This window comes from Filicampus tigris, chromosome 19 (genome assembly GCF_054856515.1).
Source record: "Filicampus tigris isolate MCC_2025a chromosome 19, RoL_Ftig_1.0, whole genome shotgun sequence".
NCBI lineage: Eukaryota > Metazoa > Chordata > Actinopteri > Syngnathiformes > Syngnathidae > Filicampus > Filicampus tigris.
The window spans coordinates 14,977,483-15,240,000 of record NC_141235.1 but is presented as its reverse complement, the minus strand read 5'-3'; the positions used below and the strand labels follow the sequence as shown (position 1 = coordinate 15,240,000).

At 42.9% G+C, this 262,518-nt stretch overlaps 4 protein-coding genes and 1 long non-coding RNA gene across 12 annotated transcripts in view; 2 read left to right on the top strand and 3 right to left on the bottom strand.

The window, feature by feature from the left end:
• The window catches only part of llgl2 (LLGL scribble cell polarity complex component 2), a 102,108-nt gene extending 98,990 nt beyond the window's left edge, over positions 1–3,118 (top strand). For all 4 annotated transcript variants that reach the window (XR_015082394.1, XR_015082395.1, XM_086015680.1 and 1 more), the window contains one exon: positions 2,418–3,118. The gene's annotated coding sequence lies outside the window, so the exon portion shown is untranslated. The remainder of the gene's footprint in view (positions 1–2,417) is intronic.
• A 16,434-nt stretch (positions 3,119–19,552) lies between these two features.
• myo15b (myosin XVB) lies at positions 19,553–162,188 on the top strand. Its single transcript, XM_086017487.1, has 43 exons — positions 19,553–19,616; positions 19,707–19,767; positions 19,864–19,921; positions 19,995–20,119; positions 26,907–27,002; positions 27,072–27,307; positions 32,837–33,006; positions 48,573–48,645; positions 48,752–48,931; positions 49,312–49,421; positions 56,583–56,644; positions 58,848–58,932; positions 61,481–61,513; positions 62,370–62,450; positions 62,536–62,633; positions 62,721–62,885; positions 63,641–63,716; positions 63,862–63,963; positions 66,978–67,119; positions 72,748–72,838; positions 72,909–73,155; positions 73,388–73,494; positions 77,491–77,550; positions 77,633–77,708; positions 85,310–85,425; positions 90,245–90,360; positions 99,507–99,648; positions 99,746–99,857; positions 101,075–101,480; positions 110,157–110,220; positions 110,296–110,368; positions 110,457–110,533; positions 110,617–110,693; positions 134,482–134,612; positions 136,064–136,158; positions 136,351–136,428; positions 138,761–138,857; positions 139,233–139,381; positions 146,693–146,823; positions 150,669–150,802; positions 150,876–151,009; positions 152,578–152,718; positions 161,887–162,188. The coding sequence occupies exons 2-43, from the start codon at positions 19,765–19,767 to the stop codon at positions 161,971–161,973; spliced, it is 4,836 nt and encodes a 1,611-aa protein (XP_085873613.1). The 5' UTR covers positions 19,553–19,616; positions 19,707–19,764; the 3' UTR covers positions 161,974–162,188.
• Positions 33,243–42,656, bottom strand: LOC147131711 (uncharacterized). The gene is made up of 2 exons (XR_015082616.1): positions 42,444–42,656; positions 33,243–42,112 (listed from the first exon to the last, which is right to left on the bottom strand). It is a non-coding gene; the product is annotated as an uncharacterized LOC147131711 (long non-coding RNA).
• LOC147131710 (uncharacterized) lies at positions 108,697–127,805 on the bottom strand. Its single transcript, XM_086017489.1, has 2 exons — positions 126,588–127,805; positions 108,697–109,055 (listed from the first exon to the last, which is right to left on the bottom strand). The coding sequence occupies exons 1-2, from the start codon at positions 127,590–127,592 to the stop codon at positions 108,906–108,908; spliced, it is 1,155 nt and encodes a 384-aa protein (XP_085873615.1). The 5' UTR covers positions 127,593–127,805; the 3' UTR covers positions 108,697–108,905.
• Positions 162,189–203,804: 41,616 nt separating the features above from the next.
• The window catches only part of tmem94 (transmembrane protein 94), a 225,343-nt gene continuing 166,629 nt past the window's right edge, over positions 203,805–262,518 (bottom strand). For 4 of the 5 annotated variants that reach the window (XM_086015986.1, XM_086015988.1, XM_086015989.1 and 1 more), the window contains 10 exons: positions 257,421–257,529; positions 246,884–247,070; positions 246,676–246,753; positions 246,509–246,594; positions 246,335–246,416; positions 242,871–243,034; positions 228,073–228,167; positions 209,102–209,195; positions 206,959–207,129; positions 203,805–205,458 (listed from right to left, as the gene is read on the bottom strand). In XM_086015986.1, the coding sequence (XP_085872112.1) occupies positions 205,386–205,458; positions 206,959–207,129; positions 209,102–209,195; positions 228,073–228,167; positions 242,871–243,034; positions 246,335–246,416; positions 246,509–246,594; positions 246,676–246,753; positions 246,884–247,070; positions 257,421–257,529 (1,139 nt within the window). In that variant the 3' untranslated portion in view covers positions 203,805–205,385. Of the gene's footprint in view, positions 205,459–206,958; positions 207,130–209,101; positions 209,196–228,072; positions 228,168–242,870; positions 243,035–246,334; positions 246,417–246,508; positions 246,595–246,675; positions 246,764–246,883; positions 247,071–257,420; positions 257,530–262,518 lie in introns of those variants that run through there. The other variant, XR_015082416.1, reaches the window with a different exon arrangement.

Sequence of the window (262,518 nt, the reverse complement as noted above, 5' to 3'; positions counted from 1 at the left end):
AAGCACTTTTAAGGTTAACCGTGGTTAGGTTAACTAAAGTTACTATGGTTAACTACCCTAACAGTAATTATTCTCTGATTTCTGTAGTCCTTCATGAAAGCAGACTGATTGTCGTATGTGTTTGATCAAAAACAGACATTTGCAACCATCTGCTTTTCCTTTGGAAAACTATAACGAAATCAGTAACTTAATCGCTTTCAAAAAGCTGGTGAGTGGATCAATCCCTCTTGTGTGATATTTCTTAATCATTGTTTAGTTCTTAGTTTTTTATCACTAAACAACAATAACAATAATTGGTTCATAAACAGGAATCGGAAAATGGTTTAGGACGTTTTGGCAAAATAATCAAATAGTAATCAAATAATCAATAGAATAATCGATTCTAAAAATATTTGACAGGGACAGCTAGCCCTTTCAACCACAGTGGTCACTACAGTGGACAACTATTTAAAATTGGCTTCCGCCTATATTAAATAATCTGAAAAACATCTTTATATTATAAATCATATCATCAAATCATAATTCATGCATGAAAGGGTACGGATGTAACGATTCACTTAAGCGCCAATTCGTTTCGATTTTCAGTTTCCGATTTTTAAAAATATTTTTTTAAACTTATTTCAAAACCAAAAGATGTTTTTATTTCAGCATCTGCATTTTGTCCTTGTTACAAACAGTAACATTTTTTAACTGTACAAAAAAAAACTTGACTATTAGGTCATTTAACTAATAATTGTGCCTGTTTAACTTCAGTTTTGTCTCATTAGTGTTTTGTGCCAGGACTAAACATTAAAAGAAATAAATGTACAATAGACTGGCTAATGACTGTTATCATTACAAATACTTTTGTGATCAAAATTACAATATCGATTCTTTTATTTTTTATATTGATGCATATTTTAAGAAGTTTAAATTGTTTTAAATCGATTTTCAATTTATCATTACATCGCTAGTGGCAGCCCTACATTCCGGCAAAGTGAAACAATAACATATCTTATGCCATCAATGGGCCAGCGAACAAATTAAATCAGACTAATGATCTGATCATTTATGGCATCTTTGAGTATCATTTGCCAAGTGTCCTCTTTTTTGCAAAGCTCTATGCAGGCCCACTAGTTGAAACAAGCCATTCTGATTAATCTTGCATTTGTGGAATATGATTTTAGCTGCAAAATCCACCCATTTTTAGCCACCTCAGAGGGCGGACATTTTGTCACTTCTATCACTGAAAATGACATCACAGGTGCTCTGGGCTCAAATAACAACCAATTGCAGCTCACCTGTTTTGTGAAGCTGAGCCATGATTGATCGTTACCTGAGGCTTGAGCAACTGTGATGTCAATTTCGGTTGACAAAATATAAGTGTAGAAAATATAAAAATATAAATATAAGTTCCTATATGTGAAATAAGGTTATATTGTTATTGCACACAGTGGAGTTATTGCACCGTAAGAAAGGGTGACCAAGTGAGTGTTAGTGGGAATGAATGGCTACCCCCCACACCCCTCTACTGTCCTCAATACTCTATCTCCTCCTTCCCCACTTGAGTAAGGAGTTGTAGAGTTTGATGGCATGATGGACAAAATAGTTTTTGAGTGTGTTGGTCCGGCACTTGGGAAGCAGCAGTCTTTTGCTGAAAAGGCTCCTCTTGTTGCTGATGACAGTGTGCAGAGGGTGCACATTATAGTACGTACATTACATTGTACATAACCACAGTGTTTACTAACAGATATTTTGAAAGGTATTTTTCTTCTGAATAGTTGCATTTTCTTTCATCTTTAATCTGTTCAATATTTTCTTATTTTGAATAGGTTAAAAAAATCACTAATTATCAATATCAGCTGCTATGAAATACTTATATAAAATGAAAACATTTTCAGCTATTTCATGTGGCCTATTCTCCAACGTCATCGTGTCATGCTTAACAATTAACAGTTGAACTTGTTCTATTTTGCACTTCAATTTATTTTCAACAAATACAAAAACTGAGGGAGTTGTTCATTTTATTTTTACAATGTTGTTCATTTATTGTATTATTAATGTGTTATTATATCTTTATATTCATCCTCAACTCTGAGTTTGTCTTTTATTGTGGACTTTAACTCTGAATTGCAGAGTGACTGTTGTGTTTTTTGTTAAAAATAAAAGAAAGGTATTTCTTTAAAATGATCTTTTATTTGTTTAATTGAAATTTTAGCAAATTTTATCAAAATTGCTAGCGGTATCTGTTACTTGGTATCAGTCCAGTGAGTACTCGTAATACTGCCAGTCAAAAAAAATACCAAAAACAAAATTAGTATCAAACATTCCGTAACCAAGATGTTTTGAACCCCAACATCTAAGTTGACTTTGTGTTCCAGTGTGCACATAATAGACCTGCAAGAAATAAATGGTATGACTTTCCTTTCTTTTTCCAGATTATAGAACATCCAATCAGCAAAAAATTTGGCAATCTTCTCCCAGCAATGACCTTTGGTGTTCAGAACAACTACATTTGCTCTGTGACTGATGAGCCCAAAGATTCTCAGGCCCCTCTTACACCATACCCAAATGTACTGGAATGCCACTTCAATGTAGGGCTCGCTTATTTTCAAGACACAAGTTGAAGGAGCACCACCACTTGTAGGGGATGACCATGAATGCTATTTTTTGGAGTTTTTTTGCAACTCAAGTGCCAGATTTGATCCCACAGAAAACATCAGTTTCCAGTGTCTCATAAACCGTTTGCCTTGTTAGTCATGATGACTTTCAAATTCGAATACCAATCAATCTTATTTAAAAGGGGCATATTATAGAAAATTTACTTTTAGGTTTTGCTTTGTTTTACTCTCAATTACCTTATCTGGACTCAAAAAAAAAAGGTGAAATAGTAAATAAATTTGCAAGAGACAGGACGGTGCCTTCTCACAAAAGGCTGATTTCAGCTGGGTTGTAAAAGAGGGTGTTGTTGACAAAAGCAAGTCACACACATTAATGACACCTACAAACTCTTTTAAACTGTGAAAAATGCAGACATCTCCTTTAAAGTATAAGTCAACCCAAACAAGAATGTGTTTATGCAGGCCCACTAGTTGAAACAGGACATTCTGATTAATATTGCTTTTGTAGAATATGATTTAAGCAGCAAAATCCACCCGTTTTTAGCCATCTTAGGGGGGGTGACCATTTTGTCACTTCTGTCGACCGAAAATGACATCACAGTTGCTCAGGTCTCAGGTAACACCCAATCATGGCCCAGCTTCATAAAACCGGTGAGCTGTGATTGTTTGTTACTTGAGCACCGAGCACCTGTGATGTCATTTTCAGTCAGTAGAAGTGACAAAATGGCTGCCCTCTGAGGTGGCTAAAAATGGGTGGATTTTTCTGCTAAAATCAGATTCCACAAACGCAAAATTAATCAGAATGCCTTGTTTCATCTAGTGAACCTGAATAAAACATTTTCTTGGAAAAAAAAAAATTGGGGTTGACTTCCACTTTAATTAGGAGTCAACGCCTTAATCAGTGGCAGCTAGTACACGTTAACTTAAATGCATTCATTTTTTGTGTTAGGTAATGGTTGCATTTTAAAATTTCTTATACTGGTACCTTGTAATAATTTTGATGTACGAAGTTTTAGAAAATGTATCATTCGTCTGTTTTTATTTTCTTAATCTGTCTTGAATTGGTGAATGACAAAAATGATGGCCGTGCATTTCATGGATCTCAACCTCCATGAATGTTTAGTTATTTTTTTTATTCTTATTTTTTTTTATTCTTATTTTATTTTTTAATCATTCAGTACCACCACACATGCTCACTTACCTGTAACTCTCTCCCCTCCTGTCCACTTCATTGCAAGCTTTGTCAAATGTCACATTGACACAGCTTGAATGCAATTAGCAGTGTTGTACTTAGAAGGGGCAATAATTTTCTATGGGGTTGCGAAGTTCTGTTCTTGTATATTGTAATTCACAAATGTGATTTTAAAGATATTGTAGTGCAATCTTGTTTAATGTATACAATGTGTGATTTGATTTGTACCTTTTGGGCCTTTTCTAAGTGGGGTAAACTTCTATTTAGGTTGTACAATAATATTTTGGTAATTTGTTGCAAAATACTGGATATTTTAGTCTGCCTAGAATATATTTTTGTAGTGAACTAATTAATTTTTATTTTGTGTTGCCACATTGCAATTTTGTTGTGATTACTTATAGCACACTTTCATCCCTGACCTGTGTCTGTTTTTATTGTGTTTTCATTTGTCTCTATTGGTGCATTTCACAATCGCCGGTTAAATGTGTGAAAGAAGTCTGTCGTCATGTGATTTGAACATCCATTTAAGAGTAAGTTTGCTCATATCCGTGGGCCATGGTGGTTTTGCTCTACGCAAGCTCTCCAGAAGTGTGCTCAAGTCAACAAATAAAATCTTGAATGTCCTGTTCAGAATGCGTGTGGCACAGTGGGCAAGGGCAAGGATTCGAATCCGGGCTCAGGCCTTCCTGTGTTGAGTTTGCATCACACAAGAGCAACTTACTCCCTGTCCGTTGGTGTGTCCGCTGTTGTTGACCTGGCTGTGTCAGACCACTTCTCTCTGTATTTTAACATCACCAGTTTTAATCATCAGGCAGCCCCGATGAGAACACTGAGGAAACGCTACCTATCTTCTGCGGTGGCTGCAAATTTTATCGAGATTTTAAAGAGCACTCCTGCTGACATTTTACCTGCACCCTGTGATTTTACTATTGATAATTTTAACAGGAATCTAAAATCATGTTTTGAAATCTCGTGTGGCTAAATCGTCAAAGCTAACTCAATCTATGATGGAAAATATGTACAAAATATGCGTATCTGATAGCAACATGCAACAGTTAGAGCAGCTAATAATGTGGCTTTATAGATGTCAGGCTTGTTGTGGACTAACTATATTACTGGAATACCTTTACTGGACCCTTGTAGATGTAATATGATAATTTCTGATGAATTATGAAATTGTGTCGGACATTTGAGGCTGAAATGATGAGTTCATATTTTTTGTGTTTTAGCGATTGTTTTGATTTAAATGCTCGCCGAGCCTGCAGATATGATTGTATCTTATAATGTTTGGTATCATTCGAATCTGCGGACACTCACTTTTGTAACCATATATATCATGCCCGAGAATGCTTTGAAGTTCTGTATATAGCGAATGTCCCGCGGGCACGATGCAAAAACCCACTCGTGGACCCACCCGTGAGCCAATGGAATTGCAATGTTAACCAGCTCCAATTTTAATAAGTCCCCACATAGACCAACAGACGTTCTCTGTGAGGACTTTGCAGACAACTTAAGAAGTAAAATCAATGACAAAAGATCCAGTCTTTTACTCCGTCAAAACGGAAGTGTCAATAAACCTGGACAGTCATTTTTGCCTGAGGAAACACTGGAAAGTTTTGCCCTGGACACTTGGTCGAATTTTTTCCCAACAAACCTGCCTTCTAGATCCAATTCCCACATCTCTTTTAAATACATTTTATGTTTTTTTTTTGAGGAACAGATTTTAAATATTATCAACTGCTCTCTTCAGATGTGTGTCTTCCCCCGGTGCCTTTAAAACGGCGGTGGCGATGGCCCTTCTGAAGAAGAGCAATTCAGACCACAGAATTTTTAATAAATAAAGACCTTATCCAACTTACCGTTTTTAACCAAGATTTTAGAAAAACTGGTCTTTTTCCAGTTAAATATTTTTTTCAAACAAACAAAATTTTAGAGAAATATCAGTCTGGTTTTAGGATGAACTATAGTACAGAGACAGCTCTTTTAAGGATGTTAAATGATATCAGGTATATCGCAGATGTGGAAAAAACTCACAGTCTTGGTGCTACTGGACCGAAGCGCTGCTTTTGATACAGTAGATCACCAAACTTTATTAAACAGACTTAAAAACCTGGTGGGCATCTCTGGTACTACTTTTAACTGGTTTTATTCCTATTCCATAGAAGTTTCTTTGTAAGTATGGATTCTTGTTCCTCCAAAGCCCATGGAATTAATGGTGGTGTTGTCCAAGGTTCAATTTTAGGTCCAATACTTTTTAATCTTTATATGCTTCCCCTTGGGGGATGGAATCAGCTTCCACAGCTACGCTGATGACACACAGCTGTACATTGCCATGTCTCCTGATGACGCAGGACCTATTGATACCCTTTTAAATTGTCCATCCATCCATCCATTATCTTCTGCTTATCCGAAGTCGGGTCGCGGAGGCAGCAGCTTCAGCAGGGAAGCCCAGACTTCCCTCTCCCCAGCAACATCTTCCAGCTCTTCCGGAGGGATCCCTAGGCGTTCCCAGGCAAGCCGGGAGACATAGTCTCTCCAGCGTGTTCTGGGTCGTCCTCGGGGTCTCCTGCTGGTGGGACATGGCCCGGAACACCTCACCAGGGAGGCGTCCAGGAGGCATCCTAATCAGATGCCCGAGCCACCTCAACTGGCTCAATGCGGAGGAGCAGCGGCTCGACTCTGAGTCCCTCCCAGATGGCCGAACTTCTCACACTATCTCTAAGGGAGAGCCCGGACACCCTGCAAAGGAAACCCATTTCGGCCGCTTGTATCCGGGATCTTGTTCTTTCGGCCATGACCCACAGCTCATGACCATAGGTGAGAGTTGGAACGTAGATCGACTGGTAAATTGAGAGCTTCGCCATTCGGCTGAGCTCCTTCACCACGACAGACCAATACAGGGTCCGCACACCTCTCGAGGTCTCACTGTCATTGCCCACGTGAGCATTGAAGTCCCCCAGCAGAACAATGGAGTCCCCAGGTGGAACGCCCTTCAGCACACCCTCCAAGGACTCCAAAAAGGTTAAGTACTCTGCACTGCTGTTTGGTGCATAAGCACAAACAACAGTCAGGACCCGTCCCCCCACCCTCAGGTGGAGGGAGGCTACCCTCTCGTCCACCGGGGTAAACCCCAATGTACAGGCGCCAAGCCGGGGGGCAATAAGTATGCCCACACCTGCTCGGCGCCTCTCACCCTGGGCAACTCCAGAGTGGAAGAGTGTCCAACCCCTCTCGAGAGGACTGGTACCAGAACCCAAGCTGTGTGTGGAGGTGAGCCCGACTATATCTAGTCGGAACCTCTCAGTCTCACACACCAGCTCGGGCTTCTTCCCTGCCAGAGAGGTGACATTCCATGTCCCAAGAGCTAGTTTTTGTTGCCGGGGATCGGACCGCCAAGGTCCCTGTCTTCCACTGCCCAGCTCGCACCCCTTTGGCCCCTCCCACCAGTGGTGAGCCCATGGGAAGGGGGACCCACGTGTCCCTTTCAGGCTGAGCCCGGCCGGGCCGCATGGGTGCAGGCCCGGCCACCAGGCACTCAAGCCCCACCTCCAGCCTTTTAAATTGTATTTTAGGTATTAAATCATGGATGGCAGAGAATTTCCTACAACTTAATCAGGACAAAACTGAGGTTTTAGTTATTGGCCCTGAAGGTCAGAGAGAGAAACATTTACCAAAACCACAAGATTTTAAACCTTCACAATGTGTAAAGAACCTGGGCATCATTTTTTGCTCTGAGCTCAGTTTTATTCCTCATATTACAAATGAACCAAGATTTTTTGTCATCTTAAGAATGTAGCCAGAGTAGACCCATTTCTCTCTCAGGCAAACACAGGGGTGCTGGTGCATACTTTTATTTCCTGTCATCTAGATTATTGTAATGCCCTGCTTTCTGGCCTGCCCAAAAAGAGTATTTTCTCCGTACAATTACTACAGAATTCAGCTGCACGGGTGCTGACGAGGACCAGAGTGCGGGAGCACATTACACAAGTTTTAAAATCGCTGCATTGGCCCTCAGGATCGATTTTAAGATACTTTTATTAGTTTATAAATGCCTTAACGGTCTTGGGCCATCTTATTTATCTGACTTTTATCATACCAACCCTCGTGGATCCTCAGGTCCTCTGGCACTGGCCTTTTAATTGTTCCAAGGGTGAGGACCAAAACGCACGGCGAGGCTGCATTCATCCATTTTGGTCCACAGCTTTGGAATAGCCTGCCAGAGGACGTCAGTTCCGCAGAGACTGTTGATATTTTTAAGGGGAAGCTCAAGACATACCTTTTTAGTTTGGTTTTTGAAATAATTGCTCTTTTTTTTATTTTATCCAATCTTATTGTTCTATAGTTCTTATCTTATTTTATTATTTTGCCTTTTAGCTTCATTGTTTGCTGTTGCTTTTATTTTATTTTATTTTTTAGCTTTTAGCTCCAGTGTTTCCTCATGGTAGGCAGAGCTGGGCAGTCCGTCCATGGGCCGGACCGGTTAGACCCTCCGGCCCGGCCGTATGCCCATTTTTGGAGTGGAGGGGTGGGGGTGACAATTTTTTAGAAATGGCTGGACTAAGCATGGCGGGAAGTTGATTTTAATCCGGCCCACTTATCGGCCCTCATGCGTGTGACGTGTGCGCAAGGCGGCCAAAAATCATCTCAGCCTACTCGGTGAAAGGCTTCTTTTTAGGCTTCTATCTACTCCCGCGTCTGCGGGAGCAACAACTGCTGTTGTAGGGATTATGGTATTGCCCCCCCGCCCTCTCTTGTAATGGTATGCCCCAGTTGCAGGTGGGAGGCGCGGGTTACGTGATGTGACAATGAGGAAATACAAACACGCTTGAGCGCACGTTGCTGTCTCACATGTTGCGATGACATACAGTTTCCCACACGGAGATGGATGAGCCACGCAGCTCGTTGCTGCTGCTGCAAAGTCCCATCACTCAAAGTAAGCAAGCTACTCACCCACGTTCCCCCTTAGCCACCACCTTCCAGATCGTTTTCGCAATAAAATTAAATGCATCTTCTAGTTATCCCTTTATGGTTGTAGCAGGCACGATATGCATTGTTGTCGCTGTCTTTTTGAAGCGACGCCCCCCGACTTGTTTCAAAACAATTTGTGTCCACGAGTATATTCAGACACTAGCACATCAAGGTGGAGTTCATGCACTTTTTCTGGCATTCACTACTTCCAGAAATACGCCATAGCAAACCTGCAGTGTATAGTAGTTTGCTGGTATGCTTTTATTTTGAAGGCCGGGAAGGAGGGGAAGTGTTCAAAATAAATAAGTAACTTGACTTCGACTTCTGCGACTTCTTCTTCTACGACTCTTCTCTGTAATTATTGGACCCAAATAATTATACAATATGACAAATCCAACCCCGGGGCTCGCAATGCAAGTAAGCATGCAGTTGGGTAAATACTACTGGTGCATTTGAAGCGTGTCCACAGCGGGTTCGAATAGTAAATTAGCCAGCTAATGATCCTTAAAAAGCCTCTGCCGTTAGCGTCCCTCCCGCAGCGACGTCAATCACGGACGCTTTTTTTTTTGGGGGGGGGGGGATTGGGAGGCGGGGGCCGACAATGTTTATGAATATGGCCGGAGGGTCGCGGCCAGACTGGCAAAAAATGGTCAAGTGTCCAGCTCTGACGGTAGGTGTGGCTGACCTTCCTGCACTATATGTATGGACTGTCCCATTTGATGTGGCCCGGGGGTCTCTGTGGCGGTGATGTTCCCCTTTGCCATGGTCTGTCATTCCTTGAAGCGTGGATGAGCTCCCCTTGGGTACTCTTTCCTCATATGGATTCTCCGTGGCCTCTAGAAGAGGTCTAGTAACAAGAACATTACATATTGATACATTGTGGCAGTAGAAAGGAGAGCACACGACTGACTGGTAAACATGTTTTCATTCCTTGGCTGCCAACAATAGAATAGAACACAATCCAATATTGCGCCAAAACATTCATACAAACACGGCCCGAACCACGCTCAGGCACCCTAAACGGGCCGCCATACAGCGGCTCGAGGGGCGACCGGTGGGTGTTGTGGCGCACAAAAACAAAACGGGCAGACATAAGCGCAGATGGTACGAACACCTTCGGAACACAATGGTGAAAAGGTGCAGGAGTCAGGGGCATCCCCGATGAATACGTAAAGGGTCGTGCGTCGGAACCTTTCGGCAGAAATTCACCGGGGACGCGAAGTGGCTGACTGAACACCAACTCTGCCGGAGCGGCGTTAAGATCTTCCTTCAGAGCGGAACGTAGCCCAAGCAAAACCCAAGGAAGACGGTCAACCCAGTTACCATCCGGAAGCGCAGACAGCTTTAAGCGACCGGTGAAAACGTTCACACAACCTGTTAGCCTGCGGGTGGTAAGCAGTAGTGTGGTGTACCTGCACACCAAAGACTCCGCCATGGAAGACCAGAGCTCCGACACAAACTGAGTCCCCCTGTCCGAGGTAATATCAGACGGCGTGCCAAAACCCGCGACCCAAGACGACAGAAATGCGCGGCCTACGTCCATCGAGGTCGTGGAGGACAGGGGAACTGCCTCTGGACACCTAGTGGTCCGATCTACCATAGTAAGCAGATGCGTAAAAAACCCTGCGGCGGAGCAGGGGGCCTACCAGGTCCACGCGCACATGAACGAACCGCCTCGGGAAAGGTTCGGGGTCCGCCCTGGTATGTTGGAGCACTTTGGCACGCTGACACGCCAGGCATGCAGCTGCCCACCTCCTGATGTCACTACGCAGTCCGGGCCAGACAAACTTGGCCCCGACCAGCTTGACCGACGCACGTACGCCAGGGTGTGCGAGAAAGAGGATTGAGTCAAAACTCAGCGACGCCATCCTGACGGAACCACAGGTGGCCATCGCAGAGAAGAGCGGGACCGTCTTCACACATCACCACATCCTCAAGCTTAAGAGCCGTACCCGCCGCTTTGAGGTTGTGGATATCAGGATCACTGGACTGTTCGGCAGCCATTTCGAAAAAATCAACTCCGAGCTGGACCGGACATACAATTGCGCGTGACAGTCAATCAGCCACAGTGTTATACTTGCCGGCCACATGTCAAATGTCAGTCGTAAATTCGGAAATGAATCTTCCGCCGCATTTTCTGCAGTCTTTTCGAAATGCTGGACTTTTCTTGGATTGACTGCTGCCATATCGCTCACAAATGTTACTATCCGTCTTTCTGGCCTTTCATTTAAGGCTCCTATTTAAGGTTCTCTTTTCAGTTCTTTGCACCACATACACCTCCGTGTTCTCCTTATCTTGGGACAAAGTATTTTTTGCGCCTTGGCACTCTCTGATGCTTGGCATATTCTCATTTTCCTTTCCAGCGTGAGATGCTACTCTTTTAGCAGGTGCATTCTCAATCTGTCATCTTGAACCCCAATAACAATCTCGTCTCTAATTATTAAATCACACAATGTTCCAAAGTTGCATGACTGACTTTTCAATCTTAAATCTGTGACGGAATGCTCAATTTATTCACTCTTTTTGCAGCCTGTTTCTGAAGACATATCTCTCATAGGTTTCATTCTTCTATGGTGTGCAGTATTGGTCAAACTTTGCTATGACAGCATCATACTTATTAGTCTCCTCCTCTGTGAAGATGAACCTGTTGTACACGTCGAGCACACTGCGACCAGCACAATGCTATCTTCCTCCTGTCATCATTTTCCAGACAGACAACCAAGGTGTAGAGTTCAAAACATTGTTTGAAAATCTTCCAGTTCTCATCAATATTTCCAGATAACTTCAATTCCTCGGGCTGGCCAATGGAATTCATCATTTTATGTGTTTTTATCCCGGTATGTGTTTTTTGTTTTAGAAAAAATAAATAAAAGCGAACTATTCGGGTGACATTCTAAAAAATAACACCAGAAAAAAAAATACACTAACAATAAAGTACTCTTAATTTTGTAAATTATTAAGACACTGAAATCTTTAAACACTCAGCAGCAAAGCCTATGACACATCTAAGTATTCAAGTTAAAGACAAGTTGTCATTACAGTACATATACGCTTTTTGCAGAGCTGGACAGTCCGTCCCTGGGCCGGACCGGCCGGACCCTCCGGCCCGGCCGGATGCCCATTTTTGGGGCGGAGGGGTGGGGGGTGACAAATTTTAAAAAATGGCTTGACTAAGCATGGCCGGAAGTGGATTTCAGTCCGGCCCACTAATTCGGCCCTCATGCGTGTGACGTTCTCGCGAGGCGGCCAAATTTCATCTCAGCCTACTTGGTGAAAGGCTTCTTTTTAGGCTTCTTTCAAAACAACTTGTGTCCGGGAGTATATTCTAGCAGCGCGCAGCACTCAAGTATGAAATTGGCACATCATGCACTTTCTTACTTCCGGAAATACGCTGTAGCAAAACTGCTGTGTAGTGGTTTGCTGGCATGGTTTTATTTTGAAGGCCGAGAAGTGTGAAGGAGGGGAAGTGTGGAAAATAAGTAACTTGTTGAATGCTTGCAGACTTGTTGTCTGTTGGACCCAAATAATCATACAATACGACAAAACCAACCCCAGGGCTCGCAATGGCAGTAAGTACACGCAGCTGGGTATTTACGTAAGTGGCGCGTTTGAAGCATGTCCACATCGGGTTTGAATAGTAAGTTAGCCAGCTAATTGTCTTTAAATAAACCTCTTCCGTTAGCATCCCTCCCGCAGGGGTATCGTGCACGTTTTTTTGTGGGGGCGACAATGTTTATGAATCGTGGCCGGAAGGGCACCCAGGTCAAGGGTGGAGGGTTGCGGCTGGACGGGCAAAAAAGGGTCAAGTGCCCAGCTCTGACTTTTTGTGATGAAAAAAAAATACATACAATAACAGTTACAATTATTGCTAAATGTATTAAAACTTTTTTTATAATGAAATACAGTAACTATAATACTTATGAAATTATTTACACTTTTTAGGCATTGAAATCTTTGAATGTTCAACAGCATATCGTAACGAATTGGTTTATCTGTGTTGTGGTTGGATTTGTGTTTTGCTGAGTTGATCTTTCCGAGGTTCATGAATGCATCGTACGGCTAGCGAGAAAAGCAGCGGAGAACGAATAACGGAGCTGTACTTTGTTTTTGGCTAAAAATACTGCTTGCTTCCTCATCTAAGAAACATGCAAAGTCGTATGATGTCGTTTTATTTGCTATTATGTTAGACATGCTAGCTACAGCATGGCCGCCAATCTCATGCAGCAATGTCGGCACACAGCTTTGGAACTTACACACGGACCTTTCCCCATTGGCGATTTTAACAGGAAAGCTAGAATGTTGCCAAACAGGAGACTGCAGTGTACGGGGGAACTTCGAGTTCTGGCTTGTTTGCGTATGCCATTATAATACCATTTATCCATGCATTTATGATTTATCATGGCTTCTGGCGTCGTGGCTCCTCTTTAGTGACGCCGCCCTCCTCTCCAGCGTTCAACAGTCAAAAGAGCACGTGCGTGAACTCGTGCCAATAAGTGGACCGAACCGAACATGCCATACCGAAACGTATTAATACACCCACGTGTACCATTACACCCCTAATAAACATCGTATGAAATATGTTATGTTTATCATTACTCCATGTTTGCTGTACACACCTACTGCTAAAACTGCAATACTGCTACTTATGGTCGTTTAGTAACTTAGATCTATAATCTTATTTAATTCTGTGTGCACTTAAGGTTTACTGCGTGATGATTCCATAGAGCAAATGAAGCAAGATTGCTTAAAACTATGTGCCTCTTGGGCTGGAAAGCCTCAGTGATTCATCACTCTTAATTTTTTCTGCTGTCAAGAAATTAAAAAAATGGAGAGATTAATTAATTATTATCTCTAATTAATTATCTAATTAATCTATTCTTAATATCATTTAAAAATTGCTGAGAAAAGCCCCAAAGCTTCCTATTGTCTGTATGCATGTATCTGTATTTATAATGGATATCCTTTTTTTCCCCAGTCATTTACTACCTTGAGGAACGTTTTTTCGCATGTATCGACCAGGTCCCTGGTTTCTGATTTCACAATGATCAGCGCAAAATGAGTTGAAGTTCCACTCACCATCAATAAAGTGTCCGGTCACCCCCAAATAACCGTGTTTGCGAGTGGAGGTCCAGTGGTCTGTGGTTATAGCAAAAGATTTCTCAGAATCCCCACCAAAACATCAAATTTGGTTTTCTTTTGACCGTCATACATGTTGCTAATTTTAGTAATCACTGCAGTCCTGCACGGTGGTTTGTGTGATGGGTCATAAGATAAGATAAGATAAGAATGCCTTTATGATCCCACAGAGGGGAAATTTTCATTGTTACAGCAGCAAAGATATAGGTCACACAGGAACGGCGGCATAATGTAGCCATTAATGTATAACATTGACGGCAAACATTCGGGATCAAACCTATGTAAATATAAGCAGTAAAATGTGTATATGCACATATATATACACACCAACATACATCTACATAAAAAGTATGAGGAACAATAGCAATCAGCAGCAGCAAGAATACCGCAGTTTGGGTGTCCATTGCTACGCAAGTTACGACTATCAACTATATGAAAAAGGTATGAGGTAGAGTAATATTAAGGAACAAAAACACACGAAAAGGCTCACCGATGAGCCGGAGCTACTGTAGCGGGCTGCAATCGCGCGGCGCCGGAACCGGAAATGAACGCTGTTTGAACTCCTCAATTAATCCCTTGTCTTCAATGTTTATCGGCCTGCAGTTCATTGCTATTCGCTTTGCAAGAACATTCGTCAGCCTGTTGATCGCAGACTTTCTCATACGCGGACTGTTCTCGAGTTTAGTTTGGCAAATAGCTTTGCAATGGCTCGCTCCATAGCGTCTTCGTTGTTAACATTAGCTGTAGCATTAGTCGCGGCTGGTTTCCTTGCATTGATGTGGTAGGCTTGAACTGCTTCTTTAGTAAACAAAGTCCTTCTTACAAAGAAGGAGTGTTGGGCAAGTTAGTAGTGTAGAGTAATGCGTTACTCAAGTTTAAGTTACTTTTAAGTTACTTTTTCAAAAATCGGGGATTAATTTATTTAATAATGACTTCAAGACCTTTAAAGGAAAATGCAAAATTTGCTGCCATACTCTAGCTGGTAAAGTTAATTTATGAGCATATTTAACTATAAAGTGTGGTCTATAATATTAAATGCTTCGACTCTATGGTGTGGTGGGACATCAATACCTTTGATCAATATTTGTATCAATAAGATTTATTTTTTAAATATAAATATTGGAGCTGATATTTTGTCCAGTAAATAAATAATCACAGACTGTAAACCACAAATGAAATTATCATTATTCTCAAATTAATTTACACACTGGGGGCGGCATGGCTCAGTGGTAGAGTGGTCCTTTCCCAACCGGCAGGTTGTGGGTTCAATCCCTGGCCATTGTGACCATGTTGAAGTATCCTTGAGCAAGATACTGAACCCCCAGTTGCTCCCGATGCTGCGTCATCAGGAGGTAGATGAGGTAAAGTGTGAAGCGCTTTGAGTACCAAAGTTAGAAAAGCGCTATACAAGTGATAGTCCATTTGCCATTTACACACAAATAATAGTGATGCATAACATATAATCGATAATTGGTCTAACAAGATAGATAGATAGATGGATAGAAACACACAGACAGGGCATGTGTAATAAAAGCAAAAATATGTATTGAAGTCAAAACTGACCTGACTAAATGTTTTTTCCTTTTTCATTATTATTTTTCCCATTTATAATAATTGAAAGTTCAGTTAGTTCTAATTTTCTTTTACTACATGGAGACAAAGTTTCGAGGTGATTTGAAAAAAATGGTAAATAAGAAACGAGCGCATCAGACTCTAATAATGGCGTCTATTGTAGTTTGTCCGATTGATGGTGCCGTAGCGTGACGTCATTTGTCACCAGCAGATGATTTCCATTTTGATTGTGAACAGCCAATCAGAATCACTACGTTTTACATATGGGAATTGATGGCACTAAGTTCATAAAATCATATCTAAAAAGCACAGTGACTTATTTTTTTTTTGCAGTTTATTCGCTTCGTTTTACGTAGGTTTGTTCCTGCTTGTATTTTGTGTCTATGATTTGCATTTTATTTTATGAAACCGTGACAGTAATTATTGGCACAAACAATAACTTCTCAGCCCTCTTGGATGTTGTCAATGGTGCAAAGACAATTGAATTACATGACAGAGAGTTGACTCGCGCACTTACGTTGTTACGTGAAGCTCCAATTGTGACAGTAACTTTTTCATTAACCTTTGCCGGAAGTAATAACTTATGATCAAGTGATGTTGTAAACAGACCTACTTGTTAAATGTAAACTACAGATGTCAACATATGTATTATAGTCCCGAAATTTGTAACGCGTTACCCGACTCAGTAACTGTAATAATATTACAAAAAAATCGGCGTAACAAGTTATATTACGTCGTTACTGCCTAAATGTAATGTATTACTGCACTGCGTTACTTTTGTAACGCGTTACCCCCAGCACTGCAAAGAAAGAATATCACTCTGCCTTTATCAATAGTGGCGTCAGGGCATTTTTTAAATTTACCATTCATCGGACCAACAACTCTCACATGCTCCTCCATTTTCACATCTGCCTCCGAACTTTCCGTCCCACCCACAATAGGAGCCTATCAGGTTATGCCAAACACAATGACAGCCAATCAGTGTCCACCTTAGGGTGAAACACTGACCATTGTTTTTTACACCCTCAACAACTCAAGCACGAGTCCCACGCATCAAAACATACCTCATCATACAGAAACAGTGAAGTTAGAGATTAAAAATAAGATTCACGCAATTAAAAAAAATAACGCTTTAACCGTGACTGTAATTACTTGATTCCAATTTATGCACTGCATTAATGCACCAATTTTGACACCACTACTCAATTACACCATTTTGGGACATTCTTTCATAATACTTAAAAGCATTTCAAGATTTCATCTGCTATACTTGCCACAGTACAGCAGGATTGTAGTACATTTTACTGACCACTTGATGGCGCCATAAAGCAAGGAAGCACCTCACGAAGCTTTGAACCCTGTGCAAACCAATTGGCTGCAAAGCTTCATTGTTTCATGAAGCTTCATTTGGCCATCACTACCAAGAACTAATCAATCACTCTCCCCTGCACTGATTGGTTGGCGGAGTTGGGGATGAGGGCCGCCAATCAGGAAAGAGAAGGAGGAGAGCTTGGGCACACAAAGATCAACTGCTATAACAACAAAAACACAATTGACGGCCACGGAATAGCGTGGCCCAAAGCAGGTACAGTATATTTGATACATGTATCTTTGACAACATCTTAGACTGCCTATTGTAAAAGCATAAAACATTTTTTAATGAACTTACTTATCTTGCTGCGTCACTAAATTACACACACATTATACACACTACATTCACCCTCCCTCTCAGCCGCACTCCACTTTTGGACTCAAACCGTTCTAACTGTGAAACTTGAAGCAACAACGATCCTTCCTATAATAGACTTCTCGCTACATGGTTCCAACTGGTTTTGTATAGGTCTAGTTTGTTGTTTTCTTCCCCAATTCAAAATGCGCTGGCAGAAAATCTATCAACAGAAATAGAAATCTGTACAATCTTCCTATTTTGTTTTATATAATGACCCATGAAATGCATTCAGCTTGCTCACAAAGAGTTTAGCTAATTAGAAAAGGCCTGAACCTCAAATCAGACACTGTACATTTTAACTTAAAATGACTAATTGTCAAATTTGCATACTGTATATTTGGACTTAATGGTAGTTTGTGGATATTTATTGAAAATAATTTCAAATGAAAGAGCAATGAAGTTTCAAGGATCTGAAATTGATCAGATTTGTCCTCAAACAACTGATTAAGCAAATTCAATTTCTTGTTAACCCTTCAGTTACGTTTGTTTCTCTATAACAGCACAAAGGTTCTCGCGTCAATTTGATCAGTGACACGTTTAACCGTGAAATGTCAGAGACGGGAAGAAAATCCTGGTAACCATTGTTTTTATTTAATTATTAGATACATAGCTTCTACTAACCATTCCAATAGAAAGCGAGTGTGTTATCTTTCAATCATCATGCTTCAGTGAGGAAAATTCACGTGTTTCTCATTTGGAAGTGGATCAGTTTGACCCTCAATGTAACAAGATGATTAAATCTTCGATAACAGTAGTCAATTTGGTTGTTTTACTAGAAGAATGTTATGAAATGATATTTATTGGATTCAGCTTGTTGTTTACTTCAAATTGTTGAAAGGAAATTTCCTTTACATTTTGCTGTATTTGTGATTTCTGCATCAGACTTCCTGTATATAAGCCACACAATAACATAGAAGAAGCAAGGATAGTCTGGGTTTATACTGCAGGTCACTGTGTTGACTCACTTACCTGATACTTATACTACGAATAATATTTGCTGTTGAAAAATGAAGAGGGAAATTTTTAAGTACGTACATGACACCGTCGCCCTTACAGTTTTATAGACTTACTCTGTCTTTTACCTTGACATTGACTAGTATTCTCAAGGCTTACACAGTTTTAAAGACTTAGTCTGTCTCACAGTTTTATAGACTTACTCTGTCTTACTACTTGACCAGGGACTAGTATTGTCAAGGTTTTTTACCAGCGCGCAATTCACACATCCACGAGTGTCGTGAGTTTCCTACTCACCCAGAGATGTCTTCACTCCTTCGGCTTCCCGTCAGCCTTCAGTTCCCAGAAGTGGAGCCAAGTCCAGTCCCAGAAAGGGTCTTTGAGCCGTGGCCACGGACTTTACCTGGAGGTTGACTCGACAGCTGGAAACCTTCCGGCATATAGAGATCCGGCTCGAAGGACCAATTTAATGTCAGGTTCACACCAAGTGAGACATTCATAAACAATGCACACAATGAGGAGAGAAGACACTCCACAACAATATTGTCTTTTTACTTGCAAGGAGAGTGCAGGGAAGTGTACGATTACAGTTCCTAAAACGCTCTGCCCGGCTCCTGCACCCCCTTTCTTTTTATTATTCTTCGGTGTCCCTGATAACAAAGGTGTTCCAGCTCTAAGGGAAAGGGGAGCGAAAGCAGCTGGAAAACTATGAACTTGTTTTGTCTATGTGTGTGTGTGTGTGTGTGTTTATCTCAGCAAGGCACGCCTCCAGATTACAGCAATTAGCCGGGTTTGTTATCTCCAGCGGCATATATAATTAAGTATCATCAGCACAACAGTGAAAACTAATATTATATTTATGTATAATATCACCAAACAATAGGGGTCCTAGTACCGATCCCGGCGGGACTCCACATGTAACATTACAAAACTCAGAAGTCACATTGCCATTACATTGTGCGTCCTCTTTGAGAGGTAAGAGTTAAACCAAGAAAGTGCTAAGCCTGAGCTACCAACACATGCTTCGAGGCGTTCTAATAGTATGTTATGATCGATGGTGTCAAAAGCAGCGTTAAGATCGAGTAAGAGTAGTATTGATGAGATGTCGGAGTCCATAGCGAGGAGAAGATACGATACAATACAATACTATACAATTTCAACAGGGTTTTAGGAATGGTGTACTTAATCTCGTCCCGTCACAAAAAAAAACAGATGACTAATTTGAAGTCAGGTAACTAACCAATAAATCTTATGTGTATCTGAAAACTCAATGTGTATTTGAAAATTCCCTGACTATTTGGACCTTTGGACTCTCATATCTTATTGTACTAAGGCTTGGCATGTGTGTGGGTGTGTCAGGACTACAATACAAGTGCTCATATGTATTCAGTCAGATCTCAGGAGAGATCTGAGTGAAAACATACTATCGGAATATCTGTACCTAGTACCTACATAGTCATAACTGGTAAGTTATCCGGTGAATTTGCTCGAGTGTGAGGCATCTGAATTGACTAAAACTGATAACTAATTCTGTGCTTGTTCATATTTCTCTTAGGCTAATTCCAGACGAAACGAAAACAAAGACTGTGAAAAAGGCTTCTGTCTTTCTAAAAATGGTAAGGCAAAAATCACACTTTCTGTTCTAAAATGTCAACTACAATTGGATTGAATCCCCTAATGCCTAATCATACTCGGATCTCATTTACTTGTAGGATGTGGGGACGTTGGAGATCCCTGCCGAGCTGTCAGCAAGGTTTCGCAGGGCAGCAGGTGATCCTCAAGACCAAAATACTGAAAACAATGTTTTGACAGCTTATAATTGCAGTGTACTTCCTCCACACAGAGTATCGCCATGTCCGAACAGTGACAGAGGTTGCACCTCCGCAAGTAAAAGCAACACATAACCTCACTCTGCCCCAAGATGTAGACAGACACCCATTCTCTCACTATGCCGAGTCCATACTAAAGGTCAGTAACATGGAAACACACATACATACACACATGTGCACGCACCTACACACTTCAATACCTGACATTTTCCATTCCTCTTGTTCTCACTTGTTTGTTCGCAAAACATTTTGTCATCACCATTAAATCTTCCTTTTTGTTAATTAATCATTTACTTGTTCTGGCATCTGATTTGCTATTGCTTTTTTATTGGCTTGCCCCTTTATTACTCGAGCTGACTGCAGCAGACCATTTGGTTTCTTTGTAAAGTTTACCCAAATTGCTGTTTGGATTGACGATGTGGATAGAAGTATAGCACAGCAACCAGTCTTTGCATCATGGGAGAATTCCGCCTAACTAAGTTACTTTGCCCCGGCCCTCTGCAGTGTAGTATTTTTCATGCCAAACTTAATAGATTGTAATCGATGTATTAAATGTATTAACTGTATTCAAGTCACAACAGTGAGATGAAGAAAAAACAAAAACAAGATAAAAATGAAAAAACTTTTTGACGGCACGGTGGACAAGCACAAAGTTCAGAAGCCGTGGGTTGAAATCTGCATTTTCTCCCCTTGCCTGCGTGTTTTTTTTTTCTCCGTTTTCATCCCACCTTCCCAAAACATGCATCGTTGGTTAACTGAAGACTCCAAATTGTTGTCAGATGTGAAAGTGAGTGCGAATAGCAGTTTTTCTACGATATGTACCCTGCAATTGAGCGATTACTTATTTAGGGTAAATTCCGCCTGGCATGGGTATCGAAGTCTGTACTTGGTACAGACTGATCGGGTTTGCACCAATTCACATGAAACCAAACAGTAGGGATGGGTACCTTTCACATTTGAACCAGTTTCTCTGTACCTGAGAATGCGATACCGGTAATCAACGGCACCTATCTTCACAACTTATTTTCTGTAATTTGTCGTTTTAAATGTTATCTACTTAACATCTAAAATAAAATACCCAGAAATCTATAACTATTATTTTTCTCTATATAAAATTTGACTAATAACAAAGCAACATTAATAATTTAAAGCAAATAAGCAGTGGATGGAATAAAAATAAAAGTACAACATATTACAATTAATAAAGAATAGATAATGCAAACAATAAATTAATATTTCAAACTACAAAGTGCAAAGTGAGTTTCTTTGCAATAATTAACACAAGGAACAAAGTTAATCAGTAATACAAGGGACCAAGATAAATAATTGAATAAGCGTTAACTTTGTTCCTTGTGCACTTGCTTTCAAGAACGCAGGCCTCTGCCACACACCGAGCGAGGAGTTTGACCCCAATTTGACCGAAACCTATTTAAAAAAAAAAAATGAAGAGGAAATTACTGGAGGACATAAACGAGAACAAAGAAAATAATTCGAACAAATTAATTATTTGAACGTACCCGACGCGGTACGTAATGGTCGGAAAATTTTGGCCCAAGCTTTTGCTATTTCACCCATATGAAATCATAAATGCGGCCATCTGTAAATGTTATTCTAAAACTCAAAGTATAGATATTTTAACTATGGTAACGACGAGCTGCTTCAGGAGGATCCGTTGGGGAATGCTTCTGTACACATCCCATTCTGAATATTCTAACCCAATCAAGGCCATTCCGATCAGGATTATATTCCGAACGAGAGAGGTAGTTTATGTCGATTGTTAATCTGATTGGTGCGCATGAAAACGTATTCCAACATTTTGGAATGAGCAGTCTTTACCGCGCATAACATCAGTATTTGGGTTTCTGTTATTCCCGGAAGATTTTAGAAGCAGAGCAAATGAAAGACATGGCAGCGCAAGACTGAACTAGTACATTTACAGCCATTTGGAAGTGTTTACTCGTCGTACCAGCGCAAACGGGGGAAAAATACGCCAAGATTTAAAGCAGAAATAGATGGAGAGATGTTTTGTTGACACGGACGTTGCTACGGCTTCTTCTCTTTTACTACTATTTTAGGTATACTTGGTCAATCTGCGCATGTCAAAATAATTTGTTCCGATTGAAAGTGTGATGCATGAACACACAAATTGTAATTGGATAAATATTTTGAGTGTCCATGAAAACAGTGTGTCCGATCATAATTTTAATCCGAACTCTGATCGGATTAAAGACATTTTTTCTATGTAAACGTAGTCAGTGTCAGCGCCCGGTTGAAGGTGGATAACACAACCTACAACCCACCAAAATGTCCACCCCTCCACGCTGAACCAAAGCATGCTAGGAAGTGCGAGGTTTCACCATCAGGCCAAAGTCTGGCTATGGGGCCAATTGCACCCCATGTTTAAATTTCCACCAGTCCGCAGCCTCTGGTATAAAATGAATAATGGATGGCCCGTCAGCACTGGTGACCAGAGTAGAAAACACACATGTACAAAAAGCTATTTTATATTTCACCAGAAGACTGGTAGCTGTGCACTAAGGCGCGTTCGGAAAAACGCTCCGAGAGTGCTCTGCCTCTCCAAACATACCACTCTGTCGTGTTAGGCGTATTTCTGAACGCACTCCTCGCTACATACCCTTGTGACCCTTTCCAGCCCATTTCTAAAATGGAGAGTGTAGTACTGAAAAGAGAAGGTGAAAGAGAGGGCCGTTCCTTCCAGGACGAGTATAAATTGACGTTTTTCCACTGAAATAGGATACAACTGTCTTTGCCCAATTTGCCAAGAGACTGGCTGTTTTCAAGGAACTCAATATCAAGAAGGCCCTACCAGACAAAACATGCATACTACGGCAAGTTTACTTGGAACGAATGGGGTCCAAAGTTGAAGAATACGGAAGCCGAATGGTTGGACCAACCTATTTTTACCTCACCAAATCTTCCCCTCTTTGTTAAAAGTTTGGACACCCCCTGATACTTCATAAAGTATGTTTTTATTTGGCTTGGCGGAGAGAAAATCTCACTTGCTTCCAGACCTAGAAATTTATTTTTAGCATGTGTGAAGGCCTGCATGAGTGGGTGACATCATTACTTTAGTGTGCGGACACTACTGCGTTCAAGTGCGCCATAGAAAATCGCTAACTTTTTTTACTCCAACACAGTCACAATTTAGAATGACGCACTTCGGAGCCAAAACGTGGCACCGTCTGATTTCAGGTGAATCGGTGTTGGGTAGTAGGGGAGAGTGAGGTAATGTGAGACATTTTTTATATTTCTCTCCCTCTAACCAAGTTAAATGAAAAATCATGGAGACTTGTGAATTAAAGGGACACTTGGACACTTAACATTGGCACTTAGATAATAGGCTTGCATGTAAAAATGGCATCAGTACTAAAATGCCCCCCCAAAAAGACTCTGTAGTGATTTAAGGGCTTTTTTATGATTAGATTTACAACAAATTGGCCCTTTTAGAGCTCGGCTTGTTATTTTTTCGGTCTCAGCGGTCTACATCACAGAAGGGAGGCAAGCATGGTAATATTGCTTGCTTAGTCAGTTCTGTTGTCTAAAACGGCGACCGATCGCCACCAAAATGCAAAATGCGCATTACTACTCTTGTCCAAAGTATAAAAGTGTTCTGCACAATAGTTTATATTTATTGACATCAAACGTGAGTTGATCATGATCACCTCCACAAAATCAAAAATACCGTGGTGATCACTTCCCCACTTACACAGGCTGAAGCGGACAAGAGTATGAATGCGCACACAAACCCTGACTGGTGAAATTTCGGACATTTAAGCTACGCTTAAGTCGTGTCAACTCTCAAGAGGCAGACAGCGGCTGGCAGCAAGCAGCAGGAAGCCATCAGGCAAGCATGGATCTTTAACGCCCCCCCCTTCTCTCACTGACTAAAAGTAGGATAACGGCACAGCTAATAGCAACAACTAGCTTTAGGCCATTAAAACAAAAGGCGTTAGCTCAACAACATTAGCTCCTTACTCTCCGTCCAGCCTGCGTCTTCATGTCCTGGCGTTGCCTCCCAATGTACCAATGTCAAGTTTTTTTTTTTCAACGTTCGAGGTGAACAGGCTTAAGCATGTTGAAAGAAAGCTGACAACACACGACTGAAAGCTAGCACTGCAGCATTAGCTTAGCATTTTAGAAACACCCTCTTCTCCTTTCCACTGTCACTAAAGTATTGTCCGTTGACCATAACCACAGTCTTTGCGACTACAAAATTTTACTTCGTCAAATCATGATTATATTGTAAATGCAATTAATCATTCAGCCCTGGTCAGCAGTAAATCAAATTCATTTCCAGTGAGGATTGCGCCAAGGCTCCTCTTTGTCACTGATTCTGTTCATAACGTTTATGGACAAAATGTCTAGGTGGCGGGCGCAGTCTTGCATCTATGTTTTTTGCAGTTTATGTGGTACTGTTGCCTTCAACCAAATAGCGATCTCCAATCCCACTTGAGTGGTCCGCAGCTGAGTGTTAAGATGTTGTGATGAAAATCAGTATCTCCAAATCTGAGACCATGGTCTTCAGTCGGAAAAAGGTAGTGAGGCCCTCCAAGTCGTGGATGAGATCCTGTCCAAAATGGAGGAGTACAAGTACTGAATCTTGTGAGGGTGAGGGTAGGATGGAACGGGAGACCGATAGGTGGATCGGTGCAATGTTGTGGACTCTTAATCGGTCCGTCGTGGTGAAGAAGGAGCTAATCCGAAAATAGAAGCTCTTGATTTACCAGTCGATCTATGTTCCTAATTCTACCCTCACCTGCGGTCATGAGCTGTGGGTCAAACAAGATCCCGGGTACAAGTGGCCAAAATGAGTTTCCTCCGCAGACTATCTGGGTTCTCCCTTAGAGGCAGGGTGAGAAGATTGGTCATCGGGGTGAGGCTCAGAGTAGAGCCGCTGCTCCTCCGCATCTAGAGGAGCCAGGTGATTGGCTCCGGCATCTAGTTAGGATACCTCTTAGATCCCTCCCTTTTGAGGGGTTCTGTGCACATCCCACCAGGCGGAGGCCCCAGGGATGAACAGAGATATGCTTTAAATACTGTGTCTCACGGCTGGCATGGATTCCCCCGAAAAAGCTGGACAAAGTGGCTGGGGAGAGTAAAGTCTGGGCATCCCTGCTAAAGCTGCTGCCCCTGTCACCGGACCCCATTTAAGCGGAAGAAAATTGATGAATGGACAGAGTCCCTCAGCTGTGGAAAACATCCTGCCTGGTCCCGGTGCCAAAGACCCCCCACCCGAAGGAGCTCAACAGCTCCAGACCAGTGGTGCTGACGTTTCACCTGATGAAGACCCTGGAGAGACTGGTCCTCAACCACCTGCGCCCCCTGGTGAGCTCCTCAATGGACCCACTACAGTTCGCATACCAGCCTGGTATCAGTGTGGATGATGCCATCATCTACCTCCTCCACACTTCACTCTCCCACCTGGAGAAGGTGGGGAGCACTGTGAGGATCATGTTCTTTGATTTCTCCAGTGCTTTCAATACCATCCAGCCACCCTATTGGAAGACAAGATGGAGCGGGCGGGAGTGGCCCACCACCTCACCACATGGATCCAGGACTACCTCACAAACCAGCCACAGTATGTGAGGACACAGGACTGTGTGTCTGACGTGCTCCTCTGGAGCACGGGAGCGTCGCAGGGAACTGTCTTGGCTCCCTTCCTGTTCACCTGCTACACCTCGGACTTCAACTACAACACCCCTACGTGTCACCTGCAGAAGTTCTCTGCGATTGTCGGCCTCATCTCAGACGGAGATGATCGGGAGTACAGAGAACTTACTCAGGGTTTTGTGGACTGGTGCCAGCAGAACTGCCTCCTGATCAATGCGGGGAAATCCAAAGAGATGGTGGTGGATTTCTGTAGGCGCCAACACTCTGCACCTGCACCAGTGAATATCCAGGGAACAGATGTTGAGAGAGTCTCAACTGACAAGTACCTGGGTGTTCATCTGAACAAAAAACTGGACTAGAGCGACAACACAGATGCTCTCTATAGGAAGGGTCAGAGCAGACTCTTCTTACTCCAGAGACTGAGGTCCTTTAGGGTTCAGGGGACACTCCTCAGGAACTTTTATGACTTTGTGGTTGCATCGGTCATTTTCCAGGGAGTGGTTTCCTGGGCAGGCGGCGTCTCGGCCCGGGACAAGAAGAGGCTGGACAAACTGGTCAAGAGGGCCAGTCTTGGGCTGCCCCCTGGTCTCGGTTGACATAGGGGGGACAGGAGGATGATGGCTACACTGTCACCAATGCTGGACAACCCGGCCCACCCCACTCTAACAGCACTCCACAGCTCCTTCAGCGACAGACTGACACACCTTCGCTGTGCAAAGGAGAGATTTTGCCGCTCCTTCTTGCCTGCTGCTGTCAGACTGTTTAACAAGAACATTGGGTAGTCTCTACAAACTGGCGGACATTAGTGGAATTGTGCAGTCCTGCACCTGAGCTTATATTGTGCAATACTCAACATTCCCCACTACTGTATTTTCATTTTTATTTTTATCCAATGCTGTTCCTTATATTTCACTACAGCACTGTCACTTGCAGTAATTTTTCCTCTGTACTGTGTACAGGCTAAAATGAGTGTTTCTTCATACTTTATATGTAGATGCATGTTGGTGTGTATATACATGTGTGTATGTATATATATATATATACTCATAGTTACTGCGTATATTTACATAGGTTTGATTCTGAATGTTTGCTTTTAATGTATTACATTAACGGCTACATTATGCCGCCGTCTCTGTGTGACCTATATCTTTGCTGCTGTAACGCTGAAAATGTCCCCACTGTCAATAAAGGCCTTCTTCTTCTTTTCATTAGTGGTGGCACATACAATTTATTATTTCAAAGGGAAAAATGGTTGTTTATTTTCCCTTTAATTAAAAAATGAATCCACCCCACAGGATACATGGTGCCAACCTCAGGGAATCCCCCTCCAGAGAGCCTTGACCAGTCTTGAACCAGAAGATGCCCGCACTGCGCTGGAAATTTATAAACTGGTAAAGGAAGGACCACAACATCATTTGTTGCTCTTGTCATTTACAAATTTCAGTACACTTTGTTCTTAGATCATGCGGTTCACAGTTGAGTCAGACCTCAGCGACTCACAGGAGCAGTTGTTGGGAAACTACATCATTGAGAAAGGACAGAACCGACCTGCCTTGAGGGATGAGATCCTGGCCCAGTTGGCTTACCACACATGGGGCCTGAGTGAAGACCATCATAACCTGCAAGGCTGGTTGCTGCTGGCCTGCTGCCTCTGTGCCTTCACTCCATCACCAGAACTGGAAAAACCCCTGCTAAAGTAGGTGACATATTTGTGTAGTCTATTTTTTGGGGTCGCAAAGTTCTTTTGCAGCTCTTTGAATGAGTGATTGACCGATTATCATTTTTGTATTACATGGACGATATTTGGCATTTTGATGATTAGCGGCATCAGCTTTTTTTATTAATCCGATGGCCAATAACGAATCAATTAAAAACTCAACAGTGTCTTGTTGAGTTTACACACTAATTTTTGTCCCGTATTTGACTTAACCTCAAACCCTTCAGGCTGCTCTATATTAATTTCACAATTTACCGGGCCATGCAGATATGCAGTTTTAACATCCATCTGATGTAGCTCCAATTGGTACTGAGCTGCAAGCTGCATCAGCACATGTACTGAGGTGACATATCAGCAGTAGGTGAGAACGTTTCATTATAAGCAATACCAGCCATTTGACTATAACCTTTTGCCACATACCTAGCCTTGTATATTGTCTCAACCTGATTTTCTTTGACAACACAAATCCATTTAACAACCACTGCGTATTTACATTCAGGTAAAGATGTTAATGTGAAGGTATTGTTGTCTATCAAAAAGCCTATCACTTTGTTCATAGCTTTAACCCGCTGCTCTGATTTTAAGAGCTCAAAGCTTCCTGCAATGTCAATGGAACATCACGTCACACAATAACAGTAACCAATATTTGTCAACGCTTCAACTTCAAATTTGGCTTCATAGTCATAGTCAGAGTATAGTATTGAGGGGGTCTCCTGTCTCTCTTTGGAATACCACCTTTTCAACATCACTTTTTAAATTGGTATTGGACTCACATGCCTCCGTTTTTACTTTTTGTGCGGTAACATTGGATAAATCAAGTATTGGCTGAATTTCAGCTTTAGTTCTATATTCAAAACAGTCATAAATGTTTTCATCTGTCTGGGTATCACATTCTTTTGTATTCTTTGTGACAAACTTAACCAGCCTGTTTTTCAATATTTTGCCCGTGTTTTGATAAAAGACTAAAAACGCAGCATGTTTTTGTCATATCCAACAAACATTCCCTTTTTACAGAGTGTGTCTAACTTTTTCTTGTCATATTTTACTGTACATGCAAAACATTCTGAGCCAAATACTCTCATTTTGGACAAGTCAGGTTTCTTCCCAGTTACTGTAGCACATAATATGAGGTCTGTTCAAATTGTCTGTTAAAGCATCGATTTCTGATCATAGCAGCAGATCGTACTTCATATGTCCACAACTTTTTTGGTAGTTTGCTCTCAATTCATATGCATCTTGCCTTTCTGATGGGGTGAGTAAGGAGGTGAGCTTTCAAAACGATATTAAAAATAAAAAAATAAAACAAAGGTTATTTAATTTTCATATGGACCCATTCTCAAGGTAAATATTATATGAAATTTACACTGGTAACGATAATCAAAGTTATTATTCATAAAGTTACAACCATAAGCAGTCATTTTATAATTTGCTTAATTCAAAAGTAATGCCAATAATAACTGTTTAAATATGTTAGTTTTCGCAGATAAAATCGCTTACCGTTCTCTCAAAACATCAAATTAAAAGTTCTTCAACTGCGTCTGCTATGTAAGCTACTTGCTTCTGCTTGCAGGCATATCACATCATTGTGAGAAGTTAAGAAAAAAAAAGAAAAACCCTACAACTTCCGGTCTGACAGTGCACCTCCTCCGCCCAGACCCCTCTCTCCTCCAACGGCAGCTGGGGGTTTGAGTGCAGGTTTGATCGGGTAGGGGAGCCTAAAATCGAAGTTTTTTTTCTCCAACCCAATCAGCTGTTTTTAGACATGTCCTTCAAGGAGTAGTGTTAATTTTATTAATGAAAACTAGCTGAAAATATTTTAGTCAACGCACATTTTTCATTGGACGAAGAAAAGACCTTCATTAATAAACAATAACTGGGACTAAATTAAATCAATGTTCAAGCATTTTCGTGGTCTCGTGAATATAACACGAAAATGTAGTCCATTAAATAAATACTGGGCTAAAATCTATGGACATTTTAGATCACAAGCAAAGACGAGATGAAAATTAATATATGATTTCTTGGTGTCGATTACTGCTCTCTTGACCAAGTCCTCGAGCAATTCACAGCAAAATAACACTATGTGGCGAGTTCTCGCGGGATACACGGAAAAGTAGCGCTCGGTCAGTGGGTGGGGAGTTCCCAGTCATGACAAAATAATACCATAAAAGATAAGCATTAATGGTCACGCTTTGCACCGGGCCCGGGAAAAAGAAAAGACGTGATATAGTATATGGACACATTTTCGTAAATTGAAGTGGAGAGAAAAAAGCTTGATTTTAGACAAAGGGAAAGAATGTGGGCACAAGGCAGAGATGGGAAAAGTACTGACATTCTGTACTTGAGTAAAAGTACATTTACTTGTGAAAAATGACTGGTAAAAGTAATCATTCAATTAATTACTCAAGTAAAAGTAAATAGGTACAGGCTCTGAAATGTACTTCGTGAATAAAAGTAAAAAGCACCTTTTTCACTTTCCTTCTCATGTCATATAATTTGAAGGCTATTAAATCTGAGAGGTCGTCACTTTGCACCTTTTAACCTGACTGGATTGGTTTTTAGTTCTCTAAATTAAAAATATCAAGGTCTTCCTGAGAGCAAGCAAGGCCAAGATAACAAATGGAACCCAATGATCTACCACGCTAATCCAAACTGTTATGCTAAATGAACGTCATTCGCCAGGGCCAAGTTAATGAAAAGGTAATCATTTAGCTTTACCTCAACATGTTTTCTCAGATTGGACGGGGGAATTCTTCGTGGACTTCACTCGTGGACTTTAGGTGTCCACAGTGCATCACACACACATGCAGGCTCAAAAAATTGTAAAGTAACCTGGTGATTGTATGGTAAACATTCTAACACGTTGTATTAATAAAAAAGGGGGGGGGGGGGGCTATTCTCAGTCAATTAAAAACAAACAATTGAAAAACACACATATCAAGCATGCACATGAGTGCACAGGTGTAGTTCAGGTGTTTCATAGGTACATTTGTAGATGACGTGGTATTGCGCTAAGATGAATTCAATAAAGTGGGCACTTCACGATTGTATGGAAACACCCTAACAAGCTGTATTAGAGAAATAAGGGTTGCTATTCTCAGTCATTAAAAGAAAAAAAAACATAACCAAGCAAACTACAAAATGACTTCATAAAAGGTGCGTGGTTAGGGGATGAACCACACTTCAGGACTACAAAATGACATCACTAAGGGGGCAGGACTTAGACCGGAAGTGATGTCAAAAAGGGCAGTGGTTTGGGTAGGACTTCCGGCGTTAAAACGTTTGACAAACACAGCATTACAATCACAAGATGCTATGTCCGGGACCGTTTGTAACCCTTCATATGATTGGCGGAACCGCGAACATTGGTCTAATTTATTTTATTTTTAATAGTCATGCATCGTGTAAAACAAAAGTAATGACCCTATTTTGTAAAAAAATAAATAAATAAATAAGTAAATAAATAAAGCGAGTAAAAGTACTTTGTTACTTCCCATCTCTGGCACAAGTTAGCTCAAAACAACAAACCTGAAGAGGCCGCAGTTCACCACAAAGACATCTTGATAAGTTAAAAAGAAGTTTGGTGGTGGTTGTTCATAACTAGTAACTGTTTTCAAAATGGTCACCTTACTACAGTTTGCTCTTCTTTGGGATCTGAATGTGACGATGGGACTCGGCTGCCATTCAATGCAGTGGTGGATATAGTGAGGCAGCATACAAGGCCATTGGCCACCCCAAAATATTGAAAAATCATTAACTACAATATTTACATTACCACTTTCAACAGAAAGCTGTAATATAGCAGTCTATCAAATTAAATTGGAAATACAAACAATATATAATTGCTTACTTGATTGATTTTCGCATGTGCAATTCTATAAATCTGTTTTGTTGTTTTTTTTACCTATATTGAATTACTTTTTAGCCTTAGCAATGCGGTTAGCCACCAAGTATGACACTCTCAAGGCACTTACTGTACATTCGTTGACAAATCAGTTTTGAAGTCTGCATCTGTGCATATTGTGCAGAGCGGGCTTCCCTCGTGTGTTGGAATCACTTATTGCAGTAAATCCATATTTCAAGTAGGTCTTCTGGTATTGTCTGTGAAATGTACCTTTCTTTTTCTTCTTGGGCATAGGCTCTTGCTTTGAATTCTCATTAGGCCGTTTCCCCATTGCAAAGACTCTTTTCAAATACGTCTGTTTATTTTTCAAATTTTGCTAGCTTGTGCATTTAATATTACTGTTATGCGACGGAGACAGCTTGACATGCATTAAGAGTCAGTCATAGATGTACGTAACGGAGAGAATCTGGTCTTTTTTCCAACTTTGGACATACCTGGTCTATGTAATTGTCTATAGTCTATGGCTGCGGTGAGGTTTCCATTTCCCCTCGGCCGCGTTGACGTTTTTTGACAGCAGCTGGGTTCCTAAAAGGAGACGTATTCAGTCCGGCCGTGGTGAGGTTTTCATGCCACGGTGAGTCTTTCAAGTCAAATTTCTGCCAGTTGGAGGGGGTGGCAGCGGTGGAGGTCGAGGTTGGTTGACTGAAACACTAACGGAAGCCCATTTAAAATGATAGACAGACCGACCTATAGGTGATTACTATTTGGTCTGGCTCGACAAAAAGGCGGATAGACGGAGGCCAGAAAGGTACCCAGGCTGCAGACGGCTGGTGATAAACAAACCGGGAAATTTTAGCAAAATGCCCACCTCTGGTAAAAACAACAATCACTGCCTGGTGGGAATTGATTACATTTATAAGGATTTGGAACATTTTGAACAAGGATTTGTTAGTCAGCTCCGAGACCAGGGGTTTTCAATCCTGTTCCTAGAGGGCCGCTGTCTTGTATGTTTTCCATAAATCCCTACTGCAACACACCTGATTCAAATGATCAGGTTCATCATCCAGCTTCTGCAGACCTTGCTGTATTATCTGATCATTTGAATCAGGTGTGTTGCAGCAGGGAGAGATGGAAAACAGGCAGGACAGCAGTCGTCGAGAAAAAGGATTGAAGACCCCTGTCCTAGACGATTTGTGGTGCAACAGGCGACAGTGAATGTAGCCTTACATGGTGTACAAAACTGTTCAATTGGACTGGGAAACTGGTGGGTCACTAGCATCACTGCTTTTGTTATCTAGAAACTGCCATGCTCACACAACTTAACCTCTTGAGGCTGGGATTTTTGTACCAACATATGGTCATACCTCACGCTAGCATGTGAAGGTTGGTGCAGCCCTCCAAAGATATGCTTGACAAGACCATCACTGACCCAAACCTGTCATGCTGGAATGTTTTTCCAGGTAGCGACGTTCTCCACTGTCTCAAGAATCATACACAGGCAATTATATTTTTTTCCTAACCAGGAATATTTACTTCCCTGAAGATTGACAGACCTAAATTTATACTGTGAATGTGTTACATTTTATTAATGTTTGCAGTGTATATTGTGCAGGTGAGTTTCAAACAAAATCTGAAACAAGTATTTTTTCATACTTCCCATCCAGGTATGTATCTGACCATGGACCCATGGAGTACCGTTCGCTGTGCCAACACAAGCTGCTCATATCTATGCAACTCCCAGCCCCCACTTCCCGTATTTATCCCCCAACTCAGCTGGAATGGACCGCCAACAAAAGGAAAGGCACAATGCTTGTGGATGTATATGCCTTCAATGGTAAGAAAAGCGCCATTGTTAGGCTCACTCCCAAGGTACCAATTGCAATCAGCAATTAAATCCTCTGGCACCACATTTTTTTCTAGCATTATCCTTGAAATGATCATAAACCTTTGATGCTATTGTAACACTTCTGGAGTGACTACAGTTAAATAGATCAATGGACCAGAACTAAGTTCGACTATTTGAAGTAGTAGTAATTAATATAAACCAATTGAATGACCACAGACCAAGAATAAGTTTAAACTGCCGGCTTCTTTTAGTTGAATTCAAACATATTGACATACAAATGACACACAAAATTGACACATAATGGACATACGATTTACATAAACTGTAAGGAAAATATATTCCCTCTGCTTTCAAGTAATATTTTAGGTTGTTTATCCCTTTTCTTTAAACCTATTATCTAGTTTTGAAAATACAGTTCTCAACCCGGGTTGTTATTTTAATAAATTCTAATTTTACGGTTAAATCTATTTATGTGACCCTACCTTTGTTTTGAATAAAGTTCAGTAAAGGCAGGTATCTTGTTCAAATCACTTAAGTCCACCTTTAAATCTCAACCATTTCTGCTTTGTTGCTTAAACCAATCAACAATTCAATAACACCATTACAGCACCATTGTGTATGGTTGACAAAAAAATAAAAGTGACACAATGTACAAACTCAAAACAATTCAGCAAAAGACTGAACTAATCCAAGTATTCAAATGTCTCTGGTTCAATCATTCATGTTCTTCTGAATGTCCGAATAGTCAATCCTGAGTTTAGAGTCCACTGCGGTGTAGCGGAGAAAACAACAGATAGATCCCACCAGGTCCGATGGATATTAAAACGTCCCGCAATTGCTCTCCGCTCCTGCGTGAGAGACAGTTCAAGGGGTTCGTGGGTGGCTCGCCATCTTGCGTCTCGCACAAAGAATCCAACTCCGTTAAGAGTTCAGACGTTTCTGAATCAAACCTTAGTAGCCTATCATAACAACAAAATAATATGCATAAATAACCCAATTAGTACATCAGGTAACTTCAATTACAAGGTAAAGTCCGTTTACTGTCGAATGAAACGAATACAAATAAAATGACGCAGTTTCAATAATGGCGGTGGCAGGTGGAAAAAAAACATCGCAGAGACATTGTATCACGACCCGCATTCTATTAGGCACCAATTCACCGTTTACAGCCATCATTTTAACATAAAACAACATAAATTCGACATCTTAGCTTCTTTTTTTCATCAATTGACCAATACAATATTATAAAATGTTCGTTGCATAAAAGAAAATACAAGTCTTAAACTCACCAAGTCCCGTTCAGTAATTAGTACATCACCAATGTAGAACAGGTTGTGAAAAATACAAAAAAAAAAAGTCTTTCTCCGTACAAAAATAGCATTCGATAGCTCGGTTTCCTTCTATTTTTTCTTTTTTCGTTTAGCAGCAGCTCCGCGAGAACTTACTGCACCTTCGTCGTATTCAGAAAGAACGAGGGAAAAAAGGAAATATAGAGTGCGCATTTCTGGTCACATGCGTCACGACGTTACGTCGCTACGTGTCCTTCAAAATAAAAGTTTTGATAAATAGTTTAATCATTTTATACAAATACAAAAACATTAATAAATTAATGAATTTGCACGGTTTTCAACCTTGTAACATACTTTTAAGATATGTTTATCTATTTAGTATTTACAATGCATGTATTTCCTTAACGACTGTTTTTATTAACAGGCTCTTATTTTATGACACTATGTTAACCTGGGTTACACCCTCCCCGCTTAAATCTATGCAAGTCCCTTTGCATAATGCATTGTCAAACTACTTCATTCTCATGAGTCTCAATTGAACTAGTTACAGCTTCACTTAAGGTCTGGAACAAAGATTGGACTATGCTGACAAGGAGGTTCCCTAATTGAGGGTAGGTCAACTGTTTGGGTTTTGTTCTCTCTCGAGAAGATCTTCTGACCACTGGTTCTGCTTCAGAGACAATTTCTTCATTGTCATCTGTTGTAGACTCTTTTTCATTTTCTTGAGTTTTAGTTATTTCCTCATTGTTCGACTCGGCTGAATCTGGGGCATTGTCCATTTCATTCTGATGAGAATTTGGTTTTCCTTCCTTTTCAAGTGCATCCTTTCCAAGTACAATTTCCATTTCAGGTGATTTTTCCACTTCAGGTGATTTTTCAGTGTCAGATAAATCTTTTAGCACATCATCAGGAAATGTCAAAAGTACTGGAACTTTAGCATTATCTGCTTCAGGTTGTTGATCAGCAAGATTTGAATGAGTTCCGGGAAGAACTACCTTGTATTCCTCAAGTGACCTAGAGATCTCCCGTGGAGGACCTGAAGGGTAATACAAGGGATAGTTTTCCTCTTCCTCAGAGTTGTATTCAAGTTCAGGTTCTTCAGGATCAGGTATTGGATGTTGTCGTGTGCTTGGCCGACGGGGCTTGTCTTGGACTGTAGGAGAATTTACAGGGGCACTTGGCAAAAATCCGCATGGTAACAAAAGGTCTCTGTGAAGAGTTCTAGTAGGACCATTGTGATGCTCTGGCCTTACTGTATACACAGGCAAGTTATCCTTTTGACTAATGACCACATGGACAACGGACTCCCACCTATCAGCCAACTTGTGTTTACCCCTGATTCGGATATTCTTCACAAGCACACGATCACCAATAGCTAGGACAGATTCAATTACATGTTTGTCATATCTGCTTTTATTAGGTTCAGCAGCTTTAGCAGCATTTCTGATAGCCAGTTGGTAACTCTCATGGAGATGAGATTTGAGAGTTTTGACATACTGCGAATGAGATTGTTGCTGACAATGGTTCAGAGGAAGATTGAAGGCAAGGTCTATTGGTAGTCGAGGCTGCCTACCAAACATTAACTCGTAAGGCGTAAATCCTGTGCTGTCATGTTTGGTACAGTTATACGCATGTACGAGTGGCTTCACAAAGTCACGCCAGTGCCTCTTGTCTTCATCTTTGAGTGTACCTAGCGTGTTTAGTAATGTCCTGTTGAATCTTTCCACAGGGTTTCTTTTCCACAGGGTTTCCCCTGGGATGATAGGGTGAGGTTCTAACTTTCTGTATTCCAGCGAAGTCACACAGTTCTTTGATAGTTTTTGATTCAAAGTCTGCTCCTTGATCACTATGCAGCTTCTCTGGAAAACCATAGTGGATGATGAAGTTTTCCCACAGTGCCTTCGCTACTGTTTGAGCTTTTTGGTTTGGAGTAGGAGTTGCAACAGCATACTTTGTGAAAAAGTCTGTGATTACAAGGACATCCTTCGTGGCACTGCGGTCTGGTTCGATAGATAAAAAGTCAATACATACTAACTCAAGGGGTCTGGCAACATGTATGTTTACCAAGGGTGCGGCCTTCTCTGGTAGTGTTTTCCGGCAGACGCACCTGTGACAACTTTTGATTTTTTGCTCGATGTCTGAGGCCATTTTCGGCCAGAAAAATCTGGTTCTGGCTAGGTCAAGAGTACGGTCAAAACCAAGATGGCCCATGTCATCATGAAGACTTTTTAACGCCATGGGTCTCAGGCTTTCAGGAAGAATGAGTTGATACTGGGTTTCACCAATGTTTCTCTTCCGGTATAAAACTCCATTCTGCAGCTCAAATTTTTTTAGTTCACGTAGAAAGATGGGGAGTTGTGAAATTTCTTTCCATACAGTAGGAGCAGATGTTTCACCTGTTTCAAGCTGGTGTATAAATTTCATTTATAGCAGGGTCATTTCTTTGACTTTGTCTTAACTCCTCTTCTGACATGCTTGGAATGACAGGAAGAATATCACACTGATCAAAACTATCAGGAATAGTATCAGCGGACATGGACTAAGACATTACAAGTGGGTAAGTAAAAGCATTGTCATCTGAATCAAGAGATTGTAGAACTAGATGTTTTTCACAGATTGCTTTTACTGCATGAGGAGGAACATGATTGAAAGGATCTGTACCAGGTAAATGATGTTGGACAAACTGGCGAATTCTCTCTTGTTCCTTCAAGGAGACACTATCATTTATTGGCTCAGGGTGTGGACGACGAGATAAGCCATCGGCATCAACGTTTTGATTGCCTGCTATGTACCGAAAATGAAATTCAAAGGAGGAGAGGGCAGACAGCCAGCGATAGCTTGTTGCATCCAACTTGGCGGTTGTCAAAATGTAAGTGAGAGGGTTACTGTCAGTTATTACCGTGAAAGGACTTCAAAACAAGTAATCACAAAACTTCTCCGTTACAGCCCACTTGAGGGCAAGAAACTCAAGTTTGTGAGCAGGGTAACGGCTTTCGCTTGTTGATAGTCCTCTGCTCGCGTATGCAATTACACGCATCTCTCCGTCCTGCTCTTGATAAAGAGCTGCCCCCAACCCGGTCGTACTTGCATCCGTATGTAATACATATGGTAAGATGGGGTTGGCAAAGCCCAAAACTGGAGCAGAAGTCAGTTTGTTTATTATAGTTTCAAATGCTTGTTGGCAACTTTCTGCCCATCTTTCTCCAAAAGGAGATTTTGGCTGGAAGTACTGGACATTGTTTGACTTGGAGCCATTTCTCTTCCTCAGTGGTGGATATCCGGCTGTAAGGCTGGTAAAAGGTTTGACAATTTTAGAAAAGGCTTTAATAAACCTTCTGTAATATCCCGCGAATCCTAAGAAGGAACGCAGCTCTTTCAAATCCTTGGGACTTGGCCATGTTCTTAAGGCTGCAACTTTTTCAGGGTCTGTTTCAACACCACGCTGGGAAATAATGTGGCCCAAATACTTCACGGATGTCTGAAAAAATATGCACTTTTCAAGTGACAGCTTTAGACCATATTCTCTCAGACGATTAATCACATGGAGAAGTCGGGTTTCATGTTCTTCGAGTGTTTCTGAAAACACTATAAGGTCATCCAGGAAGACGAGGACTTCTTTGAGGTTGATGTCACCCATACATTTCTCCATCAGCCTTTGAGATGTGCTGGGCGAGTTTGTAACACCCTGAGGCATCCGGTTAAATTCAAAGAACCCTATTGGACATGTAAAGGCTGTCTTGTGCTTGTCTATCTCGTCTACCTCGATTTGGTAGTATCCACTCTTAAGATTAAGGACCGAGAACCACTTTGATCCTGTGAGTGCTGAAAAGGCTTCTTCCATATTAGGGAGTGCATAGGCATCTTTGATTGTGTTCAAATTCAGTTTTCGGTAATCAACACAAAGTCTTACATCTCCGTTTTTCTTCCTAACCACAACTATTGGCGAGGAAAACGGTGATTCAGACTTGCGGATTATCCCTGCTTCACTCAGTTCTTGTAAATGCTGGCGTACAGCATCTATGTCTTGTGGTCGTATTGGACGAGGTCTATGTTTGAAGGGAGTTTCATCACTTAGTTTGATTTGGTGCTTGACTTTGTTAGTGCAACCGAAATCTGTATCATGTAGTGAGAATACTTCGGGCATAGCACTCAACTTCTGTATGATTCGCTCCTTCCACTCGGCAGGAACTGGGGAATCAGAAAAATTTAGATTGAGCTTTGTAGGCCTCAAGTTGGATTTCTGCTTGGTTTTCACTACCTCTTGCACAGCATGGATTTCTGCAATGACACTTTTCGCAGGAATAAATATGTCATGTTCACTTTCATTACGTAGGACAACTGCAATCTTCTGTGAGTGGTTTTCAGGAAGGGTAAGTAAACAATTGGTAACAACAACTCCACCAGGCAAGGAGGATGAAGAGGGAGACTCAACCACTACCCACTTCCCTGGAGTTTCAGTGTTTACATGAACGACCCTCTCCAGGACTTGACTTTTTACAGCAGGAAGGATTTCAGGCTCTTTTCCCGACAGAGTGACAAGACCAATATTGCCATCATCTTTCATTTTGTGCCTCTGTTGCAACACGCTCAGTACCACTCGGTATCCGTGTGGGAGGACACTGAGATCTGTGTCTGTCAAAAGTAGACTTTCGAAGAGAGGGTCAAGTGTGTTAGTGCCAATCAAGAGAGAAGACTGGACATTAGAGCGTGTGTCTGGAACAATTAATGCAAGAGAGGACACAGTGAGTTCAGTTCCAAAACAATCCTTTGGGAAGGTAATATCAACACCAATATAACCAGAATATGGAACATTTTCACCATTTGCGGCTTCAACTTCCAACAGATCTTGTATTGAATGGATTTTCAGGTGTGAGAGATAGCTTTTGTAGAAAGACTGGGACACGGTGGTCACTTGCGATCCGGTATCAAGAAGGCAATTGCAAGTTTGTTCATTGATTTGTACTCGAGCAGTGTATTTAGCTCCAATCAGACCTTTGGGTATTTTCACAGTAGCAGATCGGTTGTGCAGAAACCTCTCTTTGGGTTTACGTGATTGTTCAGTGGGACTAGTCTCAGTTTCAGTTTCAGCACTCATTTGTCCCGCCATGAGTGCTACTTTTAGTTTAAAGGCTGGGTCTGACTGTTTTGCTTATCCCAAAGTGACTGTTTCTCTCTCAGTTGTTTTCTTTTATCCGCAACTAAGGATGGATTTGGCTCATTGGTACATGAGGAAACGATGTGACCATCTTCGCCGCACTGGAAGCAGTACCAAGGCTTTGGCCTTTTTTTCGCAGCTTGAGGTGACAAGGGAATTTGCTCAAGTACGTTATGTTCAGGTTTCATCTTGGTAATATCTGTCGGTGGATTATGTCTTTTCTTACGGCTTTGTGGCTTCATCTTGGTGATATGGCTCGGGAGTTCGGTGATTTGTGCTCTTAATTGTGTAACCATGTCGGTTTGAGGAACTTCCACGGGGTGTTCTTTGGGGGGTTTCAATCTTGTCAGTTGACTTTGTAGCTGGATCATTTGTGTTTGCATTTCAGCGAGATCAGTTTGCATCGTGGGATCTGAGATGCTAGCATTGGCAGCAATAGCTTGAGATCCTACTTTTGGTCTGGAAACAGCAAAATGTTTCTTCATCCGACTTTCCTTTGCAATATGCTTGTCTTCTTCTACTCTCAAATGTAGCAGTAGCTTAGCGAATGTAGGTGGTTTATCTTTAATTTTTTCAAGCTGAAGATCTGCTAACAGGGCATTATCCCAACATCCACGACAGAATTGACGAAGAAGGTGTCGGTCAGCTTCACTGGCAACTACACCACCTCTGTTCAAAGCTTTGGAGAGAGCTGTTTGCAAACGGTGGAGATAGTGTGAGGGCTTTTCACCTGGGTCCTGAAGTGTGTTGAGGAATTTGGCAAAAAGCTCATCGCCATCTTCTACTGTGCCAAAAGCTGAGTTCAGCAATTCAAGATAAGCTGATGGTAAGGCGTTTGGTCCAAGAGGTTTCACCATATTTGCAGCTGGAAACACAAGACTGTCTAAGATCTTGCGTGAACGGTGCAAATCGGTTAGATCAGGATCTTGAAGTATGAGCTCAACACTGTGGCGCCATGTATCAAAATCAACCTCATGACTAGGAATAGGTATTTTACCTGAAAACTGTCTGAGGCGGAAAGACGAACTCATCTGTGAGACAGGAGCTTCACTTCGGACTTTGTGCTCTACAACAACTTTTTGCACCTCCGGATGAGTTAAAAAGCTTATTGGTATATCAGATGGAAGATCAGCTTGTGGATGGTTGACTGACCCAAGAGGATTGAGGTTTACGTCAGGTTTAGTCGGTTCCAAAATTTCACTTTGGAGTTGGTCATTGACTTGTGTTGGTCTATCAGCAGTTGTTGTTGATTCACTTTGCCTCTCTGAAATAGAGCTCAAACTTTCAGGTGTTTCTGGGTTGCTTGCAACTGACTGTCCACATTTAGAAAGGTGCTCATGCAAAACAGCTTCGAAAGGTTTTCCGCTTAGCTTGGCAATTTTCTGCAGTTCTCTGAAAAAAACTGTGGGTTGCGCTGTTTGTAACAGCTGATATATACTCAGTTGACAGAGCTCTAATTTGGTAGGTGACTTCGTTCGAGCACTCAAGTGTGTAGGGCAATAAGGGTTCAAGAGCTGTCAAGGCAGCTCCACCCTCATACTCCACAATGGAACTGTTGTGGTAGGGAGACTGTGGTTCATCTATTTTTAGTGTTCTAGCAATTCTCCCATACCTGTTCAGGAAGTCAGTTAATTCTTCATCAACGTCTGTGTCAGTGATCCCACTAATTATAACTGAGTTTGGGGCTTTAACATTTTCTTTATCAACTATTTCCATTTTTTTTCTCCGGCTTGGCCTATTTGAATGTCTGGGTCAAGGAAAATATTTGGTATATTCACTACTCCTGGCTGGCTCGCCACTTCTGCAACACTTCTGGAGTGACTACAGTTAAATAGATCAATGGACCAGAACTAAGTTCGACTATTTGAAGTAGTAGTAATTAATATAAACCAATTGAATGACCACAGACCAAGAATAAGTTTAAACTGCCGGCTTCTTTTAGTTGAATTCAAACATATTGACATACAAATGACACACAAAATTGACACATAATGGACATACGATTTAAATAAACTGTAAGGAAAATATATTCCCTCTGCTTTCAAGTAATATTTTAGGTTGTTTATCCCTTTTCTTTAAACCTATTATCTAGTTTTGAAAATGCAGTTCTCAACCCGGGTTGTTATTTTAATAAATTCAAATTTTACGGTTAAATCTATTTATGTGACCCTACCTTAGTTTTGAATAAAGTTCAGTAAAGGCAGGTATCTTGTTCAAATCACTTAAGTCCACCTTTAAATCTCAACCATTTCTGCTTTGTTGCTTAAACCAATCAACAATTCAATAACACCATTACAGCACCATTGTGTATGGTTGACAAAAAAATAAAAGTGACACAATGTACAAACTCAAAACAATTCAGCAAAAGACTGAACTAATCCAAGTATTCAAATGTCTCTGGTTCAATCATTCATGTTCTTCTGAATGTCCGAATAGTCAATCCTGAGTTTAGAGTCCACTGCGGTGTAGCAGAGAAAACAACAGATAGATCCTACCAGGTCCGATGGATATTAAAACGTCCCGCAATTGCTCTCCGCTCCTGCGTGAGAGACAGTTCAAGGGGTTCGTGGGTGGCTCGCCGTCTTGCGTCTCGCACAAAGAATCCAACTCCGTTAAGAGTTCAGACGTTTCTGAATCAAACTTTAGTAGCCTATCATAACAACAAAATAATATGCATAAATAACCCAATTAGTACATCGGGTAACTTCAATTACAAGTTAAAGTCCGTTTACTGTCGAATGAAACGAATACAAATAAAATGACGCAGTTTCAATAATGGCGGTGGCCGGTGGAAAAAAACCCATCGCAGAGACATTGTATCACGACCCGCATTCTATTAGGCACCAATTCACCGTTTACAGCCATCATTTTAACATAAAACAACATAAATTCGACATCTTAGCTTCTTTTTTTCATCAATTGACCAATACAATATTATAAAATGTTCGTTGCATAAAAGAAAATACAAGTCTTAAACTCACCAAGTCCCGTTCAGTAATTAGTACATCACCAATGTAGAACAGGTTGTGAAAAATACAAAAAATAAGTCTTTCTCCGTACAAAAATAGCATTAGATAGCTCGGTTTCCTTCTATTTTTTCTTTTTTCGTTTAGCAGCAGCTCCGCGAGGACTTACTGCACCTTCGTCGTATTCAGAAAGAACGAGGGAAAAAAGAAAATATAAAGTGCGCATTTCTGGTCACATGCGTCACGACGTTACGTCGCTACGTGTCCTTCAAAATAAAAGTTTTGATAAATAGTTTAATCATTTTATACAAATATAAAAACATTAATAAATTAATGAATTTGCACGGTTTTCAACCTTGTAACATACTTTTAAGATATGTTTATCTATTTAGTATTTACAATGCATGTATTTCCTTAACGACTGTTTTTATTAACAGGCTCTTATTTTATGACACTATGTTAACCTGGGTTACACCATGCTCACCGTAGATGAAAAAACAAATCATTTCATTTTGAATGAATTCCAGGGCTGGCCATGAAATGAGGGCCAGTCCATCGCTGCCCTCAGCTTTACTTTTTTGTAGAAATTATTACTATTGGGGCCCAAACAAGGTCCCTATTGTTTTTCGTTTGGAAATTATTATTCTTATTAGGGCCCAAGCAGTGCCCACTGTGAGGTTCCCATTGTTTTTGTAGAAATTATGATGATTAGGACCCTAGCAGTGACTGCTTAAATCCATGAAATACTTGGTTAATGTGCATTAATTCAAGAAACCGTTCATTGCCACAGGGATATTTTGTTTAATCCAACATATTACAATTTATAAAAATCATGCCCCAACACTTTAGCAAAAAAAATAAATAAATAAAAAGATCTGATGAAAGCCCCTGCATGAGCCGTCACATTATCGTGATGGAGGGGTTTGAGTCTCCCAATGATCCTATGGCAAACAAGTCCTAGATGAGGGACCAGACCAAGCACGGCTCAAAAGACCCCTATGATGAATACGAATCTTGGACTTAGTTTTCCCTTGCCCGGATGCGGGTTACTGGAGCGCCCCTCTGGAGCCAGGCCTGGAGGTCGGACTCGAAGGAAAGTGTCTGGTGGCCGGGCCTGCAGCCCGAAATGACAACGTGGGTCCCCCTTCCCATGGGCTCACCACCTGTGGGAGGGGCCAAAGGGGTCGGGTGCGAAGTGAGCTGGGTGCCAGCCAACGGCAGGGGCCTTGGCGGATCAATCCCATGCTACAGAAGCTGGCTTTAGGGATGTGGAATGTCACCTCTCTGGCAAGGAAAGACCCTGATCTGGTGTGCGAGTAAGAAAAGTTCCGACTAGATATAGCCGGACTTGCCTCCACACACAGCTTGGGCTCTGGTACCAGTCCAAGGTTCCAGATATAAGGAAGACTACAACGTAACCTACCCACCATTCTCATTCTTCACAGATTTCATCTACCACCAAGCCAAGACTAGGAACGATCCCAGCTTCACTCTTCCCGGCACTTTCTCTCACACAAAGAAGGGAAGGAAAAAAACAATCCACAAACGCACCAACTCCAGAGCCCCAGTATCAGTAAATAAGACTGACATCTCTAAGACGTTTGATCAGACCAAAGCTGAACCTAAAGATGATCCCGCGAAACGCTGTGCTAGCCACAATAAACCCTATCCTCTAAAAAAGTGCTGCGGCTTCAGACTGAAACCTAAAGACAAACGCAAAGCATACCTTTAAGAAAAAGGCATCTACTTCAGATGCTGTTCATTATCCTCTCACATCGCTCATGACTGCAAAGCTGTGTTAAAGTGTGAGGAGTGTGACAGCGATAAACATCTCACAGCCCTGCATACTGGTCCACCGCCATGGAAACCTAGCTCCCCAAAGGCATCATCAGAGCATGGCGGGGAGGATGCGCCAGAGCTCTCAGTAAACTCTCTATGCACCGAAGTATGTGGTGGCGACCTTAGGTAAAATCCTGCTCCAAAATATGCTTAATCAAAGTATATCCTACAAAAAGGCCAGAGAGTGCCGTGACAATGTATGCTATGCTAGATGATCAAAGCAACAGATCACTGGCTAGATCAGAGCTTTTTGATCCCTTCAATATTCAGGGGACCACATCCCAATATTCACTAAAGACCTGTGCAGGCACGAAAGAGAGCTCAGGCAGAAGGGTAGCTGGTCTAGAGATTTAGGCATCAAATGGGGGAGTCAGTATTCCACTCCCTGAATGTAATGACATCCCAGACAATTGCGGCAAAATCCCGACACCCGCAGTAGCTCTCTGTCATCCTCACTTGAAATGTCTTGCAGACGCGATTCCACCCCTTGATCAGCAAGCTTTAATCTTTCTCCTCCTTGGCAGAGATCCAGGCTCACAAGGTGAGACGAAAGATCAATGGACCTGATAATGCACAAAAGTTGAATCTTTGTTGGGTCCTGTTAGGTGACGTGTGCTTAGGAAACGTACACAAACCCACCGTTCACTCCTTTAAGACAAACATCCTCGACAATGGTAGACCTTCGCTGTTCACTCCCTGCACAAGCCATATCCGACCGAAAGAAATAGTTGGTCCAAACCCTCCGCTTTAGTTCGACAACAATCAGAGAAGCTACAGCCAAAAGACAAACGATGACCGTCTTGGACTCACTGTCTTCGAGAGGACTAAAATGACAATAAGCTTGCTCGTTCCATAGAAGATGAGATGTTCCTCCAGACTATGGGTAAAGAGGTTTTCCAGAATGAGTCCAACAGGTGGGTGGCTCCTCTCCCTTTCAGATCTCCCAGAGCGTTATTGCCTAACAATAGACAGCAAGTCTTAAACCGTCTTTGCTCTCTGAAGCGAACACTCGACCGTAAACCTAAAATGAAAGACCAGTTCATCCTCTTCATGCAGAATCTGTTTGACAGCAACCATGCAGATCCTGCACCCCCACTGCCAAAGGTAAAAGAATCTTGGTACCTACCCACCTTCGGAGTCTACCATCCAAGAAAACCCGACCAAATTAGAGTGGTTTTCGACTCCAGCGCACAGCAAGATGGCATTTCTCTCAACAACGTGCTGCTCACCGGACCAGACCTGACCAACAGTCTCCTTGAGTCCTGATACGGTTCAGAAAACAACGCATTGCAGTGACCGCAGACATACAACATATGTTTAATTGTTTTGTTGTGAGAGAAGATCATAGAGATTACCTGCGCTTCCTCGGGTTTCGTGACAACGATCCCAAGAAAGATGTCGTCGAATACAGGATGAGAGTCCATGTGTTTGGAAACAGCCCTTCGCCAGCAGTGGCCACATTCAGTTTGAGAAGGGCAGCAGTTAAGGGTGAGCAAAAACACTGCTCAGACACCAGACGAGTAATAGAATGGGAGTTCTATGTAGATGATGTACTCATCTCACTACACACAGAGGAACAAGCGATCAGCCTCCTAAAGAGAACGCAAGCATCCCTCGCCGAGTTGAATTTGAGGTTTCATAAGATCACATCAAACAGTATAGCAGTCCTAAAAGCTTTTCCAGCAGAAGACCGTGCCAAAAATGTCCAAGACCTAACATTTGGTGGTGAAGATTCCCCCATACAACGCAGACTTGGTTTAATCTGGGAAATTAGTAAAGACATCTTTACCTTTCAGACATCCAACGATGACAAGTCACACATTGTGGAGTTCTCTCTACGATCAACAGCTTGTTTGATCCCTTGGGATTCGTAGCTCCTGTTACAATTCAAGGGAGATTTCGGCTCCGTGAGCTGACTACAGAGACAACCGAATGGGATGCTCCACTTCCACAGGAGAAATGCGGTGCATGGGAAGTTTGGAGAGATTCACTTAAAGATCTACAGCAGCTTCACATCCCTCGTCCCTACACAGTTAACTCTCTCTCAACTGCCAAGCAAAAGGGAATCTGCATCTTCTCAGATGCCTCAACCAAAGCCATCAGTGCAGTGGCATACGTCAGGACAACCAATGAAGACGGTAGGGTTAATGTTGTCTTAATCCTTGATGGGGCCCAAGTTAGCACCACTCTCCAAGGCCACCATACCAAGATTAGAATTATGTGCTGCCATCCTAGCCGTCGAGATGGCAGAGCTTATCACCGAAGAGATTGACTTCGAGCCATGTGATGTGACTTTCTACTCTGACAGTAAAGTCGTACTTGGCTATATATACAACGAATCCAAAAGGTTTTACGTTTACGTCCACAACCGAGTCCAGAGAATCCGACAGTTTTCACAACCAAAACAATGGAAACATGTGTCCACAGATGATAACCCGGTTGATCATGCTTCCAGAACGACGCCAGCTTCGCAGCTAGTCCACACCAACTGGTTTACAGGACCAGCATTCCTGTACAACCCTCAAGAACCCTCATGCATACAAGAAGGCGGATTTGATCTGATTGACCCCGACGCTGATGTAGAAACTGCACACACATCTTGCCTGGCAAAATAAATATATATATTTTTTTTTAAAAACATTGACTCAATAGCACCCCCTAGAAAGTTTTGACGAAGCAGTCCCGGTTGTATGTTTCACCGAGATTAACGAAAAGTCGGAGGCATATGTAAGTGTTGCTGTGGCGACATGCTGTTTACCATGAAAAATTCCGTAAATTTTGATGGTGCAACCATTCATAAACACATGAAACTTTGCACACACACGATGCCCAGCAAAATAACCACTATCCTATTAATTTATTTTGCGGTTTCAAAAAAATGGCTCAGTAGTGCCCCCTACAAATGTTTTACTAAACAGGCCCGGTTGTATGTTTCACGAAGATCTAAGAAAAGTTTGAGGCATATGTAATAAGTCTCTTGGATCCATATGCTTAAACCTAACAAGAAATCCGACATTTTACATTTTCTTTCAAATTTGGGAACCTTTGGAGATAGTTTGGGGAGTCAGGAGAGAGTTTTGGAAAATAGAGCATTTTGGAAGAGAGCTTTCGAGAAGAGAGATGTTGAGAAGAGAGAGAGAGGACAAAAGGCGAGACCTTTTATCTACTCGAGACGGGCAGATGTGTGAAGTATCCGCCTCTCAGCTCGAATTTCAGGTGAGACTCAATTCATGACCTTAAAGTTAGATTTGAGCCTGTTGAATTCACAATTTTTAACTTGCATCAATTTTCATTCCTCGGCTCGAAACATCAAATTTTGAACCCATCCGATGCTCAGGCAAGATGGGTATAAGTTTTGACAATATATCTATACTGTTGTCATAGCATGACCAGGAATATGATTAATGGCGTGTCCTAGCGAATTCATCAATGCAAAGTTAGCAGGATAAGAAGCACAGTAAATGATGGTCAAGCATACATTCAAATGGGTAGATAAAACTACAGAGAAAGCTTGTAGCTGGAGTTTACACATCAATCCTTTAGCGCCAGTGTTGGTTCAGCACTGCCAAGTTGGTTAAAGTTGCTCCCCCCCAGGCTGCTGACGGATGACGGACCAGCAAACTTAAGTAAAATGCCCACCTCCGCTAATAAGATTGCAACATTATAACATTAAAGTTCCTGTTAAGTCATGGATCAAATGAACCCATTTAACAATAAAATAGTTTTGTGGCTTTACACTTTAAGTGTAATCAACTGTAAATATTGATTGAAAAGGTAAGTAATAGAGATATTGGGTAAACTATGTTTATGTTTGATTTCTGACACATTTTGATAATGGGTCGAATTGGCTTGGAACAAGAATAATTTTCCTGAGAAATAAAAATCACAAGAGGGTTAATTTCCTATTTGCAGAAATGTAAATGGTCTAAAACAGGGGTGTCCAAACTCGGTCCTCAAGGGCCGGTCTCCTGCCGGTTTTCCATCTATCCCTGCTGCAACGCACCTGATTCAAGAGATCATCAAGCTTCAAGCTTCTTCAGAGCTTGCTTATGAGCTGATCATTTAAATCAGGTGTGTTGCAGCAAGGAGAGCTGGAAAATAGGCAGGAAAAACGGCCCTTGAGGACCGGAGCTGGACACCCCTGGTGGAAGTAGTATATTTCATTTATATCCAAGGTATTTGTGTTTATAATTCATCAAATGTATTCGATTAAGGATTGTTTTATTTATATGTAACCATCATTTCATATGAAAGTCAGTTGTTTTTGACATCTCCAGTATAAACACTTGATATCCTCATTTCTAGAAGAGAAGCTCACAGTTGAAGTTGAGTCCTGGACCACAGGAGAAAAGCTGGCCTCATGCCTTCTCCAAACCAGGTGTTTCATATCAGTATATTGACAGCCAATGGTCTCTGCATGTACACACTTACAGTGTACAAGTACACTGTACATGTATTCTATATTTTTTACTGATATTTCGTAGAGGTGTGATAGAGGCAACAGAGGGATGGTCTGTGTCTCTTCTGACTGACGATGGGTGGTCTGATTTGGCTGGATCAGACTTTGTCATGGATCTGCTGGCTGGCGCTGAGGCAGAAGTACTGCCACCAGGCACGCCCTCCTCAACCAATTCGGATTACCTTTTCAGAGGCCAGGATGACCGGTATAAGTATACTTTGTTCATGGTGCCCATAAAAGCCAGTGTCCCACTGAGCGGCAAAGTTTTGCAAGTGTTTGCAAATGTAGTGAATTTTGAAGTTGTCAGTCTTAATCGCTCGCAAAGATGTTAGCCAGACATTCACAAAAATGTCCAAAATATTGTGGCAACAAAGAAAAATGTTTGCAGTCATTAAAACTGTTGGCGAATGTCCGGCAAACGTCTTTGCAACAGTTTGCGACCTTGAACAAAATCTGACAAAAAAGTCAGCATTAGCTACCTTCACAAACCTTCGAGGCTCAGTGGGATATGGGGTTGAAATGTACAGTATATACCAAGTGACAAATCTATTGCTTCCCTTCTCACTCTTGCTGTCATTTTCAAAGGGCACCAGTTACAGATCTTGATGACTTTATTCCACCAGCACCTGCCGTCGAAGCTCCAGGAGTTTCTCATTTTCAGGGAAACCTCTGCAGAGGAGACTATCCACGGGAAGGTATACCAGTTTTAAACAGTATGTATTGAATGTATCAACATGATACCTCCATCAATGAAAAAAAAAACAACCTTCTACCATAAAGGAGACATAATTTCAGTGAGGAAAAACATGTTTTACAATGCTATTATAAACAAGTGATTCATATCTGGTGGGTCTTCTCAGTCCATTCATACATAAAGTGCACAACAATGTTTTTCACCTCGGACACCCATTCTAGAGCTAATTGTGTGGAGGCGAAGGCCTACACACATACGTTATTCCTATAGTTTATTGTGTGAAGGCAAAGGCCTTCACACATGCACTTCAAACTTATTATTGTGTGAAGGCAAAGGCCTTCACACATGTTATTCCTATCGTTTATTATTGTGTGAAGGCGAAGGCCTTCACACATGCACTTTAAACTTATTATTGTGTGAAGGCAAAGGCCTTCACACATGTTATTCCTATCGTTTATTATTGTGTGAAGGGGAAGGCCTTCACAAATATGTTATTCCTATAGTTTGTGTGAAGGCGAAGGCCACTCCACTACACTTTTTGGCGTGCGACTCCTTCCACATTTCTCATCCGATTCACTTCATTCAAGTTTCAAAACACTTCATGCCTTCTGGGATAGTATTTTTTTACGTCCCCCAAATTGACCGTTTCCCCAATATTTCCCATTTTTCACCCCCAAAAAAACCATTTATTTCCAATGGGACTTTCAACATTTCCCATTTCCACCATTCCAATTTCAAATTTACAAGATTCAACTCATTCAACTCACATTGGAAAAGCTATTCAACACACCCACAATTCCTACTTCCCAAAAATTCAACTTATTCACCCAAAAAACCCCCACAAAATTCCACCATTCATTCACATTGCCATATTCAACAATTCACATTTACATCATTTCAATTTGAAATTCACAACATTCATCTCATTCGACTCATATTGGTCAAGCTTTTCAACACACCCCAAATTCCTATTTCCCACACATTCAACTCATTCACTCTTAAAAAACCCACAACAATTCAACTATTCACTGTTCATTTCCATTGTCACATTCATGTTTTCACATTTATACCATTCAAATTTCCATAAATTCAAGTCATTCAACTCATTCAGCTCACATTCAACTTTTCAACACCCCCAAAATTCCTACTTCCCACACATTCAAGTCATTCACTCTTAAAAACCCACAAAAATTCAACTATTCACCATTCATTTCCAATGGCACATTTAACCTTTCACATTTACAGCATTCCAAATTTCACAAATTCAAGTCATTCAACTCATTCAGCTCACATTCAGCTTTTCAACACCCCCAAAATTCCTAATTCCCACACATCCAACTCATTCACCCTTAAAAACCCACAAAAATTCCACTATTAACCATTCATTTCTATTGGAACAATAGACCTTTCACATTTACACCTTCGCAATTTCCACAAATTCAAGTCATTCAAGTTATTCAACTCATTCAACTCAAATTCAGCTTTTCAACACCCCCAAAATTCTTACTTGCCACACATTCAACTCATTCACACTTAAAACAAAACTAAAAAATTAAACTATTCACCATTCATTCCCACTGGCAGATTTAACTTTTCGCATTTACATCATTCCAATTTGCACAAATTCAAGTCATTCAACTCATTCAACTCAAATTCAGCTTTTCAACACCCCCAAAATTCTTGTTATTGCACCTTGGTCTCCCCAGTGCTCCCGCCACCTTGGACAGTGACATGAGCTAGACTGGGGATACTAACCCCGTGGCCTCCCCAGTGCGGCGGCCATCTTGGGCAGGGACATTAGCTAGACTGGGATACTCACCCCGATGTCTCCGGAGTGCGGCGGCCATCTTGGACAGGCACATTAGCTAGACCAGGGATACTCAGCCCGAGGTCTCCCCAGTGTGGCGGCCATCTTGGGCAGTGACCCCCAGTGACCCAAATGACGCTAAAATGAACTAGAAGTGACCCAAATGACCCAGAAATGAACCAAAAGTGACCTAAATGACCCGGAAATCAACCGCAAGTAACCCAAATGACCCGGAAATGGACCGGGAGTGACCCAAATGACCCGGAAATGGACCGGAAGTGAACCAAATGACCCAGAAATGAACCGGAAGTGACCCAGAGGTTACCTAAGTGACCCATAAATGAACCGAAGTGACCCACATGACCCGAAAGTGACCTGGAAATGACCCAGAAGTGACCACGAATTGACTCCCAAATACCCATTACATTCAGTAATGGCACATTCAACATTTACACCATTCCAATTTCAAATTGACAACATTCAGCTCATTCAACTCACATTCTCACATTGGGGGTGACATGGCTCAGTGGTAGAGTGGTTGTTTTCCAAGCAGAGGTTGTGGGTTCGATCCCCAGCCATTCCATCCTTGTTTGCCTTCTTTTTTTCCTGACTTCCTTCTTTTGTTTTTTCCTTACTTCTTTTTTCTTTCTTCCCTTCTGGTTTGTTTATGTCCACCTCATTCCAGGCTATTCTATATCATTTGAGGTCATTCAACTTCATTCAATTACATTCAGTATCGTTCAACTTTATTCCGCTTAATTCTACTACATTTCAATTCAATCCTTTTCATTCAATTTCATTCAACTTCATACCACTTAATTCAGTATCATTCAACTTAATTCAGTATCATTTGACTTAATTAAGTATCATTCAACTTAATTCAATATCATTCAACTTCATTCATCTACATTCAACTTCATTCATCTACATTCCAACGCATTCCTTAGTTTTCATTCAGCTTCCTTCGCCTTCACACGCAATTTCTCTAGAAATTGCATCCTCCAGTTGTGTGAAGGCGAAGGCGAATATGCTATTCCTATTCGTTATTATTATTATTACGCCTTATTCCTTCCATTTTTTGGCGTGCATCTCCTTCCACATTTTTCACCCGATTCACTTCATTCAAGTTTCAAAACATTCTGAATATTTATGCCATCTTTGGTAGTATTTTTTCTTGTTTAAAAAATTATCAAATTTTTCACAATTTCACATTTTCCACCCAAAAAAAACCCATTCATTTCCAATGGCACATTCAACATTTCACATTTATACCATTCCAATTTCAAATTCACAAGATTCAACGCATTCAACTCACATTGATAAAGCTTTTCAACACACCCACAATTCCTACTTCTCACACATTCAACTTATTCACCCGTAAAAATCCGACAAAATTCCACCATTCATTCCCACACAATTTCACCATTCATTCCCAGTGGACCAGTGTTATTGCCCGTTGGTCTCCCCAGTGCGGCGGCCATCTTGGACAGGGACGATACCTAGACTGGGGATACTCTCCCTGAGGTCTCCCCAGTGCGGCGGCCATCTTGGACAGGGACATTAGCTGGACTGGGGATACTCACCCAGAGGTCTCCCCAGTGCGGCGGCCATCTATGGCAGTGACATTAGGTAGACTGGGGATACTCACCCCGAGGTCTCCCCAATGCGGCGGCCATCTTGGGGGAGAACCCAAAATCAACAGGAAGTGACCCAAATGACCCGGAAATGGACCGGAAGTGACCCAAATGACCCGGAAATAGACCGGAATTGACCCAAATGACCTGGAAATGGACCAGAAGTGACCCAAATGACCTGGAAATGGACCAGAAGTGACCCAAATGACCCAGAAATAGACCGGAAGTGACCCAAATAAACCGGAAATTATCCAAATGACCCGAGAATGAACCTGAAGTGACCCAAATGAGCCGGAAATGGACCAGAAGTGACCCAAATGAGCCAAAAATGACGGGAAGTGACCCAAATGACCCAGAAATGAACCAGAAGTGACCAGAATGACCCGAAAATGAACCGGAAGTGACCCAAAAATGAACCGCAAGTGACCCAAATGACCTGGAAGTGACCCGGAAGTTAAGTGTTACCTTACTTCCTCTTTTATTGCTAACCTTCTGTTGTTTATGTCCTCAGTCCAGGCCATTGTACATCATTCGAGATCATTCAACTTCATTCAACTACATTCCATGTCTTTCAGTATTATTAAACTTCATTCCACTTCATTCATCTTCATTCAACTTCATTAAACTTCATTCCATTTCATTCAACTCACGTAGGTTCAGCTTTTCAACACTCCTGCAATTCATACTTCCCAAAAATTCAAATTATTCAACCTTAAAAAAAACATTACATTCGCCATTCAGTCCCACTTCCACATTCAACATTTCAGTTTTACAGCCTTCCAGTTAGGTCCTAGATGGTCTTGTGGTACACACGCTTAGTTGTGTGCAGGCAGTGTTGGATCGATTCCGCCCTAATTCCAAAACATTCCACATTTTTTCATAGAGTTCATTCAACTTCATCCTACTTTATTAAACTTTATTCAGTATCATTCAACTTTATTCAGTATCATTCAACTTAATTCCATTTAATTCAACTTCATTCAGTATCATTCAATTTTATTCAGTATCATTCAACTTTATTCCACTTTATTCAACTTCATTCCAATGCATTCCGCAGTGTCTTTTCAGCTTCCTTCGCCTTCACACACAATTTCTCCAGAAATTGCATTTTCTCGTTGTGTGAAGGCAAAGGCCTTCACACATATGTTATTTCTATTCTTTATTATTATTATTCCTTGTTATTCCCCCCACTTTCTTGGCGTGCATCTCCTTCCACATTTCTCATCCGATTCACTTCATTCAAGTTTCAAAACACTTCATGCCATCTTGGGTAGTATTTTTTGTTGTTTCAAAAATTTTCAAATGTTTCACAATTTCACGTTTTTCACCCCCCAAAAAAACCATTCATTTCCAATGGCACATTCAGCATTTCACATTTATAGAATTCCAATTTCAAATTCACAAGATTCAACTCATTCACCTCACATTGATAAATATTTTCAACATACCCACAATTCCTACTTCCCCAAAATTCAACTTATTCATTCAACTTTTAACATTTACACCAATCACATTTCAAATTCACAACATTCAAGTTATTCAACTCACTAGAAAACTTTTCAACCTAATTCCCACACATTGAACTCATTCACACTTAAAAAAGCCACACTATTTCACCATTCATTTCCAGTGGACCAGTGTTATTGTCCGTAGGTCTCCCCAGTGCGGCGGCCATCTTGGACAGGGACATTAGCTAGACTGGGGATACTCACCCCGAGGTCTCCCCAGTGCGGTGGCCATCTTGGGCAGGGACATTAGGTAGACTGGGAATACTCACCCCGAGGTCTCCCCAGTGCGGCGACCATCTTGGGCAGGGACATTAGCTAGACTGGTGATACTCACCCCGAGGTCTCCCTAGTGCGGCGGCCATCTTGGGCATGTTGTTCAAAAGTATTGGGACACCCTGAATTTTCATCCTCAGGTTTCCCTAATGAAGCGGCCATGTTGTTCAAAAGTATTGGGACACCCAGAATTTTCATCCCCAGGTGTCACTAATGAAGCGGCCATGTTTTTCAAAAGTATTGGGACACCCAGAATTTTCATCGACCATGTGTCCCTTAAGAAGTGGTCATGTTGTTCAAAAGTATTGGGACACCCAGTTCTCATCCCCAGGTGTCCCTAATAAGCGGCCATGTTGTTCAAAAGTATTGGGACACTCCGATTTTTCATCCCCAGGTGTCCCTAATGAAGCGGCCATGTTGTTCGAAAGTATTGGGACACCATGATTTTTCATCCCCAGATTCCTTCCTTCGTGAGATTCCTTGTTTCCTTCCTTCCTTGCTTCCTAGTGTCCTTTCTTCCTCATTTATTCGCCTCATCCTTTCCTTCCTAATATTTTGTATTCTTAGTTTTTTTCTCTCTTGCCTGTTTACCTTGCTATCTTGGTTCCTCCCTTCCTTTGATTCGATCAATCTTAGTTTCCCTTCTTTTATTCTCTGACTTCCTTTTTACATAGTTTTCCTTACTTCTTCTTTTCTTGTTTCCCTTCTGATTTTTTTCAAGTTCATTCTACTTCATTCAACTTCATTCCTACGCATTTCACGGTTTCCATTCAGCTTCCTTCGCCTTCACACGCAATTTCTCCAGAAATAGCATTGTCTAGTTATTTATTTTATTCCAACCACTTTTTCGGTATGCGACTCCTTCCACATTTTTCATCCGCTTGACTTCATTCAAGTTTCAAAACATTCAGAAAATTCATGCCTTGCGGGGTAGTATTTTCTTTCGTTCCCAAAATGTACCATTTCCCCAATATTTCCCGTTTTCCACGCAAAAAACCCTATTCATTTCCAAAGGCATATTCAACATTTCCCATTTCCACCATTCCAATTAAAAATTCACAAGATTCAACTCATTCAACTCACATGGGTAAAGCTTTACAACACACCCACAATTCCTACTTCATAAAAATTCAACTTATTCACCCGTAAAAAAAAAAACCAACAAAATTCCACCATTCATTCCCATTGCCATATTCAACAATTCACATTTACGTCATTCCAATTTGAAACTGACAACATTCATCTCATTCAACTCATATTGGTCAAGCTTTTCAACACACCCCAGAATTTTCATCTCCAGGTGTTCCTAATTAAGCGGCCATGTTGTTCAAAAGTATTGGGACACACATAATTTTCATCCCCAGGTGTCCTTAATGCGGTGGCAATGTTTTTCAAAAGTATTGGGACACCCTGATTTTTCATCCCCAGGTGTCCCTAATGAAGCAGCTATGTTGTTCAAAAGTATTGGGACACCCCGATTTTTCATCCCCAGGTGTCCCTAATGAAGCGGCCATGTTGTTCAAAAGTATCGGGACACCCCGATTTCTCATCCGCAGGTTCCGTCCTTCCCGAGATTCCGTGTTTCCTTCCTTCCTTGCTTCCTAGTGTGTTTTCTTCCTCATTTCTTCGCCTTATCCTTTCCTTCCTACTATTTTGTATTCTTACTTTATTTTCTTTCTTCCTTGTTTTCCTTGCTATCTTGGTTCCTCCCTTCCTTTGATTCCATCATTCTTTGTTTTCCTGTTTTTTCCCTGACTTTATTCTTTCATTGTTTCCTTACTTCCTCTTTCCTTGTTTCCCTTTGGATTTTTTTCAAGGTCATTCAACTTCATTCCAACGCATTCTGAGGTTTACATACAGCTTCCTTTGCCTTCACACGCAATTTCTCCAGGAATTGCATTCTCTAGTTTCAGTTTACCATCCTTTTTTCCTATCTTTAGGCCATCGTCGACAAATGGATGCATATGTTGATGACTTGTTTGACCTGGACCAAGGACAATTGGTAAGTGTTATTTTCTTTGCCTGTTCCTATTAAGTCTGAACTTTAAATTAACAGAATTGGCAGAATTGATTAAAAGACAAATTCATAGGAGCCCTTTTCCACCAACAAGCCCAGGAACATTTAGTTCCAGGTAATATAGGTTTCTGGTAACACAAGTTCCTGTGGCCCAGGTGGTTTTCATTTCCACTGCAATGATAGTCCTTGGTAAATCATGCAAATGTGACTGATGACGTATCAGTGGCGGAGGTGTTGTGTTACTTTGTTATTCATTACTCAGGGGCTCTGGTCCCTACATGTTGACTGTCAAAATGTTTTCCCCAAAGACGGCTACCTTGACGGTCCAATCCCCAGCTAAAGAAGGTTTAGGCTCTACGGATGTGGAATGTCACCTCTGTGGCAGGAAGAGAGCTTGAGCTGGTGTGCGAGGTCAAGAAGCTCTGATTGAAATAGTCAGGCTCATCTCCAGACAAACCTTGAGCTGTGATACCAGTCCTCTCGAGATGGTTTGGACTATATTCCACTCCGGAGTTGCCCACGGTGAGAGGAGCCCAGCAGGTGAAGGCATAGTTGTTGCCTCCCGGCTTGACACCTCTACATTGGGGTTCACCTCGGTGGACGAGGGCATAGCTTCCCTTTGCCTTCAGGTGGCAGGGTGAATTCACACACCTGCTGGCAACTGAATCATTCTGCTGTGGTACTTCAATTTTTACATAGGCAATGATAGTGAGACCTATAAGGGCCCTATTGCGAGGAACGTTGTTAACTGTTGTGTTTGTCAATGCTTGTAGGTGTTGTGTCTGCTTGTGTGAAGCACATTGAATTGCCGATATGTATAGAATGTGCTAAACTGTCTTGTCTTGCCAAATCGGGTCGGGAAAATTTCAAGATAAAATAAGGCTCCCCGAACCTACCAAATCTGCGCTCCATATCCCCGCCGCCGGTGTCCCAGGTGTGTGGGAGCATGTATGCCCCCTCGTCCCTGTTGATGGTCCTGTCTCCACGTCTTCTTATTTCGATGGCCCTCTTGATCCATCTTTGAATTTATTAATTTCTGATGTGATGATTTTGCACCTTCTCCCAGTCCATAATGTAATTGTTTGTTTTGTAGTGGTCTGTTATTTCTGACATCTGTTTGTCTTGTTTTCCTGTTCTGTTTTTTGTTTCTGTGTTCTCCTTTTTTATTTATGATTTGTTTTTTCTGTGTTTGTGGTTGGGATAGAGTTCTTGATGTTGAGGCTTGCCGGAGTTATTGCTTTTTCTTTGCACCTGAGATTGAATCTCAGGTGTTTTATTTGGGGGGAGGCGGGGGGGGGGGGTGGCGTGATAAGACACCATGGAGAGTGTAATCTTGAAACTATACCATTAAAAAAGTGATTATTTAAGCCTAAACCTCTATACTAAACAGATACATTCGGACCAGCAACAATTTCCTTACAACTTCATAATTTTGGTTAAAACAATTATTATTATTATGATGATGATGAAGATGATGATATGGATGGATGGAGTTGTCATTACTATTGTTAAATGCACTTTATTTTTGAGTCAGCCAGTCCTTCCTCAAGTGTCTCCAGTTGGCCCAAAATGCTGCATCTTGCCTTCTAACTGGAGCTTGTAGGAGGGAGCACATAACTCTTATTCTGGCCTCCCTTCACTGGCTCACTGTAAATTTTCGAGTTCATTTCAAGACTAATTTTTTGTCTTTAAATCTTTAAATGGTCTTGCCCCATCTTACCTCTCTTGGCTCCCCCACCTGTACGTACTTGTCCGGTGCCTCGGGTTAGTGGACCAGACGCGACTGGGGATCAATCGCCTCTGAGGGGATCGAGCTTTTTCCGTTGCAGGTGCCTCCCTTTGGATTGACCTTCCGTTAAATGTTCGATAACCCACCTCTCTGTCCATCTTTAACACTCGCCTCAAAACACATTTTTATACTCTGGCTTTCAACTCAGAATGAGAATCAGCATTATTTTAGTGTTTTATTGTGTTTACTGATTTTGTTTTAATTGTCTTTGTTTTTATATATCAGATTTTTGTTTTATCTACAGCACTTTGTATACAGCATTGGTGTTTTAAAGAGCGCTATCAATAAAGTTGAATTGAGTTGCACTTGTTAAATGTAAATTGAATATTTACTCACAAATAAATGACTCAAAATAAATACAGTATGTAAAAATATGACCAACAAGTTTGTTTTTTGTAGGACATGGAAAGAGTAGCTGTGCTAAACCGCAGGATGAGAGGCGGAGGAGGCATTGGACCCATGCAGCCTGGTTTATACAGCTCTGGTATGTGGAAAACTCCATATCCACAAGACTGATCTGCAGACCATAAGATATTGCACAAAATATGCCAATTATGAGAAAAACTAAATTATCTAGCGCTGCAAGCAGCTATAAAGGGCCCTCGCAGCCCTGGCACGTAGGGATGCTTGCACATCGGAATTGAATTATCGAAATGATCACGTGGATAAAGTTACAGCAGCTTTTGTAGTCAGGTGAGTCCAAACTTTAAAGTACATTCAAAATGGCGGACTTCCTCTTAGGTTTATTATATGGCACCAAGAAGCTTGTTTGTAGGTCTCTTTCTGTTTTATATACTTGCAACTTACATGTTGGTGAAGCGTGCAACCGGTGCCATTTTTTAAACATTTTCTAGGGGGTGGTAGCAAGCGATCTTTGAAAGATTGCACGATTGAATAATAAATTATTGATTAATTTACCAGGTCTTCTATGTGTGCAAAGTTTCATGAGTTTTCGTGCATGTTTACATTCTCAAAATCAGCATTGTGTTATTAGCAAACTACGTTACCATGGCAACACTTTTTTTGCAAAAAATCTCAAACTTCGTGTTTTAACATCATGAAGGCCTAAACACTCTTCCGAGCAAATATGAGGGAGATCTGGCTAACCTGCAAGGAGAGAAACATGAAAGAATAAAACATGTACTTCATTTAGCCAGTAGGTGGCGCTCCCACTACGATGAAAAGTTAGTACGAAGATGTCTTCAGGTGTAGACTCTCATCAAATGTGTGACATTTGGACACGATATTATCATGTGGATCACATTACATCTGCTTTTAAAGTCAAAGGTCAATTTGATTCCGAATTGTAAAGTAAATTCAAAATGTCAGGCTTGCTGTTAGGTTTAGCACAAGGCTCCAAGAGACTTTTTTGTAGGTCTTGACCTGTTACATATACCACCAAATTTTCGTAGATATAGGTGAAATGTACAACCTAGAATCCTTTGTTATGTAGGAATTATGAAACGCAAAGTTTGATGCTCAGCCCCGTCATATAGTGTTTCGAAAACGTAAAATATTTTTCCCTAGTGTTGTCCCACGTGATGAGATGGTACAGCTCAAATTTGAAGTCAATCGGGTGAACCATCTCGGACTTGGGGGCAAATGTATGACCCCTGTAAATGTTCACAAATGGGCTAACGTTCTACTTGAGAATCCTCATTACCCACTTCCTGTACATGTTCCGGCATGGGTATCAAAGACTTTTTGTACGTCTGGGGGTGCTATACATGCCTCCCAGTTTTCATAGCCGTAGGTCAAACTTACCAGGACTTTCCTTTGATAACAAAATCGAGGGGTTCTTGAGGTCCCTGCAGACCCCTGTACATGTTCGGGCATAGAGACTAAAGAATTTTTGTAGGTCTGAGGGTGCTACACGTGCCTCCCAGGTTTCGTAAACGTAGGTCGAACTTTCCGGGACTTTCCTTTGATGAAAACATCGAGGGGTTCTTGGGGGTCCTGCAGACCCGTTTTTGAGTACTTGAGTATTGCGACTTCAAAATAGAAAATATTTCGCCAGGCCCGATGTGTGTGCAAAGTTTGGTGAGTTTTTGTTTACGTTTAGTCCCTCAAAAATTCGAGTCTTTAAAGGGAAGAACAATAATAATAATAATAATAAGAAGAATTTCTACTAAAACAATAGGGTCCTTGCAGCTTCCGCTGCTTCTGCAATAGGGTCCTCGCAGCGGTCGCTGCTCGGGCCCTAATTAATATTTACAAGAAGGTAAATCAAAGTCTCCCAGTTTTCAGAGTTCCAGTTTTCAAAATTTCAAAGTCTCAATTTTGATCTTGAATCCTTTTTACAGTGTATCATGACCTGAGTCTTGCTTTTGAGCAGAAATGTATCCCAGGTACCTTTTAGCAAGGGCACAAATTGCTGTTCCTGCATACACAAAGACGAAAACTCAATTGTTTTGGAATATAGCATTGTCCATCTGTCTAATACAGCAATCTGACTCTCAAGGACAAATTGGCTTTAAAGAACCCCTGGAAATGGCTTAAATAACCTTAAATGGCCGATTTCTTGTGTCTTTTCAGGGACAAGCTTTTGTGAGTTTTTTGTGGTTCTATTCATGATATACATGTGTGCCAACTGTGATGTTGCTGGAGGAATCTATCTTTGTGGGCTCACCATTTAATGATTTGTAAGGGGCACTGCTGAGCCAATTTTTGGAGATCACGACTGCAACTCCTACTACAAGTAAAAATAGCATTTAACCAAGATGGAAGTGCTTGTAAAATTTTGTGATTTTAATATGGGAAAATCCTCAAAATGGTCATAGGTGTTTCAACCTTCAGACTAAGAAACATAGTTTACTTACTGTAATAAGAAACAATTTGAAATGTTGTTCCAGTGCAGCATAATTTCTAAGTAGAAGCACTTAGAATATCTTGAAGGTAGAAAAGCAAATTAATTGTCAATTTCCATCTAAACATTTATACACTTACATTTTTTATTTTATAACATGTCATTACTTTCACTCTCTTGTTGCAATCAACTGATTCAATGTTGCAATCACCATTTTGTTTTCTAGGTATGCCTACTTTAATGCCAAGTTATCCTATGGGTAAGTAACCGAAATCCTCAAAACACAGGTGTCAAACTCAAGGCCCATGGGCCATATCCAGCCTGTGAGCCAGGTTATGATAGCTTGACACATTGTTTCTTAAATTTTACAACTAGTTATCCACCATAAGAATGGTAATGCTCAATTGCAGTAGCAATAATGTAATATGATGGGGTGATTAAGGATTCTTACACATAATTTACTAAGTGATTTTGTTCTCTTTCTGTACCAACTGTCGACAGAACCATGATCTTAAAACCAATTAAGACAGACACTGTGATGTGGCCCATGATGTTTGACACCCCTGCCATAACCCATAGCCTGATATAAGATTTGGTGTCACCTTCTACAGCGTTTGGCTTACAGATGTGTCAGTATTCATCTTAAAGCCCGGCGCACACGAGCTGCCATCGGCACTCGTCGCCATCCGTGTCTCGTATGCGGTGGCATTCTTTGCGTGTGGATGGCAGCAAGTATCAAACATGTTTTACACACCAAATATGGCGGCTCCCTGTCAGTACATTTCGGAGGCTCTCCTCGAGAATAAATTAGTTGACCTCTGGCAATGCCTGACTTTACACTGTCGGGTCCCCAGAATGTGATACGGGACAAGGCGATGCAATATCTCTTCAGTTTCGAGATCACTTGAATCTGACTCAGAGGTTGCCATCTTGAATGGTCAGAGGATCCCAAACACGTGATCAACGCAACTTTAAACAGCTATGCCAACGGCACCAAGTGTGCAGAGAACAGCCCCATCGGCTCTCGGGAACCATCCGCACCTGGAGCCGATGGGGCAACGCCAATGGCCCCTCGTGTGTGCAGGGTTTAACGCCTCAATGTGGTGTATGTCTAGGAATGTCAGTCAGCCCTTCAATGCCAAACTATGGTACAACCCCCATAGTCCCAGCTATGACAGCCATGCACACCATGCCAGGTAAAGTCTCAGCGTTTCAATTTTGGACTTGATTGTTTCTCAATTGATTGTGAAACACCCCTTAACTACCATAATCTTCATACAGCGATGATGATGCCTCAGGCTCCTTTTCCCTCAGTCACTGACCCCATGCAGCTGGCAGCCACACAGCAAGCCCTCATCAACCAGCAGGCTCTGTTTATGGTTTGAATAAACACACTTTTGGCCTTTTCCATGTCATATTTTTTCCATTATCTTAATTTCCCACCTGTCCCTGGTTTCTCTCTATAGGCCCAGCAGATGACTATGCAGGCAATGTCTCTGTCCCAGCAGCAGACACAAGAGCAGCAGAGGTTGAGGGAACAGGAGAGGAATCAGGAGGAGCGGCAGAGACGCACGCAGGTATCCTCTACCCAATCCCAACCAGCAAACCAGCCAGATCCACCTTTGCTGAAGGTAAATTACATGACTACTAATAACGTACACATGAATTCTTGAGCATAGCAACGGGAGGAGCCACTCTGTTATTCCAAGAGTTTATTAGTTGTATTTCTTTTTTTTCTTTTTTTTTTTAAGCAAAAACATCAATGTGTGAATATGACTGCTGCACGATGGAGGGCTTGAGTTCCTGAGTGATTCGCGGACACGTGCTGTCCAGGGCTACTGCACCTTGTTACATTCCCAAAGCAAATTGGTTCAAAGTGAAAAGATAGACCAAAACTGATTCAGAACACCTTTATGAAGAATACACATCATGGAAAACTTACCTTGCCCAGGGCAAGGCCAGTGCCAGGGGTGGCATGGCTCCGCAGTAGAGTGGTCGTCTTTCTCAACCCTTGTGACCATGTCATTGTGTCACTGAGCAGAGACAGTGTTAAAGCACTTTGAGTACCTCAGGTAGAAAAGTGTTGTACAAGTAAAAGCCAATTTATCATTTACCATGCCTCTGCGCAAATGAAAGTTTAGTCGGAATCACAGACGGGCGCCCATTTAGAATTAGAGGCGGGCCGGCCTATTGAACACTCTAAAGTGTCCGTCAATCGTGAATATGAGTTTTTTGTTTTTTTTTTCTGAAAATGCCCTGCAATTGAGTGAGAATGGGTGTCTCGCCCAAAGCCACCTGGGACAGGCTCCTGAAAAGGGTCCACAGTAGAAAATAGATGATTGGATGTATTAATAATAATGGATAACATGTTGTATGTTTGTAACAGCCACAAGAAGTGGATTCACATAAACGAGATAACATGCAGTCTTTTAGAGATAAAAGGCAGTACTTCCACAATATTGGTGAGTAGACTGATTCAACATTTAGATTTTTTTTTTCCTGTTTTTGTAATAAGTCGGGATCAAAGGCATTTTTTTTTTTTTTTGCTATGCTTGATATATTTCCAATTTAACCTTGGTTACCTGAGATATCACTCTTAACCTCAAGGTGAGTCCAAAACCCAGGTTCCTTCCTCTACCCGATTCAAACTGCAAAGACCTGTACCATCAGCACATCCATCCCCTCCTCCTGTAGCACCTAAACCAAAGGGTAAGTACGAAATTCAAATCGAATACATGGATCCATGTACCTTTAAAAACCTTTAAATTCATATATTATTAAAACGCGAGTTTGCAGGGTATTTTTTTTTTTGTGTTTGTTTTTTGTTTTGCTTTTTTTAACCCATTAAAGACTAAAGTGCCTGGCTCAACAGCTCCCCAAAACCTAAGGTCGTCTACCCTTGAAAACCTTAAGTTTTCCCAGAAATTCAACACCTACAAAATAATTAATATCTTAGTCCTTGTAGCAGACAGAAACATAACTGCAAAAAAATTTGAGAGCTTAGACATGTGGCTCTCACACAGGCCCAAGTTTATTAATCTTTACTATTTCAATTGAAGACGTAACAATAAAGTGTTACGTTACGTAAGTGCAAGATAAGCACTACTTTTAATTTTTTTAAAAATCGAGTGGTGATTACCATCCTCTTTTCTGTTACACAGACGTCAATATTGTCATTGTCTACAAACACATAACTTAACCATATATCACATTCCACTGGTTCTATTAGTTCAAAGTCCACAAGCTTGTCATCTATATCACTGCTGTTACTCAGAGAGTGTTAAGAGCTCCCGCGACCGCAGCGCCCGCCATTATGACTCGAAAGATTTCCAGAACATCCTCCGTGGGCTTACGACACCGTCACGTGTATATTCTGATGCATTTCATTGGTTAAGAGACAGAGAATTAAATACTCAATAGAAAATGACGTAAACGCTCGCCCGGCTTTAAGGGTAGAAAGACGCAACAGCACTCCCAGCTCTAGTGGTAGAAACGCGGTTATGCACTCCTGTCCTTAATGGGTGAATGAAACTACCGCGCCCAAGGAAGAAGAACCTATCTGAGACAGAAGGCATGACCAATTTGCAGTGCACTCACATGCAGACTTAGAGCTGTTCCCCCATACACCCATGTACCCTTGCACTGACCTATTAACTTGGGCTTCAGGAACGTTTCTGGAACTATTTTGGAATATCCACCTCTGGGTGAAAAAACGCATCCCTCGTTTAGTAAGGATGTAACAATTCATCGAAAATTGATTTAAAATGTATTTTAACTGCTTAAAATATGCATTGATATAAAAAAGAATCGATTTGCAACGTCATGTTATACAATACAATACAACTTTATTCATATAGCTAATTTCACAACAGCTGCTGTGTAAACAAACTGCATACGCACATTGCGTAACTTACTTGACTTGACTCTAGTGCTGCCAAGATTAGTCGACATCGACGATCAAAATCATCCCTAATTACTTTTAACAGTCGACACATCGTTTATTTATGTCTTTAATTATTTGGCACTGTGTTTTCCGCTTGAAAATGCCTCGTCTCCTGCTGGCTGTATGACTGTCTCCAACGTACCGTGCAGTAGTTGTAATCCAGGTTGTCTGCAGAGCTGGGCATCGTCCCTCCGTCCCGAGTTTCCATCCTGCATATTAATCAACCCACCTGGTCCGGCCATTCCCTCGTCCATGACAGCCAATCGGCGTCGAGAACATAATTTTCACGTCACAGGCAGGCGCCGCACGAGCAGAAGCCGCCAAACGAAGAAAAAATATCAAACAAAAACAACTGACACACACACACGCACAGCGTGGTGATCGGTGGAATTAAAAGAATATGCGGCACATGTCATTGCCTCTGTGGGACCGCAAGGTACACAACACTCTTTTAATTTTTATTTTTTCCTTACTCAACCGTGTCAGGAGTGCGGCACCTGCATGTGACGTATCGGTTAAGTCCGTTCTCAGCGCCGGTTGGCTGACTCTGACCGACTGTGACCACGTGGGTCGATTAAATATGCAGGATGGAAACCCGGGGCAAAAAACGAGCATCCACCAGTGATGGACTTAACAGTCCGTCTGTCCACATCTGTCAGTGACGGACTGTTAAGTCCATCTGTTAAGACAGACGCGGTTAGTGACGATTGCATTCATCAGTCCGTCATTTTTAAAAGGTGTCCCGTCAATCAACAGCAAAACGGGCTTTCATCAGTGACGGACTGACGGACCAGTCCATTAGTTTGGATTATAGTATGTATACTAGAGAAGCAAAACAAAATGTTATGGGTTAAGGTTGAATAAAAAAAAAATTCAAAAATCAATGAAAAAAAATTTAGCACAGTGCATTTCTCTAATTTACCGATGGTCATACAGTATAAGGTCATACCGCTGCTTGCTGGTGCGATTATACCGTGATTTATATATGATCCGATTATCAATTAATTGCGACTACTGTTGGTGATTAGTCGACTAGCAAAATAATAGTTTGTGGCAGATATTTGACACGCTTGCGCTAAAAATCATTGTACTGTATTTGCGGATGGCTACATCCCCACACTTGCGCACAGAAACAAGCATGGCAGTTATTTTTAAAAAATCGAATCAAATCGAAATCAGGAAGTAAAAATCGAAAATCTAATCAGTGCTTGAGTGAATCGTTACATCCCTATCATTTAGCAATTGTGCATGAAATTAACAGAGGCAGAGCAAAAGGACCTCAGGTAGCTGATAAGATTCAGAAATAACACAGAATTAGCAACATTTCTGCTTGACATGTACATTTATTACCTTTTTGTTATTTATTGATTGTACATTTAAAAAATTAAACTTCAAATCAAGAAGTTTAACGTTATACCTACACTTTATTGCCATGTCATACTACCTATGTAGCAACCGCGGCTACTTAATGCTAGTTTAGTATTGCTAGCTCTGCTGTTTTGCTAAAGCTGGACCGTTGTCTCGGTTACTATAAATATATCACAACTACGCACTTAAATAATTTAATGCCATTATGAGTGGCTATGTTTGAGAATTGTGCTGGGGTGGGTGGGCTATGAAGTGAGGCTAAGAACTGCAAACTCTCCCTTTCATTGGCTTACTGCACTGTTTTATATTTCATTCCTGTTATGAATGAAAATGTGCAGTTCATTTTGTATTCTGACACAAACCAAACAAGTGAACAATGTTTTAATTTATTGTTAATTGTTGTCTGCCGTAGTAAAGGGGATCCCTATTCCTGACAGCAAAACAGAAAGTCCAACCACATCTCCCATCTCTGAACCAACCTCCAACATTCGAGAAATCATCAAAAAGTTCAACAGTCGACCTCCGCCAGAACCCAAAAACTTTCAGCCTGTTAGGTATGGACAGTGATGGGCAAGTAACTTCTACTAGTTTTTTAATCGGGGACTTTTTAAATTCATTTAATAATGATTTCAACACTTTAAAAGAAAAATGAGAAATTTGCTACGATACTGTAGCTGGTAAAGTTAACTTATGACCATATTTAACTAGATAGTGTGGTCTATAATATTAAATGTTTTGACATCACTGACTTTGATCAATATTCATTCAAGATTTATCTTTTTAAATATAAATATTGGAACTGATATTTTGTCCAGTAAATAAATAATCCCATACTGTAAATCACATATGTCAAAGTCAAGGCCCGCAAGCCACATTCGGCCCGCGAAAAGGTTTTCTATGGCCCCTGGGATGATATTGATTTATTATTGGAACCCAGCTCGCTACCGCAGCAAGCCGGCAGCCCGCAGATCTTTTACACGCACCCAAACTACATTTCCCACAATGCAACGGTGACACACCAAGCAGTAGGCTGCTTAATTTCAATATTTATTAGCACAGCAGTCGCTAACGTAACAGTAAAGTTAACTCTCCAATACCCATCATAAATGGCAAAACGGAAGATGGACACTGAAAACCGGGGGTTTCAAACAAGGTGGGAGTTGGAGTACATGTTCACGGAGGTAGCTGGAAAACCTGTGTGTCTTCTGTGTGGAGGAAGTGTGGCGGTACTGACAGAATATAATCAGAGATGACATTTAGAAATTAAACACGTGGACAAAAACAAGAATATGGACATGGAACAAAGGCTACAGAACGTTAGGAATTAAAACAAGGCCTCAAATCTTGGCTGGTTCTGTTAAAAAAAGCCAAATCACAAAGCCAGGCTGCTGTCAAGGCCAGTTTTATTTTGGCAGAAGATATCGCTAACTCAGCTTGGCCATTTACAGAAGGGGAAATCAAAAACTGTATGCCTAAAGTTTGTGACTTTGTTTGTGAGTTTACCCAGAAAAGAAGCAACTCTTTTTACACGTGAGCATGAGCAGAAACACCATTGCCGAGCGAGTAGACCAGTTGTCCATCAATGTAAAAGAGCAACTTTTGAAAAAGGGAAAATATTTCATTGCTTATTCCTTGGCTGTGGATGAGAGCACCGACATTTCTGACATTGCCCAGATGTCAATTTTCATCCACGGAGTGGACTCCAGCGTGACAAGGGAATTTTGGCTTTACGTTCTATGCATGGCATAACTACAGGGCATGATTTGTATGAAGGAGTGTCAAGGTGTGTAAATGAGATGGCGCTGCCTTGGGGAAAAACTTGTGGGTTTGACAACCGATGGAGCACCTGTGATGTGTGGACACAGGAGTGGAGTGGTGCCGAAGATATGCATCATACACCAAGAATCGTTGTGTAGTAAAGCCTTGAAAATGGAACATGTAATGAGCACCATCATGGCCACAGTTAACTTTATCAGAGCCAAAGGTCAAGGCCGCCAGTTCAAGGCATTTCTGACGGATTTAGAAACTGAGCATGGTGATTTGCCTTATCACACTGAGGTGCTAAGCCTTAGCCGGAGAAAGGTGCTGCAAAGATCTTTCGAGCTTTGTGAGGAGATTTGTCTGTTCTTGGACAGCAAAGGGAAAGACACAACATAACTCAGAGAGAAAGGTTTTTGTTTGAAATGGCTTTTCTGTGTGACATTACGAGTCATCTGAATGCAATGAACTTGCAGCTGCAGGGTCGGGATCGTGTCATCTCTGATATGTACAGTACAGTGAGGGCATTTAAAGCCAAACTGACTCTGTGGGAGGCACAGGTGCGGGATGAAAACCTGAGTTACTTTCCTACCTGCCAGACCCTGAAAGAGAAGCTCTCTACCAGTGTGTTCCCGAGCGCACAGTTTGCTGATAAAATTAGTATGCTCACTTTTTTAAAATGATGGACTAAGCACTGATGGAATTGGATTTTAGTCCATCAGTGTAATCGTCACTTATCACGTCCATCAGCCCATCACTGACGGACGCCTATATTGTCAGGTTTTTTTGGAGTGGGGGGACGGACCGACGTACTTCTGAGGGACAACTGACAGATGCGCACTTTACACTTTTTTGCTGGTCCGTCCTCCGTCTGCGATCTGGGTACCCTTCCATCCTCGTCCCCCCGTACTTATTCATAAAAATAATCACCCTCCGACCTCGTCTATCCTCATCCTTTTAAAGCGCTTCTGTCCTTACATTCCATCAGTCTGCCCCACCACCGCCCCAAAAAAACAAAACGTCTTTGTACTCATAGACCAAAGCCTGCCAGGGGACATCATTAGAACATTTAAGATTGCTTTATAACGCAATACTATTGTGTTTTATTGCAAAATATTCACGCTATAATGCAATAGGTTTTCCATTTTTATTGCATTATTTTGCAATAAAAATAATAATTGCAAAATAACACTTCCGGGTCATAGCTTTCAGTGTACGGCGGAGCTGGCATGACCCATCAGGTTTGGATAGATTTTTACAGTCTAGAGATGTCCCAGACAAGAACATAGTTCACATGCAAATGGGTAAGGTTTGTACTCAGTTAACTTAACAGTTAACAAAACAAAATTGCTATCCACCCTTTTTCTCGTCAGTGACGATGAAATGAGCGTCCACTAGAGGGCCGACTATGCCTGTGAGAACAATACTGCAGGGATGGAAGCACATGAAAAAGACACTGTATGCAGCCTTAGTCAATGCTGCGCCGTGGTATCGCGGGAGAGAACAGTTGTCTTTCTTTTTAAAAGAACCAACACAACACGTTAGTCGGTACTTGACCCAGTTAGGGACGAATAGAGGGACGGACTAAAACCCACTCCCGTCCTTGCTTAGTCCATCCTTTTTAAAAGATGTATAGTTCTCTGCCCGTCTGTCCACAAAATGTGTGTCCGTCCAGGACCCATTCCATTCCTGGGACGGAATGCCCAGCTCTGTAAATTAGGATGATTATAAACCAAGCCACTCTATTTGTAGTGCTGGCAGCTATCTTAAATTCTTAGGTTTGCGTCAAAAGGACATCTGGCGTAAATCACTGTTCAAAACAAATGCAGTATGTGAATCAGGACCTGGGTTAACAGTGACACCCAACAATGCTGTTTATCCACAAGGTGCTGGTGGAAATTGGGCTACTGTTGGTCGAACACGAAGATGAGACTGATTTGTTCAGACATAAAGAGAGGAAGGGAAGGTTAAGAGTATCCGCCTTAGTGTAGGAATATTAGGTTAGTTGTTATCGAGGGACAATTACAGACAAAATGAGAGAGCTAACTAATACTGTATGATGCAGAAGAGAAGGGTTGACAATTTGAGTGTGCTGGAGGGCAGATGAAATGGGAGCAAGGATAGAAGCATAGGTAGAGGGTTGAAACTGTTTTTTTTTGTCCTTGAAAGGAAAGAGAAATGGACTGATTCTGATTCTGTGCACTCATCAACATCTTGATTGGCACACCTGTGAGGTGGAATGAATTATCTCAGCAAAGGAAAACTGCTGACTATTACAGATTTAGACTGGTGTGTGAACAGTATTTGAGAGAAATGGTGATACAGTGGTAGCTCTACTTACGAATGTCTCTTCATACGATATTTTCAAGTTACGAAACGCCCTCAACAGGAAAATATTGCCCCTTGTTACGAAAGAAATTTCAAGATACGAAAGGTAAAAATATAGTATGGGCTGCCACTCGCAGCTCCGGAGTTCCCTGAACGCAACATACTCATAGCTGCTCTGCCATGGGCTAGCCTAGCATCTTCCTGGTATCCCATTGGCTAAGAGGGACCTCTGCCGTATGTGTCTATGTTTGCAGATAAACAGATAGATATGTGATATATATGTGTCTATGCAGCGTCCTCGTCAGTCGCCCCTCGGGCCATGAGGTGTTCTGATAGTTTTACGTGAATTAGAAACGAGGAAAAGACAGAAGAGAAAAAAGGACAAAATGGTTTTTTTTGTCCATACAAACAAAGCAAGAGTTAATAGAAAAGTATGAAAAGGGGATGCGTTTGGTTGATCTCGCCAAAGAATATGACCCTAATGTATCGACAGTTGCCACGTTATTAAATCAGTTCTTTACAAAACGCCAGGCAAAAAACACTTCTGAGAGAGAACATGAACCAAAGAGGGCAAAAAGCAAAGAGGACAGCAATTAAAAGGTAAACAACCATCATTTTTATTCTTTACTCTATTCTTTGTTTTTTACATTATGCACAACTCTCATTTATTGTGCAATAATCTAATTGTAACATGTATTTGTTGCATGTTTTGATGCATTTTTATGCTTTATAAAACATTTATGTCTGAATATTGGGGGGCTTGGAACGGATCAGGGAATTTACATGGAAAACGCGTCTCTACTTACAAAATGTTCTACTTAAGAAATTTCTTCCAGAACCAATTAATTTCTTAAGTAGAGGTACCACTGTATTGTGTATGTGGAAAACATTTTAGATCATTGAGTTCATCTCATAAAAGATGGGAGCAAAAACAAGTGTTGCATTTATATTTTTGTTGAGTATATATGGGAAACTACACTGAAAACAATTTTGTCCGGTGGTCGCACACAACAGAATCATCTGGATTTAAATAATTTTAAAAACAATTTTAAAAAATATATATCAAGCTAAAGTTGTTTGGAGTGTGAAAAAGGGTTGGTTGACACATCAGATATTAATCTTCAAAATGTTTGAAGTGGTGTTGAATTGGAGTGCATTATCTTGAGATGTGCTGTATAGTAACAACAGGTTAGATATTGGCCAATGACATTCATTATTTTACCTTTTTGGTCTTTTTTATGAAGACTAGATAGTGCAGGTAACACCAAATGAATTTGGTTATTTAGTTTATTACAGCACTTGACTTGACATGAGGTAATCTATGATTTGGCTTGCCCAAGTCTCAGTGAATCTACACTTACATGAGACTTGAAGGTTAAGATTTGAGAATTACTTGAGACTTGTACTGTACATGTGTGATTTGATCCTGTCTCTGGACTCTCAAGGATAGAGCACAAGACCATTGTGTCTATGTAACATAGTGAACCTCAGAGTTGGAACAACACTAATATTAAAACATAAGAGGACAATAAATGCAATGAAAAGAACAGAGGTGGGCAATTTACTGAAGTTTGTCCATCCGTCAAATCCATTATTTGAACCGATTTCATTAAAATGGTAAATAATCTCATTATACTTTGTTGGTTTGCTGCACAAAGAGCTTTACACCCACATACATTTGACATTTCACAAAAACGATCAATGAATATAACGAATAGCAATATCGTCACTGTCCTGTGGAAAACACGTATGTCCAATTTTGGATTGTTTTTAAATGTTCATGAAAAAAATTGAAAAAAATTCACATAACTGTTTTTCACAGGACAGCGACAATATACTGTATAAGACATGTACAATTCCTATTACACAAACAGGTCATGGGGTCTTGTACGGGACTCAGGCCCCCATTTCTAACTTTCTGTATGTGATTTGGAGGCACTGATGCACTGGTGAAGCCCTAAAACCAAAGATGAAATAACCATATGTTATGGTTTTGATTCTCCAATGTTTTTCATAAAAAAAAATAAAAAAAATAAATAAATTTTAAAAAATAGAACAATTTGATTATGTTTAATCTCTTTTCAAACTTTTGACAGAGCTGCTGCAAGGCAATTTGTGAAGAATGTAGATCCTAAACAGGAAGCTCTTGCCAAACTGAGAAACAAAGCACCGGTGCCGCAACAAAAGGTAAGAAAAGATTTATTGTGACGTGAAGGAAAAATATAAATATTTAATGGTCACTCCTTACTGATTGCAGAAACAGTGGGTCGCATCTCCACTAATGGAAAAGCAATCTCCCCCAAACACATCCCCACAGTCTTCTCCTCCCTCTACGATGGGCCCTCGTGTCATCTCTAATAACATGAGGCAGAAGCAGCGCTCCCTGGAAGATTTGTTTGGCTCACAGTGCTATAGACACGATTTACCACCCCCCCCTGATTCCCCTCCACCTTCTGTACTTGATAACATCCCTGACCCACCAACCGTACTTGCGCCATCTCTGAGTGAGTCGACCAAAAACATAACTTTTCTACCAGAAACATGCAACAAAATTTTTTTTTTTATTATTATTTTATCAGAACTAATTTAATAGTACGAGAAATCCTAAAGAATGTGAATGTTGAGATCTGCAAGTCGCTTATGTGAAGCACATTGACTTACCTTGTGTATGAAATGTCCAATAAAAACAAAGTTGCCTTTCCTTTCCTTTCCTTCAATCCATTTTTCCATTCATAGGTATGATGCCAGAGGACGAGAGCTGTCACTCTCAACTTTCTGATTATTCCCCCGGTGTTTACTTCTCTTACAACGTAATGCCTGGAAAACTTTTCCTACGCAAAGAGGTAAAATACACACAGTGGCACTAACATGGTGGCAATGACATTTTATTCACTTTCATGTTACATTGATTCGTACATTTAAGATAAGATAAGAATGCCTTTATTGATCCCACAGTGGGGAAATTTTCGTTGTTACAGTAGCAAAGATATAGGTCACACAGGGGCGGCGGCATAATGTGGCCATTAATGTATAACATTGACGGCAAACATTTAGAATCAAACCTATGTAGATATACGCAGTAACATGTGTATATACACATGTGTATACACACCAACCTACATCTACATAAAAAATATGAGGAACACTCATTTCGGCCTGTACATAGTACAGAGGAAAAAATACTCTAAGTGACAGTGCTGCAGTGCTGTAGTGAAATGTAAGGAACAGCATTGGATAAAAATAAAACTAGACTAACAGTAGTGGGGAATGTTGAGTATTGCACGGTATTACAGTAGTGGGGAATGTTGAGTATTGCACGGTATTACAGTAGTGGGGAATATTGGGTATTGCACGATATGAGCTCAGGTGCAGGACTGCACAATTGCACTAATGACCGCCAGTTTGTAGAGACTACACAATGTTCTTGTTAAAGAGTCTGACAGCAGCAGGCAAGAAGGAACGGCGGAATCTCTCCTTTGCACAGCGAGGGTGTAACAGTCTGTCACTGAAGGTGCTGTGGAGTGCTGTTAGGGTGCCCTGGAGGGGGTGGTCCGGGTTGCCCAGCATTGATGACAGCTTGGCCAACATCCTCCTGTCCCCCACCGAGTCCACAGAGTCCAGGGAGCAGCCCAGGACAGAGCCGGCCCTCTTGACCAGTTTGTCCAGCCGCTTCTTGTCCCGGGCCGAGACGCCGCCTGCCCAGGTGACCACTCCCTGGAAGATGACCGATGCAACCACCGAGTCATAAAAGTTCCTGAGGAGTGTCCCCTGAACCCCAAAAGACCTCAGTCTCCTGAGTAGGAAGAGTCTGCTCTGACTCTTCCTATAGAGGGCGTCTGTGTTGTCGCACCAGTCCAGTTTATTGTTCAGATGAACACCCAGGTACTTGTAAGTTGAGACTCTCTCAACATCTGTTCCCCGGATATTCACTGGTGCAGGTGAAGAGTGCTGGCGCCTACCGAAATCCACCACCATTTCTTTGGATTTCCCCGCATTGATCAGGAGGCGGTTCTGCTGGCACCAGTCCACAAAACCCTGAGTAAGTTCTCTGTACTCCCGATCATCTCCGCCTGTGATGAGGCCGACAATCGCAGAGTCGTCAGAGAACTTCTGCAGGTGACAGGTAGGGGTGTTGTAGTTGAAGTCCGAGGTGTAGAGGGTGAACAGGAAGGGAGCCAAGACAGTTCCCTGTGGGGTCCCCGTGCTGCAGAGGAGCACGTCAGACACACAGTCCTGTGTTCTCACATACTGTGGCCGGTTTGTGAGGTAGTCCTGGATCCATGTGGTGAGGTGGTGCGCCACCCCCGCCCGCTCCAGCTTGTCTCCCAGTAGGGTGGGCTGGATGGTGTTGAAAGCACTGGAGAAATCAAAGAACATGATCCTCACAGTGCTCCCCGCCTTCTCCAGGTGGGAGAGTGAAGTGTGGAGGAGGTAGATGATGGCATCATCCACACTGATGCCAGGCTGGTATGCGAACTGGAGTGGGTCCATTGAGGAGCTCACCAGGGGGCGCAGGTGGACAAGGACCAGTCTCTCCAGGGTCTTCATCAGGTGAGACGTCAGCGCCACTGGTCTGAAGCTGTTGAGCTCCTTCGGGTGGGGGGTCTTTGGCACCGGGACCAGGCAGGATGTTTTCCATAGCTGGGGGACCCTGCCCAGCTTCAGGCTCAGGTTGAACATGTGCTGGACAATTCCACACAGCTGGTCTGCGCAGGATTTGAGGAGCTGGGGGCTGATGCCATCTGGACCCGCTGCCTTCCTCGCCTTCATCTTCTTCAGCTGGTTCCTCACCTGAGATGTTGTGAAGGCCAAGGCTGGACAGGAAGGAGTGGTGGCTATCTGGTGTAGCTGGGAGCTGGAGTCTGTGGAGAAAAGAGGGGAGGGGGTGACACGCCCAGCAGGAGGAGTAGGTGGAGACTGCAGCAGGAGAGACTGAGTGGAGGCAGGCATCTGATCGAACCTATTGAAAAAGAGATTCAGCTCATTTGCCCACTGCAGGTCCCCCTCAGTCCGGGTCTTGGGTTGTCCGTGGCCTGAGATGGTCTTCAGGCCCCTCCAGACTCCCCTGGCGTTATTCTGCAGCAGCTGCTCCTCCATCCTCTTCCTGTAGGACCTTTTCCCCTCTCTGATCCTCCTCCTCAGCTGGCGCTGCACAGTCCTCCGCTCCTCTATGTTGCCTGACGCAAAAGCCCTCCTCTTCTCCTTCAGGAGAGCTTTTATGTCTGGTGTGATCCAGGGTTTGTTGTTGGAGAAACACCTTACTGTCCTGGTGGGTATGGTGTTCTCCATGCAGAAATTTATATAGTCTGTAACAGTGTCCGTTAGACTACTAATGTCTTCCCCGTGAGCATCGCTGAATACTTCCCACACAGTTGTGCTGAAGCAGTCCTTTAAGGCCTCCTCGGCCTCTCCAGACCATCTCTGAACCGTGCGGGTCACAGCTGGCTGCCTGTGGACCAGAGGTTTGTACACAGACTGGAGAGCCACCAGGTTGTGATCAGCTTTGCCCAGCGGGGGGAGGGGCAGTGATGTGTATGCCTCCTTGGTGTTGGCATAGAAAAGGTCCAGTGTTTTATTGTCTCTGGTGTGGCAGGTGACATACTGTGTGAATGAAGGCAGAGAGGAGGAAGGGGAGGCATGATTGAAGTCACCAGAGATGAGTACCAGGGCATTTGGGTGCTGTGTTTGTAGCCTGCTCACTGCTGCAGTCAAGACATCACAGGCTGTGTCGCTGCTGGCAGCTGGTGGGACGTAGACGGTCACCGCGATCACGTGACTAAACTCTCGCGGGATGTAGAATGGCCTCATGCCAACAGCTAGCAGCTCAATATCCCTGCTGCAAAGCTGCTCCTTAATCGTGATGTGCCCAGGATTACACCATCTATCGTTCACAAACACAGCCAGCCCTCCTCCTTTCCTCTTTCCACTCTCCAGCGTCCTGTCCGCGCGTATGATTTGGAAGCCGTCCAATTCTACGACCGCGTTCGGCGTTAGCGTTGTTAGCCACGACTCCGTGAATAGCATCAGGCTAGCCTCCCGGAAGTCCCTCTCGTGCCGGGTAAGCGCCGCTAGCTCGTCCATCTTGTTGGGGAGCGATCTAACATTCCCCATGATAACAGACGGGAGGACGGGATGGTATCGTCTCCTCCTTTCCCGGCGTTTAACCCCCGCACGAGATCCCCGTCTCTTCCTCCTCAGCTCACGGGGGATATCGGGTCTCGCCCCGGGAGCCGGCGCATGGTTAGCACGGAGCTGATTCCGGCTGTAAACAATGGGGGCTCGGCTCCGAGCCAAGTCGCCGGACACGATCGCGCAAAAAATAGCAATCAGCAGCAGCAAGAATACCGCAGTTTGGGTGTCCATTGCTACGCAAGTTACGACTATCAATTATACGAAAAAGGTATGAGGTAGAGTAATATTAAAGAACAAAAACACACGAAAAGGCTCACCGATGAGCCGGAGCTACTGTAGCGGGCTGCCACTCGCGCGGCGCCGGAAGTCGATTTACCGAACCGCTTACCCTCCCTAGGGTCACGGGTGTGCTGGAGCCTATCTCAGCTGTCATTGGGCGGTAGGCTGGGTACACCCTGAACTGGTTCCCAGCCAATCACGGGGCACACATAGACAAAGTCACACATTAATTACAGTAGTTAAACAAGAACAATTACTTAGTCTTTTTTGGGGGGTATGGCACGTGTTCTGCTTGGCTAAGTAAGCGTACTGAACATAGTCACTGAAAAACAGAGTTCATCGTGAGATCCAGTGCAAGCAATGTTTGTTGGGATTTGGTCAATCTCTGAGACGTTTAGATAACAAATTGACGTCTTTTTTGTGTTCAGGTGTTTTACCCCAAAGACATGTTCAACCAACCCTACATCCTCAATCTTTTGTATGAACAGGTTAGTACAGAGTATATGGGTATCTAAAGGAATTGAATGTTGAGTCTTTCATGTTCCTAATTCAGTCTGTTTGTTTCGATAGATCATGATGGACACATACTCTGATAACTGTGTGAAAATAAGCAGAGAAGAAAGAAGGAAGATGAAAGATCTGCTGGGTGAGTTTTTTGATGCTTGTGAAGTCACTAACAGTGGGAACAAAGCCAAAAGCTGTCCCATATGGACCCAGACCTGCAGTCAAAAAAGAAGGGTTATGATTTAGTTATGATTCAAAACCTGACTGAATGCCTCCATTTTCATTTTTATTTTGTAGGCTTTACGGTTGTGGTTGAGTGGATGGCAAAATGCTCAGACCCATTTACATGTGAGTTAAGCCATCCCATTTGACCTGCCTCAGCCAATCAAGTCTGCATTTCAGACAGTAAATACTGTGAGTTTAGTGTGCAGACCAGACAGAGAAAGATGGCACATGGGAGAGAGATTAAGACTATTGCACTGGAGATAGTTGAGTTAAGACAATGGATTGAATTGTTTACAACTGTTTAACTAAGATAGTATTTAGCTGCCAACACAAGACAATTGTGATGTGATGAAGATGATGATAATGATGCGGACCGGAGGACAGGGGACATTATGGGAAGAGATAAGAGTTAAGAGAGTTAAGATTGCTTTATAACGCAATACTATTGTGTTTCTTTGCTAAACGTTTGCGCTATAGTGCAATAAGTTTGCATTATAATGAAATAAGTTTTCAGTTTTATTGCGTTATTTCACAATAAAATAATTGTTGCAAAATAACAAAAGGTTATTTTAGAAAGAAACGAAAAACTTCCACTTCAGGGTTCTGGTGGCGCTGGCAGAGATTTTACACTCAAGAGATGTTCTAGTGCCAGAGAAGGACATACTTGACATGCAAACGGATAGGCATGAGAATATGAACTGCTAGTAAACAAAACAAAATTGCTATCTTCTCTTTTCCTACACCTAATACATACCTTATCCCGGATTACACACACAAGACAGGCAGGGCATGGTTTTGTCAATCGTCTGTGTGGCGTCATGCATGTGGCATTATCCATGGTATTACATGTGTTGAACCACTCGAGGGCAGACTATGCCTGTGATATCGTATTGGGGTGGTGCAGGGAACATGCAAAGCGTTGTGCACTATGCAGGCAGGTCAAGGCGGCTCCGTGGTAACGCAGAAGAGAACAGTGGTCTTGCTTTTTAAAAGAACCCAGTCTGTACTTGACCCGGTTAGGAACGATTAGAGGAATGGACGAAAACCCACTTCCGTCCTTGCTTAGTCTGTCCTTTTTAAAAGACTTCTTGTCCTCCGTCCATCCATCCACAAAATGAGCATCTGTCTGGGATGGATGCCCATCTCTGGGAATGGCCATAGTCATTTTCGTGTATACTTCCCACTCAGAGCAATTACAATTTTTTTTTTTAATGTAGAAGAGCGTGACATCATATAGGTAAACTTAGGGGAAAGCACTGTGTTAAATAAAACTAAACTAAACACTTGTATTGGTTTTTAATTTTATTTTAACCTTAATCCAAAACGTTTTGTTTTGCTTCTCTAATATGCATAATTTGATCTACGCATTCAAAATGTGGTATGCACCTGGAATGGAAATAAACTTTAAATATTAGGAGGAACATAATCTTCCCACTCTAAATTAGTATATTCTAACAACCTATTGTTAGGTGTTGCCATTAAGGGTTGGTGGAAAATAGGTCATGTCGCGTTAACTTGAGTGCTGAGATGTCCGATTTCATAAACGCAACACTCAGTGCGCACAGTGGCCGTAAGGCAATGAGCACGTCCTCCAGAATCCATAGTAGACGTTACAATGTGTTAGCGTTCTATAACAGAACATTGCATGCGGCATTCCATCAAATGCACATGGTAGTCTGTGTGGGCTAACTACAGCTAGCTTCCAGAAACAACTGTCCCAATGTGAGAAATGAAATCGGGCACTAGCCACAATGTGCTTCCATTTTAGATGCTCGTTTATCACCGCCGTGCTGCTATGAAAAGGAGATTTACATCGTAATCAGTAATTTTGTAAAATGTGCCCGGACTTCTGGACTCTGTTGCTAACACTATGCCATGACAACATTACCCACAATGATTCCGTTTACATCACAGATACTGCACATGAGTGTTGCATTTTCGAGAGAATAAGACCCTAATAACTAGATGTAGATATAAAAGCGTCAACTATTAAAATGAATTGCAGATGATTTTAATCGTTGACGTCATCGTGTTAATAATCTAATCTTGGCAGCTCTAGTGTCAAGTAATTTGCGCAATGTGTGTATGCAGTTTGTTTACAGCAAAGATGTGAAAGGAGCTATGGTTAACATGTCATTGCAAATAGATTTTTTTTTACATCGGTGCATATTTTAAGCAGTTTATATCAATTTCATATCGATTTTCGATAAATCGTTACATCCCTAATCATTTCCGCTTGTTACTTTCCACAGTCAATTAAACACAATGTATTCATGTCATTTACCTCAGGAATAAAGCAGTCTGTTTCCTCCTTGCTCCAAAAGTGGGGTGTCATACTGAGTCTAGCCTTGTTTTGTTTATCACTAATTGTGTATTTCCGAACACTGCGCATAAAAGGACTTCCTGTACTACAAAGACCAAGATTCCTTGCGGTGAGCATGTGCTGTGTGTCCTGAGCAATCGGGGTATTCGGGTCGACGTATACATGCGCACATACTCGGGTTAGAAAAAGATTAACCCAGGCATAATATTCTGAATTTTAAAAACCCGAATAAGGGCATATTCAGATTATTGCATTTACATGGCTGTTAAAAAAACAAATACTGCCAATATTTGGGTTTTAAAAGGGATATTGACTGCATGAAAACGTATGTGAATTACCATATTTTCCAGGCTATAGCCGCACCTTCATATAAGCCGCACCCATCATATTAAAAAAAAAAAAAAAAAAAAACATATAAGCCGCACCTTTATATACGCCACACCTATCTATGTTGAAAAATTTGATATTTACTGCATTTACAGAATGATTTTGAACTGTAAATGTACATGTATGTACCTGAATAGATCCTTTCCTAGCAGTGCCTTTTAAAATGGCGCTAACTTTGCTGATTAAAACAGAACAAAACAAAGAGAAAATAAACAGTATTTATATTCATTTCTCCCGTGTTTGAAATCACAAGTCACTTTATCGTCACTGAAACCCCTTGAAGTCATCTTCTCTTGAAAAATTTGATATTTATTACATTTACAGAACAATTTGAACTGTAAATGTACATGTATGTACCTGAACAGATTATTTCCTAACTGTGCCTTTTAACACAAGGCAGCAACTTGCTGATTAAAACGGAACAGAATCAAGAGAAAATAAACATTACTTATTGTCATTTCACTGCCCGCTGCAGTTTGTCAATTAATGTCCACCTTTTATTGTTCTACTACATTACTACCAGAGCTGGGCACTTGACCCTTTTTTGCCAGTCCGGCCGCGACCCCCCACCCTTGACCTGGGTACCTTTACGCCCGCGACCCCTTGGCCATATTCATAAACATTGTCGGCCCCCGCCCCCCAAAAAAACAAACAAAAAAAAAAAACGTGCATGATGCCCCCGAGGGAGAGCTGCTAACGGAAGAGGTTTATTTAAAGACAATTAGCTGGCTATCTTCAGAGCTGGGCAGTCCCATTTTTGAGGCGGAGGGGTGGTGGTGACAAATTTTTAAAAATGGCTGGACTAAGCATGGCCGGAAGTTGATTTTAGTCCGGCCCACTAATCGGTCCTCATGCGTGTGACGTGCTCGCGAGGCGACCAAAAATCACCTCAGCCTTCTCGGTGAAAGGCTTCTTTTTAGGTTTCTTTCTACTCCCGCGTCTGCGCGAGCGACAACTGCTGTTATAGGGATTATGGTATTTCCCCTCCGCCCCCTCTTGTAATGGTATGCCCCAGTTGCAGGTGGGAGGCGCGGATTACGTGATGTGACAATGAGGAAATACAATCATGCTTGAGCGCACGTTGCTGTCTCACATGTTGCGATGACATACAGTTTCCCACACGGAGACGGATGAGCCACGCAGCTCGTTGCTGCTGCTGCAAAGTTCCATCACTCAAAGTAAACAAGCTATTCACCCACGTTCCCCCTTAGCCGCCACCCTCCAGATCGTTTTCGCAATAAAATTAAATGCATTTTGGGAGTCGGGGGGCGGAATGGGGCGGGGGCCGACAATGTTTATGAATATGGCCAGAGGGTCGCGGCCGGAAGGGTACCCCAGTCAAGGGTGGAGGGTCGCGCCCGGCAAAAAATGGTCGAGTGCCCAGCCCTGGCTAACTTACAATACAAACCCGCAGTGGACACGCTTCAAATGCGCCACTTACTCACGTACTTATCCAGGTACGTGTACTTACTTCCATTGCGAGCCCTGGGGTTGGTTTTGTCGTATTGTATTTATTAATTATAATTGTATAAATATAATTGTCATTATTTGGGTCCAACAGACGACAAGTCTGCAAGCATTCAACAAGTTACTTATTTTCCACACTTCCCCTCCTTCACACTTCCCGGCCTTCAAAATAAAAGCATGCCAGTAAACCACTACACAGCAGTTTTGCTACGGCGTATTTCTGGAAGTAGGAAAGTGCATGATGTGCCATAATTGAGTGCTGCGCGCAGCTTTCACCGAGTAGGCTGAGATGAAATTTGGCCACCTCGCGAGCATGTCACACGCATGAGGGCCGATTAGTGGGCCAGACTAAAATCCATTTCCGGCCATGCTTAGTCCAGCCATTTTTAAAAAATTGTCACCCCCCCACCCCAAAAATGGTCATCCGGCCGGGCCAGAGTGTGCGACCGGTCCGGCCCAGGGACGAACTGCCCAGCTCTGATTACTACGTACCACTTAATGCAATAAGCTAGTGCATAGCATCCTCGCCTGTTGAACTCCTCCACCTACAGTCACATCCTGTTAATGGCAAATATATTGTGTTGAATTGTACTGTAATTCCGGTTAGAGCGCCCCTAGCGGTGGAAGAAAAAAACCACAGAATAGCCGCACCTGTCTATAAGACGTATGGTTCAAAACCTAGGAAAAAAGTAGTGGCTTATAGTCCGGAAAATACGGTAATTAAATCAGTGCCATTCAGTTAAGTATCTTAGCGAGATACCATGAAATTTGGGGGGCTAAAGACAAACGGTAGTCATAACCAATAAGAAGTCCCACCCCGCAGTCTTGAAGTTGTGGCAATTTGTTGGCTGGATGACTAAAATGAGGCCACTTAAATCATTTGGTTTTAGTCTAAATGTGGGGATTGTCAACTGGTATGAAGCCTCTTGTATAAGATTGTGGAGTAGCTCTGAGTGTGAAGGAGCGCATAGGTGAGTACTTCTCTCTGAGGCTGTGTTGTAGAAGACACAAGGACTAGAATGATGCTGGATGTGGATGTGGCAGAAGAACACCGAGTCAGTGCATGGGACATAACTTTATGTACGTCATTGCTTTCATAGTCTCTTGGGGCAACTTGGTGTTGGTCACATCTATAAATTTAGTTTCTCGATGCAGGCAGGTGGAATTATGTCCACTGCAGGAGGTGCAGATGTCGTCTTTTAAACTATTTGGAGATATGACCCTTTTGTAAGCATCCGAGGCATAAACGATGTTCATAAATAAAGGCTCTTTTCTCATCCATAGTTTTTGTTACAAAGAGGGGGCATTTAGCAACACCATGCGCCTCATTCCTGCAGACCAAACAAGATGGCTTTGACTTTGAGTTGTCCAACGTTGCTGAGTTGAAGTCCTTTTTTTGAGTGCTAGTGTTGAGTGTTTTGGCTCCCTTTGGTGACCTTTCGTGTGATGGTTTTACATTCATCATTAAGGGAGGCGAAGGGATTACAAGCAACTCTTGTCTTCCTTTTGCATGAATTTGGAGAAATTTAAAAAGCTTGTTTACATTCTGACTTTCAAACTGTGGCAAAAATGTGGCCCATACTTGACAAAAAAATATTTTTAAAGTTCTTTCAACAGGCCTTTGCAAAGAACAAGACTTGATCAACATGCTCAGATAATACCTAGTCTCCAACGTATGCAGCAGTACTTGAAATCCCTATTCTTCCACGGCAGAATAAGGATGTAAATCCTTGTCAATAAATGACACAATGGCATTCGTACTTCGCTTTGCCTTTTACGATGAGACTGGCAGCTTCATGGATTGTTCTCTGGTCAGTCGCGCCCCCCAGTATTGGACCCCCAGCAACAACAGCCAGCCGTCTTACTGATTCCTCTGTAGGTTACAGTTACATGACTTCTCATGTTTGTTGATTGCAAAGCATTTTATTTTAGCATGACATGGCTGACATATGACTTGACACTTGAAGTAGGTTAAAGTTTCTTTTTTTCAACAATAATCTTATTAATTTACCAAAGAGAATAACTCTCTTACCGTGCTGACAGTTTCGGCTGTCACTGCAGCCTTCCTCGGAGCTGTCACTGTTTCCTCGTTACGTGTCTTAAAACAGCTGTCCGGGTCGGGGGAACCTTCAAAATAAGGCTGCCCGACCTGGTCAAGGCTAGGCTCCAACTCCCCGCCGCCATTGAATGATGGTGTCCCAGGTGTGTAGGAGCATGTAGGCCCCCTCGTCTCTGTTAATGGTGCATTCTCCACGTCTCCTTATTTCCATAGCCTCCTTGATCCATCTTTTGAGTTTATTGGTTTCCGAAGTTATGATTCTGCCCTTCTCCCAGTCCATGGTATGGTTGTTGTTCACTTCCTTTGTTGGCATTGTAGAAGCCAAAGTGTTCCCACACTTTAGAAGGAGATTTTTGGAACTCACGGCAAGGTGGGTGGTGGTCATCCATGTCTGTTTTCCTCTGTGCGTGTGTCAGCGTGTGCACTTCCAAAAGTGTCCTGGAGATGACGAATACTGCGCTTCATAGTTCCGCATTATTTAGAGCCTTTGGTATTACATTAATTAACATATTTAAATAATCCAAATTTTGACATTTGTGGATCGATTCATACTCACATCTGAATCACGATGCATCTAAGAATCAAAAAATGTCTTCACTCCTATCCACTATACACAGTGTTGATTATGCATCGCTTCCCCCTCCTGAGATGCCGGATGGTGGAACAGAATTTCCCTGAAGCCATCCAGAAGTCGTTTTCCATGACCTCACCAAACTCCTACCATGCCCAGGTTTTTGCCTCAGTCACCACCAAAGTTGCATACTTCTTGAACAGCCGGCTGCCATCAGCTGCCTTTGCAAAACCAAAAAGGCCCGACAGGATTCTCACACTACACTTGACGCCCTTGTCCCCTCCCACAGGTGGTGATGCCTTGGGAAGGGGGATCCCATCCATTCCTACACTGGCGATGTTACCCGACTTTCCGCCTATGTCGGATTTTACCATTAAAGTCAACATTTACGTCAAAATTCTTAGTATAAAAAAACAAAAATACATCGGAAATTACGTCCATTTGTGTCACAACACCATGCCTTATTGTTCACAGTGGGTTATTCAAATGCCGGAGCAACTCTGTCCACTCATTCAGGTTATTCAGAATGTTTCGGAAATTTTGACCATAACCCAAATATTGACTGCATGTAAACTATGGTGCTGGGGACAAGATGGCGGAAGAGGCACGGGTGCCGTTACGTCGAATAGGTCGCGTACGTCGTAATTCGAGGACTTCCTGCATTCTATAATTTCTGCAGTATATGTCATTTTTGCCATTTGTCCTTAATAGTGAATCTTAATCTGGGAACAATGGTCAACATTCAGGATGACAGCATCAAGAAAAGGATTGTCATTGCTGCTCGGGACAATTGGGAAAACTACTTTTCACGCCTATTTCCTGTAAAGGTGAGAATTTAATATTTATATTATTAGAGGTAGAGATGTGTGATATATCAATATATATTTTAATGTGATATACTGTAAAAACTAAGGATATAACCTTTTATATTGTTTTTTTTTAATCTGGTTTTCGATTTCCCTCCCCACTATTCCTCCACTTAATATGTTTACGCCAAGTGGGGACCCCAATGCTCGCCTGTCGCGTACTGTATACAAACTTGTAGGTTCACAGGCAACCTCGACCAGCGAAGCAATGAACCAAGCCTTGCGTTACAGATCCGGGGCCCCGATGGGCGTGCTGAGTTTGATGATATGTGCCCTACCTACATGAATCACAACAATGTACATAGTACTCTTTGTGTTGATTTTGAAAAAAAAAACTTATTTTATTTAGGCCCATCAGGTGGGCGGCTGGGATGCCAGATGTGGGTTGCTCAACTGGGCCGGTGAGCAGGTTGGCCAGGACAGCAAGCATATGGGGATTTTCATGGTTGTTCAAATGGATGGCTGTGCATTACAGGGGTCGCACATGATGTATCAATGGCAGCCGCAGAATGTGCTCCGTTCAAGCAGGGTCAGGTGGTGGCCGCAGGATGTGCACCACTGGAGGTAAGACATGAGGCCAGTTGTGACATGGACAGCTGACTGACGTGGCGAGTCTCAGCTGCCCAGTCACGATATGGACAGGAGACTGTCACGGCGACTTTGATCGCCCAATCGTGACGTTGACAGCTTACTGGCTCGGGCTAGCTTCGGCCGCCCATTAGCGATGGACGGTCTGATGGCGACTCTACATCGTGCACCACTGGAATAGAAGTGTCACAGCACAGAACCAATAACCTGGAGTTGCCGCCACACAGGAACGGGATCCTCGAGCTGCTGCGCCAAAGGAACAGGAGCCTGCAGCTGCTGCTGTGTAGGAACGGGAGACTACAGCCTCCACTGTGTAGGAACAGGAGTCTCAACTGCCATACTGAAGGAACGGCAGCCCCACGCAGCACTACAGGAAGACAGTCTTCATGTGCCTCATCAGCCATTGCGGTTGGGTAGCACAAGAAACATAAGGGGCTGATTGTGCAAAAACACTGAATGAGTTGGGGAAACTGGTACAGAATTACATGATGAAAAAATGTTGCCTTTACGTGGACTTCTCCATTGGCCACCACATAGAGGTCCCTTATAGGTGGACAAACACACAAGTCAGTAGAAAAAGTCTTGGGTGTGAATCACATGGTTTCGAAAAAGAAAAACTCAACCAAAACTGACTGAGAAGCAAAAGAAAAGAAAAAATGATTTGGAGAAGAAAACAGAACAGAACAGAAAAATTCAAAATTGAGTCTGCAGACAAAGTCAGGAATAAAGCTTTATAAATTAGGGTTGTGTTCAAAATCGGAAAAACAAACTGTGAGAATGTGAAATATTAGGGCAATGTGAAATTCTAGGATGAGAGGAGAACACCGGTGAGCAAGACAGAGGCGCAAGTCATGGGCGCCCTCCGAGCTGCCTCCTCATGATTGCTATTTGCCTGTGGAATTCCAATGTATTTGTAGCTGTCCTGCACATGTGCTATGCTACCTTCAGGTAGTTCAATCCCTTCGGTTGTGATTATCTTCCCTAGTTATCATTCGCCCATGCTCTAGTCCGAATGACATTCTGATGTCATTGCTGTATATCCTTGAGGTGAATGAGGGAGTCGATTTCACACTTGTTCTTAGCATACAGCTTGATGTCATCCACGTAGTGGAGGTGGCTGATCGTTTTTTCCAGTTTTGAACAGATACCTGAAACCACTCTTGGTTATGATCTTACTGAGTGGGTTCAGGCCCATGCAGAACAGCAGTGGGGTCAGAGCATCTTCTTGGAATACGCCTCATTTGATATTCACCTGTGCAACTGCCTTTGAGTTGGCCTCCAGAGTTGTAGTGCACAGCCTCATTGAGTTCTTGATGAAGGTTCTTACAATCCTGTTGAAGTTCCAAGCATTCCAGTATCTATGTGTGCGGCATTTTAGTAGGCTTTCTTGTAGTCAGTCCAGGCAGTGCACAGGTTGGTGCTTCTGGTTTTACAGTGTTGGTCGATTGCCCTGTCAACCAGTAATTGGTGTTTGCAGCCCGCCACAGAGGAACTACAAATAGAACCCATTCATATTCACAGTGTTTAGCAATGGGAAAATAATCATTTAAAATTGTATTTATTCATCATTGGAGATACACATGCAGCAATCTGTTGCAGTGACTCATTTATTTGGCGTAAACTATTTGCAATGATGGTCAGTTGACCCTTGATTTGGTTTATGGATGTGGCGATATCTTGTTGGTTTGTAGTAGCACTGCCTCCGTCAGCTCCCTTGCCCCTCCAGGATGCACGGAATGGGTTCCGGAAGGCCCCGGCTGCTCCTCTTCCTCCGACTCATCCACTACCTCTGGCTGTATAACATTGACGGCAAACATTTACGATCAAATCTATGTAGATATACACAGTAACATGTGTATATACACATGTATATACACACCAACCTACATCTACATAAAAAATATGAGGAACACTCATTTCGGCCTGTACATAGATAGTACAGAGGAAAAAATACTCTAAGTAAGCGACAGTGCTGCAGTGCTGTAGTGAAATGTAAGGAACAGCATTGGATAAAAATAAAACTAGACTAACAGTAGTGGGGAATGTTGAGTATTGCACGGTATTACAGTAGTGGGGAATATTGGGTATTGCACGATATGAGCTCAGGTGCAGGACTGCACAATTGCACTAATTTCCGCCAGTTTGTAGAGACTACACAATGTTCTTGTTAAAGAGTCTGACAGCAGCAGGCAAGAAGGAACGGCGGAATCTCTCCTTTGCACAGCGAGGGTGTAACAGTCTGTCACTGAAGGTGCTGTGGAGTGCTGTTAGGGTGCCCTGGAGGGGGTGGTCCGGGTTGCCCAGCATTGATGACAGCTTGGCCAACATCCTCCTGTCCCCCACCGAGTCCACAGAGTCCAGGGAGCAGCCCAGGACAGAGCCGGCCATCCTGACCAGTTTGTCCAGCCGCTTCTTGTCCCGGGCCGAGACGCCGCCTGCCCAGGTGACCACTCCCTGGAAGATGACCGATGCAACCACCGAGTCATAAAAGTTCCTGAGGAGTGTCCCCTGAACCCCAAAAGACCTCAGTCTCCTGAGTAGGAAGAGTCTGCTCTGACTCTTCCTATAGAGGGCGTCTGTGTTGTCGCACCAGTCCAGTTTATTGTTCAGATGAACACCCAGGTACTTGTAAGTTGAGACTCTCTCAACCTCTGTTCCCCGGATATTCACTGGTGCAGGTGAAGAGTGTTTGCGCCTACCGAAATCCACCACCATTTCTTTGGATTTCCCCGCATTGATCAGGAGGCGGTTCTGCTGGCACCAGTCCACAAAACCCTGAGTAAGTTCTTTGTACTCCCGATCATCTCCGCCTGTGATGAGGCCGACAATCGCAGAGTCGTCAGAGAACTTCTGCAGGTGACAGGTAGGGGTGTTGTAGTTGAAGTCCGAGGTGTAGAGGGTGAACAGGAAGGGAGCCAAGACAGTTCCCCGTGGGGCCCCCGTGCTGCAGAGGAGCACGTCAGACACACAGTCCTGTGTCCTCACATACTGTGGCCGGTTTGTGACTTAGTCCTGGATCCATGTGGTGAGGTGGTGCGCCACCCCCGCCCGCTCCAGCTTGTCTCCCAGTAGGGTGGGCTGGATGGTGTTGAAAGCACTGGAGAAATCAAAGAACATGATCCTCACAGTGCTCCCCGCCTTCTCCAGGTGGGAGAGTGAAGTATGGAGGAGGTAGATGATGGCATCATCCACACTGATGCCAGGCTGATATGCGAACTGGAGTGGGTCCATTGAGGAGCTCACCAGGGGGCGCAGGTGGACAAGGACCAGTCTCTCCAGGGTCTTCATCAGGTGAGACGTCAGCGCCACTGGTCTGAAGCTGTTGAGCTCCTTAAGACCATCATTTTTATTTTACCTGCAATGTGACTGGTAGATGGTACAGCTGGTGGGAGAATGTCAGTGTCTCCAACAGGAATAATGCCACTGAGTGCTGTTTCCCCAATGATGGTGGCAATTTGGGTGTCCATGGGTGATATTTCGCTTGATGTGGTTCCTCCTCCAGTTACAGATAGTGCTTGTCTGTGAGCTGTGACGCGTTCCTTGGCTTGGATTTTGACCTTTTGGATTTTAAACTTCCCAAGGCCTTCAGATGCAGGATTGCAGGCCCCTTACGATTGAAACGATAGATTTTTTTCTTTTAAGAATATGAACCAATCAAATTTGAGATTCGTGCTAGGCGCCAGTGCTCAGCCTGATACACCACTGTAAATCAGCGCCTTGAGAACACGTTGACAACCGTTTGACTCTGGTTAAATACATACATACTTGAATGTCACATGAAGCATAGTTGAATTTATTTTATTTCTTTGCACTTTTGTTGAGAAGTGTTTTTTACTAAGAATAAGAATGCCTTTATTGATCCCACAGTGGGGAAATTTTCATATATACTACAATATATAGAATTAACTTGGCAATTTGATATCCTTGGTTTTATTTTACTTATGGAAAAATGGAAAATAAACAATTATTTCATCTAACTTGAACATAAAATACGTCAGAAATATCTATTAATATAGGTCAAATTATACAAAAGATATGTGAGCTCTACTTCAGGGGCACAGCTAAATGAAATACACAATGTACATATTGCCAAAACATCTACATCAGGGATAGACAACTTTTTGGAATGCCGCATATGTGCCTCCCACCCCCATCCTTACCCACGACATTTGTTAATATCTACCGATTGCAGTCAGACAGTGGTGACACTCAGATTTTGGGTGTATGTCATCGTGGAATTCGTCTCCTGAGGATGGTTGCAGCATCAGGCATCGATCCAAAACACCTCCGCCTACTTCAAAACTACAGGTAAACACTTATTCAACATACATAAACAGCATTGTTTCACAGATAGATTACATTTGATCAATGGAGCACATTTGGATCTCCACATAAAATTTGGCGGTTCAGGTAAAAAAGTCATGACATAATGCTTGCTGTCTGTGTGGATGGTGGAAGCCAATTAGTCCTCTCATTCATCTAGGTCAGAGTTGAGCAACTCTGGTTATCGAAAGCTAAGGATGTCACAATAACGGCAATATCTTGATATTGTAATATTAAAACACATAACCACAATATCTTTGTCATGCCACGATTTTACTAGCAGCAAATTTGTTTAACTCACTCACTGCCAGACATTTTCAGACCCTTTTTTACCCTAATGTTTGAAATTAAAAAATATCTATATATATATATATATATATAAATAAATTCCTCTGATTGAATTTCTGGACTGTGAAAAGACAAGTAAATTTGTCAATAGCAGTGAATGAAAAGCCCAAGTTGTTTTCCGTTTGTGCAGTTCAAGCACTCTCGGTTGGTTAGTTTATTAGTGCAGTTTCTTGTGCATTCACAATGTCTGTGTGCATTACCAAGTAAGTGCCTTTGCACTTCTGAGCCAATAGGAGCGCATGACTGGCCAAGCCTATTTCTTTGTGAATGCTGTTATGGTAAATGGGCTATCACGTGTATAGCGCTTTTCTACCTTCGGTACTCAAAGCGCTTCACACTGTTACTACATTTTACCTACTGATGATGCAGCATCAGGAGCAACTGGGGGTTCAGATATCTTGCTCAAGGATACTTCGACAAGGTCACAACAGCTGGGGATCGAACCCACAACCTCTGTGTTATGACCACTCTAACATTGAGCCATGCCGCTCCCATGCTGTTATTATGTTCAAAAAAGAATACAGTGATCCCTCGCTACTTCGTGCTTCAACTTTCGCGCCCTCGGTGCATCGTTTCAGAAGCGTTCATAACAAATTTAAAATGAAACAACACAGCCATATCGGGAGCCAAATTGCAGAAAGACGCATTGTGTCCAAGATATGACTTGACTCTGAGGCTTTGTACATAACCGCAGGCACTCATAAAAGGCGGTGACTGGTTCCCAGCGAGAGATCGACCAACGAGAGCACAAGTGGATTTACTTCTTCCACACACTGTACTGTACGTGAGCTGACTGGTTGCGCATCATCGCAGCCTCCCGCTTAGTCTCGTCCATTATTCAAATGTGCCGTTGATTTAGTCAGAGTCCAGCCGGATACTTTCTCCTCCATATTTGTAATGATGTGTTTGCTCTAATAAAGTTTTGTAAAAATCGGATCGTACAGTACAACAGCTGTGTTTATAAGTCGTGAAAGCAGCGCGCTCCCGGCCGGCCAGCGGCACGGACGCCTTAGACATCGCCAAATAAAGTGTGAAAGTGTGTTAAATTTGTCTTAGGATGTCTTAAAACAGTTTACCTTAACTACAATCCCGCGTTGCATTTTATCCAAAGGACCTTATTGATGTTATTGTGCAAAGATAAAGTTAATGCATGATCCCCCTCTGGTGGCCATGCTCTTCTTCGTTTTTAAATGAAGTAGAAGGCAACAAAGCGAAGAAGCAGCCTGTTTTTACTTTCAGCTTTCACGATGACGAGGACGACAAGCGTTTTAAAGTGCACTTTGCGGTTTTCATTTATCGTGGCGCGTTCTGTCCCCCCATTTACCGCGATGAATGAGGGATCACTGTATTGTGATTTTTTTTTATATGAGCTTTTTTTTTTTTTTTCTTACAATATCGTGAGCTTTTAGACAGCATCATGAGCTTTTTATATATTGCCAACCACGATATCGTCATAAATATCATATCGTGAGGTTCATATCGTGATATTGTGTGAAGGCGAAGGCCTTTACAGACATGTTATCCGTGTGGTTTATTATTGTGTGAAGGCAAAGGCCTTCACACATGTTATTCCTACAGTTTATTATTATTCCACTTTTTCACACTTTTTTTGGCGTGCGACTCCTTCCACATTTTTTACCCGATTAACATAATTCTAGTTTCAAGACATTCCGAAAATTCACGTCTTCCGGGATAGTATTTTTTTTCGTTCCCCAAATTTACCGTTTCCCCAATATTACCCATTTTTCACCCCAAAAAAACGCATTCATTTCCAACGGCACTTTCAACATTTCCCCTTTCCACCATTCCAATTTCAAGTTCACAAGATTCAACTCATTCACCTCACATTGATAAAGCTTTTCAACAAATAAGACATCCACAATTCCTACTAACAAAATATTCATCTTATTCACGCTTAAAAAAGCCATAAAAAATCCACCATTCATTCCCAATTGCAGATACAACATTTCACTTTTACATCATTCCAATTTGAAAAAATTCACAACATTCAGCTCATTCAACTCACATTAAGCTTTTCAACACACCCAAAATTAGCTAGACTGGGGATACTCGCCCCGAGGTCTCCCCAGTGCGGCCGCCATCTTGGACAGAGACATTAGCTAGACTGGGGAAACTCACCCCGGGGTCTCCCCAGTGCGGCGGCCATCTTGGGCGAGGACATTAGCTAGAATGTGGATACTAACCCCGAGGACTCCCCCTTGCGGCGGCCATCTTGGACAGGGACATTAGCAAGACTAGGAACACTCACCCCAGGTCTCCTCAGTGTGGTGTCCATCTTGGGCAGGGACATTAGATAGACTGGGGATACTCACCCCGAGGTCTCCCTAGTGCGGCCGCCATCTGGGACAGGGACATTAGATAGACTGGGGATACTCACCCCGAGGTCTCCCCAGTGCGGCCGCCATCTTGGACAGAGACATTAGCTAGACTGGGGAAACTCACCCCGGGGTCTCCCCAGTGCGGCGGCCATCTTGGGCGAGGACATTAGCTAGAATGTGGATACTAACCCCGAGGACTCCCCCTTGTGGCGGCCATCTTGGACAGGGACATTAGCAAGACTAGGAACACTCACCCCAGGTCTCCTCAGTGTGGTGTCCATCTTGGGCAGGGACATTAGATAGACTGGGGATACTAACCCCGAGGTCTCCCCAGTGCGGCGGCCATCTTGGTCAGGGACATAAGCAAACTGGGGATACTCACCCCGAGGTCTCCCCAGCGCGGCGGCCATCTTGGACAGGGACATTAGCTTGACTGGGGATGCTGACCTCGAGGTCTCCCCAGTGTGGCGGCAATCTTGGGAAGGGACATTAACTAGACTGGGGATACTCATCCCGAGGTTTCCCCCGTGTGGTAGCCATGTTGGTCAGGGAAATTAGTTAGACTGAGGAAACTCACCCCGAGGTCTCCACAATGTGGTGGCCATCTTTGGCAGGGACATTAGCTAGACTGGAGATACTCACCCTGAGGTCTCTCCAATGCGGCGGCCATATTAGAGGAGGACCAAAAATCAACAGGAAGTTACCCATATTCAACAGGAAGTGAACCCAAATGACCCGGAAATGAACAGAAAGTGACCCAAATGACCCAGTAATAGACCGCAAGTGACCCAAATGACCCCGAAATAGACCGGAAGTGGTCTAAATGACCCGTAAATGGAACGGAGGTGACCCAAATAACCCGGAAATGAACCAGAAGTGACCCTAATGACCCGGAAATGAACCGTAAGTGTTCCAAATGACCAGGAAATGGACCGGAAGTGGTCCAAATGACTCGGATATGAACCTGAAGTCTTCCAAATGACCTGGAAATGAACCAGAAGTGACCCAAACGACCCGGAAATGGACCAGAAGTAGTCCTAATAACCTGTAAATTGACCGGAAGTGACCCAAATGACCCGGAAATGAACCAGAAGTGACCCTAATTATCCGGAAATGAACCGGAAGTGGTCCAAATGACCAAGAAATGGACCCAAAGTGGTCCAAATGACCCGGAAATGAACCCGAAGTTGTCCTAATGACCTGTAAATGGACCGGAAGTGACCCTAATGACCCGGAAATTGACCGGAAGTGACCAGAATAACCCGGAAATGGACCGGAAGTGACCTAAATGACACGGAAATGGACCGGAAGTGACCTAAATGACACGGAAATGGACTGAAAATTACCCGGAAAAGATCCGGATGTCTTTCATCCATCCATCCATTATCTCCCGCTTATCCGAAGTCGGGTCGCGGAGGCAGCAGCTTCAGCAGGGAAGCCCAGACTTCCCTCTCCCCAGCAACATCTTCCAGCTCTTCCGGAGGGATCCCATGGCGTTCCCAGGCAAGCCGGGAGACATAGTCTTTCCAGCGTGTTCTGGGTCGCCCTCGGGGTCTCCTGCCGGTGGGACATGCCCGGAACACCTCACCAGGGAGGCGTCCAGGAGGCATCCTAATCAGATGCCCGAGCCACCTCAACTGGCTCCGCTCAATGCGGAGGAGCAGCGGCTCGACTCTGAGTCCCTCCCGGATGACCGAATTTCTCACCCTATCTCTAAGGGAGATTCCGGACACCCTGCGAAGGAAACCCATTTCAGCCGCTTGTATCCGAGATCTTGTTCATTCGGTCATGACCCACAGCTCATTACCATTGGTGAGAGTAGGAACGTAGATCGACCAGTAAATTGAGCGCTTCGACTGTACAGGGTCCGCATCACAGCAGACGCTGCACCGATCCGCCTGTCGATCTCCCGTTCCATCTTACCCTCACTCGTGAACAAGACCCCAAGATACTTGAACTCCTCCACTTGGGGCAGAATCCCATCCCGACCCGGAGAGGGCACACCACCCTTTTCCGACTGAGGACCATGGTCTCAGATTTGGAGGTGCTGAAGGGGGACCCACGTTTCCTTTTCGGACTGAGCCCGGCCCCATGGGTGCCGGCCCGGCCACCAGGCACTTGCCATCGAGCCCCACCTCCAGGCCTGGCTCCAGAAGGGGGCCCCGTTCATTATATTCATCATAAGGGGTCATTTTGAGCCGTGCTTAGTCTGGTCCGTCCGCTATTCTCTATGATTTGCGGTCATTCAACTTTATTCAGTATCGTTTCAACGCATTCCACAGTTTTTCATAGAGGTCATTGAACTTCGTTCATTATCATTCAACTTCATTCAGTATTATTCAACTTGATTCAACTTCATTCCACTTTATTCAACTTCAGTCAGTATCATTCAACTCAATTCAGTGTCATTCAACTACATTCAAATCAACTTCATCCCACTTATTTCTACTTCATTTCAATTCATTCCTTTCATTCCACTTAATTCAGAATCATTCAACTTCTTCCAGTATCATTCAACTTAATTCAGTATCATACAACTTCATTCAACTACATTTAGCTTCATTCAACTTAATTCCAATGCATTACGTATATTTCATTCAGCTTCCTTCGCATTCACACGCAATTTCTCCAGAAATTGCATTCTCTAGTTATAATTATTATGATTCCTTGTTATATTCCCCCCACTTTGGCGTGCAACTCCTTCCACATATTTCACCCGATTCACTTCATTCAAGTTTCAAAACATTCAGAATATTCATGCCATCTTGGGTAGTATTTTTTCTAGTTTCACAAATTTTCAAATTTTTCACAATTTCACGTTTTTCACCCCAAAAAAACCCTGTTCATTTCCAACGGCACATTCAACATTTCACATTTAAACATTTAAACCATTCAAATTTCAAATTCACATGATTCAACTGATTCAACTCACATTGATAAAGTTTTTCAACACACCTACAATTCCTACTTCCCAAAAATTCAACATATTCCCCCCCCCCCAAAAAACACAAATATTCAACTATTCATTTCCATTGACACATTCAATAATTCACATTTACATCATTCCAATTTGAAATTCACAACATTCATCTAATTCAACTCATATTGGTCAAGCTTTTCAATACATCCCAAATTTCTATTTCCCACACATTCAACTCATTCACCCTTAAAAAAAACACAAAAATTCAACTATTCACCATTCATTTCCTTTGGCACATTCAACTTTTCACATTTACACCATTCCAATTTCCACAAATTCAAGTCATTCAACTCACATTTAGCTTTTAAACACCCCCAAGATTCCTTCTTCCCGCACATTCAATTCATTCACCGTTAAAAAATCCCACAAAAATTCCTCTATTAACCATGCATTTCCATTGGAAGATTCAACTTTTCATATTTACACCTTCCCAATTTCCAGGACTTCAAATCATTCAAGTCATTCAACTCACATTCAGCTTTTCAACACCCCCAAAATTCCAACTTCCCACACATTCAACTCATTCACCCTCAAAAAAGCCATACAATTTCACCACTCATTTCCAGTGGACCGGTGTTATTGCTCCTTGGTCTCCCCCCCAGTGCGGCGGCCATCTTGGGCAGGGGCATTAGACTGGGGATACTCACCCCGAGGTCTCCCCAGTGCGGCGGACATCTGGGCAGGGACATCTGGGCAGGGACATTAGCTAGACTGGGGATACTCTCCCCGAGGTCTCCCCAGTGTGGCGGCCATCTTGGGCAGGGACATTAGCTTGACTGGGGATACTCAACCCCAGGTCTCCCCAGTGCGGCAGCCATCTTGGGCTAGACTGGGGATACTCACCCCGAGGTCTCCCCAGTGCGGCGGCCATCTTGGGCAGGGACATTAGCTAGACTGGGGATACTCACCCCGAGGTCTCCCCAGTGCGGCGGCCATCTTGGGCAGGGACATTAGCTAGACTGGGGATAGTCATCCCGAGGTCTCCCCAGCGCGGCGGCCATCTTAGGCAGGTACATTCGCTAGACTGGGAATACTCACCCCGAGGTCTCCCCAGTGCGGCGGCCATGTTGGCCATGGAGATTAGCTACAACCATTATTCTCGCCCCTCAGGCAGCCCCAGTAAGGCGGCCATCTTGGAGAGGGACATAAGCTACAGCTAGAATTGTTCAAAAGTATTGGAACACCCAGAATTGTCATCCACAGGTGCCCCTAATGAAGCGGCCATGTTTAATCAAAACTATTGGGACACCCAAAATTTTCATCCCCACGTGTCCCTAATGAAGCGGCCATGTTGTTCAAAAGTATGGGGACACCCAGATTTTTCATCTCCAGGTGTCCCTAATGAAGCGGCCATGTTGTTCAAATGTATCGAGGTGCTGGAAGGGGGTTCAAAATGACTGGCTGCGGTGGGTCCCGTGTGTCCCAAAGCACATGTGCTTTGCTCCTGTGCATGGGTATGTTTAGTGTTGACAGCACATAACTCATGTAATGTTTTTATAGTGCACCGTAGTTTCAAGTAATATGTTGCTGGGAAACTTTTTAATAAAACTTTTTGTAAAGTGTTACTCCCAACAATGATAGCAAAACACATATAGCCTGAATAAAATTGTTGTTTTAGACACATGACGTGAATGAAGTGATCTGAAGGCATCGTAACACTCAGCGAATCAATCGCCAATTAGACAATATAATTTAAATGTGGAAACGTTTCTCGATTTAAAAAGTGACAGTAGAGGTGGGCAATATATCGTCTTCGAGATCATCGTCATTCTTGCTTTCACAATGTGTAATTTTACATTAGCAAGTGTTAATACTGCCTTAAGCATAATGTCTCGAGTCAACCGACGGCCGCAAAGTATGAGGAAATGCTGAAAGCCAGTGTACATGTCGTCAACCCCAAATGACAAGCCCAACGTCGGTGGGAATATTATTGTTAGATGTGCCACAACGGTCACTTTGAAGAGCAATTCTGTTGCACCACGAGCCATTTGGATTACGAGGAAAACGTGTCGCCGCGCAAGCACGCTAAACAAAAGCTTAAACACGCACACACACTCAGAAAACAGTCGCCGAGTTGACCCAACAAATATAAACGCATGTACGCACTCACGCACACACACACTCAGTACTTTAGCGAGCAAGTCAAACGTGACATCCTGGATGATCGGTTAACATTCAGTTTACACGCTTGTAGTCCGCATCATTCATAAGTAGCCTGTATTCCCAAGGCATGTTGCACAAATGACGGCAGCTTATTAGTGTGACGCCAGTATACACCCAACCATGAATAAAGTCACAAGTCTACATATCACAGCGATGAATGAGTGGGAAAATGAATTGGTAAATTGCAGTTTTGATATTCAACTTTATTCTGAATACGGTGGCCAATTTATGAGAATGGGTGTTGTCATGATGACGTCATTTTTTCTCTCTCGCTGGGTGACACTTCGTCACTTGTCACATAAATACATTTTTTCTCATTCTGATTGCTGATCCGTCTAGTAGTTGGCAGTGGTACACCAGTACTTACTGCAACTCAAAATGTCACATCATTATGGAATAAGAGCACAGACATTTAAATGACATACTCAAAAATCAATGTAAGTCTATACATAATTTTTTTCTTTATTGTTAAATATTGGGCGGCACGGTGGCCGACTGGTTAGCACGTCCGCCTCACAGTTCAGAGGTCGTGGGTTCGATCCCGGCCCCGGCCTCCCTGTGTGGAGTTTGCATGTTTTCCCCGTGCCTGCGTGGGTTTTCTCCGGGTACTCCGGTTTCCTCCCACATTCCAAAAACATGCATGGTAAGTTGATTGGACTCTCTAAAATTGCCCCTAGGTGTGATTGTGAGTGCGGATGTTTGTCTTTGTGTGCCCTGCGATTGGCTGGCAACCAATTCAGGGTGTCCCCCGCCTACTGCCCAAAGACAGCTGGGATAGGCTCCAGCACGCCCCGCGACCCTTGTGAGGATAAGCGGTATAGATAATGGATGGATGGATGGATGTTAAATATTGTCAAAGAATATCATTATATTTTGCAGAAGCTGTTTTTAGCAATTTAAAAGAGATGTTGCTCACAAACGCTGTCTATCCACAGTTGGTCCGTGAAGCAAGTGCAGATTTCAAATATTTATTGTGGAATATCGCAAAATTATCGTCATTGAGTTTTTTGAAAAAAAATATATAGATTATTTTTTTGCCCATATCGCTCACCCCTAAGTGACAGTGACTAGAAAACAATTTCTGTTTTTCGTATTGAGACTTTGTCTGTTCCCTCTGTTTCAAGAAAATGACTAAATAAATGTGCTCAAGAAATGTACAATTTTGTCCATCTTTTACCTCTGCCTGGATATTTATTTTCTGTGGGTTAATCATGTTTTTTTTGTGCAGTCAGTTTTGTCATCATTCTAACTGAATTTTGAAGTACTGTACAGTAATTTAGCTTGGTCCTGCATCTAAAAAGTTTTGCAGAATTGCTGTCGGTTGAACTCTGTGGCACAACCCAAGTGCAGCTGGAGCTGCCAAATGAAAACCTACAGCTGCACTCTTCCAGAGCTCCTCAAATAGTTGCCATGGTTCAATTCTTTCTCAAAGAGCTTATTAAGGTATGAAGTGCTCTTCCTCACATCGTATTCTTAGCCCCAATGGCAGATGTGTTTTATATTTCAAAGGTTTTGAATAGTGTGCTGTTTGGTTCTCCAGAATTCTGGCCACATGGTTGCCCTGAAGAGCTTTGTAACAGATGACAAGAGCCTGCTCAGCCTCAGCAAAGGTGATGTTATCAAGTTACTACCAATGGAGGGACTCCAAGAAGGTAAGCATTGCTGAAACCTACACAAAAATTTGGTGGTATTGGTAATAGCCCAAGACCTCCTGTCTCTTGTAGCCATATGCTAAATCTAACAGGAATTCCGCGATTTTGAAATCACTTTAAAATTCTGTGTTGCCTTGACGACAAAGGCTGCTGTAACTTGACTGCATGATCAAAATTTCACACATTTGATGAGAGTCTAGACCTGAAGACATCTACAAATGTATTTTTCATTGTCGTGGTAGAGCCATCTACTGGATGAAGGAAATGTTTTATTCTTTGATGTTTTTCTCCCTGCTGGTTAATCAGTTTTACTTCATATTTGCTTGGAAGTGTGTTTAAACCTTCATGATATTGAAATGAAGTTTGTGAGTTCTCACAAAAAGCTGTTGCCATGGCCAACCTCTGTTTGCAAAGAAAACAACGCAAATTTTGAGGGTCACGAAAACTCATGAACCTTTGCAAATACATCAGGCATGGACACAGTATCATTATTTTATTAGGTCTTGTGCTTTTTTTGAATGCCTTATTAGCAGCATCCCCTACAAATTCTGTTTCTTCATGAAGTTGCAACACAAAGTTTGGGAACTTTCAAAAAGCTGTTGCCATGGCAACGCATCAAGGATACTCTGGAAACTTTACAGAACAAAGTCATTTAGAGTGACAAGAGCAAAATTTTATTTCATCGTCACTGTGGTTGCTATGTTTTGTTTAATTATTGTGTTATTCTGAAATGCTTTCTAGTTTAATCCCATTAAAAATGATTTTTTTGCCCAATGATATGTTTTCTTCGAGGAATGGTACAAATTTGACAAATTCCGCTATGTATGCTTACTGTATGAGGGCAGCTTTAAGTAAGTGACATCGGGTCGCGGAAGACCAACAAAAATGATAAACGCGGAGTACCAGGGAGCACAGTACTGATGCAACCATCAATGGCGCCATTGGGCTCAATTTCAAGACCCCCAAAATACATACATTTTCACCAGGATTCACGTCTGCAAATGTTTTTTTCTAGCATGTTAAGTTCTTCAAAAAGGCAGATGGGGGGGTGTTCGTGTCCCCAAATGGGTCCACAAAGGGCTTTTTGTGTGTGCATTACAGCATTGAACAACTTTACTTTATCAATGAAACATTGAAATATAGAAGGCAAACCATGAGGTAATACAAGGTGTCACCGAGTGTACAATTAACTCTTCCTCTCAAATGATTTTCTGCAGGTTGGCTTTTTGGCACAATGGGAGGACGCTCTGGTCTTTTCCCAGAGGATCTAACCCAGCCGTCTGCTGCATTGGATTACCATTATCTCCAACTGGATAGAAGAGATTATCGGTGGAAGAGTATGAGAGGTGCAAGAGCCAATCAGCAAAAAGAAACTCTGGTTCCCGTTGAAAAGCAAATTGACAACATCGATTCCAAGTGGACTACTGTAGATGTCCCTTCCCAGAGAACAGGGCAGACATCCATCCAGGGGTCACATCAAGAGTTACAGAGGCCAAACAGTGATTCAGAGTGGCAGAGAGATGTCTCATCCCTGAGATCAGTACAGACGTCCGTCCAGGAATCGATTCAAAACAGAGAGATACAGATGTCAGCAATGGCTGAGTTTGCCATGGAATTCTTTAGGTACTGTATGAGATACATATTCACACTCACTACCACCTTAATGCAAAACAAGTTGCTGCAAGCAGGGACACCAAAACTACTACTAGCGTCTACTGTTCTTATAGGAGTACTGTGAGTTTGCCGGTAACTGGGGGAAAGAGGAAACAACATGAGCTTATGCAGAGAGAAGCACGTTGCTTTGTTGTTTGCATTTTTATAGCATTTGGATTTGTAGCTCACAGTTAGTGGAAATTTCTCTTGCTCTTGATTTGTTTTGGCCTACAGGACTTGTGCAACAGTAATGATGACTAAAAGCAGGGCTGGACCTGGCTTGTTTTACACCCTGGGCAAGACATACTTTTGCTCCCCCCAGCCAATGATACCCTGCAAGGGAAACAAAAAATATAACAAACAAAAATATAAATATAAATGAATATAGCCTAAAGAATATAAATATTAACAACACACACAGCATATATGGCATACTGCATTTTCCGGGCTATAAGCCGCACCTTCATATAAGCCGCACCCACTCAATTTTTTTAAATTAATGAAAAAAAAACATATATAAGCCGCACTCAATTGTTTAAGGGGGCTCGTGCTGTGGTCAAAGCAGTTTGATCCGCTGTACGGACCGCCCAGGCATATTTGGTTAATAGGTCCGTTATGTTCTGGTATCCGTCTGTTCGTTTGGCCAAGATGTGGAGAGGGGCCTTTGCCACAAGAGGGACCAGAGGGACTTTTGCGTCTTGCTGAGTTTTGTGTAGGGTGCAGCGGGGGCAGCGCTATATAAACATGGCTACTGAGGCTTCCATCTGTGGCCAATAAAAATAATGCCGCATTAGGGACAGAGTCCGTTCTCGGCCTTGGTGGCCCAATTGGGAATGGTAGGCATCCAGGAGCGGCAGCATCTGGGTCTGTGGAACCACTATTTTGGTGACCATTTCATTGCTCAGCTGGTCTTGGACTAACTGGCATAATACACCTTCCTTCAAAGTCAAGCGCTCCCACTGTCCAAGTAGCTGCCTGACCGTCTGGGTCTGGTCCTTTCTCTGCAGTCAGAAACACTCCTTGCTCGATGTACCGACGGACTGCCATCAGGTCATCGTCTTCCTCCTGGCGTTTCCTCCAATGGTTTGTGTCCCAGCCCCAGGAAACGGGGGCGGTGGCCTCAGCCACTCCTCGAGCCTCTACAATCCCGACCAGAAGCCCGTCCTCCCCGATGATGGTGCATCACTGGGGGATTCGATGCCTGCAGATGGGAGTCTGGAGAGTACATCTGCATTAGTATGTTGTCTGCCTGGACGGTACTGGATTTGAAAAATCGCCAACTGGGCTGCCCACCACTGCTCCACCGCCCCCAGATTAGTGGTGGACCAGCGGGTTGTTGTCAGTCACGACAGTTACTTTTTCCCAGTTACTTTTTGGTAATCTTTGAACTTCTCAGCTAGTGCCCACTTCATAGCCAAGAGCTCAATTTTGAAGGAGCTGTAGTTTGAATCATTGCGCTCGGCCGGGTGGAGGCTCCTCCTGGTGTATGCAATGACTCTCTCTGCCCCATCCTGTTGCTATGCCAGCACTGCTCCTAACCCACAGTTGCTTGCATCAGTGTAAACAATGAAGGGCTTTGTGAAGTCTGCATACGCTAAAATGGGTGCCTGGAGTACCACTTCTTTGAGCCTCTGAAAGGCTACATCGTGCTCGGGGCTCCACTCTATCGTGGGGGACCGCCGCCCCTTGGGGCGTCCAGTGCTCACCAGTAGCTCGTTGAGTGGTTTGGCAATCTTAGAGAAGCCTTTGATGAATCGTCTGTAGTTGCTTGTAAACCCCAGAAAAGACAGCACTTGCCTGTTCTTGGAATATGCCATGCCTGTACCACAAAAATCTTCTCAGGGTCAGGTGCCACCACTTGGCTGCTAACACAATGCCCCAGGAACCTTATTTTCTTCCGGAAGAGATGACATTTTTTGGGACTTAGCTTCAGCCTATACTGCTCCATGGCCCGGAACACCCCCTCTAGATGGCCCAGATGGGTGGTAAAATCTGGGGGGAAGACAATCACATCTTTAAGGTAGACTAGTGTAGACAAAGCTAGCTGCCCCCTTAAGCACTGTTTGAGCCTCTGGAAGGTAGCGGGAGCATTACAGAGACCAAAAGGCATTCGGTTCCACTCAAACAGTCCAAAGGGGGTTGTGAATTCAGTCTTCCCCTGGTCACACTCTTCCACCCGCACCTGCCAGTAGCCGCTGGCAAGGTCCAGGGTAGTGTACCACGCAGCCTGGGTCAAACTTGTTAAAGAGTCCTCAATTCTGGGAAAGGGAAAAGCATCTTTCCGGTCACATCGTTTAGCTTTCTGTAATCTACACAGAACCTCCATGCCCCATTCTTTTTCTGTACTAAAACGAGAGTGGCCGCCCAGGGGCTGCTGCTACTCACCCCCTTCCAACATACCTTTAGTAGGGTGCAGATCTCCCGATACAGGGTGGGGGGTACTGGACGGTATCGCTCATGGATAAGGGCTGTGTCGCGCCAGTGGGTATTTGATGTTGGACAACACTAGTGCACCCATAATGCTCCTGCTGGGCAGAGAAGACATGTTGCCACCTAGTCAGGAACTGCTGCAACTGTTGCTGTTGGTCCGCATCCAGCCCTTCACCCTGTAACGTGTCACATGCTAGATGCCGAGGTACTTTGGCAACTCGCACATCAGCCCCCAACCCAGTTTGTATCACTCCAACCTCAAACACACCTGGATTGGCCAGAGTGCAACGGATGTCTCTCCCCTCCCTCACCTGGTCGAGGCCTACTGGCGTTACCCAGGCAAGCCCCTGGTATCTGTAAATTGTCACTGGATGTGGGTGCATGTTTCTCACCCTCACTGGAACGCGTCCCTTCTAAACTGTGGTGAGCGAATGGGCTACCTGGATGTTCGGGCATCCGTCATGTGGATCCACAACCACCCATCCCTCCGATCCATGAGTCTGAGCTGGCAGCTTGGCCCAGATCAGGGACTCACTGCAACCTGGGATGGTGAGGGCATAGCGGCAGGCTGCCCGGGTTGTGTCTGTTTGTTCTCGGTGGGCCAAGCTGGTCTGGATACGATGGCAATCAGCAATGACTGGCTCCCACTCCCTGTCTTCAGGGGTTCTCGTGCAGCTGCTTGTAGTCAGGCCATCTACCTGAAACATATCCTTCCAACATGCAGCAAGCATTCCTAGCAGGGCCCGATGAGCCCCCAAACAGTCATCTTTAACAATGACAATCCCCTTATCTGGTGCCTGGATGCTACGCACCTGGAGGTCAGCAATTAGATAACCCACATATGGCATATCTAGCCCATTAGCTCCTCGTAAAGTCAGCCAAGGAGTCTTGCTCCCAAGCATCTGCAGTTGGCCAAAGAGTTCTTTACACAGACTTTCGGCAAACAGAGTAACTTGTGAGCCAGTGTCTACTAGACACCAAACCGGTTGGTTGTTAACTCTAATTTCAACTACAGAGCATTGTCCAACTAAGGCATTTAGTGTGTGGGCTGAGGAACTTATGGAGGCTATCCCGGACACTTGCCTCACAGTGGCCGGGCGCTCTGAAAATCCACCTAGGAAGTGGGCGAGCAGGACAGTGACGGCTGATGTGTCCAGCAACCCCACTTTGGATATAGATTGGCTGTCCTTGGCTATCCCACTAAAATCTAGAGTTATTCTAGTCTGCTTGATGGGGTCCTTGTTCTCCGTATTCCATCAGGGAAGGACAAGTCAAATCTGTCGGTCGACTGCTACGAAGCTCCTTGAGCAGAGTCTTGGACAACTCACTCGTGAGCGTTCAGATCCTTCATAATTTCTTCCCTTAACTCTTGCTTCCAGTCAACTGCTGTACCTGGCTTTGGGGCCATCTCTAGTGCCAGAGCTGCAGCTTCAGGGCTTGACAAATGGGCCCCTCTCTCAGACCCAGAAGGAACTGGTCACCCACCAGGGCATCACCCTCACCCAAGCCAGCGTCAGTTAGGTTTTTCAGTCTGGAAAAGAGTTCTCTAATCTGCATTGAGAAGGATTGTAGTAATTGTTTAACCCCTTGTCTGCAGTTGAAAAACTGTGCTCTCAAGGTTGGTGTGTTATCCCCGTACAGCCCTTTGAGGATATTGTAAATCTTCTCAGGTGTGTTGCGATCACCTAAAGCAACTGCCAATACTTCCCTCTTGGCTTCACCATCCAGCGAGCCCAGTACAAACTGAACGTGTTGCTGCTCGCCCAGTCCTTGACAACTGGCCAGGTATATGGTCTGAGAAACCCATTCTCCTACTGTTCTCTCAGAATTTAGGCCACTGAATCTAGGTGCCCATGGGGCTCCCATGAGTACTGCCATTACTGCTGGACCATGCTCCAGTACTGGCGAGCGATGCTCTGGTGCCTCCTCTGTCATACTAGGGGTGGGAATCTATGGGTACCTCACGATTCGATCCGATTCCGATTCAGAGGCCCACAATTTGATCCCATTCCTACGCACTACAATGGCTTACATTTTATAGTTAATCTAAAACACAGTCTTCGACTTTAATTAAAGTAGCAAGGCAACCTTGTTTACGTGTCAACACAAATTTCAAAAAGTGCCAATGGCACCATTTGTTGTAACAAATGTCTGTAACTTCTTCTATAACAAAAAAAATATCAAAACATATCTAAACTTAATCTGATTTAGCGTAACCTGTATTTTAATACTTTTAAGTGCAATATGCATCATCTGATTGACATTACTGTGTAACTTAGCAACGAACGCTGCTTTTATTTAATCTAATGTAGCACCTGGTGTAATATATTTTCTTTTAAATGTTGCAATTTGCCCTGCGATTGGCTGGCAACCAGTTCAGGGTGTACCCCGCCTTCTGCCCGAAGACAGCACCCCCGCGACCCTCGTGTGAGGATAAAGCGTTTTAGATAATGGATGGATGATATTTCAATTGGTGACCTTTGTTGTACATGATATTGTGCATTACAGCAGAGGGCAGTGTTGAACAATGTGTGAAAAATGACTGTTGGCAAAGTGAACCAGAGAGCAAGAATGTTCCTGGGCGGACAAAAACAAGAGGACGAGACTGAAGAAAGAAAAAGGTGCGCGGTGCTGTAGCAATTTGGCCAGTAGAAGTACTGTACTGTGTATTTCCTCCGTTAAGAGCAATATAGGTTCGAGCTCGTTCCACAGCTTACTGTGAGTGGTGTAATTAACACTAACATTAAACCCTCCGAAATTGCCATCAAACAGAACAGCTTTATTAATCGAAATATAAAGCAGCATATTTTGTAACAATAAATAACAGACTTTAATGTGTTAATCTTGCAGAAGATGTGCATATTCTAGGTTTTTGGGTGTGGAAAGAAGTACTCTACATGCTCTGATGTTATTTTACTGCGCGATGGGAATTTTATATACAGCGTCACTGTGCAACGGGGCTGTGAAAGCCCCTTCCTTCCGCAACCGATTCAGACGCAAATCCGATGCAATGCACTCTGCAATGGATTTGATCATTTTTCTTACCCTTTCTGCGTTTGGTGGGAGAATTGCGAGAACACCTGACAGACTAAGTCGGCTGTTATCTCCGATGGGTCGCAGCACTCAACTCTGTGTGGTAACGTGTCATCTTTGTTGGGTTCCCAAAATATTTTTATCAACGTCTCACACTTAATAAAGAAACGAAATGTCTCCAAACCGATGCTTTTAATGAGGATGCGCCGCTCGTGTGAGGTTTTGTTTGTCCCGCCATCTTGTCACGTAAGCCTAGGCACAGATGTCTGACGTACAAACGCACGTAATTGCTTGCACATATATATATTTTTTTATTTTATCCTTTAAACTTCGATTATTAATAACTCTAAATCGATGCAGAATACTTTTAATAAAACGAACGATGCATCGAAAAAAGATTATCGTACCTACCCTTATGTCACACTGGCGGTGCGTTGCTCTACTCGGGGTAAAATTTTGCAGACAAGGCCACTTGTGACCAGTTGGGGGCGCTAGGCCAACCCTCGGGTACCTGTCTACTCTGAGGAATGACACACATGTCAGAAGGATACAGAGGATCAGCAACTTGTTTTCTTTTTATTTTAGCCCAGTGTAAAGATGTTGCTGTAAAGATGATGTAAAGATGCGCTGTTCGGTGCCGTGGGAATCTCTGGGCCGGGCTCTTAGACGCCCCCTTCCTCCACACTCCCCCACTCAATGAGTCCTGCTTCCATTTAGGGTCTTGCCAGTCCAACTGGCAACCATGCCCAGCGCCACCTTGTGTCCAGAGTCTGCAGTTAGGACTTCACAGCAAACGTGGGCACTAGAACGCGTCACAACACAACATGCACTAAAAAGAAAAAAAAGCGTGAGGAACAATTGGCAATCTGAATCCACACAAAGACAGGCAATTAATTCAAGGGGCAGCGGATGGGCAGTATGGCAGGAGGGGTGTTTTAAAAGCTGGTTGGCAAGAAATCAGTACTTAAGATGGGCAAGACGCTTTAAAAGATTTTCTAGAAGTCCACTTTAAAATTCTATCCAGTCTGATATGATACAATACAATACAATTTTATTTGTATAGCGCATTTCATAACAGCTAGGGCTGTAACAAAGCACTTTAATAAATAAAACAAAACAATAAAAGGCTGTGGTACATGTATTAATAAATATAGACATAAATAATTTATACTATATAAATAAAATGTGAATAAATAAAGCCAATAAATTAACATAAAACACTATATACAATTGACACCGGAAAAGAGCCGAAAAATTCAGGTCTGATCAAAAGCCAGAGAAAAGAAATGTGTCTTCAACTGGGTTTTAAAAATGGACAGAGAGCGGGCTTGCCTAACAACCAATGGGAGGTCATTCCAGAGGGAAGGACCAGCGACAGAAAAAGCTCGATCCCTTCTGAGGCTCCGCTTGGTCCTCGGCACCTCGAGCAGCGCCTGGTCCGCAGACCTGAGGCTGCGGGAAGGTGCGTAGGAGTGGAGGAGCTCGGAGAGGTACGCCGGGGCGAGGCCATTTATTGATTTGAAGACGAATAGGAGAATCTTAAATTGAACCCTGAAATGCACTGGGAACCAGTGAAGGGAGGCCAGAATTGGTGTTATATGCTCGATCTTCTGAGCTCCAGTTAGTAGGCGGGCAGCAGCATTTTGGACCAACTGCAGACGTTTGAGGGAGGACTGGCTGACTCCAAAATAAAGTGCATTGCAGTAATCTAGCCGAGATGTAACAAAGGCATGGATGACTGTGCTGATTGGAAAGGAGGAGCTTTACCTTAGCCAGCTGTCTAAGGTGAAACAAGCTGATTTGCTGGTCCAATTTAAGATCACTGTCCATTTTAAAACCCAAGTCTGATTGGGTAGAACAAGTGGAAGGAGTCCACTAGTCAGTCAAGCAGGGAGTTTCGACCCTTCAATCTTCCCTCTTTGTCTACTTAGCTCATAAAGCACTTGGTTCGCAGTCCATCATCCAGCTCTTCCGTTGGCAGTGAAGCCCAGCAGTCCCTCCAGAGCCCTCCCGCGACGTGTTACACCTGTGCTCAACCCGATCCCGTTCTCCAATCACAGTCCCTCGGCCCAGGTTGCGCACCTGTGTTTAGTTGGGGTTAATTATTGCCAATCAATCTGTCAATAATAGGTCAGGCTTAGGACAGAGCCACCTGGTGACATCTCTCTCTCTCTCTTTTGTGTATATATATATGACCGATGGTGGTTGTGTTGGTGGTAAATGCTATCTTGGTTAAATAGTGGTGAACAATTCACATAACTCACGATACTCCCAGCCAGTAAGTGGATGTGAATAGGAAATCAGCCATCTAATGAGCTTTAAATAATGTTTATGAATCATGAAACCTCTGCCGTTAGCATCTCTCTCACAGCATCTATGAACACTTTTTTTTATTGTGTGTGTGGCGGGGGAACAGGCGTGACGGAATGTAATTAAAAATAACTCCTTGCATGTCTTACGACCATTTAATCAATTGCTTACGACTGTTTTGCAAACACTTGCCACTGTTAGCGAAACAAGTGATTCGCGAAATTTCCTTGCAGCAAGAAAAACTGTTTGCGACATGTAAAACTGTTTGCGAATATGTTTTCAATCTTTCACGAACCCTGACAAAACCCAAAAGTTTCTACAAGCATTTGCCGTTCAGTGAGATACGGGCTTAACTGAGGATGTGTTTCTGCAAGGGGGAGGATATCGAACACACACAACTGTGTTGATAACCACCATTTTCTATTGTTGTCATTGGTCATGCCCACATTCATAAAAATCTAACTGCAAACCTAATCTCACTATAATTTGAAAGTGGCAGCACTCGTCAACAGATGGGTAAAAAAGTGCTAGCTCATGGATTTTGTTGCCATGTAATTTGTCATTTGAAACTTGAAATTAAGTCAATCAATCAAACTTTTTTCTTTTTCAAAAAATGCTGTTGGGAGCGCTTTCGGGAATAAAAAATAAAATTCCGACGAACTATTGAAAAACATATTGAAAAAAAATCTGTGAATAGGTGAATCTGCAGGTGCCAAGACAAGAGTATGTAGGGGTCCACTGTGTATTATGTATATGTATGTCTATACAAGTGAAAGACCTTTTACCATTTACATGTGAATATATAGTTTTTTTTGTTTTTAGAGTTATGTAATGAAAATGTAATATCTCTTAATCATTATCTTCTTATCAAAGAATGGAAAATGACAGCTGGAAATCAAGTGTCAGGACTTCTCATGAGGCAGTTCAATTCACAGAGGTAAATTAAAGCCATCAATAAAAATGTATTTTCAATTATGCAGCATTTTCAAAAACACATCTGATTAATTTGCAGGTGCCCATTCAAGAGTCCCTAATTCTCTACAATGATCCTGACAGCAATGATTTATCAGTCCAATGCTTTAGTAGTAAGTCTAATCATTCTAAAATGTTATTCTAAATAAAACTATTGTGCTACTGTAGTTTGTTTTTCTAATTAAAATGTTTTCCTCAAAGATGTGATGCAGTTGATGGGTGATACAGCCATGAAAAAGCAAACCACCCAAACAGACTGTCTGAGTCACATCTTGCTGGTTAGTGCTCACATAAATACTGTACCTTACACAAAATGGACTTTGAAAAATAAAGGTAAATCTTGTTTCTGTTCTCTTTTCAGCTAGGAAAGGAAAGAGAACTGCTGAGAGATGAAGTCTACTGTCAGGTTATCAAGCAAACCACGAACAACCATACTGAGTAAGTGTGTTTTGTAATATTTGAAACAACTTTCATATCACTTAACACCGCATAGTAGCAATTAAAAAAAGTCACGGTAAATATTTAACTGTAATTATTGATCTTTTGTGTATTTTGATGGAAACATGTGTCTGATCTCATTGACCCATGCTTCCAGGCGCTAAGGAAGTCCTGACCGACTTTGCGATCAAAGGGTTAGGGCTTCCTGTCCCTCCACACTGCAATGTTGATAAGATAGAGACGAAAGCTTCCTTAAATCGGTGTTGAGATCATATGTGTGATGCCACACCGTCTTAAATAAGCCCTCACCCCGGTAGAGCGACCAAACCCAGAGACCGGGTGCAGATCTGACCGCATCACTATCGTTTGCACTTGTTAATACCTAGGTATAGGATGTTTGTTAAGATCGTCCTAACTTGTTGATCTTACTAATTAATTAGCCTTTTAAGAGGAAAGATTAACTGCAAAGCCATCAGGTCAGCCAGTACCAAAAATATGAGGCAAAAATTCTAAAAAGAACACAAAGATGCATTCTTATAAAGTTGAAATATAGCTATCATTTGACAGGAGCAAGTAAGTAGTCAATATAGGGTTTAAAAAATTAAAGGAACTATTCTGTACTAAAATTACAAAAAGGAACTAGAGCTGCAAGCAGCTATAAAGGGCCCTCACAACCCTGGCAACGTTGGGGTACTGGCACGTTGGGATGGTCGCACATTGGAATTGAATAATCGAAATTATCAAGTGGATCAAGTTACAGCAGCTTTTGTAGTCAAGGTGAGTCAAGCTTTAAAGTAAATTCAAAATGGTGGAATTTGCTGTTAGGTTTAGCATATGGCACCAAGAGGCTTTTTGTAGGTCTCTTTCTGTTTTATATACTATCAAATTTTCGTAGATGTAGGTGAAACGTGCAACCGGGGCCACTTTTTATACATTTTCTAGGGGTCGATAGTGAGCCATCTTTTGAAGATTGCACAATTGAATGATTAATTATTGATTAATTTACCAGGCCTTCTATGTGTGCAAAGTTTTATGAGTTTTTGTGCATGTTTACATTCTCAAAATCATCATGGCAACAGCTTTTTGCGAAAAATCTCAAACTTCGTGTTTTAACATCATAAAGGCTTAAACACTCTTCCGAGCAAATATGAGGGAGATCTGGCTAACCTGCCAGGAGAAAAACATGAAAGAATAAAACATGTACTTCATTTAGCCAGTAAGTGGCGCTCCCACTATGATGAAAAGTCAGTTCGTAGATGTCTTCAGGTGTAGACTCTCATCAAAAATGTGAAATTTTGACAAGATATTATCATGTGGATCACATTACAGCTGCTTTTAAAGTCAATGTGATGCCGAATTGTAAAGTAAATTCAAAATGGCGGACTTCCTGTTAGGTTTAGCAATTGGCTCCAAGAGACATTTTTGTAGGTCTTGAGCTGTTAGATATACCACCAAATTCTCATAGATATAGGTGAAACGTACAACCGGGGCTGCTTTTAAAAAAAATTTAGGGAGCGCTAGCGAGCCATTTTTCAAACATTTGCGACGTAAAACAAACAAACAAAAAAAGGTGGTTTCACCAGGCCTCATGTGTATGCAAAGTTTCGTGAGATTTCATGCATGTTTAGACAGTCAAAATCGGCGTGGTTTTATTTGCGAACTGCCCGTAGCCATGGTGACAGCTTTTAACGAAAAATCACAAATATCATATTTTAACATCAGGAAGGTCTACAGAGTCTTCCAAGCAATTCTGAGGTCGACCTGGTTAACTGGCGAGGAGAACAAGTTCAAAGAGTAAAACATGTACTTCCTTTCGCCAGTAGTTGGCGCTACCACTACGATTAAAAATAAGTTCGGAGATGTCTTCAGGATTCGAATTTTATCAAATGTCATTAGTTTCTTTAGAAGAAATTATCATGTGGGTCAAGTTCCAGCAGCTATTGTCCATCCATCCATCCATTATCTCCTGCTTATCCGAAGTCGGGTCGCGGAGGCAGCAGCTTCAGCAGGGAAGCCCAGACTTCCCTCTCCCCAGCAACATCTTCCAGCTCTTCCGGAAGGATCCCAAGGTGTTCCCAGGCAAGCCGGGAGACATAGTCTCTCCAGCGTGTTCTGGGTCGTCCTCGGGGTCCCCTGCCGGTGGGACATGCCCGGAACACCTCACCAGGGAGGCGTCTCGGAGGCATCCTAATCAGATGCCCGAGCCACCTCAACTGGCTCCTCTCAACGCGGAGGAGCAGCGGCTCGACTCTGAGTCCCTCCCGGATGGCCGAACTTCTCACCCTATCTCTAAGGGAGAGCCCGGACACCCTGCGAAGGAAACCCATTTCGGCTGCTTGTATCCGAGATCTTGTTCTTTCGGTCATGACCCACAGCTCATGACCATAGGTGAGAGTAGGAACGTGGATCGACCGGTAAATTGAGAGCTTCGGCTTTCGGCTGAGCTCCTTCTTCACCACGACAGACTGATACAGGGTCCGCATCACAGCAGACGCTGCACCGATCCACCTGTCGATCTCCCGTTCCATCTTACCCTCACTCGTGAACAAGACCACAAGATACTTGAACTCCTCCACTTGGGGCAGAATCCCATCCCCGACCCGGAGAGGGCACGCCACCCTTTTCCGACTGTGGACCATGGTCTCAGATTTGGAGGTGCTGATCTTCATTCCGACCGTTTCACACTCGGCTGCGAACCGCTCCAGCGAGAGTTGGAGATCGCGGCTTGAAGAAGCCAACAGTACCACATCATCTGCAAAAAGCAGAGATGCAATACTGAGGCCACCAAACCGGACCCCCTCGACACCTCGGCTGCGCCTAAAAATTCTGTCCATAAAGGTTATGAACAGAATTGGTGACAAAGGGCAGCCTTGGCGGAGTCCAACCCCCACAGGAAACGAATCCGACTTACTGCCGGCAGTGCGGACCAAACTCTGACATCGGTGGTACAGGGACCTGACAGCCCTTATCAGGGGGCTCGGTACCCCGTACTCCCGAAGCACCCCCCACAGAACTCCCCGAGGGACACGGTCGAATGCCTTCTCCAAGTCCACAAAACACATGTAGACTGGTTGGGCGAACTCCCATGCACCCTCGAGGACCCTGCTGAGAGTGTAGAGCTGGTCCACTGTTCCATGGCCGGGACGAAAACCACATTGCTCCTCCTGAATCCGGGATTCGACCTTCCGACGGACCCTCCTCTCCAGCACCCCTGAATAGACCTTGCCGGGGAGGCTGAGGAGTGTGATCCCTCTGTAATTGGAGTACACCCTCCAGTCCCCCTTCTTAAAAAGGGGGACCACCACCCTGGTCTGCCAATCCAGAGGCGCTGCTTATCATATGGATGTCTTCAGGTCGCGCCTCTTTACGTACAGGTGAAGTTTGGGATTTTTTGGAGCATGTGCAGGGGAGTTATTAAGGTTTTTCTCCTGAATGGCGAAGGGAAAAAAAATTACACCAATTTTAAGGCCCCGCCCCCGTCATATAGTTTATTGAAAGCTCAAAAAAATGATTCCAGTTGTTGCCCCACGTCTTAAGATGATATATCCGAAATTTGAAGTCAATTGGAAGAATCGTCTGAGACATGGATGCCAATTTATGCACCCTTGTAAATGTGCAAAAATGTTCCAAAATTGGACATTCAAAAATTCATAGTTCACTTCCTGTACACTTTGGACTATGGCTGCAATGGACGTTTTTGTACGTCTTGGGGTGCTACATGTGCCTGCCAATTTTCGTAGGCCTAGGTCAAACGTGCTCGAAATCTATTTTGTTTTCCCACTCTAGGTGGCGTTACAGAGCCATTTCGTTTGCCTCGTTTACGGCGACTTTAATATCAATTATCAAATTTTTCACCAGGCCCGATGAGACTGCAAAGCTTGGTGAGTTTTTGTGCATGTTTAGGGGTTCAAAATTGCGATCATTTGGTCAGAAAAAAAACAAATAATCATTCCTACAAAAACAATAGGGACCTCGCAGCGGTCGCTGCTCGGGCCCTAATAATGATAATAATAATAATTTCTACAAAAACAATAGGGACCTTGCAGCGGTCGCTGCTCAGGCCCTAACTAGAGCTGCGAACAGCTATAACGGGCCCTCGCAACCCTGGCCAAATTGGGGTACTTGCAAGTCAGGGTACTTGCACATAGGACAATAAACATAAAAAATGTAGGTGTTAATGCCAGGCCTGATGTTTTTCCAATGTTGCATGAGTTTCGCCTAGGTTTAGACTGTGAAAAACAGCATAATTTGTCTTGGCAAAGAGCTCATCACAATGGCAACAACGTGCAACAAAATAAAAAACTTTATATAACTTTTCATCTTAAGCATGCTTAGATGAAACACTCAAAGTTTGTAGATGAGGCAGCGGGTCCAGATGGCATCAGCCCCCAGCTCCTCAAATCCTGCGCAGACCAGCTGTGTGGAATTGTCCAGCACATGTTCAACCTGAGCCTGAAGCTGGGCAGGGTCCCCCAGCTATGGAAAACATCCTGCCTGGTCCCGGTGCCAAAGACCCCCCACCCGAAGGAGCTCAACAGCTTCAGACCGGTGGCGCTGACGTCTCACCTGATGAAGACCCTGGAGAGACTGGTCCTTGTCCACCTGCGCCCCCTGGTGAGCTCCTCAATGGACCCACTCCAGTTCGCATACCAGCCTGGCATCAGTGTGGATGATGCCATCATCTACCTCCTCCACACTTCACTCTCCCACCTGGAGAAGGCGGGGAGCACTGTGAGGATCATGTTCTTTGATTTCTCCAGTGCTTTCAACACCATCCAGCCCACCCTACTGGGAGACAAGCTGGAGCGGGCGGGGGTGGCGCACCACCTCACCACATGGATCCAGGACTACCTCACAAACCGGCCACAGTATGTGAGGACACAGGACTGTGTGTCTGACGTGCTCCTCTTCAGCACGGGGGCCCCACAGGGAACTGTCTTGGCTCCCTTCCTGTTCACCCTCTACACCTCGGACTTCAACTACAACACCCCTACCTGTCACCTGCAGAAGTTCTCTGACGACTCTGCGATTGTCGGCCTCATCACAGGCGGAGATGATCGGGAGTACAGAGAACTTACTCAGGGTTTTGTGGACTGGTGCCAGCAGAACCGCCTCCTGATCAATGCGGGGAAATCCAAAGAAATGGTGGTGGATTTCGGTAGGCGCCAGCACTCTTCACCTGCACCAGTGAACATCCGGGGAACAGATGTTGAGAGAGTCTCAACTTACAAGTACCTGGGTGTTCATCTGAACAATAAACTGGACTGGTGCGACAACACAGACGCCCTCTATAGGAAGAGTCAGAGCAGACTCTTCCTCCTCAGGAGACTGAGGTCTTTTGGGGTTCAGGGGACACTCCTCAGGAACTTTTATGACTCGGTGGTTGCATCGGTCATCTTCCAGGGAGTGGTCACCTGGGCAGGCGGCGTCTCGGCCCGGGACAAGAAGCGGCTGGACAAACTGGTCAAGAGGGCCGGCTCTGTCCTGGGCTGCTCCCTGGACTCTGTGGACTCGGTGGGGGACAGGAGGATGTTGGCCAAGCTGTCATCAATGCTGGGCAACCCGGACCACCCCCTCCAGGGCACCCTAACAGCACTCCACAGCACCTTCAGTGACAGACTGTTACACCCTCGCTGTGCAAAGGAGAGATTCCGCCGTTCCTTCTTGCCTGCTGCTGTCAGACTCTTTAACAAGAACATTGTGTAGTCTCTACAAACTGGCGGTCATTAGTGCAATTGTGCAGTCCTGCACCTGAGCTCGTATCGTGCAATACCCAATATTCCCCACTACTGTAATACCGTGCAATACTCAACATTCCCCACTACTGTTAGTCTAGTTTTATTTTTATCCAATGCTGTTCCTTACATTTCACTACAGCACTGCAGCACTGTCACTTAGAGTATTTTTTCCTCTGTACTATGTACAGGCCGAAATGAGTGTTCCTCATATTTTTTATGTAGATGTAGGTTGGTGTGTATACACATGTGTATATACACATGTTACTGCGTATATCTACATAGGTTTGATTCTAAATGTTTGCCGTCAATGTTATACATTAATGGCCACATTATGCCGCCGCCCCTGTGTGACCTATATCTTTGCTACTGTAACAATGAAAATTTCCCCACTGTGGGATCAATAAAGGCATTCTTATTCTTATTCTTATTCTTATGATCAGATAAAATCTCTTGAAGGAGTTTGTTAAAATATGACCTCTCCAAAAGGCCAAAAAATGTCAGCCAATTCCAAAATAAAGTCAACATGGAGAACTTCCTGTAGATTTAGCCTATGGCTATAAGATACTTTTTGGGAGGTCTTGGGCTGTTACAGATGTCTCCAAATTATCTTGGATCAAGGTAAATCGTAGAACCGGGAATGCTTCTTTAAATGTGTGTAGGAGGGGCTATAGAGACATTTTTTTAAAAAAGCACAAGAAATCTCTACAGTTTTTATTCTTATGCCAGGTCTAATGTGTGTGCAAAGTCTTTTTCGCCTGGTTCAGACCCACAAAAACAGCACAAATTTTCTTCATAAACATTGCCTCACTGTGGCTAACAGCGTGCAATGACATAAAATGTTGGCAATAACTTTTCATCTTCAACATGTTTCAATGAAACACAGAAAGTTTAAAAACGATCGGATTAAATGTCTAGGAGTAGTTTGTTAAAACATGATCTATACATGACCAATGTAGGCACAAAATTTCAAAATAAATCCAAAATGGCAGGCTTCCTGTTAATTTAGCACATGACTCGAAAACACATTTTATAAGATCATGGGCTGTTATATGCCCCCAGTTTTCACAGATGTACGTGAATAAATCAACATGTCCCAATAAATTATGTTAAAAAAGCAAAATATATACGTGCCTGAGCAGCGACTACTACTACACCAAATACAAGAGTCAAGTTAAGTTAGTTTATTATTATTTTTTAAAATGATTAGCCACAAGAGGGGGCGGCACGGTGGTCGACTGGTTAGCACGTCCGCCTCACAGTTCAGAGGTCGTGGGTTCGATCCCAGCCCCGGCCTCCCTGTGTGGAGTTTGCATGTTCTCCCCGTGCCTGCGTGGGTTTTCTCCGGGTACTCCGGTTTCCTCACACATTCCAAAAACATGCATGGTAAGTTGATTGGACTCTCTAAATTGCCCCTAGGTGTGATTGTGAGTGCGGATGTTTGTCTTTGTGTGCCGTGCGATTGGCTGGCAACCAATTCAGGGTGTCCCCCGCCTACTGCCCGAAGATTGCTGGGATAGGCTCCAACACGCCCCGCGACCCTTGTGAGGATAAGCGGTATAGATAATGGATAGATGGATAGCCACAAGAGTCTCAGTGGGGTTAACAGTCCCCCGTGACTATGATTGGCGAAGTCCCATGACGCAAACCCCCATCTAGGCAAGGAAAAAAGTCCAGTTAAGGGGGAAAAAAAAACCTTGAGAGTAGACCACAGATGAGGGGCTAAACGTGTGAAAATTCACACAATTTTGCACACGCGTCAGGTGTGGCAAAAAAAAAAAAAGATTAATGATCAAGTACATGTTTTATAAATTGTCACATTACAGTTTGAAGTTGAAGAATTTGAAAGTGACCCTTGTATCATTGTATTTTTATGAATGTGGCCCTCAAATGAAAAAGTTTGAAACCCCTGTGTTAGAGGTTTATTGTGTGTTTATTGTGCCACCAAAAATTCCAGTTCCAATGTGCCAGTACCCCAACAGGCCAGTAGTTGTAGAGGCAACAATTTGGGTCGATCATGGACGGAGTGTGGGTATCAGCACAGACGGGGCGTAGCATTCTAGATGGGGCCTTATGAAAGTCACTTTACCACGGTACCGGGCTGCGGGCCGCTTTGTAAATATAAATTTACAATTATACATGAACGCATGCTACAAAACAGGGACCTATCATGGGCCCTGTGAGCTTGTGGGCCCTGGGGCGAGCGCTCCCTTGCCCCCGCTCTGGCTCCACTTCTGGGTTCGATAGAAAGGAAAACGGGCAAAATGTACAATATAAAGATGAAATCTTCCTCATAAATTGGAAAATAACATTCCAGTCTCAACATTTTAGGAACAAATCAAAATGTCTCCTACAACTTGACATGGTCTTCCAAATGCACCTCTACCCTCCGCTGTTAGAACCCCTTTTTAAATCTGATCCCCAATAAAGAATAACATCTACATAGCACTCACAGTCACCATGCAAAAGTTAAAAATGGTAACATGGAATGTACGGGATATTTGAAACCATTAAAAAAAAAAATCTTTAATCATCTTATTAAGTTAAAGGCTGACATGTTTTCTTCAAGAAGCTCAAATAACAAACTCGGAACAACACTATCTTAAGAATAAAGATTACAATCAAATATTTTCATAAACTTGTAATATTAAAGTGTATGGGACCCGATTTTTACAAATTTTAATATGTTTTATTAAACAATAAAGTATGTTTTTTCAAAATGATACACATTAACCGAGTATTCCCTTGATTTAGCATTACGATTTGAAAATCTTCCAGGCCACTCTCTGACTTGCCAGCTGTGAAGTGTGCTTGTCGTGGTTTTTGTTTTGATTAATTTAGTTTCTCCTTTAATTGAACAATAAAAACGACCGACCAATACTTACTGACAGCTAGTCATAGCCATTTTCAGGGCCTGAAGACGATCAAATGGCCAATGGGCGGACTCAGCTCACGAAAATTTTGAGTTTTCTACATCTTTTTTGAGACCTTTTCATTATGTTATTACCAAAGTAATCATTGAATCTCATTATTTGTACTTGTATTCCTTCTTTCTTAGGGTAACTTTTTTTGTGTCCGTTGTACTTTAACCGATTAAAGCCGGAAGCGCTGTTGCGTGTTTCTCCCGTTAAAATCCGGGAGAGCATATACGTAATTTTCTTTTTGTAATCCAATTCTCTGTGTTTTAGCCAATGAAATGCATCAGAATAGACATGTGACAGTGTCGTGAGTCATTGGAGGATATCCAAATTTTTTTTGAAGAGTAACAGCGGCGCAATCGATCGTGGGAGCTCTGATATGTCAAGGCAGTGATATAGACGATGCGCTTTTGGACTTTAAAGCCATGAAACCAGCCAAACGGGATATGTGGTTAAGATATATGTTAGCAGACGATGGTGATTTCAACGTCTTTGTAAGAGAATACAGCATGGTAATTACCACTCGATTATTTTTTTATTAAAAATCACTTGCATCTTCGATTGAAACCACAAAGATGAATAAACCCAGGCCTGTGTGAAAGCCATGTGTCTAAGATCTCAACTTCTTTTGGAATTATGTTTCTATCTGATACAGGGGCAGAGATAAAATTCTTTTGTAGGTGTCGAATTCCGCGAAAATGTCAGGTTTTCAAGGGTTACTCGAATGACGACCGTAGGTTTTAGAGAGATGGGGTCTTCAGGCTTTAATGGGTTAAACCAACCAAAAGAGATGTCTCAATATTAGTCAGTAAAAGTATCCCACGTAACTACAACTCATCTATTATTGATACAGAAGGTAGATGATATCATCATCACGGTAACGCTCACAAAAGGACAATCCTACCTTTTTTCATAGTTTCTTCCCCTTACTGTGTGAAGCAACAAACATGAGCTTATATTATAACCCTGCCATAGACCACTCTAATAGCCTATATTAGGTAACAAAAGCAATTGGTACTCAATGGACAAAATAAAACAGTATATAGAAGATTATGGACTTTGCGATAGTTTGAGATAAAGAAATCCATCGCTCAAAGAATAGTCACATTTATCCCCCATGCATCAGCCTTTGTCCAGGATTGACTTTTTTCTTATGAGTAACTCACTTACAAAATATATCAATGAAAATACAATTCACTCTCTTATAATCAAACCTCCACCAAGATGGTGTTTCAATACATCTCTCTTAGATGACCTAATTTTCACCCTCATAATCTCAAAAGAAGTGGCCATCCTTCCTGGAGCTGGGCGACTCTCCCGAAATCACGCAATCATTATTTTGGGAAACTGGACAAGCAGTAATCAGAGGTAAAATTATATCATATGAATCATATAACAAAAAACAGCAACAGACACAAGAAAATAATGTGGTACAGTAAATTAAACCCTGAACAAATCAACACTCTAATAAACCCAGTGGACAAATACAAAATCATTTCAGACTTGTTAAATTCCAACTTGAAACTATCATACCGTCGCTGTCCTGTGAAAAACACTTATCTCCAATTTTGGAAACTTTTTTATTTTTCACTTTAATGCGATGTCTGTAACGCGGAAACATGATTCATGTAAAAATAAGAAAATGAAAAAAAATTGAGATTTTGTTATGTTTTTCACCTAACAGCGACAATACACAAGAAAACATTATTTTTAATCCAACAACTGTACTATGAAAAATTCCAATATATGAATTAGGGGTGTAACGTGGGTGTATTAATACGTTTCGGTATGGCGGATTGGTTCGGTCCACTTGCGTTCGGTTCGGTCCACTTATTAGCGCGATCTTACGCACGGGCGCTTTTGACTGTTGCATGCGGGAGAGGAGAGTGGCGGCACAACAGTGAGAGCCAGAAAAGAGCCAGAGCTCGAAGGTCCCCCCGTACACTGCGGTCTCCTGTTTGGGAACATTTTTTATTTTATTCTGGTGTAATTTCTTAGAATGGTTCGCTTTTATTTATTTATTTTTTTAAAAAGTAGAGTTTACTTGTCATCTTTTCAAAATAAACATAAAAAAAAATCAGTTTTTTGTACCGAAAATATGCCGAATCATTTTTCCCAAAAAACGAACCGAACCGTGATTTAGCGTACCGTTACACCCCTGATATTAATAAATCATGCAAATTATTGGCAAATTACAACATAAGGAAAACATTCTCCCATTAACACTATGCCCAGCAGGCACAAAACCCACATCAAATAATATATTTTATCATTCCTTTTTTTTTTTAGAACTTTGTTTATATTTTCCAATTTAAGTACGCACAAGCATAAAGGAAGAAAAAAAACTGCCTGAAATCGGCAAGTATCACAGATAAACAAGTTATCCCAAGCAATGGCGCAAAGATAGGTTACAATATTTTGTTCCAATTCAAAACACTAACCGACCCCCCCCCAAAAAAAAAAAAAAAAAAAAAAAAACAACGATGGACCCAAACAAAAAAAAAGCAGCAGCATTTTTTTGATAGGAGCTGAGGCCATGTTGATTAGGGATGACACCAAATATTGCTGTTATGGGGTTAGGGTCAATGGCCCTGTTGCCAATATGGGAAAAAAAACCTCTAAAGACTCCATACCAAAACCCTCTCAAGTCACCACAGGACCAAACCATATGACCCATCGTAGCAGGTGACTGTTTAAATCTCGGGCAGCCATCATCAGAGGTGTTGTAGATCTTTGCGAGTTTGGCTTTGGTCAAGTAAGACCGATGAAAGATTCGGAACTGAATTAGACAGTGGCGAATGCAAATAGATGTCGAATGAATTTGATTGATACTAATGCCTCATACGTCCTCTGAGAGCTTCAAGTTCAAATCTGATTCCCATGCTTTTTTGAGAACAGATAGGCTTTCAGGTTTCAGTTTATGCAAAAAATTATATATTCGGGAAATAGGACCTCTCACGGTGGGATGTAAATGCAAACAGTCCTGAAAAGGACAAGCAGGTGGTCAACCAGGATACGCAACAAAATGTTTAGCTACAAAACTACGGATCAGTAAGTACCTAAAGAGTGCGTCCTGGGAATGTCAAAATCTTTAGTCAACCTATCAAATGAATGAAATGCACCATCAGCAAAAATGTCAGAGATCTGCACAATAGCCTTATTAATCCACATTCTAAAACCAGGATCACTCAAAGCTGGCAGAAAAAAAGGGTTTGCTACGATAGGAGAGCAAATGAATATCTGCTTAAAATCAAAATGTTGACGACACTGAGACCAAATATTCAAAGTATTTTGGACCACGGGGTTATTAAACTTGACACTACGGCCAATTGGTAAGGCAGAACACATAACCGCGATAGACGAAGCAGGAAGGCCCGGCTTTAGTTCTAAAGAGGACCAAAGTGGGCCGTGACCTTCCCTGAACACCCGAATCCACGTGACTAGTTTCACAACATTAGCGGACCAGTAATAATACATAAAATTCAGCAGAGCTAACCCTACTTAAGATTTAGAGCATTGTAACAGGGATTTACAGATTCTGGGTACTTTTTTTTTATTCCAGATGAAGGAAGACACAGCCCTGTCTACTTAATTGAAAAATATTTTAGGTAATAAAAGTGGGACCATTTGAAAAAGTTACATGAATCTTGGTGGAACCACCGTTTTAACTGTGTTGACACGCCCTGCTAGAGAAATAGGCAATATTGACCAACGCGTAAGGTCTGACTTCGTTGTCTCTAGAAGGGGAGCAAAGTTTTGTCTAAAGAGATCCTTGAAAAGCATCTGAAACTTGAATCAATCAATCAATCAATCACATTTTATTTATATAGCACTTTTCATACATAAGAATGCAACTCAAAGTGCTTTAAAACATTCAAAGCAAAACATAGAATTATCTTCAATCAAAAGAAAAGATAAATTATTTAAAAGTTGTTGAAAGCCAAACTAAAAAGGTGTGTCTTGAGCTTCCTCTTAAAAATATCAACAGTCTCTGCAGACCTGACATCCTCTGGCAGGCTATTCCAAAGGTGAGGACCAAAACGGCTGAATGCAGCCTCGCCATGCAGTTTGGTCCTCACCCTTGGAATAAATAAAAGGCCCGCGCCAGAGGACCTCAGGATCTGCGAGGGCTGGTATGATAAAAGCAAATCAGATAAATAAGATGGCCCAAGACCATTAACACATTTATAAACTAATAAAAGTACTTTAAAATCGATCCTGAAACACACAGGGAGCCAATGCAGCAATTTCAAAACTGGCGTAATGTGCTCCCGCCCTCTGGTTCTCGTCAGCACCCGAGCGGCTGAATTCTGCAGTAGTTGCAGTGGTGAAATGCTCTTTTTCGGGAGGCCAGAGAGCAGGGCATTACAGTAATCTAAACGACAGGAAATAAAGGCAACACTTCCGTGTTAGCCTGAGAGAGAAACGGGCGGACTCTGGCGATATTCTTAAGGTGATAAAAACCAATCATTGGTTACATTTTTAATATGAGGAATAAAACTGAGCTCAGAGTAAAAAATGACGCCAAGGTTCTTCACACAGTGTGAGGGATTAAAAATGTGTAGTTTTGGTAAAAGCTTCTCTCTCTGACCTTCGGGACCGATAACTAAAACCTCAGTCTTGTCCTGATTGAGCTGTAGGAAATTATCTGCCATCCATGACTTGATATCTAAAATGCAATTTAAAAGGGTATCAATGGGTCCTGTGTCATCAGGAGACACGGCAATATACAGCTGCGTGTCATCAGCATAGCTGTGAAAGCTGATGCCGTGTCCCCCGATGACATCCCCGAGGGGAAGCATATAAAGATTAAAAAGTAGGGGGCCTAAAATCGAACCTTGAGGAACCCCACATTTAATTTCATGAGTTTTAGAGGAACAAGTATCCATACTTACAAAGAAATATCGGTCTGTGAGATAGGAATAAAACCAGTCAAAAACAGTACCAGAGATGCCCACTAGATTTTTAAGTCTATTTAATAAAATTTGGTGATCTACTGTATCAAAAGCAGCGCTTAGATCCAGTAGCACCAAGACTGTGAGGTTTCTCACGTCTGCAGTGCACCTAATATCATTTAAAATCCCTAAAAGAGCAGTCTCCGTACTGTGGTTCATCCTAAAACCAGATTGATATTTCTCCAAAATATTATTTGTATTTAAAAAATGATTCAACTGGATGAAAACCAGTTTTTCTAAAATCTTACTTAAAAACGGTAAGTTGGATACGGGTCTGTAATTATTAAAAACGCTCGGGTCAGAACCGCTCTTCTTCAGAAGGGGCTTCACCACCGCCGTTTTAAAGGCAGCGGGGAAGACGCCTGTCTGAAGAGAGCAATTGACTATATTTAAAATTTGTTCTTCAAAAAATCCATTAAATGTCTTAAAAAGAAATGTGGGAATTGGATCCAAAAGGCAGGTTGTTGGGTTTACCTGGGAGAAAACTCGAACAAGTGTCCTTGCATCAACCAGGGCAAAATTTTCCAGTGTTTCCTCATGTAAATATGATTGTCCGGGTTTATTAAAACTTGTGTTTTGACGGGCTAAAAGACTGGATCTTATGTCATCGATTTTACTTCTGAAGTGGTCTGCAAAGTCCTCACAGAGAGCATCTGTTGGTCTCTGTGGGGACTTATTAAAATCAGAACTAGTTAAAAGTTCAAAGGTGGAGAAGAGAACCCTGGGGTTGTTTTTATTGACTGTAATGTGGTTTGAGAAATAGGAAGATCTTGCCAGTTTTACTGTTTTATTGTAGGATTTCAGTTGTTCGCATAAAATTTCATAGTGTACTGTAAGTTTACTTTTTCTCCACCTCCTCTCTGCACTCCTGCATTTTCTCTTTGATATTTTGATAGCATTGTTTCTCCACGGGGGTACAGTCTTTGTTTTTGTTGTTTTAATTAAAAGTGGAGCTACTGAATCTAATGATGATTTAAGATGTAGGTTAAAATTGTCAACAATAAGATCACAGGGTGCAGGTAAAATGTCAGCAGGAGTGCTTTTTAAGATCTCGATAAAATTTGCAGCCACCTCAGAAGATAGGTAGCGTTTCTTCACTGTTCTGACCGGGACTGCTAGATGGTTAAAACTGGCGATATTAAAATAGACACAGTAGTGGTCTGACACTGCCAAGTCAACACCAGAGGACACACCAGCAGACAAGCCATAGGTTATAACCAAATCCAGGGTGTGTCCTCTGTTGTGAGTTGGCTGCAAGACGTGCTGTTTAAAATCCAAGCAGTTTAAAAGGTTTGAAAAATCTCTGGATAGTGGGTCCGAGATGTTGTCCATGTGTATATTAAAATCGCCAGTTATTAATATTCTGTTATAACTGGAATATAAAATGGATAAGAATTCTGAAAATTCTGTAATAAAAGAAGTGGAATGATGGGGAGGTCTATAGACGGTAATGCAGAGAATAGGGGGACTGCTAAAAACAAAGGCATGGTGTTCAAACGATAAATAGCTGCTAAAAATGATCTCCTTTGATAAAAGAGTATTAATAAAAATTGATGCAGTCCCGCCTCCTCTTTTGCCATCCCTTGTAGAAAATAAAAAGTTAAAATTCGGTGGGCAAGCCTCGTTGAGAGCAACTTGAGCATCTGTACCAAGCCATGTCTCAGACAAAAGTATACCATGTAAATTATTGTCTAAAATCAGGTCGTTTATGATAAAAGTTTTGTTTAAAAGGGAGCGAACGTTCAGCACGGCCAGATTAATTATTGTGCTGGACGTGCGCTCATGGTGGTACGAATGAGCAGTATTAACATATACTAGATTACCACTGTTAAAACCACGTTGTTTGTGTGTGCAAGGGAAGCGTCTGCCGGTGATGGTTTCAATGGGAAAGTTGTCCGATAGTGGTAATGATAATGAGGGCCTGCAGGGGGAGCTAGTGAGGGTGGTGGTACTGTGAGCAGCTGGTATTGGCCTGTAAGTGATGGTAGTGACATTGTCATTGCAGCGTTTATGAGTAGAAGAAGAAATATGATTGGTAAACAAGAGTCAGCTGGGAGTGGAATTGGTTACGACATGGTGGATGTTAGCGGCTAAAATCTTGCTACCAAGAGAGTTCGGATGAACACCATCCGGCTGGTAAAATGACGGGCGATTCCAGAATAGGTTAAAATTGTCAATAAAAGCAAAGTCAAGGTGGCCACAAGTGCGTAGGAGCCACGTGTTCAAGCTTAAAAGGCGGCTGAAGCGCTCGGCTCCGCGAGACAATGCCGGCAAAATGCCACTCACCCAGACCGACAGACCGCAGGTTCTTAACAAGGCAAAGAGGGCGTGAAAGTCTCTCTTCGTCTGCTCAGACTGTCGGCGTATTGTCTCGTTTGTCCCAACGTGAACGATGAGCCAGGTAATGGATGATGGCAGAGAGTCAAGAACACCCGGCAGGATGTTAACTATGTCCATGACTTTCGCTCCGGGAAAACAGCGGGTGACGCAGCCGGGATAGTGAGTACGTCTAATGGTGCTGTCGCCAATTATAACGGTGGTCGGTGGGTGACGTGAGGAGGGAACGCCAAGGGACTCACCACCGGCGGGAGATTCACGACCCCACTGTCCAGGATGGCTCCGCCGAGGCCGAGTGAAGACGGTGGATGACACCGATGAGTGTCGCCGATGATGCTGGTGATGACGACCACCCTTGTACCGGGACACCGCGTCCCGGAGCAGCCCGACGCGTGAGTGGACGGCCGTGTCACCGGCGGACCCGCCCAACATGGGGTTCCCGGCCGAGGTCGTCGCCGTGGGTGGCGGGGAATCCGAGGGAGCCCCTGGGAGCACAGCCCCAGCGTCGGACGCAGCAGTCGGTGTCTCCGACTGCTGTAGTGCAGTGATGGGAACAGGAGACTCACTCGCCAGGGCGGCGAACCGATTCCCCAGGACCAGTTGGGGGCGGTGGGGTGGCTCCCCGGCCCTCCGGCCGCGGGACACCACCTTGACCCAGGTGTCACTCTGCAGCGGTGTCGAGCAGGATGGCCCCGGGCAGGCAATTGGATCCCACTTCGCCGTGTCCGAGAGGCCAGCCGCCTCAGCCGTCATTGTCGCCGACAGGATTTCACGAGCGCGCCTCCTCATGACCACCGCGGAGAGTTCGGGGAAACGGGTCGCGAAGCAAGAGATGACCGATTCCTTCTCATGGAGCTCCTCTGAGAGACGACGAATATCCCTTCTTAGGTCAGAGATTGTCTTATTTGCCTTCTCCAGCAGGCCATTGTGTTCGTCGCTGTCGTCTGAAGGCATTTTAATACACTAGCTCCAAGCTAGCCCCAAGCTAGCCCGTTTCCGTCTCAAGCTAGCTGTATGCTAGTCCGCGAGATCAAGCGACCCAGAGATTAACAAAAATTTAAATAAATAAATAATAATAAAAAATAAGATAAAAATAGTCTCCAAAAATTAAAAAGAGTAAAAACGCAACGCGCAGGTGAGGTAGATTCGAAGGCGAAAGTGCAGAAGTGCAATGCCCAGATAAGAGATTGACGAGTGCTCAACTGTGAATGGAAATACAGAATAATCTACTTTGTTAGCCAATTAATTTAGGCGGAACAAAATTCTCTTGCCAAGATTGAGTTTGTATCCAGAGTATTGTCCAAACGACCCGGAGAGCTCTAAAATTGCTGGAATAGATGTCTCAGGATCTGTAAGATACAAAAGGAGATCATCCGCATACAAGGACACTTTGTGAGTAGTACCGTACGAATGATCCCCTTGATCTTTAAATCTGCCCTAAGCAACAGAGCCAAGGGCTCCATTGCAAGATTGAACAAAAGGGGGCTAAGGGGGCACCCCTGATGACCTCTATACCTCTATGTAATGGAAAATATTCTGAGGTTATGTTATTAGTGCGGACAGAAGACCGTGGAGCTGATTACAGAATCCTGATCCACAATATGAAGTTGGGTCCAAAACCAAATTTGGCAAGCACAGAAGACAGATATGGCCACTCAACATAGTCAAAAGCCTATTCGGCATCAAGTGAAATTATTAATTCAGAGTGTGTGGCTGCGTATATGATCTGTCGAGTGGTCAGAATATAAAATGTTGAACAAGCGATGGGCATTGAAATATGACTGACGATTTGCTATGAAGCCTGTTTGGTCTTCATGAATAATAGTGGGCGCTACCTTTTCAAGGCGAAGCGCAAGTCAGAATCTTGTAATCAACATTCAATAAACTAATGGGACAGTAGGAGCCACATTCCTGAGGGTCCTTACCTTTCTTTAATATCACAGCAATTGTGGCTTGAGACAAGGTCTGTGGCAATTTGAAGGTTTTATGAGTTTCGAAGAAAACATCACTTAGTAACGGGACAAGTTTGTTTGCAAATGTTATGTAAAATGCACACGAAAGTTCGTCTGGCCCTGGTGCCTTGCCGCTTTGGAGAGATGGATTGCTTGTGAAATTTCAGCTGCTGTCAAGGGACCTTCGAGCTGTTCAAGTTGGTCTTGCACAATAGTAGGGATATGAATCTTATCCAGAAATAAATCTATTTCAGCACGTGAATGATTAATTCGGGAGGTATAGGGGTCCTTATAAAACTGCTTAAAAGTATCGTTTATCTTTTTGGTCTGAATCTAATCTTATGTCTGATGACAGATTGACAAAGCTGATGGGAAAGAAGTCTCCCTGCCTTTTCCCCATGTTCATAGACATGATGTCTTGTCCTAAGCAGGAGCCTCTCATTTTCTTTAATTGAAAGAGCTTCAAATTTGGTTTGGAGGAGAAGCCTCTGCTTATACAAGTCAGCAGAAGGTCCGTTTACATATTGTGAATCGATGTTTGCTATGAGCTTGGTTAATTCTCTGAGTCTTGCACTGCGGTTTTTGTTTTTGTTTTTAGCTGAAAAGGATATTGGCCACATAGGTAAGCCTTTAGATATATATGGGGTGTTATTGGTTTCTAGAAAAAACTCAATGTGATAGTTGATAAATTTACAGAAGTCTTCAACTGCTAGTAGCGAAGAATCAAATCTCCATGTCCATTGCGGTGCTGACACATTCGGAAATTAAATTCCAATGTGAAGTGGGGCACGGTCAGATATTACAATTGCAAGGTATTTACACATGGTCACCTTTGAAATAAGGCGATTGTTCAAAAAAAAATAGTCAATCCTCGAGTAAGAGTGGTGTCCAGGAGAAAAGAAAGAAAAATATTTTCCTGAAGGCTTGACAGCACGCAACGTGTCTGAGACACCATAGTTCTTAAGAAATGTACCAAGCACAGAAGCTGCCATAGACGTAAATATGATTTACGTGATTTAGATCACATAAATCTAAATATGATTTAGATCACGTAAATCAGATTTACAGGTCTAAATCACGTAAATAAGATTCACGTGATTTAGACCTGTCAAGCATTGGATCGAGAAATAAATTCATGTTCCCTCCCATAATCAAGTAATGTGTGTTCAAATCTGGTAGTGTGAAAAATTATGGGTTGTCCCAATTAGGAGCATAGACATTCACCATTACTACCGGGGTGTTATGTAGTTTCCCAGTAACAATCACAAAACGTCCACTGGAATCGTTTGTTACACTGGTAGAGACAAAGGGGAATTTTTTCCTGATTAGAATTGCAAATCCCCTACACCTTGAATTGAATCCAGAATGGTAAACATGAGGAAGCCAACTTTGAGACAGTCTTTGTCACCTGCTCTCTGAAGCTGATCCGAGATTGGTCGTTACCTGAGCCCTGAGCCCTGAGCAGTTGTGATGTCATTTTCAGTCAACAGAAGTGACAAAATGGCCACCCCCTGAGATGGCTAAAAAGGGGTGGATTTTGCTGCTTAACTCATATTCCACAAACGCAATATTAATCAGAATGCCGTGTTTCAACTAGTGGGCCTGCTGGGAACATATTTGAAAAAAAATATGTTTGGGTAGATTTTTCTCTTTAATAAGATGCCCAAAAACTAGTGCTGTCAATCGATTCAAATATTTAATTGTAATTAATCAACATTTTTCATAGTTAACTCGTAGTTAATCGCATGTTATTTATTGTATAAAAAATCCCTTGATTTTTCTGTCCCATTATTTTCTTGAATTTTAATACCCTTAACATGAATAAGAGGATTGATTTTCTTATGCAAATACTTTACTAAAGGGAAGTCAACCCAAACATATTATTTTTCAAGAATATGCCCTATGCAAGCCCACTAGTTGAAACAAGGCATTCTGATAAATATTGCGTTTGTGGAATAATAGTTAATCCACCGGTTTTTAGCCATCACTGGGGGTGGCCATTTTGTCACGTTTGTCGACTGAAAATGACATCATAATTGCTCAGGGCTCAGCTAACGACCAATCACAGCTCACCGGTTTTCTGAAACTGAGTCATGATTGGTCGTTATTTGAGCCCTCAGGGCATCTGTGATGCCATTTTCAATCGACAGAAGTGATAAAATGGCCGACCCCTGAGATGGCTAGATTTTGCTGTTTGACTCATATTCCACAAAACCAATATTAATCAGAATGCCTTGTTCAACTAGGGGGCCTGCATAGAACATATTCTTCAAAAAAATGTTTGGGTTGACTTCCCCTTCAATTGAAAAAACAAGCATTGGATTCAACTCACACAAATAGCCCCAGCGCTTTCAAAGACAGACGCCCACGCACACATATGTGCACACACACACACACACAGTCATTTACATTGTTGTTGTTCTGACAGATATATTTATTGTTTCTCGAGAGGGATTGTTGCCCAAGTACCGCATGGTTTTCTGGATTGTGCGTAAAATTGGACTACGAGGATTAGAACTACGAGAGCAGTCATTATACGGATGTTACTTTTATTGCGCTCTGGCAATGACTTCGACTAAAAAGATTATTACTCGCTGCTTGAGTGTCTAAAAAAGGTATTTTGTTTATTAAAATTCTGTTGTGGGTATATTTTAATGTTAATTGTGTCAGATAAATGAATGAGAAAGAGTTGGTGAACCGCTGAGATTGTCCCGTGCGGCCCTCGCGTGTTTCGTGCTGTTATAAAATACACACATATTAGTTTGTATTTATTATTTTTCTAAAATTCTGCAATATTCTTTTGTGAGTTAAGAAGAAACGAGAGAGAGATGTGAATTAGAGCGAGGCTGTTCCCTTCTGAATAAAGACGCAACAAAGCATTGTCCTGCCGTGTCAGTTGTCTTTAGCAAGGAAGACGCCAGAAGAAATACATAAAGTCAAACCTATATTGTAACCTACCATACCACGGCCTCCGAAGACAAGGAAGAACAACTTTTAATAGTTACACCACCAACGCATACGTCACGACAATCACCGGGGAAGAGGGACTCAGCCGTGCATGTGTCAGCCGAGTAACTCATCCTCATCGTCAATATTTTGAAGCACATGTAACTCTACTCTAAAGCTTTTTTTTAAGTATACATGTATAGATCATAGGCGGCACGGTGGTCGACTGGTTAGCACGTCCGCCTCACAGTTCAGAGGTCGTGGGTTCGATCCCGGCTCCGGCCTCCTTGTGTGGAGTTTGCCTGTTCTCCCCGTGCCTGCTTTTCTCCGGGTACTCCGGTTTCCTCCCACATTCCAAAAACATGCATGGTAAGTTGATTGGACTCTCTAAATTTCCCCTAGGTGTGATTGTGAGTGCGGATGTTTGTCTCTGTGTGCCCTGCAATTGGCTGGCAACCAATTCAGGGTGTCCCCCGCCTACTGCCCGAAGACAGCTGGGATAGGCTCCAGCACGCCCCGCGACCCTTGTGAGGAGAAGCGGTATCGATAATGGATGGATGGATGGATGTATAGATCATGGTGACCAGCAGCCTTTATCAATACAGCCGCTGGTTGCTATGGAAACCTTAATCACACGATCCAAAAAATTGACGGCGTCAAAAGGGGGTTTGATTCACGCCAAAAATAACACGCTAAACTGACACGCCTACCAACAACAGATCATCAGAGTCTGATTAATTGCCAGCTGAATTTTATAAACATTTCTGGGATATTTTATCACCACTATTCATTAAAGACATTAATCAGAATGCCTTGTTTCAACTAGTATACCTGCATAGAACATTTTCTGGAAAAAAATATCTTTGGGTTGACTTCCCCTCCGAAAGTTACTACAGAAATCAAACCGACTACCAGCATACCTACTCATATGAATATGGCAAGCACAACACTTGTATTAAAACAAAAAAAGATCCCTTCTAGTTACCACCCAATCTCAATCATTTGTGACTTAAAAGTCCTTACCAAAAATCATGCATATAGAATAGAAACAATCAACCCCATTTTTATCCACCATGATCAAATTAGCTTTATCAAAAATAGACTTGCCTCAGAGACCTGTCACAAAGTCAGTCAAACCAAACAATAAACGTGTCATTAGATGCAGAGAAAGCATCTTACAAAGTAAAGTGGCGCTTCCTGTTCAGTTCACTACATAAATTTAGTTTTGGAGAGTCGTTCATCTGTTTGATTATTATTTTTTGAACTGCACCGAAGGCCAAAATAATCACAAATGGGATCACCTCACAAAATTTAACACTTCAACAGGGAACTAGGCAATGACTCCCACTCTCAGCATTACTATTTGCTATTTTCATTTAACCCTTTGCAGCAGCAATACGACAAAACAGTCAAGTTAAAGGAATTCAAGTAGCCGATATACAACATAATGTTAGATTAAAACTCAGATGATCACTTTTATACAAACAGAACCTCGCTGTATCACTGTAGGAAACATTCTAAATTATTAACAATGGCTACCTCACTACTCAATAAACTGGAATAAATAAACTAGTTTATCATCGTATGGAAACTCTACAGTATAAAATAACACCCTCCCACTCCACATTAGCAATATAATTTTGAAGTTATTACTCCCTTGACATGGATTTTCCTGGCTGATAAGATTCACTTAACATGTTGATATTTGGAAAAATCACCAAGGTTCCACCATTCTACCATTTCTTCAACCCACTCCACTCAACACTTTCCTCGCTTTAACCCAGGGGTTTCAAACAAATTTTTGTCGTGAGCCATATCATAGTCATGGTCTCTTGGAGGGCCATTATTACTCAACCCTTATACTGTAATCACATACATGAAACAGGCGGCACGGTGGTGGACTGGTTAGCACGTCCACCTCACAGTTCAGAGGTTGTGGGTTCGATCCCGGCTCCGGCCTCCCTGTGTGGAGTTTGCATGTTCTCCCCGTGCCTCTGTGGGTTTTCTCCAGGTACTCCGGTTTCCTCCCACATTCCAAAAACATGCATGGTAGGTTAATTGGACACTCTAAATTGCCCCTAGGTGTGATTATGAGTGCGGATGTTGTTTGTCTCTATGTGTCCCATTATGACATTCGATTTCATGTACTGTACATGTTTGAGATAAACACTTCACTAAGACACAATGGTTCTTCTGTCACTGTTAAAATTGGCTTTGGGTCTTTAAAAGATCTTTGAAAAATTCAGTATTCAATATATCACTTTTTTTTTTAAAAACATTGACACTTTTACAAATTACCACAAACAGTCAGTTCCTTCAGTTTTTTTTTTTTTTTTGAAGCTGCAAGGATCACTGCTGTTCTCACTTGTGTATCTCAACACACTGTATAGTGGAGAATCTTATAGCACAAACACTGCAACTGAATGGTTTCTTTCCAGTGTGTGTTCTCATATGCTTTATTAAAACTGATGTCCGAGAGAAGCTTTTGCCACAATCTGCCCTGCGATTGGCTGGCAACCAATTCAGGGTGTCCCACGACTACTGCCCGAAGACTGCTGGGATAGGCTCCAGCACTCCCCGCGGCCCTTGTGAGGAGAAGCGGTTTAGAGAATGGATGGATCGACATACAAGAAACAAATTATGGTCAAGTTTTAAAATCAGAAGCAAGTAAATAATTGTTTGTTCAACTATTCATTTTTTTTAAAGGAGGGAATGGTAACAAAAGATGCTTGCAATATCTCAGATATCAGTGTTGTTAAAAGTGAATAAGTTTGCATGAAACATGACTTGCCTTCGTGGGCCACATAAAATTATGTCTGGGGCTGGATCTGTCCCCTCGGCCTTGAGTTTGACACTTGTGCTTTAACTCGACAAATATCAGAAACCTTATATGAACGGCTTTTCAATTGTGGGAAAAAAACTCATATTCATGTTTATTTACACAGATCCAGTTGCAATCTAGGCTGGCGTCTACTCAACCTGATTGCTGGGTTCTTCCCTTGTTCTGGTAATCTAAAGCCCTATGTTATACGCCACCTGCATGACATTGCTACGGACCATGAACACCATTACCAAGGTATAGCAGTATTCATGAAAGCTGATTCCTTTATAGATTATACAAGTGAGACTACTTTTGCTTTTAGGGCTTCTCCCATTCATGCCTCAAGGCCGTATCTCACTGGGCAGCAAAGGCCTCGTAAAACATTGCAAACGTGTTTGCATATAGTTTTTCTTACCGCAAGACAGTTTTCTTGTTGTAAGGAAATTTTGAACATGTTCCTTGCAAATCCATTGTTTGGCTAACATTGGTAACACCCTCGTTAGCCTTTAAACCGGTGTAAGGCGTGTCGTCAGCGTTCGTTTTGATTTGACAAAGAAGAAGACAAAGACCCCCTGGGGTTTTGAGGATGTTGTGGACGTTCATGCCGAGGTCCCGGCCGAGGAAGAAGTCCCGTCAGTTTCAGAAGATGTTGCGTACTTCACTGTTGCTGCTGAACTTGCAGGTAACTCCTCTTCCTCAACCTCAGATGAGAAAAAAAGAGGTTGAGCTATTCTTGCACATTGGCCGACTAAGAAATGTCAGGTGACATTTTTTAAGAGTGCTCAATGTTTTACAACACGTTTGGATGACTTAAAAGACAGTGATAGGAAAAGAGAGGTGGTAAAGCAGATGGCGAAAGAGAAATATGAAGACGAGGGCAGCGCTGCACCAAGCTGCAAGTATTAAAGTTTTGTTTTTTGTTAACATTCCCTAATTGTCGCAAAGCATCGCTAATAGTCGCTAATGACAGCGACCACCTGCTTTTCATCAGAAAAGTTGGCAATTCCAACATTCGCCACCCTTGGAAGCCTTCACTGCTCAGTGAGATACAACCTTATGTCTTTTTTTCACGGCTGGTCTTGAGCACTTTTCTTATACACACTTTCTCCAATCTAGAACTCTTACACCCACCACATGTTAGGTGGGAATGAATGCAGATTACCAAAGAGGTGTAAATCATTGACATTGTTGGCTGCATGGAAATCCTTAAACATACTTTTCTTCTTACTTGTTAAAGTATTTTAAATATTTTTTAAAAGAGTCCCTTGTTTTAATCCCCATTTGCATGCTATCTTTTAATTTATCTAGGCTGATACTTGATTTTAATCATATTATTGAATTATTTTAGATGATTTTTGTAATGTCTTATTTTGTTTCTCTTTCTCTAATACTCTTAATGTTTTATGTAAAGCACTTTGAATTGTCTTGTACATCAAATGTGCGATACAAAAACTTGCCTTGCCTTGCCGTGGCTAAATAAATAAAAACTTGGACAGAAATACACCTGGGAGTTGTTTTAAATTGTTAAAAATACATTGTCGTCTTTAATGTAAAACTGAGTCTTAAAGGGGTAAATCATTACAGATGTCTTCAAATCAATGATATTTTTGCAAACTATTTCATATGATTACATTATAGTGTATTAAATTATCAAAGTAATGAAATGTAGCATCTCTTTTGGTTCCTGTAATTGTATTTGCCCTCAGAGCTGGCATCTGTGTGTCAGGATAACCTTCAGCGATCTCTCAATTTTGGTGGTCGCCGTAACATCCCTTCACATATTGAGCTGGAGGCCAACCTGGCAAGTAGAACTATTGTTTTTTACACATTAAAGTACTGTACAAAAAATGCTCTCTAAATTGAGAAGAAGCAAACTACTCTATTTGCAGTATTATTCATCTTACATGTTTTTTGTGTTGCGTTGTCTTGTCTTTTCTTGTGTTGTGTTGTTTTGTTTTGTTTTGTGTTGTGTTGTTTTGTTTTATTTTTGCAGGCTGGCAAATCTGCACAGCTCATTTCTATCCAGCTGCCAGGACAGGTGAAATTCCCTATCAAGATACATAGTTTCAGTGTAGGTATTACATTCTGCCATCAGAGGATCTGTGTTTATAAGAGTACTTGTTCAACTCAGCATGGTCAAATACAGTATTTTGATCCCTCAGATTACAAAGGAAAATAGCCATCTTGATCACATTACACTTCCAATATGCATGTTAATTATGAGGATAGACATGTAAATGTCTCAAAATGCCATGCCAAAAACAAACAGAAATTTGGTCATATATGAGTAATTTTTTTCCTTGAGTCATATTTAAAGGATTTCATCACATTACTTCCAAATTTGAACCAGCTATACTATATGGTGGTGATGTCGTTATATTGTAGATGTTTTTGTTTTCTTCAAACCAGCAGTGCAACTTTCTCTTGTTCTTGCTGACAGTCCTGTATCGAACGGAAGTGCAAGAGAACTATGGAATTATTTATGTGGCTCTACAACTTTCACTTACACAAAAAGGCAGCAACTGGGATTTTTCTTTAATAGCCAACCAAACTTTGAGGCAAATGTCAATCACTGTTATCCATCCCAACTTGTGAACTTATTCCATCTTTTTGACTCTGTGATGTGGTACAGTCATTTTAGTCTAAAGCCTAAAATTGTAAAGCCCAAAGTGAAGCCAACTAACTTTGAATCCTTTTGCTTTTAGTCTCTGACAGTGTTCCGTGGCCCTTTTGTCACAAGCCTGAATGTTCCCAATGATTTTAAAGGGAGTGAGTCCTGAGACATACAATACAATACAATTTTATCTATATAGCGCATTTCACAACAGCTACAGCTGTAACAAAGCACTTTACATACAACAACAAAATAGCCATTATGCAACAAGTTAAATCAATAAATTAACACAAAACACTATGTACAATAGACACGGGAAAAACAGCAGAAAATTTGTCAGTCTCAGGTCAGACCAAAAGCCGACCAATATATTGTGACAATTTATATATATATATATATATCTATATATAGATATATAGATATATAGATATATATTCATTCAGATATCGTAACATCCCTAATAGTCAATCATGGTAAGCCCCCGAAAACAAGACACACTCTAAAAACAGTTGTGTTAAAAATAACAACCTTTTGGGTCAAAAATGGACCGATCCACTATATGGGTCAATTCGACCCACTTTCTTGCATTGTTTTGTACAATACAGCCCAATTTTTGGGGTTGTTTTGTACAAAACTACCAATTTTCGGGGTTGGTTTTGCAAAAAACAAACCAGAAAATTGGGTCAACTTGACCCAAGTAGTGGATCTGTCCATTTTTGACCCCAAATTATGTTATTTTTAACCCAACTGTTTTTAGAGTGCAGAGTGCAGACCTCAAGCACTTTTGTGAACAAGCCTTTCATCTTGTTTCATGGAATTGTGACAGGTCTAGAATCCCCTCAATTATTAATGTGGAGTCAGCCAGAAAATTATTTGATGACACCTTTTTCGGGATCATAAAGCAAGTTTCCTCCGCAGGTGTCCAGGCTCTCCCTTATAGATAAGGTGAGAAGCTTGGTCATCTGGGTGGGGCTCCGAGTCAAGCTGCTGCTCCTCTGCATACAGAGGAGCCAGATTAGATGGCTCAGGCATCTTGTCAGGCTGCCTCCTTGACGACTCCCTGGTGAGGTGCTTTGAGAACATGTCATTGGGAGGAGGACCTAGTGACAGGACACGCTGGAGTGATTATGTCTCCCGATTGGCCTGGGAACACTGCAAGATCCCCCCTGAAAAGTTGTTTGTTAGGTTTTCTGGGCAACTTCCCCATTTTACATTCAATTTGTCCAGGTCAGAGGAGAATACAAACAGATTTTCCCTCTCTCATATCTTTGACTGATTTCTCAAGGACTTCAGGCAGAACCTCTGCTCATTTTGCACTTATAAACACAGGGTATAATGTCCAGGTCAATTCAGATTTTTTTATGCCCTTATGTGATACATTACATTTTTTGTCAATTTGAACAATACAATTCTGATTTCATTTTTTTTTTCAAAATATGACCCAGGCTTCCTCATTAGTGGCTATAAATCGGATATACAGTATATCCAATGCCAGTGCAGTCTTGACGCTTAGGTTGTGCTCTTCCAACATTAATCATCAAAAGTCAAGAAAACACCAGTTATTTGACAAAATGGGCAGGCCCGAAAAGCTATGGTGGACAAAGGAGCACAACAAGTGGTTAATATATGGGGCGACTGGTCAATTTAACCACAAATCGGCACACAATTTGCCATAAATGCATCAGGTTGACAGGCCGCATTATTATTTTACGGCCCTAAATGGAGTGTTTGGTGGGACACACTGTAATCTGTATTTATTTATGTATTTGTTTGTTTATTTGTCCTCAAGATGGCAGCAGATGTGGTAAACGAACTCTGCAAAGAAATGAGCATCTCCAATCTCTCTGAAATGAAAGAATTCTCAGTTTTCGCCAACCGCCTGCAAGGTACAGCTCAGACCTACTTGACATTTTACTTTGACATGCTGCTGTTTATCATTCATACTGCCTGCCTATGACACAGAGGCTCAACTGTACATGTCCAGCCTGTTTATAAAACATGTGTCTCAGGCATAACTGGCCTCTGCTGCCTCACAGCATGAAAGCTATGAAAGCAAAAGGTTTTTCTATCTTGCTTGACCTTTACAGAGTTATATTTCAGTTAGTTACAATGACAATACTTTAACTGTCCCAGGGTAAAGTGTTTAGGTCATGGTGATTCAGTTGGTGAAAATGGAGTGTAAGCATTTTTTTTTTCTTTTTGGTATCTGTTATAAACTGATGAAACACTGTTTTTGAAGAGCAATTGTGGACCTCTTTCAGATGGAATGGTGCGCCCTCTTCATTCTAATGAGTACCTGATGGACTTTTTGCTGGATGATGGCTCCATCTTCTTGTCATTAAGAAGAGTGATGTGGCAAAGCCCTCTGTGCTTCAACAATGATGTATATGTGGAGTTTCACTATCAACAGGTAAGTTACCAGTTTCTGTCTCCCTCTCTGTATAGTCAGTTGCAAGAAATGGTCAAGTATAGTGAAGAATGGTGGTGCCAGCATCATACATTGGGACTGTTTTTCTTCAGCTGGACTTGGGGATTTAGACAAATTAGAAGGAATTATGAAAACATGTCAGGAAAAGCCTACTAAAATTCTGAAATGTAGTTGGGTGTTGGCCTATGGGTGCTCTCCACCTTAGTTTGATTGCGTGACACACCTCCTGCCCCATGATTGGTTAATTGGATGGAAGACCTTGTATGTATATTTGACCATTTCCTTAAAAAAACAAAACAAAATGCTGTTACTTTGTTGGCAAGACCAACGTGAGTGTTTGATTCCTCCTGTATGCCTACATAGCGTTCTAGCCCATGCATTGCCGCCGATTGTCAACAGATTATGGGCCTAGAGTGCTGAAACTATGGCGAAACAGGAAAGAAGTTCGCGTTGGGCGCGACTGCCGTTTGACGGAGACGAAGAAAAGTTTGAATTATGGGAAGCAAAGTTAATGGGACATCTCCAACTACAGAAGCTCAAAGACACTCTAGAAACTGAACTGCCTCTTACCGCATCATGTGAAGAGTTGAGAAAAATGCGGGGATTTACGCTGAGCTCATTCAGTTCCTGCACGATAAAAGTTTATAGCTTGTAATGTGGGAGGTGTCAGATGACGGATAAAAAGTCCTCGATATTCCACGAAAGTATTATGCGGGTTCAGGAAAGCAAAGAGTGATAAGTCTTTACACTGAATTGACCACACTGCAAAAGTCAAGCGATGAAACAGTGACTGATTATATCGTTCGAGCAGAACGGGCCGTAACTGCACTGGGAAAAGCAGATGAGGTTTTGAGCAACAGCCTACACGTGGTTATGGTGTTGAAAGGGCTGCCTGAGACATTTAAACCCTTCGCCATTTATGTCACACAAAGCGATGAGACAATTACATTTTCTGAGTTCAAAGTGAAGCTCAGGAGTTTTGAATAAACTGAGAAAATGCGCACTACCGCATCGGAGGACAATGTAATGTGTGCGCAAACCTGGTCGGACCGCGGTGCCCAAAGCGCGTGTGCGACCAGAGCGCACAGCGACCATACGCTGTCTGCTACCGTTGCGGCCTACGAGGACATCTGAGAAGGTTCTGTCGAGAGCAGAGGGAGAAGACTGACCACTACACTGCGAGTAGCGCTCTACGTTCCCTCATTTCCCCAGAACATCTTCTCTGTGAGAGCAGCCACTGAGAGTGGGGCTACTGTGATCTTCAGGAAAGTAAATGACGTCCTACAGCACAGAGACGGTACTGGGTTTCACATACATGAACATAATAGGCTATATTATTTGCCCGTTGTAAATGACCAATGTGATCAAAGTAAGAGCTGTTTTGATTTGAAAACATGGGATGAAATCCAAGGACATTGTAATTTTGATGATGTTCAGAAACTCCAAATGTTGTTGATGGCATGACTATTAAGGGGAAAATGGATAAGTCTAAACTGAGCTGTGAAGTCTGCACTCAAGGAAATTTTTTACAGAGCTTCAACAGGAAGCCTTATCCACGGGCCAAAAATGCATTAGAGTTAGTCCACGCAGACCTAGAGGGTCCAATTGACCCAGTATCCAGATCAGCACAGGTATGCACTGTCATTTACAGATGACTAATCTAGCACAGTGGTTATCTATTATCTCAAAAACAAGAGTGATACTGTGCTAGCAACAGAGCAGTTCATAGCAGATACCGCCCCTATGGAAGAATCAGACGTATCAGGTCAGATAATGGTGCTGAATTTACAGGTAAAGAGTAACAACCGCTATTGAGAAGAAATTGTATCAGACATGAGACGTCATCACAATATACACCACATCAGAATTGCACTGCGGAGCGCCAATTTAGGACTCCCTTTGACATGGCCAGATGTATGCTCTTAGAGAGCAAGCTACCAAAGAAATTATGGCCATATGCAGTGCAGACTGCATCTGTAATGAAAAATAGATGTTTTAACAACCGCACAAAACAAACACCTGACATGATGCTAACTTGGAGATGTCCAAACATGTCTAGAATGCAGACGTTTGGAACAGAGTGCTATGCCTACAAACAGGATAAGAAAAAGCTAAATCCAACGAGTGAGAAGGGATTCTTTATAGGGTATGACAGGAAAAGCCCAGCCTACATGTTTTTCTATCCTGAGAGTGGAAAGGTGAGGAAGCGACAGTGTAGCAGATATGTATCAGCTCATGCAACAACAGACAGACATTACGAAAATGCACGCTAAAAACCAGGAACTGTTTCGCTTGCCATAAAGTGCCAGTGTTCAGTGGAGAACCGCTAGAGTTCAGATCATTTATAAGAATCCTTAATCATGCTGTTGATACTCGATCCGACAGCTACCCAGATAAGCTGTATTTCTTAGAGCAGTATACCAGAGGTACGCCTCGAGACCTCGTGAAGAGCTGCCAACATATGACTGCTGAGCGCAGTTACGAAAAGGCGGTAAGGCTGCTTCATGATAAGTATGGAGACCCGCTGAAAATCACCACAGGCTTATATAAACAAGGCCTGCAAGTGGCCAGTGATAAAAAGAGAAGATGGCAATGCTTCAACTGCGTTCTCAATGTTTCTGGTGAGCTGTCACAACGTTATGGAAGATGTGGATTATATGGAAGAAATGGACAATCCAACAACGATGCGGGCAGTCCTTGCCAAACTGCCATTCAAAATGAGGGCAAAATGGAGACTCCACGCATATGATATACAAGTCAGCCGTGGTACACGAGCCAAGTTTACAGATTTAGTGACCTTCAATGCCATGTCTGATCCTCTTTTTGGAGACCTCGACAGCACAGCAGCAGAAAGGAAGGACACTAAGAAAACTCTGAAACAAAAAGACACAAAGATGGGAATCAGCTTTGCAACTAATGCCAAACAAGTTGAGTGTTGTAAACTAAGAGAAGACCCACTTAAAGAAAGTGTGGAATTTCTGAAGAAAAATGGCTTCTGTTGACGGCTGCTTGGTGAAAGGTCACCTCTCTAAGGAGTGTAAGAAGAAAATGACGTATGAACACTGTTCTCTGAAGCATCCTAGTGTGCTACATTTTGTAAAGCAAGACAAAAGAAAGGAGATTACAGAAGAAGTTGCTTTATAAGATGTCCCCAACTACCAAGATAATGGAGCCAGTGCAAACCCTCCACGACACGAAGAGACAAGCGCCTGCACTGGGGACGGAGATGATTGCAAGCTCGCTATTATGCCCATCCTAGTTAAGAATAAAAAGAGCAACAAAGTTGTGGAGGTGTATGCATTCATTGACCCCGGCAGCAGCGCAACATTTTGTACAGAGACACTAGCAGAACGGCTGAATGTCCAGGGGAGAAAGACGGAGCTATTTTTAAGCACCATTAACGCAAAGAACCGAGTGGAATGTTATATTCTTATTTATTTCAGTGGGTTGGAAGAGAATGCCTTCATTGAACTGTCGAAAGTGTTCAAACATAGGAGCATCCCAGTCTCCACAAAGAATGTTCCACAACAAAAGGACATCGAAAAATGGCCATATCTAAGCGAAGTCAGATTGCCCCATATTAACACCGAAGTAGAACTCCTGATTGGAACAAGAGAACCCAGGCTACAGGACCCATGGAACGTAATCCATAGCGAAGCCAACAGACCATATGCAGTCAAAACTGCACTTGGTCAGATTCTAAACAATCCACTAGAGAAGCCGACCAACACCACAGCAGACAGAAATAAACATTCAGTTAACAGAGTTGCTGTGGACAATGAGAATGTTGAACAACTGCCTCTTCAGCAATATAACCACGACTTTCCTGAGCGGAAGTGCGAAAGTTAGAGGTCACAAGAGGATCACCGTTTTATGGCCTCATGATTGGTTAATTGGGTGTGGAACACATTGTATGTATATTTGACCATCCATCCATCCATTATCTGTACCGCTTATCCTCACAAGGGTCGCGGGGCGTGCTGGAGCCTATCCCAGCTGTCTATGGGCAGTAGGCGGGGGACACCCTGAATTGGTTGCCAGCCAATCGCAGGGCACACAGAGACAAATATCCGCACTCACAATCACACCTAGGGGCATGCATGTTTTTGGAATGTGGGAGGAAACCGGAGTACCCGGAGAAAACCCACGCAGACACGGGGAGAACATGCAAGCTCCACACAGGGAGGCCAGAGCCGGGATCGAACCCACGACCTCTGAACTGTGAGGCGGACGTGCTAACCAGTCGACCACCGTGCCGCCCTTATATTTGACCATTTCCCTGAAATTAAAAAAACGCTGTTACTTTGTTGGGACCAGTCTCGCGTGAGTGTTTGGTTCCTCCTCCTATGCCTACATAGTGTTTTAGCCCACGCATAGCCGCCGATTGTCAAAATTGGGGCTTATGAGCGGAACTTTAAACGGTGCCAAATGTGCGTGCGAGTGTATGCGTGTGTGTGTGACTCCAATTTAACATGATTTTGAATGTGATTTGTTAAGTCTGAAAAACAGCCACATCCTAGTTATTAGAGTGCACACTTGTGTACCCACATTATTTCCGTCAGCCAATCCTCCATCAAGCGTCTCCAGTTGGTCCAAAATGCTGCTGATCGCCTCTTGACTGGTACTCATAAGAGGGCGCACATAACTCCTACTCTGGCGTCCCTTCTCTGGCTCCCTGTACATTTTAGAGTTTAGTACATTTAGACTTTTGCTCCATGTACAGCACTTTGTATGCAGCGTTGGTTGTCTTAAAGTGCTTTATAAGTACAGTTGAGTTGACTTGAGAATTATGTGCTGTAAATTACTGTATACTATTTGCGAATCTATTATACTATTCGCCATGTGCATCCACATGGGCACCTCGCAGAAAGAGGAGAGGGGTGCTAAATGAATATGCCAAGAATAAATCCTTCATAATAAACACAATACAAGGGATGTGACAGCATTTTATAAAGATCACTGTTCCTGAACCTTTTTTCACGGGGGGCCTGACAAACCTTTCGCCTGGGTGTTGAGCAAAGCTGAACTAGATGTCACAGTCAGGTTTTATTTTAGAATGAATGAATGGTAATGTAAACACAGAGCTGGGCACTTTACCCTTTTTTACCTGTCCGGCTGCGACCGTCCACCCTTGACCTGGGTACCCTTCCGGCCGCGACCCCCTGCCCTTATTCATAAAAATGATCACCCGCCGCCACGGGAGAGATGCTAAAGAAAAAGGTTTATTTAAAGATCATTAGCTGGCTAATTTACTATTCAAACCCGCAGTGGACACGATTCAAACATGCTTCAACAATTCCTGATGTGTGCGTGGCATGTGTCGCAGACCTGTCGCCAACAGCACAATGCTGGTCATGTGAATCAATGCGGCAGTTGTCGCTCGCTCCGACGCGGCAGTAGAAAGAAGCCTAAAAAGAAGCCTTTCACCGAATAGACTGAGATGAAATTTGGCTGCCTCGCAACCACGTCACACGCATGAAGGACGATTAGTGGGCCGGACTAAAATCCACTTCCAGCCATGCTTAGTCCAGCCCTTTTTTAAAATTTGTCAGCCCCCAGCCCCCATCCCATAAATGGGCATTCGGCCGGGCCGGATGCTCTGACTGGTCCGGCCCCGGGACGGACTGCCCAGCTCTGTATAAACAGAAGCTGACAGTTAAATAAGACACAGAAGTGTCAGCAGTACGAATGTGTCCTGGGACTGCTATCTTGTAGCACTTAAGATTATGTTCAACAAGAACTCAATGCAGGTCGACTGGTTAGCACGTCCGCCTCACAGCTCAGCGGTCGTGGGTTCAATTCCGGTCGCCGCCTTCCTGTGTGGAGTGTGCATGTTCTCCCCGTGACTGTGTGGGTTTTCTACGGGTACTCCGGTCTCCTCCCACAGTCCAAAAACATGCATGGTAGGTTAATTGGACACTCTAAATCGCCCCTAGGTGTGATTGTGAGTGTGTGTTTGTTTGTCTCTATGTGTCCTACGATTGGCTGGCAACCAGTTCAAGGTGTACCCCGCCTACTACCCGATGACAGCTGGGATAGGCTCCAGCACGCCCGCAACCCTAGTAAGGATAAGCGGTATAGACAATAGATGGATGAAGAACTTTCATTGTTTGAGCCATTTGGCCGGCAGATAAATTTGTACATTCGATTTTTTAGCTCGGCCTACAATGTACTGACTCTTGCACTTACAAATATTTCACTTACATTGGTCCACTTAGGTCTATTGAGTAATAATCTCAGCATCATTATAGGCTATGTTAATTTTCTGTAGGACAGTTTTATTGTAATCTGACCACAGATGTGCTGCATTGAGAGAGGTGCAATATGCAATAGACAAAGACATCTTTTTCCTTATTTGTTCATGCATTAAACTTGCCTTCAAGGATGTTTGCTTGTACAGTATATACAACACACAAAATCTTTTAAGGTTTTTCCCAATATAAAAAAATAAAGACATGACAAAAGAAAATAAGAAACAACAACAGGTGGATTGCTAGCAAGTCATTAACAATTTTCAAAGAATTGCACAACAACAAAAATAGCAAGGTATATATATACATACAGTATATGGATAGCGACAGATATTAGAAAACTAATAAGTCCCTGTGTGATTGAGTAGTCTCAAGAACAGTTCCCACACTTGCAAAATGCTCTCTGAATTGATTTTTGGCAAAATTAATCTGCTCCATCCTTACATAATGAGTTGTTTCATTTAACCATCTCTTGAAGCATGGGGTTTGTGGAAATTACCAATTTAATAAACTACATTTTTTGGCTACTACCATGCCAATTTTAAGAGCCTGCTTCTGGTCAAAGGCGACACCCCAGTCAAGTTGGAAGTTGGTTGAAGTTGGTAGACAGAAACACAATGGAAGTCCATTTAAAATGATAGGCGGACCGGCCTATTGGCGATTACTCAGTGATGGGCATTCCATCCCAGACGGATGCATATTTTGTGGATGGACGGATGGAGGATGAGAAGAACTTTTAAAAAGGATGGACTAAGCAAGGGTGGAATGTTTTCATGTGTTAGGTTAGGTTATTTTAAAAAGCAAGACCACTGTTCTTTTCCGCGATACCACAGAGCCGCCTTCATTAATTGCCTACACAACACTCCACGTGGGTTCCCTGCAGAGTGACATTGCACAGGCATAGTCTGCCCTCCAGTGGTTCAACACATGTAACCACAGGAGTCAGGACGCCATTTACCTGACAGAAACACGCTTAGTTAATTGCATGATGTGAAATGAATAAAAGTCTGCCTGTCTGTCTGTCTCTCTCTCTCTCCCTCAGCTGAAGGGTGACTACTTGAATGGGCTTCTCCAGTTTGTTCCTGCCGCAAATGGGTCCCAATCAGTCGAGCAGATTGCAGAACTGTCAGTCCTGCAGCACCTGTCCCAGGGACTGAAAATACAGCTTTCACTGTGAGTGTTTATCTACAACAGTCATGTCCAAAGTCTGGCTTGGGAGCCAAATGCTGTGGCCCATGTTCAAATTTCAACTGGCCCACTGTACTCTGGCATAAAATTAATAATGAGTGGCCCGACAAGCAGTCGTGTTGACCACAGTACAAAATACACATGTAAAAAAAAGTTGTTTTATATTTCACCACCAGATGGCAGCAGACCTGTGGCTGCACTCTGCCTCTCCAAACACACCACTCTCAAAGTCGTGTTAGGTGTCAGAGGGAACACCTTGTTGCATGACCTTTTGTGTGGCCCTTTCCAGCCCATTTCTAAAATAGAGACTGGAGTGAAGAAACAGAAAGTCGACAGAGAGGGCTGTTGCTTCCAGGACAAGTGGAAATTGTCATATTTTTCACTGAAATGCAAAACAACTGTCTGTCGAGTTCGCTAAGAGACTGTGGCTGTTTTCAAGAAATTCAATCTTTAAAGTCACTACCAGACGAAACATGCAAACTACGACACGGTGACTGGTAACAGATACCGTGAAAAATTTAAGCAACTTGAAGCTCAATGGTCGGCCCCCACACATTTTCACCTCAACAAATCTGGCCCTCTTTGCAAAACGTTTAGACACCCCTAATCTATAGTATTTGATATACTACATCAGGAATGGGAAACTGGCCCCTTGATTAATTTCAGTCTTCTAATTAGGTCTTTTAATTAATTAAAAAAATAAATAAAGGAATGTTTTTTGTTTTGTTTTGTTTTGTTTTTACAAAACCAAAGAATTATTAAAAAACAAAAGCATTGATAAACATCCGATATACCTTTTCCATGGAAAATGAGGGAAATGGCAAAAAGAATCCTGGTAAAAATCCAAAATATAAACAATTATTGAATAAAAAAAAGAATCTGTGAATATGCGAATCCACTGTTGCTAAACTGCACTTATACCTCAATACCTGAAGTTAAGAACTTAAGTCGTTATGCGACCCCCATTTGTAAATCAAGGTAACTTTTCCCATTGAAATGAATAGAAATTTAATAATCCGTAAATCAAGGTAACTTTTCCCATTGAAATGAATAGAAATGTAATAATCCGTTCCAGCCCAAAAATTGTTATATTTAAATTTTATGATAAATATATTTTTTTCAAATTTTAATCGGTCTGGTTGAAAATCACTTCAGTACAATACAAAAATAAGTGAAAATATACTTATGAAGAAATAACACACTAAACAAACATAAGTGGTTATTGTGCTTTAAGTGGAGCGGGAGAAGGACAGTAGCTCCTCCAATGAAAAATCGTCTCCTTTCAAAATAACAATCTTAGTCAGGTGTTTTTCCTCTTTTGTCTGTTTTTTTCTAATTAGGGTTACTTTGACACAAAAACACGAACCAGGGAAACTTGTCTTTTTGCCATTAATGAATCAGACATCTAGGTGGCAGCTCTGAGAATTGTGATTGGAAGAAGCGTGCGTGTCGGCGGAACATCCGGCTGCACACAAGAAAGAATAAATCAAGTTCTCCGTTGGGAGCGGTCTGCTATTTACAATGGCCATTTCCTCACACAGGAAGCAATGAAGAGGGGTACTGTCAAGTCTCTTTGCTGATTTATCAATAATTGCGGTTAGACCACTTTTGATGGTTCTTATTTGCCTTTTCCAAACACCTCCCATGTGACTTGAGGAAGGAGTATTGATCACAAATTCACATCCATATGCCTTCAATTTTTTCAGGTCTATGTCTTTCATTGCCTCAATAAAGTCCCTCTGTACGCCTACAAAATTGGTGCCTTGATCACATGCCAATTACCTTACTATGAATCTAATAATCATGGCCCTAATGCAAGTAACACAACAGCCACAAAAACCAAACATGCCTAGTTAAACTCCTATGGAAATAATGAAGATGGACTGATTTCATATGGTAATGATTAAGATGCCTATACAGTAAGTATTCCCACCGACGGACCTCTGTCAAACGGAAATTCCCTCACCCGGAAAAAATGTATGCATGAAATTTTCTTCTACTATATTACATTAACGATCGATTCCTTACAAGGGAAGTTCCGGTATCCGGAACCTGGAACCCATAGCGAAGCCCACAGTCGCGCAAACTCAAGCAGTCACCGCTCTATACTACGGAAAAACTTTGACTGCTCCGCCATTATCGGATCAAACAGAAATTCCCTCACTTGGAGAGAAAAAAAATTATGCATTAAATTTTCTACTACTATATTACATTAACGATCAATTCCTTACAATGGAAGTTCCGGTGCTGTATCCGGAACCCATAGCGAAGCCCGCAGTAGCGCAAACTCAAACAGTTCCCGCTCGATACTACGGAAAAGCTTTGACCACTCCGCTATCATCGGCAACATGCATGTAAGTTGCTTCTTTGGCATGCGTTATACTGAAATTGCAAAAGATTTCAAATGTATTCATTTACATTTTCGTCTGGAGATCATGGCATACGAAAGAACGAAGAAGAACGGTAATGACCATGGAAGAGAGAGTGAAATGCATCCGATTAAGCGAAGCTGGACACAAAGTAACAAACATCCAGGAGACACTTGGAGTCGGAAAAACTAAAATCTACGAGACTTTGAAAAACAAGAAATCGATTCTGGCTCAGTACGATTCTGGCAGTTTGCCTGCTCAGAGGAAAATGTTTGCGGCTCGACGGACGAAGTACAGTGGCGTAAACGAACATTTTGCATGCACAAGAATCACCAGACATCAGTGATGATCAACGGGATAGTTACTTGCAATTAGCAACAAAACTGTATGATACGCAAACATTTTCAGACAGCAAAGAATGAAGCCAACACAACAATTCAAAATCGACTCATTTTTTCCTAAGTCTGAGAAAAATCAACATTAAAATACAGTACAGTTTACTGTAGTTAAATACAGTTCTGTACTTAAGTACTGTATTGTTGTTACAATTTGGTATTGTTTGGTATTTTTTTTCAACATTAGTTGGACCATGTTTGTTATACTGTACTGTATTTTGTTCATATACATGTACTTTATACTGCAGTTTTTGTTTAATACAATTTTGGGGGATTTTTTTTTTGCATTATATTGCTTGTGTTGTTAACTTATTACACATGTATTTTGTTAACATACTTGCGTGTTTATATAGGACAATGTACCGTAGTCGTTTCCCACATTAGGAAATTCCGTTATAAGGAAAGATTGGACAATGCAAATATGATTCCTTACTAAAGAATACTTACTGTATTCCTTTCATTCGTCTCACTAATAAATCCTTTAATGGGGTTAAAATGAAATGTGCCAAAGAGGTCTAATCTAAGAGTGTCTCACACTTCTTGAAAAACTGTCAGGGAAGGGGAGGCTTTGTTGGCATATCCAAAACCCAAACTGCTGGTCCTGAGTAGAACTGAATTGTCAAAATGTTATCAAGTCTAGTAATTAGTCAGACTGGCAGGCATCTCCTGGGTACATACACCCTGTCCCAATTATAGTCTCGTCATCATTATACCTTTCCTATATGTGCTTCAGTTTACCGTGAGTGCCGTCACTTCGTAGTGCAACACTGCAATTCCCCGAAGTTTGAGGTCAATTATTTTCATTGTGTAAGGTGATCCAGCTGGTGGGAGGAACTTATCACATTAATGACACACCTTTGTTGCATGCCGGTGTGTGTTCTTCATTCGGTCCTAGCTTGTACCTCAGCTTGTATGCTGCTACTGTATAAAATGACACCAGTAGAGGATGACACCAAAAGCCTGCAACACATGTCTGTACTTGGTGGATAAAATTGAAACAGAGATTCACATTGTACCGTATTTACAGTACATGACTGATGCTTTTGTTTTATGTATCCTATTTCAGGTTGGAAATAAAGAAATACTTGCCTGCTCAGCAGGGGCGGAACATGAATATGGATGAGATCCACTCTTTCTGTTTAAACAAGATCGAAACCATGAAGGCGCTCAGCCCACTCGATGCCAAAATACAATTTATTGGTTAGTATGAAGTTGCTTGTCCTTTACCCGTATCCTTGAATTATTTGTAATCAAGTTGTTTCTTCTTTGGCAGTGCTTCTGACTGGCCGATATCTGTTTGGCTTCAACAATTACTGGGCCCAGAAAGTCAGCCGACGTGGATGTCCTTCCCCTTGCATGGTCAGTGTCAACCATGATGGAGTGCTATTTCTTCACCCTAAAACACAGGTACAGAATATAAATAATATCATATGCATTTTTCACTGCAGTGTTTTGTTCAGGCCCAAAGTCCAAGTGGTCCTTATCTTAAATCACCTTTTCGAGGGCTTTCCGATTTTCAAAATCTCCCCAAGATTGAAGGGAAAGGCAAACTCCTTTGACAGATTTTCTCTGATTGTTACCTAAGTTGGACCACGTGTACTAGACAGAAGGTCAAAACTAAATTGCAAGTGGAAAAAACTAATGGCATGTGGTCTGAGTACAGTGTAACATGTTGATGACTTGCCAAAAAACACAAAATTGCAGTATGGCAGCTCCATAGGGTCAGATCTTAATCAAACTGTAGAGGCCTTCATTCACTGCAACACAAGATCTACTCTGGCCACATGGGCCAGAGCAAGGGGTTGGCAACCTTTCATCCTTATGTTGCAGCTCTGCTTGGCTTGGGAAAATAAATTATAATATATATAATCCGATTGAAGTCTGCTATTTGTCTCAAAGATGTGTATCATGTCTTCTTATTAAGTCAAAGTTTTTAACTTATTTCTTCAGACCTTGCAATTTTGCTAAATTAGCATTTGCCTTCTCCAGAAACAGCTCTTGACATGTCACTTGACGTGTCAGGAGGCAGCCGGCATAGGGGGATGCCTGCTGATACACCTGCTGCATGCCAGCGACACCAAAACTGCAGAATATCTGAACAAAGTATATTATTTGTGTTTGTTCATTTCTTTAATTGATGTTGTAAATTGTAAGATTATTGTTATATTGAAATAATACAATAAAATTATATATCGTCGCTGTCGGACGAAAACCTTGGTAGTCCAAATATGGTCAAATTCATTTTTTTCACAAATCAATTCTAATAGTCCATCCGTACTTGGTCTGTAATTTTTATGCAGTTCTAGCCAATTAAAAGTGGTGAAAATATCAAATACTCTATAAAGCAGGATTTCACGGCCGGAGGTGTGTGCAACACAATACGGAATACGGAAGTCATGTGCCGTAATGGCTGCCCTTATTTACTGTCTGGTAGTGTTTTGTTTTCCTTTTTTCTTTTTTTTTTAGACAATAACGAGTGAAAGTAGTAATGTTTGCTGGATTACGTTGGCTTGTTTGATTAATACGGATCGATAAGATGGTTCGTTGCAAAAAGACCCCCCCTTAATTGTGTGTCGTGAGATAAGACCGTTTCACTTTAAAGACGCGGTTATCTTCATTTCAGATGTCAAAAAGTGTTTGTGGCTGCCAGTGTTTTCTTTTCCATGAAAACCGGATTGAAATGGCTCTTTGAGTGTTAAAGGTTGCCGACATGGGCTAGACCGAGAGGGTTACCCCCATCACTGCCTAAAGCTTTAATTTCAATAATACTTTGGTGGATTTACAGGGCCCTGCTCCTGCAAAGTGGATCTCCATTCAAAAGTCAACCAAAAAAATGCTCTAAATTCTACTCATTCAAAATAATTTCATGAAAGATAAATCTAGGCATACAGTAATATTAGTGTTTGCTGATTCACGTTACAAATTCTTGTTACAGTCAAATCAAAGGTGCAAATCTGTATCTCTTTTCTTTGCAGGAGAAAGTGTTTCATATTCCTCTCACAGATGTTCAGTCCATGCGCACTGTGCGACCGAAAAATGCAGGAAAACTACCATCGATGGACATCAGTTATGGGTCCCCAAGTCAGCCCCAAAAAATAACAATTCATCTCAAACAGGTGATGAGTCAAATTACTTCTCTCCAGCTGACGTTGCCTTGTCCCTTTTGAATACTTTTCATTGAGTGAAATCAGTTACTGAATTGGTTGCAAGTAAAAAAAAAAAAAAAAAATCAAATTGCAAAGACTGGTTGAAAATTGTTGTACATCTCTGATTCGAATACTTAGATACACAAAATATGAGACTTAAATATTTTCGGCTCCATTGCCATACATTTTTCAATGTTTATTTTTGTTTATCTGTATTTTTCTGATTGAATATACAGTATAATGGCCTCAAAGTGAGTTGTAAAAGCTCTATTTAGAACAGCCACTAAAATCTATATATACAGCACTATTCCCAAAAAGTTAATGTGGAGTTTGTTCCCTCCTCGCTTCCCTGACCAAAGCCACGCCCCTCACAAAAGTGTGAGACATGCACTGTACGTAACGTGCACTGAGTACGAGACGACATTAAGCACAGCTTCTACTTTGGTAGAAGTAGAAGAAGAAGAATGGCGTGCTCATGTTGTGAACTTGCAAACATTAAATGTTACCGGTTTGATGATGTATTTTTGGAATGTGCTATCAATTCAAAATATAAGAAAGATGATAAGCTTACCTGATGACTCGGTGAGAATGGTGACATTGGGAGTGTGTATTCCAAGCCCAGTGATGCAGCTGTCCACGTAGGACACAACCGTTGCTTACAGTATCTTTATTCTTGATTTGTTTTGAGAGCTGTCCAATTCCTACTCGTTTTGCTAACTGGAGATCAATAATCCTCCAAAGAAAGCTATCAACGTGAGGCTCAGGCTGTGTTTGGCAGACAGCGTGTGCATAGTAAGAGTGTGCGGTAATAATTCCATACGCTTCGGCCACAACAGTCTCTGATAGGCTATTCTTGACACGGTGTGACGTGTATTGAAATAATGAAAATACAATTACATTTCTAAGATGCGGCTGGAGATGGATGTTTTTTAAAAGAGCATTTAAATAATAATATACTGTTAGGTAATAGAGATAGTTTTAACATATATTGAATTAGAAAAAGTGTTTTGCTTTGTCTTGTTCTGGTTTAAACTACAAACTCCCCTTTAATGAAATTCGGCTGTCAGGTGAAATTTAACGTTAAACCTCGTTTATTCGTTCAATTCTTGACAACAAAAACTAAAAAAAATGAATTTGTTTGTAAAACCCAAATGAAAACAAGGAAAACGACTTGTTTTCCAATTTTTTATTTTGTGCACATATGGAAACTTGAAAAAAAACACATAACAGGCAATTTGTACGTTTGATTCAATTCTGATATTTTCATCTGCTGCAAGAAGCGTCAACTGGAAGTAAATTTGAACCAGAAGAGGGCTTTCCACATCACTCGTGGGAACTTCACTTATTTCGATTGAGATTAAAGCATGAGCGAACTTTTTTTATTAATCATAACGCACTGACTTTTTAGGTGATTTTCTTGCAGTTTGTTTTCTTGCAAATGTCAAATGTGGCTATAATACAAGAAATCAGTTTGTTTAAAATGTTTCTTTACTTGAAAATTTTGACTTTTAAAACTCATTCACATGTATATAGATTAGCAGAGCTGGGCACCTGACCCGATTTTGCCGGTCCGGCCCCAACCCTCCACCCTTGACCTGGGTACCCTTCCAACCTCGACCCTCCGGCCTAATTCATAAACACTGTCGGTCCCCGACCCCATCCCCCCTCAAAAAAACGTCTGTGCATGATGCCGCTTCGGGAGAGATGCTAACGGCAGAGGTTTATTTAAAGATCATTAGCTGGCTGTAGGTCTGGATTTCTCCTCTGCCTCTCCGCCCATGAGTCCAGGTCAGACTGGTTTGTGAGTGTGGTTATGGTGGCCTGCACGATAGCCCCTGTAGTCTCCCATTGTAGTCGTGACAGGATGTCAGCATTTTGGTTCTTCGCTCCTGGTCGGTACTGAATCTAATATGAGAAGTTGGCCAACTGGGCGGCCCATCACTGTTCAGTCGCTCCCAGTTTCGCGGTGTCCAAATGGACCAACGGATTATTGTCAGTGAACACCGTAATGTGGGCCCCCCCACAGATAGTCCTTGAACTTCTCGGTAATGGCCCACTTTAGCGCCAGCAGCTCCAGCTTGAAAGAACTATAGTTCTGGTCATTGCGTTCGGCAGGGTGAAGACTGCGACTGACATCCGCAATGACTCACTCCTTCCCGTCCTGGACATGGGCCAGGACAGCCCCAAGACCATCCAGGCTTACGTCAGTGTATAGACGGAATGGAAGATTGAAGTCGGCATAGGCAAGGATGGGGGTGCTGAGGCAGGCCTGTTTCAATTTGTCGAAAGCCGCCTGACATTCGGCTGTCCAATCGACGGGCGCTGAGGGCCTGTTAGCTTGGCCCTGGAGGAGTTGGTGGAGGGGGGCGGCAACCTTTGAGAAGCCCTGGATGAACCGTCTATAATAACCGGCGAAGCCAATAAAGGGCCGCACCTGCTAGACTGTCGGCGGTGGGGCCCAGTAACGAACCACAGCAGCCTTTTCTGGGTCTGTTGCTACTCCCTCACTGCCATCTACATGCCCCAGGTACATCACTTTCCTCTGGAACAGGCGACACTTGCGCGGTTGCAGCTTCAAGCCATGGTCGTTCAGCAGGAGAACACCTGCTCCAGGTGCTGCAGATGGGCGGAGAAGTGGGATGAGTAGACAATTACGTCATCGAGATAGATCAGCAGATGGTCGTACACCTGGTTTCCTAGGCAATGCTGCATGAGCCTCTGGAACGTTTCGGGGGCGTTGCAGCGGCAGAACGGAATCCTTTGGAACTGGTAGAGGCCGAATGGTGTGGTGAAGGCAGTCTTCTCTTGTTCTTCTGGCGCCACCTCCGCCTGCTAATAGCCACTAGCCAGGTCAAGCGCAGAGTACCATTCAGCCTTCGAGAGGCTGGTGAGTGACTCTTCGATGCGGGGCAGGGGGAAGGAGTCTTTGGGTGTAACGGCGTTGAGTTTGCTGTAGTCCACGCAAAACCTCCAAGATCCGTCCTTCTTCCTGACGAGGACAACTGGGGCAGCCCACGGGCTCGAGCTTTCTCTGTCCACCCCACTGTCCAACATGCCTTGCAGCAGTGCACGAAGCTCTGAATAGAGGTTAGGGGGTACGGGGCGATACCGCTCTCGGATAGGTGGCGCCCTTTCTGTCGGGATCTGATGGGTGATGATGGATGTCCTCCCGAAGTCTTCGTCATGTGTGGCGAACACATGGGACCACTTGCGCAGCAGAGCATCCGGCTTGTTGGCTCTTGTCCAGGCCATTTCCACCTAGAGTCAGTGCTGGATTACCCTCGCTGGGGGTCTGCTTGGTACGGTGAACGCTCACCTCCATTACATGGGGACTGGTGTTGTACAGGGTCATCCTCCCTCTGATGTCCTGCTGGTTGATTTGGGTTACGGTGGCCAGGGGGCACCGTTTTGGCAGTTCGGGGGGGAAGGGGTTTGGGTTGCAGATGAGCAAGGGGACTCTCCCCTTTCATGTCCAGGCCAACACTCTAGCCACTCGCCACTCCCGGCCATAGTCAGCCGCGTCCTCCACTAGGACAAGGCGGTCCGCCAGGCCCGCGACTTGTGGTACTTTGGCCCAGACGATAGTCTCTGTGGAGGTAGCACCACCGGGGGCTTTCACCACAGTCTGGCCACTCCATGCAGTTCCACCGGCGTAGAAGAGAGAGAGAGAAGAGAGATTTAAAAGCGTTAGCCCCCAAGTGGCCGCCCTTGCTGAGCTCAGCCCAGCACTCGCCAATCACATTTATCCCCAAAAGTCAGAACTCTGTGTTGATACAATTGTCAGTAACAATGATGACCCCCTTCTTTCTTACTTTGATTGCCCCAACCATGAAATCAAGTTCTGCGTAGCCCACAACAGGGATGCGAAGGCCGTTGGCTGCCCTTAAGTTCACCCATGATATGCGATCGGGGTCTTCCCTGAGTTCGTTTCCAAAGCGACGCTGGAAGAGTGTTTGGCTCATTAGTGTAGCTTGTGAGCCAATGTCCACAACACATGGAATAGTCTTGCCCTGTGTAATCGCCACAATCTCAGGGGGTCTTCCTAACACGACAGACCTGCGGGCGCTGTCAGGGATTCCTCCCGGGTCACTGGCCCTGATGTGACCGAGAATGCAGAAACTTCTGCTGTGGACAAAAGCACTGGATGTGCCTCGCTTCCCCACAGTCATTGCAGATCACCGGTCATCCCATTGGTAGTGTGATCGTCCGGGGGGTTATCCTAAGCTCTGACATTGGGGGTGGTCAGGTTGCGGGCGCCAGGGTGCTTGGGGAGCTGCAGCGGCTGCTGGGGTTGTAGCCATTTGGGCCGCCCTCAACTGTTCCCGCAGGTCCTCTATCACAGATTTACTCCGGGGAGTCACCTGCTCTTTGAGCTCCTGTCATAGCTCATTGCACAATTCCTCCTTCATCAGCTGCCAATCTGGGGTTGGTGGTGGAGGCCCCTTATGGGGAGGAGTGAAGACTGGGCAGGCTAAGGCCTCTTCCGACCCATCCAACTCATGATCCATAGCCCTTGCCTCCTGACACATGTCCATGATCGTGGTTGCAGGGTTCCGTTTGAGCTGCCTCTGTAGCTCCTGCTTCACTGGCCCAGGTCTCTGGGCCCATGACGAATTGGGTCTGTAGTAACTCACTGTCATTTCCAACTTCTGGCAGTTCCCTGGCTCTCCACCGGTGGTTCAGTTCCCGCAGCCAAAGTATGAAGGCCTTCAGTTCTTCTCCCGGTTCTTGTTTGCAGTTGAAGAATTGTACTCTGAGCTGGGCAACTGGCTGTGGCCCCCCATATAATCTCTCTAGCTCTGCTAGGATTTTAGCCCCTGTATCACGGTGACCCGCAGCCAACAACACTATCTCCCTCTTAGCCTCGCCCTCTAACGCACCCATCACAAAGTCTACTTTCTGTTGCACGTTTAGTCCCTGCACTCGAATACATGCTTCTATCTGTGTCCTCCATTCTCCAAATTTGGCTGACTCACTGCTAAACCTGGGCAACCAGGGTGCGCCCATGAACCATGGCATCATGGCTGTCACTACGTGTGGCTGCCTGACTGCACTCTAGTCCATCCTGCTGTGTACTCAAGGGATCCTGCCGACAACGCCACTTGTAGCGGGCCAAAATACCCACTTGGCACCCTTGAGACGCAGCACGATGGACACGGGATGGTGATTTGATGGACAATGTTTTATTGTGTACCTGGGTTCGTAAAATAAACTAAAACAAGGGGGCCTGAGCAATAAAATACTATAAAATAGCAACAATAAAAAAGATTAAACAAAGTACAAACGGGGGAGGAAGTCAGTAGGGCAGTGCTTGGTCACGTGGGGTTTGGGCACGCTAAAAGGTACACACCTGTGATAAAACACTGCACTCACTGAAACTATTAAGTCGGGCTACGGTCACGACACACTAAGAACACTGCACTCACTAAAAATATAAAACAGAACTATTAAGTCGGGCTTCAATCATGTCCACTAAGAAACGGCACTCTGGCATGCGGGAACATACAATGTCGACAGGCAGATAAAAACACGCGCACCTTTGGGTCGGCCCCACCACGGGAAAAGAGTCCAATACTCCACCCCGTTGCTAAGGTTTAAAAGATTATAAACCCACCCCTTAAAATAATATTAAAACTATGCGCAGTAGTGCCCTCTGCTAATGGCCAGGCAGACGGTGTGCTCGCTTGGCGGGACGTGCGGCAAGAGTCTCATAGCGGCAGTCAGGTCGCTGTTGCTCGGTTCGGCGGATTGGGGGCATCCCTTAAGTCTTGTCTCAGTCCACTGAGCCCACTCCAGCTCCGGTGCGTGAGGTGGGGAACTGTCCCGTTTTGTCAGGTACGGTGTTTCGATCAGCGTGCATGCCACTGCGGGTTGCTCCTCTCTTCCAACATCCGATGGCACCGTCTTTATAGCCCCTGCTCACTTCCTGGTGGCTAATGAGGCTGTCCCGGTGCCCATCATGCCGTGATGAGGGACACCTGGGGAGGTTGCGCTCACTCTCACACACGCGCACATGCACACAAACTTGACACGACCACTCCTCCTCGACAATCATGCTGCCTTCATTCACTCGTTACATAATCTGTTTAATTTCTGTGTAATTTGGTTGTGTGGGTGTGTGTATGGTTTCTGTAGAACCCGAAATACAAAAATAAACATGAGCATGTCAAACATCTCGACTAGGGCTGTCAAAGTTAAAGCGTTAACTATGGAGATTAACTTCAATTTTATAATGCATTAAAAAAAAAAAAAACTCAGTTAACTGGATTTTCAATCAATCAATCAATCACATTTTATTTATATAGCACTTTTCATACATAAAAATGCAACTCAAAGTGCTTTAAAACATTCAAAGCAAAACATAGAATTATCTTCAATCAAAAGAAAAGATAAATTATTTAAAAGTTGTTGAAAGCCAAACTAAAAAGGTGTGTCTTGAGCTTCCTCTTAAAAATATCAACAGTCTCTACAGACCTGACATCCTCTGGCAGGCTATTCCAAAGGTGAGGACCAAAATGGCTGAATGCAGCCTCGCCATGCATTTTGGTCCTCACCCTTGGAATAAATAAAAGGCCGGCGCCAGAGGACCTCAGGATCCGCGAGGGCTGGTATGATAAAAGCAAATCAGATAAATAAGATGGCCCAAGACCATTAACACATTTATAAACTAATAAAAGTACTTTAAAATCGATCCTGAAACACACAGGGAGCCAATGCAGCAATTTCAAAACTGGCGTAATGTGCTCCCGCCCTCTGGTTCTCGTCAGCACCCGAGCGGCTGAATTCTGCAATAGTTGCAGTGGTGAAATGATCTTTTTCGGGAGGCCAGAGAGCAGGGCATTACAGTAATCTAAACGACAGGAAATAAAGGCATGCATCAGCACTTCCGTGTTAGCCTGAGAGAGAAACGGGCGGACTCTGGCGATATTCTTAAGGTGATAAAAACCAATCTTGGTTACATTTTTAATATGAGGAATAAAACTGAGCTCAGAGTCAAAAATGACGCCAAGGTTCTTCACACAGTGTGAGGGATTAAAAATGTGTAGTTTTGGTAAAAGCTTCTCTCTCTGACCTTCGGGACCGATAACTAAAACCTCAGTCTTGTCCTGATTGAGCTGTAGGAAATTATCTGCCATCCATGACTTGATATCTAAAATGCAATTTAAAAGGGTATCAATGGGTCCTGTGTCATCAGGAGACACGGCAATATACAGCTGCGTGTCATCAGCATAGCTGTGAAAGCTGATGCCGTGTCCCCTGATGACACAGGACCCATTGATACCCTTTTAAATTGCATTTTAGATATCAAGTCATGGATGGCAGATAATTTCCTACAGCTCAATCAGGACAAGCATATAAAGATTAAAAAGTAGGGGCCTTTTGTTTACTTCCTGTGGCAGCTGATGTCTGCTCACTTCATGTCTGCAGCCAAACTTAAGAGGAGAGTCATTGCCGCAAAGAGAAACTTTTACATACTTTCAAAAGTTGCTCAACTCCTCAGTGGAGAAATGCCAAATAATTTGTGCACTTTGCAAAGCCAAATTCAAATACCATATTAGTTGTATGTCTTTGGTGCATCATTCAACAGTTGTATTATACAGGAAAAGAATAATATTCAAGGATGACAGAAAGCTATTAGAACAGTCTTTGAATCAAAATATACTTTTTATTTTCTTCCATATTAATTCCAAGAAAGAAAGAAAAAAAGAGTGGGTTTTTTTTGTCACGTGAGGATCAGGATTTGGACCCATATGCAGACATGGCACGGAAGTAGTAGAGTAAAAAGTCTTTATCAACGAAAAACACAGTAACTACAGAAACCTGAAACTGGAAGAGGGTTTGCATCCCACTCGAAGAAGGTTTGACGTACTGACAACGTGTCACTCAGTAACTCAAGCTTATAAACTGTCACACATCAGGCCTATATGACATCATAAAGGACAAAGCATAAAAGGACCATAGCAACTGTATGGGAACAGATACATCACGTAACAACCAGTCCTAACAGTCAGTCCTAACAGTTTTGTTCATTCACGCCAACCTGACAACCCAGTCAGCGTCACTTTTCAGTGTGAAGTGGCGACGTAAACACCAACAGAGCAACTCGGAGCAACTCTGGGGATCATTAATCTGAATTGATTGATTATGTTCGTGGAAATAGAAAGAATCTATTTGTGTCTTGTGTAACACACACACCAACAGGCCTTCACATAACTGCACGCATAGAGCTTTGACTAATGTAATGGAATGTGGCTTTGAAGTGATTAACCATAGATGGAGAAGATAAGAACCAACGTTTTTGATTGGACTTATCTGACAGCACAACACTATATATGTGGGGGTTGCATCTTAGACAGCGCCCTTTTCTCACTTCGCCCCCATGGGTGTGAGTGTTTGCGAGGTAAGAAAAGAAGCCCAGATCCGTCTTTGTCTGATTCCTGTATATCAGAGGCATGTCAACCAGGGCAGCCACAAAACATCCAGAGCCTTTACTCCAGTCGGGATTTCATACACTCCCAGGGCCCTGCTACAGAGGAGCTTTCTAAGTACCACAGCAACCTCAGCCCCAGAGAAAGAGCTCACTACAGATTTCAGTGGAGTTTTGTCCTGCTCCTTCCCTCCTAACTGCGTAATGTTCACTGTGAAGGAGAAAAAAGCTCATTGCAGGCAATTCACTTCAAAGAGGCTTCTCTTTTACTCAGCTCTACAAGCAGCCACTCATACTGTGCTATGAATAGACATCCCTCCAAAACAAAAAGAAGAGCCCAATACCAGTGACAAGTGGTATTAGCGGTTATTCAAACCTTGACGTTTTAAAACAATAGGTTGCTTTCTTTGACTGCGATTGGCTGGCAACTAGTTCAGGGTATACCCTGTCTCCTGCCCAAAATCAGATGGGATGAGCTCCAGCACGCCTGCGACCCTCATGAGGATAGAGCGGTTCAGATAATGGATGGATGGATGCTTGCTTTGAAATAGAGAGAACTGCAACTCTGAGAATTTTACTGGGAATTTGACCAAATAACTTCACTACTTAGAAATTCTGGTATTAATGCAAAGTTGCTATGTTGTCTGTTGTTTTTGTTAAAGCTGTGCTGTGTCAATTTTTTTGTTCATCATTGTGATTGTCTCTTTTAGGCCAAGGAGCTGTGTCACATCCTTGCTATGATAATGGAGGAGTTGATCCGGCCCTCAGTCAACAGCTCCATCTCAAATCACCAGTAGACACATTCCTTTCTTTTTAATGCATCAACAAATTGTTGTTTATTCTTTCATCTTAAATACAATTAAATTATGTCTGTAATAAAGTTACTGATTGACTTACAGTATACTGTAAATGTTCTGAAAGCTCTGAACAAATCATCTTTTGTATTAATTAGCTACTTTATGGTGATATTGTAAGACAGATGAGTAAATAAACTTAACTAATGGTTCACAAAGTGGTTGAAATCTAGCCGCAGTTAATGCTGCATTCAAGATAACTCGGGTAAATGGGCTGTGAATTGTAGAAAATGAATTGAACAATGAAAAGCGTTAATGTCAGTAATTACAGGTCTGAAATTACACATATATTGATCTTCGAATAAACATAAATTGATTAGATTTATGACCTGAAAAATGTGTGTCATTGTGAAACATGGGTTATAATTTACAATCGTAGCTCTGTGTAAAAAAGTAGCGGTTGGTAAAAATGCTTTGACAAAACTGTCTGCTTCCAATCAGCATGCATGTTATATGAACACACAAGGCATAGCACCACAGTTCAAGAAATGTCTGTCTGACAAGCTCAAAGGATGTATGTTTTCTCTGAATATTGATGAAGCAACCACCCAAAAAATGGAAAACTTACTGAATGTATTGGTTCACTTTTTTAATGATGATGCGGCTGAAGTTATAATGCAACATCTCATAAGCAACATAGCATTAACAATGCTTCAGAACTAATGATGGAACGGTGTGTATAATTTAATGCCATCTAGTGGTGAAATAATAGATTGCAAATACCTAAGCATAAAGCACATGCATTTTGAATCACGTGCACTACAGTGCCTCAGAGAGACCACACTTCGCAAGCCTACCACCAATTTCTTCAGCAGAGGTACAAGCAAAATGTCATCACAAACCACTTCTAGTATTCCATGAAGTGACAAAGTAAGCGTTTCAATCAATCCATCAAATTTTATTTATACAGCACTTTTCATACAAATAAATGCAACCTAAAGTGCTGTGCAATAAAGGCATCCAAAATACAACAGAAAAAGAAGACATGCTCCCTCCCTCCCAACATAAAGACACATATCCACAAGCACACCCGAACGCACACAACACACATACACACAACCTAATAAACTATATTAAACAAGACATGGCAAGGCACAGGGAAACCATATGAGGAAAGAGTACCCAAAGGGAGCTCCTCTACGCTGATTGGAAAGAGCCCTCGGCCACAGGGAGCGCTACCATCACAGAGACCCCCGGCCCAGAACACCCGGCTTAGACCTACACATTGTGCAGAGGCTACCGGTCATCCCAGGAGGAGGACCCGTGGGAAGGCCAGCCACACCTCCCAGCACCGAGGCCCCTCCTTGAGGAAACACTGGAGCTAAAAGCTAAAAAACTAAAAACAACAGAAAACAATTAAGACAAAGCAAGAAAAGAGGCTAAGAACAAAAAACAAAAAAAAACAGTAAGATTGGATAAAATAATAGTCCAAAATAAAAAAGAGTAAGCGCAATTATTTAACAGCCAAACTATTAAGGTATGGATGGCCTCCCTTCAAAAATATCAACAGTCTCTGCAGACCCGAGGTCCTCGTGCAGACTATTCCATAGCACGGGGAGAGAAACGGCTGAATGCAGCCTCACCGTGTGTTCTGATTCTCACCCTAGGAATAATTAAAAGGCCGGTGCCAGAGGACCTCAGAGAGATTATATGACAAAAGCAAGTCAGATAAATAAGATGGCCGAGGACCGTTAAGACATTGAAAAACTAACAAAAGCACCTAAAAATCAATCTTGAAAGACACGGGGAATCAATGCAAGCGTTTTTAAAATTGATGTAATGTGATCCTGCCCTCTGGTCCTCATCAGCACCTGTGCAGCTGAATTCTGAGTAATTGTAAGGTGGAAAATACTCTTTTTGAGAGCAGGGCATTACAATAATCTAAATGACAGGAAATAAAAGCATGAATTAGCACCTCAGTGTTAGCCTGAGAGAGACTGGCAGACTCTAGCGATATTCTTAAAATGATAAAAAATGATCTTAGTTACATTTTTTTAATCTGAGGAATAAAACTGAGCTCTGAGTCAAAAGAAACACCCTAGGTTCTTCACACATTGTGAGGGTTTAAAATATTGTAATGGTAAAAAGGGGCTGTTGTTTTGGGGCTCTGATTGGACAGCGCTGTTATTCGGGAGGCCAATTAGATCGCTTGTTGTCCGACTCCCACCCTATTCGCACATGTGTTCTGTTGCTTTCCGCTCTTTCTTTCTGCAATGAGTCTCTCCATGTGCGAGCAGCTGGTTCTGCTCGGGAGAGTTGTGCATGAATCTGAAGTGAGTGCACACTAGTTATGTGATCTTAAGTTTACGCCGTGTTTTGACGAAAGGTTTTTACTTTATTCGCTAATAAGAGCGATGCACGAGCGTGCTAATTGTTTATTTTTAGAAGCCGCTCCACTTTTAGTTGTAGCTGCTGTGCTACCATGTAATTTATACGCTGTTTGTGCATCTTTCCTGATTTTCAGAAAACCACAAACTCTTTCTGGACACACTGTAGGTGGTGAAGAGGATTAAACATCCTAACAAACATACATCTGCCTGCTTGTCTTAAAACGGACAACTGTGGTGTTTCTGAGCTCAATATCCAGTGTGCAGTTACGGGAGAGGGCTCTCTTAGCCAACTGGATTTTTCATGTAGGTTTGGTAAAATTTTCTCTCTCTGACCTTCAGGGCCGATAACTAAAACCTCTGTTTTGTCCTGATTGAGCTGCAGGAAATTATTTGTCATCCATGACTTAGGGTTATATAATATCTGAAATGCAATTTAAAAGGGCATTGAAGAATTTGTCCTTTATTAGAATCAGGCTGGTAATTACTGACTCTCGATTCTGATAAAGGGGTCTGCTTCATCTGTAAATTCAGTTCACTTTTCTTGCTGCCCACTCCCGGTATATTATTAAGTTGACTTTTCATATTGTGTTGCATGAAGTTAATTTTTTCAGGGTTTCATTGGTATGAATAAAGGTCAATAAAGGAGTTATGTTCCCCATAAGCAATCAATGATCCTTGATTGGGTCAGAGTGACATTCTGCAGATTCTCGGTGAGATGTGTGATCTGTGAAGGACTTTTTTTCAGTAACATAAGCACTCACCACTCATATCTTCTAAGACCTGGTCAATTTTAGGTATTCATTATTTCTAAAGATACATTAGTCTAAATATTAACTTAAATAAAAACTAGAACAACAATTTATTTATCTTTCTTCTTTTCCTCTCACTGATCCCTGGGTACCCTTCCGGCCTCATCCCCTCCATCCTTATTCATAAAAAATATAAGTAAATAAAAAAACATCGTCCCCGACCCCGCCCGTCCTCGTCCTTTTAAAGCAGGGGTGTCCAGCTCCGGACCTCAAGAGCGGCTTTCCTGCCCGTTTTCCAGCTCTCCTTGCTGCAACACACCTGTTTTAAATGATTAGCAAGCTCTGAAGAAGCTTGAGAATCTCTTGAATTAGGTACGTTGCAGCAGAGATAGATGGAAAACAGGCAGGGCACCTGCCCTTGAGGACCAAGTTTGGACAGTCTATGGTGGTCCTTAAAATTAAAAGTTGGAAATTCTAAGCTGCAACCCTCTAGAGTTGAAATAGTTGGAAAAAAGGTGAAGTTTAAGGTGAAGTTTTGTCTAAATCAGACAAGATTTACCCCTGCCTCAATGACCTTGAATGTCACAATCACGTGCACAGAATTCCAAAACCCCAAAGCAGAGCCAAACAAAACTTATACAATGTTTTATTAAACCAAGGGAGCAAGCAAACGTGAGCAAGGAGAAATAAATTCAAACAAAGAACAACATCAGCATAAGGCTGATGTGATAACACGAAAATCCAGTGGATGGGCGGAGCACAGTGGAAACTAGACGCCGGAAGAACAAACAACACTAAACGGAAATGTATGTAACAGGAGTGCAGCAAAGGAACTCAGCCCAATTGGGAGAAAGACAGATGAATAAACAAGTCAAAAGGAAAGACAGAATCTAAACTAGATTGGTTTGGAAACAAAAGAAAACAAAACTAATCTAGAATTACCAAAACCGGAATTAATTACGTGTGACAAAGCTAAACGACGTATTGTGTGGCTGTGGAAATAAGCACGCGATCGACAAAAGGGGAACAGACCAACAGCAACAATATTCTGGCGACTAGCTTCCACTTCTCCAGCACCTATATACCCATCTGATTGTCATGCCAAACAGGTGTGCACTGGAGGCTGCGCCCATCCACCGGACTCAGGGACTGAAAAAAATAACAATCGGCCACAGAACATGACATTGAATTTTGCCCTTAAGACACCCAAGGTGCATTTTTTGTCTAGAGGTAACTGTGACATAATGATTGAAATTTGTATTCAAATAACAGTTTGCCAACAGTAGGCCAATTGATCACTTCTGTGAGTGTGAATTGTGGGTGTGAATGCCGTATGAATGTCCTCAGTGAAGAGAATCTAAAACTGGTGAAACGGTCCTGAAATAACACCCAGGGGTACCCTCTCCAATTGGGAGTAGAAGCTTGGTATCCAACACAACACCAGGCCCGTGGCATTTTCTCTGAATAAAGGAAAAATACATAAGTAGAATGGTAAAATCAAATAAGTCCTCTGATGAAGGGGCTCGGCCCAAGGAGGCAAGTGAGTCAACAACCTGTTGTTATAGTAAAGAAAAGTTCAAGGAAAAAGTATGTTGTGCAGAAGTAGACTATAAAGGGTCAACGCAATTTGTACAGAAATGGAAAAATAAGTACGGTTTTTCGGGTAATGTAGATGACTGCGACGAGTTTGGAAAAGTATTGAGTAAATTGTCATTGAAAGATAAAGGAAAAGAAAAAACAATGAACACGGAAAACAATGGTATAAATGTAAAGCCCTCTGACTGGGCTGGCCAAAAACGGTCTAAGAAAACATCGTAAAAAAGGAAAAAGATTGACGAGGATTTAACAATGGCCACAACAACCGCCGCAGCCCCAGCCCAAATTGACCCATTAAATACTACGCCATTATCCTCAACCACAGGAGGGCTGTATCCAACCCTACCTTCATATTCTCAAATAACAGAAGAACAAAATGCATTATCTACTCCATCCAGGGGAACAATTCAAACCCCTGTGACATCCCCTAATTAGAATTTAGCAAGTAATTGGAATCCAAACACTTCCTTCAAATTGCAATATACTTAAACTCCTGGACCTTATCACACCCGATCCAAAGGTCCAGTGGGGGACTGGAAACGCACTGTTATTCCGTCCTCTCCCCAAATTCAAAATCTGAGTGAATCTGGATATGAAAATTACCAAGTTCAGGCATATCCGATGGTGGAAATGCCAAGCCAAGGCGGAGAAGATCCTCTTTTTGTATATCGGCCTTGGACTCCTACTGAATTCAAAGATATAGCCATGTCACTCCCAAAACCACAAAAAAACCCAGACGATTTTGTAAATGAAATATCAGTCATGGTACATAGTCACAGGTTAAATGCAGGAGAATTGTTGAAATTACTCGCATTAACAACTGGCTGTAAATATGGTGCAGTAATTGGTCCCTTTAATGGAAGACAGGTGGCGGGAGGCTTCATCCCATATGAAGAACTCTCACTACCTGTGGGTCCCCTTGAACAAATTATGGAAAGATGTACCCGAGCCTATAGGCAGCCCCAAGATCCCAAAGAAATAACTAAATGCATACAAAAGTCAGATGAGACAACTGATGATTTTTTTCATCGCCTCCAAACAGTCTTCAAAACACATGGGGGACTTCCTGAGGGACAATTGGAGTTGTTTAATTCGCATTTGAAATAACATTTGTTGAACCCAGCCCGGCCTGATATTGTCCATTACATTAAAAAACACAATCTGAATTGGCCAACTTGCCAGATTGAGGAAATGTTGAATTATGCACAAAATTTTGAGCGAATTGAAACCCAGAAAAAGAAGACTGAGAGACACGTAACTAACATTTACGACACCGGAAAAAAACAAAAGTCCTCATTATAAAAATGACAAACAAAAAAGGCCACTTGATCCCTCCAAATTGACCCCAGAAAAACAACAATGGCTTAAAGAAGGCAGATGTTTTAATTGTGGCGAAACAGGTCATATTGCGAGATAATGCAAAAACAACAAAAGGATGGAAGCATGTGGAACCAAAATGACGACTCCTCAAGATGAGGAAGTATGACTAGAAAGGGGAAGTACAGAGGGAGCAGTCATGAAGGCGGTAAAGCCCCCTGCGCCTCTGTTAGAGTCCCCTGATCAAAGTGAGGATGAAGGTGATATTTTCGCTGAGTGTTTGACATGGAAGTTTACTTGCTAAGACATCAAACTGTCCCCATGACCAAACCTAAAATGACATTACTGTTGCAAGGAATCCCAACCGTTTTCCTTGTGGACACAGGCGCCGATATAACGGTCCTAGGGTACTGGGATCGTGCCACGGTAAAGCCAGGCAAAGTCAAGGTCTGCATGAAGGGAGCCCATGGCTCAGTACAGCCCTTGCCATTGTCACGTGACACATGGATTGAGTCATGTGTCAACAGGGGGTATGATATCACAGTACACCAGCACTACCACACACATGGATTTATGCACTATTAAAAACATTTTTGCGGACGTTGTATAATTTGTTTAAAAAACAATGCACAAGGTTATTTGAGACGACAAAGAGAAACATTTCCAGATCCACCAGAACCATTTCACACGATACACATGGATTATATTGAATTGAACAAAACACAAGGGAAACTATACTGTCTTGTTATTGTTGATGTGTTTTCAAAATGGGTTGAACTGTTTTTGAGTACCCACAATGATGCGAAAACTGTTGTAAAGGCTTTGTGTGAACGCATAATTCCAACATTTGGGATTCTGTCTGTAATCAGAAGTGACGATGGGACACACTTTGTGAACAAAGCAGTTACCAGACAATGGAACAGTTAAAGCCAGACTCATTAAGATCATGAAAGAAACAAAGAGACAGTGGCCTGATTGCATTCGCATTGTGGCCATAGGAATGAGGATAGTACCTACGGAAGTAAAAATGCTGTCCCCATTCGAGATTCTGTATGGGCGACCATATAGACTTCCTGACCTTGCCCCAGAGCAGCCAGTACCAGGGACTTCCATTCCTGTCCACATGAGGAAGCTGTTTGACCAAAAAGAAATGCATAAGCACAATGACTTGCCAGTGTGTTCTGCTCCACAGACGTGCCAGCTCCAGATTGGAAACCAGGTCTTCCTTAAAGTGCTGAGACGACCCCATTGGGATAGTGAACGCTGGGATGGCCCCTTCCAGGTGATTGCAGCAAGTCCAACTGCTGTAAAGATTGAAGGGCGTGACGGCTGGATCCACCAGTCGCAGTGCAAGCTCCTTCGGTTCCCTCTTGCCGGTTCTAGCGATGCCAGTCCTTCGAAGTAGGATCAGCAGCCAGTGCGCTGACTGCGCACCGTCAAAAGACCACACTTGGAGAGAGGGTTTTCCGTGCTTGCCCACACCTTTCGGGAAGATGGAGCAGACCACAGGCCGGAGGCTGACAGTTTTGTCAGCTAAGTACATTGTTTGTATCCTCGCAGGACTGTGCCTGTTGACAGTTGGCTCACAACCTCGCGACCAAGGAAGCACCAACACAGAACAATTACCTAGTCGTAGACTGCTGTCTATCTCTATTCTGGAAAACCTACAGCTCCTGACGGACAAAACTGGAACAATGATTAATGTGACTTCCCTTTCTCAAGAACTTTCCATTACCATACCTATGAACCAATTGCAGTCCCGCCAGACCAGATTTAGCACACTCTCAGCAGTTCCAGATATTTCGGTGGGAGATATGAAAGAAAAATATACTGAAGTGACTCAGATGAGTCAGTGGAGAGATTATTGGTTCTATCTAATGAGTGCCCATGATGCAGATAATAGAGAATGGATGTTTTGGTCAAACTATTTCATTTCGGTTGAAGGTGAATATTGGTCCAACCCGCATAGAAATCAGGGAGCGTTAAATTGGAACAACAAACTATCCTTTACAATGATGAAGTCCAATGAACCCACCATAACCTTTGTATTGCAGCCAATGTCGTCCCTGTCTAACGAGGACAAAGACCATGCTCACGCTATGGGCGTGGAACGGAGCAGGGGCCGATCCACATTCCAATTAAATTGTGTCGCAATTGGCAGCCACTCATCAATAGTGATCAGTCAGAGAAAGAACATCCACAAGTTGTTGTCACCTCCCGGCGAGGGGAAACGAAAAAACAGGTGTGTGGTGTTAAAACACACTTTAAGGGGGAAGATATTGAAACTCTGTTAAAAGAAGACATGCGTTGGGATCAACGATAACGTCTTCCTTGAACGAGTGGTGACAGTAGCTAAATCATTAAAGAAAGATTGTGTTGTCTGTATGAAACCACGTGCTGCTTTGCAAGTTGTGGAGGCAGTTCCATCTGAATGTGTTCTCAACATGACCTGAGGTCTGTCAAGTTCCTCTTTTTGTTCACCATACTCTGCTCATTTCCCTATTGTGCAAGTAGAGACAAAGCCAATGTTGTTTCACCCCCCCCAACCTCCGGGAACTTCACATGCTTTAAGCGAGGCGGTTGTAGCCCCGTACTAAGTGCACTGATCATGGCAACATTGACTCCACCATGTGCAACACCACTGAGACTTGGCGAAAAAATTTCACCAAGTTCATTCGACGGTCTCAGATGGTATTGTGGCGGAGGAACATTGTACTATAGATTATCTCCCTATTGGACAGGAACGTGTGTTTATGTCATTGGAGTCCAGCAAACGACTTCCTACATTGTCAATGATGATGTATTGACACTTAACAGTACACACAGGGCAAAGAGAGATTCGGGCAGCGCTGATTCAAAAATTCAGATTACACAGAACCCGAAATATTCCAGATAAAGATAAATTATTAGATGAAATAAGTGAAATAAATCTTTTTTCCTATTACCACGTACAAGCACATTGAACTAATCAATTATCTGAATCACAAGGTTAACACTTCAACAAATTTCACAGAAGCATTATTTACGCATACAGCTTCACAATTGCATGCAACTTCACTTGTGGCTTTGCAGAATAGGCAGGCATTAGACATGATATTGGCGGAAAAAGAAGGGGTTTGTCAATTGATTAAAACTGGTGATTGTTGTACTTACATCCCTCTACACACATTGTCTAATAGATCGTTAACAGAAACCCTTACACTGCTTAGAGCTTACAGAGAGAAAACTCTGAAAAGAACCAAACGCCTTTTTGCAATGGCTACAGGGTACATTTAGAGACTGGAAAAGTATAGCTGTTGCTATAGTTGCAATTATTATCTGTGTTCTGTTAATGTTCTATTTGTGTATCTTTTGTGGTATTCCCCTGTGCAAAATTTGTACTGATGCTGTTGAATTGAAAGTAGCTGCCCAGGTTACTGTAGCCATGTCTGAATACCAGCAGGTGCACATGGATTCTGATGATGACAATCGCTTGTCGTACTAGTAGACTGATGATGATACTACTATTGTGTAAACCCTTTTTGACGACTTCACAGAAAAGCAATGCGATTGTGAATGTTTGATGTTTACGGGTTTACCTTGTACATACATGTATTGGACCAAAAACAGCTTTAGTTCTTGCTATCTTTTTGTGTTTGGCTTTTGCTTGGGAAGGCTTTCTGCCCCTTTCCCACTGGATTTCTGGGTAGCTTCTGCCCCTTTCCCATTGGGTTTTTGGGCAGTTTTCCTCCCACTCAAGCAATGCTTTTGGGTGATGTTTATGTTTTGTTTTATTCTAATCATGATATACAGGAGGGAAATGTGAGAGAAATCGACAGTTACAATATAATGTTTGAAAGTATATGTATTTGATACGCCTGTTGTGACCTTTTGTTGAACTAACCCACAAAGTTTCTGTCAGCATTAAAAATGTATTCTTAAATTGTGAAACAGGATGTCTGTGATAGAAGACTGTCAGCCCACGAACCGGTGCAATGTTCAGAAAAGAGGAAGTATGGCTGGTTTCGTGTGTCTGGATTTTTAAATGGATGTGCTGAATAAAAGGCGAACGAGAGGACACGGAGGGCGACGGTCTGTCCCTCGCGAGCATGAAAATTCAATCTTGGCTGGTCTGAGTTGCTTTTTACAGTCTCAAACAAGGCGGTATTAGCCTCTGGTCTTCCGAGCAGAATTCCCTGACACAAACAAACATCTGCGCTCACAACCACCCGTAGGGGCAATTAAGAGTGCCCAATCAACCTACCATGCATGTTTTTGGAATGCGGGAGAAAACCGGAGTTCCCGGAGAAAACCCACACAGGCACGGGGAGAACATGCAAACTCCACACAGGAAGGCCAGAATCAAACCCACGACCTCTGAACTGTGAGGTGGACATGCTAACCAGTCGACCACCGTGCCTCCCCAGTTTTGACATCAAAATATTAAATTGTCTGATAAACTTTAACACTGACTGTTAAATGTTGTTGGACTGTATGTAAAGCTGTTAAACGGTCTTCAAAACTCTTATTTTTGGAGTCCCAAAAGGAATTCTGTAGAATGTTGCAAAACAACTTGAAAGAGAAAATGCTGAGAAGTTGCTGCTCATCACTGGTTAGCTCATGCTATTCAGGGATTGCCTGAGCTTCACCTTGTTTTGTTTGACTTTCCTTAACTCATTGAGAAGCCATTCTATTTTTACCAGGGTAGTGTCTCTTCATTGCAATGGTCAATCACAATGTTTAACGCATCATTCACTGCCTCCTTCACAGACTTCTTGTTTTGCTCAATATGGCAGATCAAAAGTCCAAGTATTTCTTCAGAGTGAAGTTAAGAGCCACAAATGTCTTCAATTGGAGCAATCAAATAATTCTGCTTAGCTGCAGCCGTGCAGGGCGGAACGGGGCGGGGGATGATTATTTTTATGAATAAGGGCAGGGGGTCGCGGCCGGAAGGGTACCCCGGTCAAGGGTGGAGGGTCGCGACCGGCTAAAAAGGGTCAGGTGCCCAGCTCTGGTCCTTTGTCAGCCATAAAACAAGATGAGGCTAAACTTCAAGATCATCGAGGCAAGGGTAAATCTTGAGTTTTTCCAACTATTCCAACAAATTCAGGGAGTTGGAGCTGAAAAAATATCCATCCATCCATTATCTATACCGCTTATCCTCACAAGGGTCGCGGGGCATGCTGAAGCCTATCCCAGCTGTCTTCGGGCAGTAGGCGGGGGACACCCCGAATTGGTTGCCAGCCAATCGCAGGGCACACAGAGACAAACATCCGCACTCACAATCATACCTAGGGGCAATTTAGAGTGTCCAATCAACTTACCATGCATGTTTTTGGAATGTGGGAGGAAACCGGAGCTCCCGGAGAATACCCACGCAGGCACGGGGAGAACATGCAAACTCTACACAGGGAGGCCGGAGCCGGGATCGAACCCAAAAATTTAAAAATGTACCTCTTTGGATGGACCATCCTATTGGACACCCTTGTTGTAAAGCGATTCCGCCCTGACGTAAAGCAACCCCCCCCCAAAGTCCCCCACATAACCACGCCTCCACCGCAAAAAATAATAATAATAATTGTGCACCCATAAACATTATTTAAAGAGTATTAGCTGGATAATTTCCTGTGCATATCCAATTACCGGCTCGGAGTATCTTGAGTGGATTAAATTGTTTACAATTGTTTCACCATGGGCGGCACGGTGGTCGACTGGTTAGCACGTCCGCCTCACAGTTCAGAGGTCGCGGGTTCGATCCCGGCTCCGGCCTCCCTGTGTGGAGTTTGCATGTTCTCCCCGTGCCTGCGTGGGTTTTCTCCGGGCACTCCGGTTTCCTCCCACATTCCAAAAACATGCATGGTAAGTTGATTGGATACTCTAAATTGGCCCTAGGTGTGATTGTGAGTGCGGATGTTTGTCTCTGTGTGCCCTGCGATTGGCTGGCAACCAGTTCAGGGTGTCCCCCGCCTACTGCCCAAAGACAGCTGGGATAGGCTCCAGCACGCCCCGCGACCCTTGTGAGGAGAAGCGGTACAGATAATGGATGGATGGATGTTTCACCATGATAACATTTAGTTGCAACACAAGCTCTTCGTGATGTGATGAAGATGATGATGCCGAATGGAGCAAACCAGGGGACATGAAGAGAATATTTAAAATCGAGCAATAAGGCAATACTATTGCGTTTTATTGCAACTTAAAACATTTTCATTTTTTTTTTTTATTATTGTAAAATAACACAAGGTTATTTTAAGAAGCAATAAAGACAATTCCGGGTCGTTTAAATGTATACACTGGTAGAGATTTTTAAGGTCTAAAGATGTCCCACACAAGGGCATACTTCGCAAGCAAAGGGATAAAGGTACTAAATGTGAACAGTTAGTTAAAACTATCCCGGATTACTAGATTAGTAGACTATTATTAGACAGACTGGTTGTGTTTCTGTCAGTGAGGTGAAATGGCTGACTCTTGTGGCATTATCCATGGTATTACATGTGTTGAAACACAGGGCAGAATATGCATGTGCAATGTGACTACTGCATGCGTTGTGCAGGCAATTAATGAAGGCGTCTCCGTAGAAGATAACATGCAGTGACTGATTATTTATTTACGTTAGCTTTAGCACAACTAAAGCTATGTACTCCTGCAGCAGCGGACAGTCAAGCGACATGCTGACATCACTCGCCAGTGTGCTGAGTCTGACGCTGCTCGCGCTACTGGGTCTCATCGCTTGTCGTACTAGTAGAAGCCGTGCTGTATCTCTTGTTGAAAAATTTCCTGCGCAATTGGGTAACTAGTGGCGCATTTGAAGTGTTCAGAGTCAACTTTTGTTGTTTGCCCATTTGGCCGAGTCGGTTGAGAAATTTGGCCGTCTCGTGACCACGTCACACGCATGAGGGACGATTTAGTGGGCCGAGCTATAAATCCACCTATGCCCTTGCTTAGTCCGACACTTTTTTAAAACTTGTACTCCGTCCCAAAAATAGGCTTCTGTCCAGGACGGATGGACAGCCTGCCTCGCTCAGAGTAAATCGTTGCGGACGGCAGGAGAAAGTCTAATGTTCAAGTATATTGTATTGTCCTGTTTTGGAATATGTTTACCTGATATGAATCTGTTTACCTGATATTCAAGGTTTCAACTCAAGGTTCATATATCTATCTATCTATCCATCCATCCATCCATCCATCCATCCATCTATCTATGTGTGTGACGGAGTTTTATTCAATATTGTTATAGTTGTACTTTATTTTTCAGTTGCAGATGTGAGGTAGTGGCAGTCTATCTTTGATTTTGAAAAGGTGAGTGTCTCTGCAATTGTCCTTCATTCTTTATAATTAGTTCAATATGCCATCCATGTTCAATTAATATTGTTTTTCACGCGTGTTGACATGCTTATTTACTTTGTGTGAATGAGATTGAAAACATCGGTTGGCGAATATGCTGTGATTTGAGTTCTTGGGAAATCACGTGTTCCATGTTGTACTTTGTATTCTATATTTCACTGCACGATTGTGACAGCAGTCTATCTTTAATTTTAAAAAGGGAATTTAAGCACCACCTGTTTCTCTCCGCATTGCCACGCACCCACGACAACACAACGCATACCTCATCAGTGCACAGAGGCCTTCCGCAGCACACTGTAAACACAAACATTCATATTACTCAGAAGTATAGTGTTGAACAAACACACTTTTTGGTAACTTGTTCTAAACACTCTTTATAAACAAGTTGTTAATAATTTGTGATGAAGAAATTAATTTACTCAGTTGTCTTGAGTTTACATGTTTTAAACGAAGTATTCGTAACGTATTCGTTTTATTCAAGGGAAGTAGTCATAACTTCTGCATTTTTTTCGGAGTGAAATGCTGTCTATTCTTTTCTAACTTTACATTTCTTGTTGTTTTCCTGTGACTACAAACACATTTATTGCCTTGTTGCTATAACCGTTTTTAAAAATAAAATGGCATTTTATACATTTTATAAATTTCAGTTTATTGTAAATAAAACACATCGTAAAATACTAGTTTTATTACAAGGTAACTCTGGCCTTCTCTGCTTGTTCCCTACCTTTTTGGCTATTTAAACCTTTCCATTGCTTCTTTATGTAAAGACTTTCTCCACCAACCTCTGCCACCACTCTCCTTCATTATTCAAACATGCACCCATCACTCCGCTAGTGTTTAGCACTATTTTTGAGTGGGGTGAACATTGGCTAACATCTGTTACAACTCGTTCATCATGCGCATATCACTCCGCCTCTCTCGAACCTTCGGTTCTTCAATCACCCCACCTCTCTCGATCCGAAAGTTCGAGAGAGGTGCAGTGATATGCGCATGATGAACGAGTTGTAACAGAAGTTAGCCGATGTTCACCCCACTCGAAAATAGTGCTAAACAGTAGCGGATAGGGGTGGGCGATACTGGGAATTTTGGTATCGATCCGATACCAAGGAAATACAGGGTAGTATCGGCCGGTACCAATACGATACCGACACTTTTTGCTTGGAAATGTTATATATATACAGTGATCCCTCACTACTTTGCGCTTCAACTTTCGCGCCCTCAGTGCTGCATCTAGCTAGTCTCGTCCACGCTAACAAACTAACAGCACTTTTGAACAATGTTCTGTTCGCAGACTCATAACATTATTCAAATGTGCCGTTCGGCAGCTATGTTTACATGTAGTGATCAGAGCGCGCTCGGCCACCGTGCAAGCACAAATGTGCTCAGCGCGACAATGGCGACGAAACAAACAACGTTCTATTCGGAAACTCCTAATGTTATTCAAATATGACGATCATTTGGTCAGAGTCAAGCCGCATTAGAGGATAGTAAACAGCTGTCTTCATAAGTTGTGAGGGGAGCGTGCTGAGCACAGCACACAGGATAGTTTGTTGTGGCAAGGACGATGAGAAATCCAAATAAAGTGTGAAAATGTTTGTTAGTTTTGTCTCAAGTTTGTCTTAAAACAGCTTACCTTAACTACAATCCCGCATTGCATTTTATCCAAAGGACCTTGTTGATGTTGTTGTGCAAAAATAAAGTTAAGGCATCATTGCCCCCGGGGACCGTGCTTCTTCTTCGTTTGTAAAATAAGTAGGAGGCAATGACTTCTTCCTCTCTTAGGGAGGCAACAAAGAAGAACTTTTACTTTCGCTTTGCACGACAACGACGAGTGTTTAAAAGTGCAGGATTGTACTTTTTGGATAAAATGCACTACAACATTCTGGTGTGTGAGGCTGAGAGGTTCCGATTAGATATAGTCGGGCTCACCTCCACGCACAGCTTGGGTTCTGGTCCCAGTCCTCTCGAGAGGGGTTGGACACTCTTCCACTCTGGAGTTGCCCAGGGTGAGAGGCGCCGAGCAGGTGTGGGCATACTTATTGCCCCCCGGCTTGGCGCCTGTACATTGGGGTTTACCCCGGTGGGCGAGAGGGTAGCCTCCCTCCGCCTGAGGGTGGGGGGACGGGTCCTGACTGTTGTTTGTGCTTATGCACCAAACGGCAGCGCAGAGTACCCACCCTTTTTGGAGTCCTTGGAGGGTGTGCTGGAGGGCGCTCCACCTGGGGACTCCATCGTTCTGCTGGGGGACTTCAATGCTCATGTGGGCAATGACAGTGAGACCTGGAGAGGTGTGATTGGGAGGAACGGCCCCCCCGATCTGAACCCGAGCGGTGTTCGGTTACTGGACTTCTGTGCTCATCACGGATTGTCCATAACGAACACCATGTTCAAGCATAAGGGTGTCCATATGTGCACTTGGCACCAGGATACCCTAGGCCGCAGTTCGATGATCGACTTTGTAGTCGTATCATCGGACTTGCGGCCGCATGTTTTGGACACTCGGGTGAAGAGAGGGGCGGAGCTGTCAACTGATCACCATCTGGTGGTGAGTTGGCTCCGATGGTGGGGGAAGATGCCGGTCCGACCTGGCAGACCCAAACGTATTGTGAGGGTTTGCTGGGAACGTCTGGCAGAATCCCCTGTCAGAAGGAGTTTCAACTCCCACCTCCGGCAGAACTTTTCCCACGTCCCGGGGGAGGCGGGGGACATCGAGTCCGAGTGGACCATGTTTCGTGCCTCCATTGTTGAGGCGGCCGATCGGAGCTGCGGCCGCAAGGTGGTCGGTGCCTGTCGCGGCGGCAATCCCCGAACCCGCTGGTGGACACCAGCGGTAAGGGATGCTGTCCAGCTGAAGAAGGAGTCCTATCGGGCCTTTTTGGCCTGCGGGACCCCGGAGGCAGCTGACGGGTACCGGCAGGCCAAGCGGAATGCGGCTCTGGCGGTTGCTGAGGCAAAAACCCGGGTGTGGGAGGAGTTCGGGGAGGCCATGGAAAATGACTTCCGGACGGCTTCAAGGAAATTCTGGTCCACCATCCGGCGTCTCAGGAGGGGGAAGCAGTGCACCATTAACACTGTTTATAGTGGAGATGGGGTGCTGCTGACCTCAACTCGGGACGTTGTGGGTCGGTGGGGAGAGTACTTCGAAGACCTCCTCAATTCCACCGACACGCCTTCCACTGAGGAAGCAGAGCCTGGAGACTCTGAGGTGGGCTCTCCTATCTCTGGGGTTGAAGTCACCGAGGTAGTCAAAAAGCTCCTCGGTGGCAAAGCCCCAGGGGTGGATGAGATCCGCCCGGAGTTCATAAAGGCTCTGGATGTTGAGGGGCTGTCATGGTTGACACGTCTCTTCAACATCGCGTGGACATCGGGGACAGTGCCTCTGGATTGGCAGACCGGGGTGGTGGTCCCCCTTTTTAAGAAGGGGGACCGGAGGGTGTGCTCCAATTACAGAGGGATCACACTCCTCAGCCTCCCCGGCAAGGTCTATTCAGGGGTGCTGGAGAGGAGGGTCCGTCGGAAGGTCGAATCCCGGATTCAGGAGGAGCAATGTGGTTTTCGTCCTGGCCGTGGAACAGTGGACCAGCTCTACACCCTCAGCAGGGTCCTCGAGGGTGCATGGGAGTTTGCCCAACCGGTCTACATGTGTTTTGTGGACTTGGAGAAGGCGTTCGACCGTGTCCCTCGGGGAGTTCTGTGGGGGGTGCTTCGGGAGTACGGGGTACCGAGCCCCCTGATAAGGGCTGTCCGGTCCCTGTACCACCGATGCCAGAGTTTGGTCCGAATTGCCGGCAGTAAGTCGGATTCGTTTCCTGTGGGCGTTGGACTCCGCCAAGGCTGCCCTTTGTCACCGATTCTGTTCATAACCTTTATGGACAGAATTTCTAGGCGCAGCCGAGGTGTCGAGGGGGTCCGGTTTGGTGGCCTCAGTATTGCATCTCTGCTTTTTGCAGATGATGTAGTACTGTTGGCTTCTTCAAGCCGCGATCTCCAACTCTCGCTGGAGCGGTTCGCAGCCGAGTGTGAAACGGTCGGAATGAAGATCAGCACCTCCAAATCTGAGACCATGGTCCTCAGTCGGAAAAGGGTGGCGTGCCCTCTCCAGGTCGGGGATGAGATTCTGCCCCAAGTGGAGGAGTTCAAGTATCTTGGGGTCTTGTTCACGAGTGAGGGTAAGATGGAACGGGAGATCGACAGGCGGATCGGTGCAGCGTCTGCTGTGATGCGGACCCTGTATCGGTCTGTCGTGGTGAAGAAGGAGCTTAGCCGAAAGGCGAAGCTCTCAATTTACCGGTCGATCTACGTTCCTACTCTCACCTATGGTCATGAGCTGTGGGTCATGACCGAAAGAACAAGATCTCGGATACAAGCGGCCGAAATGGGTTTCCTTCGCAGGGTGTCTGGGCTCTCCCTTAGAGATAGGGTGAGAAGTTCGGCCATCCGGGAGGGACTCAGAGTCGAGCCGCTGCTCCTCCGCGTCGAGAGGAGCCAGTTGAGGTGGCTCGGGCATCTGATTAGGATGCCTCCTGGACGCCTCCCTGGTGAGGTGTTCCGGGCATGTCCCACCGGCAGGAGACCCCGAGGACGACCCAGAACACGCTGGAGAGACTATGTCTCCCGGCTTGCCTGGGAACGCCTTGGGATCCTTCCGGAAGAGCTGGAGGATGTTGCTGGGGAGAGGGAAGTCTGGGCTTCCCTGCTGAAGCTGCTGCCTCCGCGACCCGACTTCGGATAAGCGGGAGATAATGGATGGATGGATGGAAATTTTATGATAGTTCCGCTTCTTGTTTGGCTGTGTATTGCTTTAGGTTCCTGCCGCTCTCTCACTCTCCCATCGCCTTCTCTCTGCCAGGGAGGGGTTAAAAGTGTGCCTGAGTCACTCACTCAGGCAGAGAAAGAGAGGGGGGGAGAAGCGGCGCTTTGAGTGAAGAATCGATCCCAGGACAATATTATCGATCCGATCCAAGTACTTGCTTAGTATCGGTAATATCTCGCCTACTAGTGGAGTGATGGGTGCATGTTTGAATAATGAAGGAGAGTGGTGGCAGAGGTTGGTGGAGAAAATCTTTAAAGGAGCAATGGAAATATTTAAATAGACAAAAAGGTAGGGAACAAGCTGAGAAGGCCATGTAATAAAACTAGTATTTTACGATGTGTTTTATTTACAATAAACTGCATTACTTATATGAATATTATAAAATGTATAAGATGCCATTTTATTTTTAAAAACGGTTATAGCAAGGCAATAAATGTTTTTGTAGTAACAGGAAAAACAACAAGAAATTTAAAGTTAGAATAGAATAGACAGCCTTTCACTATGAAAAAAAATGCAGAAGTTATGACTACTTCCCTTGAATAAAACATGTAAACTCAACTAAAAAACGAATGTAAATCTTCATTAATTGCCTGCACAACGCATGCAGTAGTCACATTGCACATGCATATTCTGCCCTCTAGTAGATAATGCCACAGGAGTCAGCCATTTCACCTCACTGACAGAAACACAACCAGCCTGTCTAATATTAGTCTAGTAATCTAGTAATCCGGGATAGTTTTAACTAACTGTTCACATTTAGTACCTTTATCCCTTTGCTTGTGAAGTATGTCCTTGCGTGGGACATCTTTAGACCGTAAAAATCTCTACCAGCGTATACGTTTAAACGACCCGGAATTGTCTTTATTGCTTCTTAAAATAACCTTGTGTTATTTTACAATAATTATTTGATAAAAATTGAAAATGTCTTAAGTTAAAACGCAATAGTTTTGCAATAAAACGCAATAGTATTGCGTTATTGCTCAATCTAAAATATTCTCTTCATGTCCCCTGGTTTGCTCCATCCCGCTTCATCATCTTCATCACATCACGAAGGGCTTGTGTTGCAGCTAAATGCTATCATGGTGAAACAATTGTAAACAATTTAATGCACTCAAGATACTCCTAGCCGGTAGGTGGATGTGCACAGGAAATTAGCCAGCTAATACTCTTTAAATAATGTTTATGAGTGCACAGTTATTTATTTTATTTTTTTCTGCGGTGGAGGCGTGCTTATGTGGGGGACTTTGTGTGTGTGGGGGGGAGGGTCTTTTGGGCTTTACGTGAGGGCGGAATCGCTTTAAAACAGGGGTGTCCAATAGGATGGTCCTTCCAAAGAGGTACATTTTGAAATTTATATTTTTAAAATTTTTCGAATGAACTCCACCTTGATGTGGCAGCGTCATACTTGAGTGCTGCGTGCAGCTTAATATACTCCCGGACACAAGTTGTTTTTAAACAGTTAAGTTCCAAGTCGGGGGGCGTCGCTTCAAAAAGACAGCGACAACAATGGATATCGTACCTGCTACAACCATTAAGGGATCGAGATGATGAGACTATGCATTTTATTTTATTTGATTTGGCATTTGGCTGAGGTATTATCTTTAAATCACGGCTGCAGCTAAGTTAAGAGCCACAAATGTCTTCTATTGGAGCAATCGTGGCTTCAATTGTGGAGCAATCGTGGCTTCAATTGTGGCTCTTAACTTCACTCTGAAGAAGTACTTGGGCTTTTGATCTGCCATATTGAGCAAATCAAGAAGTCTGTGAAGGAGGCAGTGAATGATGCGTCAAATATTGTGATTGACCATTGCAATGAAGGGACACTACCCTGGCAAAAATAGAATAGCTTCTCAATGAGTTAAGAAAAGTCAAACATAACAAGGGGCAGAGGGTGATGCTCAGGCAATCCCCGAAGAAGTCTTTAAGAAATGCTGCCAATGCCTTAAACATTGTCACAAATGAGGAGGATAAGGCATTTCTTTTTGCTCAGCATGAGCTAACCAGTGATGAACAGAAACTTCTCAGCAATTTGTCTTTCAATTTGTTTTGCAACATTCTACATAATTCCTTTTTGGACTCCAAAAATAATATGAGTTTTGAAGACCATGTAACAGCTTAACATACAGTTTAACAGACAGAACAAAAACATTTAACTGTCAGTGTTTAAGTTTATCAGACAATTTAATATTTTGATGTCAAAACTGGGGAGGCACGGTGGTCGACTGGTTAGCATGTCCACCTCACAGTTCAGAGGTTGTGGGTTTGATTCTGGCTCCGGCCTTACTTTGTGGAGTTTGCATGTTCTCCCTGTGCCTGCGTGGGTATTCTCCGGGTACTCCGGTTTCCTCCCACATTCCAAAAACATGCATGGTAGGTTGATTGGGCACTCTTAATTGGCCCTAGGGGTCGTTGTGAGTGCGGATGTTGTTTTTCTCTGTGTGCCCTGCAATTGGCTGGCAACCAATCCAGGGTGTCCCTCGCCTACTGCCCGAAAACAGCTGGGATAGGCTCCAGCACTCCCCGTGACCCTTGTGTGGATAATGGATGGATGGATGTTAAAACTGTTATTTTAATACAAATTTCAATCATTATGTCACAGTTACCTCTAGACAAAAACGCACCTTGGGTGTCTTAAGGGCAAAATTCAAGGTCATTGAGGCAAGTCATTGTCTGATTTAGACAAAACTTCACCAAAGAGTTTTTTCAACAATTTAAACAAATTTAGAGGGTTGGACTTTAGAATTTCCAACTTTTAATTTTAAGGACCACCCTAGGCCACTGTTCAAACTCGGTCCTCAAGGGCTGGTGTCCTGCCTGTTTTCCATCTATCCCTGCTGCAACGCACCTAATTCAGAGATCAAGCTTTTTCAGAGCTGATGAGCTGATCATTTAATTCAGGTGTGTTGCAGCAAGGGGAGTTGGAAAACAGGCAGGAAAGCGGCCCTTGAGGACCGGAGCTGGACACCCCTGCTTTAAAAGGACGAAGACGGGCGGGGTCGGGGGGCGATCATTTTTTTGAATAAGGATGGAGGGGATGAGGCCGGAAGGGTACCCAGGGATCAGTGAGAGGAAAAGAAGAAAAATAAATAAATAAAAACTAGAATAACAATTTAAGTGAGTATTTAGACTAATGTATCTATATAAATTATGAATACCTAAAATTGACCAGGTCTTATTAGAAGATATGAGTGGTGAGTGCTTATGTTACTGAAAAAAAAAGTCCTTCACAGATCACACATCAATCTCACAGAGAAGCTGCAGAATGTCACTGTGACCCAATCAAGGCTCATAACATCCCCCTTTCTGAGTACATTATGAAGTCATGTCATCATGTCATGTCTTCTTCCAAACCGCTTATCATATACAGGGTCGCGGGGAGTTGCTGGAGCCTATCCCACCCGTCAATGGGCGAAGGCAGACTACACCCCGAACTGGTCGCCAGCCAGTCGCAGGGCACACTGTCACTGAGCGGGAATCGATCCCACACTGCCCGCACACAACTCAGGCGTGTGTACCACTACACTATCAGGGACCATACATTATGAAGTATAATGTAAAAATTGAAATGTTTTAATGTTTGAACGTAGGAACAAAGACGCATGTAATTATAAACCTTGTTCGAGGTCTCACTCTGTAATAACTGTTCTTTTTTTTGGTACTTTTTTCCACTCACATTGTCACCTTTTTTTTTTTCTTCTTCATTTCTTGAACCATAAATTAAACTATGAATGTGGGTTGGACAGCCCATGCCTTCAACTGAGTGAGGGGTTTATTCTGCCCTGGGCTGGTCACTCAGGTGTATAAGAGTACCTTCTACCTAAGCCATAATACTGAAAGTACCCCAGGGGATTCCTCTCTCTGGTCGGATACCGCTCCTCAGCATCCTGGTTGTGTGGGGGTGTCGGTAGCTAAGGAATAGCAGGTGTAGTGTTGTTCTGTTCCGGCAGAACTGGATCAGAGGTGTCCTCAGGTTCAATCTTCCGTCCCATAAGAGTGATGAGATGACTCCGGTTGCGCTGCAGGAGCGCTCTGGGTGTCTGAACCAAGTAAGACCGAGGTGTATCCGCTCTGGAGACTGTCCCATGTTCTTTCATGGGTGTAGATCAGAAAAATCATGTGCTCTGTGTCTGCTGTTGAATCATTTCCACTGTTTATCTCTCTCCTTTCGTTCCCATTCCCTCAAATTAGTGATGTAGTCCACTCTGGTTCAGGCAGGAAGGAAGGATAGGCACCGTAGTACGAAGCTTTCTCCCCATCAGGAGCTCGGCAGGGCTGTGGCCATTTGCAAGCGGGGTGGCACAGATCAAGGTAGAGGTCTCTCTCCTTCTGAAGATTTTTAACCATTGTCACAGCCCGTTCAGCCTTGCCGTTACTCTGAGGAAATCTTGGACTGAGGTGGTGTTGAAGGAAGAAACACTCAGAGGAGAACGTTTGGAATTGCTCTGATGAGAACTGTGGTCAATTGTCACTCCGAACCTCTACGGGAATGCCGTGTCTTGCAAATATGGATTTCATGTGTTCAATCACTGCAGTAGAAGTACAATGTGTGATCTTAGATACCTCTATGAATCTGCTGAAATAGTCCACTATAAGAAGGTACTGGCTGTTGTTCCAATCAAATAGATACACACCAACTAGCTCCCAGGGACGTGCTGGGAATTCCGTGGGCATCAGTGTTTCTCTGTGCTGTAGTCTCTCTTTAGCACATGTGACACATTCAGACACTAACTACTGTAGCTGTGTGCTGAGTCCTGGCCACCACTCTGACTGCTTTGCTTGCTCCCTGGACTTCGCAATGCCCTGGTGACCTGTGTGCAGATGAGCCAAAATGTCCTTTTTCAGTGACGTGGGAAAGACTATACGTGCCCCTTTTAACAGCAAGCTTTTTTCCACTGTGAAGTCACCAGCATGTTGACGATAGGGAAAGCATGGCCCTAATTTGTGTTTATCCAGCCAACCATTCCAGCAGTATGGTTTCACTTGCATTAGTACATCATCCTTGTCTTGTTGTTTTCTGATTTGCTGTATTCTTTCCTCTGTTGCAGGAAGATTTGTAACCACTAGGAGCATGCAAATAGACTTCTTCTCCAAAAGACTTGTCACACTCTGCCATTACTGGTGTAGTGTATTTTCTCTTCTGATGAGCAGGAACGTCGATGCGCCCCTCCCGTAGAGGACGCAAGGCCAGGCTGGGTTGATGAGGAAAAAACGTATTCAACAATCAGTTGATTGGAAAATAAGATTGTATTAAGACCAATACAGCTGATGCCAAAAGAAGTTGCTCTGTGAGTTGCCGCGCGGGCACGTGCAGTCCCTTCTCACATCCCCTTGTTATATGGAGCAGGATGAATATTCAAACTTGGTAATTACATATGCATTGGTTACACTGAATGGATAAATCCTTTGTCTGTTTTCCCGCTTGAAAGTCCCCCAAAGAAAAAAATGTACCACATGGCTAGAGACGCCACAAAGTCTACTTCAAATTGCACCCCCCTAAGATTGCTTACCTGGAATGTTTGTCCAGATGTTCACTGTCTGAGGGCATCCTGCTCCCCCCGTAGAGAGCCAGTGACCTGCTGACCACTTGGCCCACATGAGCGGCCACTTCTCACTTAAAACAGGCGTAAATGAAGTCTAACTGCACTAGTCTATATTAAAATATACGTCACCGGTGCTCTGGACAATACGTCAGCGGTTGCTATACTCTTGCCAGGCACATGTGAGATGGAGAAAGAATATCTCATTAATCTCATTCTCAGTCTCTGCACACGTGGTGGCAGCTCATCGAGGTTCTTTGAACCCAAAAGTGGCACTAAAGGTTTGTGATAAGTCTCAACGTGGAACTCAATGACTATAAGAAAGTCTGCGAAGCGCTCACACGCCCATGTTATGGCCAATGCCTCCTTCTCAATCTGAGCATACCTTTCTTCCGTTGGGCTGAGTGCTCTCGATGTGTATGCAACCAGCTTGATACCGCCATCTTCTTGTTTTTGAAGCAACACCACTCCGAGTCCAAATGAAGATGCATCAGCTGACACCGTGGTCTGTGCCTTGGGGTTTTATAGTGTCAAGTTTGGTTACTTGCTCAGTTCTAACTTGTGTCAAACGCTTTTTGTTGCGCTTCCCCCCAGCACCACATGTACTTAAGGCTCAGCAGATCTCCCAGTGGTTGTGTTTTTTCGGCTAGGCGAGGTAGGTATTGTAGTGTATTTTCTTTCGTTGAGCAGGGTCAGTCGATGCGTTTGTCCGGAGCAGACGCTAGGCCAGGCTGAGTTGATGATGAAAAGACTTCTCCGACAATTCAGTTGATTGGGAACAAGATTTTATTGATACCAATACAGCTGATGCCAAAAGAAGTTGCTCTCCGAGTTGCTGCGGCGTGCGCTCCTCCCGTCTCCTGTCTCTCTTCTTATGGGGAGCAGGATGAATATTCAAACTTGATTATTACATATGCATTGGGTGCCCTTGAATAGCTAATTCATTTGTCTATTTCCCGCCGAACACCTTCCAGACCCCCCGGACAGAGAGGTGCCACAAAGCCACAAAGTCTGCTACTCCTAACACACCCTAAAATTGATTACCTTGAGACTATTCAACTTCAGTCAGGAAAAACAAAGGAGAGCTTATCCAGATGTCCCCTACCTGATGACATCCTGTCTCCCCTTAGCAGACCAGTGTCCTGCTGATCCCTTAGATCTCACGCGCGGCCACTTCTCACTTAACACAGGCGTAACTGAAGTCTAACTGCACTAGTCTATATTAAAATATACCTCAAAAGCACAAGTTTGCAAACACTATAATCTCATAAGTACTGTGTATTGAAATTCAAAACCACAGAACTAAACACCAGTGTGTAGATTTGAGAAACACACAAAGTGGATTCGAGTAAGGTAACGGTAATATTATCCGAAGAACAGTATCAATCCTACCAGTAATAATATTAATAGCAATCATAATGGCAATACAAACAATAAAATAGTACCAGTAATAATAGTAGCAATAGTAATGGAAATGGAAATGAAACGTGATGAACAAAAATAAACAGGAAAAGAAAAAAAAAACATTTCGCTAAATGGAAATCCAGTTGTGCATGTAGTGTATTTTGCTTTGAAGAGCGGGTCCATCTCAGCGCCCTTCCGGAGAGGCCGCCAAGCAAGGCTGAATTGATGATGGAAAAAACTTCTTCAACACACAGTTGATTGGAAAAAGATTTTATTCTTGCCCAATACAGCTGATGTCAGAAGTCTCCCCCCCAAAAATTGCCACGCGCGTGCTCCCCCACTCTCGTGTCTGCCTTCTTATAGGGCGCGGGATGAATATTCAAACTTAGTTATTACATATGCATTGGTTACACCCAAATGTCTAAGTTCTTTGGTCTCACCCATAAAGCCTACAGGGGAAGTGAAATTGCCCCCTTGTCCAGAGACAAATGGTCCCTATGGTTATCCTTCCCTGGCTTTTTTACCTTGGGAAGGATCTGATAACAACCAAGGAAGTTTTACAATGCTTACACAGATGTCCAACATCCATTGTGTACATCCTCTTTCACCCCTTAGTACTATTTGCCTACTGACGCCATTGGTCAGCAGCCACTTTCTGCATTTAAGTTAAGAGTAGTCAAGCAATAACTGAATTATTTTATATTAAAATATACCTCATTTCCCCCTTCGAGGCAATAAATGATTGCCTGGACACCTAAAATGACAAATAGCTACAATAAGCTACAAACGCTAATTAACTGAACCCCAAATAACGCTAAACACATGCTACTTAAGGTTTTTTTAACTAAGAGAAAATTAAATAATAAGGCCGATTACTCCCGGACGTCACTTCGAAACTCCCTGTAGGACCACACAAACAATCAATAAATTAAAAACCCACTATCGGTTCCATTGTCACGGCAAAGGTTCCCATCCAACAGCAACATTTATGCCGATGGTAACATTAACATTTTAGTGCACTCCACATGGGAGAATCAAAGATACACCGAATCTCCGTCGAAAAGCCTCCTCTGTAGCCAAAGAGGGAAAAAGAGGGCAATCCATTCTAAATCTATCAGTGATCCCACATCCACAAGCCAATCAGGAAGAAGGAACACTGTTACAAAGGCAAACAGCATTAAGAATCAAAACATTCAAAAACAAGAACTAAGGGTGAACATAAAAACTAACTACCTAATACGCCTAAATGCACATAAAATCATGTACCCATAAACCAAACAAAACATTCATGTTTTCATGCCAAGCAAAATCAAAACACAGTAAACAATTTCCCCTCCAGTGTTACCCCCAGCGTGAGGTGAAGCAGAGCCCAACTTGCTGACAAAGCAGTGCGTCGCCAAACAGGACAAAACTGCCCAGGGCTCTCGTGAACATTCATCATCCATTGAATCATATGCGGGACCCCAACCAGCTTCCACGTGTTCTGCAAAAATAAAACATCTGCCAGTATAATGTAATGACAGCATGCACAAAATAACAATATTTTAGGTAAACAACATCACACTAGACAAAGACAGTCATGTTCAGAGTAAGGTATGATATCGAAAATAAAACAAAATGACCATTGGGCGGTTAATAAACAAACAGTTCAAAATAACACAACACATACGATAAACCAATCAGGGAATCGTAAAACCCCCCTTGAACCTCACCTCTAACCATAGACTGGACATGACTGACTCAGGTGGGCAACACTGTACAAAAATAAAACTAAACAACAAATTATAACAAACATGACAATAAATGTAAACCCAAAATGAAACGAACACATTAAGCTATTCAACAGCCTACTTGGCAACGAAAGGAGTATCCACAACATCCACAACATTCTCCGAGTTATCATCACTCGTAACAGCTATCATAGCCATCTGAGTTTGGTCCCCTGGCAGCACAACACCAACCCATTGTGCAATACGACTACATGGGGCCCTTTTATGTCTATTACAGTTACATGACATCAAAATAGAATTTCCCAAGACCCCATCAATCGTAATCAATGTAACGTTTTGGTTTAAAGGCCCTGATACACCAAAACGACACTCACCATCAGTGACAGACGCTTACCCCGTGGCGTCCGGCCGGCTGTTGCATGTCACGATGGCAAAGCACACCGCAACAACAGACTGTTAAAGTACCTTCTGCGCATGCATACCATACCATACGGTAGTCACCATTTCTCATGGTTAGAAAACTCCAACCGGAAAGATGTTGGCCGGGGGCTGATTATGAAAACGTAAACAATGCATTCGGCTCTATTCTTCGCTCACGATGAACAGCCACGCAAAGTAAACCATCACATTCTTGACACGGTATTGTGAAATACTTACATTGTCAACCCTCGCTCTTGTACTTGTAAGAAGATTAAGGCAGCGGGGGTGTACTCACTGTTTTTCCGCCTTTGTCACTTCACGTTGGTGCGCCGCGCGCTGATTTGCTAGCTAACAGCCAATCAGAGTGACCAAATGTCACGACTGGCGACGCCGATTCAACAAACGTAAACGCCCCCAAGACGCTTACAGATGGGTTACGACACTACGACGGTGGCCACTACACTAATCAGACGGTGCTTAAAGACGCAACGACGCTTAACGACCTCCGACGTTGGTTTGGTGTATCAGGGCCTTAACTTTTTGTCGAACTGGTCTGGAGTTGCTTGGTCCTCCTGAAAGCTTCTGTCCTCCTGGGAGGTCTTCTCCACTGTTATGTGGCTCAGCATTGCTGTACTCTGTTGAAATGATTCCACTCGTTGTGGGGGCATATTGGAAATCAACTTTGTGGAATTGCCTTTCTCTGATTACAATGGATGAGCCATCGCTGACTTTGTCATGAGCATGTAAGTCATGCACAGCATCAACTATGGCACCACCATTTTCTTCTTGATCTTGTTCTTGGATACTGTATGCCCCTGAGTTTGTTCTTCTCTCTATGATTGTCCTGTGCTATCATTATCATAGCACTGTCTTTGAGTTGCCTCATCCTTTGGTGCTTTAACACAATGGTACCAGGTCGGTGAAGCCTTTACCTGTACAGCTGTGCCGGTCCTGCGGACAACTTCAAATGCCCTTTGTCGCCGTTCGTTGAACCATTTTCGACGAAACACCTTTACAAACACCTTGTCTACTGGCTGAACTGTATCCTTATTATTCACCTCAAGTCTCTCCTGTGCTTCTCCTTGCTGCCTGTTGACAACATATGTGGAAATGTTCCTATGTATCGTTGCCAAATGCTTGCCATACGCTTTCATTTCGTCCTCCAACAATGACAAACTTTGGCCTTTTCCACTTGTTTGCAAACACGGCGAAGGAATGTGCCTGCCTGTAATTAACTCATGCGGCCTCATATGCAACTCATGAAGATCGCTAGATTGACACACCATCAGTCAAGTGGAAGCGCTGTCACCCAGTTCAATCCCCGACACCTTTCAACCACACGTTGCTCCATTCAATGGCACCAACATGCAATCAAAAGTCCTTTGCGACTTTGGTGCATCTCTCTCGCTCCTCCGAGATTGTCACACCAACATGACTGCTACCCCCTCCGCACAAAGAGGTGCAAGTTTGCCCCGCCGAATATCACCATAGCAACGCATAGTTTAGACCCCCGCCTCACACAGCCATTGTCCTCCCAAAAAACGGCTCGACCAATATGGATTAGGTGCAGGTTGGCCACCAGTGCAATGAGCATGTTCAGCTGACTGTGTTCCCCTCTGAGTACAACACACGGCCAGCCAAGGAAAGCAGAACACCGCCCGACCGCCAACGTGCAATCGGAGACGGGCGTAAACATAAATGCACTTGCCTCTCCTGCATGGGTCATGGGAAGCAGCAGACACTATAAACATTTCACAACTCACAACCCGTAGCCTTCAAAAAGGCACTCACATCTCTTAAATCAGTAGACTTAGTATTATTACAACCACCACAAAAATGACACAAAACACATCACCAGCCACAATTACCACAGTTTAGTTTCACCTCCTCAGCACTGCCTCACACACCTCACTTCCACACATGCACAACATATATTCAACCTCTAGAAACATTCTGTCACAAATCTCATCTCCTCAGATTTCTTCCACCATGAAGATACTCCACTTTAATTCATCCTTTCCTCAAACTTCCACACGCCCCTTTGCACACCGACACGCGCATGCACACACGCACACACACGTGCGGGTCCCGCTGCATGCACACTGTACGCACACACACATTAACATATTACCGCACAAGCGTAATCGTTTATCGTTGCATTCTAAATAAATATTAATTTATCATTCTAAAGAGTTTATTGTGCTCGGCCCCCTACAGCCACAATGCCGCTTTCGCTCAGAGCAACAGTACATGTTTGCATTTTGAATTACCTAATTCGAACTGCAATAAGTATTATCAATATATTACACATATTACTATTATGATATTAGTATTACTATCGTTAATAGTATCATAATATCTTAATATTTTCTATAGCGCTTTCTATATCTTTAACATTATTCCTGCAGGTTTCCAAACATTGTTCTAAATAAATGTACTTATTTATTGGTATACGTTTATTAACCCCTTATTTAGGACTAAATTTCACATATTCATTCATCCCTTTTGAGACCCCACGGTACTCTGTAGCCAATTCATTGTTGGTCCCGCTGCCGGGTCATGTTTTCACGCGGCTTTGAGCAGAACACATTTGATGTCTCAAACATTGGAGTCGAACCAGTTTGACAAGGAACCTCCGTAACATATCAACAACAATTGCGCTCCTGGCCCCCGCCGTACGCTACAAGTCCGTCTTGTGCCTCAAAAGCCTTCCATGTCACGAAGTGGACAATCCTTATGGGGGAGCACACTCTATTCTCTCTGTTCGGCTTCTATTCCATTCTGATTCATCCGAATTCATCCATCTTCAATTCCCACCAAATGTAAGATAGACATCCTGGCCAGGATCTGTATTCAATTTATTCTTATACTCATGACTATAGACTATATTCACAGTTCAGTTCTGACTGCTTATTAATTCGCTAACATGACATTCGACAGGTGAGAGGCCTTTTCTACAAAACCTTCGAAACGCATGACCCATTTAATTTCACAGCTGTACTTTGAACATTCTAGGGTTACCGCATTCACTCCCAATGTTCACTTTTTCAGAACATTTCATCTCATCTCATTTCTCTTCAATCACAGACATGTCTTTCCATTTCCACTGTGCACATTTCTCCCCCAAATAGAACTTTTTATTTGTTCTATTTTATTTTATTGTTTCTTTTTTCTATTTTGTCATTTCTTTTTTAACTAGGGGTCCCCCCCATTATTGTTTATATTTATAAAAACTAAAACATAGGGAAAACATTTCCATGACCAACCAGCCAGCAGACCCGCAAACTAGAGTGACCAGATCCAAACTCACTAGATGTGGGACAGGGAGTATGCTGGTGGGGGACAATGTGGGACGCAGCTGACACTCGCGACGGACACCAAAAATGAATATGACACAGCTTGTCAACTGTTCAGTAACATAAAATATAGTAAACTCGAACAAAATAACAATTATAGACCGACAAATAAAAACACAGAACACATAATTGCAGTTGAAATTATCTGCAGTTACAAAAATACAACACAAACTGCTAGTAAAAAGGTAAATCTCTGAGACATTAATATCAATAGGACAGGGGCGGAGCCAGAACGTGGCTAATGGGTGGGCCTGGAAAAATCAGGGTGGCCTGAATATTTCTCTCACTGAGCACAATCCTCCTATCCCGACACATTGTATATTAAAATAAAATGACAAACTGAATAATATGAAGTTCAGATCCTCCTTAGACAACCACAATTATGCCATTCTTAATATTCAATACAATAAAAAAAAACACATCGAAACACAAATTCAAAAACAATTTCACAATATTTTACAAAAAATTTAAAAGTATATATTTTTTTCATGAATCTCACTGGGTGGGCAGTCTGTCAATCTAGCCTGCCTGTGCCACCCAGGCCCACACATAGCTCTGCCCTTGCAACAGGAGCTCACAATAAAGGCTAAAATTAGTCATATCTTGAGGTAGATGCACTTGAACAATAGTAACACACACAATAAAACCTTGTCAAATCTCAAGTCAACATGTAGAGCATGAAATGCAGTAACAATTTACTACAGTAACAAAGACAATCCAAACAAAGACAGGCTACTACAACTACTGCAATTCAAATTTTTCAAATTAAACAGCACAGCATAAAACGAAAATAAAACAAGAGGTATATAAAAAATAGTCAGGAGATAACAATACTGTAACTACAATAAATTCAGTTGTAATCAAACGTGTTCACCATAGCAGCACTATGCACATCCAGAAGCAAGCAAAGCACTGATGAAACACTTAGGTTATGTCCATCACAACTCAAGTATTTTAGTTTTCTCCATAACAGCGCATCAGCCACAAAGTTACAGAAAGCTTTATCTGACTCGTCTTTCACTGGCTTCACCCATGTGGACAATGAGTTCCCAGACCTTGTTGTAACTGCCTTTCATTTTCTTAGTTTCCTTAGAGTCCTCCATTTTCATTAATTCATCACAAACGTATGGAATGTGTCGCTAAAATGCTTGTTTTTGGTAGGCGTATCTTAAAACAACATTGACTTGCCTGCATGTGCGTCCAGCTGTTTGATTGACAGCGTACCCCTGCCTCTCGCACGCAGACAGTCACACCAGCCCGAACATCACACACACACACACACACGCACACACACCCCCCCCACACACACACACACGCACCCCCCCCCCCCCCCCACACACACACACCCACACCCACACAAAGCTGTGTGATGTGTGCTGTCTGCTCTCAGCAAACAGGCGTTTAACAGAAAACAAGATTTTAGGCGCACATTTGAAAATTGGTGCCTGCCAATCAGACATGCGGGACAGAGTGTCAATTTGGGGGACGCATCAAAAATCATTAAAATACGGGACAGTCCCGCACAAATCGGGACATATCGTCACCCTACTGCAAACACAGGCTCTAACTGCCCCCGAAACCTCAAGCAACTGCTCGAATACAGACGTACAACATCCAATGTGCGAAAAACATCTCACCTTGTTTTCAGCCGGCAGGATGTCACACGCCTGTACCACAGCGGGCGAGGGCTCCCAAACGAAGCATGAATCCTGTTCCTGACGAAATCTGTAGTGTATTTTGTTTTGAAGAGCAGGTCCGTCTAAGCGCCCTTCCAGAGAGGCCGCTGAGCAAGGCTGGCTTGACACAAAAAGGTAAAACAGACCAATGCAGTTTGTTCCAGCTGCTCTCTTGAGATAAGGGCTCATGTGTCATGCTCTGCTTTCTTCACAGACAACTTCAAACTTACATGACACAAACAAGTTTATACTGTTGAATAAATGCTTTGCAACACCGTAAGAGTAAATATGGGATAATTTATGTATAATTATTCTAAGACACGGCTATGGAATAGCCTGCCAGAGGACCTCAGGTCCGAGAGACTGTTGACATTTCTAAGGGGAGTCTCAAAACATAGCTTTTTAGTTTGGATTTTAAATAATTTATCTTTTTCTTTTGATTTAGGACTACCTTATCTTACTGTTTTTAGTTGTTAGCTTCTATTATTGTTTTGTCTTTTAGTTTCTTTGTTTTCGGTTGTTTTTAGCTTTTAGCTCCAGTGTTTCCTCATGGGTGGCCTCCGTGCTGAGAGGGGTGGCTGCTTTTCGTGCGCGGGGTGTCCTCGTGGGGGCTCCTTCGGTCCGGGTGACCGGGGGCCTCTGCACTGTGTAGGGTCTACCCAGTTAATCTGGGTGGGGGTCTCTGGGATGGTGGCGCGCCCTGTGGCCGTGGGCTGTCATTCCTCTCAGCGTGGATGATGTTGGATACTCTTTCCTCATATGGTTTCTCTGTGCCTTGCCATGTCTTTTTAACACAGTTTATCAGGTTGTGTGTATGTATCTGTTTTGTGTGTGTTTGTGTGTATAAGAGTGCTGATGTGCTCGTGGATATATGTCTTTGTGTATGTTTTTAACATCGAATACAGACGTACAACTCTATTTAACATCCTCTTTTTATATTGTATTTTGGATGTTTTTATTTCACAGCACTTTGAAAGGCAAAAAACACTTCTGAGAGCAGGGCAAAAAGTGACGAGGACAGCAATTAAAAGGTAAACGGCCATCATTTTTATTCTTTATTCTTAGTTTTTTTACAATATGCCCAACTTTCATTTATTGTGCAATAATCTAATTGTAACATGTATTCATGACATGTTTTCATGCATTTTTATGCTTTATAAAACATTTATGTCTGAATGTTGGGGGGGCTTGGAACGGATTAGGGCATTTACATGTAAAACGCGTTTCTACATACAAAATTTTCTACTTAAAAGATTTCTTCCAGAACCAATTAATTTCGTAAGTAGAGGTACCACTGTACATGGTTTGATCCCGCCTACCTGAGGGGAGGAGCTGGGAGAGTGGTGGCCAGGGTAGGGGGTCCAGATGAATTTTGAGTGCCCTTGTCTTGGTTCTTGAAGTGTGTAAGTCCTCAAGAGTGGGTGGGGACTTGCAGAAAGATCGATACACAGCCGTGGAGGCTTTTTCTGTGAGATTGCTGAAGAAGGTCTAATCTGTCCAAAATGGTTCAAATTTTTTATCCTCCCTTGGCTGCCCATCCACAGGGATGGTGACTCTCCCTAGCCCATGTGACTATGTGTGACTCTACGGTCTAAACTGATTCTAACTAGATGTGTGCCAACGGTGTCATAGATAAAAAGAGCTCAGAGGAAAGGTCACAGCGACACAATGGCCAAGTTCAAGTCACCCATCTAATCATATGCGCCAAAGAGGCCTATTCTAAGTACTCCTTGAAGTTACGCGAGCAGGAACAGCAGAGTGAAAGATTTATTCTCTCATTGAAATCACATACAATTTAGGGAAATAAAGATTTGGGGCAGTAATCCTGTGAAGTCCTTGAAGTTACATGAGCAGGAACAGCAGAGCGAAAGATTAATTCTCTCACTGAAATAACGTACAAGTTAGGGAAAGAACAATTTGGGGCAGTAACCTGAGGAAGGATATCAGAGCCTAAAGAAAAAGTTACTTTTTAGAAAGACAAAAAGACACTTTTTCGTGCCCTGCACCCAGCCTTTGGAGAGACAGAGAAGGACCAACGCCTGGTCTTTCCAATCCCCCAACCCCCAATGGACATGCGAGCTCAACGGGGGGGCCGTAACTGGACCCAAAACCAGCTTCAGGACCCCCTGGGTCTTGATTCAATCAAGCCGTCTCTGGCTGAGACATCACACCCCCAAGTACGCACCTCCCCAGGCGTCACCACCCACCTGGAATACGCATCTCAACAACCAAACTGCACATTGGTAGAGCACGTGCCACCTCTAGTGGTGAGTGTGAAGATGGACCGACCCGCGTCCTCAACGGAAAACTAATTGAAATTTTAATTTGTGTCCAATGTGTTCGTGTTGATCATTTTCACAGGACATACGAAATGAAAACAACACCCAGTGCAGGATGTTTGCATTATATTGCAGTTGTAGTTGTGTTTGATTTCTGACCACTTATACAAGAAAAAAAATAACCCACAACAGCTATTATGTGAATGTGACCGACCTGTTCAGAAAAAAACCCCCCACAACAACACCAGTTAAAATGCCTGCATTTTAACTGGTGTTGTTCCTATACAGATACTGATATCGGGTGGTATCCCAATACTGCATTAAAACACTGGTATCGGATCGGCCGGTACTAACAAATAAAACACAGATGCCGGTTATCGAGACTGGTATCATTATTTGAATGCAGCGCGCATATTTGAGAGCCGCATGCGGAAGGAAAACACGAGGAGAAGCCTTATCCATTATTAGCGTTATTGGTCATCGGTCTACTTATGTCTAGTTTGGTGAAAAGGTCGCTATCAGGATATAGCGACTATATCGCCACATTGGAGGCAGTTGCTTGAGGGGACTTAGATGCTATCAAGAGCCCGCAATTACTTTGGGGGCATGTCAGCTGGATCTTGGTCTCGTAGCAAAGTATGTTGCTTTTGTTTGACACAGTACATCGATCACTAGTTTAATGGTGTAAAACGTCTTTCATGAAATGGTTTGGGTCCAGATAAACTCGTCTTTATGACCCGTCGAAGCTTTTCAAGCTCGCCCTAGCTTGCTAACTGCTGACAAAGAGATGAGTTTGTTTACAACACATCGCTCAGCAAAATGTTCTATAATGTTCCATCAACGTATATGAAATTTGTATACCTATATGATTAACAGATTAATGTTAAACAGCAGTGCGAAGTAAATCTTGAATGAAAAGTAAAAAGAAAACAATAACTTATATAAAGTCATGAGATCATAACCTTGTATGTTGTGATGGTGTTAAGTGGTCACGTTGAAGATTTGACAGCCATTGTGCACGTCTGCTTTCAAACAAATTCGTTTTTGCCTCCGGTTAATTTGAATCACTGCCGGTATCACAAAATAAAATCTCTAGTTGACCGACTAGAGCAACCATAAACAGCACAGGTGTTTACCAATTTTATAAACACATAACGGACTTCTGTTATCCCACTCACTCGATCGCCCTCCCCTCTGGTAGCGTACAAATGTGACGTCACGCATTGGGGGGGTCGGTTAGAATCACTGAATATATTTTAGAAGTACAAATGCTGCACCTTGCTTTATTACAAATGTACATTCATGTGAATACAGTATGTATCCATGTCTCACTCTCACAAGCACGAAGAGCTATGAAAATAGGCTGTTTATTCAACATATGTATTTTGTGTGTGTATGTTACTACAGACACTTCGCAAGTGATGATTTAAATATAAATAATTTTACATCCAAGTGAGTGCAATTCTTTATTACTCCCCAAAAATTGTGCTTATTTTGGATTTCTTCCAAACGGTGAGGTATCGGTACAGTATTGGCCAATACTGCACAGCCAGGTTGCGGATTTGGTATCAGGGCCAAAAAGTGGTATCGGAACAACACAGATTTTAACTGTTCTGCTCACGTGTGCCAAGCTCTAAAAAATGTATTTCACAAATTTGGGAAAGCGCTCAATGCTGCCCAGACGTGAAAGGGAAGGAGGCATAGCCCGCTCTCATCAACATGCGCACCTCCCTTATAAAATGCCATGCAGAATTTCTTTCTCTCTCTCTCTCGCCTGGAAAAAAACAAGACTCTCTCTCGCCTAGAAAAAAACAAGACTCTCTTTCTTGGAAAAAAAAAACTTCAAACGCTTTCAAAAAAGAAAAACGCTTCCAAACTCACTCTCTTGAGAACATTTCGTGAACTTTCTACACCTTTTTTTTTCGTTAGAGTGGCTTTACTAAGTATTCTCTGTCATCAGCCACCCTCTGATCCGTCCCGGGTCAGAACATTTGCGCCTCTTTTTGCAGAGCTGGACACTTGACCCTTTTTTGCCCGTCCGGCCGCGACCCTCCACCCTTGACCTGGGTACCCTTCCGGCCGCGACCCCCTGGCCATATTCATAAACATTGTCGGCCCCCGCCTTGTTCCGACCTCCCCCCCCTTCCACAAAAAAAAAGTGAACGATGCCCCCGCGGGAGAGATGCTAACGGAAGAGGTTTATTTAAAGATAATTAGCTGGCTAACTTACTTCAAACCGGCTGCGGACACGCTTCAAACACGCCACTTACTCACATACTTACCCATTTGGTCTATGGACGTTTCTTTTCCAGGCGTAGTTATTCGCCCTGTGATTTCCTCCTTGCGCAGAGTGATATAATTTCAAGTGTTATTGTAACCCTAATAAGTTGTTCTACCTTATCGGAGGCCGTGGTATAGCGGGCTACAAGATAAAATCGAGTTTCGTGCACTTCTGGTGTCTTTCCTTGCCAAAACAACCGACACGGCAGGACAATGTTTCATTATGTCTTTTCTTTAGTTTCACAGCCTCGCTCTAATCCACACTCTCTCTCTTCTCTTCTTCGCTCATGAAAATGTCCAGTGCCAATGCACCTCAAAAAGGAACAAACACTCAAGCAAAATAAAAATAGATACATATCGTAAAATACAACACTGTAGCATTTTAGGGAAACAATAAATACAAAATAATATATGCAATCCAGAAAATTAAAATAAAAAATGAAAATATAATTCGGCAACTTAATCATGTGTTACATTATCAGTGATTCAACTCGTCTGTGAATGAATGCCGTTTACGCAATAAAAAGAAGCTGAGCTCCGAGACTCCTACAAGTTATTAAGTTGTGAAAGACACAACAACCCAGCTGCGTGTACTTACTTCCATTGGTTTTGTCGTATTGTATAATTATTTGGGTCCAACAGACGACAAGTCTGCAAGCATTCAACAAGTTTTTTTTGTGCAAATTTTGCACACTTCTCCTCCTTCACACTTCCCGGCCTTCAAAATAAAAGCATGCCAGCAAACCACTATACAGCAGTTTTGCTGCAGCGTATTTCCGGAAGTAGGAAAGTGCATGATGTGCCAGTGTCATACTTGAGGGCTGCGCGCTGCTTGAATGTACTCCCGGACACAACGGATTTGCTGCTCTGATCGGTCCATTATGATGTGATGACAATCACATCATAATGGACCGATCAGAGCAGCAAATCCTGATGTGTGCGTGGCATGTGTAGCAGACCTGTCACCAACAGCACAATGCGTCAATCATGTGAATCAATGCGGCAGTTGTTTGTGTAAGAAGAGACATGAGACAGCAACGTGCGTTCAAGCGTGTTTGTATTTACTTATTGTCACCTCACGTAACCCGCGCCTCCCACCTGCAACTGGGGCATACCATTACAAGAGGGGGCGGGTGTGCTGGGGGGCAATACCACATTCCCTATAACATCAGTTGTCGTTAGCGCCGACGCGGCAGAAGAAAGAAGCCTAAAAAGAAGCCTTTCACCGAGTAGGCTGAGATTCAATTTGGCCGCCTCGCGAGCACGTCACACGCATGAGGGCCGATTAGTGGGCCGGACTAAAATCCACTTCCAGCCATGCTTAGTCCAGCCATTTTTTAAAATTTGTCACCCTCCACCCCTCCGCCCCAAAAATGGGCATCCGCCCGGGCCGGGGGGTCCGGCCCAGGGATGGACTGCCCAGCTCTGTCTTTTTGTTACTTTTGAGTCGCCCGTCGACCAACCATGGCACAGGCTTTCAAATCGCCTTGTTGGTCCGATCACGGTTCTAGCCCCACCAGCTAGCCAGCACAGCGCGGCCGCACCCAAAAAAAGGGTGTGCCACCTCCCTCAAAGTGGGGTGATAGCATAGAGTTCCGGCACAGCCAACCAGCTATCACGACCAGTGTCTGGGCGCCTGAAGCGGGTAGCCCACTTGGTCTGAACCATGCCGTGTGGTGAGCCGCAGAACCCCGTGGCCGTTGCGACCAATTTTCCTTGGTTGAACTTTTTTCTTTATTTTATTTTTGGAGTCGACTTTCCTTTTCCTTCTAGCTCCCTTGTGACGTCACTCTCCGTGGCAACGCTCCCTCTCCTCTCCCGTCCAGCGACACCAACTAAAACCCATAAGTGCAGCTTGCAATTTCCTACGGGCCATACGGATTGGTGCATGATTCATTTTGGGAATCAAGTAGAGCTTGGCATAGGTCAGCTTTACCCTGGCTCATTGCTCATTACATGGCGCGCGCACGCACGTACACACACATTGTCCGGTCCCAATGCCCCTTCCCTTTTAAACCTGATAGTCTTTTTTTTCGTTTATTCAGACATGCCTTAGTATAGGATTTCTTAAATGTGTTCCTATTTCTGCTTCTGACCATTGTAGTGCGTTTCGTTTAGATTTCCATAGCTGTAGAAAATAAATCATTATCATTTACAGAAATCTAGTGTGAATTGTGTGTGTTTGAGTCAGTTTCAATCACTGATCTGGTAAACCGGATTTACAGATTTTTAATGAAGCGCCTTCATATATTACGAGGACTTTTTCGTCCGTTTTGTCCAAAGAATCAACCCAAAACGGGTGTGGTGCTCCCTAGCGGCAATCGAGAGTTAGTGCAGGCACTAACCCAATCGCCGCCCATTTATTAAATCAATATTTAATACTAATCATATGCTACGGTACCATCACACTGGGTAGAGTGCAGAGGAATGCTTTGTCCCAAAAGAGGCAAGGCAAGTCAGTTTTATTTACATAGCACATTTCATACACAAGGCAACTCAATGTGCTTCAAACAAACAAAAACGCAACACCAACTGGGTTTACATGGAAACTTTATTGTCATTCGGATGAAATCCTTCTGAATGAAGACCTCTGGTCACCTGTTTACATGTGATGTGATCTATTCCGATCAGCCTTTTACTTGCTCCACCCTGTTAATCAGATCAGCTGTGTTACAGCCGTGTGACACATGGAGATAGATGTAAACATCACGTGATCTATCAAGATGGCATTCATTCATCTATTTAGCACAGTATTTACGATTGTTTTAACACTTTCATTAAAGCAGCATCTTGATAAAAACAAGTTATCTGTACTTTAAAACAAGTTCTCGCGTCGAAGACGAGCTCTGGTAAGACGGTGCCATTTTCAAGGGCGTAGACGATGTCACCACGCATTTATATCAAGACAGCATGCGCAGACCGGACGTAGCCTGGCTATTCCGAGTTAACTGTTTACATGACACTCGTTCGGATTGGCAAAAGGAATATACCACCCCTGTGAATCCAAATGAAATTCCATTCGGATTGGTCCTTTTTATTCCGATTGGGGTGTTTTATGGGGCATTTTCATTCCGATTGATCATTCAGATCCTTTCTAATTGGAATACATGGCTCCATGTAAACCCGGCTACCGACAAACATTTACAAACACAACAGTTAATGACATACAGATGCAAAGCAGAGAAAACATAAGCAGTTTATAAAAATTACCAGAACGTACATTGACACTCTTGAAATACATTAACAGAAACCATTTAAAAGTAAAGAAATAAGAGTAGCTTTCTAAAATAGCTAAAAGAAAAACATGATTTAAAAATGTTGACATGACTTTAATCAAAGGTATAGGGAAGAAAAAGCGAAGTTTTTAACCTGGATTTAAAAGCATTTATACTTGGGCCTGACTTCATTCTGTTGGCAACTTATTACACCTGTGTGCAGCATAACAGCCAAATGCATCATCATCATGTTTGCTATGAACTCTGGGCTCCACTAATTTACCCAAGTGGGCAGATCTTAGACCCCTACTGAGTTTATATTCAATCAACATTTCTTTAATGTATTTAGGACCAAAACCATTCAGTGATTTATAGACCAGTAGCAGCATTTTAAGATCTATTATACAGCTAAGTGGGAGCCAGTGTAAAGCCTTTACGACTGGAGTAATATTTTCTGAGCTCTTTGTTGTGGTCAGAACCCGAGCTGCATTGTTCTCAATCAACATTTATTTAATGTATTTAGGACCAAAACCATTCAGTGATTTATAGACCAGTAGCAGAATTTTAAGATCTATTCTACAGCTAATTGGAAGCCAGTGTAAAGTCTTTACGACCGGAGTAATATGATCTCTTTGTTGTGGTCAGAACCCAAGCTGCATCGTTCTGAATGAGCTGCTGCTATTCGATCCTCTTTTGAGGGAGTCCAGTAAGAAGACAGTTACAATAGCCAAGTCTACTGGAGATAAAAGCATGACTAACTTTCTCCTGATCCACTTGGAACATGTAACCCTTCTGCCTAGATGTGTTTTTTTAGCTGGGAAAGGCTGTTTTAGGGATTGATTTGCTATGACTGCTGAAAGTCAGGTCTGAGCCTATCAGCACCTCAAGATTTCGGATTTGGTCTTTGGTTTCTAAAGAGTCTGACTCCATTCTAACAGCAATACTTTTTTCTTTACTGACCAAAAATAATTACCTCTGTTGTGTTTTGGTTTAGCTGAAGGAAATGATGGTTCATCCATTTGTTAATTTGCCTTTGCCACATACTTCTTCACAAATGGTGCCCAAGTCCATTCCTCAAGAGGCTTGTGTGTGTGTGTGTGTGGGGGGGGGGGGGGGGGTGCGTGTGTGTGTGTGTGAGTGTGAGCCTTTATCATACATATGTGGAAGCAAAGCACACCAAGCAAGTTGGGCCTCGATATGGAAAAAAGGTAAAGCTAAACCCACAAGCTAATAAAGCTAACAAGCCTAATCATGAGAAATCTAACACATGAATCATGATATACATCTCCCCCTTGTTTTTATATAATATAAAGCTAAACCTACAAAGCTAATAAAGCTAACAAGCCTAATCATGAAAAATCTAACACATGAATCATTATTCATGTGTTAGATTTTTCATGATCTAAGCACCCTCATTCATTATCCCTACCGCTTATCCTCACGAGGATCGCGGGCGTGCTGGAGCCTATCCCAGCTGTCTTCGGGCAGTAGGCGGGGGACACCCTGAATCGGTTGCCAGCCAATCGCAGGGCACACAGAGACAAACATCCGCACTCACAATCACACCTAGGGGCAATTTAGACAGTCCAATCGGGAAGAGAACATGCAAACTCCACACAGGGAGGATGGAGCCGGGATCGAACCCACGACCTCTGAACTGTGAGGCGGACGTGCTAACCAGTCGACCACCGTGCCGCCATGAATCATTATATACATTGTTATTCTTACAATGGTAAAAAAACCACATACTTCTTCAAACAAAACATTTTTATTAAATTGTAATGATGAATAATATTTTGAACATAATTTCCATCACTTTCCATTGAAAGTGCATTATGCACATGCATTCAAAATTTGATGATTTTACATAAAATTGTGGAATCCCCAATGCACCCAGACTTTGTGGACACCATGTATGGCTGTGTGTCAGCTGCATAACTGTGATGCCAAACAGTGGCTTTCTGAAGCATTTGACCCAAAGGTAACATATACAGACTAAACAGAAGGGGCCCAAGGACTGACCCTTGAGGGACCCCACATGTCATGGCCATTCGACCAGATTAAAAACTTCCAATGGTCACAAAGCAAGTTCCTTTAAGCAGGACCTTAACTATTTTAGGATTGTTCCATTTAATCACACGCAAGTTTTCAACTTGTTTAACAGTATGTTATGATCAATTGTATTGCTGCACTGAGATCGACTAAGTCCAGCACTGACACCTTCCCTGCATCAGTGGAATTCTGTCATGGTAATTATGAATTATTCACAGGATTTTAAGTACTGCATCATTTTCTAATTTTGCTGGTTTGTGATGACGTTCTAGTTGTCTAGTAGTCTAGTTGTCTAGTAGTGTAGTTGGACCGGGCCAATTCCTTTGTATCAATTCCCCATGATCTCATCAGGACAGTTTTGATACTACCACATTCCAGACCGCATCATAGCAGGATCAGCACTTACAGAGGAGGCATCAAATTCTACTGTAACTAATAAACTTTACATGAGTTTAAAACAGCCCCATAATAATCCCCCAACCACCACACCCCCACCCAGCCAACAAGGATAAAGACCTGCACATACGCTCACTCACACACACACACACACGCACGCACGCACGCACGCACACACACCCCCACACGCACGCACCCCCCACACACACACACACACCCACCCACACCCGCACACACCCACACACGCACGCATGCACGCACATTTTAAAAATGAAACAGAAAGGATGGAAAAGTCACCAAAAGACATTATTAGCATTAGCATGGAGCCCCTGGTGCAGCAGCACAACAGCCTTATTCCACTACTTATAAAAAGAATATATAAATAAAAACATTTGATGACAAAAATAAAGGTAATGTGAGCAAATTAATTTCAGAAGTGTGTATCAAACCAGTAGCCCTTCACATTAATCAGTACCCTAAAAGTAGCTCTCAGTTTGAAAAAAAATGCTGACCCCTGATTTAGAAGATGTTCATTTTTGCTTGTAGCTTTAATAATCACTTTATAGCACTGTTCCTCAGAGTTCCTAAAGTGACTCATAAAAGGGACCAGAGTGGAAAGTTCATGTCCACCACTAAAGACAAAGTGTCTTTAAGTATTTAAAAGCAATTCAAATCTGATGACAAACCTGTCTGCAGGGGTTGAACAAAATAGAAAAATGACCCATTTAAACCCATTTTCATTTTAAGCCTACAAAAAGCACACTAAAATATGTCTTCCAAATGATAATTGCATTACTGTATTACTAAAAAGTGGTAAATGCCATTATTCTGCTATTCATGGTTTTGAGTAGAACTACAAGTCAACTTCCCAAAAGTCACTGATCAGAATGGAGAGTTCATTCCTAGCTTTGTTTCAAACTGCAGCTTCTGTCTCTTCTGGTAGCGAACTCGCACCCTGCAATTGACAAAAGACAAACAAAAATACCTTAGATGCTCAGCATTTAACATTGCTACTTTTATTTGTTAAGATGATCTTGTTTGGTGTCCATTATTATTCTTCATTTGCACAAGGACAGAGATTCATCACACTACTTGTACATATTGTTAATAGCACAGTAATTAGGGCCCGAGAAGGTCCCTATTGTTTTTGTAGAAATTGTTATTATTATTAGGGCCCAAGCAGCACCCGCTGCTAGGTCCCTATTGTTTTTGTAAGAAATTATTATCATTATTATTATTAGGGCCCGAGCAGCGACCGCTGCGAGGTCCCTATTGTTTTTGTAGAAATTATTACTAGGGCACGAGCAGCGACCGCTGCAAGGTCCTTATTGTTTTTGTAGAAATTATTATTATTAGGGCCCGAGCAGCGAATCGCTGCAAGGTCCCGATTGTTTTTGTAGGGATTATTATCATGAATATTATTGTTATTATTATTATTATTAGGGCCCGAGCAGCGACCGCTGCGAGGTCCCTATTGTTTTTGTAGAAATTTGCACGAAAACTCACCAAACTTTGCAGTCTCATTGGGCCTGGCGAAAAATTTGATATTTTAAAGTCGCCGTTAAGGATGCAAATGAAATGGCTCTGTAGCACCACCTAGAGTATGAAAACAAAATAGAATTCCAGCCCGTTTGACCTAGGTCCACGAAAATTGGCAGTCACGCGTACCACCCCGAAGCTGATCTCGTTCTGCTAACCTGCTAACCAAGCCACATGAGTTTGTAGGATCTGACAGCCATGGCTGCTGGCCTGTCTGCTGTAACAGTAGGTGGTGATAGTGGCTTTTCTTCATAGGAGCTCACATTGTCAGTAAATGTCGATACAAATCCAAAATATTGTGTAGATCGCTTTTACATTTTCACAGGTAGAAATTAGGGGTGTCCCGATACAAATTTCTCACTTCCAATTATCGGTCTCTTAGCCAAAGAAATACATCAAAGTATATGTGACGGTGTCTTGAGTCGTCGGAGGATATGCCAAAATTTTTCGAAGAGTAATGGCGGCATAGTCGATCGTGGGAGCTCTGATATAAGTCACGGCAGTAACATAGAGGACGCACTTGCGAGCTTTAAAGCCATGAAACCAGTCAAACGTGATATATGGTTAAGATATATGTTTGTAGACTATGACAATTTCAACGTCTTTGTAAGAGAATACAGCGTGGTAATAACCACTCTTTTTAAAAAAAAAAATAATTAAAAATAATGCTTCACTTGCATTTCGATTAATAAACTCGGGCCTGTGTGAAAGCTACATGTCTAAGATCTCAAATTATTTTGGAATTATGTTTCTGTCTGTAGAGAGCAGAGATATTAATTATTTTGTAGGTGTTAAATTTCCGCAAAAATGTCAGGTTTTCAACGGTGACTCCAAAGATCCTTTGGTAGGTTTTAGAGAGATATACCACGAGGGGCTTCAGGCTTTAATGGGTTAAATGACAGTGTATACTTCTTACCTTATCTCATGTAGCTTCACCACCTCATTGACTACCACCACCAGCAGAAGAGACAGAGAGACAAGCAGCCAGGCAAGCAGAGGTATGTCACCCATACCAAAGTTCAGGAGGCTGCCCTGGTCATGCCACAACTGGTAATCCACAGTCGCCTGGACGATCTGACTGAGCAGACTGAAGGAGAGAGGCAATTACCAACATCAATCAACTTACAATGCATGGCTGTTGACGACCACAGTGTATCCTCAACATTTTTTATGATGCGTGTAAAATATATCATCCAAACAAGTTGTTCAACAATACAGACTTTTCTTTTTACACACAACCATGGAAAAAAAACATTAAGAGACCACCGCCATGTTTTCTTACATTTCTTGATCATTTTAATGTCCTGTGCCACTACAAGTGCATCAAGTGACTACGGTAATCAAGTGAAGAAAAAGACAACATACAATGGTTAAAAGCACCATCTTTAGCAGTACAATGCCATTGCTATTTATGCAAGAACTTGGAGAGTGATTTTGGTTACTATCAAGGAAGCCTTTGAAAAATATCTCAAGCAGCTCTTAATTTCAACTCATATGAGCTTTTTTTTTGGTGTCATTGATACAGTACATTGGTCCAAACAAATGCACCTTTAGTTGTTAATTTAAAATGAACAGGAAACTGAAGAAGCAAGGGCGGTCTCAATTTTGTCCATGGCCGTATATACAAATGGGGCAATTGCTCGAAAGTCAACTTATCATAATGTAAAGAGCAAATATTGATGCAACAATTTGAAATAATGTCCTGTTTTGTATCACGGAATTTGGATAGAATGTTTTCTTTTATCTTAACATATTTGAAAAAAAATACTAAACAGATTAATCAATTATTTTAAAAAAATGTTACTGAGTAGCTCTAAAATTGAAAACTGTGCAGCTCATCCATATGATCAGTATCGGAATCGGATGTCGATACAAATCCAAAATATTGTGTAGATCGCTTTTACATTTTCACAGGTAGAAATTAGGGGTGTCAATTTCTCACTTCCGATATGATACGGATATTGCAGCCGAGAGTACTGTCCAATACTGATACGGTCAGATACGATAACAGCAGGAATAATACATGCTTTTGTTTATTTTTCAGTACGGAATATTATAAGAGACTTAATCAAGTAAAACTATTCAACAAAGAACAATAGTCAGCAGCAGTAGGTTTGACAAATTATGACTCATTTGTTCCTAATATTTGGACTAGATAAATTCAACCTCAAACATAATAATATATTGCACTTGAATAAGATAAATACAAAATAAATTAAAGCAGGGCTCGAGACTTAAGTTTTTGTATTGGCTGTCCTGGCTTTTTTTTCTTGGTTGCACCAGTGCTAAAGTTAGATTTTTTTTGATTGAATCACAATTTATACAAATTCATTTCCTGAACAATCTGCGATTGGCTGGAAACCAATCCAGAGTGTACCCCGCCGTGAAGAAAGCTGGACTAATCCAGCAAGCCCGCGAGCCCTTGTGAGGATAAGATCTTTGGATAATGGATGCATGGACTTCCTGAACAACTTAGCTTAATTTTCCTATTTTTAAAATTATGTAATGATCATTACTGTGGGACTGTGCGTGGGAGTGTTTTACTATTATTTAATATTTAGCTTCAAAGAATAGATCACTTGCAATATTGAGCAGTGACATTACAACAATGCATATGTGCACACATATTTGACATTTTAGTTTCAAACATTTTAGTGCTAATGGCCATTTTCATGTGAAGACATTTTCAAGCACCAAAATGAAAACCAATGATTAAAGATATAACTCACCATAGCTATACTTCAACGAGCTATGGCCGTTTGTATTCCAACAAGTATTAACTTGGTCTGGACTCTATGACAGTCTGGACTCTGTCCTACATGGCTGTGCGAATAGAATATACTAGCATAAAATATATGGAACAATGTCAGTACTGTCTGTAGGGTATGAATAATAATTGGGCCCTCTCATGCATTTCATGTGCACCACTGACGTCTGAGGACGGGTGTGAAAACAGTTCCAATTGCAGTAATTTAAAGCAAGAAAGATGGGAGATTTTGATGAACATTTCATATCTGAGGGTAATTTTCAATAATGATGAAAAGGAGGCTATGACTTACACCAGAGGTACAGTGAGACACCACCAGGAATTGCTAAAAGGACTCTTTCGCCACAGAGACTGGGAACGGTGGACATAGCTGAGCGAGATCACCACTGAAATGAGAGGGGGAAAAAACATAAACGAATTGCTGATGTCACTTCAAAAATAACTGTAAAAACAGAGTCATTATTATGCATGTAGGATTACGAACATGATAGGAAGACCCTGTAAAGCAAATTCAGAGTATGGTTGGGTGACATGACCTAAAATTCACATCTTGATATGAATCAGGGATAGGCAACTGGTGGCCTGTGGGCCACACATGGAGACAACACTGAGTTTCCCCTTGATTATTTTTCAATAATAATGATATAAAGGGCCATTGCAGCCCTGGCAACATTGGGGTACTGACACATTGGGATAATGGCATATTGGAAATTTATTTTTTAGTGGCAGAGTAAATGCTACTTTGATAAAATACGACCTCTATAAAAAGCCAAAAATGAGGTAACATTTTAAATGAAATTTAAAAAAAAAAAAAATTTTGGTAGGTTTTGGGCTGTTACATATTCCTCCAACTATTGGTAGATCTTGGTGAAACGTTGAACTGACCCAGTACACCTTGCAAATCCTCTGTATAGTTTTAAATAGTAATATCACCATTCACCACCAGATGGCAGACATGGCTTGGTTGTGCTTGAACCAGGTCTTATACTACCCTTAAGTATGTGTGTAGGCCGACCAATATTTTGAGACTTTGGAATGACAGGTAGGACAAACATAGTACCTGAATTATCAAAATTTTGAGTGAGATGATTTTTCTGAAAAATACACAAAATGAGTTCTTGCACTTAATGTTGGTTTGCTGTGAGCAGTTTTGTGAGGAAACATCAAGTCCATTCCATCCATCCATTATCTCCCGCTTATCCGAAGTCGGGTCGCGGAGGCAGCAGCTTCAGCAGGGAAGCCCAGACTTCCCTCTCCCCAGCAACATCCTCCAGCTCTTCCGGAAGGATCCCAAGGCGTTCCCAGGCAAGCCGGGAGACATAGTCTCTCCAGCGTGTTCTGGGTCGTCCTCGGGGTCTCCTGCCGGTGGGACATGCCCGGAACACCTCACCAGGGAGGCGTCCAGGAGGCATCCTAATCAGATGCCCGAGCCACCTCAACTGGCTCCTCTCGACGCGGAGGAGCAGCGGCTCGACTCTGAGTCCCTCCCGGATGGCCGAACTTCTCACCCTATCTCTAAGGGAGAGCCCAGACACCCTGCGAAGGAAAACCATTTCGGCCGCTTGTATCCGAGATCTTGTTCTTTCGGTCATGACCCACAGCTCATGACCATAGGTGAGAGTAGGAACGTAGATCGACCGGTAAATTGAGAGCTTCGCCTTTCGGCTAAGCTCCTTCTTCACCACGACAGACCGATACAGGGTCCGCATCACAGCAGACGCTGCACCGATCCGCCTGTCGATCTCCCGTTCCATCTTACCCTCACTCGTGAACAAGACCCCAAGATACTTGAACTCCTCCACTTGGGGCAGAATCTCATCCCCGACCTGGAGAGGGCACGCCACCCTTTTCCGACTGAGGACCATGGTCTCAGATTTGGAGGTGCTGATCTTCATTCCGACCGTTTCACACTCGGCTGCGAACCGCTCCAGCGAGAGTTGGAGATCGCGGCTTGAAGAAGCCAACAGTACTACATCATCTGCAAAAAGCAGAGATGCAATACTGAGGCCACCAAACCGGACCCCCTCGACACCTCGGCTGCGCCTAGAAATTCTGTCCATAAAGGTTATGAACAGAATCGGTGACAAAGGGCAGCCTTGGCGGAGTCCAACGCCCACAGGAAACGAATCCGACTTACTGCCGGCAATTCGGACCAAACTCTGGCATCGGTGGTACAGGGACCGGACAGCCCTTATCAGGGGGCTCGGTACCCCGTACTCCCGAAGCACCCCCCACAGAACTCCCCGAGGGACACGGTCGAACGCCTTCTCCAAGTCCACAAAACACATGTAGACCGGTTGGGCAAACTCCCATGCACCCTCGAGGACCCTGCTGAGGGTGTAGAGCTGGTCCACTGTTCCACGGCCAGGACGAAAACCACATTGCTCCTCCTGAATCCGGGATTCGACCTTCCGACGGACCCTCCTCTCCAGCACCCCTGAATAGACCTTGCCGGGGAGGCTGAGGAGTGTGATCCCTCTGTAATTGGAGCACACCCTCCGGTCCCCCTTCTTAAAAAGGGGGACCACCACCCCGGTCTGCCAATCCAGAGGCACTGTCCCCGATGTCCACGCGATGTTGAAGAGACGTGTCAACCATGACAGCCCCTCAACATCCAGAGCCTTTATGAACTCCGGGCGGATCTCATCCACCCCCGGGGCTTTGCCACCGAGGAGCTTTTTGACTACCTCGGTGACTTCAACCCCAGAGATAGGAGAGCCCACCTCAGAGTCTCCAGGCTCTGCTTCCTCAGTGGAAGGCGTGTCGGTGGAATTGAGGAGGTCTTCGAAGTACTCTCCCCACCGACCCACAACGTCCCGAGTTGAGGTCAGCAGCACCCCATCTCCACTATAAACAGTGTTAATGGTGCACTGCTTCCCCCTCCTGAGACGCCGGATGGTGGACCAGAATTTCCTCGAAGCCGTCCGGAAGTCATTTTCCATGGCCTCCCCGAACTCCTCCCACACCCGGGTTTTTGCCTCAGCAACCGCCAGAGCCGCATTCCGCTTGGCCTGCCGGTACCCGTCAGCTGCCTCCGGGGTCCCGCAGGCCAAAAAGGCCCGATAGGACTCCTTCTTCAGCTGGACAGCATCCCTTACCGCTGGTGTCCACCAGCGGGTTCGGGGATTGCCGCCACGACAGGCACCGACCACCTTGCGGCCGCAGCTCCGATCGGCCGCCTCAACAATGGAGGCACGAAACATGGTCCACTCGGACTCGATGTCCCCCGCCTCCCCCGGGACGTGGGAAAAGTTCTGCCGGAGGTGGGAGTTGAAACTCCTTCTGACAGGGGATTCTGCCAGACGTTCCCAGCAAACCCTCACAATACGTTTGGGTCTGCCAGGTCGGACCGGCATCTTCCCCCACCATCGGAGCCAACTCACCACCAGATGGTGATCAGTTGACAGCTCCGCCCCTCTCTTCACCCGAGTGTCCAAAACATGCGGCCGCAAGTCCGATGATACGACTACAAAGTCGATCATCGAACTGCGGCCTAGGGTATCCTGGTGCCAAGTGCACATATGGACACCCTTATGCTTGAACATGGTGTTCGTTATGGACAATCCGTGATGAGCACAGAAGTCCAGTAACCGAACACCGCTCGGGTTCAGATCGGGGGGGCCGTTCCTCCCAATCACACCTCTCCAGGTCTCACTGTCATTGCCCACGTGAGCATTGAAGTCCCCCAGCAGAACGATGGAGTCCCCAGGTGGAGCGCCCTCCAGCACACCCTCCAAGGACTCCAAAAAGGGTGGGTACTCTGCGCTGCCGTTTGGTGCATAAGCACAAACAACAGTCAGGACCCGTCCCCCCACCCTCAGGCGGAGGGAGGCTACCCTCTCGTCCACCGGGGTAAACCCCAATGTACAGGCGCCAAGCCGGGGGGCAATAAGTATGCCCACACCTGCTCGGCGCCTCTCACCCTGGGCAACTCCAGAGTGGAAGAGTGTCCAACCCCTCTCGAGAGGACTGGGACCAGAACCCAAGCTGTGCGTGGAGGTGAGCCCGACTATATCTAATCGGAACCTCTCAGCCTCACACACCAGCTCAGGCTCCTTCCCTGCCAGAGAGGTGACATTCCATGTCCCAAGAGCTAGTTTTTGCTGCCGGGGATCGGACCGCCAAGGTCCCCGTCTTCCGCCGCCGCCCAGCTCACACGGCACCCGACCCCTTTGGCCCCTCCCACCAGTGGTGAGCCCATGGGAAGGGGGACCCACGTATCCTTTTCGGGCTGAGCCCGGCCGGGCCCCATGGGTGCAGGCCCGGCCACCAGGCGCTCGCCGTCGAGCCCCACCTCCAGGCCTGGCTCCAGAAGGGGGCCCCGGTGACCCGCGTCCGGGCGAGGGAAAACGTGGTCCATTAATTTTTCTCATCATAAGGGGTCATTTTGGGGTCATTTTGAAACATCAAGTGAGTTTCATTAATTTTTAGGCCTTCCAAAAAACATCATTTTATTGTCAAAAACAAAAGAAGCAACAGCAGCAGCGTTTGACGAAATTAAAATGCTTTAGGTAGCATCATTCTCAATATCTTTAGATGAGTAACCTAAAGTTTTAAGTGCATCAGATTAAACATATGTCCTCTTTAAACGGTTGAAAGATGTTTTTAAAGAAAAATTAAAAATGATGGACTTTCTGTTGGATTTAGAGTATGGCTCCAAAAGAGATTTTTTGTAGGTCTTGGGTTGTTACATATGTCTTCCAAATTTTTCTAGACCCAGGTGAAATTCAAAACTGGGGTTACTTTGTTATTGTTGCATTTCATAATTCATAACTTGCATCAATTTTCATACTTCAGATGGAAACATCTCATTTTGACTGCGTCCAACGTTTAGGAGTCAAAGATATGAGTTTGGGCCAAAGTTAGCAGGTTACACACAGGAAGCAATACACATACATACATTCAACTATGTTTCATTTCAAGGTAATTTTGATTGATTGACATAGAAAGTTCAATGCTGCAGTTCCCATGTTGACCTCTTGGAGTCGGTCTTCATCCAGCACTGTCGATGTTCATCAGGGTTTGTGAGAGAAACTTTCTGGCTTCCCGCTGGAGGGAGGCTCCATGAAGTCTGTTTTAAGGCCGTTCGAATCCACATCCATTGTCTGGAGAGGTTTTCAGATGACGATGAGTGGCTCCTTATCAAGATTTGGGGTCTTCCTGAGTCCTAGCATGTCCTTGTAAAATCCAATTGGCAGGTCCCCTGGTGATTCCATTGTTTTGAAGTGAGGCTGGAGTAGACTTGATGGCATCTCCGTGCTGACTCTTGCCTCCAGCCCTGAAGATGTGGTCCAAATGAAGGCATGTTCGCTACATATGAGTTAAGCAGCAAAATCCACCCCTTTTTAGCCATCTCAGGGGGTGGCCAATTTGTCACTTCTGTCGACTGAAAATGACATAACTACTCAAGGCTCAGGTAACGACCAATCACGGCTCAGCTTCAAAAAACAGGTCAGTCGTGATTGGTTGTTACCTAAGCTCTGAGTAGTTGTGATGTCATTTATAGTCGACAGAAGTGACAAAATGGCCCCTAGAGATGGCTAAAAACGAGTGGATTAACTCTTATTCCACAAACGCAATGTTTTATCAGAATGCCTTGTTTCAACTGGTGGGCTTGCATAGAACATATTCTTAAAAAAAAATGTTTGGGTTGACTTCCACTTTAAATCATTTACTGTATGACATTTGCAGACCCTCTTGTAAGGAATATGCCTTCATTTGGACCACGGGGCTGGGGATACGAATCAGCCAGGATTGCCACAAAGTCTGCTCCAGACTCACTTCAAAGCCATTGAATCCCTGCCATTTGACCTAACAAGGTCATGCTAGGACTACGAAAGAAACAAACTCCTGATAAGGAGCCACTCTTGGTCACCTGGACCACCTCAACAGACAATGGATGCGGATTTGAACGACCATGAAACAGACATTCCGGAGCCTCCCCAGCGGGAAGCCAGAAGGTTCCTCTCACAATCAGCGCGGGGCGAATCCCAGAGGAACATAGACAGTGCTGGACGAAGACTGATCCAAAAGGTCATGGGAACTGCAGCTTTAAACTTCCCATGCATTTTTGCCAATCAAAATTACCTTGAAATGAAACATATTTGAATGTATATTTGTGTAGTGCTTACTGTGTGTATCCTGCTAACTTTGCATTGATGAATCTGCTTCTCTATAGTAATTATCATTTTCCTGGTCAGGTTTATGAGATAACAGTGTAGATATAGGTTTAAGCGCATATCTTTGTGCTCGCTGGCTCTCTCTCTCTCTCAGGAAAAAAAGACGCTCTCAAAAGAAACTCAATCCCTCTCAAACCTCGCTCTCAGAAAAGAAAAACTTGCTCAAGCTCTCTTTTGTCTCTCAAACTCCCTCTCAAAATTCTCTCAGAAAAAAAAGATGCTCTCAAAGAAACTCCCCAAGCTCTCTCTGACTCTAAAACTCTGACATTTTTTATCTTTTGGATGCATTTTTGATTGCACTCCCATGCGCTGGAAATCACCCGGGGTCGACCTACAAAAAGCAGAGGATTTGGGTTCTCCGAACCTCCATCACAACATACGCGGCAGATGAGCCGAACGCCAGCTCTGGGCAGCAAACCCTGAAGCAACACGCTGGTGTTGCCCCCTTTCGGAGCCCAACACCGCGCAGCGGCGGGCCCAAATGAGAACCCAACCAAGTTTTTGGTCCCGCTCCCAGCAGCCTCCTTTTTATTTTTCCTTTTTTTTTCATCTGCAAACGAGTGAAGGTCCTCCCCCCTTTGCTCCTCACGTGAGACTCCACAACCGTAAGTGACAACTCTGCAACTCGCCAGGGCTTTTCAGTGGGTGCATACAAAATTGGTAGTGTACGCTAACAAACTTTGTGCATTTCATACACCCCTCAGCCAGCCCCAGTACAGCGGCCATCTTGGACGGGGACATTAGCTAGACTGGGGATACTCACCCCGAGGTCTCCCCAGTGCGGCGGCCATTTGGGCAGGGACATTCGCTAGACTGGGCATACTCGACTTGAGGTCTCCCCAGTGTGGCGGCCATCTTGGGCAGGGACATTAGCTAGACTGGGGATACTTAGCTCGAGGTCTCCCCAGTGCGGCGGCCATCTTGGGCATGGACATTAGCTAGACTGGGGATACTCACCCGGAGGTGTCCCCGGAGCGGCGGCCATCTTGGGCAGGGATATTAGCTACACCCATGATTCTCGCCCCTTCGCCAGCCTTAGAGACATAAGCTACAGCTAGCATTCTGGCCCCTGGTGTGGCGGCCATATTGTTCAAAAGTATTGGGGCATCCAAAATCGTCATCCCCAGGTGTCCATAATGAAGTGGTCATGTTGTTCAAAAGTATTGGGATGCCCAGAATTCTCATCCCAGGTGTCCCTAATGAAGCGGCCATATTGTACAAAAGTATTGGTACACCCTGAAGTGACCCTAAGTGACCCCTAGGTGACCTGCAAGTGACCCCAAGTGGCCCGGAAGTGAACCCAGGTGACCCTAAAGTGACCACTAGTGACCCGGAAGTGACCCAAATGACCCAGAAGTGACCCATAAGTGACCCAATTGACCCAGAAGTGACCCAAATGAGCCGGAAGTGACCCCCAAGTTCCCGGAAGTGACCCGGAAATAAACCGGAAGTGACCCAAGCGACCCGGAAGTGACCCAAAAGTGACCCCAATTGACCCAATAGTTTCCCGGAAGTGACCCAAATGACCTGAAAGTGACCCGGAAGTTTCCCAAGAGACCCGGAAGTCACCCGTATGTGACCCAGAAGTGAAGTGTTCCTTACTTCCTCTTTTCTTGCTTCCCTTCTGTTTTTTATGTCCTCATTCCAGGCCATTGTACATCAATCGAGGTCATTCAACTTCATTCCACTTCATTCAAATTCATTCAGCTTTATTCCAACGCATTCCACAGTTTATTTTAGCTTCCTTCGCCTTCACACGCAATTTCTCCAGAAATTGCATTGTCTAGTTAGTAAATAGATATTGCTCTCCACTTTTATAGATTGGAATAATTTTTACTGGTTTTTATTTTTGATGGGAAAATACCAGTTTTGAAGGGCAGGTTACAAATATATTGACATTTGTTTTTTGTTTTATTATTGTGTCATGCATACAACAGTACGCCCAGCCCGCATGGGCCTATAAGACACCAAACAATCAGGATGACCCGGCACCAGGACAGAAAACAAGAAAAACAGTAGCAACAGAAATTTATGTCATAAATAGTCTATCTTGTCTTATTTTCTACGCTTTAGATAGTTTGCAATTGTAAAAACATAAAAATCAAAAAGCCATTTAATCATCTGACCAATAGGCCAATAGGGAATATCAGGGTTATGTCATTCAAGATTATTGACCATACACTCTCGTAGATCATCATAAAGCGTACAATATAAAAGCAGAGCTGGGAATCGTCCCTCCTTTCCCGAGTTTCTGCCCTGCATATATGTGGTCCTAGTTACAGACCAATATGCTTTTTTCAGGGCACATACCGATACCGATTATTAGTAGTCAACGAGGCCGATAACCGATATATGGAGCCGATATTATTTTTCAGTAAAAAGGAAAATATTGGAAATTGAAAATATATCAAAATCGAAAGAAAAAATTACTCTTAACTTTGTTGTCTTCCTCTGATAGTTACAGGCGCGAGCAGCCCTAGAGGATCGAACAGGCTGTTTATGGTTGAGAGCACACCACGTCGGGTAAAAGTTTTTTTCTCTTGCGGAACGTCAAACGTGAACGCGTCTGATGTGGTGTTCCAAATTACGCCTAAACTACGCTGGACTGGGAGCGTGTCTATTGACAGTTCAAGATCTTTGATTTCCTTCGCCCTGTTTTCAGGTGGGAAAGCATTCCACGTCTTTGGTCAGGTATCTTTATACCACAGGAAGCGAAGATAATCTCTGTGATCTTCCTGTACAATAAAGCAGTAAAACATATGCTCGATGTCAGCCATGATCGCAACAGGTTCTTTGCTGAAGCGAAGGAGCACACCTATGACTGTGTTATTTAGGTCAGGTCCTGACAATAGTACATCATTGAGGGAAACTCCATTAAACTGCGCATTAGAATCAAACACCACACGGATCTTCCCAGGCTTCTGAGGGTGGTATACGCCAAATATGGGAAGATACCAGGTCTCTTTATCTCCATCACGAGGTGGTGCCTGTTCTGCATGTTTGTTGTTGAGCATTTTCTGCATAAACCCAACAAAATGTGCCTTCATGTATGGCTTCTTGTCAAGCATACGTCGAAGAGACAGGAGCCGCTTGTGGGCGTAGCATCTGTTATTGGGAAGTTTGCGCCTGGGGCTACGAAATGGGAGTCGGTCCACCCAACTGTTTGTGTCATCTCTGAAGAATCCTTCCATCTTCTTCAGAAAGATCGTGTCTTCAATTGAGTGTGCTAGGCAATTATCTTCATTAGTGCGTGACAAGACAGATTCACCAAGATTCTCAAGTGTTGGCCTGGCGTATGGATTTGAGCGTGGCAGTGGGTTGCAAACAGTTTTGTTTTGACTTAAGTTCTCTTTTACAGTAAAATGACTGTCGCAGGGTGTGAGGTAATGTGGGCGTCCGTTGTCCAACACATGTGTTTTGAGAGTGTTTACTTCACTTGGCTTGTGGGCGGAGCCGAGACACACATCGCTGATAATGACCCAGCCTAGGTCAAGCTTCTGAGTAAATGGGTCATATGTCTGCCGCTGATTTGCCTCACGATGTGTACTCTGAGAAGGTTGCATCCTATCAGCAACAATATGTCAGCGTCTGGATCAAGGGGTGGTATTTCGGAAGCTAATGCTTTCAGATGGGGGTGATGAAGGGCAGCTTCTGAAGTAGGTATTTCCTCCCTGTTGTTGGGGATAACATTGCACTCTATCAGCGTAGGAAGTGGAAAGTTCATTTTCCCGTCCAATGATTGGACTACATTGTCGCAGGCTCTTCTGACAGTTACTTGGGTTATGCCAGCACATGTTTTCAGCGTATATGGTGTGGCTATGCCTTGTACGTCAAATGCTTAAAAAAAACTGTCTTGTCCTGTCTCGAGTGATTGGTTGCTTTGATCGTCTATTATTGCATACATATTTTTCCTATTGTGTGGTTCACCTTTCGGGAAGACTTGTACCAAACAAATCTTGGAGCACGATTTTCCTGTGATTTGATTTCCGCATACCTCTGTACGTGTAGCTGTAACATCAGACCCTTGCGCGGGATCTTGCTCCCCGCCGTTCTCTTCAGGAGAGGAGGGAGGTTTAGATGCTGGTGGTGCTGGTCCTGGATGGAGAGCAGCCAAGTGTTGTCACTGTCACACTCTTCACACTTGATTGTGACATGGCAGTCTTTGGCTCGGTGGGTGGTGGATGCAAGGCAGCGATAACAGATGTGGTTTTCTTTGATTACCTTTTTCCTGTCATCCAGCAACATGTTTCTGAAACCTCTACATCTCATCAGTGGGTGTGGTTTATGATGTATGGGACATTGTTTTTTGATGTCTTCATTTTCTTCCTTTGTGTTTGCTCCCGCTGATACATCTGTTTTGTGTACCGTTACTGACTGTTTTATGTGGTTACCTTGAGTTCTTTCTCTTTTGTTACTAAATTTAGGCTTGTTAGATGGGCTGTAAATTGTGATGAAGCTTGGATCATTTCTTGCTTTGGCTTGTCTTTTCAAAAATTCCACAAAGAATGAGAAAGGTGGGAAATTTACATAATGCTCTTCTTTATATTTTGATCCTACCATTGTCCACTTTTCCAGAAGCTGAAAGGGAAGCTTCTCCACGATTGGACTTACTCCTCTTGCTGTGTCAAGGTAGCTCAAACCTGGCAGGTACCCATTAAGTTTTGCTGCTTCCAGTTCACACAGTAGATCTGACAGATCACGAAGCTTGTGTGGTTCTTTGTTGGAGAGCTTTGGAAAGTTTTGAATTCTTTCGAAAAGGGAGTTTTCAATTGCTTCCAGTGATCCATAGCATTCTTCTAGCCTGATCCATATCGTGTGCAGACCAGTAGGCGGATTCTTGATATTAACTACTTTTAATCTCGTAGCATGTTCAGAAGACTCAGGGCACAGCCATTTAATAAGGAGGTCTTGTCGTCAAATTGTGTCAGACCTCATATTACTAATTGACTTCTAGCTAGGAATCTGCCAAGTTCATTGGTAGTGTTTTGAGCCTGAGTTGACACTGGTATCTGTTGTGGTTGCAACACAGTGTGGTGCCCTCTTGTGGTTGTACTGGGTAATGAGCTGACTCTCGTTTGGCATGGAGAGGTGTGTACATTGGTGGGGAATGTTGTTCTTGATTGGTACTATTTTGTTGAAAAGTCACTTCATTTTTGGATGGATCAGTATCACTGTGTTTGTTTATGTACTCACTCACTTTTTGTTCCGTAGTTTGATGAAGAGGCACAAAGAACTGGTCACTTTGCTCAGGGACAATGAGCTGTGCTGCAGCCAACTCCATTACTTCCGCTTTAGCAATGGCTGCATCTGCTTCCTTTTGAAGGTTGAGTACATCCAGAGTTGCTCCAATCGTGCCTTTTCCACTTTAATGTCCATCGCTCTCTCAGCATAAGCTAGCCTTGCTCTTGCTGCTTGAGCTTCTGCTTGTGCTTGTGCTGCGGCCATGCTGACTCGACTTGAAGCTGTGGACCGTTTGATCCTGCAGAGGATCGAACAAACAGTTTTCCTGAATGTACTGAGGACTTGGGTGAGTGAGGAGAGCATGACATTTTGCCACTTCGTGTTCCTTCTTTATTCTTTTGGTTTTCAGCTTGTGCTGGTTCCATGAGTGTTGAATGTGCGTCAAATTCCACCAACCGTCACCGTGGTCCCTCGCGGAGTGCTACGATTTTACTGTACTGTTGCACTCAATGTAACTCCTGTTCTCTATTGCGATTCACAGCCAGGTTAACTCCTTCTTGCAACGTTTCCTCCAAGGAACAGACGTTTGTTGTAGTTGGCAGGATTTATTACAAAAAGGTCTAAAACTGCAATACAGATATAGAAATATTTGTAAGTAAGATTATATTAACTAAGGCAATAGCAAGCACTACGGTACATGTAGTACATATTATTCACCATTCAAACACAAAATTAGAAAGCACTGTCATTAGCAATGTAATAATTAGGCAAAATAAAATGACTAATAAAGTGACAAACTTAAACTTACTCTTATTGCCACTCAAAGGGGGTATAACGAACGGATGGCTCAGATGGAAAACGACACACTTTTCTTCTGCGCAACCATTTCAACAAGAGAACGCTTCCCGGTACGTCACTTCCTGCAATAATTTCCCGGCTGAGTTCGCAGCTCTCAATGCACCTATGCCCTCTAGTGACCAACAACAACAACATGCAACATGGTCCAATTCAGTATTCAAGTAAGGCAGGCTAAGCGAGTGGCAATGTAAGATGGCCTTTTGGTGTCTTCACTTCTCAAGTAAGTGGTATTGTTAGTCCATTCATATGTGTCGCGTTATGTGAATATAAAACAGTTCCTCTACGACGAGGTACAATACTGTAGGCTTTATTTATCATCGGCATTCACGGCACTAACTCTCCTGCAGAGTCCACCTTTCCAACCTCTGCAGGGCAATGGACTATACCAAATGAAAGGGGTGTCCGGGACAAACTATTATAGTGCATCTATCAAATCACACCACATCCCCCCTTTTAAGTAAAACAAATAATCATCAGAATTGAACGCAGGAAACAAAATGAAATAGACTATTCTTTTGACCAAAATCACCAAACTCCCCATCCAATCCATACTCAAGCAAAATATGAACATCAGAGGAACCATTTGCACTATTCGTTCAACATGTAATAACACAATGAAATAGCATCAACAGCTGCATCAAAAATCACACACGAAACAGTTTACACTCGTCTTGTTTTTTTGTTTGTTTTTTTCAGTCCAGTCTAATGGGTTTCACTATAGATCTCCCAGACCTCGTTCTGGAAAGGCTGGCCCTCGGTGTCTGATACAGGAGTGGGTACAGCTGCTTAGGTAGTGCTAATGTTCTCAGGCTCGGCCATTGGAATCAAGTGATGGCGGTTTCTGCGCACAGGCCCATGTGGCACATTGACCGTGTAGGATCGTGGTGCTCGCCAACCACAGTCCCTGTCACCTTTGAGTCATTCACCCACACCTCTTGTCCAGGTGCAAGCTTGCCAAAAACATGCATCCGGTGACGCCTGTCAAAAAGTTTCTGTTCGGCCAGTCTCATCTCCTTCTCCTTCAAGCTGACAGACGCACTATGTGTGAGTGATGGGTTCAGTAGTGATGGGAAGGTAGGGACAGTGGTCCTGAGCCTACGACCCATCAGCAGTTCTCCTGGAGAGGAGTTGCCCGTTAAGCCAGCAAGGCAAGGTAGGGATCCTCAGCCTTCTTGAGGAGACCTTTAACAGTCTGAACCGCACGCTTAGCCTCACCGTTGCTCTGTGGGAACTTGGAACTGCTGGTGACGTGTTGAATCCATAGTTTGCAGCGAAGGTGGAGAAGTCATGTGCCGCGAACTGGGGCCCACTGTCCGTCACCAAGGTCTCAGGCACCACGTGACGGGCAAACACGGATTTGAGATGCACAGTGACGTCTGTAGACTTTTGGAGGGAAGGTTTAACCACCTCCACGTACCTGGAATAGTAGTCAACGACCAGCAAGTACATCTTCCCTTTTAAAGTAAACAGGTCCGCCCCCAGCGTTTGCCATGGTCTGTCCCAGAGCTCAGAGGGCATGAGTGGTTTGATGTTATTTGTGAGCTCCTTAATGCACGTTCTACATTTCTGGACCAGCTCGTTGAGTTGCTGACTCAGGCCAGGCCACAACACACTTTGTCTAGCGCGCTCTCGGCACTTCACTACTCCCTGGTGACCCTCATGAAGTTTAGCTAGGACGTCGTTCCGCATAGCTGACGGAATAACTAGTCTAGTACCCTTTAACAGGAGACCATCGTGGACAGTGAGAAAGGCACGTTCTGCCTAGTACAGCTTCAAGACATCGCTACGGGAACTGTTCTCAGTCCAGCCATCTTGGCACAGTTTTATGACGGCAGAACACACACCGTCAGCCCTAAGGTTCTCCCTAAGTGTGTCCATGATGGTGGAGCTCACTGGAATACTGTCCATGACCCTGTCTGCATAGATCTTTGTACTCTCCATGAACTCGTTGTCTGCGTGTCTGTGTGTACCTCTGTTCCACAGCTGTCAGAGAACGCGATGCATAGGCTACAGGCCTCCATTCATCACTCCACTTTTGCAGAAGCACTGCTCCCAACCCAAAGGAAGACGCGTTTACCGACACCTTAGTCTCCTTCTTCAGGTCATATAGATCCAATCAATGGGCTCCTCCACTCTACTGATGACCTCAATCCTCTCCATGCGCTCCAGGTCCTTCTTGATTTTGGGCATTAAAGGAAGGGGAATCTGTCGTGGAGTCTTGAGAGAATATGGCACCACATCTGGCATTAGCTTGATAGTGTAAGGCTGCTCCACCACGCTTTGGGTAGCAGTCCTTCAGGGTTTGTAAATTAATGCTGTCCAGGCGAGCTCCTAGGCCCAACTTCACGCTGGCTGACCTACCAAGCAGAGCTGTGTGCAGGCTCCTGATCACAAACACTTCCTCTACAGTCTCTCTTATTCCCCTCCGCAGCAGAACGTCTGTGGCCCTGAGCACATCGAGCGGGATGTCGCCTGGACACAGCAGGGGCTTAGGTGCTTTGTGTAGGGAGGGTTTGTTGCTGGTGTATACTGCATCAAGTACATAGTCCCGAATAACAGTTACATAAGCGCCGGTGTCAATTTTGAATTGGACTTTTTTGTTTTTCAGTTTCAGATTCACAGTCCATGGGTCTCTTCCTGCTGTCACTGTACCTAGAAACAGACTTTTGTCCTCTGAGTCTTCCTGAACCTCATTCACTGATTTGTCTGATAGGCGCACTCGTTTGTAGAGTCCTTTTTTTCCGCAGCCAAGACGTGACATCTTTAGCAGGGCATTGGCTTGGATGGAGTGATGGACTTTTTTCACATTTGCGGCACTGCTTGTTTTTCTCTGCAGTAGCATGACTGCCCATCTCTTTTGGAGCCTTTGGTTTTTTGTGATACTGCTGCTTGCCTCTGAATGCAACTCTATCGACTTGAGCACTCGTGTCACCTCGCAGACTTGTTTGCTGACGCTTTATTTCTTCACTCTACCTTGCCATGCTGATTGCCTTGTCCAACATGAGGTCTTTGTCCATCTGCATACGTTCAGAGAATTTTGTATCAACTTGTCCTACCAGTAGTCTGTCCCTGATCAGTTCGTTATGCAGAGTACATACTCAGTGTTCTGACAATGTGTACAAAGCAGTGACAAAGGAATCCATACTTTTGTTTTCCCCTTGCTTCCTCATATTAAATCGTGCCCGTTTGTATTTCACATTGTTTGAAACAATGAAGAACGCACGGAATGCATCCCTTGACCGCGTTGTACTGCCTGTGTGTACTGCGTAAGACAAGTCCAGTCCTTTCAAAATGTCGCCCGCCTCGTCGGCCATACAGTATATTAGGGTGTTCACTTGATTTTCCTGGGAAGAGTGAAGGTTGCTGGCCTGCCGAAACCTCTCGAACGTCCTAATCCAACTCTCCCAGTCCTGGGGTTTGCTGAAGTCAAACTACTCCGGCTGTTGAATGCTGAACGTTGCCCCCGGCACCGGCGCCGCTTGTAGCCCCGACACGGAAGCACTATGGACACTCCACGGCTCGTCTTGCTCTCCGTTCATCACGGCCACACTGTTCAACACTATACTTCACAAATTCCACTCCAGACACTCGCTTGAGTTCTGCTACGATGAGGTACAATACTGTAGGCTTTAATTATCATCGGCATTCACGGAACTAACTCTGCTGCAGAGCCCGCCCTTCCAACCTCTGCGGGGCAATGGACTATACCAAATGAAAGGGGTGTCCGGGACAAACTACTATAGTGCGTCTAACAGATCACACGACAATATGTACAGTAAGTACATGACCACATGGCACCACACACAGAGATGGGCACTTTACCCTATTTTGCCGGTCCGTCCTCCAACCCAACCAGATTCATAATTAGACCCAGAGCAACGAGCTTAACTAAGAAAATGCGAATGTTCGGCAATCTCCGGTAATCTTTGGCAAGTGACGTCACTTGAAGAGATTGAGTCGCCAGGAAGTCATTGTACTGCATTGTTGATTGATCCGTTGACTGCTGTTGTTATTGCGTTTTTCGGCAAAATGCCTCTGTGGCGATGCATTGTTCACATTCAGGCCAACAGCTGTTTGAATGGCCAAAAGATAAAAATGGGGCACATAAATGGACCAGTTTTTTTCTCACAAGGCAAATGGATTTCACGCCGGTGCTACAGTTCAACCGGCTTCCACATTAACTTGCTCCCGATTCGAGCTGTGGCTGTTCGGGCAATGCCAGTCCAGTAATTTTGGTTTTCCTGATTTGTCACAAGCAACATCGAAACTGTTCAATTGCATACCAGTTCAATTCTGCAATAAACACTTGAAACAAAACGTCTCGTTTACAACTCCCGACTGGCTGCAAGAAATTGTAAACGTAAAAAAATACAAATATAAAGGCAGAGAATGCGGTGTTTGAACCCGTGACACAAAGCGGAAAAAAGCAGCAGTCCCATGACCGGAGCGAACGATCTACCCACTTCTCCATGAGCTCGTATGACTGTTGATGAATGAACATGCCACATCATCTTGGAAAACTGACAATCAAGTCAATCTTACTAAAAATTCACTTGCATTTTATGATTTAATAAATACACCTCAGTTGTGCCTACTAGTACTATCCCAATGTGGCAAGAAATGACGCTATTTAGACATTGTGGGACACCAAGCCACTATGACTTGTGCCGTCAGTGCTAGCAGAATAAATGGACCAAGTGAGTGATCTCATCATGTGTAAGTTATAACACGGCACAGCATCAAATTTCAAACGCTAGGCTAATGACTGCAGCAGCGTAGCCTATACATGTTACCATTCTTCCAATCAGATAATCCGTCTCCACTCCATATCTGGTCGTTTGGGCACAATACTTTCCTCGCCTGAGCATCTGGCTCATCCAACATACAATATGCCAACAACCTCCTCTTCCTCCAACTCATCAAACACCTGGATCCCCTCAGATAAGTTTAAAATATTGTTATCCGAGACGATTTCTGACTGGCTTTGAACACTTTCCATGTTGCGCACTGCTGTCGTCTTGTTGACGTGACTTTTCACTTCCGGGTTGTCGCTCACCAGCATCTTACTTCGGAAAAACACTTACCGTATTTTCCGGAACTATAAGCCGCTCCGGAGTACAAGTCACACCAGCCATAAAATGCATAATACAGAAGAAATAAACATATATAAGTCGCACTGGAGTATGAGTCACATTTTTGGAGGAAATTGTGCGCTTAGTACACATCATTTCCACCGAGCTACGATGGTAACATTTAGCTAACATTCACACATGTAGCATACAAGAATGTTGCGGTAAGATAACTTTAAACTCACCAAAACGGTTGTAGATCGATTAAATGAGTCTATTATTTATTCCCGACCATGTAGAATGTTTCCAAGTCTCGTCTGCTCCGTACTTGTCTTACGTGTGTGGCTGCATGATGCAATACCCCAGCCAGAGGTTGTATGTATTGAGGTATGGAAATTGTCTTTGGTACTCACTAGTGGTCCACCGGATCACATAAGTCACGGTTCGGATCGGTCATGGATTTTGAGTCACGGATCGGATCGTTTTTTGTATGAGCAAAAAAAAAATAATAATTTAAAAAAAAAAAAAATATATATATATATATATATATATATATATATATATATATATATATATAACTTTTCTTCATTTATTTATTTAATATTTAATCTAATATGGCCGTTTAGGATTTAAGAACACAATTTAACAATTTAAGCAATTTTGTAAGTGGTACAGTGTATACATTTCAAGGTATCCTGCCAGACATTTTGCGCTGAATGTTTTCTTACAATTATTAGGCAAACATGTTGTTATAAATTAAATGAAGACAAAGTTTTATTTTTATTTTTTTCGTCTTGACTTGAAATGCAATTTAAGGCACCTTTCTTAAAACATGGATAGCACATTACAAAGTAATCTAGGTCCAGAATATAGAAAACTACCAGCTAATGATAACAGCTGCTAGCCACGTACGCCGGAGACTTGTGCCGTATCGTACAATGACAGCGTAATTAACCAGCGGTTTGTTCTTGTCCTAAATTAGCGACTGAAAATGATTTTGAGACAACGTTGTGTTGGTGTTAGTAGCAAGTAGCAAGCGTTAAAACGAATATGTCAACCCAATGTTTTTTTTTTTTTTCAAAAACGGAAGTCAAGTCAGCCGTTATGCCACCACGCGGGCTAACTTCAAAATAAAAGTTCACTAAGGCTATTGCATTGGCATTAATGACAATGTATTATTTGGTAAGCTTTATTTTGAAGTTAGCCTTTGTGGAGGCGGTGTGTTCATTGAGTAAGTTTGCAAAACGATCTTGTACATGCAACTTACGTGATCAAAAGCCCATAAATCACAACAGATTCTTTTAGGGGCGTGAATTTTAGTGCTGATGTAATTTTTTCAGACAGACCTATTATATATGTTGATGTTCAGCCCAATCAAGTGCCACTTTAAATATATTTGGGAACTATCAATGACGGGCTTTGATGGAACAACTTCAATTGATGATGGGTTCTAATCAAGTCAATTGGAAAGATAGACGGATTCATTAGTAGGGAAAAGAAAACTATCTGATAGCAGGTAATGTGAAAATTTGATGCTGGTGATGCATCATCAGTAGGTAAATAAGGTACAGCGTGAAGTGCTTTGAGTACCAAAGGTAGAAAAGTGCTATACAACTGACAGTCCATTTACCATTTATATGTAACAGCCCAAGACCTAAAAATAAAAGTCTCCGGAGCCCTACTTTAACTCCTCTACTCAACAAGAAGTTGGCCATTTTTAAATTTCCTTTCGAATGTTGCCTCATTTTTGGCCTTTTACAGGTCATATTTTATTGAACTAGTTTTTAATCTGATGTACTTAATTTTTCAAAAATTCCAATTTGTGTGCCAGTATCCCATGTTCAAATACGAATGTATTAATGAATCACAGATTTAGATGTCAAATTATCAAAAAATGCATACTTCATAACTTGGACCTGAAAGTAAGTGTGATGTGATGTTAATGCGATTACCACTCTGAAAATGTGAGGACCTACCTTTATGTAAGACCAGGAACCCAGTCATGACTTTTTGTGTCAGCAGCAGGCCATTTGACAGATCACTGAACCAATGTGGAGCATGGTTTGAAGAGCTAAAGGAATCCCCAAAAAAACAATTTAATACATTTTCTATTCATAAGATGGCACTTTGAATGGGCGCTACATTTTCTTTCAGTGTCAATTAATGCAGATGTGAATGGGCGCTACATTTTCTTTCAGTGTCAATTAATGCAGATGTGATGTATTTTACACAATGTTGACCTTGTCATTACCAAACACTTTTCTACAATGGTGATATGGTCTCAATTGAATCTGTCTGCTCAGACTCTGGACATACTCTTTCTGGCGCCACAGTCAAAAGATGTACACTTTTAAAGTCCTACTCTTAATACATTGGATATGTAGTAAGATGCCCCTCACCTCTGAGAACAAGAACAGTGATAAACTAGACTATGTGCAATTTCTGGAGAAACTGCGTCTGTGTCAATGCTGAAAATGCATAATGCAAAAATTTGAACAAAAAGTTAATGTGGATTTGAACCAGGGCTTACCATAAAAGAATGCACTACAATTACCACTGATCAAGGACTTGCTGAGTAATAGTTGTTATAGACAATGTGTTTCCATCACATTGAATGCCAACAGGAATGGATCGTTAAAAGGCTTTGTTTGATATGAAATTATATTTAATGTTTACCTATATATTTAAACATATACATATATATATATATATATATATATGTATACATGTATATATATATATATATACATATGTATACATATATATATATATATATACATATATACATATGTATATATATATATATACATATGTATACATATATATATATATATATATATATACATATGTGTATATATATACATATGTGTATATATATATACACACATACATATACGTATATATATATATATATATACACACATATACGTATATATACATATATATATATATATATATACGTATATATACGTATATATACATATATATATATATATATATATACGTATATATACGTATATATACATATATATATATATATATATACGTATATATACATATATATATATATATATATATATATATATATATATATATATATATATATATATATATATATATATATATACGTATATATACATATATATATATATATATATATATATATACATATATATATATATATATATATATACATATATATATACATATATATATATATATGTATAATCACTATGGTAAAACTGTAGATTTGGTTCATTAATACAGTATATTAACAATGTACAATTGGAGGTGGGATTTGAACCTGAAACCCATTGGTCAGTGATTAGGCAACACTACCAAGTGAGCTAAACTCAGGTTAACAGCACATGTGTAGTAATGCGCAATTGTATTGAAGGTTGTGGGATGCTGAAATTGGGTGTAATGTCTGTCCCATTAGAAATGAATGGGGAAATATTAATGTGAAATATTAAATTGTAAGAAAGCTATGTATGTGGAATGAGGAAAAATAATGTCCTGGAAGACATGAATTTTTTAAATCTGTTGAAACTGTTTAGATTGGATGTATTATGTGGGAGTTAAATCCGGACAAAAAAATAAGTGGAATAATATTAACTAGCGAATGCAATTTCTGGAGAAATTGCGTGTGAAGGCGAAGGAAGCTGAAAAGAAACTGCGGAATGCATTAGAATGAAGTTGAATGATACTGAATGAAGGTGAATGAAGTTGAATAAAGTCAAATAATGCTGAATAAAGTTGAATAAAGTAGAATGAAGCTGAATAAAGTGGAATTTAGTTGAATGAACTCTATGAAAAATATTGGAATGAGCAGCAATCGAAACAGCGCTGCCCACTCACAACTCGGCGCGTGTACCACTACACCATTAAGGACTTAACTGGAAGAATGTCAAACTGAATGTTGAATTTGCAAATGGGACTGAATGGCGAATTTAATTGGATTTTTAAGGTTCAATAATTTGAATTTTTGGGAAGTATGAATTGCAGATGTGTTGAAAAGCTTATCCAATGTGAGTTGAATGACCTAAATAAAGTTGAATGAACTCTATGAGAAGTTTTGGAATAAGCAGGAATCGAACCAGCGCTGCCCACTCACAACTCGGCGTGTGTACCACTACACTATCAGGGACTTAACTGGAAGGATGTAAATCTAAAATGTTGAATGTGCAAGTGGGACTGAATTTAATTGGTTTTAAGGTTGAATAATATGAATTATAGGGGAAATATAAATTGCAGGTGTGTTGAAAAGCTTAACCAATGTGAGTTGAATGAAGTTGAATGACCTCTATTAAATATTGTGGAATGAGTGGGAATCGATCCAATGCATCCAATGGTGAAGTGTTGAATGTGCCGTTGCAAATGAATGGAGTTTTTGGGGGTGAAAAAGGTTGAATTTTGGGGAAACCTTTAGTGTTAGGGGTGAACACAAAGGAGAAGCCAAGGCGTGTGAAGGCGAAGGAAGCTGAAAAGAAACTGCAGAATGCGTTGGAATGAAGTTGAATAAAGTGGAATAAAGTTGAATGATACTGAATGAAATTGAATACAGAGGAATGAAGTTGAATGAAGTTGAATAAAGTGGAATAAAGTTGAGTGATACTGAATAAAGTTGAATGATACTGAATAAAATAGAATTATACTGAATAAAGTTGAATAAAGTGGGATGAAGTTGAATGAACTCTATGAAAAATTGTGGAATGTTTTGGAATGAGGGAGAAATCGATCCAACGCTGCTTGCACACAACTCAGCGTGTGTACCAGAAGACCATTAAGGACCTAACTGGAAGGCTGTAAAACTGATATGTTGAATGTGGAAGTGGGACTGAAGGGCAAATATAATGTTTTTTAAGGTTGAATTTTTGGAAAGTATGAATTGCAGGCGTGTTGAAAAGCTGAACCAATGTGAGTTGAATGAAGTTGAATCAAGATGAATGAAGTTGAATGAAGTGGAATGAAGTTTAATAATACTGAAAGAAGTGGAATGTAGTTGAATGATCTCGAATGATGTACAATGGCCTGGACTGAGGACATAAAAAACAGAAGGGGAGCGATAAAAGAGGAAGTAAGGAAACACTTAACTTCCAGGTCACTTCCAGGTCATTTGGGTCACTTCCGGTTCATTTCGAGGTCATTTGGGTCACTTCCGGTTTATTTGGGTCACTTCCGGTTCAGTTTCGGGTCATTTTGGTCACTTCTGGTTTGTTTCTGGGTCATTTTGGTAACTTCTGGTTCATTTCTGGGTCATTTGTGTCACTTCCGGTTCATTTCCAGGTCATTTAGTTCACTTCCGGTTCATTTGGGTCGCTTCCGGTTCATTTCTGGGACATTTGGGTCACTTTCAGTCCATTTCCGGGACATTTGGCTCGCTAACGGTCCATTTCCGGGACATTTGGGTCACTTCCGGTTCATTTCCGGGTCATTTGGGTCACTTCCGGTTAATTTCCGGGTCATTTCGGTCACTTCCAGTCTATTTCCAGGTCATTTGTGTCACTTCTTGTTGATTTTGGGTCCTCCCCCAAGATGGCCGGCACATTGGGGAGACCTCGGAGTGAGTATCCCCAGTCTACCTAATGTCCCTGCCTAAGATGGCCGCCGTACTGGGGAGACCTCGGGGTGAGTAATCCCAATCTAGCTAATGTGCCAGCCCAAGATGGCCACCGCACTGGGGAGACCTCGGAGTGAGTATCCACATTCTAGCTAATGTCCTTGTCCAAGATGGCCGCCATACTGGGGAGATCTCAGGGGTGAATATCCCCAGTCTAGCTATTGTCCCTGTCCAAGAAGGCTGCCGCACTGGGGAGAACTCGGGGTGAGTATCCCCAGTCTAGCAAATGTCCCTTCCCAAGATGGCCGCCGCACTGGGGAGAACTCGGGGTGAGTATCCCCAGTCTAGCTAATGTCCCTGTCCAAGATGGCCGCCGCACTGGGGAGACCAAGGGGCAATAACACTGTTCCACTGGAAATGAATGGTGAAATTATGGACTTTTTTAAGTATGAATGAGTTGAATGTTTATGAAAGTAGTCATTTTGGGGGTGTTGAAAAGCTGAATGTAAGATGAATGAGTTGAATGACTTGAATTTGTGGAATGTGGTATGGTGTAAATGTGAAAAATGTTAATTCTGCCAATGGAAATGAATGGTGAATACTTGAATTTTTGTGGATTTTTTAAGTGTGATTGAGTTGAATGTGTGGAAAGTAGGAATTTTGGGGGTGTTGAAAAACTGAATGTGTGTTGAATGAGTTGAATTTGTGGAAATTGGGAAGGTATAAATGTGAAAAGTTGAATGTCCCAATGGAAATGAATGGTGAATACTTGAATTTTTGTGTTTTTTTTTAGTGTGAATGAGTTTAATGTGTGGGAAGTAGCAATTTGGGGGGTGTTGAAAAGCTGAATGTGAGCTGAATGAGTTGAATGACTTGAATTTGTGGAAATTGGGAAGGTGTAAATGTGAAGAGTTGAACGTTCCAATGAAAATAAATGGTTAATAGTGGAACTTTTGTATTTTTTTTTAACGGTGAATGAGTTGAAAGTGTGGGAAGTAGGAATTTGGGGGGTGTTGAATAGCTGAATGTGAGCTGAATGAGTTGAATGACTTGAATTTGTGGAAATTTGAATGGTGTAAATGTGAAAGGTTGAATGTGCCAATGGAAATGAATGGTCATGTCATGTCATCTTCCAAACCGCTTATCCTATATAGGGTTGCGGGGAGTTGCTGGAGCCTATCCCAGCCGTTAATGGGCGAAGGCAGACTACACCCCGAACTCGTCGCCAGCCAGTCGCAGAGCACACATAGACACTGTCACTGAGCGGGAATCGATCCATGCTGCCCGCACACAACTCAGGCGTGTGTACCACTACACTATCAGCGGACGGAAATGAATGGTGAATAGTTGAATTTTTTTTGTTTTTTTTTATGGGTGAATGAGTTGAATGTGTTGAAAATAGGAATTTGGGGTGTGTTGAAAAGCTTGACCAATATGAGTTGAATGAGATGAATGTTGTGAATTTCAAATAGGAAAATGTAAATGTGATTTGTTGAATATGGCAATGGGAATGAATGGTGGAATTTTGTGAATTTTTTTTAATGGGTGAATAAGTTGAATTTTTGGGAAGTAGGAATTGTGGGTGTGTTGAAAAGCTTTACCAATGTGAGTTGAATCTTATGAATTCGAAATTGGAATGGTGGAAATGGGAAATGTCGAATATGCCATTGGAAATGAATGGGTTTTTTGAGGGGGAAAAACAGGGAATTTGGAGGAAAACGACCCCATGTTGGCGTGAATTTTTTTAATATATTGAAGTTGGAATAAGAATAAGAATAATAAGAATGCCTTTATTGATCCCACAGTGGGGAAATTTTCATTGTTACAGTAGCAAAGATATAGGTCACACAGGGGCGGCGGCATAATGTGGCCATTAATGTATAACATTGACGGCAAACATTTAGAATCAAACCTATGTAGATATACGCAGTAACATGTGTATATACACATGTGTATACACACCAACCTACATCTACATAAAAAATATGAGGAACACTCATTTCGGCCTGTACATAGTACAGAGGAAAAAAATACTCTAAGTGACAGTGCTGCAGTGCTGTAGTGAAATGTAAGGAACAGCATTGGATAAAAATAAAACTAGACTAACAGTAGTGGGGAATGTTGAGTATTGCACGGTATTAGTGGGGAATATTGGGTATTGCACGATACGAGCTCAGGTGCAGGACTGCACAATTGCACTAATGACCGCCAGTTTGTAGAGACTACACAATGTTCTTGTTAAAGAGTCTGACAGCAGCAGGCAAGAAGGAACGGCGGAATCTCTCCTTTGCACAGCGAGGGTGTAACAGTCTGTCACTGAAGGTGCTGTGGAGTGCTGTTAGGGTGCCCTGGAGGGGGTGGTCCGGGTTGCCCAGCATTGATGACAGCTTGGCCAACATCCTCCTGTCCCCCACCGAGTCCACAGAGTCCAGGGAGCAGCCCAGGACAGAGCCGGCCCTCTTGACCAGTTTGTCCAGCCGCTTCTTGTCCCGGGCCGAGACGCCGCCTGCCCAGGTGACCACTCCCTGGAAGATGACCGATGCAACCACCGAGTCATAAAAGTTCCTGAGGAGTGTCCCCTGAACCCCAAAAGACCTCAGTCTCCTGAGTAGGAAGAGTCTGCTCTGACTCTTCCTATAGAGGGCGTCTGTGTTGTCGCACCAGTCCAGTTTATTGTTCAGATGAACACCCAGGTACTTGTAAGTTGAGACTCTCTCAACATCTGTTCCCCGGATGTTCACTGGTGCAGGTGAAGAGTGCTGGCGCCTACCGAAATCCACCACCATTTCTTTGGATTTCCCCGCATTGATCAGGAGGCGGTTCTGCTGGCACCAGTCCACAAAACCCTGAGTAAGTTCTCTGTACTCCCGATCATCTCCGCCTGTGATGAGGCCGACAATCGCAGAGTCGTCAGAGAACTTCTGCAGGTGACAGGTAGGGGTGTTGTAGTTGAAGTCCGAGGTGTAGAGGGTGAACAGGAAGGGAGCCAAGACAGTTCCCTGTGGGGCCCCCGTGCTGCAGAGGAGCACGTCAGACACACAGTCCTGTGTCCTCACATACTGTGGCCGGTTTGTGAGGTAGTCCTGGATCCATGTGGTGAGGTGGTGCGCCACCCCCGCCCGCTCCAGCTTGTCTCCCAGTAGGGTGGGCTGGATGGTGTTGAAAGCACTGGAGAAATCAAAGAACATGATCCTCACAGTGCTCCCCGCCTTCTCCAGGTGGGAGAGTGAAGTGTGGAGGAGGTAGATGATGGCATCATCCACACTGATGCCAGGCTGGTATGCGAACTGGAGTGGGTCCATTGAGGAGCTCACCAGGGGGCGCAGGTGGACAAGGACCAGTCTCTCCAGGGTCTTCATCAGGTGAGACGTCAGCGCCACCGGTCTGAAGCTGTTGAGCTCCTTCGGGTGGGGGGTCTTTGGCACCGGGACCAGGCAGGATGTTTTCCATAGCTGGGGGACCCTGCCCAGCTTCAGGCTCAGGTTGAACATGTGCTGGACAATTCCACACAGCTGGTCTGCGCAGGATTTGAGGAGCTGGGGGCTGATGCCATCTGGACCCGCTGCCTTCCTCGCCTTCATCTTCTTCAGCTGGTTCCTCACCTGAGATGTTGTGAAGGCCAAGGCTGGACAGGAAGGAGTGGTGGCTATCTGGTGTAGCTGGGAGCTGGAGACTGTGGAGAAAAGAAGGGAGGGGGTGACACGCCCAGCAGGAGGAGTAGGTGGAGACTGCAGCAGGAGAGACGGAGTGGAGGCAGGCATCTGATCGAACCTATTGAAAAAGAGATTTAGCTCATTTGCCCACTGCAGGTCCCCCCCAGTCCGGGTCTTGGGTTGTCCGTGGCCTGAGATGGTCTTCAGGCCTCTCCAGACTCCCCTGGCGTTATTCTGCAGCAGCTGCTCCTCCATCCTCTTCCTGTAGGACCTTTTCCCCTCTCTGATCCTCCTCCTCAGCTGGCGCTGCACAGTCCTCCGCTCCTCTATGTTGCCTGACGCAAAAGCCCTCCTCTTCTCCTTCAGGAGAGCTTTTATGTCTGGTGTGATCCAGGGTTTGTTGTTGGAGAAACACCTTACTGTCCTGGTGGGTATGGTGTTCTCCATGCAGAAATTTATATAGTCTGTAACAGTGTCCGTTAGACTACTAATGTCTTCCCCGTGAGCATCGCTGAATACTTCCCACACAGTTGTGCTGAAGCAGTCCTTTAAGGCCTCCTCGGCCTCTCCAGACCATCTCTGAACCGTGCGGGTCACAGCTGGCTGCCTGCGGACCAGAGGTTTGTACACAGACTGGAGAGCCACCAGGTTGTGATCAGCTTTGCCCAGCGGGGGGAGGGGCAGTGATGTGTATGCCTCCTTGGTGTTGGCATAGAAAAGGTCCAGTGTTTTATTGTCTCTGGTGTGGCAGGTGACATACTGTGTGAATGAAGGCAGAGAGGAGGAAGGGGAGGCATGATTGAAGTCACCAGAGATGAGTACCAGGGCATTTGGGTGCTGTGTTTGTAGCCTGCTCACTGCTGCAGTCAAGACATCACAGGCTGTGTCGCTGCTGGCAGCTGGTGGGACGTAGACAGTCACCGCGATCACGTGACTAAACTCTCGCGGGATGTAGAATGGCCTCATGCCAACAGCTAGCAGCTCAATATCCCTGCTGCAAAGCTGCTCCTTAATCGTGATGTGCCCAGGATTACACCATCTATCGTTCACAAACACAGCCAGCCCTCCTCCTTTCCTCTTTCCACTCTCCAGCGTCCTGTCCGCGCGTATGGTTTGGAAGCCGTCCAATTCTACGACCGCGTTCGGTGTTAGCGTTGTTAGCCACGACTCCGTGAATAGCATCAGGCTAGCCTCCCGGAAGTCCCTCTCGTGCCGGGTAAGCGCCGCTAGCTCGTCCATCTTGTTGGGGAGCGATCTAACGTTCCCCATGATAACAGACGGGAGGACGGGATGGTATCGTCTCCTCCTTTCCCTGCGTTTAACCCCCGCACGAGATCCCCGTCTCTTCCTCCTCAGCTCACGGGGGATATCGGGTCTCGCCCCGGGAGCCGGCGCATGGTTAGCACGGAGTTCTAACAGCTGATTCCGGCTGTAAACAATGGGGGCTCGGCTCCGAGCCAAGTCGCCGGACACGATCGCGCAAAAAATAGCCATCAGCAGCAGCAAGAATACCACAGTTTGGGTGTCCATTGCTACGCAAGTTACGACTATCAATTATACGAAAAAGGTATGAGGTAGAGTAATATTAAAGAACAAAAACACACGAAAAGGCTCACCGATGAGCCGGAGCTACTGTAGCGGGCTGCCACTCGCGCGGCGCCGGAAGTCGAAAAAAAGAGAATAGCGAGAATTGGTTGAAAAATGTGGAAGTAGAAGCACGCCGAAAAAGTGTGAGGAATAAAAAAGAAGAAGAAGAAGAAGAAGAAGAAGAAGAAGAAGAGGAAGAGGAAGAGGAAGAGGAAGAGGAAGAGGAAGAGGAAGAGGAAGAGGAAGAGGAAGAAGAAGAAGAAGAAGAAGAAGAAGAAGAAGAAGACGAAAGTTGAATGGTGTAGAATAACGTGTGAAGGCCTTCAACTTCACACAACTAAAGAATGCAATTTCTGGAGAAATATTATGTGAAGGCGAAGGAAGCTGAAAAGAAACTGCGGAATGCGTTGGAATGAAGTTGAATAAAGTTGAACGAAACTGAATGAAGTTGAATAAAGTGGAATGAAGTTGAATAAAGTGGAATGAAGTTGAATAAAGTTGAATGAAGTTGAATAAAGTTGAATGAAGTTGAATGATACTGAATAAATTTGAATGATACTGAATAAAGTTGAATGAAGCTGAATAAAGTGGAATAAAGTTGAATGATGCTGAATAAAGTTGAATAAAGTGGAATTACATTGAATGAACTCTATGAAAAATATTGGAATGAGCAGGAATCGAACAAGCGCTGCCCACTCACATCTCAGCATGTGTACCACTACACCATCAGGGACTTAACTGAAAAGCTTGAAATCTGAAGTTGTTTTATGTTTAAGTGGGACTGAATGGCGAATGTTTTTTTTTAAGGTTGAATAATTTGAATTTTTGGGAAGTATGAATTGCAGGTGTGTTGAAAAGCTGAAACAATGTGAGTTGAATGACCTAAATGAAGTTGAATAAACTCTATGGAAAGTTTTGGACTGAGCAGGAATCGAACCAGCGCTCCCCACTCACAACTCGGCATGTGTACCCACTACACCATCAGGGACTTAACTAGAAGGATGTAAAACTGAATTGTTGAATGTGCAAGTGTGACTGAATGGCTAATGTGATTTAAGGTTGACTAATTTGAATTATTGGGAAACATGAATTGCAGTGTGTTGAAAAGCTGAACCAATGTGAGTTGTATGAGCTGAATCTTGTAAATTTGACATCTGAATAGTTTAAATGTGAAGTGTTGAATGTGCCATTGGGAATGAATGGTGAATTTTTTTATGAAGGTTGAATAATTTGAATTTTGGGGAAGTAGGAATTGTGGGTGATGTGAAATGTGAGTTGAATGAGCGGAATGAAGTTAAATGAAGTCGAATGAAGTTGAATGACCTCTATGAAATATTGTGAAATGGGCGGGAATCGAACCACGGAGCAAATGGGGAGCGTTGAATGTGCCCATTGGAAATGAATGGGGTTTTGGGGGGTGAAAAAAGTTGAATTTTGGGTCACTTCCGGACCATTTCCTGGGCATTTGGGTCACTTCCAGTTCATTTCCGGGTCATTTGGGTAACTTCCGGTCTATTTCCGGGTCAGTTGGGTCACTTCTGGTCCATTTCCGGGTCAATTGGGTAACTTCCGGTCCATTTCCGGGTCATTTGGGGTCACTTCCTGTTGAATATGGGTCACTTCTTGTTGATTTTGGGTCCTCCCCCAAGATGGCTGCCGCACTGGGATGATCTCGGGGTGAGTATCCCCAGTCTACCTAATGTCCCTTCCCAAGATGGCCGCCACACTGGGGAGACCTCGGGGTGAGCACACCCAGTCTAGCTAATGTCCCTGACCAAGAGGGCCGCCGCACTGGGGAGACCTCGGGTAGAGTATCACCAGTCTAGCTATTGTCCCTGACCAAGATGGCCGCCGCACTGCGGAGACCTCGGGGTGAGCATCCCCAGTCTAGCTTATGTCCCTGACCAAGATGGCCGCCAGACTGGGGAGACCTCGGGGCGAGTATCCTCAGGTTAGCTAATGTCCCTGACCAAGATGGCCGCCGCACTGGGGAGACCTCCGGGTTAATATCACCAGTCTAGCTTATGTCCCTGAACAAGATGGCCGTCGCACTAAGGAGACCTCTGGGTGAGTATCCCCAGTCCAGCAAATGTCCCTGTCCAAGATGGCCGCCGCACTGGGGAGATCGGGGCAATTATCACCAATCTAGCTAATGTCCCTGACCAAGATGGGCGCCGCACTAGGGAGACCTCGGGTTGAGTATCAACAGTCTAGCTAATGTCCCTGTCCAAAATGGTCGCCGCACTGGTGGGACAACGGAGTGAGTATCCCCATTCTAGCTAATGTCCCTGTCCAAGATGGCCACCGCACTGGGGAGACCTTGCTGTGAGCATCTCCAGTCTAGCTAATGTCCTATATAGGGTCGCGGGGAGTTGCTGGAGCCTATCCCAGCCGTCAATGGGCGAAGGCAGACTACACCCCGAACTGGTCGCCAGCCAGTCGCAGGGCACACATAGACACTGTCACTGAGCGGGAATCGATCCCACGCTGCCCGCACACAACTCAGGCGTGTGTACCACTACACTATCAGCGGACATATAATGGAATGGTGTAAATGTGAAATGTTGAATGTGCCATTCAGAATTAATGGGATTTTTCGGGGTGAAAGACGGGAAATATTGGGGGAACCGTAAATGTTAGTGGCGAAAAAAAATAGAAGTTGTGATGGCATAATTTTTGGAATAATTTGAAATTTGAACGGGGTGAATCGGATAAAGTATGTGCAAGTTAGTTGATGTTTGAATGTGCCATTGGAAATGAATGTTTTTTTTGGGGGTGCAAAAGGTTTAATTTTGGGGGTACCGTAAATGTTAGGAGTGAAAACAAAAAGGAGCAGCAATGGCATGAATTTATGGAACAGTTTAAAGTTCGAACGGGGTGAATTGGATGAATTATGTGGAAGTAGCGGAACGCCAAAAAAGTGGGAGGAATAAGATTAATAACAATAATAATTAGAGAATGCAATTTCTGGAGAAATTGCGTGTGAAGGCGAAGAAAGCTGAATGAAAACTGCGGAATGCGTTGGAATGAAGTTGAATGTAGTTGAATGAAGTTAAATGATACTGAATTAGGTTGAATGATACTGAATGAAGTTGAATGATTCTGAATTAAGAGGAATGAAGTTGAATGAAATTGAATGAAAAGGAATGGATTGAAATCAAGTAGAAATAAGTGGGATGAAGTTGATTTGAATGAAGTTGAGTGTAGTTGAATGAAGTTGAATGTAGTTGAATAAATTGAATGATACTGAATTAAGTCGAATGATACAGAATTAAGTAGAATGAAATTGAATGAAAATTAATGAATTTAAATGAAGTAGAATTAAGTGGAATGAAGTTCAATGATACTGAATGAAGTTGAATGATACTGAATGGAGTTGAATGATACTGAATGAAGTTGAATGACCTCTATGAAAAACTGTGGAATGCGTTGAAATGATACTGAATGTAGTTGAATGAAGTTGAATGACCTCAAACTATAGAGAATAGCCTGGAATGAGGAGGACATAAAAAATAAGAAGAGAAGAAAAGACTTCCGGTTCATTTGCAGGCCATTTGGGTCACTTCCGGACCATTCCCTGGTCATTTGGGCCACTTCCGGTTCATTTCCGGGTCACTTGGGTCACTTCCGGTTCATTTCCGGGTCATTTGGGTCACTTCCGGTCCATTTCTGGGTCATTTGGTTAACTTCCTGTTCATTTCCGGGTCATTTGGGGTAACTTCCTTTTGAATATGGGTCACTTCTTGTTTATTTTGGGTCTTCCTCCAAGATGGCCGCCGCACTGGGGAGACCTCGGGGTAAGTATCCCCAGTCTAGCTAATGTCCCTGACCAAGATGGCTGCCGCACTGGGGAGACCTCGGGTTGAGTATCGCCAGTCTAGCTAATGTCCCTGTCCAAGTATGGCCGCCGCACGGGGGAGACCTCGGGGTGGGTATCCCCAATCTAGCTAATATCCCTGACCAAGATGGCCGCCGCACTGGGGAGTCCTCGGGGTGAGTTTCCCCAGTCTAGCTAATGCCCCTTCCCAAGATGGCAGTCGCACTGGGGAGACCTCGGGGTGAGTATCCCCAGTCTATCTAATCTCCCTGCCCAAGATGGCCGCCTGTCCAAGATGGCCGCCGCACTGGGGAGACTTCAGGGTGAGTTTCCCTAGTCCAGCTAATGTCACTGTCCAAGATTACCGCCGCACTGGGAAGACCAAGGGGCAATAACACTGGTCCACTGGAAATGAATGGTGATTTTTTGTGGGGTTTTTTTTTTTTAAGTGAATGAGTTGAATGTTGTTGAAAGTAGGAATTTTGAGTGAGTGAATGAGTATAATGACTTGAATTTGTGGAAATTCGGAAGGTGTAAATGTGAAAGGTTGAACGATTCAATTGAAGTGAATGGTAAATAGTTGATTTTTTGTGGGTTTTTTAAGTGTGAATGAGTTGAATGTGTGGAAAGTAAGGATTTTGACGATCTTTAAAAGCTGAATAGGAGTTGAATGAGTTGAATTTGTGGAAATTGGGAAGGTGTAAATGTGAAAAGTTGAATGTTCCAATGGAAATGAATGGTGAATAGTTGAATTTTTGTGGGTTTTTTAGGTGTGAAGGAGTTGAATGTGTGGGATGTAGGAATTTTGGGGATGTTGAAAAGTTGAATATGAGTTGAATGACTTGAATTTGGTATGGTGTAAATGCTAAAAGTTAAATCTGCCAATGGAAATGAATGGTGAATACTTGAATTTTTGTGGGTTTTTAAAGTGTGAATGAGTTGAATGTGTGGAATGTAGGAATTTTGGGGGTGTTGAAAATCTGAATGTGAGTTGAATGAGTTGAATGACTTGAATTTGTGGAAATTGGAATGGTGTAAATGTGAAAAATGTAATGTGCCAATGGAAATGAATGGTGAATAGTTGATTTTTTTTAAGGGTGAATGAGTTGAATGTGTTGGAAATAGGAATTTGGGATGTGTTGAAAAGCTTGACCAATATGAGTTGAATGAGATGAATGTTGTGAACTTCAAATTGGAATGATATAAATGTGAATTGTTGAATATGGCAATGGGAATGAATGGTGGAATTTTGTGGGGTTTTTTTAAAGGATGAATAAGTTGAATTTGGGGGAAACAGGAATTGTGGGTGTGTTGAATAGCTTTACCAATGTGAGTTGAATCTTGTGAATTTTAAATTGGAATGGTGGGAATGGGAAATGCTGAATATGCCATTGGAAATGAATGGGTTTTTTGGGGGTGAAATTTTTTTGGGGTAAACCGTAATTTTTTGGAATGAAGAAAAAGGACCCCATTTTGCCGTGAATTTTTGGAATACATTGAAGTTGGAACGGCGAGAATCGGTTGAAAAATGTGCAAGTAGAAGAACGTCAAAAAAGTGAGAGAAATAAAATAGAAGAAGAAGAATAAAGGTGAATGGTGTAGAATAATATATGTGTGAAGGCCTACGCCTTCACACAATAATAATAATAATAATAATAAAGTATAGGAATAACATTTGTGTTAAAGCCTTCGCCTTCACACAATACTATCAATAATATTAATAAAGTATGAGAATGACATATGTGTGAAGGGCGCGGTGGTCAACTGGTTAGCATGTCTGCCTCACAGTTCATAGGTCGTGGGTTCGATCCGGCCTCCCTGTGTGGAGTTTGCATGTTCTCCCCGTGCCTGTGTGGGTTTTCTCCGGGTACTCCGGTTTCCTCTCACATTCCAAAAACATGCATGGTAAGTTGATTGGACACTCTAAATTGCCCCTAGGTGTGATTGTGAGTGTGTGTGATTGTTTGTCTCTGTGTTTGGCTGGCAAACAGTTCGGGGTGTCCCCCGCCTACTAACCGAAGACAGCTGGGATAGGCTCCAGCACGACTGCGACCCTTGTGAAGATAAGCGGTATGGATAATGGATGGGTGGGTGGATGCTTTCAGCATTCACACAATTACTAGTTGGTTAATAACTGGATTGTTAGACAACTCTTACCTGGCTGTGAGTATATGCAAGCATTTTCCTGTGGCGTTTTCAAACATGGTTAAGTTTGTGCTCCTCAGGCAGATCTCTTGCAGTGTGAATCCAAAGGCCAACAAATAGGCACACATTGTCAGGCCAAACTTCAAAACAAAGCAGCCAAGGAAGTAGTTTTGAGTCTAATTAAAAGGAGAGAAAATATAAAAAGTCAGACCAACTTTGTTTTTTGAGTTCTTGGCACTTAATTGCAACAGGAAATGGCCTGTTGAAATTCAATGCAAAACACCTTTAAAGAGGATCCGGCTATTATTTCCACAATGTAAGAAATCTCAAATGTCCAGGATCTTAACAACATAACTGAGAGATGAACCTCTCAGGCACATTATGAATATTTTGTTTGTTTACTGAACATATAAACAGATAAGTGAAATGAAAAGATTTAGAAGAGAAAACATAAATGGTCATCATTAAGCACAGTTTACATGTTCAAAGGGGAGCAAGGGGTAAAAAAAAAAAAATCTAGTCCTACCCCTTGTTCTTTGTGTATTTTGGCTTTCATATTTTCTAGGGCTGTCAAGAGAATAAATAAATAGAGATATTAATTATGATCTATAATTCATTGATCTCATTAATCTATTTTTGAATGTCACTTAAAAATTGCTATGAAAAGCCCCAAAGCCTCCCATTGTCTGTATGCATGTATCTGTATTCATGGTGGATATCTTTTTTCCCCCGAGTCATTTGCCACCTTGAGGAACAGTTTTTCGCATTTATCAGCCTAATACCTGGTTTGTTTTCACGACGATCAGTGCAAAATGAGTTGACGATCCACTCACCATCAATAAAGTGTCCAGTCATCCCCAAATAACCGTGGTTGCGAGTTGAGGTCCAGTGACCTGCGGTTGTAGCAAATTTGTCCGAATCCACCACCAAAACATCAAGCTTGCTTTTCTTTTTACCGTCATACATCTTGCTGATTTTAGTCATAAACTGCAGTCCGGTGATTTGTATGATGAGTCATTGGACGCTGCTTGGAACACCTCAATTAATCCCTTGTCTTCAACTATGTTGATCGGCCTGCATTTCATCGTTATTCACTTTTATTCACAACATTCGTCAGTCCGTCGGTCACAGACTTGCTCATACACGGGCTGTTCTCAAGTTTAGTTTGGCAAAGTGCTTTGCAATGGCTCGCTACATTAGCGTCTTTGTTGCTATCATTAGCTGTGGCTGTAATCGCGGCTGGTTACTTTGCATTCATGTGGGAGGCTTCAACTGCTGCTTTGGTAAGTAAAGTCCTTCTTACAAAGAAGGCATACATATCACTCTGCCTTTTATAGTGCCGTCAGGGCGTTTTTTTTAATTTACCAATCATTGGACTAACAACTCTCACATGCTCCTCCATTTGCATGTCTTCTCTGCTCCTGAACTTGCCCTCCCACTTACAATATGCCAAACACAATGACAGCCAATCAGTGTCCACTTCAGGGTGTGACACTGACCATTGTTTATTACACCCCCAACAACTCAAGCACAAGCCCCACGCATCAAAACGGATCTTATCAACATACAGAAACAGTAAAGTTAGATATTAAAATGGAATTTTTTTAAAAAAACGTTTTAACTGTGAATGTAATTAATTGATCGCAATTAATGGACTAATTTGACACCCCTAATTTTCATTTCAAACTAATACAATAACAGGTCATTCGTGGAGTATATCTCAACAAGAAAAGGAAAACAAGTCAACACACAGACCTCCTCGTATACACATATGCCAACAGCACATGTACAGTGGGTACGGAAAGTATACAGACCCCTTGAAAATTGTCACGTTCTGTCTCTTTGCAGCAATTTGCCAAAATCAAAAAAGCTCCATTTATTTCTCATTTTGCCGACTGACTATGACATCACAACTGCTCAGGGCTCAGGTAACGACCGATCACGGCTCAGCTTCAGAAAACAGGTCAGCCGTGATTGGTCGTTACCTAAGCTCTGAGCAGTTGTGGTGTCATTTTCAGTCGACAGAAGTGACTAAATGGCTGTCACCAGGGATGGCTAAAAAAGGGTGGATTAACTCTTACTCCACAAACGCAATATTTATCAGAATGCCTTGTTTCAACTAGTGGGCTTGCATACAACATATTCTTGAAAAAAAAAATGTTTTGGTTGACTTCCATGTTAAGAGGGTACAGCTAAAGTTTGAAGTCAATCGGATGAATACTCTAAGACAAGGGTGCAAAAGTATGCCCTCTGTAAATGTGCTGCTAATAAAGATCTTGATAAACTTCAGATAGTACAAAATTTGAGTGGCTAGGTTAGCTTTGGGGTGCTCTTTTCAAACTAATGTTAATGTAATGCATCCAAAGCTATCATGGATGACAGCCAAGGACAGATTGGCATGTAGTACTGTTTTTTTTATTGCATAAAATTTGGACCTCCAACAGACCTTTCAGCCTGTTCTCTAAACTTCAGCCCACCTGTAAGAGACATGGCTTTAATACACGACCAGCCTCTCATATTTTTTGTTTGCCTTTACCAAGAACTCATGCACTTAAAAATACTCTTATTTATTGAGCCATCTCGTACTGGAACATGTTATCTCAACAAACGGTGTCAATCAGCAGTCATGTTACCTTTAAAACAAACACTAAAAAACTGTGATAAAGGGATACATTTTGCTAAATTAATGCAGCTCTAGTTGTATTTGCCTGTCTAGTTTTTGTTTCACTGTTCTGCTTTTATCTTGACAGTTACTGAATTGGACATCATTCGACTTGTGCCTAATGTTTAACTATCTGTGCGTTGTAAATGTACCAATTGTCATTATAAGTTTTTTGTTAATTGTGAGCGGACCCCGGGAAAAATAGCCTTTGCATTGATACAGACAAATATGGATCCTTTAATAAACAAAATAAATATCACTTCTTATACTAGGAATTAAACCCTACATTTTCTGTTGTGGCGGCACGGTGGTCGACTGGTTAGCACGTCCGCCTCACAGTTCAGAGGTCATGGGTTCGATCCCGGCTCCACCCTCCCTGTGTGGAGTTTGCATGTTCTCCCCGTGCCTGCGTAGGTTTTCTCCGGGTACTCCGGTTTCCTCCCACATTCCAAAAACATGCTTGGTAGGTTAATTGGACACTCTAAATTGCCCCTAGGTGTGATTGTGCGTGCAGTTGTTTGTCTCTGTGTGCCCTGCGATTGGCTGGCTACCAATTCAGGGTGTCCCCTGCCTACTGCCCGAAGACAGCTGGGATAGGCTCCAGCACGCCCGCGACCCTTGTGAGGATAAGCGGTATAGATAATGGATGGATGGATCTGTTGTGTAGCACCAGCATTTTCTCTTCTTTTTTTTTGCACCAGCATTTTCTAGGCACACTCAAACCTATTGGTAGTTTGTGCAACAATTTGAACGGAAAAGGATAAAAGCACTTAAAGTTGTAGACAGAAATTTCCAAAAAGTTACAATTGCCTACCTTCTTTGGAATGGCATCAAGGTTCTTCCCAGTGGCAACAGTCATTACTGAACTATCTCGAGGCTTTCCCAGAAGTGACAAGCTGTCAAAACAATATCAAGTGATAATTATTTCTTTTTTTAATTTAAATAGACATGTAAAAATAGTAATCTGAAGTCTTGTAAGGGGTTCTACCTTAGCAGTGGGCAGCTGAAGCACGAGAGCCATAGAATGTCTGTGGTGTTCATGGGAGGAGGGAGCTGAGCTAAACAGGCTAAAAACTGCAGAGAAAAGGGATAATTTTTGGTTAACCCGTATTTATTGTTGAGCAAAAGAAAAGCATGTCAAGTCTCCTCACTGACCTGTGTGATTACCAGACTGAGCTGGCACTGCAGCAGAAAAAGGAAGCACTTGCGAATGCCATATGTTGTATGTCGTGCCTGCAACAAACTCAAACCAAAGCCAAAACAGTCCAAATGAATGTAAATTACTCGTCTAACTTTACTGAGCGCTTGTGTGCGTGCGTTCGTGCTTTGTGTGTGCGTGTGTGTGTGTGTGTGAGTGATGCACCTGCTCTATAAGCTTGGTCATGCTGACACTCTCTCCTTGGTGAAAGGCCACAGAGCAGCCAAGACTATTGAGTTGGCCTGAGAGTCTCAGAGGAGACAGACCTTCGATGCTCCTGTTCAATGCACCCCTGGTGAGACTGAACGTCTCCCATGAACACTGGGATGGGTAAAGTGGATCCAGAGCAATACTATCGGAGGGACAGCACACATTATACCATCAATATGATAACAGTACTGTTAATACTCTGTATCATAAAGGTGCATTGTTAAGCTCAACGCTCCAATTATCCAGGTGTTATATATTACTTCTGTGGATAATTAGTGCAAGTGCTGCCAGTTTTTAAACAATGTAAATGTCTCTCAATACTTGTTTAATAGTTTTTAACTTATTTTTAAATTTAAGCTGTGCTGTGAAGTTGCATGCAATGGATTTTTATGTCAGTGGTGAGCTACTTAATTGGTCGAAGGGACCACAATTTTTCGTCAGTGTTACTGGGTGGCCATATAGGACCACACACTTTCTAACTAGATGAATGACAAAAATGCCATTTTAAATATGGACAAATACATCCATACTTGCAAAATACATAATCTGAATATGTTTAGTCTTTAATAATACAGTTTTCAATTTATGTATAAAAGATTCACTACCCTAACCCAACAACAAAAGGTTTGAAGCAACAACAAAATAACCACATGCAGTAATTTGTTTCATCAGTGCTCTCTCGCTTAAAATTTACCCTTCAAGGACGGAACAAAGCTGCTGAACAAGAAACCGAAATGAAGTTCAAGAACTCATTTTGTACATGTTTTCACAAAAATCAACTCACTAAAAATGTGTAATATTATTAAGGTACTATGTTTGTCCTGCATATCATTCCAAATTCACAAAATATTATTTGGCCCACTCATATTGTAATACAGGGCAGTATACCCAGTGTAAGTGGAACTAAGAAATGTCTGCCATCTAGTGGTGATTGTTTATATATGTCGTTCAAAATCAGAGAAGGTTGTTATAGGCCAAGGGGTACAAGCGTCTTTAAAAAAATCAAGGACAAGAACAACTATAAAGTAAATGTGTGTTTCTTCAAAAAGTGTGAATTTATGGAATAACTATGAAATACAACTGAAAAGTTGTGAATCATTTTCAGTATTTAAAAAGGGATTTAAAAACATAGTATTACAAAAATATATAAATCAAGTATAGACACAGGAAATGAAAGTGGATCTCTTAATTAACTGTCTTTAGTTTATGAATATGATTATCTATACACGTGTATAATAGGGGCATGTCTGTTTATATTTATAGTTGTGTTTTTTGTTTCTATTTATAGTATTTACTTTATATATATGTAAAAAAGCGTTTTTAGTAGTGTTGTTCCGATACCGATACTGGTATCGGCAAGTATCCCGGTACCGCATTAAAATGCTGGTATCGGCATCGGCGAGTACGAACAAATGAAGCGCCGATGCTGGTTATTGATACTGGTATCATTCTTTGAATGCAGTGCACATATTTGAGAGCCACACACCGGAGGGAAACAGAAGAGCCTTATCCAAATGCACATGCATGTTAATATCTAGCCCATGTCGCAATCCCACCAGCACGAAGAGCTATGGAAATAGGCTGTTTATTCAATACACATATTCTGTGTGTATATGTTACTATATAGGGCTGTGCAATTAATCGAAATTCAATTACATTTTTGATTATTACACTCCACGATTACAATTTGGCATAATCGTAAAAAAACGATTATTAATACTAATTTTTAGTTGTTTTGAGGCATACGCTCACAAGTTACTCCGCCGCGCCGCCCTCTCCAGGCTAGCGAGCTAACCAGCCATCCAGCCCGTACCCCGCACCCGGCAAGTCACACTGTACACGCTCCTACTCAAAGTTTTAACAGAGTAACAGACCTAAAAATGGCCCACGAACCGCCACAGAAACGACATGTAAATGAGCAAGGCAAGTCGAAATCACTTATTTGCCGTGGAAGACGGCGAGCAAAGACGTATAAAGTGCAAGTTGTCTCTGCACCCACCAGCAACGCGACAAATCTATTCAACCATCATTTGGTTTACGATGATGTTACGATACACCAAAGCAAGAAAACACCGAGTCAGATTCGGCGTCGTGCGCAACGTTGAAACACTGTACGCAGCAACCCCCACCCATCAACATTGGAGAGACACAAAAAGATAACAGAATCTAATGCCCGGACAAGGCTTCCAAATTTTTCGGGCACAGACTACTTCGCAATCGGCACGAGGGACTTATTTTAAATAACATATCTTATGCAAATATACACTACTTTTACTAGCACAAAAATAGGAATCATGCTAAACATTATTATTATTGTGACTTTACATTTCGTGTCTAGTCTATAATAGGAAGTCAAAATGTTTGTGTTTATTTTTGTTTCAAATTGCTTCAAATGCAATTTGCAAACATATTATTGGTCATTATATTGTAATACAGTTTATATACGGCCTACTGTAACTTAGAAGTATTGTAAGGAATACTATACTAGGATGTAACAGTCAACATTTACATTGGTTTGACCCAATCAGCATATTAAACTAATAATTTATCAGAAGCAAATTACTTAAATGTTACTTTAAAAACAAAACAAAAAAGGCTCCAGACAAAGGTCTAAATGTATGGATGAATAGCATATCTGTTATTCTGTCAAAACTGGCATTTTACTCCAAGCAGTTCACTACTTTGGCAATTTATAAGTGCATAGCAACTTAACACCCAATGCTCTGTTTGTTTATACAAACATATTTTTTTCAAGAATATGTTCCCAGCAAGCCCACTTGTTGAAACACGGCATTCTGATTAATATTGCATTTGTGGTGAGTTAATATGAGTTAAGCGGCAAAATCCAACCCTTTTTAGCCATCTCAGGGGGTGGCTATTTTGTCACTTTTGTCGACTGAAAATGACATCACAACTGCTCAGGGCTCAGGTAACGACCGATCACGGCTCAGCTTCAGAAAACAGGTCAGCCGTGATTGGTCGTTACCTAAGTCCTGAGCAGTTGAGGTGTCGTTTTCAGTCGACAGAAGTGACAAAAAGTCTGTCCCCAGGGATGGCTAAAAACGGGTGAATTAACTCTTACTCCACAAACGCAATATTTATCAGAATGCCTTGTTTCAACTAGTGGGCTTGCATAGAACATACTCTTGAAAAAAAAAATGTAAAAAGTATTTTTCTCTGCCTGACGGAGACTTGGACTGGCGCCGGAGAGTGCAGTGCGATGCGTGACTATTACCGCCTGCATGTTCTTACTTGGATGCTCCGAGAACTTCAGGCCGTGGTGGAGGAACAGCTACTGTTTTTAAAAACAAATTTAAATGCAAACAGAGTACATTTGCCACATCGTTCAGCAGCTTTGAGGCCACTTTCTTTGAAGTTGCCAGTGCCGTCCCTGTGCTCTGCACTGTCATCTATCATCCTCCCAAATACAAAAAGGAATTTCTGAATGACTTTTCAAATCTTCTTGCCAAGATCATGCTGCTATATGATCACATCTTGTTCATGGGGGACTTTAATATTCACGTGTGTTGTCCTGAAAAGCCACTGGCAAAGGATTTTTTTAAGACTCATTGACTCTTTCAATTTGGTGCTGTGTGTGTATGGCACCACTCACAGGCAAGGACACACTTTAGACCTTGTCCTTACTTTTGGTCTATTGGTCTCAAATTTTAAAGTTTTGGACAATGTGCTTTCTGATCATATGACTGTGCTCTTTGATGTTTCCCAGTGCTATCAGAGCCATGGCTAGTGAGTTCAGGCGCAAGGTTTTTAACCCCCTCACTGCTAATCAGTTCTCTGGGCCTTTGATAAGCTTTGTGTTTACTCTTCAAACACAGAGGAACTCAGCACTTGGTTCCATTCATCTTGCCTAAATATTTTGGACTCCGTGGCTCCATTGAAAAAAATGCGGCAAAAAATTAGACCGGAGCCATGGTTTAGTGAGAGCACTCGCGCAGCTAAACAGGAATGCCGCAGAGCTGAACGCAGGTGGAAAAGAGACAGGCTGCAGGTCAAATATTAAAGTACTGCTGGCGTCGTTAGCAGAAAAAGGTGAAGGAGTCCAAGAGAGACCACTTTCACGTCTGATTCAGGCAAATCGCCAAAATCCACATGCTTTGTTTAAAACGATCGACTTCGAACTGAAGCCCTGTCAACCGATTTGCACGGACTCATCCCCTGACGTGCAATAGATTCTTGCAGTTTTTCGTTGACAAAGTTGCTACAGCTAGGGCTCTTGTTTTCGAACGCCACATTTGACCCCTCTGTCCAAGTTCCTAGTGCAGCAGTGTTCGATTCCTTTGAACCGGTTTCTTTGACATTTTTGGAGGATGTGGCTCGCCATATTAAACCATCGGGCTCCCCTTATGACTCCGTTCCTCCACACTTCTTCAAGGAGATTTTCCCGACAAATCGGTAAATCGGTTTTGGCCATTATCAACAGCAGCCTGCCTTCTGGTGTAGTCCCCCAACATTTTAAACATGCTGTAGTGCAACCGGCAGCACGGTGATCTACTGGTTAGCACGTCCGCCTCACAGTTCAGAGGTCGTGGGTTCGATACCGGCTCCAGCCTCCCTGTGTGGAGTTTGCATGTTCTCCCCGTGCCTGCGTGGGTTTTCTCCGGGTACTCCGGTTTCCTCCCACATTCCAAAAACATGCACAGTAGGTCGATTGGACACTCTAAATTGGCCCTAGGTGTGATTGTGAGTGTGGATGTTTGTCTCTGTGTGACCTGCGATTGGCTGGCAACCAATTCAGGGTGTCCCCCGCCTACTGCCCAAAGACAGCTGGGATAGGCTCCAGCACGCCCCGCGAACCCTTGTGAAGATAAAACTGGTGCACTCACAGTTAAGATCTTTCTTGGATGAACATAATGTTATGGAGGTTTTCTAGTCAGGCTTCAAGAAGATGCATAGCACAGAATCAGCCCTGTTACATGTTTTTGATAACATCCTCCTGGCAAATGACACTGGAGACTACATATGTCTTGTTTTGTTGGATTTGACTGCAGCATTCAATATGGTAGACCACAGTATACTTTTGACTCGTTTGCAACACCAAGTGGGCATTAGTGGATGCGCTCTAGAGTGGTTAGGATCCTATTTGGCTGGTAGGACTTTTTCTGTTAGCCTAGGTTAGTCTGAGTCCCGCTCTGCCCCTCTATCGTATGGTGTTCCACAGGGTTCTATTTTGGGGCCATTGCTGTTCTCCTTGTATTTGCTACACCCTAGTTCCATCCTCCGAAAACATGGTATTTCCTTCCACTGCTATGCGGACGATTGTCAAATCTAAATCCCGCTGAGGAAAAAGAAATTCTCGATAAGACCTCTTTTGTCCTGCCTAGAGGACATCAAAGACTGGATGTCACTGAATTTCTTATATTTCAATGAAAAGAAAACAGAAGATATGATGTTCGGTCCCAATGGCTCGTCTACATCCCACCTCAGCCCCTTTCATACCGCAGGAACTAATTTGGGAACTTCCGTATGTACCCTGGTAGTTTGCGTCACACTCGTGTTCACATACAAAAAATGTTCCGGGGCTGGATAGTTCCTGGAGGAACTATCCGAGTCCCACCTAGCCGGAGGCTCTTCGTATACCTACCCTGAACTTTTTAGTGGGCGTGCTGTGCTGACGAACACTGATTGGTTGGTAGAACTTGTTGTTTTGGGGCACACCTCCGGCCGCCATTACACAACTCGGCGTTAGTGCTCAGTTTTGGTTTCATTTTCACTCTTCACAAACTCTTATTTCAAGAATGGAAGGAGTGAAAACATTGGATTGGTGGACGGATGAGGAGGTAATGGCACTCCTAGATATTTACGGGGACGAGCAAGTCCAACACAACTTTGGCCACGCGGAATGATAAAGTGTATCACTTTATCACAATGAAGCTGGCCTAGCTAAACATTACCATACCGCAAAACAAGTCAGCGAAAAGCTAAAGCAGGATTATAAAAAGCTCAAGCATCACAATGGCCGCAGTTGGAACGACAGAATGGTCAACAAATGGTACGAGCGACTGGACGCCATCCTCGGCCACCGTCCGGGATACACTGCATGTGGAACAAAAGATTCTGCAACTGCCATACTCGACGCGAAGATTCGGCAGCAATAAACGAAGGTTATTACAAAATAGTCCCATAAATACTTATTTAGGTAGGTCGTTGCCTGTTTTAACGCTTCCCAGCTGCCCTTTATGTGGCATATTTTCATTGTTTTGACCGGCAACTTTCCTTCTGGTATTACTTTACTGAGAACGGCACTTTTTTAAGTATATGCATTTAATGATGTATACTGGTAAGGGTCTGTCCACATCGTTAAAAAAGGTTTACCTGATTTGTCTAATCACATACATAGTCATATAAACAGGTTATATACAGTATTGGGAAACAAGGTGTAACTAAGTATTGATTAAGTATTGATGAAAATGCATTGCATGATGAATACAAAATTCCAGATTTGATTCCAAAAAATGTTAATACAATTTCAAGATGAAATACATTGAGTCCATCCCTGGCCTATATCATCTAAAAGTGATTTTTTTGTCTGCATGTTTTATAGATGTACAACGGTCTTCATCTCCTGCTCTCCTGGCCTGTCCTGGTAACTTTCCTTTCATATAACTTGAAGGATAACTAAATAATTCACTGTTACTAATTGGATGGACAATTGTGACAGTTTCAAGTGAGAGCGCTCCATCCACTAGCAGTAGCACCACCGACCATCCTGAGTCTCCTGCCCTCCTTGCCCGTTATTTATTGTTATTCATATACATATAGGTAAGCGGAAGCGGGACAGAGACACCCTATTCATTGACGCATTGGAGCGCATGGAGGAAAGGAGCCAGGCCATGTTTATGGAGGACATCAACATGACACAAATTTTGACTTCAACGGTGAAATCCGACATACGCGGAGTTACACCGCCAGTGTAGGAGCGGGACACACATACATATATATATATATATATATATATATATATATATATATATATATATATATATATATATATATATATATATATATATATATATATGGGCCATTCTACTGAATTGGTTCAAATTCAGAGTTGGAAAATGTGTGAAATTTGTATTTTATTTCAGAAAAACCTTTATTGTATTCATGTTGCACCATATCTAAGGGGCGCAAATATAGTAAAAGTACAGTCAATTTTCAAATAGTATTTTCTAGCTTTTCCCAAATATCTTGCCTGTCCCTAAAATGTGTCACTACAGAAACACACAATTGCAGAAGAATAAAAATAATTCTATTGGCCGATTCATATTTTTTTCTATTCCCCCCTCTACATAGTATTTTTATAAATTAATATACATGGTTTTGACATCAAAATCAATCTACATGAATTCTTAACAGAATTTAATATTAGTTTTTCGGAAATAAATCAACATTTATATGCTATTTTTCATCGTAAAATGTAGAAAGTTGATCATATTGACTTCAAAAGTCATCATTAAAACAAACATACCCTTAAACAATCATTACCAAAAATTGTTGGTTGATAATTCAATACTTTTTATTTTTGTTAAAACATTAGTTTTTTTCGGTAGTGACTGCAAAATTTCAGTAGTGACCATATTGTTGGTGCTGTTGCAGTAATACTTTGTGTGAGGGTAGCATTGTAATCACTTAACTACTTTTGCTATAATTTAACTTTTAACGTGTATTATAACTAATGAAACATTTTTTTTTTCATTTTCTAGTGCTTTGTGCTGTACTCAGGGTCGTAGGGGGTTGGAGTTGATCGCAGCTGACTTAGGGCAAAAGCAGGCTACATGCTGGACTGTGGTTTCACCTTCCAAATGAAAATTTAATTGGAATGACAAACATTTTTGTAACATGCATTTCCTGTATGTATGTTCCCTCTCTCTCTGTTTTTTGAGAGACATCCGGTGGTCTTATCTTTTGCTCCATGCTCTTTTGACTTTCCTTTGCTCTCTGCTGGATAATTCATTGGTAGACTTCAGCTTTCCTTCTTCCTTCCATACCTTATTTATTTTTCTTTCCTTTATTAAATATTCTTTGGATTTCACTGGGTCATTGTAACCCTTCGTCTGTCCTCTGTCTCTGCTAGGCTTTTTGGCATTTTGGTGTTTTTCACTTTAAATTAAGATAAAATATAAAATAAAATATTGTTAAAATCTGTATATGATATATGTATCTATGTATTATATTATTTAAAACTTACTTTATTCAAAAATAAACATCATATTGTCACTACTGAAACCATTATGTCACTACCGGAACCTATCTGTATGTTTCGGTAGTGACTGTTTCAGTTTGATTTTTCCCTTCAAATTAAACTTAAATATGAAATAGAATATCGTTAAAATTAGAAAGATCTATGCATGACATATTTATCTATGTATTATATTATGTCAAACTTACTTTATTAAAAAATAATCGTCATATTGTCACTACCGAAACCATTATGTCACAACTGAAACCTTTCTGTATATTTCGGTAGTGACTGTTTCGGTTGTATTTTTCCCTTCAAATCAAAATAAAATATGGAATAGGATATTGTTTAAATCAGAAAGATCTATATATGACATATGTATATATGTATTATATTATCTAATAATATTTATTCAAAAAGAAACGTCATATTGTCACTACTGAAACCATTATGTCACTACCAAAACGTTTCGGTAGTGACGTTTTATGATAGTTGTTGACAATACTCAACAATGCTAGGCACAATGTGGCTACCACATACAGTTTTGAGCATGTGTAAAGAGATAGAAAACACAACATTTAGCATTATAATCAAAAGTGCTCATTTTATTGCAGAAATTAGGTGTTCGGTAGTAACGTTCCTTAAAATCACATGCTGATTTTCACACTTTGGAGGGCACATACTTAATAATGCTGTCAACTAATTACTCGCCATGTGCCCAGTGATGAACATGAAGGCAATGTCTCTTACTGGTGAAATTTCTGGGGATGTGGCAAAAACCAAGCCCTGCCTACAGACAAATACTCTTTGCGTTTCGGTAGTGACAAGTGAAAGTTGGGACAGTTTTTTTTACATAAAAACTTCTAATTTGAAAAAAATCTACAAAATCTATGTAAATCTCTCACCATACATTTAAAAGAAACCAAAATGTTCTATTGAAGTAAAGTATTTTTTTAATTGGCAAAAATCTTCTATATTTGTTTTTCATTAATTGAAATTCAGGAGTTAGAGATTGGGACAGCCACCTCCCAATAGGAAGTGACATATAAAAGATGACTTTTCATACATTCAATTTAATAGTATCTCAATTAATGCCTTGTGGTAAAATCAGAACAAGATATTACTAAATATGCAAAGTCTGAACACTTCATTGTTTTTTAAAATTAGAATTTTATTGTGGGACAGCAATTTCAACCAATTTGGGAGAATGGCCCATATATATATAAAAATTCGGTAGAATGGCTCATGTATATAACCAATTTGGTAGAATATATGTACATACATACATATATATATATATATATATATATATATATATATATATATGTATGTACATATATATATATATGAGGTGACCTCCTCCGTTCGAGAGAAGCACGGCAGCTCGAGTGGGGGCGAACTTCCGTGCTTTTGCGACGCAGCAGGAGCCTGGGGCTGCTCGTACTTCGTTCACACCGCTAACTAGAAATGGAAACTTAGCACCGGCATTATAAAATCTGAATGGTTCCGGGAGAACCGGAATGATGGTCCCGGTTCCACTCGATTCCCGGTTCTCGGTGCCCAACCCTACACATAACATAACACCCATGCCACTACTAAACTAGTTTGTTTCGCAGCAGCAACGAGCTGCGAGATGGATCCTCTCCTCCGTGGTAACAAATAAATTGCTGGGCCGAGCCGGGGAAAACTGTACGTCCTTGGAACATGTGACATAACGGACCGATTTACAAGGGAGAATGCATCGGAGTCGTATACGCAGCAACAATTTCTGACGTGTGCACGGCATGTGTTGCAGACCTGTCGCCAACATATCTCACAACACAATGCGTCAGTCACGTGATGCAATGCGGCAGTTGACGCCCGCGCCGACGCGGGAGTATAGAGGCCTTTCGCCGAGGAGGTTGAGATGAACTTTGGCCGCCTCGCGACCACGTCACGCGCATGAGGGCGTGTGAATATTTTCCAGAGAGAGAGGGTTGAGAGAGAGACACTACATGATATACTTACAAAAACGTCAGTATCGATTTGCTGATTTTTTTTTCCAATATAATTATATGTTTTGATTTTTTTCTGAAATGTTTTCTCTCCATTATCCTGTGTTTTTCATGGAAACCATATATTGAATGTTTATAAGGGGTCCACCAGTTGCCCATCCCTGTTTCATGTATGTACTGTATATATGTATTTGAGGAACTGGAAGGACGACTTAATCTACCTATCCACATACACTTGATGACACAATTACAATTTGTGGCATTTTTGTTAAACTAAGCATCAACCCGTGTGTTCACATACCTGAGGTCACTCTGCAGAAAAAGTCGACTGTTGCGGAAATTGGCAGCGCTTCCCAAGCAGCATGTAACCTCCCTGTTCTCCTGCATGATCTTTATCATCTCACACATAGCTGGAAATAAATCACAAATGTAATGGTAACCGGTCAATATTTAATGTTTTGTTGGGAAATTATTTTAACTCTTAAGCCAACACCAGTGTCTCATCAGAGACATTCCGGCTAACTGTGACGGACTGCTACGTCTATCTGTCAATGACGGACGCCTGTTTTGTTTGACGTTAGGCGATAGACGGGTGACTTTAAAAAAAGACGGACGAAGCATTGACAGAAGTGGATTTTCATCCATCTGTGTATCATCATAACTAACCTGGTCAAGTCTGAACGGACCTTACAGTCTATTATTGACGGACACCCGTTTTGCTTCAGGATGCGTATAAAGCTTTTGACAAATGCTGTGCTTCTCAACTCAAACGCATTCACTGCCAGACTGTCTTAGACCCCCTTTTAACGTTTGAAAAAAATATAAATAGGTTCCTGGAATTGAAAAGCTGGACTATGAAAAGACAAGTACATTTGTGAAGTAAACAGTGAATGATTTAAGGGGGGATGGGGACGACACAGTATGCACCTGGAAAAACCTCATCAACCTCAACATAATGACAAACCTACAACACATTTTGAAGACTTAAGCGTGTGTGGGGGGAGGAATGTCCCCTCAGTTTGTTAAATAATTACAAAAAAAAAACATGTTGCTAACATTCTTGCAATGCTTTTTGAGAATATCACCTCATAGACCAAGTGGGGTTTATTGAGTGACATCATTCTGCTCATTCATAATATGCAAAGGCAAAGCAAGGCAAGGCAAGTATATTTGTATAACACATTTCATGTACAAGACAATTCAAAGTGCTTTACATAAAAAGCATGACAGAAAAAGGAACAAAATATTAAGACATTGCAAAAATCAAAATAATATCTAAAATAATTAGATCAAAATGATTAAAATCAAGTATTAGCCTAAAAAGAAGATACCGTGCAAATGGGGATTCAAACAAGAGAATAAAGGATCATGAATCGAATGCTGCAGCAAACAAAAACATGTTCAGCCCTGATTTAAATGAACTAACAGTTTGAGCAGACCTCAGGTATTCTGGGAGTTTGTTCCACAGGTGAGGAGCATAGTAATTAAATGCTGCTTCACTTTGTTTGGTTCTGGGAACACACGGGAGGCCTGTCATAGACGACCTGAGGGGTCTGGATGCTTCGTAGGGTACTAGTACATCTTGCATGTATTTTGGTCCAAGACCATTTAGAGATTTATAGCCCAGCAGCAAGATTTTAAAATCTATTATTTGACTCACAAGCCAGTGTAGTGATTTGAGGACAGCAGACCTGGGCACTAGACCATTTTTCGCCAGTCCGGCCGCGACCCTCCACCCTTGACTTGGGTACCCTTCTGGCCGCGACTCTCCGGCCATATTCATAAACATTGTCGGCCCCCGCCCCGTTCGGCAGAGGCTTTTTAGGGATCATTAGCTGGCTAATTTACTATTCAAACATCAGTCGTAGTTCAATGAACGCGTTTTTATTAATTCAACGAACACAAGTACAACAACCATTCAATCCACCCAGTCACACACTCTCTCTCCTTCGTCCTCCACTCCTCCTCTCTCGCCCGCACCCCCTCCCATCCAGCGAGCCACGCGACACATTCAACAACGGAAACAACATAACTCTGCAAAACACCAATTCAACCACAACAAAGATAACTCAGTTCGTTACAGAACTTTACTACTTACCAAACTGTACGTACTTAGTTCCATTGCGAGCCCCGGGGCTGTTTTTTTTCGTATTGTATAATTATTTGGGTCCAGACCGCCAAGAATGGCGGTCAACAAGTTACTTATTTATTTTCCACTTCCTCTCCTTCCCGGCCTTCAAAATAAAAGCATACCAGCAAACCCCTATACACAGCAAGTTTGCTATGTCGTATTTCCGGAAGTAGTGAGCGCCAGAAGAAGTGCATGAACTCCACCTTGATGTGCAACGTCAGTTGAGTTGAGTCAGCAATATACTCGTGGACACAAGTTGTTTTGCATTTAATTTTTCGAAAACAATCTGGAAGGTAGCGGCTAAGGGGGGACGTGGGTGAGTAGCTCGCTTATGCTTACTTTGCAGCAATGAGCTGCGTGGTGCATCCATCTCCGTGTGGGAAACTGTCATCGCAACATGTGAGACAGTTACGCGCGCTCAAAGCGTGTTTGTATTTCCTCAATGTCATGTCACGTAACCCGCGCCTCCCACCTGCAACTGGGGCATACCATTACAAAGAGGGGCCGGGGGTGGGCAATGCCACATTCCCTATAACAGCAGTTGTCGATCGCACCTACGTGGGAGTAGAAAGAAGCCTAAAAATAATTGATTTTTTTAAAACCTGTAAAGGCACAATTAAATCATCTACCTTACTTAAGATTATCTATCTATCCATCCATCAATCTATCCATCCAGTGGTCCCTCATTTATTACAGGGGTTACATTCCAAAAATAACCTGCGATAGGTGAAATCTACGAAGTAGGAATTTTTTCATTTTTTAAATTATTATTATACTGTGTTTTAAGGCTGTAAACCTCACCATTAACATTACTCTCGTTTAAACATGCTAGAAGTTCAAACCTTAAGAAAAAGAAGCATACTTTATTATTGTTGTACTAATTATTATTAGTGTTAATATTATTTTAGAACGAAACAAATGTCAACCCCTTTTTTAAACTTACTGTTATTAGAAAATCAAGGGGGAAAAAAAAAAAAAAAAAAAGAATAAAACTGTCTGCTGGCCGTTTTTTTTTTTTTAATTACAAATTCTACAAATAATGTGTTGTACATCCGTGCAATTGACTACTTATGATTTTGTCAAGTACATTTATTGTATGTTGTGGTTAGACTTTTCTCGCAGCTCTGTCGGTGGCCTGAGTCGGACAGTCCAGCTGAGGGCTTGTACTCATCATCCATGGCTGTCACCACTGTATCTCCATCTGTCTCAAACTCTGTGGCCACTCCTGAAAATAAAATTACTTGGAAAAAATTAAAATAATAATAACCATAAATATATTGTTTGAGATTATGGTAATATATAACATATAATAATGTAATTGCCATCCATCCATTATCTCCCGCTTATCCGAAGTCGGGTCGCGGAGGCAGCAGCTTCAGCAGGGAAGCCCAGACTTCCCTCTCCCCAGCATCATCTTCCAGCTCTTCTGGAAGGATCCCAAGGCGTTCCCAGGCAAGCCAGGAGACATAGTCTCTCCAGCGTGTTCTGGGTCGTCCTCGGGGTCTCCTGCCGGTGGGACATGCCCGGAACACCTCACCAGGGAGGCGTCCAGGAGGCATCCTAATCAGATGCCCGAGCCACCTCAACTGGCTCCTCTTAATGCGGAGGAGCAGCGGCTCGACTCTGAGTCCCTCCCGGATGGCCGAACTTCTCACCCTATCTCTAAGGGAGAGCCCGGACACCCTGCGAAGGAAACCCATTTCGGCCGCTTGTATCCGAGATTTTGTTCTTTCGGTCATGACCCACAGCTCATGACCATAGGTGAGAGTAGGAACGTAGATCGACCGGTAAATTGAGAGCTTCGCCTTTCGGCTGAGCTCCTTCTTCACCACGACAGACCGATACAGGGTCCGCATCACAGCAGACGCTGCACCGATCCGCTTGTCGATTTCCCGTTCCATCTTACCCTCACTCGTGAACAAGACCCCAAGATACTTGAACTCCTCCACTTGGGGCAGAATCCCATCTCTGACCTGGAGAGGGCACGCCACCCTTTTCCGACTGAGGACCATGGTCTCAGACTTGGAGGTGCTGATTTTCATTCAGACCGTTTCACACTCGGCTGCGAACCGCTCCAGCGAGAGTTGGAGATCGCGGTTTGAAGAAGCCAACAGTACCACCACATCATCTGCAAAAAGCAGGGATGCAATACTGAGGCCACCAAACCGGACCCCCTCGACACCTCGGCTGCGGCTAGAAATTCTGTCCATAAAAGTTATGAACAGAATCGGTGACAAAGGGCAGCCTTGGAGGAGTCCAACCCCCACTGGAAACGAATCCGACTTACTGCCGGCAATGCGGACCAAACTCTGACATCGGTGGTACAGGGACTGGACAGCCCTGTTCAGGGGGCTCGGCACCCCATACTCCCGAAGCACCCCCCACAGAACTCCCCGAGGGACACGGTCGAACCCCTTCTCCAAGTCCACAAAACACATGTAGACTGGTTGGGCGAACTCCCATGCACCCTCGAGGACCCTGCTGAGGGTGTAGAGCTGGTCCACTGTTCCACGGCCAGGACGAAAACCACATTGGTCCTCCTGAATCCGGGATTCGAGCTTCCGATGGACCCTCCTCTCCAGCACCCCTGAATAGACCTTGCTGGGGAGGCTGAGGAGTGTGATCCCTCTGTAATTGGAGCACACCCTACTGTCCCCCCTTCTTAAAAAGGGGGACCACCACCCCGGTCTGCCAATCCAGAGGCGCTGTCCCCAATGTCCACGCGATGTTGTAGAGACGTGTCAACCATGACAGCCGCTCAACATCCAGAGCCTTTATGAACTCCGGGCGGATCTCATCCACCCCTGGGGCTTTGCCACCGAGGAGCTTTTTGACTACCTTGGTTACTTCAACCCCAGAGATAGGAGAGCCCACTTCAGAGTCTATAGGCTCTGCTTCCCCAGTGGAAGGTGTGTCGGTGGAATTGAGTAGGTCTTCGAAGTACTCTCCCCACCGACCCACAACGTCCCGAGGTCAGCAGCACCCCATCTCCACTATAAACAGTGTTAATGGTGCACTGCTTCCCTCTCCTGAGACGTCGGATGGTGGACCAGAATTTCCTCGAAGCCGTCCGGAAGTCATTTTCCATGGCCTCCCCGAACTCCTCCCACACCTGAGTTTTTGCCTCAGCAACCGCCAGAGCTGCATCCGCTTGGCCAGCCGGTACCTGTCAGCTGCCTCCGGGGTCCCGCAGGCCAAAAAGGCCCGATAGGACTCCTTCTTCAGCTGGACAGCATCCCTTACCGCTGGTGTCCACCAGCGGGTTCGG

Excerpts from the sequence above, each read along its gene's own strand:
- myo15b (XM_086017487.1), top strand. Across the intron at positions 62,451-62,535 it reads AGCCATGCACACCATGCCAG|CGATGATGATGCCTCAGGCT; the intron begins GTAAAGTCTCAG and ends ATCTTCATACAG. Across the intron at positions 99,858-101,074 it reads AATGGAGGGACTCCAAGAAG|GTTGGCTTTTTGGCACAATG; the intron begins GTAAGCATTGCT and ends GATTTTCTGCAG.
- LOC147131710 (XM_086017489.1), bottom strand. The coding sequence starts at position 127,592 with ATGCCTTCAGACGACAGCGACGAACACAATGGCCTGCTGGAGAAGGCA. Across the intron at positions 109,056-126,587 it reads CCTGCGGTCTGTCGGTCTGG|GTGCGCAACCTGGGCCGAGG; the intron begins GTGAGTGGCATT and ends AACTAAACACAG.